Below are 207,909 nucleotides of genomic sequence, written 5' to 3' on the forward strand. Positions count from 1 at the left end.
TTGTACATATATATATATGTACACAGGACGTACATATATATATATGGTTTAAAAATAAGTTTCTCCGGATTTTATAAATAATTTTATTGAGCTTTCGACTCGTTGCTTCGAACCTTCATCAGAATGAGGAAATTATCTTTTTACATTTTTTGTCATTGATGGTGTCATTAGTACTGTCAGGTTCTCTCAATATGCCTTTATTATGGTTATTGATAACATGCTCCATATTGTTCATGCCACTGTACTTAATTCAATTGTGTTGCGGTTAAATAGTTTCCTGAGTTTGTGGTCTATGGGAAATTGCTTGTCGATTAGTGAAATGAATTTGTAGCCAATGTTTGTGCTGACGTTCTTGCTGTATGGTGGGTTGTACCAGAGTATGTTGTTTCTAAGTTTGTTTTTCCGTTTGGTAGAAGCGTTCGGGTCATAGTTCAGTGTGTAATGATATCTATTTTCGTCAAGTGCTTTTTAGTATGGAGGAATTGCTTGGTCGAATGATGCTTTGTCGGATGATAAGGATGAAAGGCGTATGTTAAGGGTATCGGGTATGTTCTTTGTAATGCTTGGAGGATGGTTGCTTTCGTGGTGGATGTATTGCAAAGAGGTGTTGGGCTTAGTGTAAGGTCGATGGGAAGAATTCTTTAGATTGAACGTAATGTCGAGGAATTTAATGACTTCTTTGTTAGTTCGATAGTGATACGCAATTCGTTATTGTTGAAGACGCGGCATATCTCTTTCTTGATTTTCTCTGTTTCTTTTGGTGTTGCTTTGGTTATGGCTTGTCCGTCGTCACCATAGAGTCCTATGTTAGTGATGATGTGTTGTAGTTGTGAGAGGAGGTAGCCTCCTACAAGGTCGCTTGTCTCGGCGTCATCGAAGCTGCCCATTGTCTCGTCGAATGTGGAGTTGTGTTTCTTTTGCCAGGGCTGTTGGTTGTGTATTAGGTATGAATTCTTGGCATGTATGATGTTTCTCTCTTGGTTTGTGATGTTGTCGTGGGTTGAGGCGAAATCAAGTGCTTTGTTTAGTAGGTCTTGGTTGATAGACGGGTAGAAGTCTACAATGTCGAAAGATATGAAGTTGAGATTTTGTTTGTGTTTGATGGAGTTGAACCACTTGATCACAGATAATGAGTTTTTCCATTGGTTCAGCAAAGTGGCTTTTATGATATTGTTGTTGATTCTGTCAGGTATTTTTTTGCTACTTTTTCCAATTTCAGATTTGGTCGGGTTGATCAGTCGGCAGGTGGGTTTATTTGTGAAGTTCGGTTTGTGATCTTTGAGTGTTATGAATGCGTCTTTGTTGGCGGTGGAATCTACTCTGTCAGATATACCCAGTTGTGATGTGATATTTTTGTATTGCGTCGACATTTGTTTTCATGCATGATTTCATGATATTTTGTTCTAGGAGGTCGTTGTATGTAGGCTTGTCTACTTTGTAGAAGTTCGTTGTTTTGTCGGCTGCGATAAGTAGCTTTTTTTCGTGTTTGATGGCTGTGGTGTTGTCTTTTATTTTGGTGAGAAATGTGTTTTGTACTTCTTTAAATTTTACTGACTGGATCATCTTCGTCATGTCGTTTTCAAATTGTTTAAAGTCGTCAATCGGTGGAGGGTTTTTTGTGCTCTTGAAACCATAGGTGTCTTTGTGTCTATGGCGACAAGAGAGACAAGTTCGTTACGCTATATTATATATTGTATATATAGACAATAAACGCAGACGAGTCATCTTTGTCGTGTTTTAACGCGTAGCGCAAAGATGTTGTGGGCTTTTTATCTTATGAAATAAGGAAAATATATTTTGAACGTGCATCACTTGTGTAACAATAACTATATAAGGCATAACATCTTAGACTATCAATATTCTATTTTAGTGTACGTCAGAAATCATATAAATATAAACCACAGCTTATGTGGTTGTCATTTCATAACGGGCTGTACAGCATGGCTGTGTATATACAATTTTCGTTAATACTTCATGGGTCTTGTAGTATACTTCAGCGTTATACAACCGTGTTTATATGGGGCGACAAATATGTTTTTATTATTTAACTGACTGATAAGGATATTTCGCATTATTTATTTTATTATATTAAACAACCAAAATCTCGTCTGTCGATGTAACGTAATTAAATCAAATAAAAAAATTTGCCAACATGATTTTGTTTCATATCAAATAATATACTTGAAATCACTTGGTTATATTAAATGACAAATTTTGTCGATATGATATAAAATTTTTGGCAAATATGTGTTCGTTTTCTTACGTAACCCCAGCATTTTTTACCAAATAATACGGATTGTCATTTTTAAAATCGTCTAGAAATCCTGTTAATAAGACAAGCACATTGACAAAACATAAATCGTAAAATGTGGTCGTCTCAGAGTTTATTAATTCTTTTTGTAATTTAAGTGGTAATTTTAAGTACATATTTTTATTCATAAATTTTGAAATTAGATAATCAGTTCATTGGCCATGGCGGTCACAATGTATCTTTTTAAAGCCGATCTTCAATATTTTTAACTGTATACGTTATCCATACATAGTCATTACGTTAGTTGAACAGATTGTTGCAAAATTCTCCCTCGCGAATTTCGATTTTCAATTTTGTTTTTATAAGTTCGTAAAATCAAACGATTATTTGGATCGTTGACTTGGCGTGGTTCAATGTAGGAAGACTTTCATACGACTACCCATTTCTCCACAAATGCATATCACACTTTCAGTAATCTTTCCGGAATAGCCAGGTTGAGTACATTCAACAATGACGGTTTCATTCTCTTTCCAAAACCCGTACAAATGTTGTTGGAAATACTCCTTCCCTTTTAGGGTTACTTTCGATATATTAAACCCATCTAAGAAATAACAGCAAAAGTATTTTAGAAAGAATGGAGATTATTTTACTTATGAATTATTTCTTCTAAGAGATAAGTTAAAGTAACTAGACAGCTCATCCGTTCATTCAGTGATGTGGTCATAAAAGGGAACCTAAACTAAACTGACTTAATTTAACTTGCATAACTGGAGTTTTTAAACAAAACCATCAAAATTCACTCTGCACAGTTAGACAGCTGGAGTTTTAAACAAAACCATCAAAATTCACTCTGCACAGTTAGACAGCTGAAGCTTTTAAACAAAACCATGAAAATTCATAGGTACATTTTTAGTTCGTTCTAAACGGTTTTTTAAGAATAAATTTCTGCAAAATAATCATAAACGAGTCTTAATGTTTACAAACCAACCAGTGAGGATCAGCCTCTCCAGACACTATAATAATTTTGCCTTCGGTGAATGATAGCTCATCGTCATCTGCCTCGCAATCGAATATTGCTTGAACCTTCTTGATATTATGCTTAAGTGACTTTATAAAAAATATAAATTTCTTAATATAAATTGTGCGGCTGTCTTTATGCGATCAAAAGAATTCCTTTGAATCCGAAAAGTGTGCTGTTTCATCGCAAAATTACTAGAAAGGAGACGTTACTTTCTAGATTGAATCATGAAAATATTGTAAGGTAAAAGAAACTTACAATCCAAAATTAATTAAAATTTTATAACATAGGGTTGAAAGCGAGGTTCAATTTAGAAGATAGCTACAAATTACTTGGCTTATTAAATGTTATCTTTTGTAGGAACTATTATAAAAATTTCGATAATTCCTTTTTTCCATGAAGCCCATTGATGCTTTCGTTCATGATGAGAGAGTTATATTGTATAAGGATCGAGGCTCTCTTTCATCACGAGAGAGTTATGAGAAAGTTACATTGTAAAACTTAACTAGTAAAAAACGTATAAACTTGCTTAGAGTTGGTTTGAATTATAAGTCAAAAAGGCAGAAGTTGTTTGAACCTTTGCAGTATCCTTGGATGTTCTAGTTTCTAGAATTCTTGTAAAGAAAAAGGACAAATTTTGAAAACAAAAAATCCCGTTTTCGGTCCATGCCTCCGATACCCCGAGATAGTTTACCCCTTGATGCTTATGAAGCACTTATTGAACACAAGAATACCCTGAGTCTATGTGTGTTGACAGTTTGTTGAGTTCATTGGGCTTCACATAGGCTTACGGTTATACTGTGGCCGTACAATGCATGACAGACTGGTATACAAGATCTGTTGTTGCCTAATAATTGAAGATATTTGATTGTGGGAAAATTTTATGGGAGTGAGGATGAAAAGTTGAGCAGTAAGAATAGAAAGTCGAGGCTGAAGTTAAAAAGTAAAGGTGGAGAGCACAATCTGTGTTTTTGTTTCCTTTTTGTCAAGCTTCACTTATCTCATTCACTTCAACCAAGTAGTCAAACCCTTCAAAATTGTAATTGCTCTAAAGGTAACACGTGACTTATTTTGACCAATTACATTTGATAATTGGCACTGCATTTGCCGATCCTTCACGCGCCATGTTTAAAAGGATTTTTTCATAATACAGTCTTTATCGTAAGTATTATGTGAAATATTGCATTATTTGTTCAATAAATAAGATTTATAGCATCACAGTGAGTTTAACTTGTCAAATACACGACTATTTGTCTTGAAGGTATTGAAAAAAATCTTTCGCAAACTCAGCAAACCTGTTGTCGACATGTCAAAGCAAAGAGAGTGTCTCACGGCTTGCTTTCTTTGGTACAAGGTAGGATGGTTTTGATGACCATAAGAAATAAATATTAACGGTTTGTTTACCATTTCCTGAAAATATTGCTGAATATTTGTATTTTAGTAGAAGAGATCTTAGACATAGTATGTCTCACTAGCTCATTTCATATAGTTTCATATACATTTGCCTACACGTGACAAGTGAATCAAAACGTCTACAAAAACTGTAGACGTTTTGGTTGAAATGCAGTATAGTAATAAAACGTTGTAGGTATTAAAAATTGATGTAATGGTAATATCCAAGTGAGTCATAAATCCAACTGTTTTTAAATCATAGAATTGTTAATTTTGCCATGAAGTACAATTTTTTTCTTTTAGTTAACCAAAATAGTGGATTTAATGAGGTTTCAAGCTTTGATCAAAATAATTTCTATCAAATTATTTCTTTAGGATCTATACACTCCGTCAATCAAGAGGAATCCTGAAGCTTGAAGTCAAGACAAGAGTGGATACACAGGTTAGCAAAGGATCAGTTGTATTTAGAAGTAAGATTTTTGCATGCAGACAATAAGGTTTGGAAGCTAAGAGTTGAGTTAAATAAGGAATGGGGTTGTTGGGATTGGGAAGAAAGTTACGAGTCTCAGGAGTTTAGATAGCATGGTGGGATATAAGATTCTTTATAATTATTAACTACTTATTCGCCGAGGTTGAGTGTAAATTATGGTTAGTAGTAAAGGTGTTGGGTGCTTTGCAATATGGTTTAGTGTGTAATATTGTGTATTTTTATACACTTAAAGTTAAAACTAATTATTGTTCATTGACTTCAACTACCCCAATAACTTCCTAAACTTTTGAAATTGAACTTTTGAGAGTCTCTAGGTCATAATGTCACCTAACAATACTTGATAGAAATGATGTTGCTTTCGACTTGTTCTCAAATATAATGATACCACACATCTGTATCTTTAGTTCTATTATGGAACTTGTAGGATTTCTGGTGAGGTTAATAAAGTGGTTAGGTGATAGGTTCCTTTTGCATAAGCCAAAATGACACGATCATCCCAAGATTAGCTTTAGTTGGCTGTAGTCACATTCAAACATCATGTGCACCAGAATGGATTATCCAGTCACATCTACTTTCATTTCCATTTGTAATTAACGCTACTCATCAGTATCTTCTTGACAATTTTCACCTTGTTCATTTTCATTATCTTTGGCACAATGTGCAGACCCTTTCCTTTGTTGTGGAAATTATGCTTAAATCATTCTTTCTTTTGGGACAATCTCGTGCAAAATGTCCTCTTTTTTTACATGAGTGAATAATTCCTTTAAAAGAATGCTGATGTTCATTTTCATTCTTGTTGTAGTCCTTTTTCTCGGTGCTATTCACAGGCTTGGTATTAGTCTTAGTGCTGGTTTGTTCTTAGCCTTGCTATCAGTGATAATATTAATCTAAGTGCTGGTGTTGCTCTTATAGATGGTGATAGTATTAGTCTTAGTGTGTAGTGTTAGAGATAAACTTTAAGTTGGTATTAGTCTCAATCTTGGTGTTAGTGTAACATTTATCTTCATGCTGATGTTAGTGTTAGACTTGGTTTTAGTGATAGTATTAGTCATAGTGTGATGTTGCTCTAATCCTTGCTGTTTGTGATTGTGTTAGTCTTAGTGTGGTGTAGGTCTTATTACTGATGTTAGTCTTGGTGTTTGTGATGGTGATAGTAATAGTATTAGTGATAGTGTGATGTTGCTCTAATCCTTGCTGTTTGTGATTGTGTTAGTCTTAGTGTGGTGTAGGTCTTATTACTGATGTTAGTCTTGCTCTTGATGTTTGTGATGGTGATAGTGATAGTATTAGTCATAGTGTGATGTTGCTTTAATCCTTGCTGTTTGTGATTGTGTTAGTGTTAGTGTGGTGTAGGTGTTATTACTGATGTTAGTCTTGGTGTTTGTGATGGTGATAGTGATAGTATTAGTCATAGTGTGGTGCTGCTCTAATCCTTGCTGTTTGTGATTGTGTAAGTGTTAGTGTGGTGTAGGTCTTAATACTGATGTTGGTCTTGGTGTTTGTGATGGTGATAGTGATAGTATTAGTAGTTTGATGTTGCTTTAATCATTGCTGTTTGTGATTGTGTTAGTCTAGGTCTTAATACTGATGTTGGTCTTGGTGTTTGTGATGGTGATAGTGATAGTATTAGTCATAGTGTGATGTTGCTTTAATTCTTGCTGTTTGTGATTGTGTTAGTGTTAGTGTGGTGTAGGTCTTATTACTGATGTTAGTCTTGCTCTTGATGTTTGTGATGGTGATAGTGATAGTATTAGTCATAGTTTGATGTTGCTTCAATCCTTGCTGTTTGTGATTGTGTTAGTCTTAGTGCAGTGTAGGTCTTAATACTTATGTTGGTCTTGGTGTTTGTGATGGTGATAGTGATAGTATTAGTCATAGTGTGATGTTGCTTTAATCCTTGCTGTTTGTGATTGTGTTAGTCTTAGTGCGGTGTAGGTCTTAATACTGATGTTGGTCTTGGTGTTTGTGATGGTGATAGTGATAGTATTAGTCATAGTGTGATGTTGCTCTAATCCTTGCTGTTTGTGATTGTGTTAGTCTTAGTGTGGTGTAGGTCTTAATACTGATGTTGGTCTTGGTGTTTGTGATGGTGATAGTGATAGTATTAGTCATAGTGTGATGTTGGTCTAATCCTTGCTGTTTGTGATTGTGTTAGTCTTAGTGTGGTGTAGGTCTTATTACTGATGTTAGTCTTGGTGTTTGTGATGGTGATAGTGATAGTATTAGTCATAGTGTGATGTTGCTCTAATCCTTGCTGTTTGTGATTGTGTTAGTCTTAGTGTGGTGTAGGTCTTAATACTGATGTTGGTCTTGGTCTTGGTGTTTGTGATGGTGATAGTGATAGTATTAGTCATAGTGTGATGTTGGTCTAATCCTTGCTGTTTGTGATTGTGTTAGTCTTAGTGTGGTGTAGGTCTTAATACTGATGTTAGTCTTGGTCTTGGTGTTTGTGATGGTGATAGTGATAGTATTAGTCATAGTGTGATGTTGCTTTAATCCTTGCTGTTTGTGATTGTGTTAGTCTTAGTGCAGTGTAGGTCTTAATACTTATGTTGGTCTTGGTGTTTGTGATGGTGATAGTGATAGTATTAGTCATAGTGTGATGTTGCTTTAATCCTTGCTGTTTGTGATTGTGTTAGTCTTAGTGCGGTGTAGGTCTTAATACTGATGTTGGTCTTGGTGTTTGTGATGGTGATAGTGATAGTATTAGTCATAGTGTGATGTTGCTCTAATCCTTGCTGTTTGTGATTGTGTTAGTCTTAGTGTGGTGTAGGTCTTAATACTGATGTTGGTCTTGGTGTTTGTGATGGTGATAGTGATAGTATTAGTCATAGTGTGATGTTGGTATAATCCTTGCTGTTTGTGATTGTGTTAGTCTTAGTGTGGTGTAGGTCTTAATACTGATGTTGGTCTTGGTGTTTGTGATGGTGATAGTGATAGTATTAGTCATAGTGTGATGTTGCTCTAATCCTTGCTGTTTGTGATTGTGTTAGTCTTAGTGTGGTGTAGGTCTTAATACTGATGTTGGTCTTGGTGTTTGTGATGGTGATAGTGATAGTATTAGTCATAGTGTGATGTTGCTTTAATCCTTGCTGTTTGTGATTGTGTTAGTCTTACGTTAAAAAAAAGTAATTTTGTTTTGTGTATTTCTTTTTATAATTAGGTGTTTTTGGTGGTGTTAGTCGCATATCGAGTCGCAAGAAAGAATCGTTTTGAAGAAAAAACTCTTTGGAATCACCTGTGTACGATACATACATAATAAAGCATGTTACATCTAAACAGCCCGACTAAAAGGTGAACAGGAAACAACGACAGCAAGTGCAATGGCAGAACAACGATGAAATTGAACTTAACAAAGTGAGCATTTGTCGAGAAGAATTTGGGTATATAAACCGATCAACAGCTAGAAATTTAGATAAACGTCAACGTTGATGTTGGGAAAGAATTTGCTGTTGACTGAACGATATTCTCAGCGTGGATTGCACGCAAATTATTAAATGTCAAAGCGGAATTATTACGAATTAAATTACTACGAGTGAACTACGACAAGTGCCATTGGGTTGATAAAGCTAATATCGACAGCAGCCGCTAAAAGAAATCTGCATGGCTTAGCCGTAAGAAAACGTGCTGCTTTTGAAACACTTGTCTCTTTCATTTTCTAAAGAAGACATAAGTAACTATAGATGTTTTACTAATGTATTATTAAACTAACATTAATATAAATGTATATATTTGTACAACTCTTTCACTCTATATATGTACACTCCTTCTTCGTGTAATTTTTACGAATGTGATTTTTGGTTTGTTGCTTTATCTTTAGCTGGAAGTGTTCTGCTATAATTTTGATTCGAGTCCTTCAATGGTCTATTTTTTTGCATTAAATCCTTCAAGGTAGGAATGGCACTTTAAAATGACCAGGTGTCTTCAACGAACTCTCTGGTCTAGTGGATAGACACAACCTTTCGAGGTTGAGAGTGGAGGTTCGAGCCCTGTCTGGAATAAGATGTAACTATGCTAAGGATGAATAAGAAATAGGAAAATAAGGAAATAGTGCTGGTTAATAGAACAAAAATGGGATTTCTATTACTAAACTTTTCGAGAATGGAATGCGACACTTAGTATAAATTCAGAAAAATTCGCTCTCCGATGAGAAGGAGAGCGAAAAAAAAAGATAGGATCCCATGCAAAAAACCACTCTTAAAAAAACTAAGTCTTTTGCTCAAATTTTTTTATGACTCCCTGTGATCAGGGAGTTATTTTTTTAAATTTTGAAAAGTCAGGAAACCCAAGAGCAAACAGAACGCCCTAATCATCCCTTTCTTACTTCCAGGCACTCGTTCCTCAGTTCGACTTTCTGTCTTCCACATCCGCCGCGTACACCTGCCAAGTGTGTTGGCAGAGGGGCGAACCAAGGATCTTGTGCACCGGAGGTCATTGATGTCGAACTAAACGCCCAACATCGGCCAGTTGAGCTAACCGCTCATCATCGAAAGCTCTATGTTTTTTGGAGTATTTGTTAAATTTTTTCAATGTGAAGCGAAAGAAAAGTAGAAGGTCTTGAACCTTAGATGGTCTTGAACCCGAGAAAGTGAGAGCACTGCACCGTCATCTTTACCACTCGGCCAGACGGGTGAATTGGAAAACTGTTTAAAACATGTCAAGTGTTTTGGACTAAACGACATTGCCTTCATTTCTCTTGAGGCTCACTTTTAATACTGTGTTTATTTTGTTCTTCGTCACCATCATTGCAAAGATGAAGAAAGAGACTCACTAGGCATTATAGTTGTTCAACTCTAACATTGCAGGAGAATAAATGATATAACCGAAAGGAGGAAGACCAATAAAGTATGCACAATGTCAGACATTGCCATGTGGTAAATCAGAAAAACAACGCGCATGTTCGTAGTCAATTTAATGGCGCTAGGAGTTTCTAACTTGTCTGTTCAAACTTAAATAAAATATTTCTTTCCATCATGCATGATAATATTGTAATGATTACTTCAAAAGCATATGGTTCCTACAGAACGGTATCCACTTAAGAATTCGTCGGAGTTGTCTATTCAAGTCTTTTTGTCATTTTAAAATCTTGCCTTGCCTTGAGTGTCATCATTTAAAATATAGTCAATTTATTCAATATAGCCAATGTGGTTTTTGTCTACATTTGTGTCTATCTTTGTGTCTACCTTCTTGTCTAACTTTGTGTCTACATTTTCATATGACAAAGTTCTCATTTTGTTGAACACAACAATTGAAAAATTAGTTATTTCATAGTCGAGTATTCGAAGTAATCGAAGGTAGTCAATTCACGCTATGCCATAAGGTAAATAAGGGCAGTGACAAGCAATGACATGTCTTTGATCATTTTTCCCGATGCAATGGCGTCGAGATCATTTGACTTTATGTTTGAACTAACTGAACTATTTTTTATCGTCATACGCACCAACAATATTCTTTTCACCGTTGGTTTTGGTTGCACACAGACAAGAGTTAAATAGCAAGGACAAAGAAACCTATGAAATGACGTCTTTTTATGATATCGTCTTTTATGCAATGACAGCTTTTTCTTTTTCTATGTAATCGATTACATCTTTTTCTCTTCTATGTAATCCATTACATCTTTTTCTCTTTCTATATAATCGATTACAGCTTTTTCTTTTCTATGTAATCGATTACATCTTTTTCTCTTCTATGTAATCGATTACATCTTTTTCTCTTCTATGTAATCCATTACATCTTTTTCTCTTCTATGTAATCGATTACAGCTTTTTCTTTTCTATATAATCGATTACATCTTTTTCTCTTCTATGTAATCCATTACAGCTTTTTCTTTTCTATGTAATCGATTACATCTTTTTCTCTTCTATGTAATCGATTACAGCTTTTTCTTTTTCTATTCACGCATTTTCACAAATTTTCACACTTTTTCACAAAAAAGACTATAATTCATGCATTGAATTCAGTGAAATATAGTCTTTGTGTGAAAAAATGTGAAAATTTGTTAAAATGCATGAATTATAGTGTGTTTTTTGAAAAGAGGTGAAAATTTGTGAAAATGCATGAATTATAATCCTTTTGTGAAAAAATATGAAAATTTGGGAAAATGCATGAATTATAGTCTTTTAGTGAAAAAATGTGAAAATTTGTGAAAATGCACGAATTATAGTCTTTTAGTGAAAAAATATGAAAATTTGTGAAAATGCATGAATTATAATCTTTTAGTGAAAAAATGTGAAAATGCATGAATTATAGTGTATTTTGTGAAAGAATGTGAAAACTTGTGAAAATGCATGAATTATAGCCTTTTAGTGAAAAAATGTGAAAATTTGTGAAAATGCATGAATTATCTACCTTGTTTGTGTCTACCTTTGTGTCTACCTTTATGTGTATATTTATGTCTACCTTTGTGTTTACCTTTGTGTCTACCTTTCTGTCTACCTTTGTGTCTACCTTTATGTCTACCTTTGTGTCTACCTTTGTGTCTACTTTTATGTCTATGTATGTCTACTTTTATGTCTATCTTAGTCTATGTATGTCTATGTATGTCTATGTATGTCTACTTTTATGTCTATCTTATGTCTATCTATGTTTAGCGTTGTGTCTACTTTTATGTCTATCTTTGTGAAAATGATTGAATTATAGTCTTTTGTGAAAAAGTGTGAAAATTTGTGAAAATGCATGAATTATCTACCTTGTTTGTGTCTACCTTTGTGTCTACCTTTGTGTCAACCTTTATGTCTACCTTTATGTCTACCTTTGTGTCTACCTTTGTGTCTATCTTTGTAAAAATGATTGAATTATAGTCTATTGTGAAAAAGTGTGAAAACTTGTGAAAATGCGTCAAGTATAGCCTTTTAATAAAATTCCGGTGAATTATAATCTTTGTGTAAAAAATGTGAAAATTTGTGAAAATGCACGAATAAAAAGAGAAAAAGATGTAATCGATTACATAAAAGAGAAAAAGCTGTCATTGCATAAAAGACGATATCATAAAAAGACGTTATTTCATAGGTTTCTTTGTCCTTGCTATTTAACTCTTGTCTGCGTGCAACCAAAACCAACGGTGAAAAGAATATTCTTGGTGCGTATGACGATAAAAATAGTTCAGTTAGTTCAAACATAAAGTCAAATGATCTCGACGCCATTGCATCGGAAAAAATGACCAAAGACATGCTCGTCACTGCCCTGATTTACCACATGGCATCGCGTGAATTGACTAGCTTCGATTACTTCCAATACTTTCGACTATGAAATGACTAATTTTTCAATTGTTGTGTTCAACAAAATGAGAACTTTGTCCTATGAAAAGGTAGACACAAAGGTAGACACAAATGTAGACAAAAACCACATTGGTTATATTGATTACATTGACTATATTTTAAATGATGACACTCAGGACATGGCAAGATTGTAAAATGACAAAAAGACTTGAATAGACTATGAATTAGTAAGTGGATACTGTTCTGTAGGTACCATATGCTTTTGTAGAAACCATTAAAATATTATCATGCATGATGGTTAAAAATATGTTATTTATCTTTGAACAGACAAGTTAGAAACTCCCAGCGCCATTAAATTGACTACGAACATGCGCGTTGTTGTTTTGATTTACCACATGGCAATGTCTGACATTGTGCATACTTTATTAGTCTTCCTCCTTTCTGTGTTAACATTTATTCTCCAGTAATGTTAGAGTTAGACAGCTAAAATTCGTAGTAAGTCCCTTTCTTCACCTTTGCAATGATGGCGACGAAGAACAAGTTAAACACAGTATAAAATACGAGCCTCAAAAAAGAAGGCAATGTTGTTTTGTCAGAAGCACTTGACATGTTTTAACCGCTTTTCCAATTCACCCGTCTGGCCGAGTGGTAGAGATGCCGGTGCAGTGATCTCACCTTCTCGGGTTCAAGACCATCTAAGGCTCAAGACCTTCTACTTTTCTTTCGCTTCACATTGAAAAAATTTAACAAATACTCCAAAAAACATAGAGCTTTCGATGATGAGCGGTTAGCTCAACTGGCCGATGTTGAGCGTTTAGTTCGACATCAATGACCTCCGGTGCACCAGATCCTTGGTTCGCCCCTCTGCCAACACACTTGGCAGGTGTACGCGGCGGATGTGGAAGACAGAAAGTCGAACTGAGGAACGAGTGCCTGGAAGTAAGAAAGGGATGATTAGGGCGTTCTGTTTGCTCTTGGGTTTCCTGACTTTTCAAAATTTAAAAAAATAACTCCCTGATCACAGGGAGTCATAAAAATTTGAGCAAAAGACTTAGTTTTTAAGAGTGGTTTTTGCATGGGATCCTATCTTTTTTCTTCGCTCTCCTTCTCATCGGAGAGCGTTTTTTCTGAATTTATACTAAGTGTCGCATTCCATTCTCGAAAAGTTTAGTAATAGAAATCCCATTTTGTTCTATTAACCAGCACTATTTCCTTATTTTCCTATTTCTTATTCATCCTTAGCATAGTTACATCTTATTCCAGACAGGGTTCGAACCTCCACTCTCAACCTCGAAAGGTTGTGTCTATCCACTAGACCAGAGAGTTCGTTGAAGACACCTGGTCATTTTAAAGTGCCATTCCTACCTTGAAGTATTTAATGCAAAAAAATAGACCATTGAAGGTCTCGAATCAAAATTATAACAGATCACTTCCAGCTAAAGATAAAGCAACAAACCAAAAATCATATTCGTAAAAATTAGACGAAGAAGGAGTGTTGATAAAAAGATTGAAAGAGTAGTACAAATATATACATTTATATTAATGTTAGTTTGGTAATACATTAGCAATACATTTATAGTTACTTATGTCTTCTCTTGAAAATGATAAAGACAAGTAAGTCTTTCAAAAGCAGCACGTTTTCTTACGGCTAGCAATGCAGATTTCTTTTTGCGGCTGCTGTCGATCAGTGAGTGCGTTGGAAACAGATGGAAAATTTAGTCCATTTACGGTAATAGATGCTTGAAGTATGATTTAAAAAAATATTTTTTTCGTGAAGTGACAATCAAGAAAACAAACCACGCATTTGTAGCATCGAATTTCTAACCATTGACATTTTCACAACAACTCTAGAGATAAATCGAAAAGCATTTCGCTGTAGGACATCATCATTTAGTGTTTGTCTGGTCACACGACAGCAATACATTAATAGTTTCTAACCATGGGTTATCCTCTTGTGAGACGTCGAAGAAAGTATGTCTGCATAATTTTGGTATCTGTACAATATTTCACTAAGGTTAGCCGGTACAGATTTGTTTCAGCAGCTGTACAATACTTGTTGAGAATACAACATATCACTTAAAACAGGACGTGGATAGAAACTGTAAATTTTCGACTTTCTTACAAAGCCATTCGTAGAATAGACATTGACCATTTTCGCACTGCAATGCCGTGAATATTTGGGTAGATAGGGTCAAGCACACAAACGATTACATTTCTTCTTTTTTGACAGCATATTTTACGGTAGTATTTATCCCCAGTACTCGGCCATGGCTTCTCGATGTTCAAATATTATATTCATATTCTTCTCTAAATCCTGTCCATGTGGAGCAAATTTTAACTGTTCTTTGAGAACACTTTATACAGTCATGACGTTGTTTTACAAGAAATGGTCGATTCAACATAAACAGCATGCCTTTTATATGCTTAAATATGGTGAAGTTTACCCACTGACAAATAGCTTTCTTGGTGGACGTTGTTGTAACTCTGCATTGATAGCTTGCAGTGTAAAGTGGAGTTTCGTTGAGAATCACTTCCAAACTTGACATAATAGTCGTCCTACATGCGGTCTCATAAATATCGGTAAATATTTCAGCTTGCTCTCGACCGGTTCATCGCCCAAGTTATCATCAGTTTTCGAGTAATTTGAAAGCGCCAATCATTGCTATCTCTTCTTCCTGTGTACTTCCATTTCTCACACTCTCAGCCATTGCATTTACTTCTGTTCCGTTAATTCCCAACTCTGAATTCAGCGGTACTTTTATAGGCTTTGGTGTTAAATATTTAGACCTTACCTTGTGCTTGGTTCACACGTGTCTGATCATAAGCTTGAACGATTAGACTTTTATATCTTTTGCCTTAGAGGTTTACAAAAACAAAGAAATTGTGATTTTTATTTAAATAGTTTTTTGTTCTTTTTTTAATTGCACTTGTATAATTGACTATTTCACATGCTTCGTTGATTGCCTTTGTTTCATTTTTTGTTATAGTTTTTGTATTTCACTTTGTGTGAAACAGGCTCAACACGTAGAACACGTACCTTTATGTCTACCTTTATGTCTACATTTGTGTCTACCTTTATGTGTACTTTTATGTCAACCTTTATGTCTACTTTTATGTCTACCTTTACGTCCACCTTTATGTCCACCTTTATGTCTTCCTTTATGTCCACCTTTATGTCTACCTTTATGTCCTTTATGTCCACCTTTATGTCCACCTTTATGTCTACCTTTATGTCTTATGTCAACCTTTATGTCCACCTTTATGTCAACCTTTATGTCCACCTTTATGTCTACCTTTATGTCCACCTTTATGTCTACCTTTATGTCTACATTTGTGTCTACCTTTATGTCTACTTTTATGTCTACCTTTATGTCCACCTTTATGTCTACCTTTATGTCTGCCTTTGTTTCTATCTTTATGTCTACCTTTGTGTTTACCTTTATGTCTACTCTTATGTCTACCTTTGTGTCTATCTTTATGTGCACCTTTGTGTCTACCTTTGTGTCTATCTTTATGTCTACCTTTATGTCTACCTTTATGTCTACCTTTGTGTACCTTTTTTAATATAGGAGACAATGGCGTTTAAAAAAGTCGTCATGTCATGAATCGTCATTTCAAAAAATCCTGGATTTTGAAACTTTTTAAATAGAAGGTTGTTGCAAAATCATACGAAAATTTAAAAAATTCTGATCCCCTTGACGGCTGGAAAAGACCACTCTTAACTCTATTACATTTTTGGCAGACTTCTATCTGGTTTTTTAAATTTTATATGATAGCATATTTCCTAAAAATAGTATTTGGTCATGCCTACAAATAAAATATAAATTTGAAAGATGAAAAATAAATTTTGCACACATTTTAACCATGACTCCACGACCCTATAAATTTCGAAGGCCCCCCTAGTTTTAGCGATCCCGGGGGGTACTTCATGTCCCCAAGTTCCTATGCCCTTTTTTCAACTTCATCCTAACAAAGTGATTTGAGCAAACAAATCAAAGTCCAGAAAATCACATCCTATTTCAAAGAAATACAAGGGAATTTTTTAGGGGCATTGTCAAAGAAGTTTGAAATGTTCGTTGTGGAAACACTAAATTTGAAAGACTTCGAAATTTTTATCACAGACAGGAAAGTTAGTCCATCGAAAAGTACGTATTTATAAAACGCTATTTTTTGTTTAATTTCTCCGACGCAATAGCCAGGTTTTAATACCTACCTCAACACCGAGTAAGAAAAGAAGTACAATGCGCCAAGCGGAAATACAACGAATATAAGCGCAAGAATTGTTAATTAGGCGCATAAATCACAGCGCATATACAAACGGCTTTCAATATTTGTGGAAAAACATGGATCTTCCTCCGCCTTGCGTGCCAACTCCACCAGGATTATCGACGATCTATTCAGCTTTACGCAAAGCGTACCCAGAACAAACAAATCCACTTCAAGTGACAGCACTTGTAAAATATTGGTATGTCAATCTTTAGACTCAATAATTTCATATCACAATTCATTAACAGAGACAAAGAAACTAATAGTTTTGGTTAAAGACTTTAGATGTTACCTCATACAATATCTTCTGAATACCAAACAGGTTAGGTGGTCCAGATCCACTAGACTTTATAAGCATGTTTTCAAATCCTGGGGATCCCCTTCATGGTATACCACCACACTGGCATTACATCAGTTCTGGTCTTTCTGATCTCCATGGTGATGGTCGAGTACATGAGTAAGGACATTGCATTATTAGTTAACCTTCTATTCGGGAATGATCATTCTCATTAAATGTGTGTCACTAGTTTCCATGGCCCACATGGTTTGAGCGGTTATGGCTTTGAATTGACATTTCGACTGAAAAAAGTACCTGGACAAATGATGCCTCCATCATGGCCGGCAGAGCTTATGCAAGAACTGGCGAAATATGTTTTCCGAACAGGTTCATCATTCCTCTTTATTATATTTCAAGTTTTCAATATGAGTAGATTATCATAATGGGGGTTGGGTGGGGATGCTGGGGGATTTCTTACTCAGCCAAGCACTTCACACCAGTTTACAAACATCTCACTATTGCAATCCCAAGATGTCATAAATGTATTTGTAATGTTGCTTGTTACTAAATTACCTATACATTATCTTTAGACTCATTCATGCAAAATTTCAACGACAATGGGATCCAAAAGGACACACTAGGGACGTAGGGGAGGGCAGTCACCCTCAAATATTTCGTAGAGTGTCAACCACTGATGGTCAGTTACTCACCTTTTTTCTAGATAACAATTTACAAGTAGGCGATCATGTTTCGTGGAACATTCCGTTGGATCGCACGCACTCGCGATCTCAAACGACCAACAACTCCCACATACGACATATACTCTTGGCCGAAGATCCTCAGCTTACAAAAACGCAATCAAGTTTGGGAACGCTACAATTCGTACAGGTTAGGAAAACAATTTATGTCAACGATGTTCTTCGACGCTGATTGCTAAACTTGATCATTGCAGATGGTTGGGGTATGTGACGATGAACTGTGCGCTGCCCAACAGTGGAATGGATTTTCTACTCTAGATTTGTTACGACGCATACCATAGTAAGATAGACAGTAGTGTAGCCGGCCCGTTTATATAGTCACGTTACTCAAATTTTTCTAGGCTCGCGTAGTGTGAAACAAAAGATTTCTAATAAATGAATGTTATCTTAACTTAACCTTACATTGCAGGGGACGGTTGCGCGAAGCCTGGATAGCGTTATCCGTTGGATAGCGAAATTTTCAAACTTGTAAAAAAGATGTTTGTATTTTTCTTCAAAGAAATTTTGTAATCTTCGAAACAATGTATTAATTCAGTGATTGCACAGTTCAAATCGTACATTTTTCTCTTACAAGAGATTTTACGAACGTTCACAAAAATTTGCTATCCACTGAATAACGCTATCCAGGTTTCGTGCAACCGGCCCCAGGACTAGAACATGTTGAATGGCTACGTCACTGAAAAAAGACGTCTTGAGTTTTTGCTTTGCCTTATCACGCCCCGCATACATTTTCATTCGGTTCGTGTTTGCATCAAGAGCAATTTGCGCTTGCACAAAAAAATGAAAGCTACGGCTAAGGTTTGGCAAATTGCAATTTAATAAATAGAATATTGTTAAACCGTTTTAACCGTTATAGACCACAGTATATGGAACCAATAGTACGACCTCTTCTCAATGATTCTTCAACGTTCCTATTGGTCAGAAAATGTAAATTGGCTTTGCTGCCATTAAGGCAATCACGGAAGTAACATAATAATTTTCAATGGAGCGACAATGCTATTCGTTCCATGTACTGTGAATGTAAACAGTAAAGTCTGTTCAGACCTTGGTCCAAATGTTAGAGAGACTATACCACAAGCGTTTTTTTACACAAAGATAAGTTTGGAGGGGTTGTTTTAAGATTTGGTCATAGTTATACGTCGTAAAAAAAAGCCTGTGAAACAGTCCACCTAAAACCATGCGGATGTTTACTGTAAATCTGTGTTTCGTATTCTTTCTTAATCCCAGCGCAGGTGGTCCATGGTTAATAACAGACATGGAAAGGATTGAGAGCGTGTTTGAACTCGAACCATCTCTACAAGTAAGTTTTCATGAAGATTTTCATACAGCATATGCTTATAACGATATGGAATATAAAGCAAATAGTTAAAGGAACATGCTTTATCGGATAAACATCTTTGAAAAAACCTATTACATTCAAATTCAACATCTCCTGAATTATTTCATTGAAAGTCAAATATCGTATTTACTTGCAGATATTACATTTGCTTGAATAACATTCAGGTACATGTAGGAACATTTGGGTACGTTTAGCTACATTTAGGAACATTTAGGTACATTTTGGAACCCTTGGTACGTTTAGATGCATGTAGGTGCATCTAGGTACATTTGGGTAGGTTAAGGTAAATTCATATACGCTTGAGTACATTTAGGTTCATATAGGTACGTTTCACTCTGGCAATCAACTTTTACCTGTTTTTCTTTATATTAATTGCCCACGATTCTTAATGAATAAACTGAGAGACTTCATATTATAATGTCCAGTAAAGAATAATATTGATAATGTGATACATATATGTGCGCATGTAGGAAGAGGTAACGCGAGGACTTGAACGTGAAGGATCAACGTTGAGTGGCGTGAACGCGAAATGCTATTGGGAAGAGCTTAAAGATAATAGAAACAATTCAAACGACTCAGGTTACAACGTTTCATCAAGCATCATTCAAGCACCGCGCATGACGGATGCAACGCGAAATCATCACTTCAATAAATTCGCCATCCTCCCGCCCATTGACGCCACAAGTACATTTCCCAAACAGCATTATAAATCCGAAGCGCCTTTAGAGCGCAGCTCTGCTTGTAGTTCAGCGACAAGCGAGATCAGTAGAACGCGATCATGTCGTGGTGTGTGTGTAAGGTTGAACATTGAAGCCGCTACCCTATTACCGCTGGCCTTCAGGTGCGTGTCTTCAAACAATGGGAAAACTCAGGCACAAGACTTTGGTCTTATGTGAATTTACGAACGCGCATTTTAACGTCATTTTGCTGGTGGAAAAAAAATAATCAAAGAAGGCACTTTTTAAGCGGTAGTAGATCGGTGCGGGTAGAGTTTTTGACAGTGCTGTTCAGAAAACTATGGAAAATATGACTAAAGTAGGAACCTTAAAGAATGGTGTTCATATTCCTAAGGGGAACTTCAGTGGCGTATAATATTCTAAAAATAGCATGCAATTTTAATTACTAAAGATTTATCTCGTCTAACGTTGTTATTGTTTAGGGGACGCTTGCGACATGGTAGACATTTTACATTTCAAAGTTCAAGTACAGATATCGCAATTACTCTTGTTTCGGGATCCGTAACCGGATCAATTGCAAACAAGGATCATCCCTACTCAGCATGTGGAAACTGGTTACAGGTACGTTAGTTCCTGTACCGGACATTGTCATCATGCAACAGTGTAGAGATATTTTCGTGTGGGGGATTCTCTGAAATATGGTTTTTACGGAAACACTTCAAACCTTACATGCATGATGTGTTATAGCATATTAATATGCATGATATTTCATTTTAAATTAAGAATATTGGATGATTTATTTTCTGTATTTTTCATTACTTTGCCATATCGAAGTTCAAAGAGTGCATGGCACTTATTAAAAAGACTTTGCAGACGTTCATTTTTGTGGGTGAGACATTTGCCTTTCTATCTTTAAGGATAGTGAAAAACTATAACAGCATATATGAATATCCCATAGTTAGTGAAAAACTATAACAGCATATATGAATATCCCATAGTTAGTGAAAAACTATAACAGCATATATGAATATCCCATAGTTAGTGAAAAACTATAACAGCATATATGAATATCCCATAGTTAGTTAAAAACTACAACAGCATATATGAATATCCCATAGTTAGTGAAAAACTACAACAGCATATATGAATATCCCATAGTTAGTGAAAAACTATAACAGCATATATGAATATCCCATAGTTAGTGAAAAACTATAACAGCATATATGAATATCCCATAGTTAGTGAAAAACTATAACAGCATATATGAATATCCCATAGTTAGTGCGGTTTTAATTATCGTCGACGCTTAAAGGCGACTAACAGAATTACAGTGGGATTGTCACGTTAGAATAGCCCCAACGCGACGTTTTTCTCAAACATAAGTATAAGTGATACGGAAAAGTGGTATTTTGTTAGAAAGGTTATTGTGACAACATTGTACTGATACATTTCGCATGATAAGCTCATGGTTCATACGGAAACATTACATAACTTACGAGAGAATTACATCCTAAGTTCTTCGTGTTTGTAGCTTTTTGTTGGGGATGAACTTATCGGAAAGCTTGAAAAAGATCTAGACGAGCTCGCCAATCCAGTAGAGGTATAAAATCCGACTCATTCAAATTTTCAAACAGCAATATAGTACTTAGAGTACTTTTTGCCCTACAGAGAGAGCATCCTATATTTTCTATTTCAGGTAACTCTCCCGAAGGAGTACGGTTGGCCTGAAGCAAATCTTAAAATTGTGGTCTTGCCGGATGAATAAACGTTTTACTAGATTTTAGAGATTAGACAGAGCAATATACGTAGCTCTGGAGAGTATGGATGAAAACCGATGTTGCCTCTCGAAACAATGAAAACAAAACGGACTCAGAGTTGCGTGAACATCAGCCAACGAACCGAAATCATCTGTACATCGCAGAACTAGTCTGGAAATTGAAAATTCTCAATACTAACTTAAAAATACAGTAAGGTAAATATCGTTGTACAAAGGCGATTGTTAAAGAATGAAATGCCAAGATATCGGGGGCAAAGAAAGATACGTTCTACCTTTCAATCAAGCGCATCAAAACAAGCGCATATAGCGCGGCATTTATGATTGCGCAACGAAGTGTATCAATGTCATGTGCAGTGTAACAAATTAAACGAAAGAAGACACCAGAACTGGGCCATGCTGTTTTCATCGTTAGGCAATTTCGATAGCGATTTCACAAACTCGTGCATTTCAACGATTTATTTCATTGAGATCATATTTCAGATCATACTATATTTGTCCAATAAAATTCTATAGTTTTTCCTGAGAATTCTATATTAATAATCAAAAATTAACAAAAGCATCCCACCCGCCATGCTATATTACATATCATATCTTCACTGGGAAATATTCTTGACCTCCATGCATGAACAATCGTCTTTATTTGTGAACCAAAACTTGAGCAATTCATATGAAGACCAACATATAGCACATGATGGGGCCTGGTAGAGAATTCTTGCTTGGAGCCCCTGCAAGTATCCACGTCCCCCCTGAAGCTTGTAGATAGTCCTCAAAGCATCTATCATTCCAGTTACATAAGGTTGTCTGTATCCTTGGCTCACAATGACACCAACAGCATTTTCTTCTTGTGTGTTAAGTAATGTCTTTGCAACATCAAACGGGGTTGTAACAGCTGCAGCTACAGCCCCAGCAGTTGCCCCGGCAACAAGGTGTGTCTTTGGGTCATAGTCGTGTTGAGGGTTCAAAAGTTCCCTCATATGTTCATACACAACAAAATGTAAACTTTGAAAGGGAATGTTCATAATCAATTGTGTTGTATAACTACGATAGAATGCAGCAAGGCCTTCCTTTTGCCAAATACTTCTTGCACAATCGAAGACTCCTCGAAAAGGGCTTCCGTACATTTGAAGTCTTTGCTTGATGACTAAGAAAATAACAATTAAATGGCCATTACTAATTTTATATTTATCAAGAGAAATTGTGCACAATTGTTTCAAAATACATACCATCAACAGGATTCATGACTGCATCATGACAAAAAGTTGCTATTGCTCCTGCCACAGCTTAAACAATAAATGATATTGACTTATCAAAAAAGCCATCAGTTTTTAGAAAATTGCATCTAGAGGACTATCACTAAGAAAAGGCTGAAGACTTGAAAAAGATTTCGTTCCATATGAAATTTCTAAAGTGCTCGACTAGAAATCACCCAAAATAATTGGTTCTCAATCCTACATCACTGTGTTTTAAAATAACTTCTAAACATGAAAACTTCATGCTCGACTAACTGAGAATTGAAAAAAATTGCATACAAACAACACACACAAAGCTTGTCAGAAAAAAAAGCACTTCATGTTATTTTGGTACAAAGGTAGAACTTAATTTGACTTACCATTAGCGAATGGATTGTTCTTGCCAGAATCTGATCGCACATTACCAAGTGCCTTTCTTGCCACTTCATACGAGGAAAAGTAAACTCCGTGTGCTGGACCAGCACCTGCAATTACAACATTCACACCACGAATAACGGTCCTTCCACCTTCCATAACAGATATTGTCTTGAAAGCGTGCCTTACACTTTGGTAAACTGCATTTTTGTCTGGTCTTAAACTTTGCATTCGAGTCTGTATTTTGATAAAAATTGCATTTAGTTTACATCTGTCGATTTGAGTTGCCCTGGTCAAGTTTAATGAGAGAAATAAAATAAAAAATGTCAATGTGTTCATTTAGCGAAATTTACAACAAGGAATATTATTTTGTTTGTTTCAACAAACTGCCATTCTGCCTGTGTGATGTAACACACACTTTTCTATTGTTTACAGATTTGCACTGAAATCTAATTACCTCGAAACAAACAACTCATATAATAGCATTGCCTGCTGTTCAAGGCATTAACTTGAGTCTTTAATGGAGATGGATCAAATCCATCAGCAATGGTAATCCTTTTGAAAAATGATGAAGTTGAGCTAATAATATATCTTACATATGCTAGTACGAAATGCCAGTAGCTAGCTTCATATGTATGTACATGTGACATATGACAAAACTGCATATGTAGAATAAATGACAGCGAAACAGTTAAGTTTGACAACTGTGCACTCATGTTTAAGATTTTATGGAAATTTCGCACACCTGAAATGCGATGGTTGCAAATCAGTAGCATACCAGTACCACATTTGGCAAAAATATCATAATTTTTCAAAATTTGCAAGCCCACGCATGGATTTAAAAACTGAGCACCTAAAATCTTGGGTGCATAATACAAATTTTCCACACTTGTATGACACAACACTGGACACATAACCAGCAACATATGTTTCATCTATCAACAGTTCAATGAACCATTGATGTATTATACATGTGCTAGCTGGATAATTCAAGGTCAAACAAATCATTGTAGTACAGAATTGCAAGTGTTGCAGATTGTAAATTACATAACACAATTATAAATTACATAACACATTCCTAACATAGTACTTTCGTTCGATTTTGGCATTTTTACAATCTACCATTGACTGTATAGTGTTTATACATGTGATACGTCATGAGCATTACAAAATATCAGACAACCGTATGAAATATCTTTTTCGATTCGAGACCAGAAATACTTTAAAAAGTTAGGGCAATAAGTATGCCACGAAACTCAGAAACAAAAAACGATCAATTTTTGAGCCAAAACGAGATCAACAACGACCTTAGTTTTTGACGAGAAAATACTTGACATATTAGGGGAACTAGAAAAGCAAATCTCCTTAAGTTGATTTACTGAGTCGTTGTTAAATACACTAAGAATCGCATAAATAGCAGAAACAACTCATTTCATTCCTTACCTTTACAAAATCCACAGGATACATAACGCAATGTTCCATAATTCCTGCAAAGCTACCGGCCATCACAAGTACACCAAGGTTATCTGTCGGCAAGGACTCATATTCACTTTCTTCCATAATTTGCTCGCTTAAACCTGCAAATTCCGATATTTTCCATTTTCCATAGTTGATTTCCAATCCATGTTGGCCTAGAGGTTGACTAAACCGATCCTCTTCCATGCGGGAATAATATCGTAGTGGAACGAGAAGGTACGACTTTTATCGGTAACGTGATACTTTGTGAACGTTCCCTCAAGAAGGAAATTTCGTGTTTACTTTGGACTTTTGCGCGTGGAAAATATATTTACTCGCGTGAAGGTCAGTGTTTCGAGATTTGTCCGTCAACTTTCAAGCATTCGCAATACACATCAAATTTTCGAGCGCATTTGACCAATGTACTAATATTTTCTTGCGTCAAACACCGCAATTTCAAGTCGGGTTTGTTACATAATTTTTTGAATCGTCAATGACCAACCATAACAACCATCAAAACATAGGAAATCGTCATTAGATACGCACGCGGGGGTTATCAGAGAAAGCATTTCTTTGTACCACGTTAAGCGCACGTGAGAATAACCCAGTTTTCCCCATGGTTTTCCGTCATTCACGTGTGCCTACAGCACGTGACTGAGAAATGAAACACAACATGTTTGTAAATGTTGTTTTTTTTTGACTCTGAAGATGACTACCGCTAAGGTTGTCGAAACGTCAGTCAACAACAACAAAAACAGTCCTTCTCAGGATTATACCAACCTGGACGATCGACATTTACAAACAAGTAACGATACTCCCGGGTTCAAACCATTTACTTTAAATGAAACACTGCCAATAATGCTTGTCTGTGTTAGTAAATTTAAACGTATCGCATAAAGACGTAATAATATATCTACATACATGGTAATATGTACCAAGCTTCCGCGAGATTAAGGCATGTACTTCCTTGACTGACGCACATGGGTCTCATTCAGTGGTCTCATTGCTATAGCAAACACATTCCGCCTTGCTCAATGCTGAAAGTACGATTAAAAACTTGGCAAATAGTAGCGAGAGACTTGCTGAGCGGAAATCGAATTCGTGTAATAAAAATGAATGCCCAACATAAAGTTTTGATTAGAGCCATAGAAATAGACCAAAAAATTGTAAAATTGAATTTATTGTAACGTTTCGTCTTTATTGTCTGAAGATGTCTTGAGTAAAGACGAAACGTTACAATAAATTCAATTTGACAATTTTTTGGTCTATTTCTATGGCTCTAAGTAAAACTTTATGTTGGGCATTAATTTTTATTACACGAACTTGCCAAATATTGTTAGACAAGAAAATGCCAGACAAGCTTTTGCTGTGACGTACAAATGTATTTTACTCGGCAAAAACGAATACGCATATTTTAGATTTCTTCACCTGTCTTTAATTAAATGACGAAGTGTCGATCCAATTTACCATTTCAAATAAAATCATTAATAGCATCAACTATGAAATGGCTCGTTCGACACAAATGAATGCCAGATCAAAAAGTCACGTGAGCTGCGCGTATTACACCAATGAATAACTCCTCAAGATCCATTAAAAATTGTTCAAACTTCAAAACAAATTTAGGACTGCTTCTAATAGCTATAAGAATGTTTCTAATAACATTCTAATTACACGAGATCATTCTAACGACATTTCCAATAGAATATTTTCAATAATAAGGATAATCGAATTGGTTCTGAAATCTATTAGTCCTAATAACTACATCCCTAAACATGTTTTTGACAAATGTTCTTAAAGACGCATTTACCTTGGCAACAATGGCCGACACTACTCAATTTGTATACACCACATCGACGCCAATCAATGCCAATAAGAATGCCCATCATACATTCCTTCGTATAAGGTTGCATGGGGGCGAATCAAAACGAGTATTGAATTACTCGGCTACAACAAGTTGATGTTGTATCCACCAGGTGATGCTCAGGATATGTCGTCGAGAAGACGACTCCCTTCTTCACCACCTTTGGAACAATAATACTTCGCAGCATTTATCAATCCGATTGTGTATAAATAACGAGCGTACTCAGTGAAGACTGATTCCAGCAACAGCGCTGAATCGTGAATAAAGGAAAATTTGCGTCAAAACAATTCTAACAAAATGTAATGATAAAAAAAACATGCAGCTAACCCAGAAAACTATCATACACGCAGAAGGTCATATGAGTGATTTTTCTACAAGTTCCATAAGTTATTGATTCGGCACTCGGGCAGTTGAGGAGACAAAAGCAGTTGTACCCCGGATACTGCGATCTTATATCCTCTATACAAGGGGAAAGAAATTGCATAAAGCTCAGTTACACAAAAATCTTATGTTATGTCCAAACCAACATTGATCTTCATTATACACATTGTACCAAAACGTATATATGACCTTTGTAAGAAGTCTAGAAATCGTTTGATATTTTCACAAAGGATACACACAGAACTGTCCTCTGTTGATAACAAACCAAATTCCAAACACGCTTCTGCAAACAGCGCAGCACGATCGAAAAAACGCATCCTGGATGATAACACGAGAAAATGCTTTCTAACATGTTCGAATTTGCCACTGTTTTCAAGCAATGAATGCTTCAGTAGGTAAAATCAGAGATCTCATGCTGTGCGTAGTTCAATGAATAAAACACACTACATTGTACCTATGTCTGATGGGCATCATTGTACGACAGACAAAAAGCCCAAATTCATAAAAAAGATATCGCTTACCCAAATACCATAAGTAAGGCTTTCTTGAATTGACCAAGTGAGATGTAAACTAGCAATCCACGACTCTGTATTACAAGTTATTTCATGACCATTTTATAAAATAACACATAACAAGAAAAAAACGAAGCAGACATGACGTCACTACCGTTTGAGCATGAACACAAAAAGACGCTAATTTTCAGAATGAAAGTAATCAAGCTTATACCTGTTGGCTGATTTGAGTTCCCGAAAGATGCTCGACCCATCTGCGCATGACTTCGACGCAATCATCATAATCAAGCGTCGCCTGGAGCAAGAATGAATACCAATGTACAATTAACTTCGAAAAAGATCTAATACATTAAAAACTGAAAAATTTTCAAAATCAGTTTGAACATGGAAAACAAGCATTATACATAAATGACAACAACACCAATACAGAGGTATATTTATGGTAAGAATATTCATGTTCCCATGCTAACCAATCACTGGTGTATCTAGCCTTTCATGTTCCCATGCTAACCAATCACCGGTGTATCTAGCCTTTCATGTTCCCATGCCAACCAATCACCGGTGTATCTAGCCTTTTATGTTCCCATGCTAACCAATCACCGATGTATCTAGCCTTTCATGTTCCCATGCTAACCAATCACCGGTGTATCTAGCCTTTCATGTTTCCATGCTAACCAATCACCGGTGTATCTAGCCTTTCCTGTTCCCATGCTAACCAATCACCGGTGTATATAGCCTTTCATGTTCCCATGCTAACCAATCACTGGTGTATCTAGCCTTTCATGTTCCCATGCTAACCAATCACCGATGTATCTAGCCTTTCATGTTCCCATGCTAACCAATCACCGGTGTATCCAGCCTGTAAGTTAGATTGTGCTAGTTAAATAAATCTTAGAACATTGACATCATTTCGAATCAGTAAGTGAACACCAAAACATTTACACAGCAGAAGTAGATATACGGCAACACACACACATCACACACACCTTGGCAAGCCAAGCAGCCTTGTCCCATTTACCATAGGTTTGTAAATATCGACAAGCGTCCAGGCCTTTATCGATCATACATAGCAGTTGGACGCCTTCTGCTCGATGGATAAATAACAAAAATAGATTGAATCATAAAAAAATACCGCCAAAGACTGTGAACAGCAATGGGTGATATTTGGATTGCTCCATATTCCTCTTTTATTGATCAAACAAAACAGAAACATCACTGCAATTTGTGATGTCATTTGCTGGTCGTCATTTGATTATTATAAAATGTTATTGTATTAGAATAAAATGTTTGATGAATGCATGATGACGTTGCATCACAACAATAACGGTAATGATGGAGGTATTTTCAACTACCAACAATACAGTTCTTCGCTTTTAAACTAAAAGTGGTATTTGATTTGATAACGCACGAAAATTTCAAAATGTTTGATACTTGATCAAAAACCCCTTGGCTAGTCTGATGAACTTCAGATGTTAGCCATATACAACAGTGCATCCACGTTGCCGTTCTAACAACTTCTGACACTAAACCTTTCCCCCCAACCAAAACATTTCCCACTTTCCCATAACTTGAAACTCACCGCTAAGTTTGCCGTTAGCTATAAGATTCGTTGCCACCAATTTTATCGTACTTTGTGATGCACCTGATGAACGTATGGCGGCCACTAAACACGCCCTGTGGAAACACATCGTGAAAATTAGACGTTTTTCAATTAACAAGGCACCTCACAAGACTGAACCGAACTCCATTTCTCTCCCTCAAATAAAATATTTTTCCCACGAGTCAATTTGCTACACTCTTGTCAAACTAGTACAAAAATCAATATAAAAGCGTTTACTCTCTCTTCGCTTGATCCAACCTTTGTATTATTGAAAATTACATGCTAGCACTCGTATGTACATGTTAACTTCTGCACCAATCAATCCGCACTCACCTTAAAGAATCTGTATAGTAGCCTGGATTACTCGCCTCAGTCTCCAAAAATAATTGAACGGCGCGGTCGGACTACAACGAAAATGAGCATGTATATTTTAAGATCAAATAACTCGATCCTGCTCCATATTCTTCTCAACTAAAATTAATTTTTCTTGGATGGCTATTTTACTACATCTAGTTCGAGAGGAAAAACGTTAATGAAATTTTTTTTTTTTTCTAATTTGAACTTAATAAATATTGCGTATTGATTTGATGAGATGGACCCGAGTTGGAACAGCCTCAAATTAAGAGCAAAAAACGCATTAAATAATGAACAAAACATAAAAAGAATAATCTGCTATTCTCTAGCAGTTAGCGTTGAAGCTTTTACTCTGATAGCAAGACATAGAAATTTTTGTGTTTTTTTACACACTTTGTGACCATAACAGAAATGCGTCTTCATGTAAATGAAAATTCGTGTCCTTTCGAAAGACGAAATATGATAGTAATGATTTTGTGATTCGATTCTGGCAAATAATTCCTCTCCGATTTGCACTGAAAAACGGTGCAAATTCCTGGGACGAAAAATATTAAAAATCATCTTGGTAATCTATCGTTCACACAAAGAATGTTGGAAAGCAGAAAAAAGGATGAAGAACAACTACGAATGTGCGTAAGTTAGTGGTGTGACTTTTCATAAATGTAATAATAGGACGCCAACTGATAGTTATATTGAGAAAAATCAGGTACATAAAATGTGTCCCTGTAGAAATTTCTCATTTTATTGCAGATCCAATGCAGATCAAAATGTCAAAGATGCTGTACACGACGAAATATGCGTCCATTTGGACAACTCAAATTATTTGAATTCATAAATTAACGAACTCCCTAAGTGGCGTATGAATGGGAGCACTTTGACGAGTATCTCACATTGCATAAAAAGTCAAGACATTAGCATAGAAACTAATCGACAGCCTTAAACGAGAACATCTGCTTTTGAGACGAAACGCACAAAGAGAAAAAACTCTAATAAATTATAATTGCATTTAAATTTTTTTATCATCCTATAAAGCAATTAGTCAATACGGTCAAACGCAACGACCATGACGAACACGACTCGTCAGAGCTGTCCAAATTTTCCTTACACTTTTCAAGGAGAACCGTTGAGTTACGGTTTCGCGATTTCATTTCTCTTCGCGACACTCGGTTTATCGGTATTTTCTATTCTCGCCAACCTCGGAATAGCGTACGTGTTTCAATCTCAGCCATTAAAGCAAAAGAAGAACATCTTCACGGCAAACTTGTCGCTGTCAAATTTTCTAACAGGCTTGACCGCAATGCCGACGTATTTCGTTTTTGTGATAAGTTTTATGAGCGGTGGAGCGTGGTGCATGATGGGAGACGTTGCTTTCGTTTTGCACCGTTATTTTCTCAGTATGACCGTGGTCAACGTAAGCTTTATTTGTTACCAAAGATATATATCTGTCTTTTATCCATATCGCTATCAATTGTTGTTTACACTGAACTGGCATATCTTCCTGGCAGTGTGTTCATGGTTGTATGGAATAATACTAACCATACCTTTGATTTCAGACATTCTTCAATGGCAGTTCTTAGAGCATTTATGTTTCGTCACCAGGCTTCTCCTACTCCTGCATTTGGCAACGACAATCCTGTGTTACCTGCGCATGGGCTACATCTCGCGGAAACACCGAAAGGCGATCGTGTACCCTTTTCGAGATATCGTAAAAATCACAAAACGTTCAAGATCAAAAAAGACATCCAGTCTCGTAGTCGGCACACTGTTGGTCACAATTACGCCATGGCTTGTATTCAAATGGTCAAGTCGTTGGAATTATTCCGTGCAAGTGGAGTATTTCATACACGTTTTGCTCTTTCTCGGTACATTCATGAACTTTTTCATATACGTATGGCGAAACGAGGATATCGAAGCGATCGTTGCGAGAAAATTACGACGCCAAACGGCGCCCGGATTGCTGCAAATCTCCCGACTTCGAATGAACGAAATGAACGGTTTTCCCCGAACATTAAATTTGACAACAACGGCAAATAGACGCTTCCAAAATGCATCGTTAACTTAGTTCAATTTTTTCGTTGCATAAGCATCGTGATGCTGTTAATATGTAAGTACTGTTTATATAAATACTTGTTTGTGGTCAAAAACTTGTATATTGCTTTGAATAGCTGATTTGTCGTGGTAAATGACGACTTGGTTGCTGTAAAAAGAACTGTTAAAACCAAAATTTAAGATACATTAAATGACGCGATGATTTTAGGCAGAAAAATGCTTTAAACGAAAACTAAAAATCGACTTATATTTATAATAAAAAGACAAGAAATGGTGAAATCTCCTCCAAATAGAAAGAATGGGATCATCCCCAAAAGAAAAGAATGACATCATCCCCAATGGAAAGAATGATATCACCCCAAATGGAAAGAATGACATCACCCTCAAATGGAAAGAATGACACCACCCCCAAATGGAAAGAATGACCTCACCCCCAATGGAAAGAATGACCTCACCCCAAATGGAAAGAATGACCTCACCCCCAAATGCAAAGAATGAACTCACCCACAAATGCAAAGAATGACCTCACCCCAAATGACATGGAGGTCTGCCGAAATCAATCGTTTCATTTTGATTTTAGTTTTTTGGTTTTCAACAATTCTTTTTACAACTACTAACTCGTCATTTACCACGGAAAATACGCTATACAAACCAGTATTATTAACAACAACAATATAGATTCACCGAAGACTCGAGAAAAGATCAAAAGGCATGCATATACATGGTACGATATTAATGGTTCTTGAACTAAACACCGCAGAAAAAGAAAGTACTCCTCAGGATAAATTATTCCAAGTGCCAAATAAATAATTCTAAGCCAGTCTCTAAGCTTCAATGGCATTGCCCTGTTCATATAAATACGATAATCTGGGTATTCTTCAAAATACTTAACACGATAACGGTTACCGAAGGACAATGTTGCTGAATAGCGAGTGAAACTGATCACACAGCTTTTTAAACCCAAATTTGAAATTGGGTGTTTTTGAATTCAAGAGACGGTACGTCCTTCTTTTGTAAAGCACGAGTAACCTCATTCTTCACACGGTAGTTAGCAAGTTACTATAAGTCTAAGTAGTGCTGTGTAGAATTATTTCGGATTCATTCATTTAAAATTTAAAACAAAATATCTCGTGGTGGTGGTGGTGGAGGGAGGGGATTTCTTTTTGAGTAATGTTTATAAACAATGAAATGGGTGAAAAGCCTGGTACCAAATCCGGATTTCCTATAGTTGTTATTCGAAACTCAAATAGCACTTCTTTGCATTAGAGCAATGGTAAAAAAATGAAAAACTTATAAGTGGACATGAATTAAACAGTCAGGACATTAAATATCACTTTGTGTCACGACTATTTTTCCCGACCACTGTAAATAAAACTAGTAGAAATCTTGTCTTATTAAACAGAACCGACAACGCGTATTCACAATGACTGACTGAGAATGTGAGATATTCGTACCTGTTTTAAAAGTACAAGCGTCTCGGCGCATTTCTTCGTGTGTTCATAGCTTGATCTTTTGCTGTCGTGAAGCGCAGCGCGATATAACTGATGCGCCTAAAAAACATTTTTAACGACGTTATTTATAGCTATTTATAGTTGGTTATTTCTTGTTGCCCAGCCAAACACTATGAAATATCAACCCGCAACATTACTTGAAAAGTCTCGGGATCACACAGGATATCGTAGGATGTGTGTAACGACGTTATTTATAGCTATTTATAGTTGGCTATTTCCTGTTGCCCAGCCAAACACTGTGAAATATCAACCCGCAACATTACCTGAAAAGTCTCGGGATCACACAGGATATCGTAGGATGTGTGTAACACAAAAGGATAACGATAATACGTATCATTTTTCCCGACATCGCTATCCAGATCCATATTGAGATCTAAGTCGTCGTCAATCGATAATAAATCGAGACCCTTTCCTAGATTACGCCTCATCTCGGTAGCGTCCTCGACTCTTGACGAAGACCGCGAAGCTCTATATTGCCCATCCTGAATACAAAAATACGTCGAATTGTTCTTCAAGTTGAAAAAAAGAGTTGAAGCTTCAGGTTGAATTTTAAATTGAAACAAAGCATATTGCGAAAGGAGATTTGTAACGATAAAAAAATACGCGTGTTTTGAGTTAATTGAACAAATAATATTACAGTTGAAAGTGCATGTGATGCGAAATTTTCATCGTCTCAAATAAAAGATTTCCCAAAAGCAAAGTGGACTTTCTTTCTAAGAACAATGGTTCGCATATTCATTTCCGGAACTAAAGCAATTTTTGTAATAGGTATAAATTCGAGACTTTATCCTAAGTTGAATAGGATTATAGTCAGATACAGGATTTTTGGAAGCGATATTTTTGGAGATAAAATCGAAAAAAAAATCAAACCTTGTGTTTTCGATACTTCTCACGTCGAAGATAATGCAGCGTTACAGACCAAAACTTTATTTCTCCTTCATCGCCATAAAGCCTAATAAAGAAGACACAATGATTACGCGTTAAAAGCAAGTTATATAGCAACAAAAAACCACAAGAAATCAAAACCGATGCAAGGTCTAAATTAAAGAACAGATCAGAGACGAATTACTATAAAATCCAAAAGCGTATTTGAATAACAAAAAAAAGCATTTGCGAATCTAAGAATTTTTTCCAGCAAAACCAAGAGTCGATGTTGCAAATTCCAGAATCTTATTGGCAAATCCAAAAACCATGCTCAGAAATCCAAGAATAGCAAGTGAAAATGCCATAAGGATAAACCAGAGTTTTCCCAATTCCCTCAAAGACAATCTCAAAAAACAGAAGGATCTGATATATCTATATCACTTCCATTCAGTTTTCAAACACTAACGAAGTCGGTAGGTAGGTAGCCGTTACGTTAACACTGTCAGTCAATAATCCATTTTTGACACATCAAATGCAATGATACACGACATTTTGATGTTGTTACACTTACTGAGCAGCAATCAGACATCGTTGAGCAACGCCAAGTGGAGCAAACGGCAAAAAATCTTTAATTTCTCTACAGTGCAAAAATTACAACAAAAAAATTAAGATTTGAAGGTGTTTCCTAGCGTCCTAAAGTTAAGATTTCAAAATGACAATGGTTTCGTTCAGAACACGGACTTTGATCACCGAACACAACAAAAGCAGGTTATCAAGATCCTACGTCAAGCTGAACGTGGAATATAAATCTCATGAAATCCTTAAGGAATTTTATGGAATTTTCTTAAGGAATTTTCCACCGCATGGTTTGCTACATCTACACAACATAAAATACAAGTAATACATACTCGGACAAATTTCCCAGAGCCTCGTTGACTTGGTCTTTCTTCTCTTGAGATGATAAGTTTCTGAAGAAAAATGGATACTTCATGTTAGCAGACCAAGGCTACAACTTCTGAAAAAACAGACTCAACTATAAAACATCAAGCAAACGGACATTTCATCCACGTCGAGTGTGTATTTTTCATTCCATAATTGACTTTGAAGAATCGACTTGAACATGAGCGCTTTCTTAGGTGGTAGAAGATGTGGACACCACAAAGGATCTGGAACATCAACAAAAACAACGCATTTTATTGCAAGGCAGATCTCACCAACTCTGAACTCTTTGCATGCGATCGAGGCACAACATAACGGCCAAAATGTGTTTGGACAAGATGACACGTCGACTTCGTTTTAGGTCGGTTCATGTCGGTTTTAGCTCGGTCTCGGAAAATATTTTTTTGAGACGAGAGACTCTCGTATTTAAAGTTTCTAACGCCCCGTACATTACCATGCATTTCCTACAATAAGGATTCTGGGGAAGACGTGAAAATGTGGCCGGTCAAAATGACAGGTTAGGCAAAAAGTATGAAAAAAACAAATATTTTCGACGGGTCATTATCCGCTGATCGGTCGTTATTTTGAGCCCCGTATACGGCAATACACTCCAGACTGTTTTCTATAAAGATATTGCTAATCAAACCATCGATAATATCAATGAATCGGTCTACAACATACGTAACCAAGCTATTTCAACTATAAAGTAAATGATTTGAACCTGGGAGTATCGTTACATCTTTGTAGATGTAGATCGTCCAGGAAAGTAAAGTCCTGAGAAGGACTGTTGATGTTGATGTTGATGTTGACTGACGTTTCGACAATCTTAGCTGTAGTCATGTTCAGAGTCAAATGAGGAGTAAACGTCAGGTTTGCCTCTGAAGATGACTACCGCTAAGGTTGTCGAAACGTCAGTCAACATCAACAGTCCCTCTCGGTCTACATCAACAGTCCCTCTCGGTCTACATCAACAGTCCCTCTCGGTCTACATCAACAGTCCCTCTCGGTCAACATCAACAGTCCCTCACGGTCTACATCAACAGTCCCTCTCGGTCTACATCAAATGTCCCTCTCGGTCTACATCAACAGTCCCTCACGGTCTACATCAAAAGTCCCTCTTGGTCTACATCAACAGTCCCTCTCGGTCTACATTTATTTCAACCATTTTCAATATATTACGTTAAAATTAAATGTCACTCAACAACCTGCCAATTCTTGTTCGGACATAGGAGAACATGAGCGTTTCAAGTTGAGGTCCATCATTCTGATCGTCCCGTTGGCAAACACGAGCAAAGGAACGTCGGAAGAATACCAATCGATGTCCACAATTGACATTGCATCACGTGATGTCCTTAAAGAACTCGTTCGCTCTGACTGTAAAAAAAAGAAACCCTTAAATATAACGACGAAGAAAATACTTAAAACGCAATTTTTGATTCGTGGTATCGACGTATCAAAAGGAGTTTACGAACGGTTTTTTAAGAAAATTTTTCTGATTCTAATAATAAACTTATTATCATTTGACTCCGGCAACTATTGTTAACAATGAACCTAATTTGCACCATCCATTTGTACAGACACGACGTTTTTTAAATTCTTTTATTATAACAAGTAGTATTTTCTATAATTCGTCATTTCATATTTCATCTTAATCTATTTTGATATTTTTAACATTTAAAACATACTTTTTTTCGATACTTTTAAATTTCGCACAATTCAGCATTTGCTGATAGGTGGTTTGATAGGTGATTATAAAATACAACAGAATACAATACATCATATCTACACGCAGATTCACGAAAGTACTTTTAGAATTGTTGGCCTCAGAGAGCAGTTGCTTTCAAGGGGTGCACTGGGTTTCAGTTGTTATTTTCAGCGACAGTTAATCCAATGGTTAACTATCAATCCACGCTTTATGACCGGTAATTTTTAGAGTTTGTGGTAGTTTGCAAATGCACATGATAAATATTATAAGTATAAATATTATAAAGCTCTTGAAAGTTCTACAAAGAAAGCCATTAGTTTCGCGATTTTTAGTAAGTTTAAAAAAGGCGGCGACTTTCGAGGGAGCAGTTACTTTCGGGGAGAATCTTGAGACTCTACGGTATTCATTGAATTCGTTTAAGCATACCTTCGCTATATCCCAAACATCTACCCCATCAGTAAACTGCAGCATCAACTTCACATTACCACGTCCTGGGGCAAATTTCATTTTCTTTATTGTACCACGATGAGTGGCGAGATTCCTGGAAAGAAACAACAGCGATGAAGGATGTGTATTCTCACGACTAGCAACGAATTGAACTTTTTCAACTGAACCTGGAAATTTTATTTCGAAGTTCCCAAATGCTAAAATTGCCATCGGCATCGCCAAGAACCACGGTATCGCCTTTCCACGTGATGCTCGTGATGTTTCCCATACTTCCCTGCGCGTATAGTGAAAACAAGATTTCCGCATTGACTAACTGTTACTGTTAGAATTCAGGTGACAATTGAAAAGACGTTGATTGAAAATGTCGATTTTTTATAATGTTGCCGTATGTGGGAACGTGGCTTCAACCAGCTGCGCTTAATATCGAGCGCCCGTCGACAGTTTAGTGGGAAGAACAATATGTTAGCTGAGGGGGACAAATAAATAGCCCCTCATATGAAAATATATCTTTATAGGTTCGTAGCTCGTTACACTTCTAAGAGAAATGAAAGCTTAAGATTGAAGAACAAACAAAACAAAAATGTGATGTTGACAACCGTCAACTATAAATAGCAGACATATTGTTGAGGTCATGCTACTGTTGTTCTGCAAGGTTATCAATCTCAATTGCGCTGAAACTGGCGTTCTACAGCAAAATACAATAGTTTTCATGCACTTACGAAATATTTTATAAATTCATCATTGGCAGTCCCTAAGAATTTACAACAGCTTTGTAACGAGTGCAAACATATAGCTGTGTATACAACACAAAACGCTGATGTTTTTTATCATCAATTTTGAAATAAAATGTTTTGTACAAGCTCTCCATTCTGAAAATTATATGCAGACGTACATCCGTTGATGTCATTAAAGTAAACATTTAGTTTTCTTGGACATTACTTTCTTCTCCCTCCCCTCCCCCCTATATATTGTGGACATGTATGAACGAAAACGCGGTAATTACTTACATCAGGTGGCACCTTGGTACTATGTTTAAATGTGGTACCCTCAACAATGTAGTGAAATAACATTCCATCCGTATTCGTGAAGATAAAATGTTCCTTAAACCAAACCTGAAAAGATAAAGCAAGCAGAAGTTGGGTGTCCATTCGTTAAAATGGCTTACAAGTCGTGACGTCCCACTCAATGCGCACGCATCACTCTCGGTGGTCTGATGCACTGAAGCTTGCAAATTTGACTTACCCACTCATAGAGCGTGGCAGGAGCTGAAATCTGCCACCGAAATGTAACATGGGAAGTTCTAGTCGTCGTAGTCTCGAATAATGGGAAGCATGGCTCGATTGGGAATTTTTTGACTTTCAAAATTTTTTCTTTTGTCTACGCGAGTTCTTCTCGCAAAATGAACAACAACGTGCAAAATGCTTCAAAGAACTTCGGCCTATTGTTTGACTTACGATTCTGACAACTGCCTTTTTGACTTACAAGCTAAAACATGTTTAGCACATTTTTCATTGGTTGATATCTTTCACAATATAACTCTTGCATACAGACTATTGGTGTGGATAAAATCCAGCGCAAAACGATCCTGTAGCGGTGATGCGTTCATTTTCATTTAAGAATTACATTCACGGCAGCGGACAATGTTGTTAAACCGACGCGCAAAGCATGCACTCTTTCTTTTTTTCTCTAGTTTTGCATTTTCTGGAGGGGAAAAGAGTCAACACGGAGCCGTTTACAATGGTTTTCAACTATAAATTTTGGCTTTCTTGTGAAAATTTGGAAATGTTACAATGAATTCTGGAAAATATTGGCTTCATATATGGTAAACGGAGCATCAGAAATCTTTAAAAACAAATATGAACAAAACCTCGCAAAAAAAATACATGCAATTGATCGTACTGAACGACAATCGGATAGCAATCATAGCTGCCGTGGATTAAAGCACGAATATCATTCCACGCATAAAGTATTTCAAAAAAAAGTCAAAAGTAGAAGTGTTTCAAAAGAATACTGAAACAAAATGCGTACATACAGGTGCGGTGGAAGTTTCGGTTTTGTCACTGTCCAGTACATTGGCGGCCTTCTCTTCAGAGCCTTCTGACAAACTTGTGTTTTTATCTTCGTTCGGATGCGTTTGTTTTTTCCTGTTTTTAGAGTAATGACTAGGTGACCATTCCTAAATAGAAGAGTAATGACTAGGTGACCATTCCTAAATAGAAGAGTAATGACTAGGTGACCATTCCTAAATAGAAGAGTAATGACTAGGTGACCATTCTTAAATAGAAGAGTAATGACTAGGTGACCATTCCTAAATAGAAGAGTAATGATTAGGTGACCATTCCTAAATAGAAGAGTAATGAATAGATGACCATTCCTAAATAGAAGAGTAATGAATAGGTGACCATTCCTAAATAGAAGAGTAATGACTAGGTGACCATTCCTAAATAGAAGAGTAATGACTAGGTGACCATTCCTAAATAGAAGAGTAATGACTAGGTGACCATTCCTAAATAGAAGAGTAATGACTAGGTGACCATTCCTAAATAGAAGAGTAATGACTAGGTGACCATTCCAAAATAGAAGAGTAATGAATAGATGACCATTCCTAAATAGAAGAGTAATGAATAGATGACCATTCCTAAATAGAAGAGTAATGACTAGGTGACCATTCCTAAATAAAAGAAATTAAATACTTTTTATAGCATTTATGTAACGAAATAACAAATATCATTCTAAATGATAGCGGTAGGCGTGACAAATTCATATCATACAAATACTACATAAACATAGGACAAACCAGAACAGAGATGAGTGGAAAATTCGCCGGCATTTCTCGCAAAAGACATAATTTTTTTAAATCCCATAATTCCAATGGCTTTTCTTTGTAAATTATTGCGAAATACTGCCTAAAAATACAATACAAATACATACAGCATTCAACGAAGCAGCCAACGAATAAAAAAATCTGATTCTCTCTTTGATTCGACTCACTTGAGCTGCGATATTTTGATGGATACAATTGTTTTTTCTTCCGAATTCTTCGACAAATGTAACACTGTGTTCTGTCCTAGAATATAACTGGGCGGTATAAACAAGCAGTTGTTCGAAAGACCAGCGAAAAAGGTCAAATAAACGATTTCAAAAAACTAGAGATCCAAAGATAGGGCAAAGTTCCATAACAACATTGCTTTTAACTATAGTAATTTGAATCAACCATAAAATGCTTCATACATAGGCTTCATTTCTCCGTTTAATTTGATTCGTATATCGTGAGGTAAACATGCATTGGAAAATGAAAACAATTTTAATAAAACCTATCACACGATATGGCCTAAGTAACCACTTGTTGTCCCTAAGTAACCACTTGTTGTCCCTAAGTAACCACTTGTTGTCTTGTTGGCTGGAGTCAATAGATTAGCGGATTCTTTTGCCCGCCGTGTATGGTTAACGGTCATTGAGCCCGCCGTGTATGGTTAACGGTCATTGAGCCCGCCGTGTATGGTTAACAGTCATTGAGCCCGCCGTGTATGGTTAACGGTCATTGAGCCCGCCGTGTATGGTTAACGGTCATTGAGATAACGAGTTTGAAAATTCATTGGTTGAAACAAGCTGAAGACGACATAGACGGTGTCAATAATAGATGACAAAAAACTTGCGCGGTCATCTTGACCAACCAATGGAGGAGTTCCTGCCAATCAACCGGATCTCCTTGCATGGGTTTGGGAAAAACTAGCTCGCTCGATCACTAACAACTTTACACGAAAACATGTCACACGTGTTTCGTGCAACAAGTTTGTCGTATGAGATCGTAAGGTAGAGTTTCAAATTTTCATCTTACCTGTTCGAAGATCTACCATATATACTTCGCTGTGCACGCTATTGGCATGTGACCAGTACGACCAACTTAAAAAGCTATTTAAACTTGTCCAGGCAACACCTCTAAACAACAGATTAGTTTTCAATAAGTCTCAGTCCATGGTTCATAAAACGACAGGGGTCTTAGTTCAACTTTTCGAAATTGTTGGGCGTGAAGTGGAGTGAAGTGACTGTGAGGCTATTTCCCGCAAAATTTAAAACCAGTAATTCAAGTTATTCGACTAGTTTCAATCTTTCCATGCACGACCCAAAAAGGTTCATTTATGAAAGTTCATTTATGTTATGTTATGTTACGTTATGTTATGTCATGTTATGTTACGTTATATTGTGTTATGTTATGTTATGTTATGTTATGTTTTGTTATATTGTGTTATGTTATGTTATGTTATGTTATGTTATGTTATATTGTGTTATGTTATGTTATGTTATGTTATGTTATATTGTGTTATGTTATGTTATGTTATGTTATGTTATGTTATGTTATGTTTATGTTATGTTATGTTATGTTATGTTATGTTATGTTATGTTATGTTATGCTGTTATGTATTGCTGAATATAAACGGCATTAAATACCTGACTGGAGAGCTATGAAGATTGAATTCTCTTATAATGAGCCCAATTGAGATATCAAATACTTGAATCGTTCCAGAAGAGCTTCCTAACAAGACAAAAAGCATTCTGGGTCAACTGAAATTATGGCAACAAATGTAAATTCATATTGTAAAACTTAACCCTCTTTTCATTAAGGTTACCATGCTTGTATCAAAGTGCGTCATTTTCAGTTCCCATACTGCATACTTGATCAAACTTTTATAAAAACATACATGCTGCGGGTGTATTTAACAGTATGTCAGATTCGTGTCCAAATTGCAATTAAAAACAAGTCACGTTTCTTTAATTAAAAACAAGTCACGAACTAAAGCAACGTTCAAACCTACCAAGCAACGTTCAAACCTACCAAGCAAGTTCAAACCTACTGCAACGTTCAAACCAACGTTCAAACCTACAGCAACGTTCAAACCTACCAAGCAATTTCAAACCTCGTTCAAATTGCAATTCAAAACCAAGCAACGTTCAAACCTACAAGCAACCTACAAGCAACGTTCAAACCTAAAGCAACGTTCAAACCTAACAAGCAACGTTCAAACCTACCAAGCAACGTTCAAACCTACCAAGCAACGTTCAAACCTACCAAGCAACGTTCAAACCTACCAAGCAACGTTCAAACCTACCAAGCAACGTTCAAACCTACCAAGCAACGTTCAAACCTACCAAGCAACGTTCAAACCTACCAAGCAACTTTCAAACCTACCAAGCAACGTTCAAACCTACCAAGCAACGTTCAAACCTACCAAGCAACGTTCAAACCTACCAAGCAACTTTCAAAGACTTGATTGGTAGTGTGTGAATATCAATGGAAAACATAACGAAACTCACCAATGGCAACGAGTGGTCGATATTCTGGCCAATTCTTTGTCGTCATTGGTGGACACATCGATGCACAAGTCGGTGACATTTGAACATTTGTTAGCAATCCAACGAGAAGAAATCGAAAGGACTTATCGACGCCCCCCCTCTGTTGACTGCCGGAAAAACTATCACCTAACGTTCGTTCCGGGGGATAAAACAGCAGATAAAAGTGCATTTTCTGCAGCGGCTAATGGGAGTGAAGCCTTTAGACATTCATCCGACATTTGCATGGACTCTGATAAGGACTCCGATGATGACTTTACACTCCAAATAAGTAAACGTCCATCGCTTACAAGCAAGACAACTTTAGTCTCCGTAATGGGACACATCGCAAATCCACTTACGTAACTGGATTTGCTTAATCTAAACGCATCCGATTGACAGCGATTTTCGTATACAATATCCGGGCACAGTTGCTCAATTTCCGCTGAGCCAACAGCATACGGCACGGTGGTCACGTGACGGCGACATCGCATCGTAATGCTACAGTTGTCATGAAGAGTATATATGACGTCACGTTGTAGGCAAGGGAGGATTGCATGGGTGAACGAGGGACTGCCTCTATCGAGGTAAATAGAGCCGATGGCTTGGTTAATGGCGGTATCGATGAAAAGAATCTCTCTTTGGAATACAAGAAGTATCATGTCACGATTCGATGGATGGTAGACAAGTTGAAGACAATCGCTCAGAGCGACATTCAATTCTTCCGTTCTAAAACAATCAAATTGTTGAGTTCATCTAAGTAAGGCTTGCATTGTAACGCAAGTAAAACTGACGCAAGATTGTTGTGAGCCAGAGATTTGCCAGGTGGAAAGCGAATTTTCAATATGAACATAATAGCCCAACATAAGACTTTTAAAAAAGCCATCACAATAATAAAATAAAGAAAGATAAAAGGTTTCTAATAATTACGTTTCGTCTTTAACTTAAGACATCTTCAGATTATTTGAGATAAATTATATACATGAGGTTTTAAATACAAGCATATATTACAGGGTGTTAAATTACATGTGAGAGGAGCAGGAAGTTTAGATGAAGGAATGAAATGAGTAGGGCTGTATATTAACGAAGGTGAAGGGGGATTGAGTTGCCTTGGGTGTTAAGAGAGGGTTTAAGTTTGGATATAAGAAGGCTTTCAAGAATCATAAAGTCATAATTGTCGGAGGAGGAAGCGAGAATTGAGAAGTCATTAAAATCGGCAGAGTGAGATGTATTTCTTATATGGGAAAGAATTACAGATGGTGGTAGACATAAGGCAGGTTTCCCTGTTAAGGGAGAAATTTCCAAGTGTTCCGATATTCTGGTGTGTAAATGACGCGTGGTTTGACACACATACGATGCGGAGCAGCATCGACACTTAAATGAGTATACAACACAACATCTCAGGAGCTTGAGAACCCTATCTTTAAAAGGAAAGAAAGAGGAGAGGCGCCTGGAAGAACGAAATCTCATGTATATAATTTATCTCAAATAATCTGAAGATGTCTTAAGTTAAAGACGAAACGTAATTATTAAAAATCTTTCATCTTTCTTTATTTTATTATTGTGATGGCTTTTTTAAAAAATTGTTGTGAGCCTTTTCAATGCCATTACCAAAACGAATGTGGATAAAACCTAGTCAAGTTTTGCCATTTTAACTTCGCATTATTGGTTGCGCGGGTCGAAAAAACTACAACTGGGACCATAACTATTATGAATTTTGAAAAAAATTTTGAACCTACTTCACGACAATGCCTAGAACAAAGACCTGACCGTTGGTCGCCGAACGGCTTGCGGGGATTAGGAATCATTCCATGCATGGGGAAGAACTCTATCCCTCAATCCATAAAGACAACCCACCAGCTCAGTAGAAAAACGCAAGGGATGGTTCACTGATGGAAGAGCGCTATCCCGCAAACCAACCAGCTGTAGCTAGGTTTATAAGGAAACAACTTGAAATTTTTCAACAACAAGATCAGAACGGAGAAAAAAATTCGAATGTCAGCCACCTGACACCAGCAAATCATGCATGAAGTGACGAAAGTAGTATCTGACGCACCTTGTCTTGTTTTCATTTCCTGCCCACAATTTGACTCTTTGAAATGCAGATTTTGTTGGTGCTCTTAGGGGACTATTATGGATACCGCTTGCGGGACTAGGGAGGTTGTTGTTGGACGAATTTGAGGCATTAGAACTTGTCATGTAGAATCGTCGTCCAACTCCTTCCGGTGCCTTATTGACGGAAAAATCGGTCAAGAAAACGAGATATTCTTGAGACATTACTACACGTGAAACAAAACAGGACTTTAATGCAACTCATAAATTAAAACCAAATAACATGTTTGTAGATGTAGATCGTCCAGGTTGGTATAGTCCTGAGAAGGACTGTTTTTGTTGTTGTTGACTGACGTTCCGACAACCTTAGCGGTAGTCATCTTCAGAAGAGACAACCTTAGCGGTAGTCATCTTCAGAAGAGACAACCTTAGCGGTAGTCATCTTCAGAAGAGACAACCTTAGCGGTAGTCATCTTCAGAAGAGACAACCTTAGCGGTAGTTATCTTCAGAAGAGACAACGTTAGCGGTAGTCATCTTCAGAAGAGACAACCTTAGCGGTAGTCATCTTCAGAGTCAAAAGTAATTTAGTTATTAAACACTAAATGGAACATTTGAAGAGGAACCGATGACTCTTTAAAAATAGGAATTCTGTAACAATATAAGTTAAAATAGTAACTCACAGGGGTGTATCAATTCTCATTTAACAGGAGGGGTGTAGATTTCCTGGGGGGTGTGCATTATCCTGGCTAAAGTTGCCTCGGCTATTGATTAGAGATGAGTGAACCTTGTGTAATGAATGCGTTGATACCTTTTCAAATCAAAGTATACATACATGTTACTTTTGCAGGACTGAATGGGTCAAATGCAAAGCAGAGAAGATTTTCCTGGAAGGTTTTCTTCCACAACTTGATACCGGTATCGGCATTCCACAAAACAAAACTAGACGGTGAGTGAAGCACAGCCAGGAGATCATGTGATGCATCCTGGGTCCACAACCAATCAATGTCCAATATTGGTTTGGAGCTGTCGAAAAACTCAGTGAGTGAGATGCCTTGGGCCACATCCCATATAATAATATGACCTGTAGTGTCAGCCGAAGCAAGACGGAGACTATACGGACATGCAAGATCGTGATGATAGTTTTGTCGAGACCATTTTATCTAAAAAGAAAATCATATACTTCTCAAAAGTCAATGTTTCAAGGAGTGAGAGGCCATTGCAGAGCAATGGTACAAGCACTGGAAAAAATAAGATGTACAGGGTGTCCCCAAAAAATCCAGAACAGTGGGAATCAAAAAGATTCATGAGAAACGAGGGTAATCGTCTCATCAACATTTAACACAATACACCAATATAAAATGTTCAAAATGGAATGGCATAATGGAACAGTTTCTGAAGCATGCAGGGTGTCACAAAAAGACCGGAGTATGCTAATTTATGCATGTATGAATTGAAGAGTATTTATATCATGATGAAATTCAAATTAATTTAATACACAGACATTCCCATGTGTGAGAAACAACGACCTGTCTGATAGCTGAGAAACGACGACAAGTCAATGAATTGAATAATTCGTATTTCATCAAAATACTGCTTAATTTTATGCAGCAAACTAATTTGATATGCATGCCTAAATTTGTATGTTCAATTTTTAAGACACCTGACACCATATTGTGTAGACATCAGCTTTGTACATTTGGTTATGTTTATTTGTACTTTTAGTTAGGTTCATCTACCTTTACGACATTTGACTGATGAAGATCCAATGTTTGAATGATCTAAACAAAAGATATCGAGATTTTTATTTACTAGCTAAACATGACAATATTATTCGGGAAAAGAGAATTTTGAAAATTATCAACATGATAATATTATTTGGAAAAGGAGAATTTTTAAAATGATATTTTTAGCTAAAAACACTAAAAGTAAGCAAATGTACATTTTGCCTGCTTTTGTGGAGCTCAGATCGAAATGAAGCTGTCGATAGATGATTAAACATTACCTGAACTGTCTCAGGATCTACAACAATGATGAAATTCTGACAACCATAAGCAAGCATTGACTGCCATCCCCTAACAATACAGAAAACTCACAATTTGAACATGACGATAGATAGTGGACAGATCTCATGAATTTTTGTATAAGTTTATAAAAATGACATTACCAATCTAAAGAACCCTTATTTTGAACATGCAACGAGCCAGGGATGAGCTTTGGCGTGAGTTTCATCTTTGCAATGATCTATATCGCCATAAGTCAGCTATCAGCAAGATTTTCACGGGAAAAAATGATAGGTTTAATAATAAGGAACTCATGCGACGTGCTTTAAATTAGCAATTAAAAAATAAATTATCGTAATGTACATAATTCTTTGGAAAAATTTAATTTACTACCCAAAATATGAGCCTTTGGTTGCAATGTTCGGCGGTTTCAAAAATGGTATCATTAATCGTTGATGTAACACCAATATAAATCCTAGCCTGCGTTCAGTCTTTACGGGGTAGGGGTAGGGAAAATTAGCGCGAGGAAGGTGCAAACTAAAGAGCTTTCGATTTTCGAAAATTGAGATTATATTTTGAAATGGGTTTATAACCACTCTGAAACAATCAATGATTTTGATTGGTTGTCGTGAACATCGTGGAGAAAGAATTTCTGTATGTTGTACTAGTTCACCCATTATCATGGACGCAAACCATTTAACTGCTTTATTGTAATTAGGAATCTACCATCTATGGTATCCAGAGCCCTCTATAGCGTAATATATGGTACCGACTGTACCGTTCCGGAATGTTTTCAAACATCTATTCATGTCATATTACTTCCGGCCACTTCGGCTACTTCCGTATGGCGGCCGACAGATCACCATGACGATGTCATTAAACAACAGGCGACTTTTGCTTGCGTTCAACAGTTATTTCTTGCAGAAAATTCAAAAGACAAACGGTACGAGTTGATCAATATTGTAACAGAGACCACAATGTTTCACTTCAATGTTTGTATAGCTTTATCGAACTGTCAAATTATGTACACAGCGATTAACTCAAGATCACATTCACAGTTAAGGCGACAACCCAAGGAAAAGGCTATTGAAATTTACGCATGTGATTACCACAATAGTAGCCACTCAAATGCAATTTTGCCAATGCAATTAATCAATGGCTAACTGCAGTGCAGCCAGTAAACTGATTTAATATGCATTAGGCCAGTAGGGGGGGAATTGCACACCAAAGTGTTTTCACTATTTCTTCCTTATACTTTGACAATTTTAATGCATAGAATAGACTGGCAGGTGGAACTGACAAAATATAATACGCTACATTTTGTTTATTTACAGATGAAATTCCCAAACATGTATCTTAGTTTGTACATGTGATAAAATGGGTATGTAAAGTGTACATTCTTATGACAACAGATCATATTTGTGATACTTTATCTGCCTGCTTCTCAAATCTCAGAGGCTCCTGACCCACCTGTGATTGGGCAGGTGACCCATAACACTATTGAACTCTTCTGGGATCAATCAAGAGAGAAATGTGTCACGAATAATGAAGAAAGAATAAAGTATTGTATCCAGGAAGAGGAAGGAAAGTCAAAAAATTATTTCACTGTTTATAGGTGATTATAGCATTTTCATAATTTGTAAATACTCAGATGTGAAAAATGTTAAATGCAACTAAACCTTAACAAATAAGATGATAGTTAAATTATAGCAAAAATTCTTTCATGGGGTGTCAAAATAAGGAAAAATCAACTACATCAGCTGGAGGGCTAACTTCAAATAACTAATGGTAACAATGACTATGATAGCATTGGATAATGGTAGCCATGACTAATGGTAGCATTAACTGATGGTAGCAATGACTATGGTAGCATTATCTGATTGTAGCAATGACAAATGGTAGCATTGACTGATGGTAGCAATGACTAATGGTAGCAATGACCAATGACAGCAATGAGTATGGTAGCATTGGCTAATGGTAGCAATGACTAATGGTACTAGTAATAGCTGATGGTAGCATTGAGTAATAGTAGCAATGACTAATGATAGGATGGCTGATGGTAGCATTGACCAATGGTAGCATTGGCTGATGGTAGCATTGACCAATGGTAGCATTGGCTGATGGTAGCAATGACTAATGGTAGCATTGGCTGATGGTAGCAATGACTAATGGTAGTAATGGCTAATGGTAGCATTGACTAATAGTAGCAATGGTTAATGGTAGCAATGACTAATGGTTGAAATGACTAATGGTTGAAATGGCTAATAGTAGCAATTGTTAATGGTAGCAATGACTAATGGTTCAAATGGCTGTAGTAGCAATGGTTAATGGTTGAAATAAGGTAAAGAGGTTAACTCACGTGCTCATGGTTAAAACATGAAGAAAGCGAATAGTATTGTAATCATAATATTTGTACTTTGGCTTCAGAGGTTACGCAAACACTTGTATTCTCAATGGGATAAAGGAAAATACAACACATCGCTACAGAGTGCAAATCAGATTTACAAACACTTCCAGTCCATGGAGCTCGACAACTGAAGTTACAACAAAAAGTGAGATAAAATATCTTCATTTTCAATGCATTCCGTGACCCAGGCACAAGTAGCAATTTCATTACAATAATAGACTTTTGAACTTCAATCCAGGCTTTCCGTCTTCCGGAGCACAGCTCCACCGTGCCGTGCTAAATTTGGATGTAGACAAAGTTACGATGATTGTAAAAAATAAGTAAGTTGACGAGAATCAACGTCTGCTTGGCTATAACTGTTGTAGCTCGCGAGGGTACAACAGTTATGCATGATACTTTTGGTCAAATACTGATGTCTCATTCAATCATTTCATTATTGCGCAGCGAATCAATGGTGGATGTTCCCGATCGTATGGGCTGTTCTCCACTGATGGTTGCTTCACAAAAAGGCTACACTAGGCATGTACACTGCTACACTATGTATAAATAAATATATCTACCTAAACACAAAACAAAATGAAAGTTCCCCCTTTTTTGGACTGAGAGATGGATTGTTTTATGTTCTAAATTATTGAATTTCGGATAATTCAAAACAGCGCTATTTATGCTTTGAGTAATTTGCAGCCATGTGTAGATTGAGGTCATTCGTGCTTTAAAAAAACAGGTATCACCTCTTGAATTAAGTTTCACACTCATTATTTAGCAACATGAAACCGTCATCGCGTTAAGCAGTTTTAAAGAGATTTGATTCGTCCCCAATCCCTGTGGGCTTGGTAGCTCAACAGGTAGAGCGGCGGACTAGGTGCTAGTTCAAATCTCGTCCAAGTCACATGTTTTTCATGTTCATCTAAAAAAAACGTGTTAGGATTTATATTAAGCAGTTTGAAGAATGATTGTACGAAAACAAAGCAATCGCAATTGACCTTTTACAGTCTGGCCTGATGCTCATTAATTTAGCAATTATGGTTTATCTGGAAGGAACTGTCTTTTGTGTTGTGTTTATAATTTATATTACATATTGATACAACAATAAGCAACTAAACAATCAATGCAATTTTTTCTCAACATATCGTCATCAATTACAATTGCAGTTTAAAGCGCACGATTGATTTAAACAATTTTAAACATCACGGTATTAAAATGTGCAAACTAAACAAGAATCTGACAACCAAAAAGAACTAAGACGACCACACAGCCAGGCCACATAACAAAACTATTTTGAAATCATTAAAAAATTTCCGGTATGAAGTCGAAGCGGTTCGTCTTCATTTCCCGAGAAGCTAAAGAAAAACGTTTTCTGTGGACGACGTTCTTTTGTCTTGCATTTAATAAGTAGAATCAACAAACAAATAAGCATATACAAAATTCTGTCGGCAATAGTACTTCATACTTAAAACCAAGAACAACAATTGGCGTTCATACATTTTCTACTGTTTAACCTCTACGTGTATAAAGATAGATGGTCAGTTAACGATAGACTATTCACTTTCACAGTGTCATAGATGCACTTCTCAGTCACGGAGCTGACGTATCATTCTCAAATTCCAGCGGCAAGGATAGGTAGGTAGGAGATTGCTGACGTGTTCCTCTCGCTCATATGACGTCATAAGATTGTTAAAATAGCGAGTACGACTGTAATGTACAGCTCCAGTAAATAAAGGCAAGCAAAGAGTATCCATTTTAAGATTGAATTGACGACGCTCAACTTACATATCACAGGCTTATACGCGCTAAAGAGAGATGAAAAACGACGTTTTTGTAACTTGAAGGGCCAGTAAAAAGAAAAATTTGCAATTAAAGTATATTTTTATTGAACGCCCAGAACTCTTAAAATGACAGTGGATTTTCTAAAACAGTTTATTCGTGTCTTATGATGTTCATTAAGATATTGAAGTTTTTGCAACGCCTGATTTTCACAACTAGTGACGTCAAATTTCAAAATGACAGTGACGTCATATTGCAAAATAGTCGCTGCAAATTTATAAATATCCTTCTGTTTCATGATAACTTTTGGATGAAATACTTATGCTTGATTTCGTACCATTAACAATTCAGAAAGACAGGAACTCAGTCCGCATGAAATAATTTATCAGCAAATATTTCTGATTATTTAATTTTTCACTATGCAGTATGACGTACGTGGATGCGCAAAGCGGACAGTAACGTCAATATCTTGAGAACGAAAAGAGATATGAATAAACTGTTTTAGAAAGACGAATGTCATTTTAAGAGTTCTCTTCAACGAAAACATCATAAACTTGAACAAAAGTTTCCTTTTACTGGCCCTTTAAGTGGCGATTGGCTAATAACATGTATTTTTTCTCGTTGTATACAAAGCATGATGATGGCATGTTTTACCGGCCATGTTAACGTTGCCACAACTTTAAAATCCCACGGCGCTTCCCTGGAAGCTAAAGATCATGGAGGTATTTAAAATAAGTACATTGCCCTCCCCCTCCGTACATTCATGTCACGTTTCAAGGACAGTAAGGTACAATGTTAATAAAGATTCGGGCGAAAAACGCCGACTTATGATCTGAGAAGGTGTCCTGTTTTTAAAAACATTTTAGGTTCTACAGCTCTTCATTGGGCTGTCGACGGTGGCAGTATAGCTGCTGTGGAGTGGCTACTGTCGAATGGAGCCGAGGTAAAACTGTTATTTTGAAAGCTTGATAATAGCTATAGACATGTTAACGTCCGCTAGCGGTTGAATAATTCAGACTTATTATTTTTGCTTTTCAAAGGTCGATGAGTTAGACGTGGCAGAGTGGACGCCTTTAATGCGAGTAGGTACGTATGTCTCGGATGATGTAATTCGAAGATGCGAAATATCGATAGCTTTCTACAGCTGAGATTCAGAGATCAATTAAAGCCAACATATTAGCCTATGCTTGGGTCAAGTTTTTTGTGAATGAGCTGTTAAAACGCTGTGCTGAGTGCAACGATTTCTCCGGGTGCTCGGTTGGAATGCTGACGGCGTCTGGTAAAAGGGTCAACCGGTGTTAACATGTTTAACGTCCATAGAAATTTGGTAAAACAATGGTGAGGTGCTTCGATTGATTATGTCGTAAATTTTATAGCGACGTTAGATGGAACGACCGAAGTTGCAAAAATGCTGCTGCAAAGTGGAGCGAACGTCAATACTGAAGATAAACAAGGAAGAAGTGCCTTGATGGTAGTTAACATGCATCTTCCTAAATTGATCACCCTTCGTACCCCAATATGTACTAGGAGATTTCTATACGCCATTGACTGTGTACTAGGAGATTTCTATACGCCATTGACTGTGTACTAGGAGATTTCTATACGCCATTGACTGTGTACTAGGAGATTTCTATACGCCATTGACTGTGTACTAGGAGATTTCTATACGCCATTGACTGTGTACTAGGAGATTTCTATACGCCATTGACTGTGTACTAGGAGATTTCTATACGCCATTGACTGTGTACTAGGAGATTTCTATACGCCATTGACTGTGTACTAGGAGATTTCTATTCGCCATTGACTGTGTACTAGGAGATTTCTATACGCCATTGACTGTGTGCACGATCTAAAGTTTTTTCTAATTTGTCATACTTTCATGCCCTAGTTTTATGCACTGATACGATTCGTTAGGTAACTGTCTATTGCTTGATTTTGTGTTTGTGACCGGGTCTAACGATCGCGCTACGTCATTGGGTAAATGACCAAACTTCAATTACTTTCATGGTCTATAGCCAATAGCCTTTTCTGTTCATTTTTTCAAATGTGTAGGCTGCCGCATTGTCTGGTCGACTTGACCTTGTCAAACTCTTCGTAGAGCATGGAGCGGATACTGAAAAACGAAACTCTGTAGGTTCTCCTGCCTCGATGAGGCTAGCTGACGATCACCACTTTGATTCTATATTTTTATTTATCTTAAAGCAAATAATAATTAAACCCTTACCCTGTACATTCATTGTTTATGTTTTACATTTGCAACAGCACGGTCACAACGCCTTGGACTTTGCACAATCATTCGGCAGAAATGTAAGTATAGGAACTCGTACACGAGTTCCGCCATCCGCGCAGTGTGATAGCATCGGTTTTGGCCATGTGACGTAGCCAGCCCGCAAGTTTGGTCATGCTATGGAAATATTTTGGTGTTCATTCATTGTAAAAACAAGAGATTTCTAAAGAAATACATCATCCCAATGATCTGGCATTTCAATCGCACTATCAAACATACAGGCTGGCTATTTGCCACTATTCTCGTTCCATATTGAAGTTACTTTTTGTTGTAGGACGTGGTTTCTTATCTCAAATCAATTAATCGACCGCAAAACGACACGGGCACCAAGGCCAAAACAAACAACTCGTGATAAGAGTATTAACAAACTACTTATGAAACATTAAGTATGACGACGATCTGCACTTTCAAGCATTAGCTACCGCATACGTAAGCCTTAAAGAGCCGTTACATTTAGTTTAGTTTTAGACGTGCATCTGTTCAATTTTAAAATTGTAAATTAACGTTTTCTATTGATACAGCACATTCGTGTCAAGTTGGATACGCATGTAGCTTGGTCTTGAATTACATATGTTTAATTTCGGCGTTCTTGTCCCTTCTTGTCCCTATTCATCCCTTCTCCTAGATCTACGTAATTGATCAAATCGCGGTAAAGTTGTTGTCCGCGTTAACCCCGAGAGCGTGTCGATTGCTAAAGTAACTTTGCCAAAAACACGACCAGCCGCCCAACGTCATATAGTACCGCTATGCAAATATGTTGATGCTACAACAACTTCTATAGAAATAAATTTCCGTAGAAATATTTGCTCTGCAGAAGTATTCCACTTAGTATAGTATATGTCATACATTCCTTGAATGAAACCACATAATATTTTTTGACTGTTTACTTACAGTCATGCTTTCACCTTCTTCATGAAACAAACTGCTCCATTTCTGATGTGATAGTCTCCATTTTACTCCAAGGTATTAACATGACAGTTCTGTATGGTCTCATCTGATTGTCACCATCCTGCCATTTGCCCGTCACCAAACTATGACTTTGCTCTGTGACGTCATAGTCGACTTTCTCGGTCGCCCTCTGAAATGAGTTCGGACACAAAAGATGAGAAAGTCTCGTGCGCGGTGAAATGTTTCGCTGTAATCACGTGAGGAAGAGTCGACATTTCTAAGATTTCATGAAAGTAAGCTTGCGTAACTAAGATATGTTGCCACATAGGAGAATGAAGACTACCATTAGAAAAATACGTAAAAATAATAGAAGAAAATTTCAACTCCAGTTTTGAAAAGAAAGAAGTGCGACGACACGTTTGAAAAAAATTCGATAAAAAAAATTGAGTTCAACAAATTTCAAGCACATCTTAATAAATTCATGATGCACTTTTAGGGGACGATTACATGGAGCAATTTCAGCCCAGGCCTGTTATAATATCCTATCAAAATAGCGTACGCGATTACATGAGAACAATTCTAGCCCCAGCTGAGTTTCATCACGGGCTGGAATTCCAATTATTTCTGCGTAAATTTACCGATACTTTTATGCAGTCTATACACTAAAGTTTGTGCTACTGTGAATTCACATTTTACACAATGTTTTGTGTAAAATTTACCAATACTTTTATGCAGTCTATAAACTAAAGTTTGTGCTACTGTGGATGCACATTTCACACAAATTTTTGCGTATAATTTAAACAACATTTCATGCAGTGTACTGGCATTTCTCAAGAAAACTATTCTTTCAAATAACCTGGCTAAGTATTTCATCTTCAGCATTAATGAACATCAAAGCGTTCTCCTCTTCTGTCTGTTTCTTCTTTTTTCGCTTAACGGACACATCCAATTTGTACGACTTACAAATATACAGCAGATAGCTGAATTCGAATGGTTTGCCCTGTAGGTACAAATAAATGACCATCAAAATAAGTTTCAAAAAACAAAAGTGAAGATCATAAAAACTGTGATAAATATTACCTTACGACAAGCTTTGATAATTTCTGATCTAAAAAGAATATGCTTCGTAAATATCAATTACATGACAATTCATCAAACACCCTTACATTGACAATGGTACTTTGATGGATATTTGCAAATTTCGGTTACACGACAATCCATCAAACACCCTTACATTGACAATGGTATTTTGATGGATATTGGTAAATTCGGTTACACGGCTATCCATCTAACGCCCTTACATTGACAATGGTACTTTGATGGATATTGGTAAATTTTGGTTACATGACAATCCATAAAACACTCTTACATTGACGATGGTACTTTCATGGTATTTTGATGGATATTGGTAAATTTCGGTTACACGACAATCCATCAAACACCCTTACATTGACAAAGGTACTTTGATGGATATTGGTAAATTTCGCTTACACGACAATCCATCAAACACCCTTACATTGTCAATGGTACTTTGATGGATATTGGAAAATTTAACACTGCATACGTGCCTATAATCAATGAACAAGCAACTGATCGTGTGTAAATTTCAGAGAATTGAATCACACTGCTTCCCTTTCCTGCATTCTTCAAAATTAGTAACCATCATTGAATTGTTTTCTCAGCTAATAAAAAAAGTTAACTTCTCAAACTCACCTCAGACTTGCATAAAGAGGAGGTGCTATATGTGCTGGAATATTTATATACCGTTCGCTGATCAGCCAGCCAATCACATTGTCTGGATTTGTAAGTATCTTAAGGAATCCCCCATGATCACATTTTGTTTTAACCAGCTCAATAAGATCCTTAATGCATGTAGAATCCTGAAGCAATACAAAATAGATCAAAATCAGTGAGTTTACATCAATGATCCACCATTGCGTAAATGATGAAAAAGTTCTGTACCTTGTGACGGTTAAGATTTAGAACTGTGGTAATACCACATGTTTCATTCTCATCATTGTCATCATCATCCTCTTCAGGTATGCACTAAGTACCAAGACATAAGCACTTGTGAGTTAAATTTACCATAGAAACCAAAGTAACAAGATGCCTATCTACATAGTGTTCCTTCCAGCTCCTTGAAAACAGTGTTTAGTAATATTTGCATGTAGTAATAGTTGCCAAATAGCACAACAAAATTCGCGGCACTGCAATCTCAAATGTGGCAGTATGTTATGTAAGCAAATAACTTTTCATTATACCGTGTCAACTGTCATTAGTGACACACAGGCATGAAGCAATTCAAGAAAGATATTGATTGGATCAAGGACTTCATGTCAGTCAAATGTGATTTGTGTAATCTTGTGACATTACAGGAAAATCCAAATTTTAAAGTAGTGCTTACATTTGATAGCACGAGTAATTACTACAAGTCCCCTTTTTATTTCAGTACAGAAACAGTAAGTTGATTGAAATCAAACCTTTATGACGCTTCCCACTTCAGACTGACTTAATATAATTTCTGTTAACTCAGAGACATTGATGCCGCATTTCACCAAAAGCTGTCAATGAAACAGAGAGATTTTACATTTATAACCAGATCAAGACCCTGTTTGATTTGCAAACAGCAGATTCAAAAGTTGCACACATATATGTGGCCTCTTTGCTAAATATTGCACATCAAAGATCTAAACAATACAAACATTCCAGTCTGGTATCTGGGGCTTATAGTTGCAGAAATTCAGTTCTTAAAATGGGGGAGCAAAGTGGAGCAAAGTTCTGACAATATTTTTCCAAAATTACTCTTCACTTGTGAAGACTCCAGAATTCTACAAATTGTATCATTTATCTTTTTTCAACGATTGATTTACTGAAAATTGAGATCAATGTAGCCTAACAAGGCTATTTACAACAATAGCATTCAAGTAACTTATAAAAGGGAATTCATTAAAGATATTCAGGTTCAAACATGAATTACCCAGCAAAATTTCTCGTGCTACAGTAATATTACCCGAATTTCAGTAGATTCATTCTTTGTCACCTTTTTGGACAAAACTTAAATTTCATGAAAGGTGGTGTAGGGGGGGTGGGGCAGCTCCACACCACTCCCCCAACACTTCTGCCCTTGGACAAGTGATTGCATGCATAGATCTAAACCTTGTTTATTATTATGTTGTTTAAGAGCTGCTCATAATTCGCAATTTTCATCAACGTACTTGCTGCAATAATCTCTTTATGCCATCAAAATCTGAAGCTTCGGGAGTACGCGCTTCAAACTCAACTTGAATTTCCTGAAAGAAATGTCCGATGTAAGAATCTCTTCTTGTAAATGGCAGGATTTTGGTTCGGTCCAGGAATTGCAATTGTCATGATTAAAACGAAACACCAACTTCTTATCATCATAAATTTCATGTTTGCAAGATGGACAGTCACATTTATACAAGCAATATGATGATAAACCATAGAAAAACTCACAAGATTATGATCTACATCAGATTCGGAGTCAACGCTTTCATCTTCACTCGAAGACTCGTCGTCGCTGTCCTTTTCAGTAACTTCGTCTTTTCGCTTCTTTTTCCACGCTTTGGAAGCCATTATTTTATGCTACACTCTCTACACCTTGTTCCACACCCTCCTGAAATCATTGAAAAATATAAATATTTTAATATCACATCACCATACGAGCAGGAGAACGCAATTGTAAAAATTTTAACTGGATGAGATACCCCCTGTTGACGATTGAAAATTTTATTCCGTATATTTATTTATAGTCTTTCTTCTGGGGAGAAGAACAATTTGAGTAATAATAGATCTCGCGTGTTTTCGGTGTTACGCGTGAGTTAGCGTGATGTGGGAGGAGAGTGACATTTAAATTTTTTCCACATCACTTCGCACATCAGAAGATAAAAAATGAGCTCCAAAGATCAACTATTTCTTCGGAAGCTCGAAAGTTGCGAGGACAAGAAAGAAAGAGGGAATTGATTCGAACATATTTGAAAAAAATCCACGAAGAGACGCATAAAAGAATGTAAAATTTGTCCCCAATTTTCCCGTTGGATGTGAATGGCTAAATATGGAAAAGGACAAGGCCTTGTCCATCAAAGGAAACTTGCGTGGAAAAATATGCGTATTGGACTTTTTCACGTATTGTTGTATAAATTGCCTGCATGTTTTGCCTGACTTACATCAGCTTGAATCAAATTACAGCATCGAAGATGGTCTGGTTGTTGTTGGTGTTCATTCAGCCAAGTTTGAAAACGAGAAAGTCTCTACTAATATACTCAACGCTATTTTAAGATATGACATCACACATCCTGTAATAAATGATAACGAAGCTGTTCTTTGGAATGCTATGGAGATAGCGTGTTGGCCAACATTGGTCATAGTTGGACCAAATGGTCAACTTTTGTTGACCCTTGTTGGTGAAGGTCATCATGTGATATTGATGGAGTTTGTTGATGCTGCATTGAAGTGGTTTAAATCAGTTGGTATGGGCTTGCTAAGCAATCATAATTAATTAAATCTCATTTTAAAGGATGTCTCATAATCAAGAAATCATATATTTTTTCGTTTTCTTTGTTCTTGTTTTTCTAGGTGAAATAAAGGATCACTCAATCAACATAAGCCTGGCAAAAAACAGCCTTCCAAAAACAAATCTCTTGTTTCCTGGCAAAATATCATTAAATGAATCCGGAGACCAGTTAGCCATCTCCAACTCAGGTCATCATCAGATCTTGCTGGTGGACGTGGGTGGTAATGTTATGTCAACTGTGGGTAAGGGAATCGCAGGTTTGGTTGATGGGGACTTCAAGGTGGCACAGTTTAACAGTCCACAAGGTGTGGCATGGCATGGCAACCAGATTCTCTATGTGGCCGATACCGAGAACCATGCAATAAGAAAGGTATTATACCCTTGCATTGTTAATTCAACACCTTTCTTTCTAAGTATTTTTGACGTCTTTTCAAAAACTTTTGCCAGATCAATTTAAAAGAAAAAGTAGTGAGCACAGTAGCTGGAATGGGTACTCAAGGCAATGATAAAGTTGGTGGAAAAACTGGCAAAGATCAAGCAATCAGTTCACCATGGGATGTTGTGATTGGCCCTTCCCCAGGTCAGAAGTGGTAATATTTCTCCCTTTGAAAAATTGAAATATTCCTGCTTCATTTGTGTATTTCTGTTGGTGTTGCATGTACTGAGTTACATATATTGTGTCCCTATATTTTTCCTACTTGTGAGAAGTCACATAAAAGCTTGAATAGTTTTCCAAACTTTTGCCATAAACACCTTTTCATCATGAAAAGCATTCTTCATTCAAAGGTGCCTTGGATATTTTACATGACGAAAGTGTCCTGTACATTGCTATGGCTGGAACACATCAAATATGGGGACTGTGTTTGTCCGATACCAAGTGGCTAAAGAGAAGGTATACCTTCAAATATTAATGCAGTAACTACTGGCCAGCCGACCAATGAAACGAACATCGAGCACTGACGCATTAGTGGAATTATTTTAGTGACGAAAAAGCGATGACGTGTCTAAGGTTTTCCGGAAGTGGAGCAGAGGAGAATCGTAACAATAGTTATCCGCACAAAACTGGTTTTGCCCAACCATCGGGTCTAAGTGTCGCCCGTGAAAAGCCATTGGAATGTATTTTCCTGGCTGATAGCGAGAGTAGCAGCGTCAGGTCCGTATCGATTGTCACGGGTGGTTCAAAGGCTCTGGTTGGAGCGGACAGAGATCCAATGGTATCATCATTAATCTTTTTTTAAGGCAGTGATCTGTTCTCTGTTTTTTTTATTGTAAACATCAAAGCCTACGCTATCTAATGGCTTGCAGTGGGCATTACGTGAAGTGCAGTTTGCAAACTTCAGTATAACAGTGAAGGTCGTTGCCATTAGACATCATTTGTTGACCATATCGAATGTACTGAACCATTAAGTCGCGCGTTTAGTTATCTATGTTCAATTCTTTCAGAATCTTTTTGCCTTTGGCGACATTGACGGTAAAGGAGTTGATGCAAAGCTACAACATCCTCTGGCTGTCGCTTGGAATAGTCGAAAAAACGAGCTCTATGTTGCGGATTCTTATAACCACAAAGTAACTATGACATACAATTATCACTAGCTTGCCTCGCAGACTATATATTCAAACAATGTCTCGTGTGTTTACTTATAGATTAAAGTGATTGATCCATTAAAAAAGACTTGTACGACGATGTTAGGTACTGGCCAGGCTGGATGTGTGGATGGTGAAATAAAGGATGCACAATTTAACGAACCAGGCGGTCTGTGTGTCAGCGCAGATGGTAACGTGTTATATATTGCCGATACTAACAGTCACGTTATACGCAAAGTGGATATAAAAGGTGCTAAAGTCAGCACGGTAAGTATTGATATTGTCATAGTCAGTAGTTTGTCATAGTTAGTATTGATAGTCATGGCTTCGGCATTTGGAGTCATACTTTGGAGTTCCTACAAAGAAAACAACGCTCAACGATTGTTGTCAATATCGAATATATTGTGAAGTGCTTTGGTGTTTTTCGATATTCTTTTCATGCAAGCGCTAATCTTGTTTTCAGTTACCCATATTAAGTCTTGTTGCTGCGGACGTGGACGCCTTGGCAGACTCGGCCGACAACATCAAAGATCCACGAGAAAAGTATCGACGACTCGCACCGAAAAATGCGAAGATCATACAATGTAATCCTGTCAAAGTTAATGACAATTCATTAGACGTACAATTTACTTATGGTTTACCAGCCCAGTGTAAGTTAACAGAAGGCGTAAAAAGCAAATGGCAATGTACAGCGTTTAAAGATTCCTTGGAAGGTGCGATTTCAGAAAGTACCTTAGTGATGGCTTTACTCTTAGTTTCACATGTGATAAAATTATTTCAATTTAATGTACCTTTCTATCATTGTCCACACACGTCTTTATAGAAGATGCTCGTGTACTCCACAGCGGAGTTTTGCCCAAAGTTGGTACACCTTCGTCCTTCGTGGCGAAAATGGCCGAAAATTCTGAAACTCAAATCAAAGTAAGTATGAACCTCTTTACTTTGTTCTTCGACGTTAATGTATATGATATATGAAATGAAACCTTACTTATATAATCTTACGTAACATTTTCAGGTTGAGGCAAAGATATACTTCTGTGAACCGGACGGTGCATGTTATATGCAAGGAATTGTATACGTGCTACCTGTAGTGCATCATGGTGAAGGCTCGCTGAAAGATGACGGACCTGTAAAGCTACATTTTGACTGCACTAAACCTTAAAACTCGTGATAGCTGCCAAATAATTTTTCTCTTTTTTGCATTGCGTAATAATTTGACTCTCGACCTACATAAAATAATCACCATGGCATTATCTCAGTATACATTCATTGTGAGTTAGAAGATGCACCATTGTTCAATAGGCTACAACAAAATAACAACTCGTTTTCATTTCAAGTACATTATATTTCCTGATTTAGCTATTATGTACAATCCGTAGCCACATCGCTTCGGCATTTTCCCCGGCGATCTTCGCCACACAATATTATGTCTTCTTCACGGAGGACTATATGCCGGTCATTTTAAACGGATATCTCGCGGAACTGACCGTAACGACAGAAAATTGTTGTCAAACACACACATGTGAATAAGGCAATAAAACGCAGGAGAATGAATTGTGCCTATTGATAATTAACGAGATTTGATCACAACTTATTGGACTGACTTAAGTCAAAAGCATGGACGTGCGGACCGTGGATAGCTCTCTAGCTATCCATAAGCCATGTTCATATTTCAATCGTGCTGAATAGAATTTGCCGTCGCATGTGACATGCGACAATAAAGGGTCACCAAAAAACAACCCACGCATCAAAAAGAATTAAATATATCTATCTGTGTTCTATGATCATGTACAAGCGTAGTTACTCGTTTACAGTCTCTTCTGCAGCGGGGACTTTTCGCGGTGGTTCCCCTGACCACGGTGGCATAACTGGACTGCTATTAATGAGCGGGCTGTTGCGAAATTCTTCTTCGGGAGGAACAATCGAGTCGTAACCGGTATTTTCTAACCTAAAAGAAGAAACACCACGAAAACTATCCTTCATCATCCGCGTTAGCAAATTTTCTTTCATCCTATCTGTATCCTATCAGTGTACTGTCCATCCTCCCTTAACCCAAGTATTCACTCATACTATCAGCTAAATTTATAAACTTACGATGTTAACCTTGTGATAAGTCTTTCATCTTCGTCGCATAATTCCCCACCCATTAACGATGGTTCCCCGACAACCATGACATCTTGTGCGGTAAGGCCAAAATTTCCCACCGTACGGCTGGGCGAGGCATTCTTTTTCTTATTTACAGAAGTGTTTGCCGTTAAGTTGGCATTCGGTGTGGACGAAGTTGGAGTGGATGGTTTCCGTCTGCCTTGCCGGCGTTTTGTCCTCGGAGCAGCGCTACCATCTACACGTATCATCGAAATTTAATCATCAGATTTATTTAAAACTTTGTTATGTTTATTAGTATTTCATAGTTCTTGCAAACCAAAATCGTCGGCAAATACCTCGTTTTGAGGAAGACGTTCTTCGCTTGTTCATATTTATAGTATGCTGTTGAGCTATGAATAGAAAGGAACGAGATTCAATGGTAATAAGAAAGGCCTTAGGGCATTTGGCGTCTAAGAATTAGCACTGTCACCAGTCGAAAGTGTTTAAGGTAAGATAGAACTGAACTGATTTGAAAACCTCTTGCACGAACTGACGCATCAGAAATGTTCTTATATTAAAGAAAAGAAGAGCGCTTGATTACAACACATCTATCAATGCGACATATTTGATTTTCGTCAGCTTACCAAGTGCTCAATACGTATAACTTGTCACATCGTAAATGTCATCAAAAAACGGACCAAGTCCCGTATTCCCCGACTTATGTCAGCACTGTCAATTTAGTAAACGTGGTCGGCAGAATACTAACTATGATACACAATACTCTGCATGATTTGCTCACCTTGCCAAGGTAATTCCTGCTGATGATTCGTTTCAACTGCACCCATTACTATTTAAACATAGACAAAAGATGTCAATAGACAAACCCTCGGAATACATGGTTGAAAGAGAAAAGCCAGATTTGGAAACAAAAGGCGTAGATAAAGTGCTATATAACAGCTTTAACTCTTCAACGACTATACACCATTGTAGAATACCTGGCGAACCCAATCTTCTCCTTCTTTCAAATAGCGTAGATATTAGGCAATCTAAAATTGGCATACGCAGCTTGTTAGATTCGACAATATGTCACTCCTGCCGAACAAAATCACAATGCAAGATAATTTATGTTGATCTAATGCATGTAGGTGCTGGAGTCTTGAATGACAGCAGACATTTCTCTTGCGCTTGTTTCATATTGTAATGCATGTATTTCGAGAGTTCGAACTACATTTCTTGTTCGACCCACCTCGAGGATTCAAGCGGTAGGTCTTCTGTCGCGACATAAGTTCTTGCATGGGCTCAAGTATAAAACAAACCTAGAACAAGCAATGTCCACTTGCATTTAGTAATGTAATAGTATGTGAGGTGATTCCCCTAGAGAGTGGTTAACTTACATTTAATAAAGTATGAGTATGTGACGTCATTCCTCTACAGGTGATGTTCTTGCTTTGTTCCTCAATAATACTACGATCTGCAGTCAAGAGACGTCTTGGTATGTATTCTTCATGATGATGAATGTTAAAATGCCAATTACGTATTCGCATCAAATCGTCAAAGAGTAAAAATTCCAGAAGAAGTCTGCCTTCGGTCACGACCTAAAATTGGACTAAGTAATTGCCACTTGCCTACAGAGAATTTGCATGCTCTCTTTTCCCTCATTTTATGCGGGGCTTCCCCACTTCCCTCCATGAAAGGATTTCACAAACTCCCTGTATGCTGTTGTTCTCCTCAATGTATGCAGGAGCTCCACACGTTCCCTGCATGAATAGGTTCCACACACTCTTTGAACACATGGGCTCCCCTCCTTGTATGCAGGGGTTCCGTTCAGTATCCAGGAAGTTCCCCACCTCCCTCCATGAAGGGGTTCCACACTCTTTCAATACATGGGCTCCCCTCCTTGTATGCAGGGGTTCCGTTCAGTATCCAGGAAGTTCCCCACCTCCCTCCATGAAGAGGTTCCACACACTCTTTGAACATATGGGCTCCCCTCCTTGTATGCGGGGGTTCCGATCTGTATGAAGGAAGTTCCCGACCTCCCTCCATGAAGGGGTTTCACACACTCCCTGTATGCTGGTGTTCCTCACCTTGTATGCAAGAGCTCCACACACTCCCTGTTTGCAGGGGTTCCCCTCTTTGTATACAGGGGTTCTACATGCAATATTATTACGCGTGATCAGTTAGGTAAAGAATTGCTATAATTTTCACCTTAGTACGCAGTCGTTTTAAATACGTGGTTGTCATAATCGTCCTGTCACAATCCAAGATAATTGCACTATTTTGATAGCTTTCTTTTGGTTGAATCAACGTATATGAAAGATCCGTAGCGCCACTTTCAAAGATGCTTCGAAAGTAACGCGGAATAAGTCTTCGGCCAATTGCTACGATGAAGATTGGTCATAGATGAACACTTTGTTAAATTAATGAAGTATGAAACATAAAACAAGGCATGTTTTAACACATATAATGAGAGGCCATTTTGCCCCTTAGGCCCTCCTTTTGGCCCCGAACTGAAACTTAATTGGCTTCCATACACTTCTTGGGCCCTTTTGGCATTTTTTGTCATGGATATTTCAAATTTATTGCAGATAATATATGGCCTGCGAAAAGTGAGAATGCTTGTTTCATAGCACGTCTGTTAACGCAGTTTACATGACGACAGAATATGAAATATATGAACCACTATTTGAAATGTATGAATCACTATTTGAAATGTATGAATCACTATATGAAATGTATGAATCACTATTTGAAATGTATGAATCACTATATGAAATGTATGAATCACTATTTGAAATGTATGAATCACTATTTGAAATGTATGAATCACTATTTGAAATGTATGAATCACTATATGACACATATAAATCACTACATAAAATGTATGAAGTAATATATGAAATGTATGAATCACCAAATGAAATGTATGAATCACCAAATGAAATATATGAATCACTATATGAAATATATGAATCACCAAATGAAATAAATGAATCACCAAATGAAATGTATGAATCACCAAATGAAATATATGAATCACCAAATGAAATATATGAATCACCAAATGAAGTGTATGAATCACCAAATGAAATACATGAATCACAACATGAAATATATGAATCACTAAACGAAATGTATGAATCACCAAATAAAATAAAAATGAACAGACATCTACAACATTGAGCACATACTATATGTTCTTGGTCCATCGTCAAGACAAAAATTTAATGTCATGGTAGCATCGTCCTCAAAAAATTCTGATGTAAATGCATTCCACCAAAGAATGTCAGCCTATAAAAAAGATGATGATTACATAAAACTTATATATCATGCCAAACTAGATGGGATACAATACAAGACTTGTTGCAAATGCATTTATATATGTATATATATATAAACATACAAGTTGAAAATTGGTAATCCAGGCAAAACATACAAGTGTATTGATTTAATTTATTTGTCAAGTGAAATAATGAACAGTGTAAAATCTAAAAAAAAATACATATCAAATAACAATAACAATTAAAGCCATAATAGTAGCAAGCGACTTGCCGAGCAGAAATCGAATTCCTGTGATAAAAATTAATGCCCAACATAAAGTTTTGATTAGAGCCATAGAAATTGACCAAAAAATTGTAAAATTGAATTTATTGTAATGTTTCGTCTTTATTGTAATGTTTCATCCGAGTATGTCTTGAGAATGTCTGAGAATGTCTTGAGTAAAGACGAAACGTTACAATAAATTCAATTTTACAATTTTTCTGGTCTATTTCTATGGCTCTAATCAAAACTTTATGTTGGGCATTAATTTTTATTACATAAAGCCATAATATAAACAAGAAGTTAGAATGGTTTAAAAGCACATGTAATGGCATGTTGTAAACAAAAGCTCGCAATCCTTTTGGCTGACTTTTGTGTCATTGAACCCATACTCTTGGAGGAAACTGTTCGCACATAAGCAACTGACATGAAGAAAAATACTTAAAATAGGCTTGCTAATAGGTATGTAGGTACACCAGAGCAATTAAAGAAAAAAGGCATCTTTATATTTGAACACGAGCTTCTCACTTTGAAATTATGACTTATGAAATGCTTTACATGAAATGAAAAGATTGAATAGAATTCACATAAATAAATGGAAATATTCTTCATAATTCATGTTCCATTTGGATACTTTAAAATGCCTTATTAAATGTGTTACAAAAACATTTCAAAACCTACCTCATTTTTTTCTTGCAGTCGTTTGTTTAGCTCATAAATTCGATACTCTGCATTGGCAAAGCTAGTGTGGCACCTAGGGATAAGCCAGAACATTAGCATTATTCAGATGAGTCATTGAGTCAAGTAAGGATACTAGTTAAATGAAGATATGATCTTCGCACTTTGCTGGACAATTTAAGCAATTGTCTCATGAAATTTTCAGGTTCATGAGACAATTGCTTAAATTATCCAGCAAAGTGCGAAGATCATATCTTCATTTAATTTCAAACACCACACTGCATATAACAATCTTTCATAAGGATACTAGCATGGCTAGAATGGCTTATGGACTTGACAAACTTAGTAAAAGTTTTATTAGAAGCAGGCAACAAGCAATTTCTGCCTGATACATTTAACATCAACATTAGCTGTTTTATGTTGTGCATTAAAATTTTTAGATGTAAATCGATGTACTTTCCAACCATCATATGTAATAGATGGCACTGCTATTTATGCTTTGGCTCCTTTCAAAAATAATGAAACCGGTGAGTGAGATAGGACATAAGCATTGCAATTATAGCATGTGGAAGGAAGTGAGAACTCTAGCATTTTTGGTAGGGCACCTAGGAGTAAGATAAAACAGCATCCATGGCTAGTATGACACCTAGGGGTAATTTAGACATTAGCATTGCTAGTATGACACATAAGGGTAAGTTAAAACACTACACGAATAAACAAAGTGTTTATATTTGTTCCATATCAAGTTTTTCTCGAAAAGGACGATAGAAATTGGCAACAAATAAGATGCAAAGAACGCACTTTTAACATTGAGTATATTTTAGTTGTTATCAAACATCTTTTACAACAGAAAATGCCCTTTATCATAAAAAGCCAAATGGAGAAGGTCATAAAATCGTCGTACTAACTGAAATTTTCAAGAAAACTGGATGCACAATTTCCAAATAAACAAAAAAATCAAAGGCGAGAAAGCTTAATAACTCTGTCCTTACATTGAAATTGCAATAATTTATTGCCGAAACGCTAGCTCAGAACCACGAGACCAAAAACGCGCCGTTTATAAAAATAACGCATCGTTAAACGTATATAGGCACTCGCAAACTTCCTTAATCTTAAGAAGATGTAACTGTATATTGTAAGCGAATATCATTGTTTATACAATTTACATTTTACGTGCAGCAAATGCGGGGCACCGATATTAAACTGCTGTGGGAAATGCTCAATCCCGACGGAATACAAACACATTTATCTCACCCTTGTGAGAAACTGGGACTCGGTAAGGGCACACTTGGCATCCTCTGCTGCTCAATCTTGGCAAACGGGCGTTGAAAATTTCTTCGCGAAATTTTGAATTCGGGCGCTCAACGCGAACGCCAGATCTAGACAAAGAGGGTCAAAGACATTAACATTACATTGGGATTGCCCCGTAAAACGTTATAAACAAGCAGCTTGCCAAATTTTTGGCATGTCTGAGACAAAAATATTTAATGGCTGAAGGTTTTTATTTTTTTCCTTGAAGAGAAAACCGAAAATGCTCAACCTGTCGTAAAATATACAAGTATGTACAATTTGCGAGCAAGTGTTTCTGTTAAGCAATATTTGATCCTCCTGAAATTGATCTTTGCTGAAAATTCCAAGTACTTTTACAATTCATGTTGCGGGATACATACCAGATTTTTTATGTCAGGTAACCAATGTCATTGTTTTTTAATACGAATAAGGAAAAATATCTCTCTTCTTAAAAACATTTTTCTCCTTTTGAGCGTCAGTGGACCGCCATCTTTGTTTAGAAAACGAATAATTCAAACGCGCATTGTTGGGTCTACGGGGCTTAAATCCCGAGACAAGCATCGTAGATACGTGCTCGAACATCCGGTGGCCATTGATCTAGCTAATTTACAAATACCGTGAGCCTCCGAGTGATGAAAGATATTTCACAGAAAATTCAAGAAGTAATCTTCAGCTCTTTGATTTGATGTATTCTGTAATGTAGAGTTTCTACTCCGAGGTTGCCTTAAATGGTAATTTTTGCAATTACAATCTATTCTTGCTAGTGTGTTTATTGAGATGCATTGCACCGGCACAAATCAAAGAGAAATCAACGCGGATCAGATAAACGGCTTTGGATTAATTGTAGTAAAACCGTAATTTTGAAGATGGCGACATTCACAGAACCCGCCACTGTATTCAAATTTCTTTCATGTCTTTGTCTTGTTTTGCTTCGTACACTTTGTTTTCTAAGCCAGACATCAAACTCAACGAAAGCACCGAATTTTGTCGTATTTATAGTGGACGATTTGGGAATAGGTGACATCGGGTGCTTTGGCAATGACACAATAAAGACACCAAACATCGATAATTTAGCGTCGCAAGGAGTTAAGCTTAATCATAATCTTGCACCTGCTTCGTTGTGCACACCAAGCCGTGCTGCTACCCTGACAGGCAGGTATGCAGTTAGATCGGGATTTGCAGCCAATTTGGGAGAAAAACGGGTTTTACTCGATCTAGCCGTTTCGGGAGGCTTACCGCAGAACGAGACGACCATTGCCGAAATCTTAAAGGTGTCTGGTTATCGAACGGGTAAGTCACGTGTTACAATATCACGACAATACGGTCCATATTGTATAATTCTTACAGCACACCTAACAAAAGAAAGTTTATAGTAAACATCATCACTTGGTTCAGATCAAAGAAAGATATACTTACTATTCTGTGTAAGCTACATCACTAAATGGCAGGATGCTTTTCAAGTACCTCCAGGCGTCACATCTTGCAAGACATGTATTTTCGCACGCACTTTGGATAGGTCCAATCAAACGTGCGCATAGTTAACCAGATCACATTCCTTCGCCTCCTTTAGGGCTTATTGGAAAATGGCATCTTGGTTTGAACTGCGAAAAGAATGATGATTCCTGTCACAATCCATTGAATGCAGGTTTTCACGAGTATTATGGACTACCTTTCACAAATGTTCGTGGTCAATGTACAAGACCGGAAGATGGCGCTTTTGAATTAAAAAGAATGGAAAAGAAATCAAGGCAACTCATCTATGCGACTGTCGCTCTGGTAATTGCCATGTGGATTTTACGAATTTTATCGCGTAAAAATTCATTACTTTTGATTCTCATCGTCGCAGGGAGCACGAGATTCATGATGAAGTTTGTTAAGACTAATTTCCCAAAACGCAATTGTGTTTTGATGCGAAACTTTGACGTAGTCGAGCAACCGGTAAAGATGGACAATTTAACTTTGCGATTTACCAGAGAAGCGCAGAGTTTCATCAAACGTTCCAAACGGCAGCCCTTCTTTCTTCTCGTGTCTTACGCCAAAGTACACACTTCTCTTTTTACCATGCCAAGATTTCACGGTAACAATTTGTCATTTAAGAAAAAAACGTCTTTCATTAGTAGTCGCAATTGAAACGACAAGACAATGCCGACAAGAAAAACTTTCTCATTTCATTTAGGCCACAGCGCACACGGTAATTACGGAGACAACGTGGAGGAGATGGACTGGAGTGTAGGTGAAATTGTATCAAGTCTACGGGAAGAAAATCTTCTGGAAGATACCCTGGTCTACTTCACTTCAGACCATGGACCACACTTAGAAGAAACTGTGGATAGTGGGGAGTACTGTGGCGGATGGAGGGGTCTTTATAAGGGAGGTAAGATGACTCCGAAGGTTTAGTTCGTAACAACACAAACGAAAGAAGTTTAAAAACTACAGTTAAAACCATAAACGAAATCCCGAGATGTTGCAGATTGAAAATCAAGCGCCCTTTACCCATCCTGTCAAAAATAATACCAAATCTCCCATTTCAGGAAAAGGGCAAAACTGGGAAGGCGGAATCCGTGTACCGACGGTGGTGATGTGGAAAAGCCATCTTCCGGAAGGCGCTGTGATCAATGAACCCACGAGTACAATGGATATTTTTCGAACAATGAGCAACCTCGCAGATGGAAAGATACCCGAAGACAGACTCGTTGACAGTAAGGACATTCTGCCTTTACTAAAACAAGAAGAAACTATATCGCCACACGAATTTCTCTTCCACTACTGTGGTTCTTCCATTCACGCTGTGAGATACAGACCACGAACTGGCAACAATACATGGAAGACGCATTTCGTTACACCGAACTGGAAGCCGGGAAAACAAGAGTGTAACAGAGAGAAAATTTCATGTGGATGTTTCGGGGATGTTACTCAACATGATCCACCATTGCTCTATGATATCACTAATGATCCCTACGAGAACACGCCACTGGATGCAATGAAACATGGAGATATTGTTGCCAAGATACAAGAGGCGATTGCATCTCATAAAGCGGGAGTGAAAAGAGTGCCGTCACAACTTACTACTTCAAACAATGCATGGAAACCGTCTCTTCAACCGTGCTGTAATTTCCCTTTTTGCGCTTGTTCAGAATGACCACCGTCGGAATACTTCAGGATTTTGTGCAATACACAATGTAGTATTTGATATGCAAAATATATCAAACAATATTGTAAATGATTATTTAATTTAGAAAGTCGGTGATTTAATTCATGGAATCATTAGATTAACACCTACATGAACTGCTTTTCATCAAATTATCTGCATCGATCAACCAATCATGGACAATATTAATGAATAAAGAACTCTCCTAAGATATTTGATGAGTACTCAAAAGCACCTAACGACCACTGACTGTAGTCCAACCATCACTGCCATCCCCATCTGGTTTTCGTTCTCTGTCTCCGCTGTTTGTAGCAGCGCTTCCACCCTTTCGAGCGGCCGACCAAGATCGACCTAAAGAAGTCATCACATGAGACACGAGTTTATTTTCGGATCGAAAACATAGTGAACCATTTAGGGATCTTCAAATACCTTCCGAGCGTCCAGCAGGAGGTGCATCACGTCGCCATGCCCCTGAATCCCTGTCATCCTCTCTGTTCCTCCAACGTCCCCCACCTTCCCTGTCATCTGGCCTGCGGGGGGGACCTCTATCATCTTGATAGCGATCATCACCTCGGGGAGGCGGCCCACGATCATCTCTAGTTGGACCTCTACCACCCCGCCATGGATCTTCTCTAAATCCACCTGTAGTAAAAACCAAAATGTAACAATATAAATTCGACTTTGAAATAAATTCGAAATATTGCTTTGGAAAATCTTGTCTTTTGTTAAAACATAACTTGATTCCCGAGACTTGAATTTTGAATTCACATAATGATTTTTTCACTACATTTTGTCCAAACACATGTACAAACATTCTCACACCTCTAGAAGGTGGCCCGTCACGATCTCGACCCCACGACATTCGATCACGATCCTCGTCTCGTCCACGTGGTCCTCGGTCTTGATCACGACCCCAACCACCACGATCACGTTCCTGATCACGACCCCAAGAACGACCTTGATCGCGCTCTCTTCCCCAGGGGCGACCTGTGTAAATAAGAATTGAGTTATTTGTAACCGAGCAGAAATCTTGCTCTGTTGATTAACAAAGACTGACGCCTGTATTCTAAATCTTTTGGAAATCTGTTTAAACGAGAAACTCATTTATTTTTACAAGATTTTGACTAAATCATTTCAAATCAAACGGATCAGTGGAGTGAAAATACCGTCTTCAAATAATTATGAGGTGAGTTTGAAGCTGCACTCATTGAGTGTGAGAAAAGCTTTTAAAACACAGTTATAAAATAAAAACAATAAAACGCGTGCAGCGATTGATCTATAGCCGTGTTTGCATTAGCCTGTGCAAAGCAAAACACATCTGAGCTCAACCATTGAAATCAATCAAAACAATCAAAGAGAATTTGCAAATCGATCATGATACATTTTACAGGGAAAATTAAAATGTTTGTCTTCTTCGCATTATTTTATTTTATAAAAGAAATAAACGATGTTTTTCGTGTTTGCACTGGCTTATGCAAACCTCGGGGAGACGTTTTTGAGAACTCTCGAGCAAGTGCAACCCTTGACCTTCGGTCTCGGGCTTTCACTGATCTGCTCTCGAGTTCTCCCAAAGGTCTCCTTGGTTTGCATAAGCCTGTGCAAACACAGTAAACATCGTTTATTTCGTAATTGTAAGATATTTTCACAAATAATATTTCACGAAATCACAAACTGTATTACACGAGAAAGAAGCTGACTTCGAGCTGGACTGACATGTTTTTATAGTTGCCTCAAATTTACCAGAAAACGATCCATTGATAGCCCCCAATAGGTTTTATTTCACAAAGAAAGTTTACTTCATATTGTTCTGTTTGGTTGGTGAAGAAACCAATTTTAAATCAATGTTATCTATATGCGTATTCATACCTCCATCACGATCACGATCCATGTCGCGATCACGTGTATATCCACCACCTCGATCACGTTCAGAATCACGCCCCCATCCGCGTTCATCACGACCTCCCCTATCATCACGGCCACTCCATTCATCACGGCCACCCCTATCATCACGGCCACCCCTATCATCACGACCACCTCTATCATCACGACCACCCCTATCATCACGACCACCTCTATCATCACGACCACCCCAACCATCACGACCACCCCTATCATCACGGCCACCTCTGTCATCACGGCCACCCCAACCACCTCTATCATCACGGCCACCCCTATCATCACGACCACCTCGGTCATCACGGCCACCCCAACCATCACGACCACCTCGGTCATCACGACCACCCCTATCTTCACGACCAACTCTTTCCTCTCGGCCCCCAAATCGTCCACCGCCATCTCGTTCGCGTTCGGTCTCGCGACCCCATCCACGCTCACGATCCTCATCTCTACCCCAGCCTCCACGATCCATAGCACGATCTCCATCTCTTCGCCACCGATCGTTACCATCACGTCCCAATTTACGCCACGAACCTTCATCTTAAGAAAAGAAATATTACAATATCAATTATTTTTCTCGCAGATGGCGCAATTCTCCAGCATGGATTGTTTGAATGGTGCACACACAGGCAACCAAATAAAAGTTTGACCAGAAATTACTAAAGGATAAAGTTGGAAATATGGTTTTTCAAGCCAATGAATCTCACCTTCACGTGAAGATCGGGTCAATGAATCTCGCCTTCACGTGAAGATCGGGTCAATGAATCTCACCTTCACGTGAAGATCGGGTCAATGAATCTCACCTTCACGTGAAGATCGGGTCAATGAATCTCACCTTCACGAGAAGATCGCGTCAATGAATCTCACCTTCACGAGAAGATCGCGTCCTTTCTTCACGTTCCTTCAGAGCATCTTCCTCCTTCCTCTTTTCTTTTTCTTCAATCTCTCGTTCTTTTTCTCTTTTCTTTCTTTCAATTTCATCAAGTTTCGCCTTTCTTTCTTTCTCTTCCGCTTCTTTCTTTTCCTTCTCTTCACGAGCAATTCTTTCTTCCTCTTCTTTCTCTAACATGAAGTACATCAAAAAAGCAATGATGTAAAATTCTACGAAAGACACTAGCGGGCAAACAAGACTTTAAGACAACAGGGAAACTAAGGTTAATTTATTTATTTCACCTTAAATTAATTAAGTAAAGATACGAATATTTCTTTATAAACAGTTGCATTTTTACTATTTTTAATTTCCATATAGATGGCTTTGTAACTTTGTAGAAATTTCTTTAAACGGAGATGCTTTTAAACTATTTTTAACTTCTATATAGATGCCTTTGTAACTTAGTACATATTGCTCTACACATAGATACCTTTGAACTATTTTTAGCTTTTATATGTATGGCTTTGTATGATCATTATAACAAGTGTAATTTCAGTATGCTTGATCAAGAATGTCCATTTTAATGTAACATTGATGTTGCGAAGTTTCACGTCTGATACAATTCCGAATTTTGAAAACTTTAATAATACCAAATAACAATAAATCGCACAAATGGCTGCGGACACCACATGGAGTCTCCAAAACAAAAACCACGACTGGGGTTTATTATCATTGGGGTATCCACAAAATTGACATTCGCCATGGCAAAACTAATTCTCGCTGCTCTACGCGTTTAATAAAGTCGCTAAAACTGATGAATGGTATAGAAGTCAATTATGACAAACAACGTATCGTCTAGATTCAAAAACATACTTTTGCGTATACGCTCTTCTTCGGCTTTGCGTCTTTCCTCCTCTTTTTCCTGCAGATATTTCATTTTTCTTTCCCGCATACGATCCAACCGTCTTTTATTCAAGCGTTCCTTTCGTATGGCGTTCAATTCCTCCTCGAATTCTGCATTTTTTAGCTAAAGGAGACATTGAACGAATTATTTTTTGAACGCACTAAGAAAGTGAAGACATCGATATTGTTCTTCATTTCAAATTGAAAAATAAACATTTCACACGAACATTTTTGTTCTTAATGGTGACGTCATTCACATAATATAATTGGGAGATTCGATAGTCAACGAAGTGTTATTTAAGCACTTCTTTAGCAAAACTAGGAAATACAATACGTTACATCGTGAGCCTTTTTTCTGGTTTCTTCCAATTTCTCGAGGAATACATCACGGTCACCCAGGATCCTCAACAGCCTATTCTTCATTTCTACGGCTTTCTCGCGTTCACGTACTGCCGTTTTAATCTAAAATAAATGCCAACTTCGTTTATCAAAATACTGGAGTTCATACCACACAACTTTTGCGTTAACTTGGTTGAAAAACAATCTCGCATTCAAGAGGAAAATCTGGAAAGAACTGGACCGAAATTTATCTGTGAAATAGCTTTAAACATAAAACAATGAGCTGTTCAAAATTCTTCCGTTTCATTTATAAGGGTTCGTGCAGTACTAGAAACTTGTTAAGAACAATCAACAATCAAAATTTCAAAGACAATTCACAACGTAAGTTTACTTAAGATATTACGCTGCGGTTCGTGAAAATTTTTAAGAGTCAAATTTAAGGGACAGTTATTGCACCTTTAATGTCAGTTTAGAGTAGATAGAGAATCGGATCTCTTACACCCCAGAAAGAATAATTCTAAAATGGTATTACGTACTGTAGACGATTAATAAAACCGTAGTAGAGGCTAGGTAATTGTACAGTAAGACTAAGTAAAGGTAGAACTTCTCATTTCAAAGGGAATTACATATTTTTTACTAACGCCACTTGCAATTGAGTATTACCAAGTGCGTTTTCATTGAAACATTAAAATAGAAATAAATTACTAAATAAATCAACGACAGACAAACAACAAAAATTTCTCATAAAGCTAATAACACTTTCATCACGCAAGGTTCGATGGTTTTACAAATTTAGCATCTCAAAACATGCATCGTGATGCCAAGAAATTACGGAGTTAATTTCTTTTCGATTCCGTACGTTTAATGAACGCTATGCAAGCATTTTCATCAATTTTGATTTTTAAAGATTTTTCAAATGCCCTTAAAATTAACCTTTGACTGTAAAAACAAAGAACTTTCGAAAGGCTTCAAAGCACCCACACCAATACTGTTTCATTCCAGAAAGCATTGCAACGTATATTGGTAAAGCTCGTGAGTATTGAGCTTGAAAATAACAACCTTTTCATCCTGTTCTTCATCCCAGAATTTTTCATCAGCTACAACGAACTCTTCATACTGCTTCGTCAACAACGGTATCTCCTCGAGCCTCTTTGCTCGTTCAAAGTGATCGACCCTTTTCTCTTGAAGCTTTAGTTTATTTTGCATATCGCGTTTCTCTCTGTCCAACTGTTCCACCTGACGAGCCATTATGTCGTCTGCGTCCATTTCTTCGATTTCCTGACATATAAATAATGGAAGAAATAAACGACCGAAAAATAAATATAGCGAACAACAAATCTCCAAAAGGAACTAATGTTGAAGGTTGAAGTTTGTGCATACGAGAGGAATGAAAATCATCTTGCAAGAGTTAGAGATTTCACACAAGCAATCTGCTTGCTGCATGGACGCATTTTCTGCGGGGGGTACGCCTTCAACTACCAGATTTTACCACAATTAAATAAATTTTTCACAAGTCTAAGAAACATTTAACCACGACCACCCCCTCCCCCAAAATCTTTAGGGAAACAATGAGTAGTACAGTTGAACTGAGTTAATTTGGGCAATGTTTCAACCCTCTACAAAACCTTTGGCGCCGGCTACACCCTAACATCTTAACACCCTGTCTTACGTCACTTCATTACAAGCACTTCATTCTTCAAGGTCCAGCCCCAGACAGTAGTTTCGAACTATACCTGCTCGGTAAGATTTTTCAAAGCTCTGGCGCCAACGGTGGTTTTCTTTAAAGCGGCAATCTTTTCCAACGCCTGCTTCTTTTCGATTTCTTGCAACTCTCGTTGTTTTCGTTTCTCCTCGCGCATAGACGCTTCCTCTTCGAGACGTTTACGTTCGGCAGCCTTCGCCTTGTCTCGTTGCTTATCGCGTTCGGCCTGTTCCTCTTTCTCCTAAATAGCCAAAGAGAAAATAAGAGCATAAAATTGTGAGATTTTTGTCATTTGTGTGAAAATAGGTAAAGTTTTAGAGCCTAAATGATGTATTCATGCTAATAATGGAAAGAGCCGAGTGAGTGGGGCGAGAGTACCTAAGCTAAAAATCTCCCACCCATAGTCGAGGGGTAACAGAAATGTCATTAACACAAGAGCATCCTGTCTACAAATCATGGCTTTGGCGTTCACAAAGATTACCTTTTTGATGCTCAAATTCTCCAAGTGTTCTTTCCTTTTTTCGATCATTGTCTTTCTCTTCAACATTTCCTGATGCTCTCGTTTTGAAGTTTGTTCGTACGCAGCCAAAGCACTTTCCAACATTTTTGAGCGCTCCATCTACATAAAGACATGAAGGAATACATACCAATATCGCGGACAATGAAGACAGGCACAAAAACAGACACAGAAACTATCCACGAAGTAAACAGGGGGGTGGAAAATGTATCGGACGGTGGGATCATTGATTGGTGCCAAAATATATATATTAGGGTCTCAGACATGGAAGGAGAGAGTTTTTCTCAGCTTCCAAAAAATATATTACTGTACGTACAATATTTCAAGTTAGCCGAGCTTTGGTCAAAAATTAGAAATCATTACGAGCAATCTTAGATACAAACTGCAGACATGGAAGGAGAGAGTTTTTCTCAGCTTCCAAAAAATATATTACTGTACGTACAATACTTCAAGTTAGCCGAGCTTTGGTTAAAATTAGAAATCCTTACGAGCAATCTTAGATACATACTGCAGGTGACAAATGTACGTATAGAGAAAAATTCACTTATGCCATCCTGGTTTGATTCATGTTTCAAATGATTAGTGATTGATCAGTTTTAGATGCTTTGGTCAACTAAACATCAACATTTAATCAGCTCATTCACTCAACAACCAATTTGACATTCGTTGATTCATCATTTTCACTCCACTGTATTGTAAGTTTCTTAAGAAAACGGCAAAAAAATTTTTTCTTTCTCTTTGCGGAAAAAGAAATATTTTCTCCACCCTAAAAAGTGATTGCACGCTTTTTTGCGAGTTCAAAATGTACACGAGTTACATGCCGTCGATACGATAAACGTGTTGTGCAGCAACTTACCAAAATCTCTGGAGGTTGGAGGATCTCTATGGCTTTGTGGAGTGCTTGAGACATGTAAATCAGTTGACTTCGTATTTTTTCCGACGAGAGCGACTGAAGGAAAAAATGATTTGGAAATATTCAAGAATAGCTACATCCATTGGATTCGTCGATTATAGACAAAAAAAGGGGTTTCCAATCTATCGAAAGATTTGCACGTGGAAAAAGAACGCTCCACTGTGCTTGCTCACATGCGTGAAATGTGGTTGGCACGTGTTCACGTTGGTACCGACTTCGTGGAAAAGAATTTTACCTGAAAACACGGACCTTCCATGACTTCCTCTTTCTGATCGACGCTGAGATCTGATCGAAAACTGACAGCGTCCGAGCGATGATCGATGAGAACCTGGAAACCATTCAAAGCGATTCAATTATTTTGATGAAAACATACGCACCCACAGGTGGTACACAGTGCGTTTGCTGATTTCGATGCTCGGGAAAATAAAAACATCACTCACTTGTAGATTGTTGCGTTTGGCAGCCTCTACGATCACTTTTTCCAAGTCGAAACCGTCAGTGAATGCTGCAAGATTTCGTAACTTCGGAATGGAAATGGTTTGGTAAACTTGAGACACCTACGTGGTAGACGATGTGGAAATAACATTTTTAAAAGATAGTTAAAGCTGTCGCCACGGTGAAACTAAAATAAACTGATCAGCACTCAAGAAAAGGTAAATAAATGTTTGTAAATGTGGATCATCCAGGCCGGCAGAATCCTGAGAAGTTGATCGCGTTGATGTTGACGGACGTTTCGACAAAATTAGCGGTAGTCATCTTCAGCCACTTTGTCTTTGAAAATGACTACCGCTAAGGTTGTCTAACGTCAGTCAACTTCAACTTCAACAACAACAGTCCTTCTCAGGACTGCAATAGCCTCGACGATCTACACCTACAGATATGTAACGACATTTCCAGGTTCAATCCATTCACATGAAACGATTAATAGCTATCGAATAAAGTGGGCAATTGAACGATTGGTATAAAAATACTACAACGTACTAATGAGCAAAGCTGTGAAATATAAACTCTCAAGATTGGGGCGAGGGGAGATTGCTGTAATTAAAGACAACTAGCCTATAATATGAGGTTTTGCATCAGTCTATGGGTGATGTTTTTTTTCATATCACGTACAATCATATATTTTTTAACATCATTTGCAAAACCAACTCAGCACAACCTATTTACAAACAAACTCCGCACAAAAGAAAGTTCCCCTCTGGATAATTTATTGTAAGTGCTAAATTAACGAATTCCAGGTAGCCTCTGAAAGGCCATTTGCGATTGCTCTGTTTTTATACGATAATCTGGGCATTCATCAAGAACACGATGACGATTACCAACAAATAATGTTGCTGCATAATTGGTGCAAACCGATAATACAACATTTTAATGCTAATGGTATTTTTAAATTTCGGATATTTTAAAAAGACCGAGAAAGAGACTATCGCAGTTAGCAAATCACGATGAGTGCTTAATTATCTGGGGCCTGGGGCTAGTTGCACAACGCCTAGATAGCGTTATCAATTGGATAGCAGAAATTTTCATATTAGTATAAAAGGTGTCGGTATTGGTCTTACGACAAAGAAATTTCGTAATCTTCGAAACAATATTTTATTTCAATGATTGCTCAGTTCGAATCTTCTATTTTTTGCTTTTTAAAATGTTTTATAAAAGTTTTAAAAATTTCTATCCAAGTTTCCTGCAACCAGTCCCTACGATTCACTCACGCATAGTTTATAACAATACACCTCGGGGGGGATCTTTTTTCATGTTCAAATGCTTTACTTTAATGACCTCGGGGAGGGGATATTTTTTCATGTTCAAATGCTATACTTTAATGACCTCGGGGGTGTGTGTCCTTTTTAACGTTCAGTTGCTGTACGTACTTTAATGAAACAGCAAACCTGATTAAGAAGTTTCACGACAGCAAGATCTTGAAGCGGTTTAACGTATGTATTCAAGTCCTCGATTTCCTTCAAAATGTCCGTCACACTTTCCACATTTTTGCAGAGATTCAGCGGGTCGAAATCTTGTTCAAGCCATTTGTACAAGTTCTTGATCTCGGGCATAACAAAATCTTTGACGTTCAATTTAATCTGGAAACAACGTATGGATACAACAGAACGCCGTTATAGTACACAAGGTGTATTAAAATCTGCTCATCTTTGAATTTGGCCGACGTTTAAAAATTGCATGATTTGCGAATGACTAGAGATACGTATTATCTCGAGTGGAGGGTCGGGGGATTGGTCGGGAGGCATGGTTCGAACGACACTTTTTGCTTTCAAAATTTTTCTTTTGTTGGCATGCATATACGTAATTCTCGTAATGACTATAATATCCAAGGACGCTACAGAAGTTCAACAAACCTTTGCATTTTGACTTATAATTCAAACCAACATCAAACATGTTTTTGATGATTGGAAATCTTATACAATAACTATCACTCTCTCATATTTAGCAGTTGTATGAACCTTTAACTGCATCCTTGAATGTAATAGTTTGTTTTAAGAGGTGTTTAAGAAGTGTTTGGTGTAGGCACATAAAGCAACTTTTCTAAAGCGTCAAAAAAACTTGTAATGTTCCAAATGAAATATTTTACGCAAAAAACACCGTATCATTGACAAGTACTTACAAGATCGTTGACAAGTTTCTTTCGCGTTGGAACCGTTTGCAACCCTAGCAGTGTAGCCAGACGCCTCGATTTCTCTCGGGCAACTTCATCGAACATTAAATATTTATCCGATTCCGTCTGTGGGGGTGGTAACGGAATGGACAACACGGCCACCAAAAGTCGGGACGCCATTCTGTGGGAAAAACAAACTTATAAAGATCAATGAAAAAAACATTTTGTAGCAAACGCACACGAGCATTTCTTAAACAATGCTTTTCACACGCAAATGGAAACTGTTGCAGGCAATGCAAAGCAAGCTTGACATTTATAACTCGTCCAAACTATAAATACAGCTACCATTATATGGCGTAAAATGCCCTATCCACCACGAGTAGCCTTAACTAAGCAGTCTTGAATACTAAATTACATAAGTTTATAGAGGTCCAATTGGTGGGGCTCTTGTCAAGTTATACAGATGCAACAACAAAATGGGTTAACATAACCTACACAACCCGCCACACGGATTCACAATGGGGCTTCCAGGAATGGGCGAGAAAACGTTGTTCACCTTTTTTTGATTCCTCGGTCAGTAGAAAATAAATACTTTTCAAAAATCATTTAATCATACTTCTGAATTTCTTCTGCTGTAATGGTCTTTTTCTGTTCACGACAGAGAACGAACAATCGTTGCAACGCAGCAGCATGATAAAGGTAATTACGAGATTTCCAGAAAACCAACGCAGTTTTTTGATAATAATTCGCAAGCAGTTGCGGTTTTGGAGTCTTCTTTGCTAACTGCATCAGATTATAAATATCTTCGACAGCTTTGAAGGCTTCCTACATGTGATAAACGATGCAAGGTTCAACTTTGTTCAAACGAAAAGAATGATTGAGAAACGTGCACGTTAAACATTAAATGAAAATCTTTAACCCCACCTGCCATAGTTCCATGGAAATGGCACTATCCAATTGAGAGAGCCTGGTCTCGAGATGCATTTGAATGCTATCTGTGTTGTTCAGATCAATAGCATTATTCTGACCTTGATGGCGTATGATTAAGGTGAGATGGTTTCGCAGCTATAGTAAAGTTTTTACAATGCATTTAGAATTTATAATTGAAAATTTAAGCTCTGTATTGAGAGAGATTCTGGGGAAGGGCTGGAGATGAGGTAAAACCTCAGTCAAATATTAGCTTTCACCTACGTAAGGGCTTTTGAAAATTTTTACATCTCCACCCAAAAAAATTAACCTGGCCTTTCAAGCAATGATGGACAATCATAGTCCCCACAAAAGAAAAAAACTTATGGAACCACTAAGTAAAAAATATAAAAATCCACAAATAAACTTACGTTGAACAAAACTGAAGTAACAAACAAAAATTTTCACGACATGCTTTGTGAGAAGACTTGACTAATTGAATTAAAATATCAGTTGAAATACATTTGTAACTACAACCAGTAGCGATAGCCAGCCAGCAGATTTTCCCCCACTGTGTAAATTCTGAAAGATTACCATTGTTTACTTCTTCAGAAATCTATAGCTTACACAGTAAGTGAACATAAAAATATTTGCATAGCAAAAGTAAAAAGTCTGACCGGCTAGGCTACTGACTACAACCCAAGTGATTGCACCAAAAAATAAGCGGAGGAGGGGAGGGAGAAATTATGACAGACAACCAAATATCCATAAAGATGGAAAGGAAAACCTACGTTGTCACAAAGTTTTCGGAATTCAGTTCTCCTTGTGTACTTAAGGCAAAACTTGAAGGCTGTAAAACAGAATAAAAGAGTCCGAAATGAACTACTTTGTTTGCAAAGAAGAAAAGTATCAACACAAAAACAATAAAAACTCAACCATTTGACAACTTTCTAGCATTTGCAATAACATAGACGTACCTTGTTGTGCGACTTCATGGTACAGTTTTTCAACCCGAGCATTGTTGCGCAACAATTCCAGTACATTACGATAAGCTTCCCACAAAAACTTCACCCATGGTGTGACCATTAACCTATCAACACGATCTTGACTAACCTCACCACTGACATAACTCAACAAGATGCTTTCAGGGGTATGAATTTGTTCAAGATCCTCGACATCAACTTTCTCACGAGACTCTTTTTGAGCCATCTCTGCTTTTTCTTCGCTCAGCTTTAGAAAATAGCGGACTACCTCTTCGAGAGATGCAACATTTACTTGTTGAGATATGATCTTGTATTGGTATAGGCCTTCTTTGGCCTCATGGCTTTGCCGGAGGTGAACGCAAAGTTCAACATATTTGAACAGGATTTGTTCGTGGATTTTTTGCAAGGTGCGATGCTTCTTGCTCTTGATAACATCACGAAGTGCCGCAAGAGCTTCTTCTTTTTTATCAACCTCAATAAATTCTGTAGAAAGTCACATGGAGTAAATTCGAAAATATTTCAACACAGTTTATCATTAAAAGGCTCTTCTCACACACAATTGGGAGCTGTTGCAGCCATTGTATAGCTAAATGGACCTTCTACAGAGCAGGGTATGAAACTTGAATTTTTGTAGGATCCGAACTAACACCTAGGTTTTAGAATTTGGTATCCCTCCCGATACTCTAGTATCCCAAATATTAATACATAATTTGTTGGCTTTTCTTATCCCCGATTAAGATACAACATAAGTCTCATCAGTTTATAAAAGTTTCCTTCAGAGTCCTATGAAGCAATTTGCACTTTGCAATTTATAGTTAACTCACATTCTGTTCAACTATTAAACTTCAATCCTGTATCAGTTTATTATGAATACTTACTAGACATGTGTTTTAGCACTATTTAACAAATCAAAATAAGAGACAAGTAAAAGCATAAATTGCTGTCCCCTTTTGAGAAAAATCTGGTATTCCATCAATATGTAGGTAAAATAAACTTGGTATTCACTATCCTAAGGATATCGAATTGTCAATCACAATTGTCCTTATAGAGACTGGTAGTCCAGTTCATTATTCGGGATTCATTCATTTAGCATTTACAAAGATTAAAACAGTGGGAAAGCTGTCTTTTTGTACGGAGTTTAAATTACCATACAGTAGTGTCAAATATAGGTGGCTTCAAGGCAAGGCATTCAAATCAAAATCTAAAATGTCTGAACCCAAACAAGCTCACAGGTAAGAACTAATTGCAACAGTGATGACGACGTATGGTAAATTTTACAATCATGGAATGAAATAGCTCCAAGGACAAAACAACACTATAGTCCACATATACATCAATCATGATGAAAACAAACACACCAAACACAATTATTGCACAAGAAGATCATTAAACCTGCTGCCTTTACACTTTCTATAAGTGATTGTACAGTGTACACCAACCAATAATGAACAACTTATAAACAATAAAACAAAGCGAAATGGCCAGTAATTACAAAAACAAACATACCGTTCGCTCGCTTCAGAGCATTCTCTGGTTTAAGAAAGTACGCTGGCATACTGAAATTTCGACTATCTTTGAAGAATTAGAAAATTTCCAGCCATGTGCGTCTTCTATTTTTCTTGGTTTGCGATTTTTGATGAATCAACATGACTCAAGCTCATAAGGCATGTTGGGATACATATATAAGCAGACACTGATCTTCATACATTAACTGTGTGCATGAAGAAACTCAAAAAAGAAACTTGAAAACAATAAATTTTCACCTGCGCAGCGCACCTTTAAACAATTAGAAAACGTAAAGGGACTCAAGTGACTCAACAATAAATTTTTACGTGTGTGGCACGTGTGCTTCTGTGCTCACGAAGGGTGCCACTTCTCTATATTGCAAGAAGTAAAAACTGTAAATTGCAAATGCTATGCTTACAAGTCACTTGGTGTGGCCGCGTGATTTTATGTCCTGAGGTATGCAGGATCAATTTGGTAATATGACTTTATCGGGTCTAGGGAAGCTGTGGGTAACTGGATGTCCGGAAACCCATAGTTTTGCAGTGTTGATTTACAATTAGAGGAAGCACGCCCGCAAAGTTTACAATGCATTGAATGTCATGTTTTCAAAGTCGCACTAACTTTTCGAATGAAGGAAAAGAGATTTTACGTTGACATGATTCTTAAACCATCGTGATGCATCTTTTCAGCCGTGTTAAATTCCTTTACAATCGAATATTCTTTATGAATTATAACATGCATGTATATTAATATTAACCTTAAGTTATACAGCTGACTTGTGTTGCTTCTTTGCATGGTTACCAAACGGTAAAATTTCATAGCGCAGAAAGAGGTGAACCAGATTTAAACCACCCTAAAACCAACCTTAAACCACCCCTAAACTACCCTTAAACCACCCTTAAATCAACTTTATACCACCCTTAAACCAACTTTAAACCACCCCTAAACCACCCTATAACCACGCTATAACCACCTTTAAACCACCGGCCAGTCTCTACCGATATTCACTACACTCAAACCATTTACTTTGCTTCGTGTTATCGTTGGTCATTTCTGGTGCCATTTTCACTTTCTTTTCGCTCTCGGTACTTTTGCTTTTTCCTTGACCATTTTGTGTCGTAACGATGTACTCCCATTCGCACGAAAACTTGCACTGAATGACAAAACAAGTAATGTTCAATGTCGTCTGTATTTTATGATCACGTAATTAATCTTTTCTGATTTATAAATGTTATCGTAAATACGAACTCTTCATACTGCTTCGTCAACAACGGTATTTCCTCGAGCCTCTTTGCTCGTTCAAAGTGATCGACCCTTTTCTCTTGAAGCTTTAGTTTGTTTTGCATATCGCGTTTCTCTCGGTCCAGCTGTTCCACCTGACGAGCCATTATGTCGTCTGCGTCCATTTCTTCCATTTCCTAACATATAAATAATGGAAGAAATAAATAGACCGAAAAATAAATATAGAGAACAACAAATCTCTAAAAGAAAGTAATGTTGAAGTTTGTGCATATGAGAGGAATGAAAATCATCTTGCAAAAGAGTTAGAGATTTCACACAAGCAATCTGCTTGCTGCACGCCTTCAACTACCAGATTTTACCACAATTAAATAAATTTTTCACAAGTCTAAGAAACATTTAACCACCACCACCCCCCTCCCCCAAAATCTTTAGGGAAACAAATGAGTAGTACAGTTGAACTGAGTTATTTTGGGCAATGTTTCAACTTTCTACACAACCTTTGGCACCGGCCTACACTACGAGACCACCTTAACATCTTAACATCCTGTCTTACGTCACTTCATTACAAGCACTTCATTCTTCAAGGTCCAGCCCCAAACAATAGTTTCGAACTATACCTGCTCGGTAAGATTTTTCAGTGGTTTTCTTTAAAGCGGCAATCTTTTCCAACGCCTGCTTCTTCTCGATTTCCTGCAACTCTCGTTGTTTTCGTTTCTCCTCGCGCATAGACGCTTCCTCTTCGAGACGTTTACCTTCGGCAGCCTTCGCCTTGTCTCGTTGCTTATCGCGTTCGGCCTGTTCCTCTTTTTCCTAAATAGCCAAAGAGAAAATAAGAGCATAAAATTGTGAGATTTTTGTCATTTATGTGAAAATAGGCAATGTTTTAGAGCCTAAATAATGTATTCATGCTAATAATGGAAAGAGCCGAGTGAGTGGGGCGGGTGGGAGGAGAGTACCTAAGCTAAAAATCTCCCACTCATAGTCGAGGGGTAACAGAAATGTCATTAACACAAGAGCATCCTGTCTACAAAATCATGGCTTTGGCGTTCACAAAGATTACCTTTTTGATTCTCAGATTCTCCAAGTGTTCTTTCCTTTTTTCGATCATTGTCTTTCTCTTCAACATTGTCTGATGCTCTCGTTTTGAAGTTTGTTCGTACGCAGCCAAAGCACTTTCCAACATTTTTGAGCGCTCCATCTACATAAGGACATGAAGGAATGCATACCAAGTTCGCGGACAATGAAGACAGGCACAAAAACAGACACAGTAACTATCCACGAAGTAAAAGGGGGGGGATATATCGGACGGTGGGGATCGTTGATTGGTGCCAAAATATATATATTAGGATCCCAAACATGGAAGGAGAGAGTTTTTCACAGCTTCCAGAAAATATATTACTGTACGTACAATATTTCAAGTTAGCCGAGCTTTGGTTAAAAATTAGAAATCATTACGAGCAACCTTAGATACATACTGCAGGTGACAAATGTACGTAAAGAGAAAAATTCACTTGTGCCATCCTGGTTTGATTCGTGTTTCAAATGATTAGTGATTGATCAGTTTTAGATGCTTTGGTCAACTAAACATCAACATTTAATCAGCTCATTCACTCAACAACCAATTTGACATTCGTTAATTCATCATTTTCACTCCACTGTATTGTAAGTTTCTTTAGAAAACGGCAAAAAATTTTTTCCTTCTCTTTGCGGACAAAGAAAAAGAAATATTTTTCCACCCTAAAAAGTGATTGGACGCTTTCTTGCGAGTTCAAAATGTACACGAGTTACATGCCGTCGATATGATGAACGTGTTGTGCAACAACTTACCATTATCTCTGGAGGTTGGAGGATCTCTATGGCTTTGTGGAGTGCTTGAGACATGTAAATCAGTTGACTTCGTATTTTTTCCGAAAAGAGCGACTGAAGAAAGAAATATTTGGAAATATTCAAGAATAGCTACATCCATTGGATTCGTCAATTATAGACAAAGAAAGGGTTTCCAATCTATCGAAAGATTTGCACGTCGAAAAAGAATGCTCCACTGTGTTTGCTCACATGCATGAAAAGTGGTTGGCACGTGTTCACGTTGGTACCGAATTCGTGGAAAAGAAGTTTTACCTGAAAACACGGACCTTCCACGACTTCCTCTTTTTGATCAACGCTGAGATATGATCGAAAACTGACAGCGTCCGAGCGATGATCGATGAGAACCTGGAAACCATTCAAAACGATTCAATTTTTTTGATGAAAACATACACACCCAAGTGGTACACAGTGCGTTTGCTGATTTTGATGCTTGAGAAAATAAAAACATCACTCACTTGTAGATTGTTGCGTTTGGCAGCCTCTACGATTACTTTTTCCAAGTCGAAACCGTCAGTGAATGCTGCAAGATTTCGTAACTTAGGAATGGAAATGGTTTGGTAAACTTGAGACACCTACGTAGTAGATAATATGGAAATAACATTTTTAAAAGATAGTTAAAGCTGTCGGCAAGGTGAAACTAAAATAAACTGATCAGCACTCAAGAAAAGGTAAATAAATGTTTGTAAATGTGGATCATCCAGGCCGGCAAAATCCTGAGAAGTTGATCGTGTTGATGCTGACGGACGTTTCGACAAAATTAGCGGTAGTCATCTTCAGCCACTTTGTCTTTGAAAATGACTACCGCTAAGGTTGTCTAACGTCAGTCAACTTCAACTTCAACAACAACAGTCCTTCTCAGGACTGCAATAGCCTCAAAGATCTACACCAGGGGTCTCCAAACTACGGCCCGCAGTGCCTCTACGTTCCTCTCAATCCGGCCTGCAGAGGCACTTAAGAAAAAATAATAATATCATTAAACAAAATAAACTTTGTGCAGAAAGTTCACGTTATGTCGCAAGCCAACTAGAAGGGTGGCTTACGTCAATTTTTCTCCCAACTCTTCCTACTTCCGTTTCAAGCACATTGCGAAATTTAAAAAGCTGAAGGATTACGTGGAAAATTCTTTTTATTCTTCGGCCTTCAACATGCTGGATGAAAGTTCATGTGGCCCTCTGGCTGTAAAGCTTGGAGACCCCTGATCTACACCTACAAATATGTAACGACATTTCCAGGTTCAATCCATTCACTTCAAAAGATTAATAGCTATCACATAATGTGAGCAATTGAACGATGGTATAAAAATACTACAACGTACTAATGAGCAAAGCTGTGAAATACAAACTCTCAAGATTGGGGCGAGGGGAGATTGCTGTAATTAAAGACAACTAGCCTATAATATGTAGTTTTGCATCAGTCTATGGGTGATGTTTTTTTTCATATCACGTACAATTATAATTTTTTTTAATATCATTTGCAAAACCAACTCAGCAGAACCTATTTACAAACAAACTCCGCACAAAAAGAAATTTATTCCCCTCTGGATAATTTATTGTAACTGCTAAATTAACGAATTCCAGGTAGCCTCTGAAAGGCCAATAGTGATTGCTATGTTTTTATACGATAATCTGGGCATTCATCGAGAACTCCTCAACACGATGACGACTACCAACAAATAATGTTGCTGCATAATTAGTGAAACCGATTACACAACCCATTAATGCTAATAGTATTTTTAAATTTCTGGTATTTTAAAAAGACCGAGAAAGAGACTATCGCAGTTAGCAAATCACGATGAGTGATTAATTATCTAAGGCCGGTCGCATGACGCCTGCATAGCGTTTCGTTTAGCAGATAGCAGAAATTTTCCAATTAGTATAAAAGGTGTTGGTATTGGTCTTACGACAAAGAAATTTCGTAATCTTCGAAACAATATTTTATTTCAATGATTGCTCAGTTCGAATCTGATATTTTTTGCTTTTTAAAATGTTTTATTAAAAGTCTTTAAAAATTGTTATCCAATGGATAAAGCTATCCTATCCAGGCTTCCTGCAAACGGTCCCTACAATTCACTCACGCATAGTTTATAACAATACACCTCGGGGGGGGGATCTTTTTTCATGTTCAAATGCTATACTTTAATGACCTCGGGGACCTTTTTTCATGTTCAAATGCTATACTTTAATGACCTCGGGGGGGGAAGGTGTGTCCTTTTTAACGTTCAGTTGCTGTACGTACTTTAATGAAACAGCAAACCTGATTGAGAAGTTTCACGACAGCAAGATCTTGAAGCGGTTTAACGTATGTATTCAAGTCCTCGATTTCCTTCAAAACGTCCGTCACACTTTCCACATTTTTGCAAAGATTCAGCGGGTCGAAATCTTGTTCAAGCCATTTGTACAAGTTCTTGATCTCGGGCATAACAAAATCTTTGACGTTCAATTTAATCTGGAAACAACGTATGGACACAACAGAACGCCGTTAGAGTACACAAGGTGTATTAAAAACTGCTCATCTTTGAATTTGGCTGACGTTTAAAAATTGCATGATTTGCGAATGACTAGAGTGCATGATTTGCGAATGACTAGAGATACGTATTATCTCGGGGATCGAGAGGCATGGTTCGAACGACACTTTTTGCTTTCAAAATATTTCTTTCGTCGGCATGCGTATATGTAATTCTCGACAATAATATCCAAGGACGCTACAGAAGTTCAACAAACCTTTGCATTTTTGACTTATAAGTTAAACCAACATCAAACATGTTTTTGATAACTTGATATCTTATACAATAACTATCACTATCTCATATTTAGCAGTTGTATGAACCTTTAACTGCATCCTTGAATGTATAGTTTGTTTTACGAGAAGTGTTTAGTGTAGGCACATAAAGCAACTTTTCTAAAGCATCAAAAAAACTTGAAATGTTCCAAATGAAATATTTTACGCCAAAAAAACCCCGTATCATTGACAAGTACTTACAAGATCGTTGACAAGTTTCTTTCGCGTTGGGACAGTTTGCAACCCCAGCAGTGTAGCCAGACGCCTCGATTTCTCTCGGGCAACTTTATCGAACATTAAATATTTATCCGATTCCGTCTGTGGGGGTGGTAACGGAATGGACAACACAGCCACTAAAAGTCGGGACGCCATTCTGTGGGAAAAACAAACTCATAAAGATCAATGAAAAAACATTTTGTAGCAAACGTACACGAGCATTTCTTAAACAATGCTTCTCACACGCAAATGGAAACTGTTGCAGACAATGCAAAGCAAGCTTGACATTTATAACTCGTCCAAACTATAAATACAGCTACCATTATATGGCGTAAAAGGCCCTATCCACCACGAGTAGCCTTAACTAAGCAGTCTTCAATACTAAATTACATAAGTTTATAGAGGTCCAATTGGTGGGGCTCTTGTCAAGTTATACGGATGCAACAACAAAATGGGCTCGACATAACCTACACAACCCGCCACACGGATTCACAATGGGGCTTCCAGGAATGTGCGAGAAAACATTTTTCACCTTTTTTTGATTCCTCGGTCAGTAGAAAATAATACTTTTAAAAAATCATTTGACCATACTTCTGAATTTCTTCTGCTGTAATGGTCTTTTTCTGTTCACGACAGAGAACGAACAATCGTTGCAACGCAGCAGCATGATAAAGGTAATTACGAGATTTCCAGAAAACCAACGCAGTTTTTTGATAATAATTCGCTAGCAGTTGCGGTTTTGGAGTCTTCTTTGCTACCTGCATCAGATTATAAATATCTTCGACAGCTTTGAAGGCTTCCTACATGTGATAAACGATGCAAGGTTCAACTTTGTTCAAACGAAAAGAATGATTGAGAAACGTGCATGTTAAACATTTAATGAAAATCTGTAACCCCACCTGCCATAGTTCCATGGAAATGGCACTATCCAATTGAGAGAGTCTGGTCTCGAGATGCATTTGAATGCTATCTATGTTGTTCAGATCAATAGCATTATTCTGACCTTGATGGCGTATGATTAAGGTGAGATGGTTTCGCAGCTATAGTAAAGTTTTGACAATACATTTAGAATTTACAATTGAAAATTTAAGCTCTGTATCGAGAGAGATTTTAGGAAAGGGCTGGAGGTGAAGGTGAAACCTCTGTTGAATATTACCTTCCACCTACGTAAGGGCTTTTGAAAATTTTTACATCTACACCTAAAAAAATTAACCCGGCCTTTCAAGCAATGATGGACAGTCATAGTCTCCCCACAAAAAACAACTTATGGAACCACTAAAGTAAAAAATTTAAAAATCCAACAATGAACTTACGTTGAACAAAACAGAAGTAACAAACAAAAATTTTCACGACATGCTTTGTGAGAAGACTTGACTAATTGAATTAAAATATCAGTTGAAATACATTTGCAACTACAACCAGTAGCAGTAGCCAGCCAGCAGATTTTCCCCGCTGTGTAAATTCTGAAAGATTACCATTGTTTACTTCTTCAGAAATCTATAGCTTACACGGTAAGTGAACATTAAAATATTTGCACAAAGAAAGTAAAAAGTCTGACCCGCTATGCTACTGACTACAACCCAAGTGATTGCACCAAAAAATAAGCGGGGGAGGGGAGGGAGAAATTATGACAGACAACCAAATATCCATAAAGATGGAAAGGAAAACCTACGTTGTCACAAAGTTTTCGGAATTCAGTTCTCCTTGTGTACTTAAGGCAAAACTTGAAGGCTGTAAAACAGAATAAAAGAGTCCGAAATGAACTACTTCGTTTGCAAAGAAGAAAAATATCAACGCAAAACAATAAAAACTCAACCATTTGACAACTTTCTAGCATTTGCAATAACATAGACGTACCTTGTTGTGCGACTTCATGGTAAAGTTTTTCAACCCGAGCATTGTTGCGGAACAACTCCAGTACATTACGATAAGCTTCCCACAAAACTTCACCCATGGTGTGACCATTAACCTATCAACACGATCTTGACTAACCTCACCACTGACATAACTCAACAAGATGCATTCAGGGGTTTGAATTTGTTCAAGATCCTCGACATCGACTTTCTCACGAGACTCTTTTTGAGCCATTTCCGCTTTTTCCTCGCTCAGCTTTAGAAAATAGCGGACTACCTCTTCGAGAGATGCAACATTTACTTGTTGAGATATGATCTTGTATTGGTATAGGCCTTCTTTGGCCTCATGGCTTTGCCGGAGGTGAACGCAAAGTTCAACATATTTGAACAGGATTTGTTCGTGGATTTTTTGCAAGGTGCGATGCTTCTTGCTCTTGATAACATCACGAAGTGCCGCAAGAGCTTCTTCTTTTTTATCAACCTCAATAAATTCTGTAGAAAGTCACATGGAGTAAATTCGAAAATATTTCAACACAGTTTATCATTAAAAAGCTCTTCTCACACACAATTGGGAGCTGTTGCAGCCATTGTATCGCTAAATGGACCTTCTACAGAGCAGGGTATGAAACTTTAATTTTTTTTAGGATATGAACAAACACCTAGGTTTTAGAATTTGGTATCCCTCCCGATACTCTAGTATCCCAAATATTAATACATAATTTGTTGGCTTTTCTTATCCCCGATGAAGATACAACACAACTCTCATCAGTTTATAAAAGTTTCCTTCAGAGTCCTATAAAGCAATTTGCACTTTGCAATTTATTGTTAACTCACATTCTGTTCAACTATTAAACTTCAATCCTGTATCAGTTTATTATGAATACTTACTAGACATGTGTTTTATTACTATTTAACAAATCAAAATAAGAGACAAATAAAAAGAATAAATTGCTGTCCCCTTTTGAGAAAAATCTGGTATTCCATCGGTATGTAGGTAAAATAAACTTGGTATTCACTATCCTAAGGATATCTGAATTGTCAATCACAATTGTCCTTATAGAGACTTGTAGTCCCGTTCATTTTTCGGGATTCATTCATTCAGCATTACAAAGATCAAAATTGTGGGAAAGTGTCTTTTTGTACGGAGTTTAAATTACCATACAGTAGTGTCAAATATAGGTGGCTTCAAGACAAGGCATTCAAATCAAAATCTAAAACGTCATAATCCAAACAAGCTCACAGGTAAAGGCTGAAACACATTAGGCAGTCGCTTCAGTCGGGCGTCCAAAGCAAATTGATTCGCACGCGTCAGTCGCTTGAACGCCAGAAACACACATGCAGCGACCATCGCCACATTTACCGTGGCGTCTATTAAACATGGCGAAGATTTCTGTTTGTGACAGACACAGACATCACTTAGACTTTTTATTTGGGCCTCTATTATAGCTACTAATATATGAATATTTACTCAGTACAAACTACTATGTGGAGAAAAGAGAACAAGCCAGTTAAAACACGCCAATATGATCATAGCCCATTACGCGTATATCGTGGATAATCTTATTCTGTGCATTTAGGTTGTGCATTAGGGTTCCAGTTTGTAGCTCCTATTGCCCCTATTTGATAAGTCATATGAAAACTGAAAGATTCCAGTGTGAATTCACTATAAATTGCCTACGTTTTCCAAGGTATAATCTATAAATTTCGTGTGATGCTTATGACAGGGAATATGATATGCATTTAGGAAGTTGAAATGTATGTATTAGCCAATCAGGGTAAAGCGACTGAAGCGACCAATGTCAAAAGTTCAACATGTTGAACTTTCAAAGCGACTAGCTGACGCGACTACGCTACTACCTTAGTAACCACGCAAAGCGGTAGTTTTAGACGCGCGACAAAAGCGACTGCCTAGTGTGTTTCAGCCTTAAGGACTAACTGCAACAGTGATGACGACGTATGGTAAATTTTACAATCACGGAATGAAATTGCTCCAAAGACAAAACAGCACGACCATAGTCCACATATACATCAATCATGATGAAAAAAAAACACACCTAAACACAATTATTGCGCAGGAAGATCATTAAACCTGCTGCCTTTACACTTTCTATGAAAGTAATTGTACAGTGTACACCAACCAATAATGAACAACTCATAAACAACAAAACAAAGAGAAATGGCCAGTAATTACAAAAGCAAACATACCGTTCGCTTGCTTCAGAGCATTCTCTAGTTTAAGAAAGTACGCTGGCATACTGAAATTTCGACTATCTTTGATGAATTAGAAAATTTCCAGCTATGTGCGTCTTCTTGGTTTGCGATTTTTGATGAATCAACATGACCCACGCTCATAAGGCATGCTGGGATACATATATAACCAGACACTGATCTTCATACATTAACTGTGTGCATGAAGAAACTCAAAACGAAACTTGAAAACAATAAATTTTCACCTGCACAGCGCACCTTTAAGCAATTAGAAGCACACACACACACACTAGGTTTGATTCACAAATATACATTAAGAGTATTGAAACAGATGGTAAAAAAAGGTAAAAATAGATATTGATAGTCTGTACTCAATCCAAAAATCTTGCACTCAGTACAGGTTTCGCTCACTGTGAAGCCTGTAGAAAAATATAGAAGTGTGGCACTTCTTTATATTGCAAGAAGTTAAAACTGCAAATTGCAAATGCCATGCTAAGGCTAGCGAGGCTGTGGGTAACTGGATGTCCGGAAACCCATAGCTTTGTAGTGTTGATTTACAATTAGAGGAAGCACGCCCGCAAAGTTTACAATGCATTGAATGTCATGTTTTCAAAGTCGCACTAATTTTTCGACTGAAGGAAAAGAGATTTTACGTTGACATGATTCTTAAACCATCGTGATGCATCTTTTCAGCCGTTTTAAATTCCTTAAAAATCGATTATGAATTATAACATGCATGTATAATAATATTAACCTCAAGTTATACAGCTGACTACGGTAATATTACCGTGTTGCTTCTTTGCATGGTTACCAAACGGTAAAATTTCATACCGCAGAAAAAGGTAAACCAGATTTAAACCACCCTTAAGCCACCCTTAAACCACTTTTAAACCACCCTTAAACCACTTTTAAACCACCCTTAAACCAACCTTAAACCACCCTTAAACCACTTTTAAACTACTCTTAAACCACCCTTAAACCACTCTTAAACCACTTTAAGACCACCCTTAAACCATCCTTAAACCACTTTTAAACCACCCTTAAATCACCCTTAAAACATGTCCATGTTGACGACGATAAAAGCTCTAGCGAGGACGAGGTTCCAATACAAAAACAACCATTAATAAGACCGAATCCACTGAACATATGTTCAAAAGAAATATCGATGAATCACATATACAGTTTGGAAGGTCGTTGGCTCACGTGGTATATAGTAGTGGGAATTGCTGATGATGTTGCTGAAGATATGTAAAAATAACTACCAGCGTCTCTCCTTTAGAGCGAGGAATCTGCTTTCGAAAGTGAAGAGGAAGCAATCACCACAAGAGATTTGCAAGAAGATTCAAAGTGTACTCTGCAAACTTTGTATATACAGATGGACTATTATGAGAAGAGTACTCTAAGGAATGTTACTGACGAGGGATAGTACAAGGACCAACAGAGAAAAATGCTGCTTCTCTGTGAGATTGTAGAAGGATTAGTTCACTTTCATTCAATAGAGAATTCAAAATGGCTTTGATGGTGGAGATTAGTGTCCTCATCTGATATCTATTCCTTTCGGCTACGCTTTGAAAAATTCAAGAGTTTGGAATGAATTTGAGGTGTTGCAAATTCTTAGAAAAAGGAGGGTTTGCTTCAGTTGTCAAGGTAACTTTTTATTACATACATCGTTTAAATAAAAGGTAATTTGGTCATGTGAAGGAAATTTTGTACGTGATTTGAAAATGCCATGTATACGCTTAGGTACGTAATAAATTCGACGGCTGACTCTAGGCGATCAAAAGAATTTCTTTGCATCCGAAAAGTTTGCTGTTTTATCCCAAAATTACTCAAGAACAGAAGTTACTTTCTAGATTGAATCATGAAAATATTGTAAAGTAAAAAGAAATTTACTATCCAAACAGAATCAAAATTTAATAACATAAGGGTTGAAAGCGAGATTCAATTTAAACGATACAAATTGTTTGGCTTATTAAATGTTATCTTTGTAGAAACTATTATAAAAGAGTAGAGAATCTCTTTTTTCCATGAAGCCCTTTGATGCTTTTGTTTATGACGAGAGAGTTATATTGTGTAAGAAGGCTCTCGTTTATCACGAGAGAGTTATGAGAAAGTTACATTGCAAAAGGTAACAAGTAAAAAACGTATAAACATGCTTTGAGTTGGTTTAAATGATAAGTCAAAAAGGCAGAAATTGTTTGCACCTTTGCAATATGCTTGGATGTTGTAGTTTCTTTTATGAGAAGAATTCTTGTAAAGACAAATTTTGAAAAGAAAAAATCCCGTTTTCGGTCCATGTCTCCCGATACCCCGAGATAGTTGAGCACTAGAGCGTCGCATGTTAAATTAAGGGAACCCAGATAATCCTTGTTTGCCATGAAGCCCATGGATGGTTTGCTCGTGATACATGAGAAACAGTAAATGAGAGAATTAAATAAGAAAGATATAAAGCAAAAAAATTTGTATAAAACATGTTTAAGGTTGTCTTAAATTATACGTGTCAGAAAAAGGCACAGTGTCTAAAGAAGTTCATTGAAACATTGCTTGGTTTATTTTACGAGAACAAAAAGATGAAATTCGAAAGCAAAAAAACCCCGTTTTCGGTCCATGCTTCCCGATACCTTCTTAAGCCGAGGCACTAGAACGCCGCATGTTAACGTTTCGGTAGGAGATTTCGGCCCCTCCACGCTATCCTACTTGGGAGATGCAATAGCAAGCTTCCGCCCATCAGACCCCGAGATCACCTGCGATAGGCTTTGCTCGGGGTACGCAGGGAGAGTGCGGTCGCCACCGAAGTGTGGGCCCCTAAGCCACTGCATACCTAATCGCACCCAGCTTCCACTGCTAGTTGACATCTACTATATGAAGTTTCAGCTTTATGTATATATACAAAAATTCAAAGGCTTACGAAAGTTGTGGTATTATCAAAGTCACTAGTGCGCATGCTCAGATTATTTCTTTGATATTTTGCGACTAAGTGAGCTAATTGCCACAAATGTAATGCAAGTACTTATAGTTAGTCGTTGCCATGACAATGAACAATTAGTCGAGTGGACTGCGCATGCTCGAGCGCATGCGCAGATGATTTTTGTATTAAATTGTTACTGAGCATGCTGTTTAATTCAAAATCAGTGCTAGAGGATGCAGTTGGTCGTTGTCATAACCAAGAACTTGGGCATCTGGTCAATTCGACTGCACATGGTCAAGCATACTGCGCATGCGCAGATGATTTATCTGAAAACTTTGACTGAGCGCGCTGATTACTCCATACTTTTAAACCACTTTAAACCACCCTTAAAACACACTTAAACTATAATTAAAACACACTTAAACTATACTTAAAGCACACTCAAACTATACTTAAGCAAACTTTAAACTACCTTTAAACAACCTTTAAACCACCGATAAACCACCCTCAATTCATGCTTAAAACACTTATAAACTACCCTTAACCCAAACTTTAAACCATCATCAAATCACACATAAACAACCATTAAACCACCTTCAAACGACCCTTAAACCACTCTCGAGCTCTCAAACCACGTTTAAACCATTCTTAAACCCTTAAACCACCTTTAAACAACCTTTCATATCAATCATAAGCAATAAAAAATAAAATTCGTATAAAAAAGTAAAAAATACGAAACACCAACGGATCCCTCTTTTCCTTCAATTTAACTCCAATTTTAATTAGTCAAAGCTATTATATATAAAACTTTTCTTCATTTGTAAAGAACGAAAATCTTTCCCATTTTTGCTGAATAATTGTGTTACACTTGGCGCTTACATAGGATACCAACGTAGATTTTGATATACAAAATTTAATGGAAAAAGTTTGCAAGATACTTGGGGCAGCCTTGCTCACGAACCTCGACTGAAACGAACGAAATATTCGAATCGTTTCAAGCGTTGAATAGTTTTTTGACAGAATATCCCTAAAATAGAAATATAAAGAGCATTGTAGATGATGCGTGAGTACTGGGTACTAGATGTATACTACTGCTTCCTTCCATGTTCTGTTGCCAAAATTCACTAATCGAAACTTTTTATTCTCATTATAACAATGGCATAACCATTGAGTTCTATAAGACCTGGAGGGAACAAGGGGCCTGGACCCGGTTGTCAAAACATCGCGGTAATGGCGGATTTTGGTGGTCAAAACTTCCACTTTAAAAATATTTTCAATATTCACTCCATCCTGATTTCTAATACCCCTTATATAAATGATAACCATTGAAAAAAACAACCACGATACCGACAGCATAATGTTTGAAAATAATGCTTTAGAATTTTTCAAAATACACAGTACACGTACACATCAAAAGACAGTGTGGCTTATTTAATCATGCTATGTAATTTTTTTGTGTTCATTCGTTGTAAAAGCAAGACTCAAAAGAAATGAATAATGCTCATGTTTTATAATTTTAATAGTATGATTTAACCTTGCAGATAGAATAAGGCGGTGCATTTGTTTCAAAGACGAAAAATTAAGGGATAGGTAAACGGATAACGTTAGGAATGGGGATAGTGCTATGAATAGGGATAAAGGGATAGGTAAATGGATAACGTTAGGAATGGGGATAGTGCTATGAATAGGGATAAAGGGATAGGTAAACGGATAACGTTAGGAATGGGGATAGTGGTATGGATAGGGATAAAGGGAGAGGTAAACGGATAACGTTAGGAATGGGGATAGTGCTATGAATAGGGATAAAGGGATAGGGACGTACATGTGAGGACGTTTATTTGAGCACTTTTAGAATAATTTTTCGAGCCTGAAACTTTGCACAAATGATGCTCCATTTAAAGAAAAATCGCGGTACGATCTTTTGGAGTTGCACGCTTATTTTATACTTTTACATTATCCAGATTGGCTTAGTTTCGTAACTTTATTGCGCTGAAACATCGTTCAGTGATCTTTTTCTGTACGGAGGTTCAGGTGTACAAAGTTTCGGCTGCAAACAATTAACGCAAACGTGCAAATTATTTGAAGAGCAAAACAAGGAATACAGCGAAAGGAATTGTAATGAGAAATGAGTTAAATCCTACCGGTGCAGAATATATGAAAAGGATCAGCAAGATGATAACTAACACCAACAGGATTGCACCGATGATGTACCATTTGTAATTGCGCCAAATAATAAAACGAAAAGATCTCCACGGATTCCAAATCCATAAGAATGACGTCTTGGGCCGACTTAAAAAAACCATTACAATCTCAAAAATTGTTTTTAAAAATACAGGGTGACCCAGAAAGATTCGTACCCATGAAAATTTCAATTATGGCTTCAATTAAACAGCTATTTATTTCAAATTACAACCACACATCATTCAGTTTATGGAAGACTATTCACAAGAGTTTCGGCTATTTCTGTCAATTTTTAGTCAATTTATGGCTTTCCCAAGATGTGTTCCAAATGTCCACCATTTCGTTGCAAGCAAACTTGTACTCGTCTGGCAAAGTTTTGAATCACTTTTATACACTCCTCTTTCGGGATGGCTCTTATTTTTGCTGTGATGGCAGTTTTAAGTTCTTCAAAATAAGAGCCATCCCGAAAATGAATTAAACTGCCAATTTGAAACTGCTGCAATACTTACACATCTTGAAAATAAAATGACAAAATAGACAGAAATACGAAATCCTTGAATCAGTTTATATTGATAATTACAATTAAAGCCATAATTGAAATTTCACAAACACCTGTAATTTTTAAGCGTGATGTTTTGCCCAATTTCAATAATGCGTCGAAATCATTTAACGCCTCAATGAATCGTGGTTAGCAAGGCTCATATATACAGCTCCTTACTTAGGTTTTTCTAATGCAGGATGTTGATTTGGTTCATCTTGTCCTTTGCCAGCAGGTTTAGCATTGGCTTCGTCAAACTCAAGTAGCTCCATAGTTATTTCAACTTTGCCCTAAAGATTGATGAAAATTGATTCAAGTAAATGTTTTTTAATCATCAGCTATGCAAAAGTAAAAAACTAAGCCATATTTTTAGCCTACAGTTTTATCGAAAGCATCAAATGGGCGAAAAAAGTCCCGAGAAAAACTCTTGCTAGAGCAATTAACGTTTGAAAGATGGCTTTAACGCAGGTTTTTTAAACGCAAATCGCTAGCAACAGTCTAGATCCTTTTCTTTTATCAATTGTTTTACTCATGCACCGTGCACAAGTTCGAATGTTTTATTCGCGCAAGAAAAAGCATTGTAAGCAAATACTTACGGAGTCAAAGCCTTCAATCCAAGCTGATAAATACAAAAGCAAATAATTTTTTTCCGTACAAAAATGGACGCGCAATATTTCAAGAGTTTATTGAAAAGAAAACGGATTAACGATTATTGTCAACGACCTGGAAACGCGACAGGTAAAGATGACCGGCAAGGTAAAATATTGGCCGGGTAAAAGACATTTTTGGCAAGCCACTGTCCGCTGACCGCAGCCGTTATTGTGAGCCTTATGTACACACATAAAAAAGAGCACTTCGGAAACCGGCCGATCGTTGAAATTTTAATTTTCTGCATAAAATTTTAATTCACATATTTTTGACACAAGCACGCGAGCTTTTCTGCTTCAAGGAATTCAAGATAACTTCTAACATCAAACACTAAACAAAAAGAGATTTGCGGGCTTAACATTAAAATTTCAACAGTTGGCCAATTTCTAAAGGTCTCCTTTTTCAACACCTTTATAGAAAAAAGAAACTACCGTTATTTTTTTATCATTTCTGTTCTTCTTTGATTCACCCTTCTCTTTCGGGTAACCATATATTGGCAACCAGCCATAGATGCGACGTATTTCGAACAGCGATTGTGCCTTGCGTTTCGAATAATCAGAAAGATTTTGATCTTGTTCGGATTACTGAACGGTTTCCCAAGTGCTTTTAAATCCAAATCAATGGAACCTAAGAAATACACAGTTATAAAATCATGGGGACGTAGTATACGGGGTGGCCTGTCACATCCTCAGCTTCAGGAATGCACGTGTTGGATAATTGTAAAGTTTCATTAACCAAAGAGATTTGTCACATGAAATTTTTTGTCTGCAACAAGCAACATTGAATAGATGCACTTCACTCTCAAATGCATTGCCAGATCATTTTAGAAGCAACAATATCGGCCATAGTCAATCCAGGAAAAATTTCACTCGCAATACTATAAATTATCAGATAGAAATATTTTATGACGTTGATGATCCAAGAACATAGAAATCTATATGTATGTCTTGTTACAAGTCTTGTGAACTATCAAGTGAACTTTTGGTTGAAATTTGAATTCCATACGAGAAAAATCTTTTATTGAATTCAATCAACACTGCGGCCGTGATGAAACGAGCAATCCATGATAAAAAGAATTTATTTGGAGGCTTTTCTGGCTCTTACCTATGAAATCGTCTCTGGATATAAGATCGTTATCCCAAACTTGTAGGGTGAGGCGAGGTTGCGCCTTCTCTACGCGCTCACTCCAGTTCCAAATATGATCCTGAAAATATTCGTTCGTAAATAACTTCAATTTAACTATCAAACCTTCTTTTCGTAAGGGTCAATGTAATACTGAAGAAAAGCTTCTCCCTGCATTCGTTAGATCCGTTTCACCTCTCGCATAAATTATACTAATTTATTTAAAATCAATTCACTTTAGAATTTCAATAGTAAATTTTGCTTGTGTCGTCTAGTTTATTATGTCAAAAAATAATAAATATCCGACATCAAAATAGAGTTGGAAGCCGTCCTGCGAGAATTAATAAAGCAGATGATTTATGCAACAGCTAAAACGGAAGTGATGAATGCCGAGGTCAGCTTCTTAAATATTGCATAAACCAATACGACATGTAGACTAACAACTGCTCAGGTCATTTGAAATGATAATTGGCTAAACTTGAACTGAAAAGGACCAAAGAAGAATTCCATCATTGAAACATAATAAACAGAAAAGATTATAACTTGAAACAAAACATTTCACGTTTCATCTTTTCTGGAAAAACTACGAGGGATAAAGAAACATACACTGCACAGACTAAAAACAGTGAAAGACATTGAACCTTTTTCTTTACAAGTATCATTTTCTCTGCATCCAAAAACTCAAACGGAAAAAGCATTCTCCAATTGAACATTCCTTCACCGTTCAACGAGCTGTTGAAAATAATTTAGAATAAGAAAGTCATATTTTTATTGGAAACATTAAGAATTCAGTATTTATCTTTCAGTTGAAAGTTCATCCTTCGATGCACCCCATCCCCCCATCGTTCAATAAGCCAGTAGAAATACGTCAAGACAAGATAGTTCAAATAACATAGGTTCAAGAGTTTAGGATTTCCTCCCTTTTTGAAAAACACGTAGTAATATTCACCGATAATGTATGTCTGTACGTTGTTTTTCATTGCCAGCTAGCCAACTAGAATATAAATAATAGAAACTTGAGTACTTAGTCTGTACAATAACCCCTCCCCTCTCACCCCTCCCCCCCCCAACAAATGGTATTGATAAAACAACTACCTGAGCTCAACCAATCAAATCAATCAATTAAAACAATCGAAGAAAATATGCAAATCAATCATGAATACATATGTCAGAGGAAAAAATGAAAGAAATTTGTTTTAAAATTCATCTGGTTTGCATTATTGTTATTTTTTAAAAGAAATGAAAGATGTTTTTTGTGTTCGTTTGTGAGAACTCTCGAGCAGGTGCAACCCTCCACCTCCGGTTTTGAGCTTGCACTGATCTGCTCTCGAATTCTACAAAATGTTCCCTCGGTTCGCATAAGCCTGTACAAACTGCAAACATAGTAAAAATTTCTTATTTCTCAATCACACACAGTATACGTGGTTCCTCTATTAAGTGACGACGCTGCCACCACCCCCCCTCCCTCATTCCCGAATATGCTTGCATGTAAAAGACAATATTCCACCAACCATTTGACGTAGATATCGCTCATTTGTTCTCCTAACAAATTTCCCTCTTGCAAAAAAACATCACACGTATTCCACACAATAACGCGCAGCTCATACCTGTATAATAATGTTAACACGAAGTGAATTAATTACGCATGATACAAGTAAATTACAAGTGGTTAAAACTGAGAAAAGGCGATAAAAAATAGGCAGGATTGAGCATTTTCATGAATGAGCTCTTTAAACCGACGAGCTTTACGCATTTTCATATTTTACATCTTACTTTTTCGGTTGTCTTGGAGTAATGTCAATCGGTGGTCCAGGTTCTCCACAGTATTCGGGAAATATATGGACAAACATCTCAAGTTTACCCTTTGAAAATAAGTAAATTTATAAGTACATCGACAATCTATAATCACTGTCAGTGGTTGCATTCACTACACCTAGGTATGAGTTACATTCACTACACCAAGGTATGAGTTACATTAACTACACCAAGGTATGAGTTACATTCACTACACCTAGGTATGAGTTACATTCACTACACCTAGGTATGAGTTACATTCACTACACCTAGGTATGAGTTACATTCACTACACCTAGGTATGAGTTACATTCACTGCACCTAGGTATGAGTTACATTCACTACACCTAGGTATGAGTTACATTCTTCACCTAGGTATGAGTTACATTCACTACACCTAGGTATGAGTTACATTCATTACACCTAGGTATGAGTTACATTCACTACACCAAGGTATGAATTACATTCACTACACCTAGGTATGAGTTACATTAACTGCACCTAGGTATGAGTTACATTCACTACACCTAGGTATGAGTTACATTCACTGCACCTAGGTATGAGTTACATTCACTACACCTAGGTATGAGTTACATTAACTGCACCTAGGTATGAGTTACATTCACTACACCTAGGTATGAGTTACATTCACTACACCTAGGTATGAGTTACATTCACTACACCTAGGTATGAGTTACATTCACTATACGTAGGTTTGAATGATTGAACCAATGACCTAGAATTCAATCTACAAGACGTCTGACTCCGTCGAAATTCTATAGTAATAATAAGTGAGGCAAGCTGCCATCTTGGAAAGTGGCAAAACTGACGATATTTACGACTGATATCTGCTTTTCATGAGTTGATATACAGTTGCAGAATTGATAGTCTAGGGTTTGATTTACAGACTTTTCGCTTTCAGTTTTGCTCTTTGCCACCGCTTTCAAGATGGCGTCCCTGCCTCACCTTGACAAGCTAGTTAGAGTTAGAAATCTAAGGTACTGGGTTCTAAATCATGTGTCTATGGTTTAAATCTACTTGCAGCAGGCCAGATGGACGGACTGAAGCCCAATACCAAATAATTTACTAAAACAGTTGGCAAAACGTAGCGTGTCTGTATGCAGAAAATGACCGGAATGGACCACAGACTTCTATTTGTAAGAGTTGGGACACGTATAGCTGGCTACATTTTGCATTATGATCATGATGATTGTGTAAACATGGTCACGTGGTGTCTCGCCGCCATTTCTGTTTCAAAAGTGCAAACTATAACTACTTTTATACGGGAGTCAAATTATAAACAAATGTTTAAAAATGGCTTATGTTGCATTGTCAATAGGATCAATCCACGCAATATCAAGAATGTAAATGTACACGCTCCCCGGCGGCAAAGAGAGTATAAAAAGTTGTATAAATTACATCCACTTCTTAGGATATCTATAAAAAATTGACTTCAAAAGGTAGCGATTGCTGCCTAATCGTGAAATATAACACAGCAGAACTAGTCTTTCCTCCATTTTATATTTGCTGGCCTTTGGAAGAAAAATGGCCGTCCTTGGAGGACTCTAGGCAATTTTACTTCTTGTGCCCCAACTCTTTCGTATGATGGGCTCTGGAATGGACAAATCTGACTTGAATCTATTACCTGTGGAAATCCCGGATACAAGCTAGAATACAAATTTCTTGTTTCCACGTGTTCACAGACCAAATTGTTAAAGTCATGGAGCACGCGCAGAGCGAGACGTTGACATTTGAAATCATAACTGTCGTTTTCAATCTTTTCATGTTCTATATAAAAACACGTAACAAAAACCTTCACAAGCAAAATTTAAGAATGGAAATATAAGAAAACATTTTTCTTAGCATTTCTTCACAATACATGTGTTTTTAGCATTAAACAGTTAACTACACAAATCGGAGCACTTTTGAGACATGGCGTTGAGCAATAAAGTAGGTATAAGTTAAGATGAACTTATGATCATTGTTGTATATTCTCGACATGTAGTGTTAAACAAGAAGGTATAAGTTAAGATAAACTTATGATCATTTTTGTATTCTAGATTTATAGTGTTAAACAGTAAAGTAGGTATAAATTAGGATAAATTTATGGTCTGTTGTGTCCTTGACATGCAGTGTCAGACAGTAAAGAAGGTATAAATTAAGATAAACTTATGATCATTGTTGTATTCTAGATTTATAGTGTTAAACAGTAAAGTAGGTATAAATTAGGATAAATTTATGGTCTGTTGTGTTCTTGACATGCAGTGTTAGACAGTAAAGAAGGTATAAATTAAGATAAACTTATGGTCATTGTTGTGTTCTTGCTATAAATAAGAAAAAATTAATGAGCAAAGTGGTGCGTTGGTTTTTAGTGTTGAGCCACAAAGTAGATCAAAGAAATACCACTTTCACGGCAAGATAAACAATCACAAAGGTTATACTTCACTCACTATATGTAAGATTATTTTGGCAATAACTTACCGAAATCACTAAGCTTTAAAAATAAAACTCCATCGACCTCAACACAGACATCATCGGAATTAGGCACGTTATTAAAACGCGGCTGTGACGAATAGTGAAGGTTGCAGTAATTTATCAAAATCTCTGTTGGACGATATTTTTTTCCAAAAGGCCATTTGTTTAGACCCGAACTGCAAAAGAAAAAAACTGTAAATTATTTGTCTTGCGTCAGAGACGACAAAATAGACATTTCAGTGTGTTCCAGTGTTCCAGTCACTGATGCTGACAGCATGCAACGTTTACGTCTGTATGTCAAAAGCTCATTCACATTCATTATAAGAGCGACATAAATGTCACTCACATTCACTATAAGAGCGACATAAATGTCACTCACATTCACTATAAGAGCGACATAAATGTCACTCACATTCACTATAAGAGCGACATAAATGTCACTCACATTCACTATAAGAGCGTCATTAATGTCACTCACATTCACTATAAAAGCGACATAAATGTCACTCACACTCATTATAAGAGCGACATAAATGTCACTCACACTCACTATAAGAGCGACATAAATGTCACTCACATTCACTATAAGAGCGACATAAATGTCACTCACACTCACTATAAGAGCGACATAAATGTCACTCACACTCACTATAAGAGCAACATAAATGTCACTCACACTCACTATAAGAGCACATAAATCACTCCACACTCACTACAAGAGCGACATAGATGTCACTCATTCACTATAAGAGCGACATAAATGTCCACTCAAACACTGACCTAAATGTAAACACACATCACTATAAGACGACATAAATCACCATTCACTATAAGAGCGACATAAATGTCACTCACATTCACTATAAGAGCAACATAAATGTCACTCCACTCACTATAAGAACGACATAGATGTCACTCCACATTCACTATAAGTGCATTTAATGTCATCACACTCACTATAAAGCGACATAAATCACTCACACTCACTATAAGAGCGACATATGTCACTCATTCACTATAAGAGCAACATAAATGTCACTCACACTCACTATAAGAGTCGACATAAATGTCACTCCACTCACTATAAAAGCGTCCATGTCCATCCACTCACTAAGAACGACATAAATGTCCTCACACACTATCATAAATGTCACTCCACATTCACATAAATGTCACTCACACTCACTATAAGAACGACATAAATGTCACTCACACATTCACTATAAATGCGACATAAATGTCACTCACACTCACTATAAAAGCGACATAAATGTCACTCACTCACTATAAGTGCGACATAAATGTCACTCACACTCACTATAAGAGCAACATAAATGTCACTCACACTCACTATAAGAACGACATAAATGTCACTCACACTCACTATAAGAGCGACATAAATGTCACTCACATTCACTATAAGAGCGACATAAATGTCACTCACACTCACTATAAGAGCGACATAAATGTCACTCACACTCACTATAAGAGCGACATAAATGTCACTCACACTCACTATAAGAGCGACATAAATGTCACTCACATTCACTATAAGAGCGACATAAATGTCACTCACACTCACTATAAGAGCAACATAAATGTCACTCACATTCACTATAAGAGCGACATAAATGTCACTCACACTCACTATAAGAGCAACATAAATGTCACTCACACTCACTATAAGAGCGACATAAATGTCACTCACACTCACTATAAGAGCGACATAAATGTCACTTACATTCACTATAAGTGCGACATAAATGTCACTCATACTCACTATAAGTGCGACATAAATGTCACTCACAGTCACTATAAGTGCGACATAAATGTCACTCACACTCACTATAAGAGCGACATAAATGTCACTCACATTCACTATAAGTGCGACATAAATGTCACTCACACTCACTATAAGAGCGACATAAATGTCACTTACATTCACTATAAGTGCGACATAAATGTCACTCACACTCACTATAAGTGCGACATAAATGTCACTCACAGTCACTATAAGTGCGACATAAATGTCACTCACAGTCACTATAAGAGCAACATAAATGTCACTCACACTCACTATAAGAGCGACATAAATGTCATTTGTTCTAATCAATGGCAAACTTGCTGAAATATTTTGAATCAACATGAAGTCCTGCTGTGTACATTTTAGAGCATTATTATCGTTGTACTCCTCTAAAGAAATATTTTGCTTTTACAGTAAGTGAACACGATAAAACGATCATGAAATAGCTAAATAAGCTGGCTAAGTCAGTCAGTGATTTTAGCCCTTTACTACAAATGAAGATTCAAGAAATGAGCGTGACGTTTGTGAACAAAAAAGGAACTAAGAACTAGCCAATTTTAACGCTTCACAGTCAAAGTCAAAAAGTCGTTATTTAAGCAATTTCGACACAGACAAACCTAGGCAACATGTGGCATTCCCACAATGCAGTATATCTCTCACCCTCTCACTGGCAGTTGGCAAAAACCTAATAATAACGAAATCGTTTTTAGATCTACACCACCACGATTATAGATACTTACGTCGAATACGTTTTAGGAAGTCCTGCCATCGCGTGTCTTTTGGACAGGAATCTGTTTTCAAGATCTATGACGGTTTCGCCGATAAGATCATCCGATGCGAAATCGTAATCCATGACTTTAATCTTTAGATCTTTTTCCATTGGGATTCTGGCTTTGAACTCGAACATCCTATGGGGGAAATGACACATCATTTTACGGTTTTTAGCATCCGAAAAACACGGGACAGTAAGCTCGAAATCGATGATCAACGTAATTGCATCGTTGCCTTACTTTCTATTGTTCAAATAAGGCGAAATAATGACGTAGTTACCTAATTAATTCAGTCACCTATTCAAATTCAAAGGTCGTACCATACAAGTAATATGAGCTTGCATGTCATCTGTACTTGTAGCACTTAATAAAAATCACCGCAAAGTATTTCTCAAAACACAAAAACATTTAATTTACACCATCGTTGACGACGTGTGAAGCACTGACTCAAATATTTCGGCAAACATAGTCAGAGGCGTAACTAGAACGTTAATTGGGGAGGGGGTATATTCATGTATTCAGTTGTGCCCTACTGATTTCTTTTGAAATTCAAACCACTCAAAGAAATCAGTAGGGCTAACAGAATATGAATAAACACCCAATTGACGTTCTAGTTACGCCTCTATTACATTCATTACAAAAGCAAGACCATTGTAGTTTGGTTACTTCGTGATGAAATGCACTCAAATGCAGATTTAGGAAAAGAAGGCCTAGGCAGACATTAAATCACTCATAACGTCACTGGTGCGGACATAGTAAGTACATACTTTCCAAAATCTACTGACAAGACATCACACGCATGACCATCTCTGTCATTGTGACATTTTTTTCCAAGAGATACCACAAGATATGGATCTGCTAAACCGTTCAGATCCTTTGACATCAAGTCGTAAGCCTAAAAGGGAAAAGATCGTCACTGAGCTGGACAAGAAAACACGTTGCTGGGCCGACTGTACGAAAGCCAAACAGCGCTGTACCTACTGCATAACAAAATTTTTGAACGTTCAAAAAATATCTCAAAAGAGAAAAATACGGAATATGATGCGAGCAATCACCGAAGTAAGACATTGCGTCTAGGATAACAAAGAAAAACATAAGTAACTTTTCTACAAGATTGAAAATTTTATCATGCAATGAATAACGCTATCTGGGCTTCGTGCAATCCCCCCCTGGGACAATTTTACGACAGCTGGCCCACCCTGTGATCTGAACTAAATCTTCACTTTTGTCATTAGTCTCTATTTCGATCATTGAAAATAGATTTACGACTATAATGTCTGATATAGTAGATTCATTATAGAATCCATTTTTATCTCCTGAATGCATGCAGGCAAGTCGAGCGCCATTTGTTACGTTGTGGATAGGTGTACTAACCTATAAGCGGGCGCATACCTAGCTAAGCAGGGGGGGTATGTCGGATGTGTGACAGCCCAAAAATTTTTAAAAACTGATTGATAAATTTTTATCCCTTTGCATGTAGTTCCTGACATAAGCCTTGCATTGATCTGCTCTCGAGATCTCCTCCAATTGCATAAGCGTGTGCCAACACAGTAAACTTATACTTATAATCTTATTTCTTAACTAATAGTATACAAGGCAAACCTTAACAATATAAACTCTGACGGTGCATTTGATTGGTTCTGCCTTTGGTAGAAATTTCTCCTTGAAGAATTGCGGCTGTAGAGAAGTGTCGTACTTTTCACTTAACGGGTAGATACAGAAGGAGCCCTGTAATTGAATGGCAAGAGAACATAACTCTTGTGAATAGGATTGGTTCAGTGGCATAGCTAGCACGTAAGATTAATCGTGTTATGTAAATCCTTTGGTGCTCATTCAACGTGAAAACAATAGATTTTAGTGTAAATCCTAAGATGTTCATTCAACGTGAAAACAATAGATTTTAGTGTAAATCCTTTGGTGTTCATTCAACGTGAAAACAATAGATTTTAGTGTAAATCCTTTGGTGTTCATTCAACGTGAAAACAATAGATTTTAGTGTAAATCCTTTAATGTTCATTCAACGTGAAAACAATAGATTTTAGTGTAAATCCTTTGGTGTTCATTCAACGTGAAAACAATAAATTTTAGTGTAAATCCTTTGGTGTTCATTCAACGTGAAAACAATAGATTTTAGTGTAAATCCTTTGGTGTTCATTCAACGTGAAAACAATAGATTTTAGTGTAAATCCTTTGGTGTTCATTCAACGTAAAAACAATAGATTTTAGTGTAAATCCTTTGGTGTTCATTCAACGTAAAACAATAGATTTTAGTATAAATCCTTTGGTGTTCATTCAACGTGAAAACAATAGATTTTAGTGTAAATCCTTTGGTGTTCATTCAACGTGAAAACAATAGATTTTAGTGTAAATCCTTTGGTGTTCATTCAACGTAAAAAAATAGATTTTAGTGTAAATCCTTTGGTGTTCATTCAACGTAAAAACAATAGATTTTAGTATAAATCCTTTGGTGTAAATTCAACGTAAAAACAATAGATTTTAGTGTAAATCTTTTGGTGTTCATTCAACGTAAAAACAATAGATTTTAGTATAAATCCTTTGGTGTAAATTCAACGTAAAAACAATAGATTTTAGTGTAAATCCTTTGGTGTAAATTCAACGTAAAAACAATAGATTTTAGTGTAAATTCTTTGATGTTCATTCAACGTGAAAACAATAGATTTTGGTGTAAATCCTTTGGTGTTCATTCAACGTGAAAACAATAAATTTTAGTGTAAATCCTTTGGTGTTCATTCTACGTAAAAACAATAGATTTTAGTGTAAATCCTTTGGTGTTCATTCAACGTGAAAACAATAGATTTTAGTGTAAATCCTTTGGTGTTCATTCAACGTGAAAACAATAAATTTTAGTGTAAATCCTTTGGTGTTCATTCTACGTAAAACAATAGATTTTAGTGTAAATGCTTTGGTGTTCATTCAACGTGAAAACAATAGATTTTAGTGTAAATCCTTTGGGGTACAATCAACGTAAAAACAATAAATTTTAGTGTAAATCCTTTGGTGTTCATTCAACGTGAAAACAATAGATTTTAGTGTAAATCCTTTGGTGTTCATTCTACGTAAAAACAATAGATTTTAGTGTAAATCCTTTGGTGTACAATCAACGTAAAAACAATAGATTTTAGTGTAAATCCTTTGGTGTACAATCAACGTAAAAACAATAAATTTTAGTGTAAATCCTTTGGTGTTCATTCAACGTGAAAACAATAGATTTTAGTGTAAATCCTTTGGTGTTCATTCTACGTAAAAACAATAGATTTTAGTGTAAATCCTTTGGTGTTCATTCTACGTAAAAACAATAGATTTTAATGTAAATTGGTGTTCATATTAAACAATAGATTTTAGTGTAAATCCTTTGGTGTTCATTCAACGTGGACAAGATTTTAAGAAAATCCTTTGGTGTACAATCAACGTAAAAACAATAGATTTAGTGTAAATCCTTTGGTGTTCATTCAACGTGAACAATAGATTTTAGTGTAAATCCTTTGGTGTTCATTCAACGTGAAAACAATAGATTTTAGTGTAAATCTTTTGGTGTTCATTCAACGTAAAAACAATACATTTTAGTGTAAATCCTTTGGTGTTCATTCAACGTGAAAACAATAGATTTTAGTATAAATCCTTTGGTGTAAATTCAACGTAAAAACAATAGATTTTAGTGTAAATCCTTTAGTGTTCATTCAACGTGAAAACAATAGATTTTAGTGTAAATCCTGTGGTGTTCATTCAACGTGAAAACAATAGATTTTAGTGTCAATCGTTTGGTGTTCATTCAACGTGAAAACAATAGATTTTAGTGTAAATCCTTTGGTGTTCATTCAACGTGAAAACAATAGATTTTAGTGTAAATCCTTTGGTGTTCATTCAACGTGAAAACAATAGATTTTAGTGTCAATCCTTTGGTGTTCATTCAACGTGAAAACAATAGATTTTAGTGTAAATCCTTTGGTGTTCATTCAACGTGAAAACAATAGATTTTAGTGTAAATCCTTTGGTGTTCATTCAACGTGAAAAGATTAAATTTTATGTAAATCCTTTGGTGCTCATTCAACGTGAAAACAATAGATTTTAGTGTAAATCCTAAGATGTTCATTCAACGTGAAAACAATAGATTTTAGTGTAAATCCTTTGGTGTTCATTCAACGTGAAAACAATAGATTTTAGTGTCAATCCTTTGGTGTTCATTCAACGTGAAAACAATAGATTTTAGTGTAAATCCTTTGGTGTTCATTCAACGTGAAAACAATAGATTTTAGTGTAAATCCTTTGGTGTTCATTCAACGTGAAAACAATAGATTTTAGTGTAAATCCTTTGGTGTTCATTCAACGTGAAAACAATTCACCTCTAAAGAAATGAAATGTGATAATGGTGAGAAATTCACATAGTATGAAAAAATTTGTTGATTGGCTACGTTAATGGTTTTGGTTTAGATGACGTCATTTAAGTTTGAATTCTTAATTTCAAAGTCATGAAAACTAATTGTTCGAAAACAAGAACAAACTTTCAATGCTCAGAAAATAGTCAGCTAAAATATTGGTTTACTCGCATGAGCTTATTGAGGAGTGGGAGGGTGGAACAAGGGGCAAATAGAGAGGGTGGGACTGGAGGCAGAGGGGAAGGGTGGAACAGTGGGAAGAGGGGAAGGGTGGAACTGGGGACAGAGGGGAAGGGGTAATCCCACAGTCTGTTGAACGGATAAGGACTTTCGGGCAATATTTTTCTGAAGAATCGGGTGATTTAAGTCATTCAACATTAAAAATGTATCGACCGCCCGCCCTAAAAGATATTAGCCGCTACGCCCATGTAAAGGTTGTTCTTGTTTTCGTTGCGTTTGCTAAAGCTTGTAATTACTTTGAATTCTCCGACTGAGCTCTCGTTTTCGTGATACTCGGGATCATGCCCTTTTCCTCTTCGCAAAGGAAACGTTTGGATGAAATCCTGAAAATTTTCAAAATGCTCTTCCAACTCGTCCGGGTGAATCTGAAACGAGCAAATGCAAAACGTCACACAAAAATAATTCGTCAATCTCGTGATTATTCACTGATATATATAAAGACGGGATAACACAACCTGATTGTGGTGCATAGAAAGTTTTTAAGCAAACTTTTGACAGCGGCGGCCATATTGGACTATCCACGTCTGGTATATACTTTATAATGAATTTTTCTTGTAATTTGTGTTCTTGTTATTTTATATTTCCGAAATCATGCCAAATCTGTAATTATGATATTTAAACAACGTGAGATGATTTCTATATGAAATTTAGGAAACATAAGTTTTGCCCAAAATCGTTCTATTACAGTGTTGTCATCAAAATAGTTCTTTTTTATCCCAAGAGTAAAACATATTATCCAAAATAAATGCGAGAATAGCAGTTTATTATATAAAAAGTATATAACGCACTGAAAAAGTGGATAGTCCAATATGGCCGCCACCTGGCTTCAAGTCAAGCACTAAGTTACGTTATCCAGTCTTTATACATGTCAGTGTGATTATTTAGCTGGTTATGCCACCTGGCTTCAAGTCAAGTACTATGTTGAGTTATCCAGTCTTTATACATGTCAGTGTGATTATTGAGATGGTTATGCCACCTGGCTTCAAGTCAAGCACTAAGTTACGTTATCCAGTCTTTATACATGTCAGTGTGATTATTGAGATGGTTATGCCACCTGGCTTCAAGTCAAGCACTAAGTTACGTTATCCAGTCTTTATACATGTCAGTGTGATTATTTAGCTGGTTATGCCACCTGGCTTCAAATCAAGCACTATGTTGAGTTATCCAGTCTTTATACATGTCAGTGTGATTATTTAGCTGGTTATGCCGCCTGGCTTATGTCAAGCACTAAGTTGAGTTATCCAGTCTTTATACAAGTCAGTGTAATTATTTAGTTGGTTATGCCACCTGGCTTCAAGTCAAGCACTAAGTTACGTTATCCAGTCTTTATACATGTCAGTGTGATTATTTAGATCGTTATGCCACCTGGATTATGCTAATATTTGAAAAAAAGCGCACAGTCAAAAATTTAACTGAAAAGTTCTTTACGTTAAAAATATGTAAAAATCATTAAACCTCCATCGTATCGAAGTTTGTTGGATAGTCGTCGGCCATTTTACGAGTTTCCTCTCGAGAAGCATAGTACTTTGACCACCAATCAAACTTTCTTTGTCCTTCTTCTTCTTCTTCTTCTTCGATGGCAGTCTGGTTTTTTTAAAGAAATAACAGCTTGCTGAGTAAATCATAAATTTTTATACCACCAAAAATTATCTACAGATAAGCAAATAGCACATAAAGACCGTAACGTGTATTGAATAACGAATGCAAACCTCGTTTCTTGTGTTGTCCTGTTCAATGACTACGGCACGGTGATCTGGTATGGCACCCGAAGCTAAAAATTTGAAAACGTCAAAGAAACCGTGGTCTGACCATATTTGTTCATTATACATGAGTACTTTGATGAAAGAAGCATTGAAGCCATTGATTACTGCTTTCTTGATCTGAAGCAAACTTTGACAGTCTCGGATGGTAAACATCAACGTTATTTGATCAACAGTTCTTTTAAAGGTGGTATGATGGAGAAAAATTTTTCACGTGTAACTCGAGGGAGAACGAGATGCGATTAAAAATTTACACACAGTTTGACTAATGTAGTTAATTATCTTCGGTAGCCTGAGTAAAAGTGTTACACACATGTTAACTAATGTAGAAAACTGTCACAAAGATAGTCAAACGGAGAGAAAACGTTTTGCTCTTTACGTTTTACACGTGGACAGATTTTACACGTGGACAGATTTTACACGTGTACAGATTTTACACGTGGACAGATTTTACACGTGGACAGATTTTACACGTGGTTCTAAAGAAGTTATTCGCTACTTGCTAAAGAAGGAAGGAAGCAGGTAAGAAAGTGACGCAAGACAAAGTAATGGTCTACATTTGAGAGTTGATGTCTGGTAGTGAGGAGACCGAAATAGTGTAGAATGTTGAACCATTGCCAGAAAAACTCAATTCAACTTTACTACCGATTTGTTTTGCTGAAAATTGCGGGCGTTTATGATGTTTCTTATAGGGGTGAGAAATTTATTTAGGAAGGGGGGGGGGGTGGAATCTGCTATTTTGGGAGGTTGCACCCCCTGCGCCCCGGAAAATCGGTCCATCGATTTAACATATACCTGGACTTTTCGTTACATTTTTGTAACTTCCGGTCTTCTTATTGAGAAAGATTTTGGCACTTTCAATGACACACACGCCAACTGTTGGACGACGACCAAATAAACGGTTATCTCGAACTCGTATCGTGATTGGAGGAGTAAAGAAACCCTTTTCTGGTAAATCCTATATGATGTCGACAAAAAATAAAAACTGTAAATTGTAAGGCATAACTTCATGCTGACTCACTCCGCGTTTATGGCAGGAAACCTAATCCATGTGAGGGATATACTTCATTTTAATGAAACGTATCGCTGTATTTCAGTCATACCATGATACACTAACGTAAAAAGTGTTTCACATGTTTATTAACTTTTTATTGTTTTGTAAAGGGAAAATGTCCTACTCACTGGGGGATCCGTCTTCGGGGAGGAGGTGAATGAGGAGCTGGAGAGGGCGTTTGTCTCTAAGAATATTTGACTCTGAAGATGACTATGGCTAAAGCTGTCGAAACGTTTGTAAACAAAAAACCAACAGTTCATAACATCTATGTCGACATCCACATCTACATCTACATCTACATCTACATCTACATCTACATCTACATCTACATCTACATCTACATCTACATCTACATTTACACCTAAATCTACATTTACATCTACGTTTACACCTACATCTACATCTACATCTACATTCACATCTACATCTATATTTACATCTACATTTACACCTACATCCACATCTACATCTACATTTACATCTACATCTACATCTACATTTACATCTACATCTACATCTACATCTACATTTACATCTACATCTACATCTACATCTACATCTACATCTACATCTACATCTACATCTACATTCTACATCTACATCTACATCAACATCTACATCTACATCTACATCTACATCTACATCTACATCTATAAACAAGTAAAAATTTTGATGTTAAAAGACATCTTCTGTATGAGTATGAAGGATTTTGTTGAAAAAAAGAAACTTGCTTACAACATACATCTACAGATATAAAACATATGAAAAAACCAGAACGATGCTAAATGATGCAACTAAATAACTTACGATATGAAAACATAGTACACGGTTCTCCTGAAAATTGGGATTCGTTTTGATGTTTTCCAAAACGTTCGTCTTCTGCGTTGTTTTACCCATTTCAATCTCCACCAAAGGTGATTTTACGGATAATCCCTTGAAACGTTTTAGATCGCGTAAGCCCCAACAGAGTACCTGTGAAAATTGTATGTTTTTACAAATTGTTCACTTGGAAAGAATGCAAACAGATCCCGAAATTCACATCATGAACACACTGTACAAAGAAAGTAAACACTTACTTGAGTTACTTCTACCCTATGTTTTGTTGTTTTATATAGTATATTTTCAGGAATAGTGTAAATACCAAAGTACTCACTTACTTCTACCATATGTTTTGTTGTTTTATGTAGTATATTTTCAGGAATAGTGTAAATACCAAAGTACACACTTACTTCTACCATATGTTTTGTTGTTTTATATAGTATATTTTCAGGAATAGTGTAAATACCAAAGTACTCACTTACTTCTACCATATGTTTTGTTGTTTTATATAATATATTTTCAGGAATAGTGAAAATACCAAAGTACACACTTACTTCTACCATATGTCTTGTTATTTTATGTAGTATATATTCAGGAATAGTGAAAATACCAAAGTACACACTTACTTCTACCATATGTCTTGTTGTTTTATGTAGTATATTTTCAGGAATAGTGTAAATACCAAAGTACACACTTACTTCTACCATATGTCTTGTTGTTTTATGTAGTATATTTTCAGGAATAGTGTAAATACCAAAGTACACACTTACTACTACCATATGCTTTGTTGTTTTATATAGTATATATTCAGGAATAGTGAAAATAGCAAAGTAGACACTTACTTCTACCATATGTTTTGTTGTTTTATGTAGTATATTTTCAGGAATAGTGAAAATACAAAACTACACACTTACTTCTACCATATGTTTTGTTGTTTTATGTAGTATATTTTCAGGAATAGTGTAAATACCAAAGTACACACTTACTTCTACCATATGTCTTGTTGTTTTATGTAGTATATTTTCAGGAATAGTGTAAATACCAAAGTACACACTTACTTCTACCATATGTCTTGTTGTTTTATGTAGTATATTTTCAGGAATAGTGTAAATACCAAAGTACACACTTACTACTACCATATGCTTTGTTGTTTTATATAGTATATATTCAGGAATAGTGAAAATAGCAAAGTAGACACTTACTTCTACCATATGTTTTGTTGTTTTATGTAGTATATTTTCAGGAATAGTGAAAATACAAAAGTACACACTTACTTCTACCATATGTTTTGTTGTTTTAGGTAGTATATTTTCAGGAATAGTGTAAATACCAAAGTACACACTTACTTCTACCATATGTTTCGTTGTTTTAGGCAGTATATTTTCAGGAATAGTGTAAATATCGCTGTCAACAGGCGAGGGAAGCGCTGGAGCACAATCGTTTTCCTGTATATTTGATAAATATATTTGATATATTTTTCATAATGATTTCAAACAAAGCACAGTAATAAAGTACAAACAGCATGAGTCAGAATAAAGAAAGCGCTAAGACAACAACAACAATAGTGACAACAAAAGTAGCAGAGGCATTAACTGGAAAACCACCACCACCAACAACAACAGTAACAACAAAAGTAGCAGAGGCCTTAACTGGAAAACTACCGCCAACAACAACAACAGCAACAACAAAAGTAGCAGAGGCATTAACTGGAAACCACCACCACCAACAACAACAGTAACAACAAAAGTAGCAGAGGCATTAACTGGAAAACTACCGCCAACAACAACAACAGCAACAACAAAAGTAGCAGAGGCATTAACTGGAAAACTACCACCACCAACAACAACAGCAACAACAACAACAACAACAACAACAACAATAACAATAGTTACAACATCAGCCACAACAACAACTACAACATTCGTTAGCACATCAGCTGCTGCAACACAAACATTAGGAACAATAACAGCAACAAAAAAACAACAACAAAAACAGCAATAGTTACAACAGCCTCAACATCAAAAATAACTAGAGCAACAGCTACAACAACATAAACAACAATTATATTGAATATTGATAGTACAACTGCACATTACCACAAATACTTGAAAAACAGCCAAAATATCACCGCAATGATGATCCTTTTTCCAAATTTTATGCCATGAAAGTTTCGCCTCCGGCACACGGTCAGGAAGGAATACAATCGGCTCCGCTTGAGCACGTCCGAGAAAGTCATCTTTTCCCTTAAGCTAATGATTTTAGGTGCATGTATTAATTTCACTTTGTGTATTCATTATTCTACTTGTTTATGAAGAAGTGATTAATTAAGCCAGCACCTCACTTGCGACATAAGCACAAGAATAAACATAAACATGAAAGTGTCCTTATTTGCAAGTAAACTTCAATAAACACAAGCAAAAGCTCAAATATGCATAAAAGAGAACGGAGAGTTTTGAATAAAAATGTTGCAAGTAGAAACCAGGCTTTAGAGACGGTTTGTATTAGAGTTTTAGTTAGAAGGGGCGTAGCTCGCATCGACTATTGCGGGGTGGGGAGCAATATACACGCAAGCACATTACAACACTTGTGCCTAGGAAGATAGATAATGGGGGGGTGCTCATACTCGTATATGCATATTATGCAAGATTAAGTTTCTTTGAAATCCAATGTTTTCAATGGATTATAACATGAATGCATGAACATGAGCCCCCCTCCCCCAATTGTTAATGTTCCCACGCACATGTAATACAGGGAAAACAATTTATTTCAAAGGAACTGTTTATGTAAATATTGTCGCATACATCCCCAATTCTACACCAATGGCGTTGGCTGTAGGATAACGTCCCTCTTTGCCATGTATAAAATGTACACTGCAACCAAATATAAAAACCAATAGCACTTTGCTTTCCCATCTGGTCCGTGTACACGCATTAGGAAAAAGCCGATCATCGAAACTGACTATGAATAGACTGACCTACATAAGATAGCTGGACTTACCATTGAATCGCTGTCAAATAACTCCATCAACACATCTGGAGGATTTTCAATCACCTGTTCATAATGACCATATATGGGGACGTAATCGATGAGCAACATCTCATTCCAAGTTGGATTGAGACTCTTGGTTATTGTACAGGACGTCGCGCTTCGTGTGCAGAACGAGAGCCGAACGTAGGGATCTATGAATATGATTTGATGGAAATATTGTTGTTGTCACGATAAAAAGGTTGAAGGGACATAGTGTAGATAGGTTGAATAAATCAAGTTGATTTTCACATAAATTAAGTTGATTTTCACATAAATTAAGTTGATTTTCACATAAATTTAGATGATTTTCACATAAATTAAGTTAATTTTCACATAAATTTAGATGATTTTCACATAAATTAAGTTGATTTTCACATAAAGTTAGATTATTTTCACATAAATTTAGATGATTTTCACAAAAATTAAGTTGATTTTATATATTATATTATATTGATTAAAATTATATTGATTTTGACGAGAAAACACAAAATCGTAAACAGACTTGAACACGCACTCCCAAACAGCATCATCTTGTAAACTCAAGATTCGAGTTATGTTAACAAGAGACTTATCTCTTGAGAGACTTATCTCAAGTATTCATAAGCAATGTTTCCACATTTTTTCGTTATTAAACTATTATTTTTTTGAATCGTTTCTCGAAAAAATTTTAAGTAATCGGGGAAGTGAAAATACAGATTTTTGTAAAGTTTAGAGGTGATTTTGTGTGTTAGTTTGTTTTTACCCTACACAAGTAGGAGGACGTCATTACCTGCCAATCCGTTTGGATCCGAAGGCAAAAGATTTCTTGCTTGATAAAGATGAGCACGAAATTGGCAAATGAGAGGCCCTATGTGAATAAAAATGAAGTTTTAAATGCAGCAAAAGGACAAGAGGTCGCAAAACGACGGAGTTCGAGTTATCTTACTTTTGAATGAGAGAAAAATTCTCGGAGCATCAAGCACCAGATCTTTTTCCTGGAATGTTTTTAATGAAAAACGTGAAACTTAATGAATGCCTTTGACGAAAAACAAAAACAAAATGTATTCTATACCTTTTCCGCTCCAAGTCGAAACACGGGTTCGGGAGCTGTCGAATCTGTTCGTACCAATCTACGATGCCATCGTCGTCGTCGTACAAAATCGTAATACTTTTCCTCTCTGTGAAATCTCGAAGAGAATGTTGTTGCATATTCCCATCCATCTTTCGACGCGTGATCTTCCGCAGGCTAAAATGAATAAATAAAAAAACAAAGTTAGATTCTGAGAAAGAGTATAGCGCTTGCAAAATCTTAAAAATTTTTTAGAGCCATTACAAATTAGTTGGTGTAAATCTCCAAGATAAACAAATACTACCACTTTTGTTTGGGGAATTACATAGATTAGGGTATATAATTTTTACTTATTCCTATCAAATACCAGCTTTTGAAAATCAAAACCTTACGATGGGCCGAAGTAGATTAATGATACGTAGTGAAACTCAGATGTACATACAGTCTTTGCATAAGTGGGTTGTGAAACTCAGATGTACATACAGTCTTTGCATAAGTGGGTTGTGAAACTCAGATGTACATACAGTCTTTGCATAAGTGGGTTGTGAAACTCAGATGTACATACAGTCTTTGCATAAGTGGGTTGTGAAACTCAGATGTACATACAGTCTTTGCATATGTTTATTTCATGGATTTTGTGTTATAAATTTGCCGTGATGAGTGATTACAGCGATTAAATATACACAATGACTGGAACTGCAAATCAGGTAGATTCTCCAATAACTTAATTCCACAAACAGACAAAACACATATTTTTCACAGTCAGAGGCTTAGGAGGCCGTGTTTGTCTTGGTGTTTGGAAAGCCACAATTTTCGGAGGGTGTGTATGCGTTTTAGGAAGGATAACCAACAATGCAGCTTCTTGTATTATTAACGTATATGATATATTGGATAGAAAATTTTACTAAAATAGGTATTTCATGTGTATCTATGTCGCACATATGTCAGTCGTCAATGGAAATTGTACCACATATGATTATCGTCACGAGTTTGAAACTCGTGAACGTTTTGCACTAGATTTACGTGCACCGTAGATTTTCGTAACAAAAGCATTTTTCATTTTTGTAGATGTGGATCATCGAGGTAAGTAGAGTCTTGAGAAGGACTCTTGGTGTTGATATTGAAAGACATCTCGACAACCTTACTCCGGTAGTTCTTCTCAGGACTCTCCTAACCTCGACGATCTACATCAACAAACATGTAACGATACTCCCGGGTTCAAACCATTTACTTTAAAAGCATTTTGGTTATAAAACAAGTAGTTATGTGTGATGCACAATTTACCATAGTTAACTGAAAAGCATTTTGGTTATAAAACAAGTAGTTATGTGTGATGCACAATTTACCATAGTTAACTGATAAAAATCATGCGGCGATCCAAGAAGTTTTCTTTCGCGAGTCCATCTTCTACGACGACATAAGTGATAGGTTTTCTCGACAGCTTCATAATCTGTCGATCCAAACGTGGTCTTAAAAGCGTATTCCCAGCCTACAGAAACAAGTGTAATGGTTTCAAGCTTGTTGCAGTTGCAAGAGCTCTGGGGCCAGTTGCACGAAGCCTGCATAGCGTTATCCATTGGATAGCAAGAATTTTCATACTTGTAAAAAAGATGTTAATATTTTTCTTACGAAAAAAATATTTGTAATATTTGAAACAATGTTTTATTTCAATGATTGCTAAGTTCGTATCTCAAAGTTTTTGCTTTTTAAAAGGTTTTACAAAAGTTTAAAACCGCTATACAGGCTTCGTGGAACTGTCCCCAGAAAGGTGAAAGAATTTTAAATCATATCAAAACCTTGCTCTCGTTTAACCTGTTTATACATGGAAAGGAGAATTGCAATAGTTGTAAAATCAAAGGAGTTATAATTTCTACAGGCTCTATAGAATAAGGAGACCTTTGTTCAAATTTCGTTTTCTGATCGCTATACTAATCCTACACGAGCAGAGGCTTTGGAAGCTTTCAAGAGTTGTGGGTGTTCCATATTCGCCATGCCATAACGCAAGAATAGCAACGAAATTGTTTCATATTAGTTATTTTCAAACAGTTTCTCATCTTTTTTGAACAAACATTACAAAATCACTTCAAAATCTCTTTGTTGCGTATCATTACATACAAATGACTTGCACATTTTGTCAATGTTTAAATCACTTAAAATTTTGAAAATAATTTGAAATTTGGTACACCTATCATAAACGTTCAAGTAAGAAGGTACTTTTAAGGTTCCTTCCTATAAGGTACACCCACACTGCAAAAATTATCGATGTTTGGACACCCAGATACCCACGGCTTCCCGAGCCCTGCCACGGGTATATTATTGCATGCATATGTGATATATGCACGTAGCTGACAATATTTCACATATCCACCAGGCACTGAAACCACAACAATAGACTCAACTCTATAAAAGTCTACTTTTTTGATACACCCTGATTATTCAATAAATATAAAAAATATTTTCATGGTTTGAAAAAAAATTAAAGTATCAAATCACCGTAATGGTCAACAGCTCTCTTGACGTCTACTTTCCATCCTTCGTTGCTTTCCCAAGTCCAGTATTTCGGTAGAATAATATCATTGACATTTTTTATCGCATTCCCTTCTTTGTCTGTTAGGGTTTCTCCATTCTGTTAGAAAACGATTAAGTTCTACAAATGACCCCATGAGCGTAGGAGAGAATCCATAAAAATGTATAGTAATTAACAAATAGATTGCATTTAACCATTGCCTGTTCAGTTACAGACAAACGGAATGACGTCATTTGCGATAAGAACAAAAAAGGGGGCCACGAGCCGCCGGACCGAGTGACGTCATTGATGTGACGTCTTTTCCATGCGTCTGTACTCTTGTACATCGTAGCTTTTGATTTTATAGCGTTATTATAAAATAACAAAATAACTTACATTGTCCGTCCACGGTGATTCCTGCAAAGGGCGCCACTTTCACCTGGAAACATCCGAGATTCATTTTCGAACGCATCTTCGAGGAACCGCTTGTGTCCCGTATCCTTGCTGAAGTGGGTACTAAAGAATTAGATTTGTCAAATGTAAAGTTTTTAAATAAGGCAAGTTGTACACTTTTTAGAAGAGCGGGGCTCCCAGTAGTCAAAAATATGATTTGGTTATAATAAACACCGATAAGTAAATAAAGACTGTACTACAAATAGCAAATGCATTGTAGAGAATATCAGATTCAAATGACAATTTATTACAGGGGCTTGGGAATCTATGGGTGTGCGTGTGTATAAACCATTGAACTAAAATACATGGAACGCTACCTGTAATAGAAAAGCTTTGTAATTTTTCGAAACCAAATCTTACACGCAGACACGCGAGATTACACTCAGACACGCGTGTGTACTTCAATCAATTTTCACTCCGCGATAGAATCTTGAAAAACTAAACACGCGTGTCTGGGTGTAGTCTCGCGTTTCTCGATGTAAGATTTGGCTTCAGTTATTTGCTTCAGGTAACATTCCATATATTTTAGTTCAATGGTCAGAACACGCGTAGCTTTTAGAGTGTGCATTTTCCATATTGGAAGAAGAAGAGACAAATTCGTCGCAGATTCATTGATACGAGTCTTTTTGCAATGAAAGCAAAAGGAATAAAGACATTGTTGACGACTTGCGATGAATTCAAAATACAACCATTGAAAACTGTTTTGTCTCTTTCTTCCCCAACTTTAAGTTCAATATCGACTTTATCTCAATTCGGAATGTGTGTGTGTCCTGAATTCAGAAAACCTTAATAGATTTCATCTACTAGTAAGATTCAAATGCTGGACCATATAGTGATGCCCTTTATAGGAACTTGGAGCAAAATCCACAAACTTAGCTTCTTGCTAGAACGTTTATGTTATATCACATGCTGTGTGTTTACAAGTTTACCAAATTTTCAAATTAAGAAAAGGGCACCAGCAACCAGGAAATTTCAAACGGTTTGAATATTGACGAAATATGCAAGTCATTTGTATGCAATGAAACATCACAACGGGATCTTGGAGCTTTCTTACGTCATCACATCGCAAACATTAATCACGCACAACTTTTGAAATCTACCAAAATCCCTGAACAAGAAAAGCTACGAACAAGTACCTTGTTTCTGGTCTTACACACCATTCTTTGTCAAATCTCCACCCGGTGGGTTCGATAAAATGATCTTTTGGTAGACTTAGCTATAGCAGGAAGAACAACAAGCATGAATCAACAGTGTCGACACACCATCAACATAATTATAAGTTTTTCTTCATGTAACATTCAAACGCTGTCTTTTTCACTTTTTCCTCACTCACCGTTCCTTTGGCATTGGAAAATGATGGACGTCTCAAGAGTGTCGTCGTCCATTTCCCCGGTACCCTATGCTGATTTTCGTACTTGAAAAAGAATAATTAAAATCAATGTATATAGTAATAAAGATTAAAATAAAAAAAAATACTGAATATATTTTAATTACTCTTATCGGGAATCTTTGAGAGTAACGAATCACGAAACAGAATTCGGGGATAGATTCGCGATGGTTTTTAGGGGAGAGGGTGAAGGTGCGTTGCTCTAGTTTTGATTACATTTTGATGGCTACTTGTTGCCCTTAGAATTTGAGACTGTTTTGGTTAAATTTTGTCACCGTTTTATTATGATTCAGAAATTTTGGAAGTTTGTTCCATTGAATCTCTATTGCTTTTCCATACTTGTTTGGTATATTAGTGTTTCGTAGGGAAATTGACCCCACCAGTGGCTACTGTACCCCTCTCTAGCCAACGTCAAGAGGGGAGCGCAATCTTCCGCACCCCCTCCCCCTCAATCCATCTCTGACGGAATTTTTGGTAAAAAATATTATTACACTTTACGACTGCTCTCATTTTTTACTTCTGCGTATTGAAACGCTGGTCTCTATAACTTACAGTTTCAGCATACAGCATGAGTTTCCCGCCAGTTTTTGTCAGTTCTTGCCACTCGTCGATACTGTGTTCCTCCAAACTCAGCCGTAGCATGACACGCAATAACGCAGGGATTACGGCATGTTTTTTACTTTGGTCTTGCTTTCCTGGATACTGAAAGAAAATATCGCGGTCGTTAAACGACGGAATTTGGCTCTGAACAACGTATTTGTCATGCTCAATGACATTTGAGTAGTTCCAGAAGAACTGTTATGTCGAAAACCACGACAAAGATAGCTATAAAATTTTCGGCAGATTTCTCATCACTTGCCACGTCTACGCATAATCCTTTTGACGGCAAAGCAAGGAATTGCCCAATTTAATTAATACGGTTTTAAGTTGACTAATCAATTTAATTAGAATCACTGCAAGTTTTATTAGGGTGTGGGGGTGTGTGTGTGGGTGATAGCACAGAAGAATGTGCAATCGATGAATACAATTGTTAATTTTACTTATAGAAAATACTTGGTCTGCTCAACATCGGTGTTTGCTTATATTTCCGTGTTATAATAGTTTCCAAATAGCACAACAAAGTTCAAGGCAAATTATGTAAGAACATCATGTTTCAATGACGTGTCATTAGTGACATTCTACGTTTGAAAAGATCCAAGAAAGATTTTGATTGGTTGAAAGACTTCGTGTCAGTCACGCGTGATTTGTATTATCACGCGACAGTACAGAAAAATCGGAATTTCAAACTCGGGCTCAACTTCGGTAGCCCGAGTACTAGGCACCTACTCTGCTCGCTAAAAGTACCTTGTAAAATTTCTCACAATACCAGTAGGAACAAACCTTTAAAATGACGTCGATAATCTTTCCACAGTTGATTCCCTGTTGTTCTTTATCCGATGTGTACAAAAGCTCGTGTGCAGGTATTCGACAGTATGCTATCCGCTGGGCGCCACCTTTTATCATCCAGATTATGACATCGGGCATACTGTTTTGCGGCTAAAAGGATGTTCCACACTTCAGCAAAGAACTATCACTGTTTGATTTACATGCTTGTAAATGTAGATCGTCCAGGTTGGTATAGTGCTGAGAAGGACTGTTTTTGTTGTTGATGACTGACGTTTCGACAACCTTAGCGGTAGTCATCTTCAGACTCTGAAGATGACATTTGACAGAGACATTTGACTGTGAAGATGACATTTGACAGAGATGAAGATGACATTTAGACAGAGACATTTGACTGTGAAGATGACATTTGACAGAGATGAAGATGAAATTTGACAGAGATGAAGATGACATTTAGACAGAGACATTTGACTCTGAAGATGACATTTGACAGAGATGAAGATGACATTTAGACAGAGACATTTGACTCTGAAGATGACATTTGACAGAGATGAAGATGACATTTAGACAGAGACATTTGACTCTGAAGATGACATTTGACTGAGACATTTGACTCTGAAGATGACATTTGACAGAGACATTTGACTCTGAAGATGACTACCGCTAAGGTTGTCGAAAAGTCAGTCAACAACAGCAAAAACAGTCCTTCTCAGGACTATACCAAACTGGACGATATACATTTACAAACATGTAACGATACTCCCGGGTTCAAACCATTTACTTTACTGTTTGATTTCACAGCCACACAATCAACTAATCACTCAAATTCACACTTCTGTACTCACACTATCTTCGAAATGAAGTAATCACGCACATACAAATAGAGCCACAGTTAGCTTGCAAATAGAGTCTGACAAAATGTCTGAAAAAATGTCTTGTTTGTTTCTCAAATGACGACTTGAACACGGATCTTTTATTCGGAGTATGTTTCTTATACTAATTCATAAAATTGTAGGATGGTAATGGATTTAAGTAGTAGATTCGTAAATGGATGTTGTGGCTATTGTTCGCTTCATTTATGAATGTTGCTCGATCTCAGATGCAAACTTTCGTTACCAGTCTTAGGATGTACGCACCTCAATGGCAATGCTTCTTAACTTCTTGAGAAATCTCTCCACAGTTTCAACCGTTTCAAGAGTTTCAAAAGCCTCTTTTAGGTTGGTAACTTTTTCTTTGAGTTCGGTTGCTTCTTTTCCAAGCTCATTCTACGCAAAAAAGTAATTTTACATAAAAAAAAATGAATGCCGTCAACCAGCATTCTCCGCGTGTTTATTGCTAAGACATTAAGAAAGTGTGAAAGAAAACAAACTCCGAATTAGGATAAGGTTCATATTGAACCTCATAAGAGACTAGACAATTGTGCACGAGCCTGATTGCTATGAAAGCAAAAGGAATAACGACATTTTTGATGAGTCTTACGCTAAGCAGGCAATTTATTCAAAATTCAAAAACTGCCTTCTCAAATAATAAGTTCAATATGGATCTAAATCTTCATTCGAAGTTTGTTTCTCGTATTCGGAAAAGCTCGATAGATTTCATCTACTAGTAAGATTCAAATCCTGATACATAGTGATTTCCCTAGTAGATCGAACTAGGAAGGACACCCACAAATTTAGCTTCTTGCTTGAACATACATACATGATATATTGCACGCTAAGCTTTCACAGGTTTCTCAAATTTTAAAATTAAGAAATGGTCACCATGAACCAGGAAGTCTCAAATGGTTTAAACATTGACAAAATGTACAAGTCATTTGTATGCAATGAAACAAAACGAAGGGAATATGTAGAATTTTTCTTATGCTTCCTGGGAAAAAAGAAAACCGATCAGTACAGTTTCAAAACTATTCTAAGTTTCTTGTACTATCACATCGCGAATATGGAACACTCTCAACTTTTGAAAGCTTCAAAAAGCCTCTCAACAGCACCGATTGCTAACATGCATCTCTGGGAGAAGTAACGCATCATTTAGCAACGAGGCATCGTAATTCGTACGTGGCATCGCGAAATGAATGTTAAACAAAACAATTCCAAGTAATTTACCAATGTCGTGTTTCTTCGATGCGTCAGCAACACATCTAAATTTGTCATGTCTGGTTTTTTCAACGTCGGTTGATTCCCAAGAGTCCTGTGCAAAAAGTTGAAAAACAGAAACTTCAATGGTTCAATGTTAACTATCGCACGATCGAAAACTTTCCAGAGATTTTTCAGGAAATCCACAAGTACACGATTGCTTGTATAGACATTAAAAACGGACTATGCACTTCAATTGAAGTTCTTGTACGTTTATATTCGTACACGTTACAACGTTATTCGTTACACGTTACACGTTTATATTCGTACACGTTACAACGTTATTCGTTACGTTTATATTCGTACACGTTACAACGTTATTCGTTACACGTTCATATTCGTACACGTTACAACGTTATTCGTTACACGTTACACTTTATATTCGTACACGTTACAACGTTATTCGTTACACGTTACACGTTTATATTCGTACACGTTACAAATTTTTTCGCCCAAGTCATATTTTGCAATTTTCGGCGAAAACTAGCTACTATATGCCACTGGTGTGTTCTGTGTCTATTTCCTAAGTCATTTGACCAGTCAAAATGGCTCAATAAATCTTCAATAAACGATGTTCAATAAAAAGTTTGACAGTTTTTTTAAATATATTAATTCTTGTCTCTTTTTGTTGAAACTCCCAAAAATGACTTAAGTTTAACAGTTAGCTAGGAACGCAACGAAATTATGATTAGAAAAAAGGGTGATTGTGTCGCGTGACTTGTAATGATATAAATCCTGCAAATTATATTGATAAAGTTTCCATAGTTTCGTAAAAGCACTATTGCTAATGTGCATTTAATATAGACGACGAGTTTTTTGATGTCTGAACACGTCTATTCTCAAAAACTCGTTGTCCATATTAAATGCATATATTAATAAAGTTTTAGACAATATACATGAAACATGTGTACTTACTGGCAATCCTTAAGAAGTATATCCAAAAAGTTTTACACAATATGCATGAACATGTGTACTTACTGGCAATCCTTAAGAAGTATATCCAAAAAGTTTTACACAATATACATGAACATGTGTACTTACTGGCAATCCTTAAGAAGTGTATCCAGAAAGTTTTACACAATATACATGAAACATGTGTACTTACTGGCAATCCTTAAGAAGTGTATCCAAAAAGTTTTACACAATATACATGAAACATGTGTACTTACTGGCAATCCTTAAGAAGTATATCCAAAAAGTTTTACACAATATACATGAACATGTGTACTTGCTGGCAATCCTTAAGAAGTGTATCCAGAAAGTTTTACACAATATACATGAAAGATGTGTACTTACTGGCAATCCTTAAGAAGTATATCCAAAAGCTTGCAAAGTTCCTCCACGGATTCTTTGTGCTCGCCTTTCCAATAGCTCTCTTTGACTCGATCGATGCTTTTTTCCTAAAAATAATTTGGTTACATTCTACGTACTCGTAAGATGCCGAAACTTTATTGAAATTCTTGTATGATAAAAATTTTATTCTCGCTACAAAATAATAAAATAATAAAACCAGGCGCGGATCCACACCGTGACGAAAGTGGCTCGAGCCACGGTCAGAATTTTCAAACTTTTGAGATTACAATTTATGAATAACAATAATAAAAGTAAAAAATGTCTTACTATGTTTAAACTTTTGTATGATGAAACTATTCTCATAATAAATTAACAAAAAAATAATAACGAAACTAACAGATCGATGTACATACAACTTGAGCCTGCTGTACCATCAATTCGTTTTCTGCTATACTTCGTATTAAGCAAAACTTTACGTAAAGGTGAAGTAAATATGTTTCATTTGCCAAATTCAAGTGAGCATTTTTTCCACACAAACTAAAGCGTAGAGATAACTCACCAGTCTTTGACAAGCTCTCAGTATTTTATTTAGAGCTCCAAGACGAAATGTTATGTCTTCCCACTCGCAATCAATACGAACATAAGGCTTGGTTCCAGCCCACGGCAGATAATAGTACCGCTCGCCATCAAAAACAGGATTTGTCGGAGGTGTTGTGGACGAAGAGGCCTGGAAAGAATTGTCCATTTTGTTTCCGCAGTTACCTATAAAAGGTATGTGCTCTGGTGTATAAAGTAGGATAAACAGGGATAGAAAAGTCTGGAACGTACCACACATACATGGTAGTAATTGTATAAGAGGCAAGGCATTTTAAAGGAAATTTGACAAGTGAGGATGATCTAAATAGTCTGCAATACAGTTGGCTTTATATCTTTAAATATATTTCAAGACCAACAAAAAACCGAGAAAAAAAAACAAACCAAAAACACCAAGAAAAACCAAGAAAATTCAATTGGGTTAAGATACATTTCGAGCGTTTTAGAATATTAAACTTACAACAATCATGAAGCAAGATCATGCCAATGTAGATTCAAAAACAAAGCTTACCTATACTGACTTCAAATTCAATGGGAGTATCGTGAACTGAAAGCATGGTTGCCTCAAGAAAAGTTGCCAAAAGACAAAATTTTTTGCGTCGCTGGAAAGGCTAAATCATAAAAAAGTTATGCATCAGTGCTGAGTAAGTTTTCAGTGTCACAACGGTCAGAAAACAGGTTCAAAGAAAATAGCTTCAACTCTACCGCCACGTCGGCAATATCATCAGAGTTTAAACTTCCTCTTTCTTCGTTATGACTCGGGTTCAGTTCTGTCTCAATTTCAACGAGGACTCGACCACGATAAGCGGCGCCTTCACCCTGAAATATCAAAGACATAGCCACAACATTAAACTCCTAATTGAACAAACGAACGAACGAATGAATGAATGAATAAACGAATGAATGAATGAATGAATGAATGATTGAATGAATGAATGAATGAATAAATGAATGAATGAATGAATGAATAATTGAATGAATGAATGAATGTAATGAATGAATGAATGAATGAATGAATAATTGAATGAATGAATGTAATGAATGAATGAATGAATGAATGAATGAATGAATGAATGAATGAATGAATGAATGAATAATTGAATGAATGAATGAATGAATAAATGAAAGAATGAACGAACGAATGAATGAATGAATGAATGAATGAATGAATGAATGAATGATTGAATGAATGAATGAATGTCTTTATTTAGACACGCTGGCCTCATCAACCGAAATTGATTTCCACGAATGGCGTGTTTCTGTATAAATACAATTCTATATAATGGCTAATCACAAAGGAATAAAATAACAGTAGCTGTCTATAGATCTAAAAGATAGTTTAAATATTCAAAACTTTAACTCTATCAACAATCATAACATGCATGTAGAATTTTATTTTTGAAGAAGACAACAAAGAATTGAAGCAAGTCGTGTGTTTTTACTTTCATGGCTACATGTGTATATATGTGCAGCAGATTATTTTTATTAGGATTTCCATTATAAACAAGTTGAACACTGCATGCATACTTTTCCTTCATTTAGTTCATCATAATCGCTAGGTATGCCGGAAAATTCTCTCATCGAGCCGTACAAGTTTATGTAACATGGTCCAAAACTCGGTAAATAACCTGAAAGAAGATTGTTCATGAAATGAGAAAATATGCGAAGTAAACGGGACGTAAATTCCAGGGAGGGTTGACTCATCTTCCGAAAAATTTTGAGAGAGTAAGCAAATTGTCGGCATATCTCTTCGTTGTCAATACCTGTTTGAACAAAACGACACTCGGTATTTCATATATAAATTTTTTGGCAAAATATTATGATGGAAAAAATTGATTTCGATGGAAAAAACACAACAATTAAACACTTAAGGACTTCTTTGTCAAGCGAATTAAATACCATACCTTTTTTTAGAGCAACTTAACTCCCCCTCCCACCCTTGACACCTTACTTACGCCATCTTAGAAAACTACTGTCGAGAGAAGAGAAAGGCTGGCGATCCCAATCAGGATTTCAAACCTTCCACCTACCATCACGTCCATAAGATATTTCCGCCAAGTCAAGGAATTTTGTTCCGATGACGTCATGGATATAAGACGATCCCTGGAAGGAATCGATTTGTAGAAAACTCACTTGATATATCATTACGTTAACAATGAGCACATTTTCCACACTGCCATACGGCTACATACCAGTCGATCAACTGAATCTTTAGTTTATCACACATTGATGGAAACTACAGAAAAGTTATGTAGACTTGGTTTAATACAGTAAAGACTACGAAGAAGGTTCTAAAAGGACTTTTGAAATATAGTGTGCAAGTTTCTTTCAGTAACACTGGTAACAGATCCAGAGCACTACATACGAAAAAGTCAGGACACCGGAACTAAAATTACCAATCGTCCGCCATTTTTGTTACAAAACTCACCAAATATACAGCATTAAATGGTGGAAAGACAAATTTTCTGTTGTGTTTTCTTATTCATGAATAGACAATGATCGCTGACTTTGGAATGCAGTTGTTTATGGATAAAGTAACAATAGAAAAGCATTAATATAATACCGTGCATGTGGTTTATACGCCTTTAAATACTGTTTTTTCACAAAGCGGGTGCGCGTACATTTACATCCTTCATCACTTTGATTGATACTATCAATAATGCAACATAAAACCATTTTAAAGAATTTTTATAATTTAACCACGGTATAAAAATAGCCATAAGTTACGCATTGGCAAAAAATGGCGGCGAGACACCCACGTGACCTTATTCAACCAATCACCTAGATTATATTGCAAAATGCAGAGAACAATGCGTGTCCCAACTCTTACAAATACAGGGTTACAAACAGATCCCATCTTAATTTTGCGTCTTGAAAATTTTTCTACCTAACTATTATTCATTTTTATAGGAAAGAAATTTATCGTTTTTCCAGTAAAACTAAACGCAAGTGCGAGTGAAAAATTGCTTTTTCTTTACAATTTTTTCTTCGTAATCTTCAAATGGTAAGAAAGAATATCTTTTCTCTGCGGTGTTCAAAGCTTTTTCATGATAAAGAGCTACACGTTAGCAAGCCTACAAGTTTACAAAAGGATAGACAGACATTCTGCGAGAAATGGCAGGGAGTTATAAATATCAAGGTTTAGTGAAATGAGGAAACAGTTTTCATAAATGAGCATAGGGTCTTACCTGAAAAGGTACATTTAAAACTTCTTGAAAAGTTGGACTGCTTGAATTGTAACAGATTTTTGTAGATCTCTGATAAATTTCAAGAAAATGTACAAGCATCAATAAATATTGTAAAGTCGTAACTGTTCTTCTGGAGCAGCTAACACACAGACACACACCGAATAGCGCTATTTATTGTAGAGCAATGCTTTGGAAAAATATGTTAAAGGAGGGAAAAAGCTGTGATTTGAAGTGGACAATCAATAAGATAAAATATTTGTTCCAGATTTGAAAGTTTCGTTATCATAAAGAAAATACATCCTCTTTTTTCACAAGTTTGAAAAATATACCATCCAATGGATAACGCTATCCAGGCTTCGTGCAACCGGCCCCAGATTCATACAACTCCAACGCGTTGATAATTTGCATCAAAAAATTAGCAAAAATACCTCATGCGATGGTCGATTGCATAAAAATTTGTTCTGGTACAAAGCACAAATCCGAATAATTACTACTTGTTACAATCGATTGAAATAGCTCACAATAAAATGATTTTTTCAGAAGGACAATCGGTACGAACTACAAACCTTTGCTCCAGCAAAAGACACGACGCAATATGGGTCAACAAGATGCTTGGGTTCCTGTCAAAAAAAATTCAAAGTGAGATATGCACCAGGATTAAAATGAAGTTTGAAAGACAATACTCTTTTGATTCCTAAAACTTTCTTCAAACTCAGAACGACGTTAGGATCCACTAAAAAGGAGAAAAACATAGACGATGCGTTACAAAACTTTCAAAAGCACAATGCTCATTACATTATGGCAAACAAATCTCTCCAAGGCTTGGGGGCTGTACTCCTCTCCCTAATGTTTGCCCCCACATAAATCTCTCCAAGACTTGGGGGCTGTACTCCTCTCCATAATGTTTACCCCACATAAATCTCTCCAAGACTTGGGGGCTGTACTCCTCTCCCTAATGTTTGCCCCCACATAAATCTCTTCAAGGCTTGGGGGCTGTACTCCTCTCCCTAATGTTTGCCCCCACATAAATCTCTCCAAGGCTAGGGGGCTGTACTCCTTTCCCTAATGTTTGCCCTCCACATAGATCTCTCCAAGGGGCTGTACTCCTCTCCCTAATGTTTGCCCCTACATCACGACTAGAGCCAAAATCATTGCCTTACTTTGAGGAAGATCGTCGGCACGATAAATCTTCACTTTAAAAACAGCTGGCGTAAGGACAACGCCAGGCGGTCGAATCAAATTACTATTTCAAGAAATATTTCAAAAATACTAATTAGTTAAAGCAAGAGCATCTAGTTTTCAGAATTCCAACAGTACATCGATCCCTAAAAGCATATTGTTCTCTGAAAATAGTTTGATTTCACTAAAAGACCAATTTCTTGGCATGCATACATTTGGACGAGGGATAATTATGCATGGGAGTGCTTTAGTCTGGATTGTATTTTGTGGATAACAACGTGCTAAATAAGTCCGACCTTTTTGTTGATTTCTGTTACTTTTCTGGTATGTGCTTCATTACACATAGTTCCACTTGATTTTGTTTTTGGTAAACAAAATATTTTAAAGGGAAATTAGAGCCTCTTCCTTCACCCCTCTAGCTAAGGATTGAAGGAGTGCACAGCACACTGGTCTCCATTCCCTCACCTCCCTCCTTGGGAAATCCATCCCCACGAAAATGTTGTGTCAATTAAAAAACATGTGAAAAATACCGGTGCTGGGATGAATTTCAATACCGGTGCTCGTGTGATTTTAATACCGGTGCTCGTGTGAATTTTAATACCTGTGCTCGTGTGAATTTTAATACCGGTGCTCGTGTGAATTTTAATACCGGTACTTGTGTGAATTTTAATACCGGTGCTCGTGTGAATTTTAATACCGCTGCTCGTATGAATTTTAATACCGGTACTTGTGTGAATTTTAATACCGGCGCTCGTGTGAATTTTCATACCGGTGCTGGTGTGAATTTTAATACCGGTGCTGGTGTGAATTTTAATACCGGTAGTTGTGTGAATTTTAATACCGGTGCTCGTGTGAATTTTAATACCGGCGCTCGTGTGAATTTTGATACCGGTATTTGTGTAAATTTTATACCGGTGCTCGTGTGAATTTTAATACCGGCGCTCGTGTGAATTTCGATACCGGTACTTGTGTAAATTTTTATACCGGTGCTCGTGTGAATTTTAATACCGGTGCTCGTGTGAATTTTAATAACGGTACTTGTGTGAATTTTAATACCGGTGCTGGCGTGAATTTTAATACCGGTGCTCGTGTGAATTTTAATACCGGTGCTCGTGGGAATTTCGATACTGGTGCTTGTGAGTGAATTTTAATACCGGTGCTCGTGTGAATTTTTATACCGGCGCTTGTTACTGTTTTTCAACTCGAACAATTATTCTTACGTTTCTAGATCATCCTGATCAAGATCACAACCAATGTCTTCCATAGACTATGCACAAAATAAAAGAAGAGAAACATTTAGTTTACTGTTTAACATTCACTTTGTTCCACTGACTGGATACAAATATAAAATTGAAATCGTCGAGTTTTTCCCTACGTCATATTTTTTCAAATTTGGGATCTTTACATAAAAACAACTATTTTGCCCACTCGTATGTTCCGTCAGTTGACCAATCAAAACGGTTTTACATAAAACTACTATTTTGCCCACTCGTATGTTCCGTCAGTTGACCAATCAAAACGTCTCAACAAGTGCTCAATACATGATGTTCAAAAGTTGACTGTTTTTAAAAATACTCAGGCATAAAAGTTAACAACGTGACGACATGTTCTTCACATACCGGAGCTGTGGCACCCGGATGAAGGACGACCACGCTTGCTTTCAGATAGCCCTAGAAACGAACAAACAACTCATAGAGCTCCTCGCTAAATAGCTAGTAAAGTTGCGCCGTTTGATCTTCTATAATCAAAATTGTGCGAGCACAACTTTCAAAATTCTTACAGCATGCGCTCTCTCATCATCTATGCTGTCACGATCGCCATTTTTTGATGCATCTTGCTTCTGCAATTCATAAAGAAAATTCCTCCAATAAAATTAAAACATCAGACATAAATTCATCTTTTCGTGAAAGCGAAGGGAGTCGTGTAAACCTTTGAAAGACTTTCTCCATCGTTCGGCTCAATCAGGAGCAACCATTTACGTAACAGACAGTGATCTATACAAGGATTTGATCGTTATAAATAAATAGATTATTAACTGTAATGGATAAGGTATGCGATTTCTTATTTGAAAAATTAAGACATAAAACACAGCATTATACGTAGCTTTTATAAATCCTAAAACTCATCTGCTAACTAGATGTTGGCATGTGAATTGTTACACAACCAACCAACAACCAACCAACCAACCAACCATCCAACCAACCAACCACTAACCAACCAACCAAACAACCAACCAACTAACCAACCAACCAACCAACCAACCAACCAACCAACCAACCAACCAACCAACCAACCAACCAACCAACCAACCAACCAACCAACCAACCAACCAACCAACCAACCAACCAACCATCAACCAACCAACCAACACCAAACAACTAACCAAAATTTTATTCAAAATACTCATTACAAATTTATTATTGGTAATTGAAAAGTTTCGAGTGCAATTACGGATAAACACGTACAAGTGAATTTTTCAAAGGCTATTTGCAGTCTTTAAAGAAGCACACGAATTTATATTTTGTTGTAATGACACGAGAAACTATACCATTACTTGCTAATAATATTCTTCGAAGTATATCGCCTAACGCCGAGCACTTCTTCTCGCTTCCTAACTCTCTATCGTTTCAGAAAAGCGTAGTTGCGTGGTCCAACTTTTATAAACATTCACCACAAAGACAGAGCTTGCTGTGTGTTTTTATTCATTGCACTGTTTTATAAATCTTGAATTTCACACGATTGCAAATGTGGAAATCTTTGTTCGCTTACAACAGCCGCCATGTTTTTTAGTTGAAAAGAAGCTTGTTTAGCTTTCACTGCTTTATAGCCAATCAGATTACAATATTTACAATGCAATTACAAATTTCATTTTTTCACAATGCAATCCAACATTTTTGCATAGAAATTACGGATGAACTGCAATGCAATGACGGTCGAGAAATATCTCAAAATATAATATTATGTATATCATAGACGTTTTAGAAGAAGTTGAGGTTAACCGTACTATTGACTCCTTTACGTCACCTTACGTCACCATCATCAAAGTCAATATAGACTCTTACGTCACCCCCTTTACGAGGGAAGAAAATTTCTTTCATTAATCAATTACTTACCTTTCCAGTCGTACACAAAACCAACATCACACTGAAAGAGAATCAATGCACATTTTGGTGATTCATAATTTGCGGAATGGGAGAAAAATAATAATCGAAAGATAGTTGTCTAGTCCGTTGCACCTTGAAATAACCGAGCAAAGAGCCTGTACGAATCATTCCAGAGTCGAAAATCTATTTTGAAAGAAAAACATATTCCAAAAAGTCAGTAAATCTCAAAGATTTAAGTTTTGACAGTATGCACTTTAAGCAAATAATGTTGCACCTCGAATTTGATCTGCTTGCTGAAAAGATCGCTTGGCTTAATGGCGTCGAAATTATATATCAAACTCTGAATAGAAAAGCCAAAAAAAAAGATTAAGACATTACAATGTGTTGATGGCGATAGAAAACTTTTTGTCTTGAAAATCTAGCACTCTCTTTTCCACTCTTCCAGGTTAGTAAGTCCTGAGAAAGATTGTTGGTGGATGTTGACTGACGTTTTGACAACCTTAGAGGTAGTCATCTTCAGAGTCACTTGAGAATGAAAATGAATATCGCTAAGGTTGTCGAAACGTCAGTCAACATCAACACTACCAGTCCTTCTCAGGACTCTACCAACCTGGACGATCTACTTCTACAATGTTACTGTTTTACGTCTGAAAAATTCGACATTTATCAAGTTGGTATTTTGTTTTCTGACTTCCTTAACCCTTTAAAAATACATTAAGTTTGAAATGGGTTTTTGCGGGAGAAGGGAGAAAATGAAAATTTAGCCAATCTTTCCTTTTACATCGGACCAGAAGACCGTAAAATCTAGGAATAGGTAATGCTCGACATTTTCTTCTCAAAAAAATACCGCTACTCAAAATATCTACCTGATTGAAATATGGTCTGTTGGTCGACTTTTGAACAGATGTCTGTCTCCTCTTGTTTCCAACAGTCACCCTAGTAACGGGGCTTATGTTGTTTCCCTCCAATTGGCGGGCTTCAAAAATCTTAACCCGGATCTAGTTCATAAAAAAACCCGGATGTGAACCTCGCGGTTGCAAAAAGGTCAAAGACTCATTCAAACAAATATGAATGCATGCAGTTAACATCGAGATAGGAAGGAAGTGCTTACCTGAAAATTGATTGGTTTGTCTGATAAGGAAAATCTTGACTTCTTAACTAATTCCTGTACTCTATTGAAGTCAAAAAAAAGTTTGGTGGTAGTAGTTGCACAAATGATGGGTTACTATAGCAAGATGATATTTTTCGAAAGATCAAGTGACACGATGATCAATTAAGAAATAAAAGATGTTTACTGTGTTTGCACAGGCTTATGCAAACCGAGGAGACCTTTGGGAGAACTCGAGAGCAGATCAGTGTAAGCCCGAGACCGAAGGTCGAGGCAAACACGAAAAGCATCTTTTATTTCTTTAGAAAATAACAACAATGCGAAAAAAGACAGACATTTTTATTTTTCCTCTATAATTTATTCATGATCGATTTGCAAATTCTCTTTGACTGACTGATTGTTTAGATTTAATTGATTGGTTGAGCTCAGATATATTTTGCACTAGCTAATGTGAACTCAGCTCTAGACCAATCAGCGCACGCGTTTCATTGTGTTTATTTTATAATACCGGATAAAGCACAGCTACGTAGTGGTATTCATAGTTAAAAAAACGCAGTAAACAGGGAAACATTTGTCAACAAGAGACAAGAGAATACTCAAGATAGATGAAAAGCAAAAATCTCTATGGCTTCTTCATTGATACTCGAAGTGCCCTTTTCAGCAAAAACTTTTATTTGCGATATCAAATTTAGGTGTGATTTCCAAAGAATCAGTGAAAAAAGTTTCTGAATTTATCGAATCATTCCATTTTTATGGCAGTTTGAAGTTGGCAAAGAAGCTCCTTTTTGATGGACTTTGTCCGTCGTCAGAAACGTCTTGAACGACTTACATTTGCAACGTCATCCAAGAGACTCGTCAATACAAAAATATACACCAACCACCTTGGATGACGTCATAATATGGCTAGACCCAGACTCTATGCTACGACGGACAAGGTCCACTATCTACCTTTCTGAAACTGGAACGATTGGACCAAATTAAAAACCTTTTCACTGATGTTTAAGAAATCATAACTAGATTTGACATCGCAAACAAAAATTTCTGCTGAATTGGGGCACTTTAAATTGTAGCGTACGACCAGTCTCTACCAATATTCACTATACTCATCCATACTTCGCGTTATCGTTGGTCATTTCTGGTGCCATTTTCCCTTTCTTTTCGCTCTCGGTACTTTTGCTTTTTCCTTGACCATTTTGTGTCGTAAAGATGTATTCCAATTCGCACAAAAACTTGCACTGAATGACAAAACAAGTAATGTTCAATGTCGTCTGTATTTTTTTGATCACGTAATTAATCTTTTCTGATTTATAAATGTTATCGTGAATAAATAATTTGCTTGAACACTCGTACATACAAACCAATGTTAAGTCGTTATATGCCACTCAAGAGGGTTGATGACACGAAGCGACAGCCGAGTTGAAAATCACACGAGATTAAAGACATCAACTCATTATATATAATCATCCTTGATTGTTTCTAGTGTAATTGACGATAAACATGCAGAAGGGAGTTTTTTCAAAGCTATTTGCAGTCTTTAAAAAAGCTCACCAGTGCATGCTTTGCCGTAATTGGCACGAGAAACTATACCATTACTTGCTAATAATATAATAATATACTTTGAGTTATTTCTCACAAGGCCATATACATGTGTCTCGCTTCGTATCGCTTCAGTAAGCTTCGTTGCGCGGTCCAATTTTTGTAAAAATTCACCACAAAAAAGGGACTTGTGGTTCTTGTGTTTTTATTCTTTACATTGTTACGTAATTCCTGAATTTTAGACGATTTTAATTGTGGATATTTTTGTTTACTTACAACCGCCGCCATGTTTTTGTTTAATTGAAAAAAAGTTTGCTGGCTTTCACTTTCAATGCTTTTCAGCCAATCAGGTTACAGTACTTTCATTTCAATCAACTAACAACAGTCGAGCAAATATTTCAAAGTATATTATTAAACATAGTTATCAAATCGTCTAGGTATGTCATAATTGCTGCTCTATGGCTTCGTGTAGTCAGATGTTTCGGATATACGTGTATAGCTACCTGGGGCTCAACAGGATTGACATAATTATCAGTAAGAGGAATATCCAGGTGAAGTTTGTTTTCTTCACGTTCCAACAGGTTTTGTAAACAAACTTTAGCTTTTCCGAGCATTCTACATCATAAACCAAGCAAAAGAAATATTCTATATATATCGATATACGTATAGGATGGCGAAATTGTTTAGCTTTCCAATAAACTAATACTAAATCCTGGTGCATTGCAGAGATAAGCTGTTTGTCGTTTGCTTGAGCATGCCAACACATACGTAATCATTTGTTTGAAGAACCTAAAAAGGCTTTGAGCTTTGTACCTATTTCTCCAAAAACTCTCTTTCTGGTAAATTTTGATTTTTACAAACTCGTCGTGCTTTAATTCTTGAGAGTGAAGATCCCATTTGAAATCCTGTTTGAAACAAATATCGTAATATTAAACAATTAACAGACTGACTGAATAAAACTGACAGATCGTTCCATGTTTGTGGCTATAGATTTTCCAGGTCACTGCAGTCCCGAGAAGGATTTGCCATGACTACCGTTAAGGATGTCGACAACAACAATCAACAGCAAAGTCCTTCTCAGGAAGCTCACTAACACTGAACGACATCAAAAATACGAATCGTGATTTTATCAAATGCATATGTGGCACAAGAAAACGAGGATTTACCTCTTTCCATTCCGTCTTTTCTGCAATTGAAGATGGTTCGGTGGTTTTCTTTAAGCCTTGACAGTGAAAATATAAACTAAGTCATCACGTGCATCAATGCATGCGCAATAAACTTATCTTTTGTTAACCTTTTCTCCACCTTTATGTTTACCATTTTGTCTAAATGTCGAACTTTTTCTTTGTCGTTTTGTCCATCTTTTTGTCTACCTTTTTGTTCACCTTTCTGTCTACCTTTATGTCTATCTTTATGTCAACCTTTATGTAGTGTCTACCTTTATGTCCACCTTTATGCCATTTTATGTCCACCTTTGTGTCCACTTTGTGTCTTTTATGTCTACCTTTATGTCTACCTTTATGTCTACCTTTGTGTCTACCTTTATGTCCACTTTTATGTCTAACTTTGTGTCTACCTTTATGTCCACTTTTATGTCTAACTTTGTGTCTACCTATGTCCACTTTTATGTCTAACTTTGTGTCTAACTTTATGTCTACCTTTATGTCTACCTTTATGTCTACCTTCCTGTCTACCTTGATGTCTACCATTGTGTCTATCTTTATGTCTACCTTTTTGTCTCCCAATTAGCGTTCTATACTTTTGCCTCTGCTTTTATGAAAGGACAACTTTTTATTGTTAATTCCTATCAAAAAGGGAAATAAAGAGGTACACACCAAGGAAAACACAAAGATATACACAAGGGTTGACATGCATGAACGCAGGCAAAAAGCTAGACCAAAAGCAAATAAAAAGGAAGACAAAAAGGTCGACACAAAGGCAGGCACAACTAAACATCATTTTTAAATATACTCTTAACAGTTGTTAACAATAGTCAGTATAATGAATTCAAGTGTCAGAGTCGTTGTTTGCTTATTTTTTAAGCCCTCATTTCCCAACGGTTAAAGCCCTCGCCATTTGATGAATTTCAGACATTATGAGCTACAGAACATCCAAATGCTGAAAGCTGATTGGATGAGTGAAGTTAGTAATTCCTTCCCTAGTAACCGTAAACCAATGGTTTGAGTTTGAATCACGTAGGCGGGCTTAAGAATGTGAAACGAGATTGAGCAGAAGGAGTAATCAACTGACATTTTGAAATATGAATGCATGTTATTTCGCACGGACGCGGGCCATCCGGGGAAGACGAATCATCGTCAAATTCATAGTAATCCGTCTGTAGGAAGACTCTCGTGAATCAAAACATTCAAAGAAATGATGGAATAATTTAAGAAACCCCTGCACGTACTTGTATTCCCGACTAGAACGCTAACCTTATTCCTAATCGTAACCTAGCCTTATTATAATATTATTGTTGGACGTTTTTGCGGCAATGTATTCCAACAGCATGCCGAAATGATAATCGTAGGATGAAAATGGAAGTGAAGCCAAAATAGAGTGGACTTTTTAAATGTAAAACTTCCGCAGTAGTGTCGTTCATTTTTCATGCCAGTATCAGAGGCGTAACTAGAACGTTTATTGGGGGTGGGGTGTATACTCATATATACAGTTGTGCCCTACTGATTTCTTTTGAAATTTAATTCACTATTAAAAGAAATCAGTAGGGCGCAAAAGAACAGATGAATATGCACCCCCCACCCCCCTCAAATTAACGTCTTAGTTACGCCTCTGGACAGTATACAACTTGTGGTGAGTGAGCATTATAGTATACATCAACATATACAACACAAGTTACATTTACCCTATCATTAAATCGGTCATCATTTAGTAAGGTCACATGCCCTATTAGTTGATGCTTCGCTTCTGTTCACGAGAGCGTCGTCGCAAATTGACATCATGCAAATATCTTCTGTAAGATTTATCGCAAATACCTAAGACAATAACCTTACCTCTGAATTCTAACACGAGAAACGCGTCATCTTTATGTTTCTTGTGCAACACGACGAGATTTTCGGCTCTGAGATTTATTGCGCGGAGTATATAGTTCGACGAAGTTGTCTTGTGGCTTTCCATAATTCTTTGTGTCTTTCAATCACGGCAAATTCCGTTCAGAACTACGTCAAGATTTTAAAATTCGCATGTGATGATGAGAACATTGATGTTAGCTCGACTTTGCATAGGACATAACTTAAGTTTGTTGACCACGAATTTACAAATAGCTCGTCAATTTTAGGCAGAGCAACTTCTACTCGACTGAAGAAGGCGTTCTGGTCCATCAGCTACATGATAAACATCGTTTATTAAAGAGATGAATTTATTTATTTCAGACCAAATACGGCGAAGTACTTCACTTGTATCAAATGGTCCAACGCACTCGCGTATTACAAAGCCGAACGCGCCATCAATATCTCTTGTTATTTGGCATCTTCTACATTTCAAAATTCTTTTGGATTCATGCATATCAACATACAAATATGAAATTCAAATTTGGCTATGTGAAAATTAAGCGAAATAACATCGCTTACAAACCAGAGCAATTTTGGATTTTTTCCTCCAAACTACGTGAATCCTGTCCTCAAACCAAACGTCAAAAAATTTTAAGGAATGAGGCCTCCCAGACTCCCCAATGAATATAGGCTTCCAAATCATCACCCCCAAATTCCTAAAAATGTAGTTTTAAACCTTTCTAACGCAGTGTAGCGGATCTGCAATAGTCACCAAACAAAATGGCAAACGAATTTTGAATTCGCCACCTGAAGGTTTAGTTTAATATAACACCATCTCCTACGTGCTATGAACGTTCAACAAAATCTTTGTGAAACTCGTGCACCGTAACGCGTAACGCGCGCGACAAGATAAACAGGGAAATTCTCTAGTGATGGTTGCAATCCACTACAGATGCAGAGGTGAGCAAGTTTCGTTTAATTAACCCTTTTTCTGTGGCATTGTAGCAGATCTGCAACAATCATCAAACGTAACGGGAAGCATGTTTTGAAAAAAATTCGCCACCTGAAGAGTCAAGCAAGTCGCAAGGGTATTTATGTATGCAGCATTTGGTCATTAGTATCGATCCACAATTTGAAACGGTTCCAATTTTTAATATATTGAACTACAGTTTAAATAAATCAATACAAGACTACCAATATCATTTAATCTAGAAAAACATGCTCATTTTAAATCAACAGGGAATGTTATTCCCACGAAAGAATGCTACATAGCTATAAGTAATGCGTTAGAATAATCTCACGAATTCATCAATTCCTTGAATGCGTTTCTTTAGTCCATTTTCATCCAAGTTCCAAGTTTATTTTATACCAAAAATTTTCCTTACAGTAAAGCCCTGAAAATTCGAAGATGAAGTGTATTATTGTACTATATCTTTCATCAGAATGATTAGGATACACATAGCCGTAGTGTATAATCGGAATTCTAACGAGGGAGGCTATGTTGAGTTCTCAAACCTAACATAGAGTGTTAACTCGGGGAGTTGAGTATGAATTGATCAGGCGATATTATTATAATTCCGCTTCCTTATTAATCTGGAGGCAGTTTTTACCTATATGATCAGGATTTTTTAATGGTTTCCATTCATGATAGGTATAAGCACTTAATGCTGGCCTTCAGAGATTTTGCCAACGAACGTGTGGAAACTTATTCGCGACAAAAATAAATAATCGCGACTCGTCCTTATGTCAAACTTCACGCAAGCTACTCCTTGAGACAATTCTTTGTTAACAGCAAAGTCGATCGCCTCAACCGAACCGAATGCCCGACACAATTAAGGTATTCACACTTACCGGCATGGCGTAAAGGAACAATGCAATGAACAATATGATCAAAATCAGCACCAAAGCACCAATGATGTACCATTTAAAGTTCTTCCAAATGATGAACTTGAACGATTTCCATGGTGATGTTAAGAAGAAGAATGACGTAGCTGGACGACTTAAGAGAGAGAGAACAGTTTAATTAGTCAGATCATGTGACCTTTTCGATCAACGGACGAATGGAGAATAAGGCCGTCCTAAATTGAAACAGGCGCGTTCCCCCCGCAGTGGCGTAGGATAGAAGTAATTTCTGGGGGTGCAACCCTGCATCATAGGTGTAGAGGGCAAAAATTATATAAAGTAATATAGTAAAAAGTCACAACTTTCACAACTGTAATGTGTATGTGTCAAACTGTATCAATCAACGTAACATCACAATATAATATAACAAGTATTTTACTTTAAACTACCGAAGTACTTGTAACTGTATATCTGCGTCAAATTATAGGGGAGGGAGGAGGGGGTGTATTATTATTGAGGTGGGAGCCTCCTCCCACCGTGCTTTGCACACAATGTCGAGATGACCGCAAAAAGTTCTCTGTTGGTTTTTTAACACATTTACCACCTTGCAGGAGACCGGATTTCAGAAATTATATCAACGTGATGTTATTAACAAGTACTACAGCTTACTTTGGAGGGGTCAAAGTGGGATAAGCATTTGGTTCATCGCGAGCGTTGGCTGTTGGCTTTGCCAGCGTTTCCTGTTCGGTAAGCAACTCCAATGTCAATTCGACTTTACCCTTAAGAGAGAAAGTACAATATACGTTTGGAAGACAGTAAAATAAAAATAGGTTCTGATAATTCTACAATTACAATGACTAAAGGACAAACAAGAAGCCCACATGTTAATGCATTTCCAAAGACTACGATGCATGATTATGTAAGTAAATATGAATACATAGTTGTCTGATTTCATTGCAAAGATTCTACAGTGATGTCATAGTGATGTTATCTGCATAATGACCATCTCTAAATAGAAACAAATACTACTTTTTTTAAAAAAGACGTCGATTCATTTTTTTAATGTTCTTGGCAATACAGCCAGTAAATTGCGTGATAAAATTTTGCCTCATAAACACTTTAAAAAATAAGTTCTAAATAACTTTTCATTAGCGCAATTTGCGATATTCTTAGCATGCTATTTTTCAACATGGTCAACTAAGCTTACCATCAAACTCTTCTCCTTCTTTCCTTCCTTATTTTTCAACTCGCCAAAGACGGGCCACCAACCGTACATCTGTTTCTGATCAAACAGAGAAGATGTCTTTCTGTCTGCCAGACAATCGACATCTTTGATCTTGCGAGATTTGGAGAACGCCAAAGGTAGTTGATCGAGAGGAAGATCGACCGCACCTTCAAGAAAATCACGCAATTCAATGCTTAATGTTTGCATTGCGGTTTTCCCTTTCGTAAAGCAAAGATCAGAAGTGAAGGTCGAACATCATTGAGACTTATAGTGCTTCAGTCAGCAAAAATTTTTATATGCGATATCAAATCTAGGTGAGATTTCTAACACATCAGTGAAGAAATTTCTAACTTGGTCCAATCATGGCAGTCTTATAGTGGTCGATTTCAATGGACCTTGTCCGTCGTATCATGGAGTCTGGATCTAGCCAAATTATGACGTCATCCAAGGTAGTTGGTATATATTTTTTGTATTGTCGTATCCCTTGCATGACGTCACAAATGTGCGTCGTTCCTCACTTTCCTGACTATCTATGAAAACCACTATCAATTACTTTTTTCAATGATGTGTTGGACATCACACCTAGATTTAATGTTGCAAATAAAAATTTTTGCTGATAAGAGCACTTTAAAGAAAACCCAAACTGCCAATTCGTATGAATCAATACATCAGTATGTACATATGAATCCATCAACGTGTTCATAATACAACAATACATACATATGACCATCAATATACATATGAATCCATCAATATACATATGAATCCATCAATATACATATGAATCCATCAATATACATATGAAGCCATCAATATACATATAAACCATCAATATACATATGAATTAAACGAAAGGTGCAAATGAATAGACAACATGTACCATACCAATGAAGTCATCTGGATTGAAAGTGTCATTGTCCCAGACCTGTACGACCAAACAAGGAGGAAGTCTTTCTTCAGTGGTGTCCAGACTCCAGAAATGAAGCTACGGTCAAACAATATTACAGCGTTCAAACAAAAATCAAAGCTTAGCTAAGAATGTCTTCAACAAGAGCAGTAAACATAATATGCAAACCTTCTTCTTCACCACCATAATTTTCTCTGCTTCAAGGTAATCGAATGGGAACAACATTCGCCAGTTAAAGTTAGCCTCTCCATTCAATGATCTAGAGAATACAAGGACAATTGTTGGCCAGAGTTAGGACCGTGCACTGATATGTATAAAACTGGATAACATAACTTAGTGCTTTACATGAAGCCGGGTGGCGGCCATATTGGACTACTATTTTTTCACTTTTTATATAGGTTTTATATAATAAACTGCTACTCTCACGTTTATTTTGGATCATATGTTTTGCTCTTGGCACAAAAGAGAATTATTATGATAAGACTGCAATAGAACGGTTTTGGGCAAAAACGCATGTTGCTAAATTTTATATAGAAATCTTCTCACGTTGTTTAAATATCATGATAAAAGATTTGGCATGATTTCGGAAAGAGAAAATAAAAAGAATGCAACATATTATAAAATTCATTATAACATGTATACTAAAAGTGGATAGTCCAATATGGCCGCCGCTGTCAAAGGTTGGCTTCAAAATTTTCTAGGCACCAGAATTAGATTGCATTATCCAGTCTTTATATATATATATATATATATCAGTGGGACCGTGTAATAAATACGTCAAAATCGACAAATGCCAAGTGGACTTGCTCACCGATAATGTGTATCCGTCTTTAGTTTATCCTCAATACCAGAAATCCAGCTATAGAGTTAATGAAAGTGTTAAGCAAGTATTTTGCAAACAAGGACAAGTCTAGCATTAAGTCTACAAACATCAACGTAAGTAAGATTATGTTGATACAACGTAGAGTCGATAAAAATTGAAACGGAAAAGCAATAATGCAAACTTTGACGTGCAGTCGTCACAAGCTAATATCGTAAACTTACAACCTACAAGTCTTGGACTTGAAGGACACAAGTATTGATGGTTGCCTGATATAAATGTTATGATAGAAAAACCCGTCATTTCACACAGTACCATCACTGATAACTAAAATTTCTGTGTGCGTTATTGCTGTCAAAGCAATAACGCACACAGAAATTGATGTTGATACTGATGTTGATAATGGAACCATCTTGCTCCGAGTCTTGATGTCCGGGCTTCTAGATATATGGCTTACGAGTGCCATGATCGCGGTGTGCTTACGAACGAGAAGCTTACGCGTGAGGGGTGGGGGATAAATAGGGGAGGTAAAATTTCTGATCTCATGATTTTAAAGAAATACTTATTAAATCTGTAGCAAGATATATGTGCCGAGCGAAAAGCTTATGCAACAAAAACGAAAGCCCAACAGAGTGTTCACAAAAGCCATAAAAATAAACGATGATTTTCCTAGGCAAAAACCTCAAAATGAAATCGGAAATAAAGAAGAGTAAGAATGTAAGAATGACTTCGTACAGGAAATTGCTTCGACTTCACGTGACGATTTTTTAGATATGAAATGTTTCGTGAAAGTTACGTGAGGGTTTAGACTATTTGTTGGATTATAAACTTTAATGTTCAAACATAGTCGTGAAGCTTCACTTACCATTTTATGTATACATCACTCATTTGTTCACCAACAAGATTACTTTCCTCAAGATAAACATCGGATGTGTTCCACACAATCACACGAAGCTCGTACCTTTAAATGAAATGATCATTCGATACAAGCTTAGACTCTCCCACCTGCTATACATAGTAGCAAAACTTAGAACGGGGGGGAGCGTTTAAATACGGCCTCTAAAATATGGCTTCATTGCATCATTTACATCTTGAAAACGTAATACTTCCCAATGGCTTGTCATGATTGAGTGCAGCGTAACATATGATTGAATTGTACAAATCCCAATAACATAAAATCCTCCACACTTACTTCGTAGGAACGCGAGCACCAATGTCTACAGGTTCATTCGGTGCACCAATGTGTCTCGGGAAGATATCCACGAACAACTGGAGTTTACCCTAAGGTATTAAAACAACTTTGTCAATGTAGTGAAGTCAACATAGAAACGGAGTAACAACTTGATCCTGATACCGGAAGTAAGCATTTTATACTCACTACTTAATAAGTGAAACTATTACAATGTTGTGCTTTAAAAAGACCCTCTCCCCCCGATGTATATGCATGTTCCATGCCTGGTCGTAACACTACAATGTCGTGCTATAGAAAGACCCACGTATGGTCCTAGTATTCGAATCAATGACCTAGAACCCAATCTACTAGATAACTGACTCCGCCGATATTGTATAGTAATGAGTGAGGCAAGCCGCCATCTTGAAAGGTGGCAAAACTGATAATATTCACGACTAATATCTGCTTTTACTGACTTGATATAGAGTCGCAAAGTTGATAGTCTAAGTCTGATTGTTAAATTGTTTGATAAGATGGGTTCTTTAAACTTTGTTTTAACTTATTTATCAATTTGAATTTTGCTTTTTGCCATGTTTCAAGATGGCGTCCTTGCCTCACCTTGACATGGTAGTTAGATATCTAGTAGATTGTGTTCTAAATCATTGATTCCAATATCGTGCCATAGAAAGATCTGTCTTTGTACATACATGTCCCACGTCTGGTAGTAATATTACCACGCGGTGCTTTAGAAAGATCCCACATAGTACATACCTGTTCCATGTCCGGCTGTATCGAAGTAAATAGAGGTCTTGTTTCAACATGCTCGGGGACGACATCGCCGAAAGAGTTTAGGACGTGTAGAGCGAGACGTTCACGAGCTTCTCCGAGATGTTTATGAAGAATTATGCCATCCTCTGAACGTGAGCATGCGATAAAAATGATCAGCGTTTAATCGCATTATACATTATCATCAAAAGACGTTTAGGTATGTAGGTAGACTGCGATGCACTTAACTTGAAATGCAACATTTTTGGTGGGCTACTATAAATTATCTTAAAGGGAACTTTGCGTGTCGCTAGAACTAAAGTTACTGTGTGAAAACACGCACCATGCATAAAGCATCGAATATGCAATAAAAAAATTTCGCTTCTTTGATTTTATGCATTTTCTACCTCGAAACAAATTTTCTTCGAATTAAATTAGCCACTGCCAGGAAGCAGAGTAAATTTCTGTAAGGTACAAACATCATAAGGCAGTGTGAAACAAGGTTTAAACTATTGAAAGCAAACTCCTTTCCATGTAGAGTGGGTCAAGAAAGTAGTTAGAAATATATTACACTGTGTCTCCTGTACGAAAGTACTTTTTCATTTTCTTTCTGACTTCAACCTGAGCTAGCCTTCTACCAACATGCGAAATATTCATCGAAAATGAAAGTGCCAATTACTAGGGCGTGGCATCTTTAGGGCAAAATTTGATTGAAAACGTAACTGATTTAAAATTATCCCCCCCCCCAAAAAAAATCATAGTTCTTCCAGATTGAATTCGTGAAATCTTCTACGGTCGGATAAAGTTTCTCAATGAAAGAGCACAACTTTTTCAAAACACACTCCTCATCCCTCAAGTGTCCCGAACTTACCAAACTCTTCCAGAGAGTAATCCTTATGATCCACACGCACCATGGTGTCCCCGTTGTATTTTGGCTTTCCCAAACTTCGTCGTTCAAGATAAGACTCCAGAATTTCACTGGGCAGCTGCATATCTCGCCATTTATTCGGACCAGTTCTTATGAAAAAAATAATTGAGACAAGTCGATAAAAGCTTGAACCGAGACAGATTAAGATATGGCATGTGTTTGTCTAGAACAATGGAAGTTTTATCATGGTAAACAATCAAGATTATTTCTCTCAGACTAGCTGCTATGCCTGCTAACACTACACTGAGAATAATCTTGATCGAAACGTCAGAGCTTACAATTCTATAACAGAGATATGCAATGTATTTAGATGTTTATGGTCGGGGTTAGCTATGCAGTCCTGAGAAAGAAAATTGATGTTGGTCTTAACAGACGCTTAGATAGATAACTTTATTTACCAACGTCGCTTTGATCAGCAAAAGCGGGTTTCCACGATAGGCGTTTAAAATAAAATACAGATATTGTAGTTGCAACCATAAATGCAATACGTAATTAAAATAGAAGATGATGTATGCACTAAATAATATTATAAAAATTGATATGAAAAACTAGAAGATGAGATATTTAAAAACATAAAACGACATATACAACCGACGAGTACAGACATCCTTTACGCCGAGGATGATTACTGCTAAGGATGTGAAGTAGAAATTGTCGTTAACAACTAGAATCAAATCGTTAACACTAAAAACCTTTCTTTTCCTGGTGATAAAATGTTGCGATAACGCGTGCTTTTTTAATATATCCTTCCATCAGGTAACATGTAATGTATGCCTGGTCAGAATAAACACTACTTACTTGCAGTACGATTCAGGTAAACCACAGATGGCACGATATTTACTGAGAAAACGGTTTTCCAGATCAATCGTCGTCTCACCAATGATATCATCGGAGCTGATGAGATCATAGTCCATCACGCTAATTTTGAGATCTTTATCAACTGGTATCTTCGCATTGAATTCAAACATCCTATATGTGGAAATGAAAAGTGGTAGAAACTTTTGCCAAGTCATACTTCATTTGATGATCGAGGAAAACAACTCTGTAAAGATGAAGTCGCGATAAGGAAACTAAGGATAGTTAACAAAATACTTCTAAATGGAGGATGAAGTACAGTTTACAAAATACTTCTAAATGGAGGATGGAGTACAGCTTACAAAATACTTCTAAATGGAGGATGGAGTACAGTTTACAAAATACTTCTAAACAATGAATGGAAACAAGAATCCGCTCAGATGCTGATCAAACATGGAGATGCAGGTAATATTATTTTGGGCCCGGAGGCAGCAGTTGGTATATTTTCAACATTCAATGGCCGAAGTGTTCACTCACGAACCTGACTTTCTAGTGATAATCTGACTGGTCGGCTCAAAGGTCTGGGTGAGTTTTAACACTTTCCTCATCCCCCTGCCTGTACGCCAATGTCAGGGAAAGTTATGCCAATACAAGATAAATTCAGTAACAAACTTCCAGTTGTTTATCAACAGAAGATTAAGACGACTAAACGTATACAAGGAAAACCTTTGCAATGGAAAAGTGAAAAGACAAACACTTTGATGTGTAGAGTCGAAAAGATGGCAAATCTTTGCGATTATATGTTTTTGAACAAATTTTCAACTAAACTGTAGCCATAGTAAATGACAGAGAGTTTTCAAACAACCATAAACATATATTATCTAAACAACAATGCGAATAACTTATTGAGCGTGTTACACTTACTTTCCAAAGATAGGATTCAAAGAGTTTGGCACATATTCATCACGAGTCGAGAATTTCTTCTTCCCAAGTTGGATGACGAGGAATGGATCAGCCTATATTCAAATCGACGATTTTCAAATGAAGAGGATGCTTATAAGAGCCATGCAAAGTCCTGAACGACGGACAAATTGACTATCAATACTCACCAATCCACTGTTATCTTGAGGTGGCAAGTCAATGGCCTAAACAGTTTATGAAGGAGCATTAATCAACACAATATGTATGACCTACAACCCAATCTTCCAGATATCTGACTCCTATAATTACGAGTGAGGCAAGCCGCCATCTTGAAAGGTGGCAAAACTGACAATATTTACGAAAAATCTGTTTTCCTGATTGATATACAGTTACAAAATTGTTAGCCTAAATTTGATTTTCAAAAATGTTTCATGAGATTAGTTTTTCAAACTTTCTTTCAACTCATTACTCATTTTCAATTTTGCTTTTTCCCGCCTTTCAAGATGGCGTCCTCTCCTCGCCTTAACGCGGTAGTCAGGCATCTAGGGGATTGGGCTCTAACTCATTGATACAGAGCATGAATAGAGCCCTTAAGAGCCTACCCTGATGATGTACGCTCTGATGAGACAATCTACAGGCTCCGAAGGAGGTAGGTTCCTGATGGCTTTAGGTGGTAATTCTTCATTGGGATCGGCAGGTAAAGGATACACACGGAATGTTCCCTACATAGAAAGAAACGCAATGACATAACATGTGGCTTAATATCCACAGATGTACTCACTGCGGAGTGTTTTCATGTGACGTCATGGCGGCATGTTTGTCGGTGATATCAAAGGACCGATACTCAACAGAGCAATAAATAAACATAAATTCTCTCTACCTGATGGGGTTTTTGTACCAATATGGCAGACATTGAAAACACTACATACACGAGTAAAGAAAACTCAAGTCCCAAAAATACAACTTGTAGAACATTTTCGTTTTTAAGTTTCTGGCTAAAACGAAGCCTTGGATAATTGAAAATCATCGAATTGATATGTTTAAAGGAAGTCTGTTCACTACATGCGCATGCGCACCTTGAACTCGCCAACTACTTCATCATCGTCATCTGGTCTTTTCTTCTTTTTTCCACGAATCAACGGGAAAGTGTCCAAGAAATCACACAGGCCACCAAATTCTTCGACTCTCTCCAATGTATTCGGATAGACCTTTCAAATAAAAACAGAAACGAAAATTAAAAAAAAGTTTCTATGTAAAAAAGTGCCTATATCATGTTTTTGCAATGGGACTAGGTAGGCAGTGTAGAAGATTTCAAAGTTGCCAACATATTTTATAATTACAAAATTTGATGTTCGTGCATTTTCTAGAGCTTGAGGTCGTTGATAATTTGCTTTGACCGTGAAATTAAAAAAACTAGGGCGAGAGTCAAAATCTGACATCATATTTGGAATATGCTTTAGGTCTCAAGAAAACACTGTATGCTACACATGTCGTCAAAAGCAAAGCTATATTGCCGCATTACACACGTGTGTGGCATCTTGTGTCGTGGATGTTCAAAAATATCCATTTTTAAATAAAATACAGCAAACACGTTTCCATTGTGACGTGACAATCCCTCCGTTTTAAACTTTGCAGCTTCATAAAGCAAGGGGGGAATCTACACTCGTCAGAGCAAATCTACTGAAAAAATTTGCATACATGGCCCCAGTGCTCAGGCTGGTGTGATCATACATGAAGAATTTATCATCAATTATGCGTTGATCCGTGCTAAATGCCCCCGTTTCGAATGTTGCTATTATTTAATCAGGAGGGCTTGATCACACAGGCTCATACAGTACACACAGAAAGGTATGTGAATGTGGACAAGGCTAGCATTAATCAAATGCTTACATCAAAAGATCACACCAATTCTAATGACAGTTTTTGTTTACCTCGAGTTTGTCATATCCTTTCTCATTGTAGTCGCCAGCTCTTTCGTTGTCGCCAATGGAGGCATAGTATTTAGACCACCAATCAATCTTATCGTCCTCATTAGGGTCCTGAAACGAAAATAATTTCAAAGGTGAAGCAAGTAGTCTTCGCCTACCATAACCACGTTCTAATTTAACAAAAAGATTTTCGCATAATGGAGCGTTCTTTTTAAACTCCCTTTCTTATGACGTCAAGGGAGAACAAATCCCTTTATCCCTCTTAAGCAAAAGTTACACGTCATATTGATAATTCAAGGAACTTACATATTATAAAATATATATCAGCTACACATATCTGTAGAAGACTTCATCCTAATTATATGCAATGTTTTGTAAATAGCTTATAGTTACTTTTTGTTCATTGTAAATTGCTATGTCATACGCCCTCTTGAGCGTAAGTTGACGAGGTTGGCGTGTTTGACTAAAATTTCTCTATCGATCTAAACATTTTGGCGAGCATGCGTTTGGATGAAATATGAATAATTTGAAGTTCAAGAAACACCACAGCAGTATTTTTGCTTTTAAGCCACGTTTTCCCAGTTTAAATGTTGACATTTGATTTATCTACATGAAGTACCTTATCCTCTTCTTCTTGTACTTCTACAACTGCTGTTCCAGGAGGTGCATCGACGGCGTCAGCTAATATAGAAGTGAAAGTAATCTTTGAACAATGTGACAAAACTGTACAAAACTATACACAAGAAAGTGAAAATGATCCTTAAAGGGCGACGTTGCTTTTAAAGTTCAACATAAATGACCACGCATGGTTAGCGTTATTGCTTTAAAGTTCAACATAAATGACCACGCATGGTTAGCGTTATTGCTTCTAAAGTTCAACATAAACGACCACGCATGGTTAGCGTTATTGCTTTTAAAGTTCAACATAAATGACCACGCATGGTTAGCGTTATTGCTTCTAAAGTTCAACATAAAAGATCATGCATGGTTAGCGTTATTGCTTTTAAAGTTCAACATAAAAGACCACGCATGGTTAGCGTTATTGCTTTAAAGTTTAACATAAATGACCACGCATGGTTAGCGTTATTGCTTTTAAAGTTCAACATAAATGATCACGCATGGTTAGCGTTATTGCTTTTAAAGTTCAACATAAATGACCACGCATGGTTAGCGTTATTGCTTTAAAGTTCAACATAAATGACCACGCATGGTTAGCGTTATTGCTTTAAAGTTCAACATAAATGATCACGCATGGTTAGCGTTATTGCTTTTAAAGTTCAACATAAATGACCACGCATGGTTAGCGTTATTGCTTTTAAAGTTCAACATAAATGACCACGCATGGTTAGCGTTATTGCTTTAAAGTTCAACATAAATGACCACGCATGGTTAGCGTTATTGCTTCTAAAGTTCAACATAAATGACCACGCATGGTTAGCGTTATTGCTTCTAAAGTTCAACATAAATGACCACGCATGGTTAGCGTTATTGCTTCTAAAGTTCAACATAAATGACCACGCATGGTTAGCGTTATTGCTAAAGTTCAACATAAATGACCACGCATGGTTAGCGTTATTGCTTCTAAAGTTCAACATAAATGACCACGCATGATTAGCGTTATTGCTTTTAAAGTTCAACATAAACGACCACGCATGATTAGCGTTATTGCTTCTAAAGTTCAACATAAATGACCACGCATGGTTAGCGTTATTGCTTTTAAAGTTCAACATAAAAGATCATGCATGGTTAGAGTTATTGCTTTTAGGATAAAACATTTCATGTTAAAAATCACTCCAAGCAATTATGGTTTTAACTTACCATCCAGTAATAGATTCTGCACCCGTCCCCAACTACAGAAATCTTATATTCACAGTATAGTCAATATACAGTAGAGCCAGTCCATTGCAATATTTTCCTGCCACGCATATCTAATTACGCATGCGATTACCATAGTGGCAGGCAGTCAATTGCTTTTTTTGACCAATAGGAATGATGAAATGGCCGACGGCAGCCAGTGATCTCTTTAAATATACAGCAGCCAGTTGCACAAGAAGTGGATCTACTGTATATTCCTATACTGTGCTTATATATTACAATGCCACCTGTATATTATTTATAATTTCTATCATCATTACTTTGCTGTATGATGTCGGAATTGTTATCTTCAACCGGTGGTTCTTGAAAGTATTTTCTCAAACTCTTGATTAAGTGTGTGCCAACCACTGGTGCTCGACCAAACGTTCGATGATCGCGGACTTTGATTCGCATCGGAGGGCAATAGATGTCCTCTTGAGGCAGGTACTGAATAAAAAAAAATGATTAAAACCCCCTACTGCTTTCAGAACAAACAAGAGCTGTAAACACGGAGCTGAAACAAGATTTGCAACGACTACCCAGCGGAAAGTTTATCGCGACAGATCAACGTCGATATTAACAGAGTATATGGTAAACGACAAACTGATGCGCAAATCAACACAAAGAATAACAATAGAAATGAAGAGAATGTACGATACGTACTATGTCAAAGAACAACAATAGAAATGAAGAGAATGTACGATACGTACTATGTCAAAGAACAACAATGGTTGTTCGAAGTTCGGATTTCTCTTCAAGTTCTTGATGACCAACGACTCTTTTCTTTCATCGCCGATTTCAAAATCAATATGCGGTGAGGTGACGCTCGTCAGTTGATATTTCTTCATGTTTCTCAAACCCCAACACATGACCTTTAATTACAAACAGAAGAACACAACAATTAATTGATAGATAACTTTTTCTCCCGATATCAAAACAACGAAAAACTGCTTGCAACATACCTCTATACCATGTCTGATAAGAACAGGTCGAACGCCATTGGGAACAAGATAGAAGTCTCCTCTCATTGGTGGAGCGAAAGGCAACTCTGCGCCTTCATCCTGAAAAGTATATTGACACTTTTGAAATCTGCTCGATTGAAATCAAATCAACGGAAATCCATGTTTGTTTCCACTTTGAATTTCGAAATTTCGAAGTATTTTAAATCATTTACCAAAAACAACTCAAAAGCAGCCAAAACTTCTCCAGCGTATCCACCATCTTTTTCCACTGTGAACCATTGCAACTTCGCAGAGCTTCCTTCACTTCCGTTTATACGAACCACGGGCTCAGCACGCGCCCGCCCCAAAAACTCATCTTTGCCCTAAACGCATAACATACAAAACATAATTGATGTAGCAAGCACATCGCTTAACAGTAACACAACAGATGAAAAATGGATCATGAACAATAGTATGTCACTCCATATAACAGCTAACCGAGTCACGATTAAAAGGCCAGGTAAAACAAAAACTTTGCTCATTTAAATTATATTTTCATTGAAGAGAACTCTTAAAGAATGTGTGCCACCAAGATGCATTGCGCGTTAATCACTGCGTGACAGCAATTTTTGGGTCGAGAAAACGGCGGATTTTCTTATTGTAGTTCATGCAACTGAGACAAACGATAATAATTAGTGTAAAATAGAGTTTTAATCAATGTTTTTCGCGAACTTTTCGGATAAATTAGACGACGTGATGACGAAATTAAGTTCAGTGTGCCGCAAGCTTAAAAATAGCGATGTAAACATAAATAAAAGCGCGCAATGCATCTTGGTTGACACGCATTTTTCAAATGACAGTGGATTTTCTAAAACAGCTTATGCACATCCTTTTTCATTCTCAAGATACTGAAGTTTTTGTAATGTCTGATTCACACAACTTATGAGGTCATTTCGTTAAACGAGAAAATGAGTTCTCAAGAATATTCTCTGTCATGTTATTTTAACAGGACTAAGTTCTTGTGGTCATAAAATTCAGCATTAATATTTCATCCAAAATTCTTCACGAAACTGAAGGATATTTATAAATTTGTAGCGACTCATTATGCATTGTGACGTCACTATCATTATGCAATGTGACGGCAGTATCATTATGCAAAGTGACGTCACTACATTATGCAATGTGACGTCACTATATTATGCAATTTGACGTCACCGGTTGTGTAAATCGGACATTACAAAAACTTCAATATCTGAAGAATGAAAAGAGATATGAATAAAATGTTTTGGACCATACACTGTTATTAGCAGTTCTCCTAGATAAAAATACGATCTCATTAGGAGATTTTTCGTTTTACTGGCCCTTTAAAGAGTACCATAGCACTTACGATTTGGTCTTTGTCAAAAATTTCAAGAAGAATGTTGGGTGGATTATCCTGGACGCTGGCAACAGAGCCGTGGATACCAAGTGATTCAAATATCAAAGTCTGATCCCAAGTTGGACATAATTTTCCTTGTAAATCCTCTGTACTTTGACTGATGTTGCCAAATACAACTCGAACGTAGGGATCTGGAATGTAAAGTAATTGTCACAATAAACATCATGAATGAAAATGCAAGAATGTAGAATCAAATTTAACCATCAATGAAATTGCAAATGATCTTAAAATCAATTTAACTATCGAGGGAAGTCATTTCCCTGATCTTCATAAAGGCACTTTAAAAACATCATCTTGTAGTGTCTCCACGGGATGCAACGATACACGAAAATGAGTTTATATACGATCCACTGACGTACCTGAGGTTCCACCTTGATCGGAAGGAAGGAGATCACGGGCTTGATAGATATATGCTCTCAACTGGTATTTATGAGGTTCTGTGGAAGAAATCACGTCCATTATTGCAGCAAAAACAACACACTTACTCGCGAATAAACCATTAGTGAACTCTTAAGTAAGCTTACTGTCAAATGTGAGAAACATTCGCGGCGAATTCATCGTGTGCTCGTCATCGTCCTGTGAAATGAAGGCAGAAATCGATATGCAGTTTAAACTCATCGTCAAAAATAGCCGCGCCAGCTTTGGTAGTAAAAATCACTTTCGTTCTATGTAGCATAAAGACTTTGCCATGGTGACAAATTTAAAAAATTTTTTAAAAAGGGCAAACACCATGGTGAATGGTAAAAATAATAAAATAAAGACTTTGCCGTGATGACAAATTTAAAAATTGTTTTAAAAAGAGCGAACACCATGGTGAATGGTAAAAATAATAACACAATAATTCTTAAGAGAACTAGTATTCTGGTTTTAAACAGCACTTTTAAGAACTATTACGTTATTATTTTTGACCATTCCCCGCGGTATTTTTTGCTCTTTTTAAAACAATTTTCGTTATAAGCGTGTACCCTTATTTCCTCTATTTATTGTATACATACATCGCCGACATTCATTTTGAATACGGGTGCTGCAGCGACGTCGCTGTTTTGAATCAACTTCCTGTGCCAACGCCGTCTTCGTACTAAATCCATAGTTCGTTTTTTGATGTGAAACTTTGCTTTGAATATCTTCGCATATTCCCATCCTTCAGCCGCCAACTGAGCCGCACGAGCCTTAAAACACAACACATCAAATAGTACAAATGTACCTACCAGGACCGTGTACCACAGAAACCTTTATAAAGGACGCTTGATTTGCTAGGATAGCAGTTTGCTTCAGAGAAATGCTCAAAGAAACGGCAGTTGTCCTTCTTGAAATCGATTTTTACCTTTTCGGCTTCTTCCTTTCTTGTATCTTTTACAAGTTTTCTTTCACGAACCCATCTGCGACGTCTAGACAGGTGATAGGTCTTCTCCACCGGGCCAAATCCTGTCCAATTCGCATCAAGAGCGTACTCCCAACCTACAGAACATAAAACGTCAATCAGAGAAGGAGTTCTACGTTGGTTTTCTCATCTAAATCAGCATTCGAAGCTTCCATCTTTTCAAAACATAAATATTGAAGACTAAACTAAAATCAAATTTCCATTTCTTGGCAACATCCGTCAGTCGAACAGGATATATGCCCAATAATAGTTACACAAATATACTCTAAAAAACTTCATCGATTTCTGACGACATGAAGAAAGTGTAAAAAAACTTCATCTATTTCTGACGACATGAAGGAAGTGTAAAAAAACTTCATCGATTTCTGACGACATGAAGGAAGTGTAAAAAACTTCATCGATTTCTGACGACATGAAGGAAGTGTAAAAAACTTCATCGATTTCTGACGACATGAAGGAAGTGTAAAAAACTTCATCGATTTCTGACGACATGAAGGAAGTGTAAAAAACTTCATCGATTTCTGACGACATGAAGGAAGTTTAAAAAAATAATTGTTCGCACGACATGCTCGACAACGAACACGATTTCTCAATAGATTGCAAATTATTCTATAGTTTTTTCCCAAGCGTACCGTTTTCGTCGACAGCCCTATTGTTGTCGACTACCCAGTCTTGCGTCCATTCCCAGCCCTCTGGAGCTACTAGTTTTTCACGTGTTTCGATTGGCTCGCCTTCAAGATCGATGCATGCGTCACCATTCTGAAACGATACGCTAAAGTCGATACATCAAAATATACAAATTCGGGCGTTGTAACACGTGAAGTAACACGTGAACTACAAAAACAACGAAGGATTAAAAAACGTTAATTGCAAGTCGGCAATATCGTGTAGAATATTTCACAAATGATGTCGGAAAATTGAGAATTGCCAGATGATCTGATCAAATAAAAATACACCACGCACGAATTTCAACTGCGCAAATGTCAACAAAATCAAACTATCACAAAAATTGCAGTTAGGGCTTACTATTTCTTGCAATGGCACATTAGCAGGACCCCAACCACCACCGGGTACGCTTCGCTCTTCGCATTCAAAGGCATCTTCGAGGAAAATTTTTCGTCCGGCGTCTTTGCTGAAGTTTGTGCTGCAGAATGAAGAATATGGCAATTCAAGACACATGGTATACTAACGCTTTGCATAGTCGCATCACGTACTCCAGGAATAAGAAATACAATCTACGGTTGCGAAATGTTAAAGAGAATTGAGCAAAGTACTTCTAGCATTGATTGGCCAAATAAAAAAATGATAAAATACAATGATTTTGACAACTTCGATTTGCGCTTTTGCCAATTTCTTATAGGGATATATAAACATTTTTTACGACATCCTTTGCCTTGAACTTGGAAACGATAAGGAGATGGCAATGGTATTAATGGTTTCCACTAACCTGAGTTCTGGACTCAAAAACCAATCACCTTCCCATCCCCAACCTTCGGGAGGAACAAATTTATCCTTCGGTAGCTTGAACTAACATCAAAACAGAAGCAGTATACGTATTAAGCACCTTACTGACGAACAAATTTTCTATGACAAATAATCGCTAGCCCGTGTGTACGGGCAACAAACTTTCTACGACAAATTTTTATGAGGCGAATTTTCTTCGATCGTCTGTACGTATCAACATATCACATTTGGTTGATTGGTCATATTATCTTTACATGTTGACCTTAAAGACGAACAAAATCAGTCGTGTGGCAAATTTTCTAAGACAAATGCATTTGTTCAAAAGCTGACATGCTAGCTTTTGAACGAATGCATTGATCAAAGAAAACTTTGTTAAAACGTACGGGCAAATTACGTTTGCCACATAAAATTTTCTCCAAAAAAGTTTGTTTGTCTGTAAGCGGCTTTACTACATTGATGATGACAAAAATGTTGATTTTCGTTGTTTTTTTTAAGTCAAATACCGTTCAAAAACGCAACAGTATCGCATATTCGACAAAAGTACTTACATCTCCTTCAGCATCGGAGAACTTTGGTCGCATCATAGCCTTGCTTGTCCAGTTGCTCAACACGTTTTGCTGATTTTCATACTTTAAAATGAATAAATCGAATAAAAGAATCACTTTATTGACCATTGTTGTTCACGCAAATCATGTAGCTGTTATTGTTACAGACCAGTAATACCGGGGGGGTGCAGTTCTCAGTCCTGCCCACACCAATAATTTGCTATTATAATTTGTTGTCTTATAATGCGAACTTTACGACTTGAATAATGGTAGATTCATACAGCTTATACAATTGTAAACCTTTGCTTATTTATTCTAAGTATTCATCCATCAATTATCGTAGTGTAAACATTCTTGCATATTAAGCACTTTGCCATGCATGTAGTGTTGTGTCATGTATAGTCATTACACTGTTGCTTATAGATGCTTGAGAATTCTGTCAAATGCTGCCACCAAATTCCAGGAAAACAGTTCAACGACTTTTTTATTAAGAGTGCATGTCTCCCCAGATTGCTTTACGGTTTCACTCCCCCCTCCTCCAATAAAAAAAGCCCTTAATGGGCCTGGTGTAGGGGCAAGTGGTCCGAAAAAATACCCCACATCATCACTACTAGAACACATACATTGCCCACTTCTTAGTTGAAATGTGGTAAATGGATAATGCAGGACAGAATACACAGCAATGGTAAAGTCATGACGTACCGTTTCGGCAAACACGGTGAAAGTTCCTTCGTCATGATGTGCGGTCCAATCTCTAGAGTCAGATTCAAGACCTAACCACAACACACATCGAACCAAAGCAGGTAGTTCAGGATGGTCTTTCGTGTTTCGGCCTTTCTTGCCAGGATACTAGGAATGAATGACATAATCGAATACAAGGACAATATAGCGCGAACATCCAAGTATGAAATCTGTTGTGTTTTAAATAGGAGTAATGTTAAATACTTTTATAAATATTCACGACATTTTGGTCTTCAGTATAATCCATCAAAAAATCAATCGATGTTTTAACTAACGCACAGAGAACATTAAAAACAGTAATGCAGGAGTTAAAAAGCAAACAATAACAAAAAGAACCGTACTTTCAATTCCATGTCCAAGACTTTCTTGCAGTGCTGACCACAATACGCAGGATTTTCGTTGTAGAGAAGATCGTAAGCGGGGATTCTGTAGTACGCGACTCGATCTTCGCCACTCAACATCCAAATCACAACATCGGGCATGCTGTTTTGAGGCTTAGAAACACGCAAAAAAAATTCTAGCAACGATACACGTTCAACATACTCGGACAATATGAATACGCGGTCACGAAAAAAATGCAGGAGTTTGGGATAATCACTTCAAATACGTGTACGTGAATAAACAGCTCACAAATACATTTGTATTGGTAAAACAGTTTTGATTAAGGTTTTCCATTTACCTCGATAGCAATATCTTCAAGACGTGAAAGGTAAGATTGAATATCACTTAAAGCTTCCTGGACATCGGTTGCCGACTCTCTTAATTTCGATGCCTCTTCAGCAATGCATGCCTATATGTTTCGGAAGAAAATTTATGTAATAATCACAATAAAACGCGTGCGATGATTGGTCTATGGCCGTGTTTGCAATAGCCATTGAATAAATAAAATCAATTAGTCAAAAAGAATTTGCAAATCGATCATGAATACATTGTAGAGGAAAAATTAAAACGTTTGTTTTAAATTTTTCTGTTTCGCATTATTGTTTTTTTTATATAAGAAATAAAAGATGCTTTTCATGTTTGCACAGGCTTATGAAAGGCTTGGAGACGTTTGTGAGAGCTCAAACAGATGTAACCCTCGAAGTTCGGTCTCAGGCTTGCACTGATCTGCTCTTGAGTTCTCCCAAATGTCTCCTCGGTTTTCATAAGCCTGCGCAAACGCAGCAAACATCTTTTATTTCTTAAATGTTTGGAAAAAAATTATTCAAATAAATACGTAGGATCGACGATAGTTTTTGTAGAACCAGCAAAAGAACCGTGCATACGAAACGCCCGAGGCCATGAATATCTTTCGCGGATGAAGAACCTACCATTTCGTCCATACGGATTTCTTGATTTTTCATGTCTAATCTTGTGACACCCATCAGGCTCAAATCAAACTGAGGAAGAGGAGTTCTGCGAAGAAAATTCAGGAGGAATAGCTTGATGTTTGAGAACATACTTACACAAAAGCGAAAAGTCAGTCATATCATAAGCGTTTTGAATATTTCTCCAGAGTCCTTTTTTCGGGTGAAATTTTCACCGAGTAAATTATTAAAATTATTCCGTTAAAAGTATCATGTTCATACAATTTAAATTATTTGACATTTTGCAGTGGCGGAGGCTGGATTTATGAAAAGGAGGGGAGGGGGGGGGAAGACAAGTAACTCAGGACGTGCGGAAAAAAGCAACTTATATAGTTTTCAATATGAAATTGTCATAAAAAAGGGTTCAATTGCCCCCTCCCCCCCCCAAACTACCTATATAAAATGTACGCACTTCGTAAATAACATACGCGCGACATACAATGTTAATATCTGCCGAAGATGAATCGATTGATTGAGTGCGTACATATAAAAATTAATAAGTACGCAGCTAGTATCGAATTGTCCATATCAACGATCAAATCCAGCCTTACTGCAGTAAAAACAAGACTTGGACTAAAGACTAAACCGCAAAAAGAGAAAATGATACAGAAATTTGGTGCTTTTCGCGACTCGATAAACTTACCGACAGTCTTGTATAAGCTCGTCCAAAAGAGCGATAAGAATTGTGGCCGTTTCCGCCGTCGGCTTTTTCAACTCGACACTGACGTTCACTTTCTCGATGTTTTCTTTCTGCAAAGACAAGTGAAAGAACGAAATTAAGAATTCCGACTTTTCTTATTGTGGGATTTTGGGATAAAATATCGAGCTAAATACTAAAGCTATGACGTCAAAATCATTAAAAAGCTCGATGAATCTAATGTGTTCCAAGGAATGCAGCCTTTAAAGCCAACTGCGTACAGTAAATGCGTTCACGAGTGGAAATTTTGATAGGATGGCCTAGAAAAAGTCATGCTTTTCAACATGTCAACTACATTCATAAAATCTTTAGCCAAACCTTTGCAAAAGCACTTGTGCCGACACAGTGACAATTTAACGTGTTTTCATGACGTACAAAGCTCGTGTTGCTAGGTTACTTTAAAATGTCGATACTTTATAGAGCATAAAAAGTTGTAAATCTTTCTTCGAACATAGCCGACAGTGAAAAGACTCTGTAGACTAATGACGATACACACGTACCAGTCGATCAACTATTTTAATCAAGGCGTTCAATGGATTAAGTAAATCTTTCTTCGAACATAGCCGATAGTGAAAAGACTCTGTAGACTAATGACGATACACACGTACCAGTCGATCCACAATCTTAATCAAGACGTTCAATGGATTAAGACGAAACGCGATGTCCTCCCAATGACACTCAACATTAACACATGGCTTCGCGTTACCCCAAGGTAAGTAATAATAGAATTCGCCATCAAACACAGGATTCGTGGGAGGGGTCGTTGAACAAGATGGCTCGACGCTGCGATCAAGCTTGTTACCATAGTTCCCTGCGAACAGATAAAATCTCATTTAAACATTCATAGAAACACACATTTGATAAAACCGTTGATTCTGCACAGCTAAAAGTTCACGACCGCAGTGACCAAACACGAACGTACACGAGACAAACTCCCTTACGATTGACATAAAGATAACTTATGAATACATGAAGTAATACACTTTAACTTGTTGACGCTGTCACGATTTATCATAAATTGTAGGGCATCGATTACCATTGTACTTAGAACATGGACAATCGATCTCATGAATCATGAATTCATGAAAATATTTATGAAATCATATCATGAACTCAATTTGCTCGAGTAATGTACGTACAAGTATAGAATGACTTTCAAGTTTTTTAAAGGGGAGGGTGAGGTTGTAAAGAAATGGTGTAGGACAATGCAACACCACACTTGATCCTAGGAGCACTCACTTCTTTGGGAGTGGGGGAGAGAAAAATTGTTCTGAAAGCGTAGAAAATCAACAGGGGGAGAACTAGCATTGGAAGAGGTGGCAACTACTGCACTCTCCCCCCCCCCAAAAAAGGGAGTATTTCTTACTCAACCACTAATCAAAAAGGTACGTAAACTACTCCAAGCCTTTTAAACTCTGTAAGTCCCACCCAAAAACTATTCATTTTTCTGCAGTAACATCAATAAGCAATTTACAACTGTCGACATACCAATGCTAACTTCAAATTCTACAGGTGAATCATCTACGGAGATCATTGTCGCCTCCATGAAACAAGCATAAAGTTTGTATTTGCGGCGCCTCAAGAAAGGTTGAACAAGGGCGACGTCCTCCGCGGGAATTGGTGCAACCTCGTCTTCAATCTCGGCGTCTAACAATGTCTCCAGCTGCACAAGTATACGGCCGCGGTACGAAACTCCTTCGCCCTGTAGTATTTAGTTGGAAGAGAATCATAGAGCGAAAACACTTGCTCAATCGCTTCAAAACCCGAAAAACGCATGAACTATTTATCTCAGCAAACAGAGTCCTACGTCAACTAAACTGTTTGCCAATTGTGATAGACCTGAGACAAAAATAAATTCTGATGCAGCGTGCTACGCAATGCTTTATTTCTCACTTTGAGGAAATGAGAGTTTATTTTCAGGATATGACACGTAATAACATGGGATTCGTCCAGGTTGGTATATTTCTGAGAAGGACTGTTTTTGTTGTTGTTGACTGACGTTTCGACAACCTTAGCTGTAGTCATCTTCAGAGTCCAAAGATGTCTACCGCTAAGATTGTCGAAACGTCAGTCAACAACAACAAAAACAGTCCTTCTCAGGACTATACCAACCTGGACGATCTACATCTACAAACATGTAACGATAGTCCCGGGCTCAAACCATTTACTTTAACATGGGATTTATGAAAATTCTATATGTTATCTTAGAAAGAATTTTCTATCAGATATTTGGGAGTTTACCTGTGGCATTTTTTTGTCAGTATGACTACCTGCGTTAAGGTTTATAAGTCAAGATCTTAAAATATTGGTGTTTGTTATAGTGACAAGACTCTTTGCAATTAATATTTTTCATTTGGCTTGAATGATGGAAATACACGATAGAACTTACAATGCCTTTATTCAGATCTTCATATTCGTCGCCGAGTGCGCAGAACTCTCGCAGTGAACCGTACATGTTTAGAAAAGAAGGTCCAAATACTGGAAGGTAACCTTGAAATACAAAGAAATTTTACTTAACATTACACAAAGCTCGTGAAGAAAAAAACTGAAAAAATAGACCGAACTATGTAGAAACCTGCATATGCTGTAAAGATAATGATAATTTATTTAAGTGTTGACATTTACAAATCTATTTAATTATAACTTGGTGAATAAATTGAGAAATAAAACGCGTTTACTCAGTCTGCACGTGAGGAGAACTCGAGAGCAGATCAGTGCGAACACGAGACCGAAAGTTGAACACATACTCAACAATTTACACGAAACACGAAAACATTTTTTATTTCTTTAGTAATATAACCATCAGCGCACGCGTTGTATTGATTCAACTGAGTAAGCACAGATCGGTTTGCAATACAAACCAATCAGCGCACGCGTTGTATTGATTCAACTGAGTGAGCACAGATCGGTTAGCAATACGAACCAATCAGCGCACGCGTTGTATTGATTCAACCGGGTGAGCACAGATCGGTTTGCAATACAAACCAATCAGCGCACGCGTTGTATTGATTCAACTGAGTGAGCACAGATCGGTTAGTAATACGAACCAATCAGCGCACGCGTTATATTGATTCAACCGGGTGAGCACAGATCGGTTAGCAATACAAACCAATCAGCGCATGCGTTGTATTGATTCAACCGGGTGAGCACAGATCGGTTTGCAATACAAACCAATCAGCGCACGCGTTGTATTGATTCAACTGAGTGAGCACAGATCGGTTAGCAATACGAACCAATCAGCGCATGCGTTGTGTTGATTCAACTGAGTGAGCACAGATCGGTTAGCAATACAAACCAATCAGCGCACGCGTTGTGTTATTTATAATTTTTATGTTAATTATATTTGCTGTATAGATATTACTGCACGAACCTTCTTCTCCCTGGCCAGAGATTTCGGACATGCGTATGAAAGTCGTTGCAATGATGTCATCTCCGGTAATTCGGTCCCTGAAAAAAAACACGAGAGTTTTGCTTACAATTCAAACTCTCGTGTGATTTCAATGAACTGGAGTTCTTATTTGTTCAGTCATAAGCGCTCAGTATTTTTTTCTAATGAGTGTCACTGGTATAATGGTGGGCGCTTAAAGAGCGTTTCACTCGTTCCCCGTGATTGGCTTTACAATGGAGAAAGCAGCCATGTTGGTGTACTAAACAAAAGAACTTCGTTAAAATTCATTTCAATCGATACACCAACATGGCGGCTATGACGTCATAGACAATAAGGAAGATAACGTACCAATCATAACACTGTATCTTCAACTTCTCGCACATGGAAGGAAACTAAAAGATGAAAAGGTTTGAATATATATTGAAGTTTCTACCAAGACAAAATCACATAAAAGCCCACAATGAAAGGCTTTCTTTATAAGGGAAAAATCACTTTGTAACTGCAAGAGTTCAAGAGCTTCTTGGCAATTTTTTTCTGATATGATTCATGAGGAAAGACCCTACCTGGAATGGTACGCTTAAAATCGTGTTGAATTGTGGGTTGTCTGTTTCGTACTCTATCTCTGATTCAACCTGTGAAGAAGAATCGGCTTTCAAGATAAGTCATAGTAAACAAAAACACAAATTCTCGTTTTTTTTCCGCACCGACTTTCCGGCAAAGGAGAATTTCGTAAAAGGGTCAACCATTTTTTTCGCATCCTGCAAGAAATAAAAGATTTCACCACACATGCACACTGCGAAGAGAAAAATCATCACTTTTCATTTTCACGATAAATAACTACCTTTCCAAAGCCGAAAAACTTTTTCACACTTTGCCCAATGGATGTGTCCACTAAAGATGAACACGCACAGTAAGCCATCATCGTTAAGAGACAAACACAATCGACTCATGTGCGGGCGCATTGAAAAGAATATGAGCTCATCGAACTGTCCTACTTACTCTGAGGTAGCTCCTCGGCATTGAAAATTTTGAGTCGAAAAACGGCCGGCCGAAGCTGGACGCCAGCAGGTTGAAGCAAATTACTACAAAGGAAAAACACTTGTTTGTTATTTGACATCGATCAATGACTGAAGAAGATACGGGGAAACATCATCCGGCAGATAAAAAACACTATCGAGTGGAGGCTCTTATAAAAAAAACCAGGAGTTTATATTCTAATGTTATGCTTTCTAACGGAGTTATAGTAATTTTCAATACAGGAGGAAATGTTTTAATGCTATGCTCCCCGACAGAGTTAAAGCAATTTTCGAATCTATATGTCTGGTGGGTGAAGGCTAGATTCTCAAAATAAAAAATACGTACGCTTCGATGTCTTCAGCTGTGTCATCTTTGGTACTTTCATCCAGAGACTAGAGGGAAAAAATATTAATACATGAATGGCCAGAAACAAAGATCCCATCATAGAAATCGAGAGCGAGTACGCTAATTGTTTTAGTAGAATTATACTAGTATTCATGAAGAAAGGGGTTGCTATAATTTTTCTTAACTCGTTGTATTTAACATGCATTTTTTGTTGTTGACATTGTATTAAAAAGCGAACGACTGTTGCCCATTGCATGTTTCTTAATTTTATTTCGATTTTATTTTATTTTACCTTTAAATATCTTAACGTCGTATTTAGTGGCAACTTTAGTCTCCTCTAGAACTGCCCTTTGAAGTAAACCATCAAGGTTTATCGTCAAAAAAGGCAGAGTCGGCAGCCATGTTTTTTTCAGATGGCGAGTACAGTAGCCAATCAAATTAAAGCATTTGCAATAGAATACCATGCAGAATACTAGTATGATTCCACTAATGCAAGCTTCGCCTCCTCAACTATTACATCATACAAATATACAGTTCGTAATCTAATTTGTTAAATATGGCATTCAACGCATTTTCTGACATAAACTTTACTTACCGGAGGATCGTTTCCAGGTGCTATACACACCATCGACGTCTTGATATATCCCTAAAAACAAACGTGAAAAAACTTTCATCGGGCGTTTGCTTGTAAATTCACAGTAACTGCATTATCATTTTATTAATAAAAGAAATTGTTGAGTATTCATCGAAAATATCAGTGAAAGTTAGTGTTAAATGTATGTCGATATCAATGGTTCAGGGCAACTTTAATAATCGATGCAACTTTGGATTTCATAGACAGTCGACCTTATAATAGATGGTCGTGCTCTAACATTAAAATGGTGCCAAGATTATTAATTAGATTTCTTGATCTTGCAAAATACCAGCACCGGTGAAAAACAGGAGGTGACTGTATCCATTTACAGAATCGATGAACTAGTGACGATATTTGTTTACGTTATCTACCCTAATGCAAGTACCGCGCGGCACAATGTCCAGCAGTCTGGGAGCGAGAAAAATGGTGAATGCGATCTACGACCAACAATGATGAGCTCAGCTAGTCTGCGGAATCGGAAGTTTGCATCATCTAGTCGCAACACTCTTCAGGTTTATTGCTTAAGTAAGCTGGATAAATCTCGAGAAATCAAAGAAAAAATTCAACTGAAATAAAGCAATGCAAACTTACCGCAGGCGAACCTCCTAGGGCTGTCGACTCCTTTTTTTCCTCGTCTGGTGGCGCCTGTTAAAGGCAAATTGGAAATGAAAAATACAACTTTACAGGTACGAAGAAAAAACGGTATGGAAAGTCTTTATCCGTTAGGGGAAAGGATACAAAATTGAAATTAATCTTGCGTCGAGAAAGACACAAGAGATCCTCTGTTGTAGCTAATTACCTTTGTATCAGATTCAGGTTGCTCGGGTTCCGTGAGTAAAATCCATTTTCTCAACAAAGCATGGTCTGAAAACAAGATAAAGTTTTATGTTTCAATTACTTGGCGAAAACAAAAGTTAAAAGTTTAAAAAAACGCAATTTTAAAACCAAAGAGAATAAAAAACATGTTTACCCTCCATCCTTAACGTTGTTTGCTTAACAATATATAGCCATACACTTCTCATTACTTATTAAAGTGGTAATCTGAAAGACTTAGTTACTTACTTTTCCCCTCGTAAATTAGACCGACATCACACTAAATGTGAAGCAAGCATACAGCTGAATGTGAAATTTCAAAATTGAACTGACCAAAGAATTTTGTTATCGTACCTTGAAGAAGCCGATCAAAGCATCTGATCTGAGCTTGCGAGAGTTGAAAACCTGAGAAGGGAGTAATTTACTGTAGTAGTGATTGAGAAGTCAAAAGCAACCGATAATTTATCGTGTATGACTTTACAGTTCACGGTGTTTGGTGCTCATTCAGATTCATTACCTCAAACTTTACAATCTTTTCGAAGAGCTCGTCGGGAGTAATGTTACCGAAGTTGTAATAGAAAGTCTGTTGAAAAGATCAAAATGCAAGTCACAATTAGAATTTTTGCTTAAAGATAAATTCACGCGTAAAGAAAGTCAACTTCTTTTGCCCATATTAGCGAGAGGATTTTCCTGAATACATTTGGAGAAAATATGAATTGAAATCATAAAAGAGCCTCGTTTTGAAAAACAATCATCATTTCATCTGCCTCAGGACTTAAGTCAACCATCGAAGGTGATCTCGGAGGAGTTAAGGGGAAATGAAAGCCACTTGAATTGAATAAACAGTATCAACAGTCATGAGCCTTAGACTGACTTCCCTTCGTCTTCTCAAGTGTAATACATTTTCACTTTTGAGTACAATAGTACAATGTTAACATATCAAAACTCTGGATACCCCGCGATAATCTACTGCATACCTGGTTGTAATAAGGTCTGTTCGTAGATTTTTTTACTCGTGTCTGTTTCACTTGATCACCGACAGTCACTCTAACAACAGGGTTGATGTTTCCACCAGACAACTGACGACCTTCAACAACTTTTAGGCGGACCTTATAATAAATCACCAATGATCAAAATAAACGGGCAGCCATAGCAAGGCCAGTACAAGAGGTAGTCGAACTATGGAACGTTTTCAAAGAAGATCCACATGCACAACTTACTACGCGACCTATGGATTGGAAACAAGTCCAGTCGGCCATGAGCGAAACACGTGAATAGTAAACGTACCTGAAAGTCCATAGGTTTATTGGGAAGATCGTGTGCTTTTCTTTTTCTTTTTTTCCCTCTTCTTGGGGGCAATAAGAAAGTCCAAACCCAGTCAGTGACTTCATTTTTAATAACTTGCTATATTTATTTCCAAATATCTTACCGTTTTCTCTTGCCTCGTGCCCCAGGTTCTCCTGATTCCCCATCGTCACCCTCTTCGTCTTCTTCATCATCCTCGTCGCCTTCCGCTGTACCTTCCTCTGATGAACCACCGGCTGCAGATTTCTCTTCAGGACATTTGTATGTCAATTTGCAGTTGACTTGCGCCTGAAATAAATATAGTCAGCAGTCATTGGATATGTCCTAGACAGAACATGCCAGTCAGATGCAGGAGAGGATTCCATACCGACCAAGCCACATATATCAGGACGTAATTTCTGAGTACAGCTTAATTCAACGAGACTTTGTAAAACTACAAACCTCTGAAGGTTGTCCCTTCTTATCCTGTAACTTTTGCGCCACGGTCATGGTTTTGCCTTTCAAGATTTCTTTAAGCTTGACAGTGCATTGACCAAGTAATCTTTGTACGAAACGAAGAGGAAACCAATTTTTATAAACATTTAGGAACATGAAGCAATCAAACATATTAGGTTGACCGATCAATAAACACTTAATTCAAACCCACATTATGGACTAGTTGAAAGTACTGATACAGAAATACACTTATGCCTTTCATTAGAGAATGATCGTTCCACACAATAGAATAGCTAATTTTGATAATTTTAATCGCAAGTTCACTGTTTTAAATCCCCAAAGATATGCTCTCTCAGTACTAATGAAAAACCATGTCCAGCCGACAATTCAAAAAATATAGAAAAAACAAATTCCGAAGAAACAAAACATCGCGAGATTACAATTTTTGTGCTTTCGGAATTTTTGCTTTACAGTACTTATGAACTTCAACGGCAATTTGACTAACATCTATCTTTATGAAAAATTGTTTCAAAAAGAGCAAATACCATGGTGATTGGTAAAAAACAATAATGCAATAGTTCTTAAACGAACTGTTTAAAACCAAAAAACTATACCCTAACAATTCTGGTTAATTCAAGTTAAAAGACACTATGGCATTTCGGGCAGACTACTCATGAGGTATCAACGTCTGCTACGACAAAGTCTTTATTTTATTATCCTTATGAATTCTTGATATAGCTACCGTAGATTATTTTTGACTATGAGTCGACAATCATTGACCAACATAATCAATTCATGTTTTTGTATTCAGTGTCAATTTAAGTCAAATCAATAACGCAAAAAATAATCGCGTTAGTCTGTAAATTTTAAAACAAACTGCATAGAAGTAACTACGTTTGACGAAGGAATTTAGCCAGTTTGAACGTTTCCAGTGCAAATTTTCTCTAAAATATTGGGATAAACCATAACTGATCACACAAACTAGAAGTAACTAAGTTTGACGAAGGAATTTAGCCAGTTTGAAAGTTTCCTGTGCAAATTTTCTCTAAAATATTGGGAAAACCATAACTGATCACACAAACTTACTTGTTTTTTCCTACCACTTCATGATCATAAATCTTAATGCTCAGACTGTCTGATCCGGATAGTGGTTTTCCTTTCAGATCAATTTCAATTTTCTTAAAAGATACAGAAAATAGGTTTCGCTTGGAGAAATCACCGTGCAAATGAAAGTAAACATGCAGCAAAAACAACTTTCTTTTGTTTCAGTTGCAAACTTACGAGCGTGAGCCCAAATAAGTTTGCCTTCTCAAGTTTAATCTTCTATGTGAAAACCCACCTCTTGCCAAACAGGATTTAGTTCATTTTCAATGGGCTTAGTTTCGCCTTTTTCCCCTGAAAAATATTTTACAATGAAGATCATCAAGGAATTAAGTTTTGGATTATTGTAAAGTAAAGACGCTAAAATCGATCGTCTAAAAACCACCAACTCAATAAAAGCAAAAAAACTGTATTTATGACGTATGAAATTGCGTCATCAACTTAAACATAATTCTTTTCACCAGCATAGCAATTTTTACGTAGGTTTAGTTAAAAGAAACCTAGCACCCTCAACATTTTGGAGACACCTTTACTATACAAGTAATGATTTTGTCCACAAGTTTAAGAATGCCAGTCAAATTATAGTCCCTGTTTTGGAATTTGAACTATCATACATCAATTTGACGTGCATTTATTCACAGACAAATTTCACATTTTTGAAGATACTAAATAAAGCAAGTTTTTGGTTTATTCACATACTCGATGAATAGCATTCACAAACTTGACATTGATTTTCGTTTTTCGTATAATTATGTAACACAAATTGACTGCCAGTTAAAAGAATCAATCTGAAAATATGTCGTATACAAGAATAGAAAATTTGCCAGAATTAATCTCAAATTCATCACATTGTGAAGATCAATTTGTTTAACAGAACATGCCATAGTTTTAAAAAGTTCTTTCACAGTGTGGCCAGCTCACAAATTAAAGTCGTGCTATGTAAATTTCAAAATGTTATAATTATTTATTTGTCTCAAATCTATTGTTTCACAGTATGTGAACACAAGAGAATTTGCATTGCAGGGATATAAGAATATGTGTCAGCTTTTCCACTGTACTTTCACAACTTAACATAGCATTTGTATTTTGAAATAGCTATTGGCGATTGTTTCGAGAGTTTGAAATTCATTTAAGCAATGCTGCCTCATTGAAATTGAGGAATGATTTGATCAGGCACAGTTTGACTGGTTCATGTTAGTTGCCTTGATGGCAGATAGATCATAATTTTGCAATTGCAATTGAATGTATAAAAATATCTATATATATTGTATTGTATTCGAATGAGCAATTTCAATTTATAAGAACGATCAACAACAGCCCGCGATCAGGATACCAGACTCATGGATTTCTGCAAGTTTGTACTTCAACATTCCAGAATGAATTGTTTACGAAGCAATAGAATATTTGCATTTAGCAGTGCACGAACATGCGTCTTTGCAGAAGATTATTCCTAGGGTCGAAGGTCCATAAAGAAATAAGATTACCCAAAGCGATTGAGATTACAAGCGCAGTAGTTAGCCAAATGATATTGTCTTTCATATAAAAAAATTCAATATTTGTGTGTTGTAATAATGATTGTTTTTGAAATGAAACTACGTGTCAACGGTTAAATCATAGCCAAACTGCGAAATGAAAATGACCTATTCGTTTTGAACGGCGTCAGTACCCTGATTCGAAAAACCTATCAAATATTAACCTACCTATCAAATATAATGCTCTACCTGGTGGCATGCTAAGAGCTAAACGACTCAGCAAATATGCATCATTGTGTGACGGCAAATATTTATCTACCTTAACATCACCGAAAATAATTCCAAGACAACGCCGAGTATTTCGTTTGTGACACGGTTCTATGTTGCAAATTATTCCAGGGTTTGTTTCAAATAAGATAGAAATAACAATTACCGAAGTTCTTTGGGAGTATATATAGGTGTTTGTTGCCGACTGGAAATCAAATGAGCACTCAATACTTCAAATCTCAACGTCGTTTTAAAATTGGTCAGGCAAAATGTTGCACACATCAAACATGTTATTTCCACAAAAGAAGTGACTTATCATTTGCTATAAGGACGTTTATATCTTTGAATGCAAAACGACCAACGAAAATTTTATATTACTTGTACAAACACATCAAAATTAACGTACCTTGAAATTCTATAACACACAGCGGATCGCTCTTTCCCCACATCTCGACATTCGGCAAGTTTGTAGCCGAGATCTCGGACGCGTAAATCATGTATTCCGACATTTTTTAGCTTTACAGGCCACGCGAAAAGACTATGCTGAAATGTGGAATTTTCACCACACACCCTTTCGAGAAATGGCCTATGTATGTGTATGTAAGACAAGCTGTGAATAAATTTATATGCAAATCACAGCGGGAATCCGGGCGAAACGACTGGAAAGTATTTAATTCATTGGCTCTGGCACTCTGGTCTGCGACAATTATGTTAGCATAAAGATATTCGCTTTGGGGGCTCCAATTGATCAAAGAAAAATGCTGAGGCAAATGGTATCATTGATCTCTTGGCTTTAATTTGTGGAGAAAAATACATTGGTCCTTAGGGAAATTCGAATTACTCAGAGACATTAATGGTTTAATTGCCACATGACACACTTGTGGAATTTAAAAGAAATTCACGCACTCAGCAATAATAATCAAGCAACAGCGATTTTCTAGAACATCATAGCATCAATCGACGATTTAACGTCGTAGCTTACTTCTTTCATAAAAATAGATTAGTAAATTTGGCAATGATTGAAACGCGAGTTAAACATTAATATACACAATAAACTAAAGATTAGCAAATACAAATTCTTGAACATTTTGACTGTTATCCTTCTAGTGTATCTATAAACAAAATCTTCGTAGATTACTTTGTTTCGCATAAATATGCTCAGTTGAGTATAATTTGTTTGCATTTTTGTGCTATTTCCATTCGCCTACAAAGTGCTGCAATTAAACGTCGTGACGTTGAACCCTTTCATTTGTCTTGAGTGAATTCAATCAAGTCATGGAGTTCTGGCTGGACGGGGGGAAGGGTTAGGTTTGGGAGGGAAAGGGAAGGGTTAGGTTTGGGAGGAAGGGGAAGGGTTAGGTTTGGGAGTGGGGAAGGGCTAGGTTTGGGAGTGGAGTGCTGGCAGTCAGGTTGGTGCCTTCACAAAGAAGCAAGAGTGTTGTACGCAATCAACTTGATCATAAAGTTAGCTACAGTGATGTTGATGTACTAACTGCAAAGCGAGAGAATAATTATAATATCTTATGTGCCCGCGTGATTTCTTTCAGCTGAACTTAGAACAATTAATATTCATATGTGGGGAGGGGGTGGTGCACATTTATAGGATTTATATGTAAGGAAGGAGGGGGAACGAAATGCTAAACTGCTCACGGGGTTTTGTTTCGCATATTTGCTTTGTTTGTAAGTTCGGGTTAAAATCTTGGGGGAATTTACCAATAAAGTTTTCCATGAAATTCTACAAAAAACCTGTACTTATAAAGCCCATCAAAAAGTTGCAGTCACGGACAAGCTGCAGTACACCACCTCACCGAATAATTTACCAAGTTGTTTTGGAAAACAACAGTCCCACTTTCTCCAAATGCCCTAAAACGTAGTCACATATTTGGATCACCTCAATTCCATCTTGATGGCCCTGCTGATGCAAACGCAAAGTCTAGTATTATAAGAACAAAGTAGTGAGTTTTGTTTTTTTAATGGTATAATTCTATGTTATTAACAACGTGGTATTAAGTACCATGTGCATTGTAATCTACCATATTATGCAGACTTTCATTATTTCAAGCAAATAGCGACTTCAGTAAATGTTTAACTACAAATCACAGAAAAGTAAGAATTAGCTATCGACTAGATTCTCCAAAATGCAATCGAACACTTCAATGATTTTTTTCTGGTAGCGAGGATTTCGGCACATGAGCAACTTCCTCCATGACAACAACTCCGTTCTTAATGTTTAGTGTCGTTGCTTTTGAAGTCTCATTCGGCGTCTTTCCTGGATAAATCTACACTGACAAAAATTTCAAAACAAAAAAAAGTTGGAAAAGTTTAAAAATATCATATGCAATTATAGTTGAAACGACTCAACTAAATTTCACGCTTTTCACACGCTTCCTAAATTTCACAATCACTCATATTGAAAGATTCCACGGATATACATGTGTGAAACACACTGATAAGATTAGCTTCACCTTTGGGAAGAACATAAGAACCAGAGTTAGAGTCGTGCACAACAGGATACTTGAAGTAAGAATAATGTAACTAATATTAACGTCAGTCTCGAAGGCCAACATCTTGAGCGGCAAAATGACGACAGTCGTCATGAAAATGTTGTATACACACATGCCAATGTACTTGGAATCATTCAAACCAGGAAACGAAACGTTTCGAGTCTCCCAAGTGATGAAGATTCCAAAGACGATGAGCAGACCTTTGTAAAGCATAAGACCTGTATACCATTTTTCAAAGTAGGAAGATGTGCACTCGTGGATAAACAAATTTTTTTTGGAGGCTTTTTTGTGCTGTCAAGATAATAAGTGAAGATAAGTAAATTACGATTTTTTGACAAGGAAAATCTGTAAAATATTTTTTGAATAAAATACGCGCTTTTATGGTATGGGACATTCCACGAAAGTAGTTTCTGTGATCTAAATTTATTGGCTTTGTCATTTAATAAGTGTTGATGGAGGACTTGATTGGTTGATGATGTTCAATCATGTGAAAAGTTTCAGTTTCCTGTAGATCATAAAGCACCATCTCGTAATAAAGTAAATGGTTTGAACCCGGGAGTATCGTTACATGTTTGTAGATGTAGATCGTCCAGGTTGGTATAGTCCTGAGAAGGACTGTTTTTGTTGTCGATGACTGACGTTTCGACAACCTTAGCGGTAGTCATCTTCAGAGTCAAATGACTTTGAAGATGACTACCACTTTGACTCTGAAGATGACTTTTGACTCTGAAGATGACTACCGCTAAGGTTGTCGAAACGTCAGTCAACAACAACAAAAACAGTCCTTCTCAGGACTATACCAACCTGGACGATCTACATCTACAAACATGTAAAGCACCATATCGCAGATTATAGTCTTTACCTCACGAGGAAGAACATGTTTCGTTACATTATCTTCTAAAGGATGTATGAAGTTCCATGAAAATAAGTACAACAAATCAAAGAGAACCAATAAAGCCACCATCATTATCAAATATTTGTTGGTCAAAAACCGCAGCTGGAAAAGAATTCAAAACGTAAATTTCAATCGCTGATTCTTAACAGAGTATAAAATAACGTAGCAATCACCACAAAAGGTGTTTGTTAAGCTTTGAGAACGCTTTAGCACCTTATAATTGATCATTGACTAACAAGAGTTTATTTCTTAATTTTTTAGATCGCCGACAGTAGATCATCGTTAAACTTTGTTGCTGACAAAAGCACCTCAACTGCTTACAATCTTATTCCCAAGTTGCAGAATTTTTTAAAATTTTCAAATCCAATCAAACCATGTTGCACAGAGTACAAAGGTACTTCAATATGGTTGTCAATTTGTCTTTGATGCTTGTTGTTGTTGAATTAGTTGGTCACAGGTATATCACAATAAAGTCGTAAGGTGTACTACAACTAAAAGGACTCACAGTTATCAGATGATGTAGACAATTGCTAAGTAACGCATGAAAAAATACCGCTGCCAAATCTAAGTTATTACAGATGTGAGTCACGTGACAAAGTCACGAGACTCTTGCACTGAGCAACTTCTCACTCTCTTTACATCTTCATGGAGATTTCATGAAGGACGATTGTTAAATCATGCATCCAATTTTCATTTTACCTTTTTGGAAAGTTTTGTATTCGTAAATATTCTGTAGATTCTCCATGTTTTCATAAAAATTGCACCAAACAACAAGGAAAAAGCGATGGTCATCAGGAAAACTTCCACCTGTTGGCTCGTAAGAAAAGTAAGAATGTTATTTTGATTTCAAAGTTCGTGCAAAATAAATTTACAAAATATTCATGAAATTTTGTTTCAACACATTCATTGGAATAGTATGCATCATCCGTCAGTTCCCTGATATCACATTTACCATCTCTTTCTCATTAGAAAACAACGTCGAACTGTAGTCTGTACTAAATGTCATTCTTTAGTTACGCAAGAAAGAAGAAGACAGAACCTTGCAAACAGAAGTGTTAAAAGACAATCTTTTCTTGGTACATTTCGTCATTCCGTTTATTGGAATAAAAATGTATGCAAGAACTGCTCCAAGCAGCATGAGATTATTTAATGGTGGCGTAGACATCTTGAGTACACTACAAAGATAAAATGCACACCTTGAAAAAGCATAAACTCAAAGGTATGGCTAATGGAAAACGTCTGTGGCAATTTCAGAGAGCTGTCGTGTTTCTATAGCTAGTTTAAAGCATAGTTCTTGGCTTAAATTGATAAGTTTGGTTCACATTGCATTTTCAAGATTGCATTATTTGAGGCTAAAATAAAGTTCAAGATTAAGTACTCGTACTGCTGTGAAGATTTCCTGTTGTTTATCCAGAGAAAAAATATAGCTGTTAAAATGCCGACGATTGATGCTCCTGTTGCTGACCAAAATACTTCTTTTGAAATGCATGGAATGAATTCTTCATGTTTTCCGTCTGAAGGCAAAACTCCTCCTTTATGAAAATCACAAACGTTTTGCAAAAGTCACGAAATCAACAACTAGCCACTCGATACTGCCGTTATACCATGCTGGTGTTTTTTAAATTGTTGAAGATTTGTATTAATAAATTGGATCTTAAAATTTTAACTAAAAAGAGTGTTTTTTTTAATGTTTAGATAAAGTGTCCAGGCTTAAAATAACTGAAAAAGACGTATGCAAAAATAAAAATTCGGTAAAATTTACTTCGCCACCTACCACGAATTAATTCATCTCATTTACCTGCCCACACGGCATTATTTAGATCTTTGCATTTCTTTCGTTTATTTTCGCACCAAGCAATCTTTACGAATGTGTTATCTATAACAGATTATATAATTAATGATTAAGTAAACACAAATTGCCAAAACTCAGCTAATAATAAACAATCTTTAAAGACGGCTTTACTCATTGGTCAGTACGACAAGTTAAATCGTAAATTCAGCACTTCAAGAAGAATTTTTTAGGTGAAGAAGGGAATTGGGAAGGTTGAAGCCATGACATAAAGATTAAAAAGAGCTGTATTGGATCGAACTAAAACCTACGAAATGGAGAGTTTCTTTAAGTAAAAAGCTTTGAGGCTCCTAATACATGGACTTAGAATTTTATATAATTTAATAGAAATTTTTTGTTTCTGAAATGCACAAGGTTTGCATAAAGAACACAAATATTTTCAAAACAGTTATAAATTTACTTTGCATCTGTTTTATCCACAATTTTGCATTGTTTCCCTGAAAAAAATTGAATAAAAGATTATTAAAAAAAAGCCCTTGTTGTGGCACACATAAGAAAATATGGCACAAATACAGATTTTTACAACCACTGTCAAACTTTCCAACTTTCTCAAAATGATCGCAGTGATATGAGATGAAGCGTATGTGAACTCTTTCAGCGATTCATTGACACGTTCTAGCTCTTCTTCAGTACCGTTCAAAGCTTGTGCAAGGAGTTCAATTGCATGATAAGCGTAATTATTCTCAGCTTCTCGGCAATTTTTCTTTTCCATTGTTGTTACCTCAAAAGATAAAACTGTTTGTGGGCTACTTGTATGCAGGAAACGGATTTCTTACATAATTGTTTGTATTTTCAGCATCTGGTTTGATTCCTGGCTATTTTATTTATAGATAGCTATCTGATTCTGTTTTGTTGTAATGAAATATTTGTCATTTAGACGTCTGTCAATATATCGCCTTTTAATGTTTAAAATGACAGTCAGAAAAAGGACTTCAGTGACAAGAAAGAAAGTTGATAAAGCAAAAATTTGGTTGTGGTCAGTTAAAAACTCATAAATATTGCTATGAATAGCATATTTTGTCATGGTGAATGAAAATTGTGTAGTTCTTAAAAGAACTGTTGAAAACCAAAATAAAGATATCTAAAAATAAATGACACGATGAATTTTGGCTAAAATCTACTTCTATTTATAATGGACACGATGAAGAATGATATCCTATTATATTTAATTTTTAACTTGCATCCGTTTCAAACATTACTTCCCCTGTCATTCTTCTTTGTCTTCATTATTAATAGAAGTGAATTTTGGTTTCCACAAAAGCTGTTCTTTTAAGTTTTTAAGAAATACTCGATAGTTATACATCATGACAAACATACTGTTCAAAGCGATAAGAAACTTGCTAATCAGTATTCAGTATGAATTTACATGGTACGTCAAACTAGTTTGAATCATGACAACATTATGAAGAACGATTTGCAGCTTCTCTTTACCTTGCCTATATTGTTCCCTTTCCATTTAAAGTCACAATCACGACCAATATAAAGCAAGTTCTTAGCGAATTGTTTCACATCGTCAACTGTACAGCTGGTATTTTCTAAGGCCCACGTTTTTGTTTTGCATGAATTGTGCAGTATCCACACAGTCTCAGAATCATTAAAACTTCTTTTAAAAGCCTACGAAAAAATAATGAAGAAGAGATATATATTTACCTTAAAAGACGAAATTATGTTTTTATTCAAAAGTATAGTCCTGGGGAACATGAGTGGTCACGTGATACAAAATGACCGAGATTTAAAATATTTCAAATGCATGATGGCAGAAAACGGGCGATTGAGCTCGTTAAATTTTAAAATATGACACTAACCTCACATAAAAATTTCTCAGCGTGTGATTGTGCCATATTTAGAACTATAATTCTAGCATCACTTTCCTTTAAGAAAAAAGCAACTTCTTATAGTTAAAAAACAAGTTTTAACAGTTGGGAAACGTGCCTAACTTCGTTAGCGTGCAAGGTTTGCAAGAACTTTTTGTGCAAAAAATCACGAGCTTTCAATGGTTCATCTGACTGTATAATTGTCGAGAGAACTATCAAATTTTTAGGATTAAAATTGGGTTACCGACAAGCACTTTGGAAATAGCTTCGCGGGAAAATCACACATTAACAAAGCAATTAAAAAATTGGATGAAATAAAGCAAAAATTTTTTAACCTAATAAAGTTTCAGATAATTTGTTGGCCAAAGCGTAACGAATTCTTAATGTCCAAATTACGATACCATTTTTTTAAAATCCTACCCCTGACTGATTCTCTTATAGTAGCTATTTTCATGGCTGCTGTTGCCGGCAAGCTATTGAACTTGGTTTTTAGGGAACTTCCCAAACAAGAACACATTGATGGTGTAGTTTTTGTCAACAAACATAGGAGAACAAACATAGGTTTTCACAGCTCCACCTGCCTTGAATAATGATTTTTTGGCTTTTCTATATTTCTGCTGAAATTTACAATCGTTGGTGTATGTATACTCGTAAGTATAGAGAATTGTAAAATAAAAACAATAAAAGGCGTGCGTTGATTGGTCTATAGCCGTGTTTGCATTAACCTGTGCAAAACACATCTGAGCTCAACCAATCAAATCAGTCAAAGCAATCAATCAGTCAAAGAGAATTTGCAAATTGATCATGAATATATTTTAGAGGAAAAATCTTTTTCGCATTATTGTTATTTTATAAAAGAAATAAAAGGTGTTTTTCGTGTTTTCACTGGCTTATGCAAACCTCGAAGACGTTTGTGAGAACTCTCGAGCATGTGCAAACCTTGACCTTTGGTCTCGGGCTTGCACTGATCCACTCTTGAGTTCTCCCTAAGGTCTCCCCGGTTTACATAAGCCTGTGCAGACACAGTAAACATCTTTTATTTCTTAATTAAGTGCAACTACCTTTAAAGAACTAATAACCATTTCTTCGTTTTTTTTAGCCAGGCAGAGTTTCTTCTTCTTTGTTATTTTTGGACATAACCAGAATTCATCAGCACGCTAAAAACATAAAAGACGTTAGTTAAGGGCATATTCACTTTAATCCTTTAGTGGACGACAATTTCATAAGATATAAAATAAAACATAATCCGAAAAAGGACATCTTGTAAACTTAAATTCAAGTTATAAAACAAGATGATTAATAAACGAATGTAGGGTAGACCTAGCTAAAACATTTATATTGACGCTTCTATTTATGCTAATGACTTTGTTGATGAGGCAAGAATGAAGTCAAAGATGGACATATGCTGAGCATGTATTTTCAATGGGCAATTTCCCTGTTGATGATAATATATTTCCTTACATCAGTTCTCAAAACACAGCACATTTAGCTACTATCATATTTGAAATGCAACTCACAGATCCTAATCTTACCTGTTCTACAATGAAAACACGAGTCCAACGGAAAACTTTTTTAAGTGTCAGTTTGACATTGACAAGAGTTCTTGACGGATTGACGCAGATGTTGGGAAATTTATTTTTTCTGTTTGAAAATCGCGATGTCATCAAACCGAACGGGATCTGTTTGAAAAATTGTTTGGAAAGGAGGTTAAGACTGATTCGACATAAACATTCATTCTAACAAGTATATTATAGGAGTGACAGTAGCTATATATTAGAGCAGTTTCTTATAATCAATTAACGTGTGGTATTTTGAAGCATCGTAAATATTTTTTGTATTATTCTTACATATAGCCAATAACGCAAGCCCACTGAAGACAACAAGGGAAGAAATACATATACACACACGTGAAAGTTTGTATGGCTACCTGAATTAAGTTCAAGTGTCGAAGTGCTATACACCAAAATTCGGCTGCTGCATAGCAAGCTGGTCCAAGGAAAGCTATCTTATTTGGAGGAGACTCGATGATGTGTTCCATTAATGCCTTCATCCCATAATCATTTTCACACTAAAGAAAAATCAATTTGTGAACTGTTGATCGCGTGATACTCACGGCTCCTACTTTGAGTGAAGACTGTTATATAAGGAAAACCGTAGCTATATTAGCATTCATTTTTTAAGAATGGCTGGAAATAAAGTGCAGTCCAATTTGGCCACGAACGGAGATAAAAAAGTTTGATATGGTTAATGGTAGCTAAGTAATTCGAGATCACTGGTTTCGAAATAAATGCTACCAAAAAACCGTATATGTTTCTTTTTGGTTTCTTTGACTGAATGCTGAAACTTGAAAGAGTCGAAGACTGAGTCGACTGTCTTTGAAACATGGGACTCTGTACTTTAAATGAACATATTGAATATATTTTTAAACATCCTAACACTAATTACCAATCTAATCTTTTCTTACAAATGCAATGTAAATAAAATATATACCTCGGAGTATTTCCAAACAATTTCCAAATCATAGTTTCTTAGCAAAGATGAACTATTATTTATAAGTTCCAAAGCACGTTTAACAGAGCAATTGACTTCCTCACTTGACCTGTTATGTGTTTTTGTATAGATGCCAGCAATAACAAGCTTTGTTTTATTACCAAAGACTAAAGGACAACGGCCAACGAAAAACATTAACATACAGAGCACTTGAAAATAATTTGCTCTGCGTGAAAGCATGATCCACATACAGTTTATCTTCTATAACCCAAATGTATTGTGTCACTGCTTCCTCAAAAGCAAGCAAGCATTGTGGAGTTATATTGAATGTTCTTTTTACTCAAATGATAATTTTTGTTTCAACATGTTACAAGCATAGCTACTAATAAACGATGCGCACATCCTACTCGCCAATAATATATTTAAAAAAGGGAATTACGATTTTATTGCACAAAAGGTTTGAGTGCTACAGCCGACACAAGTGTTGGAATACTGATGGAATAAGAGACCGACCAATCAGACGACACAATGAAAATATTGATGTTTGCACACTACATATGGCGTGTTAAAACGATTTTTCAGCGATAAAAGATTTTTCTTCATTAATTGCTGAGTTTTGACGCGTAATTAATTAAACCCAACTGAAATTTTGCTACCACGAAAAGTTACATAGAAAAGGTTATAAAGTGCATGAGAAAGTTTTTAAAATGGACTCAAAGAACCACTTCAACTCTCACTAATCTCATTCGCCACTTGTACAGCCACCTGTTATTTTCAGTTTAGGATTAACGTCAAGCTGTCTACCAACTCTTGTGTTGAAGTATTTAATTAATTTTTAGCACACTACAATCAATGAAAGCTGCTTTCAATAGTAATATTTGACTATATAGCCGATGCAATTTAATTCAACGATCTTTTACTTATCATAAATGAATAGAAGATATAGACTTTATGATATACAATGTATGCATCATCATGTATAGAGATGCCATCTTGAATGGACTATCCAATATCATAATAGTAAGGGTTTTCATTCGTGGCGGCTTCATGAATTGAGTTAGTTTTCCAGCTTTCATACCGTTTTTGTGACTTCAAATGTATAGCTTCTGAATCTTAAGCCTGTTTTCCGCTAGCCACGTATCGTAACGTATCCTAGCAAAACGTAACATAGCGCATGCGTGCTTATGAATTTGATGGTCAATAGGCACAAGCATGCCTGCGCCATGTTACGTTTTGCTACGATAATGTACTTTAGAGGTTTAGCCACTAATTACTTTCGCTGCGTAATGTGCTGCTATCACTCGAGTTGCATGTTTTCATCATGTTGTCTGTCAAACTGACCTACGTTTCCTCTTCTTTTGTTGTTTTTTTTTGTCACTGCGTGTCTGACTTTATTGGATCACTCCTTGGTTTGGCATTCAGAGCCATTCTTGATTTGGCGCTTGTCATCTTTCCCGAGATAGTAGCATTTTCTTTCTGGATTGATTTTTTAAATATTTCTTGTCTTTCTTTTTAAGATTGTTTTGGGAGTTGTGTAATGATTGAATAGTAATTGTAACAATATGAAAAGAATAATAATAACAATGATAATAATTATTTATAAGCCCTTAATAACCGAGCGCGAGGTCTTTACGGACTTCAAAGCATTTGCAAGGAGTTCAATGGCTCGTTTAGCGTGTATAGTGTATTTATTGTCAAATTGATCTTCTACTATATCGTCGTTTTTCTCTCAATATGTCCCCTTTACATGAAAAGAATTTGCTATCAATTCATATATGATTGAAGGATATGTTTCTTGCAAATCAAATGATTGATTGTCATTATTCTATTTTTAAAGCTGAATATACTTTTGGACGACATCGTTATTCGATAAAAAAATGGCACTATTTTGAAAGTTTTTTACAGTAGTTAAGTTGAAGAACAAACTTTAAAAGTTATTTTTCTAGTTATGTTTTATGTTTAAGTTTTTACAAGTCGATTATTCGTGCTTTCTCTTAATAACATAACCGTAGTTGTATTTTATTAACTTAGCGACAGGAAAAGTAGTGAAAACCAAAAGTAATAAAACTTAGACATTCTAAAGTGACTTGGCTATTATAGCTAAAGTTTTAAGCATGCAACTGGAATCAAGCACGTGGCCAGAACGAAAATTGGGTGGGGTTGCAAATATTCATAACTCCACGATATACGGTATTAGTTTCTTTTGAAATCAATTGCTTTTTTAAGGATTGTAAAATAAATAAATGAATGGTGCCCCCTAACCAATCATCGCTCTGCCGGCTTTGTGCCTGACAAGAACTAGTTCCAAAAAACGTAATCTTTGCGGCCCTAACTATCAGGGAATTTTAGGCTCCTTTTAAACGTCGCATTTTACATGTGCCGAATGCATTTAAAATAAAAGAAAATGAGATAAAATTCCTCATTATCTTTTGTTTTAAATGCATTCAGCTCATGTAAAATGCGACGTTCGAAACAGGCTTTAGTGTCCAAATAGAGTGGCTGTGTTTTGTGACATGCTTGGTAGTTTCGTTGCAAAATGAGCTGCTATGATCCAGATAACGTGTTTTGAATCAATGTACGTGTTCTCTGCTACACCTTCAATGTTTCCCTTAACCTTTGTTGCCATTTTTGGCGCCATTTATATAGCTTGACTTTCAAATGTCTCGGTTTGAATATTTTTCCTCTTTCGTAAGTGTGTTTTTGAAAAGTTTTTTTAGCCAGAGCTGTGTGGCGGGTTATAAGAAATAATAACGTACCATCGGGTTTTATCATCGTTTTGCGTCTACGTGTAATTCATAAGCTTCTTTCCATTACTTTTAGTGTGGGTGTGCGAAACTAGGCTCTCCTAACAGTTAGGAGAGGTCAGTTGTCAATTCCGTGCAACAATACTCTAATGAAGCAATTCTTGAGCCATCTTGTTCTTTCTTGTAACAAGTTAATTATACTTCATGAACATAAAAATGATATGGTGCATTTATGTATTGCAAACTAGCTACTTTTACTTATTTGTACTTATGGAAAAAGTGGCTTGATATTAAAATGCATGCAAACAACTATGTTCGAAGACGAAAATTTCATCAAGCATGTGCGCGTGCTCAGCTAAAAATTTCAATGACGTGTCACGTGAATGACCGGATTTTCTTCACGAGCAGCTTTACGCGTGACAGCAATGCCGTTGTCAAAGCTTATTATTGTAGCTTTCGAAGTCACACTTTGCATCTTCGCCGGATATAGCTACACGAATGAAAAATTGAAAATGAGAAAAATTAGTATTTAGATAACGTGTCTATTGCAGTTAAAAAGGTGTGTATAATTTGATTTTTTTGAGGTAGAAACTACAAAAAATACCCTGAAATTACGATTGATAAATTATGAAGTGCAACAATCGCTCAAAGTTGGATTTCACAAATATACAAAATAAGCTGAGAAGCTTATTGAAAATAATATTACCTTCGGGAAGAACATAAGAACCAGAGTTAGAGTCGTGCACAACATGATACTTGATGTAACAACAATGTAACTGACATTCACGTTCGTCTTGAAGGCCAACAACTTAAGCGGCAAAATGACGGCAATCGTTATGAAAATGTTGTAAACACACATGCCAATGTACTTGGAATCATTCAAACCAGGAAACGAAACGTTTCGAGTCTCCCAAGTGATGAAGATTCCAAAGACGATGAGCAGACCTTTGTAAATCATTAGACCTGCAAACCATTTTTCAAAGTGGGAAGACGTGCACTCGTGGATACTGTATTTCAAATTCATCGCTCTTCTGTGCTATCAAAATAATAATTAGACATAAGTTACATGCGCGACTAATTGACAAGAAACCTAATCTCCTTAAAATTCTTGTGTGTAAACGAGTAATTTCATTTTGTCATCTTTTACCGTGCTTAATTGACTGGGGGGGGGGGATATTCAGTCATTTTACAAGAAAAAGTCTACTACCTTGCGACGGCCCATAGACTCAGCTACTTTATCTTCTAAAGGATGTATGAAATTCCACGACGATAAATACAATAAATCAAAGACAACCAATAAAGCCACCATTAGCATCAAATATTTGTTGGTCAAAAATCGCAGCTAAAAAAGAACGAATCACTACATTTTTATAGCTGATCCTTAACTGTTTATGCATGATCAAATGTTTATAATCTGGCTCTCGAGTAGCTAAATTTTTCACAAGTTTCGAACTCCATATGATCCGTGTCTCTCAAAATCAATTCACAATTTATGTTGAACTTTGCCACACCAAAAGGGGGACTCAACATTCAATACAAAGTCACAATTTATATGGAACTTTGCCACAACAAAAGGGGGACTCAACACTCAATACAAAGTCACAATTTATGTGGAAGTTTGCCACAACAAAAGGGGGACTCAACACTCAATACAAAGTCACAATTTATGTGGAAGTTTGCCACAACAAAAGGGGGACTCAACACTAAATACAAAGTCACAATTTATGTGGAAGTTTGCCACAACAAAAGGGGAACTCAACACTCAATACTCTGACAGCTTGGACAATTGTTTCATAACTTGAAAACTGCAAATGCTGCATGGATAATATCATAATGGAAACACATATATATTTATTACTGACAGACTTCAGCTTTCATATACATGTAGATTATGGTAAACTAAAGGTAGCAGTCAACTTAATCTTGGAATGAGCTGCTTCGTGACATCGTTTTATCTTAATAAAAAAATAAAAAGAGCATTTGCTAAATTTTTATCTTACATTTTTTGAGAGTTTATCGTTTGTAAATATTCTGTAGATTCTCCATGTTTTCATAAAAATTGCACCGAACAACAAAGAGAAAGCGATCGTCATCAGGAAAACTTCCGCCTGTTAAAATGAATGAAATCAAACTACTTTATAGCCATGAAAATATGTCATTTTGCTCAAGCAAGAAAACGGAACCTTGCAAAGAGAAGTGTTAAAAGACATTGTCTCTTTTGAACACTTCTTCATGCCGTTTATCGGAATGAACAAGTACGCAAGAACTGCTCCAAGCAACATGAGGTTATTCAATGGTGGCGTAGACATCTTGAGTACACTGAAAATGTAAAAATACACCGCTTGTAAATGCCCAAAACTAAGATTATTAAGTCCAAAGACTCATTCATATCGCTAATAAAAAATGGTGAGAGATGGAAAAGCTGTCAAAAATCTATAGTGTAAAGCTTCTTTGCTTTGACGAACAAACTTTAAAGTGTCGGTGCTCATGCTAACGGCTTATTTGGTTAGTTGAATTGATTTAAGGAGCATTTGCAATACATTTGGTAGGACAAAAATTGCAGCATCGTAGGTTTTTGTGACCTAGAAATAGCTGACTTCGCACCGGATGTCACGTAAAAGGAAAACATGTGCTTGTTAAAAAACCGCACTACGAATTGAAGATTCCGCATAGGAGTATGGTTTGGCGACATTGTTTGAACGAATAATCAAAGAAAGTGTTTAAAAGTAGAGCTGCATTTTCCCCTTTTTACGTCTTTTCTGGCGTGGACTCTTTTCCCAAAAAGTACATGGTGATAAAATTTCCGACCAATCAAATATATTGCAAATTTTTTTAAAATCGGTAGAACTATCTAAATAAGTATACATCCCAGACCGCGATATAAACACTTTGACTTATACTTTGCATTTTCAAGAAATCATCCATCAGGATCATGTGTACATACTCTTGGGAAGATTTCCTGTTGTTTATCCAGAAGAAGAAAAGAGCCATTAAAATGCCGACGATTGATGCCCCTGTTGCTGACCAAAATACTTCATTTTTTACACAAAGACTGACTTTTGTAGTTTTCCCATCTGAAGGCCGATTTCCGCCTAGATTTTAATAAAAAAATGGCGTAAGTTTTGTACAATTAATACACCATATCGAATATTGACATAAACATGCGAGACCGGGACGCCACCCCCAATTTCGGTTGGAGTAGTAATGTCGTACAATTTCTACTCAAAATTCGGGCAAAATTTCCTTTTTTTGTTGTTGCAAATAGACAAAACTAATTTTAACAGGAAAATAGCAACATGTCTTATTACAGAGCGATTTTTCTGTCATTTAGTAAAATTTAAGTACTCTAGAAAGGTAAACGAAAATATAAAGCTTCAAAAACACTTCAGCGTTGATTGATTTCGATCTTAATTACATACGTTAGACAAGCAATCCAGGAGTATAGTGTGTTTCTTATAATGAAGAATTTCACGAGGGGCGATTACGAATTTTCGTCGGGCAAGAAAGTGTCCCCGCCCGCGAATTTTTGGGTCCAGTACGCACATAAATATTGACACTGTTGTTTTGATTAACAGTAATGAGCGTTTCTACAAAATCTCAAATAGGAAAATAAAAATTCACTTCGTAAGGTTTATGTCATGTTAAGAGTTGAGCGGTCGTCGATATAGACTATTTTCATAGTTCATTTACCTGCCCACGTCACATTATTGAAATCTTCACATTTTTTTTTATTTTCACACCAAGCAATGTTTACGACCTCTCCATCTAGAGCAAATCAATGATTTCACAAGTTACGAATTGCCAAATGATTGAGCTGATAGCTGATTGTCAATTTAAGAAATGATATGGAAAATGAAGACTCTTTATGTCAAATGGTTTCAATTTTTTGATTTGATTTCATCAAAATTTACTAAAGTTAATGAGATGAATCAATTAATTAGTCAAATATTCACTATACACACTATACACACTACACACTCCGCCCTCCAATTTTATCAGTTAAGCTATAAACTGAATTACACGAACGTTTGAGATAGTAAAAGTATGCTTACAATTTTCGTGAAGCAATAGCTGTTTGATCAACACGCCAGAGACAAGACCATCTTTTTCATTCAGTTCTCTATTTTTCTAAAAAACGATTTTGGAATGAAAGAAATATATTAAATCAACGAAGAAATTCGAGTTGTACAAACATGACAAATATGACAAAAAAATATCAAATTTTTTATTCGTTGTGAATACCGTAACTACCAAATTTCTCAACTTTGTCAAAATCAACTTAAAGATATCAGAGCGAGCGTATGTGTAATTTTTCAGCGATTGATTTAAAAGCTGCAAGTGTTTTTCCGTAGCCTTCAAAGCTTTTGCAAGAAGTTCAATGGCATGACCAGCGTCCACAGCGCATTTGCTATGAAATTCATTTTTATCCATGCTGCTATTCGATGATGACGTACCCTTTACAAGAAAAGGATGATTAAGAAAAAAGATTATAGAAAACTGGTGATCACAATGTTCTTTGATATTTCTGGATGAAAACTTTCTAGAAAATATCACTCGTTTTTAAGAAAATAAATTTACCAATCAGATCAGTGGCGGCGGAAGATGTTTTGCATTGGGGAGGGGGCTGAATAACAAAAAATGACTTGGTAGGGGGGTGTGGAATTTTGACCTTTGTGGTTGTAGTTGTCGAACTCGCAAATAATATCATTTTTTGCTTTTCTTTCTTCGGTCCAAGACTAGTGAAAATGCTATTTATTTTAGACTGCGCTATATTGCTATTGTATTTACGCCATGTTCTAATGATAAATTTGACGCGATTTTCTTCCTATCATTAACTAACGGTACTTCAAGTAAATAAAAGTCTATAGGAGAAACAAGCTTTCAAGATGGCTGTCAGTATTTAAGAGTACATCTATATCGATGATTTTCCCTTTTCAAACGTAAACATATACTACGGAAAGAAAAAATATTGAAGAACGTAGCTCTTTGATTCGGGAGGGCTTATCCCCCATCTGAATTATTGGGGAATCTGCAGCCCCCTTAACCCCCTTTTCCGCCGCCCATGACTCGACTGCGCCAATCTTATAACGCACATCAAACTTTCTCCTTACTTCGCTGCCATTCTCGTCTATAGTGCGGTTATAAGCGTAATTTACATAAAATACGTTCTTAAGGACCAATTTCACTTTGTTGACTGTACATTTAGTATCGCTCACATCCCACCACTTCGCGTTGTACAAACCGAGTATTACCCACACAATGTTGTCGACGTCATGAAACTTCTTCGAAGCCTATATGAGTTGCAACAATTACAAAAATTGCATAATATGATTGGTCACTTGGAAAAACATTTTGCGCATAATTTTATACAATGATTAGTCTTCTAAAAGATGTTGAATGCATCACAAAACACGATGAGAAATTCTTAGAAATTTTAGATCATTATACGAACCTCACAAAGAAATTTTCTTGCCGCTGATTCCGCCATTTTCAGAATAATAATTCTAGCATCCCATTCCTTGAAAAACAACAGTATAGTTATGCATAATAGTTTAATCATTTGCATTACTGCAGCATATTGTACCATAAGGATTGAGGGAAACTTTATTACAAGGACAGACCGTGTAAATGGTATTTATTAGAGGTCTTCTATACAGACAAAGTTTATCGAAGCATGATCCTGCTTTGATCAATTTGTGTGCGTGTGTGTGTGTCAGTTTACATGCTGTTACGTTTTACAAATTCTTCTTAAAAATCCTTGTGTGAAAAATTAGCTTACGTTCAACTTCTCAATAGCTTGTCCTATGTCGTAATCTCTACGTCCATCTTTTTTCTTCCGCAAATGCTCAACTGTTAAGTCTATATTGAATTTATCTGCACTCTAAGGAAAGAATGATATATACATATGTTATTTAGAGGCTGAGAGGTACGGATAGAAAAATATTCTCTCGATGTCTGAAAAAGAGCCTGAGGTAGAAGGCTAATGGACGTTTGGTTTTTTTTTATCTTAAGGCCGCAGTCTTATCAGATTGTGCTCTCAGATTCAACAATGGTGGCAAAGTAGACAATCAAAACTTTGCAGTTCCTTTTACTTTGGAAAACTCAAAATTAACTTAAAATAGATTATTACAATCAAAAGTTGTCTGGTGATTTCCTTCTGAAAACAAAACAAAACAAAACAAGTCTTTCCTCAAGTATTTAGCTATAGGATTCCAGACCGTTGTCAGATATCGTAAAATTCCCCACACGCTGCTACAAGATTCTGCACCGCGGTCAACTGAATGTCGTAAAATTCCTAACGCTGATACAGCCAATCAGAATTCAGGAAACGCTGGGATTCCCCCCCTTGCTAAATCTAAAAGATAATTACCGATAAATTAGACAGGGTATACTGTCCTTGATGCAAGCATTACCTTCAAAAGCCGAATAACTTATCGAGTCTCTAATTTATGCATTCACTACAAATGAACAATGAATGATAATGATCTGATGCATGCTAAGAATCTTCTTGAATTTTTTAATCTTTGAGAGTTGACAAACGTTTCACGAGGTCGTAGCAAGACTCTACTTGCAATCAACCAATTCTCAGAACTTGGCACATTATCATGATAACTCCAATAGAGCATGCAACTTACCAAATCGAAGTTCTGTATCTGCTTGACGATGAAAAGACGTTCCCAATCGAAAGTTGTTCGAAGCATTTCTTTCACATCTATACCAAAAGTTTCTAAAGAATCGATGTCGACAATGTTGGGATAATTGACGATATTCACAGATTGCAGACACTCCAAATTAAGAGGAATCTGTTTAAGAAAATACATATAAAAAGAAGAAAACGAGGAAATGCATAAACCGGATATGACTAATGGTCAGAGGTGAAACCGGCACGATCTTTTACTCCTACAAGGCAAATTTTTCATAAAAAATTATTATTCATTTCTTTAGAAAATTAAATCAATTTATTGTCTCTCCAGGGATTAAACACAACAAGATTTGCATTGTGGGAGTAAAAAACGAGCTGACTTCGTTACTGCTGATGGATATGTGATTTTTGCCAGAAATCGAGCAATCACATAAAACGAGAGACACTAGAGAAGGAAAATGAATAGAAACGTTTTATACCACAGTAACGTTCCACGGTGGAAGTGCTACCGACGCAAGATAGGATGCTTCACAACCAAGTGAGAGGAACGCTATTTTTGGTGGAGACTCCTTGATGTGCTCCATTATTGCATTGATACCATGATCGTTTTCGTCCTAAAGAAAAATTTATCTGTGAATGTTGATCTCGTGATGGTGCTTGTTGTCATTGTTTCAACGTTAGATTCAACAAGACTCTTAAACAAAAGGGTATGTTACAGTTCAAATTAACGGTCGTAGATCATTGGAAGATGGCCATGTTCCCCACATTGAGTTCTATAATAACTCCATTGAGTTGATAACTCCAATTGATAACTCCAATTGAGGGAACCATTGAGTTCTATAATAACTATAATAACCCCATGTTCCCCCACAAATTAATAATTTCACACCAGGAAAAAAACTATAACACCCTGATATATCCATTCCAACTATTCCCAGTCATTCTTTCCTGTTTTCAACACAGATTTGCGCCCTTGATTCGATTGCTTGACGATCATAAATGAAATGCATCGAAACTCGTAACAGAATGTTAACTTTGATTCAACTGAGGATAAACTTTTCGAGTATGAAAATAACAATATCGCTTTACAAATGGTGTCATTTTAACACTAAGATTTATTAGTAAACTCGTGCTCTAGAAACACCTCAGACTTCCGTCAATTTAACTCCCATCAGTCCCATGTACGGTGCTATTTAACACCCAAAATTGCTGTTATACTGTACCTTTTACTTCAACACCACTTTTTGGTGCTAAATTAATAATGAGCAATTATTGGATGAGGTTGAGCATGATATCAAGAATTACTCAGACCGATGTCATTTTTATATGCCGAAGCGAACATGCAAAACACGAATTCAATAATTGTTTTATCATTCACTGAAGTACTATCAAAACATATCAATATAAAACATTTTTCAAAACTTCGCTAGTTTTTTTTTTGTCAGACGGTTTATTCAAGTTCGTCTCGTTTAAATATGTTGTAAATGTGTTCAAAGCCAGCTTCTCCGCTTTTTAATGCTTAATTTTCCGCAGCCTTTTCCTTTAAAAGCTTTCACACCCTTTTTAGAAACTGTGGCAAACATCGCTGTTTGATTTGTTTTCAAAACCGGCTTTTAATGGCGGCCATATTTGTAGAAACTATTATCTGTAGGTTATGTATTATCTGTAGGTTATGTACTGTAGAAACTATTATCTGTAGGATCGAGAATTATCTGCAGGTAGTTGACCAATCACAGCCGAGAATGCTCACATAGTGAATAATAATGTATATTAGTAGTCGTGTTTTCGTCAACCGTAAAATTTTATCGATGTACCTTGTTATATTCTATGGAGTTCTTCCAAACTATTTCTAAATAGTAATTCCTCAGCTCCTGGCCATCGTTAATACTTTTCAAAGCACTTTTAACAGCGTGATAGGTGTTATTACGTAACAATTCATGTCGTTCTGTATCGATGCCAGCAATGACAAGTTTTTCTTTATTACCAAGGACAAGAGATATCCAACCAACAAGACATATGAACATACGGGTCACTCGGACTGATGAATCTGTGATCGGAAGCGGCATGTTTGCTTTCGACGTACTACTTATCTTCTCAAATGCAAGTATTTTTCATACCATCTGAAAGCAAGCATTGTGTAAGCATTTACTGAATTCTATGTTTAGTTGAAAGATCATTATTATACGAGGTGTGGATTATTACATGAAATTATTATATGAGATTATATGAGACTTCGCACAAACATACCTCACCATTGTTATTCTAAAGAGAATGAATTAAAGATGTGGCATCAATAGTTTTTGAGCTCCTACAAACGTGACGATTTTGATGGCATAAAAACTGACCAATCAATGGCAATGTTTTTGTTTGCACACGCCATATGGCGTTTTAAAACTGTTGACGGGTACGTTTCCTTGCACTCGAGAGCATTGCCATGACAAATTTTCAATTTGAATATGCCAGAAGAAGCTTGTTTTTCTCATATACAGATATGTCGTAAAAGAAAAATAAGCACGAAACTACATAGGTAATATTTTAGCAAAGTGTTATATTTTCATCCATAGTTAGGACTCAACATTTTATGCTTAACACAAGCTTCCTGTTAGAATTTCATTCTTTCGTTTTAACTCCTGGTGAACTCGGTGAGCCTTTGATTTAAGCCGCTGAACGTAAATGCTAATAACTTTTGAGTACTTTCTCGTTAAACTTTTAATTAAAATATATACAATTCTACTTGTATTTACATAACGTCTTCATTATTATCCCGTTGCACTTAAAGTCAAACTTGTAAGCACGCTTATTGCATATACAAGCCCCTTTAACGTATTAGGACGATCGTCATAAACGATCTTATTGCAACAATATAGGTAATTGAGAACAGGTGCATCTCTAAAAATTGAAATGTATCCCAATTTAGAATTGTGGCCATGTATCTAAATGTATATGTAGGTATAAAAGAAATCCGAATGCGAAGCATGCAAAAAGAACACGTTTAACCAAAGGATGGCTTTCTACTCCTAGAAAAAGAGAATCAGTTAAGGAAAACGAAACAAAGCAATGCATTCAGTTAGTCAGCACCTAATATAGGTTCTCTTTCAGCTCTTGTATCCGCATATCGTGCCGTGGGATTGTCACATTTAATCAGTACAACTGACGAGTTGTTCTTTGACTGCTGTTTTTGGCTTGTTTGAACGACTGAGTTGAATTGTTTTCCTCAAAATTATTAAAAACGTTTTCTTCTTTTTCAGATCTTGTTAATTGGCTGCTCTTAGCGTTCTCACTAAGCCAAAGCGTTATTCTTTCATGCTTTTAACCCTATGTCTTCTTCTTTTGGCTGCTCTCCTGTTCTTTTTCTCTCCAGTATGATCTTTCCACTAAAACATTTTTCATCACTCTCATCGCCCTCATATTCTATATTATACCCTATCAATCCATCTTTTGCGATGCCTTCCTCTTTTTTTGTGCAGTGTTTGAAGTGCTAAGTCTTGTTCAAAATAAATTCATTCTTCTTGTAAAAAGTTAAGTTTGCCCGATGGTTTGATTGTGCAAACAATTTCTAATTTGGCCATCATTTATTTTAGTTTTGGAATTTGGTATTATGTTTTTCGAGGGCGCTCAATTTAGACGACAGTGATGGCGAATCGTGGGGGAAACTAAAGCTAAAATGTGAAGAACCTTTTTATGAAGGGCACCAGTCATATTGAAAGGTGTCAAGACATATTGTATACGAAAAGATGTGCTAGTGTCATATACATCATTTTTACGTGTCTATTTACACTATGTATTTGTGCATCTTGGTGTTGAACACAAGAAAGTTGCCCATTGGTCATGTGGTCAACCGAAACATCTGCTTTCTTACTAATATGTTAGCATCGTCGAAGATCAAATTATATTTATTCGTGGAAAATATACAATATGAAATACATAACGACTTGAAATTATTAAGCGCTGTTTTTAAAGACCCAAGAGAGGGTGATCGTTACATACGCAAGGGTCGCATGGCAACAACTTTAAATATTATTGCAATTTTTTACACATTAATTACGTCTCATTAGTAATATAAATAGGCCAAGTCAAATATGTGTATGTAGAAAATTTTAGAGTTTCGAAACTAGGTTAATTTTTGGAAACTGATCTGAGAGAGTAGTGCAAAGCCATTCTATGGAAATCTTGTATGAGAATAGGGGTTTTTTTGGAAGGGGGAGAGCTAAGCTTTATTGAAGTGATTGAAATGACAATTTGTCAACTACATAATGCATTGCACGTCTGCAGAAAGCTAACTAATTGAACATTTTGCTGACTGGTCCAATTTTGAAAAATGCAAATGTTTCGCTCTCAAGAAGCACCTGCTACTTGCACGACAGCAATATTACAAGTTTAATGCATATTGGTATAAAAACACAAGGTTTACATAGAGGGAAAAGTCATAGGATATTTATATACTAAGTGTTAGGTCACATTAAAAACGAACTGGATCAAGTGAACAATTTCAAACTAGAAACTATTTAAACTAAGAAATGGCAGTTAACCGTCATTCACAAAAGCGTGCATAGTGCCTGTCAAGGACGGGTCATCCAGCAGGCTAAGTTGGCTTAAGCCAAAAGGCCCGCACTTTCAAAAGGTCCGTTGTAAATAGAAGTAATAAGGATTTGGACGTTTTTGCAATTCTGGGCTAGCTAAATGTGCTTAAATTAGATCATTTAAGCTGTTGAACACCTTACGAGCAATCGAATGCAGAGGAAAAATGGCTTTCGTACTATCTACTGCTCAAATGCGCAATACTCAGAACTCATGAAGTATTGACTTTTTCCCCAAGCAAAGGAAAACTGAACATAGTGGAAGGAATAGTTATTGCTTAAAGGCCCAAAACTTGGTCTTAGCCTACAGGCCCCGCAATAAGTAATCTGCGACTGGACTGCCTGTAAATTTACTACATGAAACTATATTGAGAGTAAAAAGTCAGTGTAGGTACTCTATGATACCGCGATGAAGCTAGTTTGGTGAATAGACTGCTTCAAGTATCATAAGCCTATTCACTGCTTCCTTTTTCAATTCCTTCCTTTATGCAGACTTAAAATGGCATTTAGCAAGAATATTTTAGAGTTATTGCAGTTCGATATTACACTTTACTCCAACTATATAAACGGATATAAAGACGAGCGCTAAGTGCACAGCTGTTTCAAAAAAAGACTTAAATTATATATAAATGTATATTCTTGAGGACATGGAGATATCTCGCTTGTTCGTAGTACAAAAATGACTTTCACCAACGTTGAAAATTATTTCACAACGAGACATCCTTTTTGGCTGCGATTGGTAAAGTTATTGTTTCTCGTGCATATATAGTAATACCTGCCCTTCTTGACTCTCAATATGGGTAAAGAGCATGAGGGAAGGTAAAAATCAAGCTCAGCTACACTTTTTCTCAAATTTCCACTAATTCGAAACTTTGCTCTGTTCGAATGCGCTTGATTTTTAATGTAACAAGAGGTGGCCATTGGAATTGCAAGGTCCATGTTAGTTTTGATGTCTTTACTATTCGGCAATCTATGCACAATTTCAGTATTTTTGATAAAGCGGCCAGTTTGCTCGAGTGGATAACTCGGGTCGGGTCATTTCATTTCCACAAAATTTGTTCGATCTGTACCTATACATTCAAAATATTCACAATTACGGTATATTACGGTCTATATAAGGCCCGAGCTCTCAAAGCTCACTCAAAAAACTCGCCCCACTGATAATCGGCAAACTCATTTTTCTATTGAAGGCATTATTTTTGCAAAATCATATCAAATCGGGCCATCAGTGGATTGAAAATATCATCTTCAAAGAGTTAAGAGGCGATGTTGAAACAACATGCGCTATAAACTACGTCATTGGCTTCTCTCAGACGCTGCGGACACTAGCGCACTCGCTTTGAAAGTAAAAAATTTTCAACTTTCTTGGCGATGTCGCGCGAACCATGGAGCACGTGATTGAAATCAACCAAATCGCAAGCAGCTGTGGCACTTAAGCGAAAGCTTACTGCATTAGTTATAAAAGCATCGCCATGCAGTAACAAAGGAACATGAAGCATTTGCGTTTAATACATATCATATAATGCAAAGAATAGATATTGCCTGCTATATGTTAACGCATACAAATTTAATAATTATGTATAACTAGCCTATGCAAGTCGAATAGGCGGCTTGCATTTCGATGACTTTTTCCTCGACTGTTTAAGTGATTGTTCGACTCTCTTGGAATATGTAGGTAAATGTCGATGACTTTTTCCTCGACTGTTTAAGTGATTGTTCGACTCTCTTGGAATATGTAGGTAAATGTCGATGACTTTTTCCTCGACTGTTTAAGTGATTGTTCGACTCTCTTGGAATATGTAGGTAAATGTCGCAAAAAGCATGTCGAAAGAGCTGTGGGTTTAAGAAAACAATCACGTAAACAGGCCGGATCATTTTGAGCGAAGCAAATCGTCCATCTATTTACCACTGAAACACAGAATAGATATCTTAACAGAAGGTCCACTTGGGTCGGAACCTTTAATGCTCGTGTCCCCCACTTTTCTGAAGCAAATTCTAAGCAGACACGCCTTCCAGCAAGATACTTCTGCTAGATCGCAATAGAAAATATAGATGTTTTTACAAATATATCGTGTTGCCCTACAATAGCTTGGTACTTCCCTTTTCACATTTGATTTCATGTATGAAATGATATGTGAAACTTATGTGAAATTGAAAAATTTCATATATGAAACGTCCAATTCATATAAGAAATCAAAGGTGAAATTTTCGTAAGGGCTTATCTCCTTCCCAAGATGATAGCCCTTAGTAATGATAGTAAAAATTTGGCAAAATTGTGCTTTCATAAGTAAAAAAACATTCTCGTGCAATACTATTTCATATTGATTTTGTGAATGTATCTTAATTGCTGGGAAGTCACGCAAGCGTAGTGAAAAAATACTCCACGATTTTAGCCGAGTGGGCCTTCTGTTAAATATGTATTCTGTGACTGAAATCAAATAAAATGTATATCGTTCAACAATCTCATTGGAATTTATGATTTCCATTCCTCCCCTGGCGAGAGTATGACAACAGATATAATCGTTTTTGAATAAAATTCAATGCCTCTACGTATCGGCAAAAAGCGCCTTTAGAATTTTTTTGCTTTAATGAATAGCTCTTGTGACTTAGCAACATTCAAAAAATACCATAAACTATTTTTAAATTTAAGTTCATCACACAAAGGCCAGTGGCGTAACTAGAACGTTAATTGGGGGTGGGGGTAGGGGGTGTGCATATTCACGTTTCCGTTGTGCCCTACTGATTTCTTTTGAAAGTAATTTAAATTACACAATACCGCATTGCTATCGTAGCAGGTTGAATATTCTTTGTATTAAAAGACAGTGAAATTGTTCAACGTCAGAAACACAATCAAATAGACTAAATCTATCAGCTTAATAAGCTTTTACTCCGAACAGTTAACCCTTTAAAGCAAATGAAGATGTCGTGATGAGCGAATCCGGCATAGTGTAAACGCAGCCTGAGAAACTTTTCAATGCACGCTCTAAATTCTTAAGAATAAAAGAAACCCATCTTTCGCTTTGTTTTCGAACATTATCGGTCTCATACAATGTATTCATTTTGTGTGTAAAATTTATCGGCCTTCGAATTGATAACGGTAAAATAAAGACATCAACGTGATCCTGGAAAAAGTTGTTTTAACTTTAAATGAATCTCCATCGTGCTGGGTTTTAAAAAGTCGCTCGTATGTTGATCGTTTTCTTTAATAAAATACATTCCTAATAAAGTAAATGGTTTGAACCCGGGAGTATCGTTACATGTTTGTAAATGTAGATCGTCCAGGTTGGTATAGTCCAGTTGGTATTTGACTCTGAAGATGACTACCGCTAAGGTTGCCGAAACGTCAGTCAACAACAACAAAAACGAATTTAGTATTATGTTTTTCGAGGGCGCTCAATTTAGACGACAGTGATGGCGAGCCGTGGGTGAAACTAAAGCTAAAATGTGAAGAGCCTTTTTATGAAGGACACCAGTCATATTGAAAGGTGTCAAGACATATTGTATACGAAAAGATGTGCTAGTGTCATATACATCATTTTTACGCGTCTATTTACACTATGTATTCGTGCATCTTGGTGTTGAACTCAAGAAAGTTGCCCATTGGTCATGTGGTCAACTGAAACATCTGCTTTCTTACTAATATGTTAGCATCGTCGAAGATCAAATTATATTTATTCGTGGAAAATATACAATATGGAAATACACAACGACTTGAAATTATTAAGCGCTGTTTTTAAAGACCCAAGAGAGAGTGATCGTTACATACGCAAGGGTTGCATGGCAACAACTTTAAATATTATTGCAATTTTTTACACATAAATTTCGTCCCATTAGTAATATAAATAGGCCAAGTCAAATATATATATATAGAAAATTTTAGAGTTTCGAAACTAGGTTCATTTTTGGAAACTGATCTGAGAGAGTAGTGCAAAGCCATTCTATGGAAATCTTGTATGAGAATAGGGGTTTTTTTGGAAGGGGGAGAGCTAAGCTTTATTGAAGTGATTGAAATGACAATTTGTCAACTACATAATGCATTGCACGTCTGCAGAAAGCTAACTAATTGAACATTTTGCTGACTGGTCCAATTTTGAAAAATGCAAATGTTTCGCTCTCAAGAAGCACCTGCTACTTGCACGACAGCAATATTACAAGTTTAATGCATATTGGTATAAAAACACAAGGTTTACATAGAGGGAAAAGTCATAGGATATTTATATACTAAGTGTTAGGTCACATTAAAAACGAACTGGATCAAGTGATCAATTTCAAACTAGAAACTATTTAAACTAAGAAATGGCAGTTAACCGTCATTCACAAAAGCGTGCATAGTGCATGTCAAGGACGGGTCATCCAGCAGGCTAAGTTGGCTTAAGCCAAAAGGCCCGCGCTTTCAAAAGGCCCGTTGTAAATAGAAGTAATAAGGATTTGGACGTTTTTGCAATTCTGGGCTAGCTAAATGTGCTTAAATTAGATCATTTAAGCTGTTGAACACCTTACGAGCAATCGAATGCAGAGGAAAAATGGCTTTCGTACTATCTACTGCTCAAATGCGCAATACTCAGAACTCATGAAGTATTGACTTTTTCCCCAAGCAAAGGAAAACTGAACATAGTGGAAGGAATAGTTATTGCTTAAAGGCCCAAAACTTGGTCTTAGCCTACAGGCCCCGCAATAAGTAATCCGCCACTGGACTGCCTGTAAATTTACTACATGAAACTATATTAAGAGTAAAAAGTCAGTGTAGGTACTCTATGATACCGCGATGAAGCTAGTTTGGTGAATAGACTGCTTCAAGTATCATAAGCCTATTCACTGCTTCCTTTTTCAATTCCTTCCTTTATGCAGACTTAAAATGGCATTTAGCAAGAATATTTTAGAGTTATTGCAGTTCGATATTACACTTTACTCCAACTATATAAACGGATATAAAGACGAGCGCTAAGTGCACAGCTGTTTCAAAAAAAGACTTAAATTATATATAAATGTATATTCTTGAGGACATGGAGATATCTCGCTTGTTCGTAGTACAAAAATGACTTTCACCAACGTTGAAAATTATCTCACAACGAGACATCCTTTTTGGCTGCGATTGGTAAAGTTATTGTTTCTCGTGCACATATAGTAATACCTGCCCTTCTTGACTCTCAATATGGGTAAAGAGCATGAGGGAAGGTAAAAATCAAGCTCAGCTACACTTTTTCTCAAATGTCCACTAATTCGAAACTTTGCTCTGTTCGAATGCGCTTGATTTTTAATGTAACAAGAGGTGGCCATTGGAATTGCAAGGTCCACGTTAGTTTTGATGTCTTTACTATTCGGCAATCTATGCACAATTTCAGTATTTTTGATAAAGCGGCCAGTTTGCTCGAGTGGATAACTCGGGTCGGGTCATTTCATTTCCACAAAATTTGTTCGATCTGTACCTATACATTCAAAATATTCACAATTACGGTATATTACGGTCTATATAAGGCCCGAGCTCTCAAAGCTCACTCAAAAAACTCGCCCCACTGATAATCGGCAAACTCATTTTTCTATTGAAGGCATTATTTTTGCAAAATCATATCAAATCGGGCCATCAGTGGATTGAAAATATCATCTTCAAAGAGTTAAGAGGCGATGTTGAAACAACATGCGCTATAAACTACGTCATTGGCTTCTCTCAGACGCTGCGGACACTAGCGCACTCGCTTTGAAAGTAAAAAATTTTCAACTTTCTTGGCGATGTCGCGCGAACCATGGAGCACGTGATTGAAATCAACCAAATCGCAAACAGCTGTGGCACTTAAGCAAAAGCTTGCTGCTATAGTTATAAAAGCATCACCATGCAGTAACAAAGGAACATGAAGCATTTGCGTTTAATACATATCATATAATGCAAAGAATAGATATTGCCTGCTATATGTTAACGCATACAAATTTAATAATTATGTATAACTAGCCTATGCAAGTCGAATAGGCGGCTTACATTTCGATGACTTTTTCCTCGACTGTTTAAGTGATTGTTCGACTCTCTTGGAATATGTGGGTAAATGTCGCAAAAAGCATGTCGAAAGAGCTGGGGGTTTAAGAAAACAATCACGTAAACAGGCCGGATCATTTTGAGCGAAGCAAATCGTCCATCTATTTACCACTGAAATACAGAATAGATATCTTAACAGAAGGTCCACTCGTGTCGGAACCTTTGATGCTCGTGTCCCCTCCTTTTCTGGAGCAAATTCTAAGCAGACACGCCTTCCAGCAAGATACTTCTGCTAGATCGCAATAGAAAATATAGATGTTTTTACAAATATATCGTGTTGCCCTACAATAGCTTGGTACTTCCCTTTTCGCATTTGATTTCATGTATGAAATGATATGTGAAACTTATGTGAAATTGAAAAATTTCATATATGAAACGTCCAATTCATATAAGAAATCAAAGGTGAAATTTTCGTAAGGGCTTATCTCCTTCCCAAGATGATAGCCCTTAGTAATGATAGTAAAAATTTGGCAAAATTGTGCTTTCATAAGTAAAAAAACATTCTCGTGCAATACTATTTCATATTGATTTTGTGAATGTATCTTAATTGCTGGGAAGTCACGCAAGCGTAGTGAAAAAATACTCCACGATTTTAGCCGAGTGGGCCTTCTGTTAAATATGTATTCTGTGACTGAAATCAAATAAAATGTATATCGTTCAACAATCTCATTGGAATTTATGATTTCCATTCCTCCCCCTGGCGAGAGTATGACAACAGATATAATCGTTTTTGAATAAAATTCAATGCCTCTACGTATCGGCAAAAAGCGCCTTTAGAATTTTTTTGCTTTAATGAATAGCTCTAGTGACTTAGCAACATTCAAAAAATACCATAAACTATTTTTAAATTTAAGTTCATCACACAAAGGCCAGTGGCGTAACTAGAACGTTAATTGGGGGTGGGGGTGGGGGGTGTGCATATTCACGTTTCCGTTGTGCCCTACTGATTTCTTTTGAAAGTAATTTGAATTACACTATACCGGATTGCTATCGTAACAGGTTGAATATTCTTTGTATTAAAAGGCAGTGAAATTGTTCAACGTCAGAAACACAATCAAATAGACTAAATCTACCAGCTTAATAAGCTTTTACTCCGAACAGTTAACCCTTTAAAGCAAATGAAGATGTCGTGATGAGCGAATCCGGCATTGTGTAAACGCAGCCTGAGAAACTATTCAATGCACGCTCTAAATTCTTAAGAATAAAAGAAACCCATCTTTCGCTTTGTTTTCGAACATTATCGGTCTCATACAATGTATTCATTTTGTGTGTAAAATTTATTGGCCTTCGAATTGATAACGGTAATATAAAGACATCAACGTGATCCTGGAAAAAGTTGTTTAAACTTTAAATGAATCTCCGTCGTGCTGGGTTTTAAAAAGTCGCTCGTATGTTGATCGTTTTCTTTAATAAAATACATGCCTAATAAAGTAAATGGTTTGAACCCGAGAGTATCGTTACATGTTTGTAAATGTTTTTGGTTCATATTTTTTATTGAACGTATTGATGAAAACAAGACAATTACGTACGCAGCTTGGTATCTGGAATCTTTCTATTCAACAATATTCAGCAGGAAAGATGTGCAACCATGTGGGAGCGCGATAAAAAACGCAACGCCTACTTACAAATATTATAGAAATGTTCGAAATTAGATTGATCGACCTTGTTTTCAAACTATATCATCTTTGCATTGCCGACATTCTTGCTCGCCGTAAATGCAAACACGTACCTTTTCAATAAAATAAAAACCACTGTTCTTCAATGAAAATGGTTATCGTCTGAGAATCCTGAGATAAAAAGAAAGCGAACATTAAGAAGAGATTTCCCACACATTAAGTAGAGATTTACTAATCCATAATTAAAGATATCTGCAAGAATCGAAAAATGAACGGGAGTTTATTGCAGTGCTGTAGAAGTGGGGGGGCGCTTGGGGGAGGAGCTTCCCTTCTACCTTTGAAATCGGTAATTTTAAAAGGGCACTATTGACAAAAACATCAAGAGAGCCCCTCATCTGATAAATTTAGTTCTACAGCAATGGTTTATTGTCATTTTGAAAAAGTTTTTCTTGCAATAAATGAAACATATCGTAAGCAGAATAGTCCCTAATGATCTCCAGTGTTATTGTAGCTATGCATATCCCCGATGTTCTCAAATCATAAATTGGTAATAGTTCCGCGTACTAAAAATACCTGAAATTGATTCCTAACCCTGACCCTCAATTTTGTAATCCTATCGCTGACATATTGGAATATGGGGTTCAATTACGTGTATACATAATATAAATCCTGGATATATTAGGATTTATATTATGTATAATCTGATGATGGCTTTGGAATTACGTGTATTGTAAGGCGGAATTATAATCCACCCCACAAAGAAAGATATCTCAATAAATACTCGATTATAGAATAAAAGTCTCGGCAAAAAGCGAGCCACAATTTGCATTTATAGTCTCAAACTGTTCACATCAACTTCCTATGTACGTGTTATTGACTTAGTTTTCAATCGCTACATTCAATTTTGGTATTGATTTTACATTTCAAAATGTTTGTGCATGGCAAAGACGAGTAGCAGTGGGGTAGCAAGCCCGCAAATTCTGTTATGCTATGTAAATATTTACATAGTTCTTCACTCAGTGTAAAATATACAGATGTCGAAAGAAATTATTGAAGTTAATGATCTGAAATTTACGACACTGGTGAGTTGCTCCCTGCATTGCTTTGTAGCCTCATGGGAAAGTTCCTAACCTGCATTGCCTTGTAGCCTCATGGGAAAGTTCGTAACCTGCATTGCCTTGTAGT

General features: G+C 36.6%; 15 protein-coding genes and 2 long non-coding RNA genes across 29 annotated transcripts; 5 read left to right on the plus strand and 12 right to left on the minus strand.

Moving 5' to 3' along the window:
• Positions 1 to 16,472: 16,472 nt before the first annotated feature.
• On the plus strand, positions 16,473 to 22,023 carry LOC124444896 (suppressor of fused homolog). Its single transcript, XM_046995574.1, has 10 exons — positions 16,473 to 16,833; positions 16,957 to 17,091; positions 17,162 to 17,298; positions 17,633 to 17,799; positions 17,864 to 17,949; positions 18,897 to 18,969; positions 19,479 to 19,849; positions 20,168 to 20,306; positions 21,217 to 21,285; positions 21,382 to 22,023. Exons 1-10 carry the CDS (start codon positions 16,712 to 16,714, stop codon positions 21,448 to 21,450), a joined length of 1,368 nt encoding a protein of 455 aa, XP_046851530.1. The 5' UTR covers positions 16,473 to 16,711; the 3' UTR covers positions 21,451 to 22,023.
• On the minus strand, positions 21,904 to 24,987 carry LOC124444899 (mitoferrin-1-like). Its single transcript, XM_046995576.1, has 4 exons — positions 24,510 to 24,987; positions 23,072 to 23,303; positions 22,686 to 22,742; positions 21,904 to 22,603 (listed from the first exon to the last, which is right to left on the minus strand). The coding sequence occupies exons 1-4, from the start codon at positions 24,726 to 24,728 to the stop codon at positions 22,056 to 22,058; spliced, it is 1,056 nt and encodes a 351-aa protein (XP_046851532.1). The 5' UTR covers positions 24,729 to 24,987; the 3' UTR covers positions 21,904 to 22,055.
• Positions 24,988 to 25,933: 946 nt separating this feature from the next.
• Positions 25,934 to 46,968, minus strand: LOC124443851 (WD repeat-containing protein 11-like). The gene is made up of 29 exons (XM_046994392.1): positions 46,290 to 46,968; positions 46,128 to 46,197; positions 45,862 to 45,903; positions 44,958 to 45,285; positions 44,129 to 44,351; positions 42,228 to 42,801; positions 42,058 to 42,178; positions 41,194 to 41,278; positions 40,583 to 40,683; positions 39,736 to 39,811; positions 39,542 to 39,650; positions 38,777 to 38,920; positions 37,752 to 37,856; positions 36,912 to 37,018; positions 36,724 to 36,838; positions 35,798 to 35,966; positions 34,711 to 34,819; positions 34,562 to 34,621; positions 34,225 to 34,290; positions 33,660 to 33,741; positions 33,053 to 33,271; positions 32,733 to 32,828; positions 29,209 to 29,279; positions 28,855 to 28,949; positions 28,262 to 28,359; positions 27,490 to 27,570; positions 27,285 to 27,349; positions 26,999 to 27,081; positions 25,934 to 26,632 (listed from the first exon to the last, which is right to left on the minus strand). The coding sequence occupies exons 1-29, from the start codon at positions 46,352 to 46,354 to the stop codon at positions 26,502 to 26,504; spliced, it is 3,690 nt and encodes a 1,229-aa protein (XP_046850348.1). The 5' UTR covers positions 46,355 to 46,968; the 3' UTR covers positions 25,934 to 26,501.
• A 13-nt stretch (positions 46,969 to 46,981) lies between these two features.
• LOC124443849 (fibronectin type 3 and ankyrin repeat domains 1 protein-like) lies at positions 46,982 to 53,168 on the plus strand. The gene is made up of 14 exons (XM_046994388.1): positions 46,982 to 47,068; positions 47,460 to 47,506; positions 47,581 to 47,740; positions 48,553 to 48,677; positions 48,771 to 48,852; positions 48,977 to 49,051; positions 50,087 to 50,152; positions 50,930 to 51,018; positions 51,163 to 51,239; positions 51,337 to 51,382; positions 51,673 to 51,767; positions 52,349 to 52,426; positions 52,559 to 52,603; positions 52,858 to 53,168. Exons 2-14 carry the CDS (start codon positions 47,503 to 47,505, stop codon positions 52,933 to 52,935), a joined length of 1,020 nt encoding a protein of 339 aa, XP_046850344.1. The 5' UTR covers positions 46,982 to 47,068; positions 47,460 to 47,502; the 3' UTR covers positions 52,936 to 53,168.
• Positions 48,679 to 57,087, minus strand: LOC124443850 (protein BCCIP homolog). 3 transcript variants are annotated; one of them, XM_046994391.1, is made up of 9 exons: positions 56,946 to 57,078; positions 56,687 to 56,761; positions 55,952 to 56,032; positions 55,434 to 55,517; positions 55,185 to 55,351; positions 54,552 to 54,579; positions 54,328 to 54,471; positions 53,475 to 53,661; positions 48,679 to 48,808 (listed from the first exon to the last, which is right to left on the minus strand). In XM_046994391.1, the coding sequence occupies exons 1-8, from the start codon at positions 57,063 to 57,065 to the stop codon at positions 53,494 to 53,496; spliced, it is 867 nt and encodes a 288-aa protein (XP_046850347.1). In that variant the 5' UTR covers positions 57,066 to 57,078; the 3' UTR covers positions 48,679 to 48,808; positions 53,475 to 53,493. The 3 variants fall into 3 exon arrangements, with proteins under 3 accessions (XP_046850347.1, XP_046850346.1, XP_046850345.1); XM_046994390.1 differs by lacking the exon at positions 48,679 to 48,808 and adding an exon at positions 52,469 to 53,358; XM_046994389.1 differs by lacking the exon at positions 48,679 to 48,808 and having other exon boundaries at positions 52,469 to 53,661; positions 56,946 to 57,087.
• Positions 57,088 to 57,309: 222 nt separating this feature from the next.
• Positions 57,310 to 60,925, plus strand: LOC124443597 (NHL repeat-containing protein 2-like). The gene is made up of 10 exons (XM_046994074.1): positions 57,310 to 57,958; positions 58,065 to 58,372; positions 58,450 to 58,582; positions 58,789 to 58,894; positions 58,985 to 59,216; positions 59,446 to 59,568; positions 59,647 to 59,853; positions 60,050 to 60,299; positions 60,410 to 60,507; positions 60,602 to 60,925. The coding sequence occupies exons 1-10, from the start codon at positions 57,544 to 57,546 to the stop codon at positions 60,746 to 60,748; spliced, it is 2,019 nt and encodes a 672-aa protein (XP_046850030.1). The 5' UTR covers positions 57,310 to 57,543; the 3' UTR covers positions 60,749 to 60,925.
• On the minus strand, positions 59,968 to 60,460 carry LOC124443600. The gene is made up of 2 exons (XR_006947684.1): positions 60,378 to 60,460; positions 59,968 to 60,176 (listed from the first exon to the last, which is right to left on the minus strand). It is a non-coding gene; the product is annotated as an uncharacterized LOC124443600 (long non-coding RNA).
• LOC124443599 (LIM domain-binding protein 2-like) lies at positions 60,911 to 67,839 on the minus strand. Of its 2 annotated transcripts, none has more exons than XM_046994077.1 (12): positions 67,557 to 67,839; positions 67,141 to 67,265; positions 65,890 to 65,962; positions 64,860 to 64,959; positions 63,877 to 64,049; positions 63,066 to 63,266; positions 62,918 to 62,987; positions 62,667 to 62,717; positions 62,471 to 62,518; positions 62,028 to 62,081; positions 61,690 to 61,927; positions 60,911 to 61,534 (listed from the first exon to the last, which is right to left on the minus strand). In XM_046994077.1, the coding sequence occupies exons 2-12, from the start codon at positions 67,179 to 67,181 to the stop codon at positions 61,387 to 61,389; spliced, it is 1,197 nt and encodes a 398-aa protein (XP_046850033.1). In that variant the 5' UTR covers positions 67,182 to 67,265; positions 67,557 to 67,839; the 3' UTR covers positions 60,911 to 61,386. The 2 variants fall into 2 exon arrangements, with proteins under 2 accessions (XP_046850033.1, XP_046850032.1); XM_046994076.1 differs by having other exon boundaries at positions 61,681 to 61,927.
• LOC124443598 (arylsulfatase L-like) lies at positions 67,826 to 71,037 on the plus strand. The gene is made up of 4 exons (XM_046994075.1): positions 67,826 to 68,466; positions 68,747 to 69,253; positions 69,353 to 69,550; positions 69,708 to 71,037. The coding sequence occupies exons 1-4, from the start codon at positions 68,043 to 68,045 to the stop codon at positions 70,313 to 70,315; spliced, it is 1,737 nt and encodes a 578-aa protein (XP_046850031.1). The 5' UTR covers positions 67,826 to 68,042; the 3' UTR covers positions 70,316 to 71,037.
• On the minus strand, positions 70,388 to 83,628 carry LOC124443596 (eukaryotic translation initiation factor 3 subunit A-like). The gene is made up of 20 exons (XM_046994072.1): positions 83,469 to 83,628; positions 81,957 to 82,445; positions 81,771 to 81,829; positions 80,998 to 81,138; positions 80,690 to 80,898; positions 80,083 to 80,254; positions 79,352 to 79,543; positions 77,906 to 78,022; positions 77,701 to 77,793; positions 77,409 to 77,501; positions 76,517 to 76,654; positions 76,067 to 76,276; positions 75,393 to 75,611; positions 74,334 to 74,456; positions 73,965 to 74,118; positions 73,088 to 73,282; positions 72,191 to 72,760; positions 71,147 to 71,311; positions 70,754 to 70,966; positions 70,388 to 70,675 (listed from the first exon to the last, which is right to left on the minus strand). Exons 1-20 carry the CDS (start codon positions 83,515 to 83,517, stop codon positions 70,560 to 70,562), a joined length of 3,717 nt encoding a protein of 1,238 aa, XP_046850028.1. The 5' UTR covers positions 83,518 to 83,628; the 3' UTR covers positions 70,388 to 70,559.
• A 461-nt stretch (positions 83,629 to 84,089) lies between these two features.
• On the minus strand, positions 84,090 to 93,755 carry LOC124444674 (eukaryotic translation initiation factor 3 subunit A-like). The gene is given in 16 exon segments (XM_046995300.1): positions 84,090 to 84,621; positions 84,717 to 84,886; positions 85,328 to 85,346; positions 85,348 to 85,520; positions 85,771 to 85,908; positions 86,538 to 86,630; positions 86,829 to 86,921; positions 87,032 to 87,148; positions 88,830 to 89,021; positions 89,556 to 89,727; positions 90,162 to 90,370; positions 90,470 to 90,610; positions 91,243 to 91,301; positions 91,428 to 91,511; positions 91,514 to 91,915; positions 93,629 to 93,755. Coding segments are annotated over 16 exon segments (2,199 nt in total). The 5' UTR covers positions 93,678 to 93,755; the 3' UTR covers positions 84,090 to 84,533.
• Positions 93,756 to 94,694: 939 nt separating this feature from the next.
• Positions 94,695 to 95,397, plus strand: LOC124444678. The gene is made up of 3 exons (XR_006947995.1): positions 94,695 to 94,844; positions 94,913 to 95,278; positions 95,375 to 95,397. It is a non-coding gene; the product is annotated as an uncharacterized LOC124444678 (long non-coding RNA).
• Positions 95,398 to 97,293: 1,896 nt separating this feature from the next.
• On the minus strand, positions 97,294 to 132,106 carry LOC124443496 (myoferlin-like). The gene is made up of 41 exons (XM_046993949.1): positions 131,992 to 132,106; positions 131,489 to 131,589; positions 130,667 to 130,780; positions 130,473 to 130,572; positions 129,927 to 130,129; positions 129,371 to 129,474; positions 128,045 to 128,129; positions 127,079 to 127,207; positions 125,940 to 126,095; positions 125,112 to 125,261; positions 124,506 to 124,586; positions 124,309 to 124,388; positions 123,116 to 123,235; positions 122,010 to 122,092; positions 121,560 to 121,702; positions 120,217 to 120,390; positions 120,091 to 120,139; positions 119,935 to 120,012; positions 119,136 to 119,317; positions 118,235 to 118,387; positions 117,485 to 117,583; positions 116,127 to 116,291; positions 115,061 to 115,223; positions 114,215 to 114,276; positions 113,961 to 114,089; positions 112,742 to 112,870; positions 109,474 to 109,599; positions 108,639 to 108,766; positions 107,842 to 108,009; positions 105,304 to 105,473; positions 104,468 to 104,610; positions 102,802 to 102,890; positions 102,540 to 102,635; positions 101,978 to 102,022; positions 101,670 to 101,760; positions 101,011 to 101,110; positions 100,342 to 100,533; positions 99,855 to 99,877; positions 99,439 to 99,548; positions 98,681 to 98,828; positions 97,294 to 97,566 (listed from the first exon to the last, which is right to left on the minus strand). The coding sequence occupies exons 1-41, from the start codon at positions 132,104 to 132,106 to the stop codon at positions 97,534 to 97,536; spliced, it is 4,809 nt and encodes a 1,602-aa protein (XP_046849905.1). The 3' UTR covers positions 97,294 to 97,533.
• A 530-nt stretch (positions 132,107 to 132,636) lies between these two features.
• On the minus strand, positions 132,637 to 143,502 carry LOC124444675 (dysferlin-like). 2 transcript variants are annotated; one of them, XM_046995302.1, is made up of 19 exons: positions 143,085 to 143,502; positions 141,243 to 141,298; positions 140,890 to 140,981; positions 140,580 to 140,691; positions 139,654 to 139,775; positions 138,544 to 138,604; positions 138,299 to 138,430; positions 137,707 to 137,772; positions 137,565 to 137,615; positions 137,442 to 137,472; positions 136,258 to 136,322; positions 136,109 to 136,168; positions 135,948 to 135,998; positions 135,549 to 135,595; positions 134,310 to 134,392; positions 133,833 to 133,882; positions 133,716 to 133,769; positions 133,150 to 133,218; positions 132,637 to 133,035 (listed from the first exon to the last, which is right to left on the minus strand). In XM_046995302.1, the coding sequence occupies exons 1-19, from the start codon at positions 143,206 to 143,208 to the stop codon at positions 133,027 to 133,029; spliced, it is 1,335 nt and encodes a 444-aa protein (XP_046851258.1). In that variant the 5' UTR covers positions 143,209 to 143,502; the 3' UTR covers positions 132,637 to 133,026. The 2 variants fall into 2 exon arrangements, with proteins under 2 accessions (XP_046851258.1, XP_046851257.1); XM_046995301.1 differs by having other exon boundaries at positions 132,949 to 133,218.
• A 710-nt stretch (positions 143,503 to 144,212) lies between these two features.
• LOC124444679 (myoferlin-like) lies at positions 144,213 to 176,193 on the minus strand. Of its 3 annotated transcripts, none has more exons than XM_046995304.1 (59): positions 175,974 to 176,193; positions 174,067 to 174,122; positions 173,814 to 173,905; positions 172,734 to 172,833; positions 172,417 to 172,580; positions 172,275 to 172,332; positions 171,965 to 172,096; positions 171,505 to 171,570; positions 171,342 to 171,392; positions 171,237 to 171,267; positions 170,974 to 171,038; positions 170,766 to 170,819; positions 170,136 to 170,186; positions 169,541 to 169,587; positions 169,178 to 169,260; positions 169,020 to 169,069; positions 168,883 to 168,936; positions 168,742 to 168,810; positions 168,527 to 168,570; positions 168,161 to 168,237; positions 167,180 to 167,280; positions 166,279 to 166,492; positions 165,399 to 165,601; positions 164,737 to 164,843; positions 164,058 to 164,142; positions 163,427 to 163,537; positions 163,089 to 163,241; positions 162,709 to 162,855; positions 162,010 to 162,090; positions 161,445 to 161,524; positions 161,024 to 161,141; positions 160,630 to 160,756; positions 159,941 to 160,074; positions 159,612 to 159,785; positions 159,141 to 159,192; positions 158,976 to 159,053; positions 158,566 to 158,747; positions 157,412 to 157,561; positions 157,200 to 157,298; positions 156,948 to 157,109; positions 156,519 to 156,684; positions 155,003 to 155,064; positions 154,387 to 154,494; positions 153,532 to 153,663; positions 153,058 to 153,177; positions 152,644 to 152,679; positions 152,459 to 152,550; positions 151,538 to 151,708; positions 150,683 to 150,828; positions 149,818 to 149,960; positions 149,068 to 149,156; positions 148,741 to 148,836; positions 147,867 to 147,914; positions 147,224 to 147,314; positions 147,034 to 147,133; positions 146,131 to 146,315; positions 145,593 to 145,702; positions 144,933 to 145,080; positions 144,213 to 144,475 (listed from the first exon to the last, which is right to left on the minus strand). In XM_046995304.1, the coding sequence occupies exons 1-59, from the start codon at positions 176,074 to 176,076 to the stop codon at positions 144,440 to 144,442; spliced, it is 6,084 nt and encodes a 2,027-aa protein (XP_046851260.1). In that variant the 5' UTR covers positions 176,077 to 176,193; the 3' UTR covers positions 144,213 to 144,439. The 3 variants fall into 3 exon arrangements, with proteins under 3 accessions (XP_046851260.1, XP_046851262.1, XP_046851259.1); XM_046995306.1 differs by having other exon boundaries at positions 155,003 to 155,067; positions 156,525 to 156,684; positions 172,275 to 172,335; XM_046995303.1 differs by having other exon boundaries at positions 172,275 to 172,335.
• Positions 176,194 to 177,523: 1,330 nt separating this feature from the next.
• Positions 177,524 to 185,585, minus strand: LOC124444714 (gamma-aminobutyric acid type B receptor subunit 2-like). 3 transcript variants are annotated; one of them, XM_046995349.1, is made up of 15 exons: positions 185,120 to 185,585; positions 184,557 to 184,697; positions 184,162 to 184,308; positions 183,691 to 183,786; positions 182,621 to 182,686; positions 182,247 to 182,429; positions 181,345 to 181,536; positions 181,216 to 181,252; positions 180,765 to 180,842; positions 180,345 to 180,498; positions 180,006 to 180,141; positions 179,666 to 179,773; positions 178,934 to 179,068; positions 178,033 to 178,362; positions 177,524 to 177,846 (listed from the first exon to the last, which is right to left on the minus strand). In XM_046995349.1, exons 1-15 carry the CDS (start codon positions 185,366 to 185,368, stop codon positions 177,721 to 177,723), a joined length of 2,178 nt encoding a protein of 725 aa, XP_046851305.1. In that variant the 5' UTR covers positions 185,369 to 185,585; the 3' UTR covers positions 177,524 to 177,720. The 3 variants fall into 3 exon arrangements, with proteins under 3 accessions (XP_046851305.1, XP_046851306.1, XP_046851304.1); XM_046995350.1 differs by having other exon boundaries at positions 180,351 to 180,498; positions 181,342 to 181,536; XM_046995348.1 differs by having other exon boundaries at positions 181,342 to 181,536.
• A 2,297-nt stretch (positions 185,586 to 187,882) lies between these two features.
• Positions 187,883 to 196,966, minus strand: LOC124443559 (gamma-aminobutyric acid type B receptor subunit 2-like). 5 transcript variants are annotated; one of them, XR_006947675.1, is made up of 16 exons: positions 196,754 to 196,966; positions 196,321 to 196,626; positions 194,986 to 195,120; positions 194,499 to 194,666; positions 193,643 to 193,744; positions 193,316 to 193,381; positions 192,957 to 193,154; positions 192,106 to 192,318; positions 191,916 to 191,991; positions 191,554 to 191,628; positions 190,808 to 190,955; positions 190,047 to 190,182; positions 189,864 to 189,971; positions 189,071 to 189,205; positions 188,570 to 188,894; positions 187,883 to 188,353 (listed from the first exon to the last, which is right to left on the minus strand). XR_006947675.1 is itself a non-coding variant. In XM_046994026.1 (16 exons), the coding sequence occupies exons 2-16, from the start codon at positions 196,570 to 196,572 to the stop codon at positions 188,228 to 188,230; spliced, it is 2,259 nt and encodes a 752-aa protein (XP_046849982.1). In that variant the 5' UTR covers positions 196,573 to 196,626; positions 196,754 to 196,958; the 3' UTR covers positions 187,883 to 188,227. The 5 variants fall into 5 exon arrangements, 4 of the variants coding, with proteins under 4 accessions (XP_046849982.1, XP_046849981.1, XP_046849980.1 ...); XM_046994026.1 differs by having other exon boundaries at positions 188,570 to 188,899; positions 192,115 to 192,318; positions 196,754 to 196,958; XM_046994025.1 differs by having other exon boundaries at positions 188,570 to 188,899; positions 196,759 to 196,956.
• Between the last annotated feature and the right edge of the window lie 10,943 nt (positions 196,967 to 207,909).

The sequence above is a fragment of the Xenia sp. Carnegie-2017 genome, unplaced genomic scaffold (genome assembly GCF_021976095.1).
Source record: "Xenia sp. Carnegie-2017 unplaced genomic scaffold, XeniaSp_v1 HiC_scaffold_21, whole genome shotgun sequence".
NCBI lineage: Eukaryota > Metazoa > Cnidaria > Anthozoa > Malacalcyonacea > Xeniidae > Xenia > Xenia sp. Carnegie-2017.

Bases quoted from the DNA above. Each gene is read 5' to 3' on its own strand.
- LOC124444714 (XM_046995348.1), bottom strand. From the start codon at position 185,368: ATGTGGATCATGCTTTCACGCAGAGCAAATTATTTTCAAGTGCTCTGT. The intron at 180,499-180,764 runs GTAAATGAGATG...ATTTTCATAAAG, and splicing joins AAATAATGCCGTGTGGGCAG to GAGGAGTTTTGCCTTCAGAC. The intron at 177,847-178,032 runs GTGAAGCTAATC...TTGTCAGTGTAG, and splicing joins TTCTTATGTTCTTCCCAAAG to ATTTATCCAGGAAAGACGCC.
- LOC124444899 (XM_046995576.1), bottom strand. From the start codon at position 24,728: ATGGAAGAGGATCGGTTTAGTCAACCTCTAGGCCAACATGGATTGGAA. The intron at 23,304-24,509 runs GTAAGGAATGAA...ATCAAAATACAG, and splicing joins ATCCTGTGGATTTTGTAAAG to ACTCGAATGCAAAGTTTAAG. The intron at 22,604-22,685 runs GTATGTATTTTG...TTATTTTCTTAG, and splicing joins AGTCATGAATCCTGTTGATG to TCATCAAGCAAAGACTTCAA.
- LOC124443598 (XM_046994075.1), top strand. From the start codon at position 68,043: ATGGCGACATTCACAGAACCCGCCACTGTATTCAAATTTCTTTCATGT. The intron at 68,467-68,746 runs GTAAGTCACGTG...CGCCTCCTTTAG, and splicing joins GGTGTCTGGTTATCGAACGG to GGCTTATTGGAAAATGGCAT. The intron at 69,551-69,707 runs GTAAGATGACTC...CTCCCATTTCAG, and splicing joins GAGGGGTCTTTATAAGGGAG to GAAAAGGGCAAAACTGGGAA.
- LOC124443599 (XM_046994076.1), bottom strand. From the start codon at position 67,181: ATGCCAAGTGTGCCCTTACCGAGTCCCAGTTTCTCACAAGG. The intron at 62,988-63,065 runs GTAAGTTAACCA...TGCTTGTTCTAG, and splicing joins ATACTCATACTTTATTAAAT to GTTTGTTTTATACTTGAGCC. The intron at 61,535-61,680 runs GTAAGTTTATAA...TTCTTCTTTTAG, and splicing joins CTTATCACAAGGTTAACATC to GTTAGAAAATACCGGTTACG.
- LOC124444896 (XM_046995574.1), top strand. From the start codon at position 16,712: ATGGATCTTCCTCCGCCTTGCGTGCCAACTCCACCAGGATTATCGACG. The intron at 16,834-16,956 runs GTATGTCAATCT...AATACCAAACAG, and splicing joins ACAGCACTTGTAAAATATTG to GTTAGGTGGTCCAGATCCAC. The intron at 21,286-21,381 runs GTATAAAATCCG...TTTCTATTTCAG, and splicing joins AGCTCGCCAATCCAGTAGAG to GTAACTCTCCCGAAGGAGTA.
- LOC124443850 (XM_046994391.1), bottom strand. From the start codon at position 57,065: ATGGCTTCCAAAGCGTGGAAAAAGAAGCGAAAAGACGAAGTTACTGAA. The intron at 55,518-55,951 runs GTTTGATTTCAA...CTTGGTACTTAG, and splicing joins AAGTGGGAAGCGTCATAAAG to TGCATACCTGAAGAGGATGA. The intron at 54,472-54,551 runs GTAATATTTATC...TTGTACCTACAG, and splicing joins TTATCAAAGCTTGTCGTAAG to GGCAAACCATTCGAATTCAG.
- LOC124443849 (XM_046994388.1), top strand. The intron at 48,853-48,976 runs GTAAGTTGACGA...ATTATTGCGCAG, and splicing joins ACGATGATTGTAAAAAATAA to CGAATCAATGGTGGATGTTC. The intron at 52,604-52,857 runs GTAAGTATAGGA...TTTTTGTTGTAG, and splicing joins CACAATCATTCGGCAGAAAT to GACGTGGTTTCTTATCTCAA.
- LOC124443496 (XM_046993949.1), bottom strand. From the start codon at position 132,106: ATGATATATCAAGTGAGTTTTCTACAAATCGATTCCTTCCAGGGATCG. The intron at 118,388-119,135 runs GTAAGTCCAGCT...TAAAATCATTAG, and splicing joins TATTTGACAGCGATTCAATG to CTTAAGGGAAAAGATGACTT. The intron at 114,277-115,060 runs GTATATGTTAAA...TCAAATTTTTAG, and splicing joins AAATGTAACGAAAAGTCCAG to CTTCGGGTGCCATACCAGAT.
- LOC124443559 (XM_046994025.1), bottom strand. From the start codon at position 196,572: ATGCCGCTTCCGATCACAGATTCATCAGTCCGAGTGACCCGTATGTTC. The intron at 194,667-194,985 runs GTATAAAACGTT...TTTCTTAAACAG, and splicing joins CACCGTGGAACGTTACTGTG to ATTCCTCTTAATTTGGAGTG. The intron at 189,206-189,863 runs GTAAGATAAAAA...GTTCTTTTTTAG, and splicing joins ACGATAAACTCTCAAAAAAT to CTGCGATTTTTGACCAACAA.
- LOC124444679 (XM_046995303.1), bottom strand. From the start codon at position 176,076: ATGTCGGAATACATGATTTACGCGTCCGAGATCTCGGCTACAAACTTG. The intron at 162,856-163,088 runs GTACGGTTCTTT...ATTCATTCCTAG, and splicing joins TCTTGGACATGGAATTGAAA to TATCCTGGCAAGAAAGGCCG. The intron at 151,709-152,458 runs GTAAGTGTAACA...TTCCACATATAG, and splicing joins TTGAATCCTATCTTTGGAAA to GATGTTTGAATTCAATGCGA.
- LOC124443596 (XM_046994072.1), bottom strand. From the start codon at position 83,517: ATGCCAGCGTACTTTCTTAAACCAGAGAATGCTCTGAAGCGAGCGAAC. The intron at 82,446-83,468 runs GTATGTTTGTTT...GACTTTCTACAG, and splicing joins TGCTCTGAAGCGAGCGAACG to AATTTATTGAGGTTGATAAA. The intron at 70,967-71,146 runs GTGTGAGAATGT...TTTTTACTACAG, and splicing joins TGACGGGCCACCTTCTAGAG to GTGGATTTAGAGAAGATCCA.
- LOC124443597 (XM_046994074.1), top strand. From the start codon at position 57,544: ATGGAAAAGGACAAGGCCTTGTCCATCAAAGGAAACTTGCGTGGAAAA. The intron at 58,583-58,788 runs GTCAGAAGTGGT...CTTCATTCAAAG, and splicing joins TGTGATTGGCCCTTCCCCAG to GTGCCTTGGATATTTTACAT. The intron at 59,217-59,445 runs GTATCATCATTA...CAATTCTTTCAG, and splicing joins GAGCGGACAGAGATCCAATG to AATCTTTTTGCCTTTGGCGA.
- LOC124443851 (XM_046994392.1), bottom strand. From the start codon at position 46,354: ATGAAACTCACGCCAAAGCTCATCCCTGGCTCGTTGCATGTTCAAAAT. The intron at 44,352-44,957 runs GTATGTATACTT...TTTCACGTGTAG, and splicing joins CAGTCCTGCAAAAGTAACAT to TAATGTCTCAAGAATATCTC. The intron at 39,812-40,582 runs GTAAGATGAAAA...GTTATATTCTAG, and splicing joins TATGGTAGATCTTCGAACAG to GACAGAACACAGTGTTACAT.
- LOC124444675 (XM_046995301.1), bottom strand. From the start codon at position 143,208: ATGGAAAGCCACAAGACAACTTCGTCGAACTATATACTCCGCGCAATA. The intron at 141,299-143,084 runs GTAAGGTTATTG...TTCACTGTCAAG, and splicing joins TCTCGTGTTAGAATTCAGAG to GCTTAAAGAAAACCACCGAA. The intron at 136,169-136,257 runs GTTTACACGACT...TATGAATTGCAG, and splicing joins ATGGAGAAAGTCTTTCAAAG to AAGCAAGATGCATCAAAAAA.